General features: G+C 40.4%; 15 protein-coding genes across 42 annotated transcripts in view; 7 read left to right on the top strand and 8 right to left on the bottom strand.

The window, feature by feature from the left end:
• daam2 (dishevelled associated activator of morphogenesis 2) overlaps window positions 1-57,150 on the top strand; it is a 95,808-nt gene extending 38,658 nt beyond the window's left edge. For 4 of the 7 annotated variants that reach the window (XM_077537776.1, XM_077537775.1, XM_077537777.1 and 1 more), the window contains 25 exons: window positions 14,268-14,554; window positions 22,777-22,866; window positions 26,635-26,709; window positions 29,293-29,387; window positions 36,027-36,360; window positions 37,131-37,241; window positions 37,889-37,992; window positions 38,086-38,152; window positions 38,222-38,339; window positions 39,409-39,547; window positions 42,245-42,303; window positions 42,396-42,583; window positions 43,365-43,667; window positions 43,797-43,904; window positions 45,070-45,099; window positions 46,362-46,468; window positions 47,104-47,188; window positions 47,556-47,662; window positions 48,218-48,306; window positions 49,965-50,133; window positions 50,908-51,015; window positions 51,153-51,213; window positions 51,439-51,570; window positions 53,283-53,453; window positions 54,181-57,150. In XM_077537776.1, coding sequence (XP_077393902.1) covers window positions 14,387-14,554; window positions 22,777-22,866; window positions 26,635-26,709; window positions 29,293-29,387; window positions 36,027-36,360; window positions 37,131-37,241; window positions 37,889-37,992; window positions 38,086-38,152; window positions 38,222-38,339; window positions 39,409-39,547; window positions 42,245-42,303; window positions 42,396-42,583; window positions 43,365-43,667; window positions 43,797-43,904; window positions 45,070-45,099; window positions 46,362-46,468; window positions 47,104-47,188; window positions 47,556-47,662; window positions 48,218-48,306; window positions 49,965-50,133; window positions 50,908-51,015; window positions 51,153-51,213; window positions 51,439-51,570; window positions 53,283-53,453; window positions 54,181-54,402 — 3,240 coding nt within the window. In that variant the 5' untranslated portion in view covers window positions 14,268-14,386 and the 3' untranslated portion in view covers window positions 54,403-57,150. The other 3 variants (XM_077537778.1, XM_077537779.1, XM_077537780.1) reach the window with 3 other exon arrangements.
• A 2,828-nt stretch (window positions 57,151-59,978) lies between these two features.
• On the bottom strand, window positions 59,979-73,244 carry wdr35 (WD repeat domain 35). 3 transcript variants are annotated; one of them, XM_077539816.1, is made up of 29 exons: window positions 73,172-73,231; window positions 72,432-72,494; window positions 72,231-72,348; window positions 71,027-71,098; window positions 70,831-70,923; window positions 70,619-70,747; window positions 69,968-70,101; window positions 69,068-69,233; window positions 68,806-68,951; window positions 67,841-67,966; window positions 67,458-67,643; window positions 67,022-67,057; window positions 66,879-66,939; window positions 66,228-66,372; window positions 65,854-65,923; window positions 65,652-65,705; window positions 64,643-64,749; window positions 64,322-64,541; window positions 63,994-64,074; window positions 63,669-63,805; window positions 63,310-63,513; window positions 63,065-63,211; window positions 62,750-62,882; window positions 62,545-62,655; window positions 62,086-62,250; window positions 61,139-61,279; window positions 60,882-61,038; window positions 60,431-60,671; window positions 59,979-60,279 (listed from the first exon to the last, which is right to left on the bottom strand). In XM_077539816.1, the coding sequence occupies exons 2-29, from the start codon at window positions 72,453-72,455 to the stop codon at window positions 60,126-60,128; spliced, it is 3,558 nt and encodes a 1,185-aa protein (XP_077395942.1). In that variant the 5' UTR covers window positions 72,456-72,494; window positions 73,172-73,231; the 3' UTR covers window positions 59,979-60,125. The 3 variants fall into 3 exon arrangements, with proteins under 3 accessions (XP_077395942.1, XP_077395943.1, XP_077395941.1); XM_077539817.1 differs by lacking the exon at window positions 73,172-73,231 and adding an exon at window positions 72,908-72,997 and having other exon boundaries at window positions 72,432-72,479; XM_077539815.1 differs by having other exon boundaries at window positions 59,980-60,279; window positions 72,432-72,479; window positions 73,172-73,244.
• A 442-nt stretch (window positions 73,245-73,686) lies between these two features.
• LOC144031896 (uncharacterized) lies at window positions 73,687-82,761 on the bottom strand. Of its 5 annotated transcripts, none has more exons than XM_077539410.1 (14): window positions 82,380-82,761; window positions 81,588-81,719; window positions 80,103-80,795; window positions 78,248-78,367; window positions 78,026-78,145; window positions 77,747-77,866; window positions 76,499-76,624; window positions 76,298-76,417; window positions 76,094-76,213; window positions 75,889-76,008; window positions 75,685-75,804; window positions 75,460-75,579; window positions 74,604-74,703; window positions 73,687-74,471 (listed from the first exon to the last, which is right to left on the bottom strand). In XM_077539410.1, the coding sequence occupies exons 1-14, from the start codon at window positions 82,708-82,710 to the stop codon at window positions 74,417-74,419; spliced, it is 2,397 nt and encodes a 798-aa protein (XP_077395536.1). In that variant the 5' UTR covers window positions 82,711-82,761; the 3' UTR covers window positions 73,687-74,416. The 5 variants fall into 5 exon arrangements, with proteins under 5 accessions (XP_077395536.1, XP_077395537.1, XP_077395538.1 ...); XM_077539411.1 differs by having other exon boundaries at window positions 80,217-80,795; window positions 82,380-82,760; XM_077539412.1 differs by lacking the exon at window positions 81,588-81,719.
• A 2,012-nt stretch (window positions 82,762-84,773) lies between these two features.
• On the top strand, window positions 84,774-92,218 carry LOC144032248 (G-protein coupled receptor family C group 6 member A-like). The gene is made up of 6 exons (XM_077539981.1): window positions 84,774-84,932; window positions 85,791-86,094; window positions 87,631-88,446; window positions 89,350-89,562; window positions 89,650-89,773; window positions 90,513-92,218. The coding sequence occupies exons 1-6, from the start codon at window positions 84,799-84,801 to the stop codon at window positions 91,433-91,435; spliced, it is 2,514 nt and encodes an 837-aa protein (XP_077396107.1). The 5' UTR covers window positions 84,774-84,798; the 3' UTR covers window positions 91,436-92,218.
• Window positions 92,219-92,571: 353 nt separating this feature from the next.
• Window positions 92,572-97,157, bottom strand: odc1 (ornithine decarboxylase 1). Its single transcript, XM_077539472.1, has 11 exons — window positions 96,979-97,157; window positions 96,077-96,223; window positions 95,841-95,969; window positions 95,574-95,747; window positions 95,324-95,496; window positions 95,004-95,220; window positions 94,755-94,838; window positions 94,504-94,666; window positions 93,740-93,855; window positions 93,450-93,664; window positions 92,572-93,367 (listed from the first exon to the last, which is right to left on the bottom strand). Exons 3-11 carry the CDS (start codon window positions 95,931-95,933, stop codon window positions 93,232-93,234), a joined length of 1,371 nt encoding a protein of 456 aa, XP_077395598.1. The 5' UTR covers window positions 95,934-95,969; window positions 96,077-96,223; window positions 96,979-97,157; the 3' UTR covers window positions 92,572-93,231.
• A 4,792-nt stretch (window positions 97,158-101,949) lies between these two features.
• Window positions 101,950-113,895, bottom strand: nol10 (nucleolar protein 10). 3 transcript variants are annotated; one of them, XM_077539245.1, is made up of 21 exons: window positions 113,732-113,895; window positions 112,099-112,144; window positions 111,672-111,770; window positions 111,018-111,095; window positions 110,895-110,932; window positions 110,338-110,474; window positions 110,186-110,251; window positions 110,032-110,092; window positions 109,661-109,746; window positions 109,452-109,530; window positions 109,211-109,360; window positions 109,005-109,071; window positions 108,264-108,316; window positions 107,563-107,689; window positions 105,614-105,693; window positions 105,053-105,151; window positions 104,455-104,547; window positions 104,210-104,380; window positions 103,779-104,095; window positions 103,576-103,678; window positions 101,950-103,255 (listed from the first exon to the last, which is right to left on the bottom strand). In XM_077539245.1, exons 3-21 carry the CDS (start codon window positions 111,730-111,732, stop codon window positions 103,106-103,108), a joined length of 2,016 nt encoding a protein of 671 aa, XP_077395371.1. In that variant the 5' UTR covers window positions 111,733-111,770; window positions 112,099-112,144; window positions 113,732-113,895; the 3' UTR covers window positions 101,950-103,105. The 3 variants fall into 3 exon arrangements, with proteins under 3 accessions (XP_077395371.1, XP_077395372.1, XP_077395370.1); XM_077539246.1 differs by lacking the exon at window positions 113,732-113,895 and adding an exon at window positions 112,875-113,129; XM_077539244.1 differs by lacking the exon at window positions 113,732-113,895 and adding an exon at window positions 112,380-112,796.
• On the top strand, window positions 112,677-115,987 carry kcnf1b (potassium voltage-gated channel, subfamily F, member 1b). The gene is made up of 2 exons (XM_077539247.1): window positions 112,677-113,441; window positions 113,519-115,987. The coding sequence occupies exon 2, from the start codon at window positions 113,701-113,703 to the stop codon at window positions 115,051-115,053; it is 1,353 nt and encodes a 450-aa protein (XP_077395373.1). The 5' UTR covers window positions 112,677-113,441; window positions 113,519-113,700; the 3' UTR covers window positions 115,054-115,987.
• An 8,832-nt stretch (window positions 115,988-124,819) lies between these two features.
• mocs1 (molybdenum cofactor synthesis 1) lies at window positions 124,820-133,826 on the top strand. Of its 2 annotated transcripts, none has more exons than XM_077539453.1 (11): window positions 124,820-125,086; window positions 126,278-126,386; window positions 126,739-126,906; window positions 127,926-128,090; window positions 128,534-128,595; window positions 129,874-129,985; window positions 130,055-130,167; window positions 131,230-131,340; window positions 131,417-131,537; window positions 131,615-131,662; window positions 132,541-133,826. In XM_077539453.1, exons 1-11 carry the CDS (start codon window positions 124,832-124,834, stop codon window positions 133,467-133,469), a joined length of 2,193 nt encoding a protein of 730 aa, XP_077395579.1. In that variant the 5' UTR covers window positions 124,820-124,831; the 3' UTR covers window positions 133,470-133,826. The 2 variants fall into 2 exon arrangements, with proteins under 2 accessions (XP_077395579.1, XP_077395580.1); XM_077539454.1 differs by having other exon boundaries at window positions 131,615-131,680; window positions 132,541-132,690.
• Window positions 133,827-134,917: 1,091 nt separating this feature from the next.
• On the bottom strand, window positions 134,918-144,099 carry fosl2 (FOS like 2, AP-1 transcription factor subunit). Of its 4 annotated transcripts, none has more exons than XM_077539941.1 (5): window positions 143,880-144,099; window positions 142,206-142,325; window positions 140,920-141,174; window positions 139,461-139,568; window positions 134,918-137,251 (listed from the first exon to the last, which is right to left on the bottom strand). In XM_077539941.1, exons 3-5 carry the CDS (start codon window positions 141,157-141,159, stop codon window positions 136,715-136,717), a joined length of 885 nt encoding a protein of 294 aa, XP_077396067.1. In that variant the 5' UTR covers window positions 141,160-141,174; window positions 142,206-142,325; window positions 143,880-144,099; the 3' UTR covers window positions 134,918-136,714. The 4 variants fall into 4 exon arrangements, with proteins under 4 accessions (XP_077396067.1, XP_077396068.1, XP_077396066.1 ...); XM_077539942.1 differs by lacking the exon at window positions 143,880-144,099 and adding an exon at window positions 143,221-143,432; XM_077539940.1 differs by lacking the exon at window positions 143,880-144,099 and adding an exon at window positions 142,652-143,203.
• Window positions 142,206-221,620, bottom strand: babam2 (BRISC and BRCA1 A complex member 2). 3 transcript variants are annotated; one of them, XM_077539936.1, is made up of 15 exons: window positions 221,165-221,620; window positions 211,236-211,382; window positions 210,297-210,373; window positions 206,801-206,895; window positions 196,525-196,713; window positions 195,587-195,661; window positions 176,762-176,871; window positions 166,463-166,562; window positions 160,399-160,469; window positions 160,216-160,298; window positions 159,959-160,112; window positions 157,824-159,571; window positions 153,124-153,280; window positions 149,616-149,657; window positions 142,206-142,325 (listed from the first exon to the last, which is right to left on the bottom strand). In XM_077539936.1, exons 1-12 carry the CDS (start codon window positions 221,323-221,325, stop codon window positions 159,508-159,510), a joined length of 1,326 nt encoding a protein of 441 aa, XP_077396062.1. In that variant the 5' UTR covers window positions 221,326-221,620; the 3' UTR covers window positions 142,206-142,325; window positions 149,616-149,657; window positions 153,124-153,280; window positions 157,824-159,507. The 3 variants fall into 3 exon arrangements, with proteins under 3 accessions (XP_077396062.1, XP_077396063.1, XP_077396064.1); XM_077539937.1 differs by lacking the exons at window positions 142,206-142,325; window positions 149,616-149,657; window positions 153,124-153,280; window positions 221,165-221,620 and adding an exon at window positions 211,890-212,017 and having other exon boundaries at window positions 158,001-159,571; XM_077539938.1 differs by lacking the exons at window positions 142,206-142,325; window positions 149,616-149,657; window positions 153,124-153,280; window positions 221,165-221,620 and adding an exon at window positions 211,890-211,966 and having other exon boundaries at window positions 158,001-159,571; window positions 211,236-211,353.
• rbks (ribokinase) lies at window positions 212,199-248,832 on the top strand. Of its 4 annotated transcripts, XR_013287725.1 has the most exons (12): window positions 212,298-212,373; window positions 213,752-213,813; window positions 219,497-219,629; window positions 220,699-220,762; window positions 222,067-222,129; window positions 222,554-222,718; window positions 227,141-227,232; window positions 231,805-231,993; window positions 241,068-242,160; window positions 244,277-244,380; window positions 246,947-247,141; window positions 248,474-248,832. XR_013287725.1 is itself a non-coding variant. In XM_077539944.1 (9 exons), the coding sequence occupies exons 2-9, from the start codon at window positions 213,755-213,757 to the stop codon at window positions 241,239-241,241; spliced, it is 939 nt and encodes a 312-aa protein (XP_077396070.1). In that variant the 5' UTR covers window positions 212,199-212,255; window positions 213,752-213,754; the 3' UTR covers window positions 241,242-243,135. The 4 variants fall into 4 exon arrangements, 2 of the variants coding, with proteins under 2 accessions (XP_077396070.1, XP_077396069.1); XR_013287726.1 differs by lacking the exons at window positions 244,277-244,380; window positions 246,947-247,141; window positions 248,474-248,832 and having other exon boundaries at window positions 241,068-241,730; window positions 241,983-243,135; XM_077539944.1 differs by lacking the exons at window positions 212,298-212,373; window positions 244,277-244,380; window positions 246,947-247,141; window positions 248,474-248,832 and adding an exon at window positions 212,199-212,255 and having other exon boundaries at window positions 241,068-243,135.
• Window positions 241,368-243,561, bottom strand: mrpl33 (mitochondrial ribosomal protein L33). The gene is made up of 4 exons (XM_077539946.1): window positions 243,407-243,561; window positions 243,078-243,096; window positions 242,889-242,995; window positions 241,368-241,679 (listed from the first exon to the last, which is right to left on the bottom strand). The coding sequence occupies exons 1-4, from the start codon at window positions 243,522-243,524 to the stop codon at window positions 241,630-241,632; spliced, it is 294 nt and encodes a 97-aa protein (XP_077396072.1). The 5' UTR covers window positions 243,525-243,561; the 3' UTR covers window positions 241,368-241,629.
• Window positions 248,833-255,308: 6,476 nt separating the features above from the next.
• On the top strand, window positions 255,309-271,972 carry LOC144031211 (uncharacterized). The gene is made up of 5 exons (XM_077538086.1): window positions 255,309-255,903; window positions 262,458-262,539; window positions 262,681-263,201; window positions 266,910-266,963; window positions 270,886-271,972. Exons 1-5 carry the CDS (start codon window positions 255,835-255,837, stop codon window positions 270,991-270,993), a joined length of 834 nt encoding a protein of 277 aa, XP_077394212.1. The 5' UTR covers window positions 255,309-255,834; the 3' UTR covers window positions 270,994-271,972.
• Window positions 271,973-273,554: 1,582 nt separating this feature from the next.
• On the bottom strand, window positions 273,555-280,888 carry slc4a1ap (solute carrier family 4 member 1 adaptor protein). Of its 2 annotated transcripts, none has more exons than XM_077538079.1 (14): window positions 280,057-280,888; window positions 279,637-279,832; window positions 279,412-279,540; window positions 279,250-279,310; window positions 278,398-278,537; window positions 278,146-278,306; window positions 277,724-277,793; window positions 277,017-277,218; window positions 275,761-275,857; window positions 275,421-275,670; window positions 275,121-275,207; window positions 274,963-275,033; window positions 274,455-274,524; window positions 273,555-274,344 (listed from the first exon to the last, which is right to left on the bottom strand). In XM_077538079.1, exons 1-14 carry the CDS (start codon window positions 280,876-280,878, stop codon window positions 274,295-274,297), a joined length of 2,406 nt encoding a protein of 801 aa, XP_077394205.1. In that variant the 5' UTR covers window positions 280,879-280,888; the 3' UTR covers window positions 273,555-274,294. The 2 variants fall into 2 exon arrangements, with proteins under 2 accessions (XP_077394205.1, XP_077394207.1); XM_077538081.1 differs by having other exon boundaries at window positions 274,963-275,030.
• On the top strand, window positions 280,338-283,686 carry supt7l (SPT7 like, STAGA complex subunit gamma). Of its 4 annotated transcripts, none has more exons than XM_077538084.1 (5): window positions 280,338-280,725; window positions 281,694-282,152; window positions 282,239-282,563; window positions 282,957-283,194; window positions 283,277-283,686. In XM_077538084.1, exons 2-5 carry the CDS (start codon window positions 281,728-281,730, stop codon window positions 283,573-283,575), a joined length of 1,287 nt encoding a protein of 428 aa, XP_077394210.1. In that variant the 5' UTR covers window positions 280,338-280,725; window positions 281,694-281,727; the 3' UTR covers window positions 283,576-283,686. The 4 variants fall into 4 exon arrangements, with proteins under 4 accessions (XP_077394210.1, XP_077394208.1, XP_077394209.1 ...); XM_077538082.1 differs by lacking the exon at window positions 280,338-280,725 and adding an exon at window positions 281,106-281,208; XM_077538083.1 differs by lacking the exon at window positions 280,338-280,725 and adding an exon at window positions 281,232-281,555.
• Window positions 283,687-285,570: the final 1,884 nt, after the last annotated feature.

Below are 285,570 nucleotides of genomic sequence, written 5' to 3'. Positions count from 1 at the left end.
TTTTATTCAAAAGAGCTGCCAGGATAAGAGCTGCGTGACTGAAGTGCATTTTGACTGGAAAATTTCATCTCGGAGACAAAGGCCTGTGTAAAAAAAAATGAAGAAAAGAAAAGAAAAATGTCACTGTACTGGTTGCGGGGAGGGTGGGGTCCATTTATTTTTATTTTTTTGGTGGCGTGGGAATTCTGAACTTTTTGACATATAAAGCATGATTGATTAATCATTGCTTGCATACTTGCGGTTTTGGCCGCGTAAAAGGGCCAAACTCCACAACACCTTTATGTCCTGGAAGAAGACTTCAGATTTCAGGGGCGCATGGTTAAGTGTGCGTGCGTGCGTGCGTGCGTGCGTGCGTGCGTGCGTGCGTGTGTGACACCCCAGGAAGCTACCCTGGTCTCAGCTGGTTTTAATTAACACCGTGGCTGTGTCGAGGTCGTCATGCCATTTTGCAGTGGTGTCCAAATGTCCAGGGAGCGAAAATGTCAAGCACTCAAAATTAGCCCCAATGCACGTTGAAAACATTCAGTCAACATCGATGCTCAATGGGTTGATTATAGACCACAATGCATTGCAACTATGACAAAAGAACGGCGCGAGCAACAGCGCGAGCGGCGAGAATAAAAGTGATACATTAACTAGAAACCATGGAAATAATGAATTTGTTTTAGTTGTAAATATGTACGACAAAGGAATTTTAAATAGTTTTAGAACATTTTTATTCACAATAAATAGATTGAATCCCTGTTGCGTCATCATGATAAGTGCGGTGGTCACTTGATATGTGACGAGGAGCAAGTAGTGAGCTGGCTGTCCGTATCGCCAAACAGAATGAGGGCACTATATAATATTATTATTATCTATCTATCACATCTATTAGGCAAATATATAGTACGGGGGTTATGTAGTGAATGAGGGGTTAGGGGACAAGGGTGAACATCGGACACAGCCCGTGATTTTGTGCAAAAAAGTACCATTCTTCTTCTATGCATCGCGCCAATCGAACACAACACTGCCACCTGCTGGCAGCGGCGCAGTACTGTAATTTCCGGACTATAAGGCGCACCTGATTATAAGCCGCGCTCGTTAAATTTGGGGAATATGCCACTATCGCTTGCATTCGTAGTCTCTGGTAACACAAACTTGCCCGTTCAGACAGCTTGCTGTGTTCAATGGCAGCCTCAGGTTCAAGAGTTCACAGCCTATTACAACAGACTAAAGGTCAAGAAAAAGGTCACAAGACCACGAGCGCAGTCTTGCACCTGTTCACAGGGGGCCTGCTTTTATTCAGGCAGACGACTCCCAGATGTTTGAAGTTGTGGCAGCCATTACCATGTGCAAGCAGTGGAGGACGACTACTGTTTTCCTTTCTTCTCTGTTGTTTACAACTGCACTCCTCCGACTTCACCATACACAGACAGATGCAGAGGTAAAACTGTTGTGATCCCACAGCATTGGAAAGAAACAATTTACACCCGGATTGGCCCAGATGGAGAATTTAAAATATTTTGGGGGTTCACTTTCCAGTCACCAAGTGGTTTGCGCTGTTTTCTTTGACTCGAGGGATAAATGTCAGCACTGAAATGTAGTGACTGCTGCAGATAGCTGTTCCCTTGATGCCACTTACAATAGCAAGTGGAATATGAAAACCATATTTTCAAATGGAAGCATCTGGAAAAAGAACAAGACCCACTCATCTTGGTTTTACCAGCAGTTATTTATTTTTTCCTTTAGTATTCACAAGTAGGCCTTCCATTTTAAAATTTGCCCACCTGAATTCCAGTATTTGAAATAGTTCGTTTTTTGGTATATAAAATGTGTGTTGTTGTCGGTAAATACAGCCTTGCAATTATAGTCTCCTTCCCTTTTAAAAAACGGTTTCAAGTTTTGTGTTTCCCAAACCTCCTAAGAGTGGAAATATAAAGAATATGTCGTGATAGATTTGTTCCCCCCCAAAAAAAGATCAAACAAAGACACTCAACTGGCTTTTATGAAGATGCCATGAGTCAGTCTAGGGAAAAGTTGGACCACAGTGAGAAGATGACATAGCTGGCCCAAGTCCAGGCAGACAGCAGGGGTACTGTGGCACAAGCAGCTGGCTGACCTCTGACCTGTCCAGTCTGCAAAAGGACAAAAACACAATTCAGACTATCAGCACTTTTGCAACACCAAAAAATGCAGTCCAGTCTGAGCTGGCCAGGACAAATCGCGAGAATAAAAATGCCTGTTTACTCTGAGTTAATGCTGCATGAAACCAGGTATTTGTGTTGGATGGAGAACGGCTGAGAAGCAAATTGTACAGGGGGGAAGAAAAAGGAAAGTTATGAAGGCAGCACAGTATCGGCAGGAATTTCACTATAAACTCCTCAGTAACTAAAATTTATATTTAGCTTTGTGGCTGTTTTTCTGTGTAAGCGTTTTGCAAGCTGGATTCCCAAATTGTAATGTATGAATAACAATGAAGTTGCAGGGTTCTATCATATTTACCCTGCAATGTTGTTGCCATCGGAGTTTGGTTGTTGCATACTAATCAAGGTCATTTAGCGTTAAAAAAAAAAAACATACTTAAACGAGAGCTGTTTGGTCGAAATGAAGCCCAAATAAATGCTAAACATGTACCAAGTTTGAAGCTGGCATGTCTTTGCTTGTATCAATAAATGAGGAGCATGACAGAGGCAACGCTGTTCTGCCCAATATCCTCCTATTTCAGTCATCTTTTTGCTCAACCCTCTAACAATATTTTTGGCTCTATCCATGTTGTAGGTGTGGATTTATTTTTTATTTTTTTAAATCCAGGCGCTCGGTTTACTTTCGACTGTAGCAGAGCAGACTTTGCACAGTTGACTGACGGTTGACTTGGCAGCTTGTCTGAAGCGACGCCTCACTTCACTGCACACTGATGTTGGGCGGTAGAATTTGGCTTATCTTCGTGTCAGACCTGCTCTGAAATTGGTTTTCAATCAGTTGTAAAATTTGACAAACAATCTTAAATCACAATTGGTCTCCCCAAAAGTCCCGCTTGTTTAATGCAAGTAATTACACAGGGGAACACTGTAGGATGCCACAGTAAGGCTCATGTCCTTTTGGTCACACAGTGATCACGGAGACTTGAAGATGAGTCTGTAACTGACAATTATGTTTTAGTGGAAGCCGCACTCTGTCCAACAATGGACAGAAGAATCTTTTCTTTTTTTTTTTTTTCCCCACTGAAGCTCAGAATTTCGATGAGGGAACGCAAACCTAATACAGCAATTTTGGCTAAAAGAAATGGTAGAATTAGAACATAGAAATGGCTTGGGAACTTAACAGAAACTTAAAAAAGACAAAAAAAAGGACGAATCATGGATTATTACCCGGCTGTTCTGTAAAAACTTCATTGGCTTTGATTCGGTGTGACACAGGAGTGATCCATCTCTCAGTATTTGTATCAGGTGAGCGAGATACTTGATATTGATACTCAGCCGGTCATTGTGATCAATTGCTATGTTGCAGTGCTGTTCACTCAGGAGGGGATTGCGGACTCTTAAGGGCTACAGATAGTTTCTCTTTGTGCTGAATCTCACTAATCATTCCAGCTAGAAAAACTATTGATTAGCCACTGTACGACTTAATGTTGCACTCTCTCGATCTCCAGAGGTGTCGGCATGTCTGCATGTACCTGCGTGTGCGGTTGTGTATGTGAGACCACAAAGCTTTTAATGGATAACAGACGTACACTTTTTGCCAAGGTTATATGTTTTGGTGCACAAAAACAATTTCACTTTCACGTCTTGTTGCACAACGGAAGTGAAGGTCATTTAAAAGTGGAAAAAGGTGAAGGTTGCGTTCAAATCGTACCTGTGGAATGTAGTCTAATCTAATGTGGGTTAACCTCTCAACCTCCTCGATGAAATGAGTTTTCTGACACCAACCTGTTTGAATCGTTTTTGTAAGTGATTTGTTTTTGTCTTGAACCAATTGAGGCAAACTGGAATGCACAATTAGCTGCAGTTGCTGACGACTTAGTCGCAACCGCCGGTTAGTTTGCAGCCTAAATTAGAACAATAACAAAAACAATGAGAAAGAGAGGACAAGTCATAGTCTCTGGCTCACCTATTTCTGCTCAAAACGAAAATGTTCTCCCACCCCATCAAAAATATTGACTAAATCATGATTGTTAAATTTACATACGGAAATTTGAAAGTCAAATTTCATCACTTGCGGGATCAGTTTCAGAGGCAACTTCCGTTAGTTATACCGCATCCGCTGTAGTTCTCTTCCGGAAACTACCAAAACCAATTCACGCAACATAGTTGAATGCTGACGTTTGTTAACTTCTTCCATGTTTCCCAAGGGTGCCCAAATATACAGTGCAAAAGTTCCACCAACATAGGCAGACTTTCCCAATTTGCAGGGTTCCCCATTTGCTATATTTGGAAGCATTGCCTATGGATGAGGTATCGGTATTAGGCCAGGTAAAAATAGTAGGCCGACACTCTAGAATTAACACAAGCAGCATAACTGTCTGAGTCACAGGGTCTTGTTGAGGTCGGGTCCTTGTTATACGTTTGCTTTATGAACACGATAATATAAACATTCACGCTTGTGTGCCGAAGGTCAAAGACGGTGACGACTAGCAAAAGATTCAGCATGTTGGGAAGGTGTCAATTAATGTTGAGGACCCGCACGTTGCATACGTATTCTGCTGCATCCGCTGCTGCCGTCAGCACTCTCGGGTCTTTTCATATTTTATTGAGCATTATTGATGCATGAAGTGCTCTCTCAGGATTTAGTTGGGAGAGTGAGGCAAAGGCACTTAGCTACTGTGAGGTCCTTTATCGCGTCAGCCGCTGCTGTTGACTGGCGGCTTAATGACCTTTTCATTAGGATAACTAAAAGAAGAGGGACTGTTTTGTCTGAAAAGCTGCATTTGGGATTAGCATCATGTTATAGTCAACATAAAGTGCTTACTGAATCTGCAGAACTAAACTCTGGGATGCAAGAAGAAATGATGCAGCCCTCCTCCGTCCTTCATGGGAAGTCCCCCATTGACTGGCACTATTGTGCCAGTGACACACTTTCTAGGGCTTATGATGTGTAAGCATATCTCCTCTTTACAGTGCCTCAATTCAGTGTTGTATTACTTCAGGCTATTTAAAAAAAACTGCTGGTCCCCTCATAGGGCTTACCCCTATTTGTGTGCCTGTAACTGTCCTAGAAGAGAATTCCAGACATTACCCACAAGCCCCTTGTCCTCTCTGTAGCAGCTGTTGACCTCACGCCAGCAATATTAATAGCTTCATGAATGCAGAGTATATTATAGTCTTCATTTTATGACATGGAAAAACTTTTTTTTTTTTTTTTTTGGAGAGGACATGAAGATGAGCAATGCAAACTCATTTCTAAGAGAGATTTAATGGAAATAGAAACGGCAAGTTTTGAGTAATTTTTTTTTCAGTTCGCACTCAGTCATCGGTTGTCAGTTTCTATTTGTGCACTGTTGATTGATGAGCGGATGGATGGGTGGATTGAATTTGATAGATGAAGGATTTCTGCAAGTGTGTCATTTGGCAGCAAGCACACAAATGTTGTTTTAAAGCTTTAGATTTTTTTGGACACCCAGCATCCTTCTAAACTTTGTAACCAGCTCAAATATTCCATTTACGGTTTGTCAAGCAAAATTCTCATATCACAAAATGTTTGTCAAGCCCCATATGGAATATGAAACATTTGATCTGGCAACTGTAATTAATTCTGTAGCAATGTTGGAGCCTTTGGAATTCCGTGAACGTATTGATCCGGTTTGAATTATGAGTACAGTATCGATGTGAATTTGCGACGATACAAGACTGATTCCGTTAGTGGAGGAATTTTAACAGCTGTGTTGTTGGTCACGTGAAATATCTCTTCTCCTCTTGTAACATGTGGACGAACTTAACAATCATAAAACACAAGCTGGAGTCTGAAGAGAGTGAACATAAATTAACTCCTTGCCAGACCTTTGAAATTTCTCCACTCCAAGATATTGCTGACGGTCAAACATTCACACGTTTGTTTTGTTCTGACAGCTTATCATTGGGCGATTGCTCTTGAAGACTTGCTTATAATCAGTTGCTTCAAACTGCAACTGTTCAATTTACGGTTCGTAATGCTGTTTTTGGCACATGAAAGCAGAACAAACGCTTTTGTTTCATGTGGCGTATGCGATCATGACCACTCCGCACACCAGGAAATTGCTTCTTTTTTTTCTTGTTTCATGAATCAAACCAAATGAGACGACTATTAAAGACATCCCTTGAGAATTAGAAACCTATATCCACCCTCTTATTTTTTTTTCCAGTGGTTTGGTATAGGCATTTCCTTTTTTACAGGAGTGGGTTCGTGTGCCTCTTGGCCCTGTTAAAACCAGCAGTGCTTGTTTGTTTTCATGTGCGCTGGAAGCCGACAAGACCTCGGAGGATTCTCTAAAGTTGGCTGTGAAACAGACAGTGAAATGACTTGGGGCTTGATATTGAAAGCAAATCCCAGGTAATAAGCAAGAAAGAAGTCCGTTTGAAATTAAATTATGGTCATCTTGAAGAGCTTTCACTACCTGTGAAAAGCATTAACTACTTCCTGTACACTTGCAGGAAGTATGTGTTCCCATTGGTTGCCTGCAAATAGCTGACTGTATACAAAGAAGATGAGAAATGTCTCTGAACGAGTCTGGCAATCCAGTATAAGCAACGGGATTAGTTTGGGAATTAATTATAATTGCTTTCAGCACATATAAGGAGGAGGAGGTAATCTTTTTATTGACTGAATTCATAAACACTTTAGTGAGGTCCTCAGGACTTGAAGTATTTTCAAAATGAGAACTTAGTACATACCCGACATCCATGGTTGAGGCGATGTCGCATGGGCAAAGAGTCAGTTTGTTGACGATATGACTGCTAACAATATTGTAGTCATAAGATTGATTCACACTTTTAGGTTAGTGCTTCTCAATTATATTATATCTCCGCCCACAACTGTCCGCCGTGACTATAAATTTGTTGTAAGTACACCGCTACATAACATTATATCCTTATTTACATTAAAGAAACAAAAGAGAAAGAAATATAGAACAAGCAATTCGGGATGTGCATTATACTGTAAAATAGTTGAAAATACCCGGCCACATATTTTGAAAGTGTGCTATTGTTTACAATGGTGTGTGTGTGAGTGATTTCGCAACGCCAAGTATCCCTGATACTTTTGTTTTTAATGCCACGTGTAGTTTTGTTCCTCTAAATGTTACTGTTAAACTGGAGTTACACGTGGATTGATTGAAACTGAAGAAACACGAGTGAATCCCTTTAGCGACCGTGTTGCAGGACACGTCTTCCATAGCAGCGTCTCATCTTCGGAGCTTCCCATATCTGATGGCAGAATTGCAAAGAGGAAGCAATTGAAAGAGGCACAGGAATTATGGTGGTTACAAAGAATGGCAAAGGGGGGCTTAAAGGAAAGGGCGGGTTTCTGATTCTTGGAAACTTCCTGGAGGATGCACGTAGGCACAAAATCGGCAAAGACGACACTTAACTGCAGTCAGGCCAAACTCTCGCTAGCCTGTATTCCGTGTTAGTAAGTTTGTAGGTGAGCCACAAGCCGTCTTTTTGCTGCTGCTGCCCCTGGTACTGATACAAGACACAAAGAATTCCAGATTTGACAAAGCTTCAAGATGGGATTGGCCAAACCAAGTCCTCAGTCGCATCGTTTTGACCCATTTGAGATTGAGATTGAGTGCCAACATGAACTCCAGAGCCAATGTTACACTTTCAGAACGAGCACGAGAATGCATTGCATGTAAATATACTGTGAAATCATCTTTCTTCATTAGTCATTTGTCCTTTTAGGTGGTCGCTCCCTGCGTACCAGAATAGTTGAGTGATGTCAGCCCTCAGGAATCGCATTTCACACGTTTCCATTCTTTTGTTCATTGGTTCGCACGTTTTGGGCTGTTGAATCACATCATCAACATCATACATTTAAATGCATGTCGAATAGGAGGAATTCCATCCTTGTTCTAATGGCCACGTATGCTCCAACCGATTTTCACACAATCTGACCTCTGACCACAGTAAGGTTAGACTAATGTTGTCCCCCCCACTGGTCTGAATCGGTAGCCGTGGGTGGGCCAGGGGTCTCCCTGAGAGAACGAGTTCTCTGTGTCTAAGGTGATTTGGCTTCGAGTCAATTGCTTTGTAAGGGGATCAGAAATTGAGACTTGGACAGACAAGCGGACACAAGGGAGGGAATATTTCAGGGCATGTCTGGGGCACGAGCATCCGGTGGGCGTTGCTCGTATTGCTCAAGTAAACACAGTTGGATGTTTTGCTTCATGACAAATTAACGAGTATGAGAATGTTTTCCTCTTTTCGTCTTTCCTCTATCCAAATGTGATGAAATGCCATCAACACTCTATGAGGGCCCCCTTGAAAATGAGATGAAGCATTTCAAACAAACTGTGCATAATTTTTCAATCAAAATATGTTGTTAAATGTCCTTGTCTCCAAAAAGTGTGCATGGGTGAAAGTTTTCCGTACGGTACATTAGTGCACTTTTCCCCATAGGCTTTTTTTTTTTTTTTTTCTTCTTCATTGATAGGTCACATATTTTGTTCAGGAAGCTGTGTACGCATATTTCAGGCCCATACGGTTTTGTGCGTATGGAACGTTGATAAATGAGGCCACCGGCCTGCTGAGTGGCCGAACCGTTAGCCACCGTGTCGAGTGACAATTGAGGCGTTTACTGTATTTTCTAGCTGTTGGTTCAAAAAAGCGATTAAAAGTGTAACAGTGGTTGTCTTGATGACGTTACAGTCGTTTCCACATGGACAGTGTACAATTTGATTGGATTAGCAATAATGTGAAGGGAAAATAAGCAAGCCACGTCATGCATGAGAAGCATCTTGCAACAAATGTAGTTGCAGGAGATATGATAAAGCATATTTGCTATGTCATGGAAGTTATGGAAAAAAAAACAGGAGCTTGCCTTGACGTACTAGTGCTGTCACTGTCAAATGTGTTTTTTAGAATCGATTAATCTGTTGATTATTCATCCATTAATCAACTCTTCAGATTCATTTTAATTTTGCCTTAGTGTATTACAAATGCTTACTTATTTACTTAAATACTGCTTATTAACCAGTGATTGGTGTTAATTTCGTACTTGGTATTTTTATAGCAATTAAAAAAAAAAGGTGGGGGGGGTGATTTTCTGTCATGTTACTGTTTCGGTCGTTGTTTTCCAAAGTAAAAACAGATGTTTGTAAATGTCTTATTTTGATGAAACACAGATGATAATCAGTCTTCTTTGATGAAGGACGACAGAAACCAGTGAAAAATGACTGTTGATATGCTAAAATCAGAGGCTGTGGACAATTTGAAATTAAAAAATGGCTTCAACCAATTACTCGACTTTTAAAATAGTTGTCGGTGAATTTGATAATTGATAAATTTTGACACCTCTATATGTTTTTACTTGTAGAATTATGGTGATGTGATGAATGTTATGGAGAGGAACTGAAATCATCCAGCGCAATTTGATGGACTGATCCATGCACGGATGTCGAACTCTTCTATCTTGCCCGAACACACACAACACAACACAACACAACACAACACAACATTCTCTCTCTCGTTGTCGTCACTGCTGCTCGCTCCTCCTGCACTGACCTACTTCCATCCAGCCAGGCACTGGGGACCAACGCAGCGAGACCGTCGGTTGAATGAGAAGTGGCAGCAGCATCTCCCTTCAAAGCTCGCTCGCTCCTTCCGTCACCTTCCTCACATCACTTTCTCTCGCTATGCTTGGCCACAGTCCAGAGCAAGACTCGCAGTTGCCGGCAGGCTCGTCTCGTCTCGTCTCGTCTCTCTGCGTCAGGTACTCACGATGTGTGAGTACGCAAAATGCGCTCACATCGGAGTCTCCAGTGGGAGGGTGTGATTTTTATTTGTATTGTTTTTTTTTTCCCAACGTGCGAACATGTGACTGTATCGCAGTATGAACAAGGACTTCATCAAAGTGCTTCTGCGGTTTCACGCTTGCACACTTGCACAATTTGATGTCCGTTATTAGCAGCAGCGGAGAATTTGACACACGCTGAGATGGTTCCAATTAGCGCTCGTGTTTTGAAAGCCAAAGACTGACTGACTTTTTTTCAGTCAGTCTCAAATGTCCTCAGAGTTCTCCATAGTTTGTATTGATTACACTGTTTTGTAAAAAAATCAACTTTAGATTTTTGTATAACTACGGACGTCGAATAAAAATGATTCCAGAATGCTGGTCGACCTCTCATGTATTAAATTTGGAAATAAATCCAGCATTGCCATCCATCCATTTTCTTAGCCGCTTTTCCTCACAAGGGTCACGGGGGTCTACCATTGCAAATAATGGAAATAATCAGAATAATTATAAGTGATTGTATAGACAAGGTAAAAAATCAAATCAAATCTGGCTTTAATGTAGAAGGGGTAATGCAAAGATTTAACATGTCATCCACAGAAATCTTTTTTTGTTTTTAACATGACTTGCCACATGTAAAAGGAATGTGAATCTATTTATAACTATCATCTCTTGTTCTTATCATAGCAACTAAAGTTTGTTGGCTGCTCCTCTTTGTTGTAGTCATGATTCCATTTTTGCACGTAGATTCGCATCATTTTGCCCTCGGCATTTAACCCACTGCAGTCGTGAACGTAAAGTGCACAAAACAACGTTAAAGAAAAACACGACTGAAAATTCATTTTTTCATTTTATGAGGCAGTGTATGAACATTAAAAGTGCAAATATCAATGGCATCTGATACTCTGAAAAAAGGTTGAAGCAGATTAAATATCAAAATGATGACATACCACCTGTAGCTTATGCTGCCATATTGTGCATTTTTGTCCAGTCCACATCATTGCTGTGACGTGTTGTGCATATGAAATGCACATGAAATTGAAGTTGTTTCCTGGTCTACTGTGCTATAAAAAAAAAGAGTTGATGGCCATTTCACATCTCTGTTGACAAATGGACAAAATGTAAAACATTATAAACAAGAATGGACCACCAGCATCAAAACCAATTCATGCAGAAATCCAGATTATTCCAACGGGTTTACATTCAAATCCTTCCAAATGTTTGTCAGAAGTTCTGGTCACTTGGTGCCTTTGGATCAAGACTCTACTGGACATCAGCGTGCATGTTTGCTTCAATCTCCTCATATATTATAACGGCATATTATATTCCTGTTTGCTGCTATACACAATCTGCTGTGTACATATTTGTCCCCGGCCTACTTTGCCGAGGCTGCAAGCAGGCCAGCAGCACAAGTGCAGAGTGACGACTGACCGCACACGGGGGCTCTGTGCAAGAAGGAAAACACTCTCACACAAAATAGATTTTGATACCTTTGCATAGGGGAATGTCATAGTATCGGTTGGCATGCAGTACTTTGTAATGTTGGATTTCTTGACTTCACATACGTTACTTGTTGATTTTGTAAATCCAGTTTTTTTTTTTGTTTTCTTTTTTTTGAAGACCAACATATTTAAAACGCCTCACAAACGTGTGTTTTGCTTTAGCTCCATTAAGATATGCAAGTAACCAACTCGGCCGAACCCTTTCGAGTATCCAAACATCATGATCTGATTTGTGCTAATTCAATTAATTTGAATCCAACGCTATTAACTTATTCAATCAATGTCAGGAAATTGAAAAGCAAAGCCCCATAATTATAGATTGAAAAGATAAGCAATGCAGATGAGTCTTCTTCTTGTTGCGTTAACGCTGTCTTGAAAGAAACATTTGAGTTTTTTGACAGTTGTGAATTAACGATCAATAATCGCCACAGTCTGCTTTGCTTTAATCCAACCAAAAAGTCAAGTTTGTCCTGAATGGGGGCGGTCAGGAACTTCATGAACATGAATCGCTATTGTCATGACATTTGATGATGATCATAGAGAATAATGGAAGAAAATGTGTCTCAAAGTAAGCAACCCACAAGTGACGTGTTCTCCAAATGAAGGAGGAAAAAAGAACAAAGTTTCTTTCCAGCAGTTGCACAGCTCGTCTGTCGCCTACGCAAGGCGCATGCAAGGAAGCAGAAGACACAAATGAGCAATGTTTGAAGGCCCCATTTCAAATGTTTTTTTTTTCTTTCTCTCTTTATTTCCCCTTCAAGCTCACGTTGAAGGCCTGCTGCGTTCATAAAAAATTTACCAGCCAGCTATTTTTAGTCAACGAAATGAGAACGCCTCTGCTCGGCGAATGCGAGAGTGGAAAGAGAAATGGCGACGAGTCGTCCTCAGTAAAGACATTTTAAAGTACTACCGTTTCTCGTCAGCCCTTCTGCATAAACATTAGAACATGTATCAAATGTGAGAGTGATGATAAGATTTTATGGTAAGAAAAACCTTTCTTGTTATTGGTCGAAAGTAATGTTTGCTTTACTCCCAAAACGAACCTCTTGGCCAAACATTTCTGCTAGATTTGCTTTTAATCGCATTACATAACAGGCTCGAAATGCCTTCAGCCGCAAAATGGTGGTAAACTGAAATGCAGTGTGGTGATTTCTGAAAGGCGATAATAGCGTGTAAACTGCGCATGATTCCTTTCTTCGCTCACCAGCCGTTTCCTTTTTGTCGCACTGAGGAAATCCTCTGGGGTCGACGTGTCCTATTCATTGCTGGACTCGAGAGTGCCGTGTTGTCGTTTCGCACGCACGCCGTCTGCTCTTTTTGAAAAGTGAAAGGGCGCAGTGAGGGCCGGCAGCTCGGTGTCCGAACGACGACTGACAGACGGACGCGCTGCCGAGGCGCGATTGTACCTCACGGACAAGAGCCGCCTTTGTTGAATTGCAAAGTGAAAGCTGAACGAATCATCGCGGCCGCTTGCTGTCTTTGTTGTCACTGTGCGCGGATCTGCGCACGTCGTCTTCCATAAACTGAAGATGAGCAGTTTCAGCTTTGGTTTTTGTCAGTGCGAGTGAGGCCTTTTTGATGCTACGTTATGCTTATACGAAAAAGCCATTCAAACAAACATTTTGTTCTTAGAATATCTGAGAAAGTAAAAATGCAAACATAGTCGTTTGTGTTACTGTATAAATTTACTGTATACAACTTAATATAACAACTTAAAATAAGCATTTCTTACCTTTCCATATAAAGTAAGTCATATTTATACACGGTAGTGAGAAAAGGGTAGCTAGTAAATTAGTACAATTCAACTTTATTTTTAGTTTAATTTTGTCCGCTTAGCTGTTCTTTTCTTTGGACATTCTCACACGTTTGAAATAAAGCATTCATTCATTCATTCATTCATTGAAAGAGCAGATGGCCGACCGCAATGTCATATGCATGCCAGGCTAGTAGTTAGTAGGGATGTCACGATACGGGCAATATCGTGATATTAAAACTGCCACAATATCGTCGTCGTCATGTTCACAATATTTAAAAGGAACACATTTGTTTAAAAAAAAAAAAAAAAAAGTCAGGTTGGTTTCCATTTGTGCAGTTCTAGCAACCTCTAGTGGCTAATTTATTAGTGCAATTTCATTTTCATTGGGGATGTTTTGGCCTTCTATGTTTAAAATCTATGTTAATGGTCAGATGAGAGGGAACCGAATTTGCTTGTGAAGCGATCAACGTGTGCTTGCATTAGCAAATAAGTGCCTCAATATTGTTATTAGCAATTGTAGGTGGTTTATAGGCATTGCTGTTATGTACAAAAGCACAATAACATGTTTTTTTTTCTTGTATAAGCTCTTTTTTACAATATTGTGATCTTTTTTTAAATATCGCCAACGCCCCCACGATATCGTGATCATTATCGTATCGTGAACGTCATATCGTGATGTTTGGATATCGTTACATCCCGAGTAGTTATAGCGATGTCATTAAACACAAACTTTACGCGTACACGTCAACTTGTCTTCCCAGATCTCGTTTCAGGAGTCCGCCATTGTTGTTTGGCTGTAAAAATACTCGAGTATCACCCAAACTGAAAACTTGACATATCTGTGCTCCCCTTTTGCACACTTTTTGTTTTCAACATTTAAATGGAAACTTGATAACATTTGAGGATGTTTTTGTATTCAGCTTGTGCAATCAATAAAGTATCGAACCTCCGAAGAACTTTGATCGTGGTTTACTGTATTGCGATCAATTGCATAATCACATGGAAGATGCTTGTCCTTTATTTTATGCAAAAGTACAAGTTTCGTCATTTTGTAGTACCCATTTTGAATGATCTCTGTCTTTTTTTTTTTTTTTTTCTTCTTTCAGATCATGCCACCTAGATAGCAGCATTGTCCTCTTCACCCCCCCTCCCCCTCCCCCCGGGTCCCTTCCTCGATAGTTCGGCTCCGACTCCACCACTGCCACGCGTGTTAGCGCGACCCGCCATGCCCCCCAGGAAGAGGACAAGGGCGGGCCTGGGCTTTCTCTGCTGCTTCGGCAGCAGCGAGCCGCTGGAGATCAACCTGAAGGACAGCGTGCCCTTGCAGCTGCTGGAATTCAGTGCCCCCATGCCGCCCGCTGAGGAGCTGCATGCTCGCTTCTCGGAGCTGGTGGTAAGTGTTGCTGTACATATTTTGACTGGATTTGGCATTACGCTATAGGGGTGTTAAAAAAAAAATAATCGATTCGGCGATATATCGCGATACTACATCGCGCGATTCTCGAAGCGATTCAATAATCGGCAGAATCGATTTTTATTTTTTTTTTTATTTTTTTTTTTTAGGATTCACACCTTGAGCATGGAAGAATGTTATATGAACGGAACATTAAGCCTTAATATTTTATTTTAATGCTGTTCAAACATGAAACAGATTACAACCTCTATAAGACTGACATTTCAGATAAATAAATAATACATTTTCATATAAATCTTACACTCTACAAGCGTACTAATTAGTATTTTCTAAATTTGAATGAAAAAAAATCGCAACAATCGACTTATAAATTCGTATCGGGATTAATCGGTATCGGATCGAATCGTGACCTGTGAATCGTGATACGAATCGAATCGTCGGGTACTACTTTCAATTTACCTGATGGAGTTAACCCAACTATGTCAGAATTTGGACAAAATGTGGTTTGTTTGTTCGTTATAAAAAAACAAATATACTATTTTCCGGACACCGCACATGCTGTTTGCGAGATACATTTTTTTTGGGGGGGCAAAAATGGAAGCCAACATTTACGCCCCAATATCTCAGAAATTATTGGGCCAATTTTCAAAAGAAATGTTGAAACGGGAATTCAACAGGGATTCTAGATATACTGTACGATTTTAGGATTGATAGCTTTTTTTATGTTACTATAATGAATAGTAGCCTAATAAATAATCAAATATATTATCCATTCATCCATTTTCTAAACCGCTTATAACATCCCACCCCGAGTCCATATGAAGTTTATTGGTTTAGCTGAATGTGTCCAAGTATGCTGTTGATGTTGCGCCAATGGGTGAACAAGACTTATTAATTAATTAATTAATTGACAAATTAATTGATTATCAAATTAATCAACCACTATTTTAAATATTGAGTAATTGTTTGGAGCTATTTATTTTTTTTATTGAAAATTGTCAAATTCCTCTGATTTCAGCATATCAACGGTAATTGTTCACTGATTTCTGTAGTCTGTCATGAACGAAGTGATTATCTTCCGTGTTTAATCAAAATAAGACATTTGCAAACATCTGTTATTAATTTGGAAAATAATGACTGAACCAGTAACAGTACAACAACAGTCCGCCCTTGTAATATTTGCTTTTGTAATACACTTTAATGCAAAATTGAAATTAATCCAATTAGTCAGTTGAATAATCAATAGATGAATCGATTCTAAAAATATATTCGATAGTGACGAAACACAAAACAAGACTTTTTACGCTTACCTTTGTAAGGTCACAATTCGACCTGCCGCCTTCTTAGCTTCTTATTTATTGTCCCGCTTCCACTCTGCTCGTTTCCAAATATGTTTTCAGCGTCTTGGCGAGCGGCATACGCAAATCTTTGTCTTGGAATGCTCAACTTCACCACCAACAGGATCGATTACTGCAGCTGTCCAGATCAATTCACAAGAAGCCGAGGAAAGAGAAATTCCTTTGACATGACAAAATAATTCATTGTTATCAAGGCAGAAGTTTCCCAGAAGTGATTCCGAAGCGTCTGCTTTGCTGCGTTTTCACATGTTGAAGGTTTTCGTTTGTCATCCGTCTGTTGATTCAAACTCCTTCTAGATTTGTGAGTGACAGCCACGTTTTACAGGGAAAGCGGGCTGGCATGTTTCAGTCTGCCTTTCATATGGGAGCACTTTCCCATGTCCCAACTTAGGACTGGAGGATCTGCTGCTTATTTTGGACTAAATATTTTATCTTCAGCTTCCGTTGATGAGCCTGAGAGGAAGAGCCATCAAAACAGTCGGGAGTCGCGCTTGATATCAAAACCTCTCGCAACATTTTGACCTTTTGAGGGGGGGGAAAGAAAAAAAAAAAAAAAAAAAAAAAAGGATCTGGCTTTCTCCCATCTCATTGGATCGGGTCCCTTCTACATATTGTGAATAGATTATTGTTGAGATGGTTGGATGGGTACTTTGTTTTTCACAAGCTCGGATGTTCAGCGTTCGGGGCCATTTCTCTGTTTTTGATTTTGTGAAGCATCACAGCAGTGGATGGAGCAGCTGAAGCTGATTATATATTTTTTTTTCATGAAAGGCGGACAAAATGTTTTACTGTGACAGCTTGATTCACGTTTGCTTAGACTGGATGCTGATGAGCAATACACAAAATGCTTCTACCTGACAATCTGGTTAAGTCATTGGCCCTCCACGTCTGCCTTCGTGATCCAGCGACCGCCAACATGCCGACATATTTGACCACGTGTCCAACGACCCGTATTTAGATTGACCAAGTCACATGTTCTGGACGATAATATTTGTAACACAAGAAGCGCGCTTTGCATCACCGGGCAAAATGGAGAAACATAATAGCGCGTTTCCTTGGTAACGGCAGTCGGGGATTATTGCTATGAAAGGCTCTCTTGATGAGGTGAATAAGACTGAATGGAGCCTCTGGAGTGGGAGCGACAGATCTGGGCCAACTGTAGGAGTAAACCACCTCCAGAGTCTTCACATCCATAATGGGATCTTCCACTGCGTCCAGAAACTGAGCAGAGCGCAAGCTCAACTCCCAGTGCAAGAATGGGAGCTCCAGCCGCACTGTCAAAAATAATATTCTGACAAAAAATTAACTTCACCAACATAATGGGAAGTTAGCTTCTTTGTATCACATCATCCACCTACTGACAGATGATAAATATGATTGCAAACTCTTTGATTATATTCTTGGGGGTTAAATGAACATGTTTTTATCCTAATAGATTCCACGCAGATTGTCAAGTGTAAACGCATTACAATTTGACCAAAAACAACATATGAATCAACGGAAAGAAACAAGGTCACATATAGACTTCCAGATTGTAGATGATGGCACCAATTTCAAGTGAGAAAATTTGGTTTAATGTTGCATCCTCTATTATTATTATTAGTAGTATTATTAACTACATGAATGCATGAAAATTCTTGCTAAGCTAAGTAAAACTACCTGACTTCAGTTGACATTTTGTACTTTTTTTTTTTTTTTTCTTCTTCTTCTTCTTCTTGGGACCCATAATCGTGGTGCTTCCAATTAACTCATTTGCTCCCAATAACACTACGTTTTTTTTTTTTAATGTAAGTGTCCCAAAGACGTATTTATACGTTTTTGTGTGTGTGTTTTTTTTATTTTTGATCCTAGTTCATACAGAAGGCTTTGATGCAGCCTCTCAACTGCAAAGAACGGTTGCAGAAATGGTAGTTATTACACAAACGGCCAGCAGGTGGCAGCAGAGCAAAGGAGATCAACCAGGGCCATCTCGAAAAAAAGCTCAATTACTTTGAATTTTGAATAGATTTGTGAAAACTGATGAAACTTAGCTCTCTTCTAATGCTAATTGCTGCAAAACGGAAACAGATAGAAACATACTTTTTTTCCTGATGAAAGAAGAGACTTTAATCTTTCTTTTGGTAGGTTCCATGTTTTTATAGCAATTGAACACAATATTCTGTGGGCCTTGCAAAATCAGTCAAAATCCAGTAAAACAGCCGGGAGCGAACGGGATTGCGAAATGTGAAAATGGCAGCGAGTGAATGAGTTAATATTGTCCCAGTGTAAAGTCGTCATCCCCTGTCCACACCCCAGTGGAGAGATGTCAAAGTCAGGATGCTGCACATTTGATTATTCTGGAACTTTTGAGTGCTGAGTGGCTCACCAATAAAATGTCCGTAGTTCTGCAACAGGTCCAATATCAAGTTCACAAGCCAATTCCAAAAGACGGCCCACACGCACACCATCATTTATTCATTTCAGACTGACTGATTTGAAAATCATCCCAGTCAGGAGGCACTTGAGAAATGCGCACTTTTCCACTCAACACTTGAGATGGAATGCTAATTATGTCATTTATTCATTTTCTAGTCAATCCAACCTCTGCCACACGCACACACGCGTTCATTCATAAACTCATGGCTGAGCCTCAAGGACGCTTCAGCATGGGCCTTCACGTAACCCGATGACCAACTCCTCCTCCTCCGCCCCTCGTTTTATTTCAACCATATTGACTGAGGCCATAAATGAGTAATCAATAACAAACAAACAAACAAAAAAAGACATTATGTATCTCCCATGTTTGGGTAACTGTCCACACTATTCAGCTTTCAATCAGTGCACATTTATTGAAGCAGCTGCAAAGGAAAATAACGTCGTTTCAGACATTTTGACTACGAATAAGAAGGTATTGTCTTGCTTTTATTAATTAAGTGAAGTAAGTTTTTGCCTTTGGGGTACATATTCAAATTACATTTACGCACATAAGTATGAAAAAGTAATACTAATAACTTGAAACGTGTGTGATGTAATTTCAAAACAATGAAATACTTGGCAGCATTGACGGCTTCCTGCAATGACCTCCGAGGCCTCACATGACCTCCTGATATGTGCCCTGTCTTTCGCCGGGCTTCCTGTCTTGCTTAGGACGGCTGCAGGACGTACTTGCGTACCTCCGCGGGACACAGCGTAAAACTTTTTCAAACGAGGCAGGATGTCATTCTTGGACCACACGATTCCCATTTAGGTGGAGTCGGACACATTCGAAGTCAGCGGTCACACAGTAATAACCTCACTCCCTTTTCTATCCCACACATTCACACTCCGTCATCCTCGTCTCTTCCTTTCGACATATTCAGACAATTTACACACTTTTTCTGTCGGCGCATTTCTTGCTGCTAACGCCATTTTACTTGCGTCGTTTCGCTCTCATTTTCCTGATTGTTTTAGAGGGTGTGTGGATGAAACAAATATCAGCTCAATATTAGTCATGTTGTCTTCCCGACTTTACTTGCATTTTACTGGGTTTCCTTCTGCATTATGCTGATCATGAAAATTTCGGCATCTTCCTGCCGTCATTTGTAGCAAGTAAAGTATAACATCAATATCGCGATATTGAAAGTGCCACAATATCGTCGTCGTCATGTCACGATATTAAAAAGCAGCACAGCTGTTAAAAAGGCGCGGTTATATGTAAAGCTGCATTTGTGCAGTTCTAGCACCCTCTGATGGTTAGTTAATTAGTGCAGTTTAATTTTAATAAGGAATGTTTTGGCCACTGTAGCGGTTATCACGCCTATAAATCAGTCATACCACCAGCAAATATTTTTCAGCATCTCTGTGAAAAAAATGCATTGCTTTTGGCCCGCTTCAGCCAAACCCAACATTGTCGGCCATGTTGCTTTGCGCTGCTGAGCCAGTAGGCGCATATGATCATCATTGCTGTTATAATATACAAAACCACAATAGTGTGCTTTTTTTTTCTCCCTCGTATGAGCTTTAAAAAACAAACATGATTTTTTACACATTATTGTAAGCTTTTTTTTTTTTTATATCGCCAACCTCCACACAAATCGTGATAATTATCGTATCGTGAGGTTCATATTGTGATGTTTGGATATCATTACATTCCGAGTCATTTGTGTGGGCAGATAATAATATAACGAGAGTTGATATGTTAATGTCAATAATCTTCCATGGCTTTAAGTGTGTATCGTACAACATCACTACTTTGCTGTACTGTAAATCATGACAGCTGACTAAATCGGCTTTATTTACGTGGTAAAATTGTCTATTAATACTTTTTCATCATATGCTTTCCAATATCCTTGTTTAGGGCATAGCAGCATAGAATGCATGTATTTATTCATCCAGGCCAACAATGTCAATGCTCTCTGGACTTTAGCTCTGTTTTTTTTTTTTTTTTTTTTTTTTTTTTTCATATTCTCTCACTATTCGTTATTATTGAGCACATTTGAGAAGCCCACTGGCCTCGCGAAACAGGAAATTGAATGATCAGGCCTGTCCGTCAGTCTGCTGCGCACATGACCACCGTGACACCCGTTTTAATTTGTAACATTACTCGATAGGCTGTTGAAAATATGAAAGAAGGTCTCAATTGCCTCAGGTATGCATTTCCCCCTTTTGAGCAGCAGGTGTAACAATATTAGCTTTGGTTTATATGAATTCCCAACTGGAGCGTGTTGGCGGAGATGTGTGTGTGTGTGTGTGTGTGTGTGGGGGGGGGGGGGGGGGCACGTTCTGCACAGCCAAGGCGGAATGTTATTTAGTTTGGTTTGGAATTTGGAGTGCGAGAAGACCGCAATGTTTTGTGGTATTGCTATCAGGTCATAAGGGGAGGGTCATGTGACGCAGACCTGCTATAAGAACACATTTTGAGCATGAAGGGAGGCGGCAATAAATTCATTAAAGTTCTTTTATTTAATCAGTGATTTTGATGCAGATTGTTTTGTCACAAGTACGTCATATAGCGACGTTAATTTTCTCCCTTTTCAGTCTTAAAGAGACCACAAACAAACCCTGAAAAAGCATCTTAGTTAGTAGTGGCGAATCGGAGTCCGTCAGCAATAAGTGTCCGTGCGGAACACGAAATATCGGTTCCTAATATGTTTTTTAAAATTATTAAAATAGCTTTGACGCATGGATTTTTGTGTTGACTGGTTTTAGTCGACTTTTATTCCAAACCGTAGACTGTTGCGTAAGAGGGAAAAAAATCTTTTGGCTGTTGTAACAAAAAATTCCTTCAACCACCCAATTTCAACATCATCTCTGCGCTACGTGTATGCTCAACTAAATGGAACATTTCATTTCTTGTCTTTGTCCATTTTTACAGTAAAATTTAGATACACTTGACAGTGGTGTAACATTCTTGTATGTAAAAGGGGCTAATAACTCACTGAAAAAAAACGAGATTGGTGCTTAGAAGATGCTTAAGCCCTCACAACTTTCCCTGCTTGCTCCCCTTCTGGTTTCCTCCTCTTGCTACTCTGCAATTTCAAGCACTCGGCCGTTTAAGTGTTACGTAAAAGCCTTAAGTAAACATAAACATCCCCTGTCGAATCTGCATTCCGCAGATACTTAAATCCTGTTTTTCATCGCGTGCGCCCTCCTCTCACGTACCGTATCGCTCTTCCATATCGGACGCTAAATTGAGCGGCCTCAGGCACGCTGTGCAAAGTGAAGTAGCCCAAAGATCAACTGTCGGGCTCGGCTCCCATCTGGTTCAAATCCGAGGGTCTCATTCTCACGGATTTCCCCAGAAGCTCCCCAGTGTCACGTCTTCGAAATCGCCGCAGTTTGGACAGAAGGGCTTTGACCCGGCGAAGAGGCGACTGCGAAGACAAGCCGACTTCTCGGACTTCGTTTCTTCGTAAGAGGATGTTGGGGAGTAGTTTGTGATTTAAATGAAAATCAATAAATATTGAGGAAAGGGAGGACCTGTGCTTTTATTCTTTTATTGTGGCGGGTACTGACCCCGAGGGGACCAACTTGGAGTTCGAGTCACCGTTAGTCAGTGAAATGATGCCATTGAGATGAAAAATGCTTGGAGCTGTGATTGGAAAGCTCCTTTGTCTGTATTACATGTCCTTCAAGTTGGCACCATTCAGCGGGTTCCTTTTTATGTTATTCAAAACTCTCTATAATTGGTTCTGCTTTGGAAAGCTCTGAATAAGTGATGATGTCAGTCTTTAACATGTCAGGCTCGCAGTGTGCACCTCACCCACTCACCCAGGCTCAATGGAATTAGAAAAAAAACAAAAAAACTTGTGAAGCTATTGGGCTGGCCTCAAGGGGCCCGCCCCCACCCCTGGCACTGTCGGCCATCTTCACTCTGCTGGGGCGTTGGGGGTTGTGGTATTTCTGGTTGACGTCATGGTACCAAAACTAGTATTATTAGATTAGCACCACTTGAGCACAAAGACTTAGTTCAAAAGCATCTCATCGTATCCTCAATGTTTTTGTCGTCCATCATTTTTCTTGATTCGTCACATTCCTTTTTTGTCAGTCAAGGCAATTTCTTGTTCTGTCCCCTGTTGCACATTCAGCCTCTCAGAACTGTTCTTTTCCGTTCTGGCAAACATGAACTCATTTCCTGGGCTCATATGCATTTCAAAAGGAGCACGGCCGAGGAATTGAGCGGAGCCAATATTGTAAATACGCTTCCGTGGTGTGGAGAGTGTTGAATAATCAAATGTCACACTGCGAATTCGTGTTAACCGATTTGTATGATTGGGTGCATTTATTCTATAGATGATTATACCAGGAAATATCAATAAAAATGAGTTATTTGAGTTATAAGTTTGTACAATTGTTCAAAGGAAATGAATTCTTCCCTTGTTGCAGGACGAGTTGGATTTGACTGATAAGAATAGAGAGGCCATGTTCGCTTTACCTGATGAGAAGAAATGGCAGATCTACTGCAGTAAAAAGAAGGTGAGTTCATTGGTCCTTTTTTTTTTTTTGTTTTGTCTGAAAACTCTGGCTGTCCCTCTGTAGACGAGGCCACTAACTCCTCCCACAATGCCTCTGTGTCAGACATGAAAGTTATTGAAGGGCAGCTTTCACCCGAGCCGGTTTTAAATCAGCTCAGCCCAAATCCAACTTCTCATTTCTGCTTTGGCAAAAACATTGTCGCTCTCTGACGTCTGCAAGCTGCATGCACGCAATTGATGCGCATTTAAGTATTGATCAGCTTGCAGATACATGATATTTGGGTTTCAGATGAATATGAGATTAAAAGATTTCAGCTTTTATTTCATTGCGTTTACATCTATACGTTGATCAATGCAGGACAGAGCACCATTTGTTTGAAGCCACCCACCCTCAAAAGTATTGAAACCAACATTGCAGGCGCTATTGGGTTAAGGTCTGATGACTGACTGACCAGTCTTTTTATTTTTCATTCATATTTTGCCCTGAAGCCAAAATATTTGCAATATATAACAAAAACAATGACATTGACCTTGTTGTTCTCGTATTTTTGGAGGTGACTTGGTAGTTAATTGTACGTCCTATCTGTGTTGTGGTGCTGTAAGATAGTCAGCAAGCATACCACGAAAACGCCACTTGAAATTCTGGTTCGCCCTGTATTTCACCCCGTTTCCCTCTCCAAAGCATCTCCCGTTTTCTTAATATCCCCTTCCAAAAAATTCCAGCCTGACTTTGTGGTCAAATATTCAGCAGGAAATGACATTGTGCTTGAAGAAGAAGTGTAACTCGGCTCCTTATTCTCTCTCCATCAAAAATCGAATAGATAATCTCAAACCTTCGCTTGTGCCTCTTCGTAAATACAGCCAAGGTTTTTGTCTGGAAAGTAGAATGACAATTGAAGCCTTCCTTTCCTTTCTCCATTAAAGCTTGCAGGCTTAGCTGATCTGATGGAGGCGGAGTTGTAAACAAAGGCTGTTTTGTGGGCGGGTTAGGTGCAGCATACTTTTGAGTTACTGTGAAGAAGAAAGCGATTTGTGGCCTGTACAGGTCTGATGGTGGAGTGAAGGTTGCGCGGAATATTTCTTGGCAAAGCGTTTTCATACATGTTTTGTATTCATTCTCATTAGTTTCTATGAATATTTTGATGTGATGGAACTGCACAATGCAGTGCATTAAGAGACTGGGATGGCCAACATTTCTAATGTGGGTCATGAGCTGGGAAAAAAAAAAAAGTTTCCTATACCCTTTTTTAAAAGAGATATTAGGGCAAGAATGCACACAGTCGTCCTTTCAGTATTGTTCAAATAGCACAATGATTATTTTCACATTAACTCGAAAGCCCCAAATTCAATCGTTCTGCAGCAAATCTGTTTTGTGAAGCGCCTACACACGTTCACATTATTAAAGCACAGTCACCCATTCATAGAACATCCAAAGCTATATTTGATCCAAAACTGAGCTCTGACTTTTGATCTTCCCTACGTTATAGTTTGACATCATTGCCACTATTCAGGCTAGAGGTGAAACAAAAAAAAGAAAATGAAGAGCCAAACTGTGGTTGTCCACGTCCGAAAGTTGGAGGAAGGGCTCAACAAATCCTTCATTCACGGAGTCCATGTATATTATCTACGAAGTCCCGCAAATTTAGAGTGTTATACGGACGGTTGTTTAGCCGAGCAGACGACACAGTCGTGCTCTGTCTACTTTGGAATTACAGTGTAGCAGCCATTTGACCACAAAATGTTGCTCAGTCGTTCCTGTCTGTGACAAACACTGCTTCCCTTGTCTTCCTCTTGCTTGGCGACGTCGTCAGTTGTTGTGGTTGAATAACACCGTGACTGAGAGACTTCACTTTTATTCACCTCCAAAACAAGCTAATGGCTAATGTCGCTACCCCTGAAGGAATGCCAGTTGTGTTTCATTGCTGTCAAGTTAAATTCATTTGTTCCAAGTCCGGTGGTTTGTATGCTTTCAGATCAACAGGCCAAGTCAAAGTAAAAGGTTTCTTTGTGGCTATAAGATGGCGTCATTAAACAATTTAGACACTAATGTGAGGAGCTTGACTTCAATGGTTTCCTTGAGTGGAGCAGGGAAGTCCTAAAACTTTCAAAAGAGCATTAGAATGTTTACAACATGAAAACATTGAAGCATCTCGATATAACAAAGATGAAATGACAATCAGTTGCAATGCAAATACATTTTTAAGAAGTTAATTACCGCAAATGGACTGTAAAAATAAATCACCCGACATTCACTTTGATGACATTTGGCGAGGCGACGGGTGCAGTGATGATGTGGTCTTATTACTTCCAATGTGAGTCCACTTAACCTGATGTAGTTTCTGGTTTTTTTTAATCGCTTAAAACCACTTTGTGATGCTTGTTAAATTGAGCTCCTGTAAGATATAATTTTACAGTGGTTCAAGTGTGATGTGTTGATTTGCCACTTTGGGAGGCATCTTTTCCTTCATTTTCTTAAAATTAATTTAAACTTGTACTATTTGCTGGTCTGGTATTTACCAAAATCATGATTAAACAGACGTGTTTATGACAAGCATGAATCATATCCCTTTGCCAAGAAATGTCCCTCTGCCTGATGACTTAGTTAGCCTGATCAATAAAATCGCTCTCTGCATTTTTATCACAGAAACTGCAATGTCAAAGATGATTACAATAATGCTTGTCATCAAACTGCTCTTTCCGCTAACAAACATTATTCCTTCATCTCACATATTCTCTGCTCATGTGTTCATTCTTGTCATAAGTTGTGTCAGGAAATTAGCATAAATATGGACAAATTACAGTGGTACATCTTGCATTTACATTAGCTGTCCATATCGGCACTTCTGATCTCAGCTACAGCCAGATAGGAACACACACATAGTAAAATATTTGGACTCGAACTTCAGCCATCTATTTCTCTTCCCAGTAAGCAGTAGAGCCAACAAAATGTAGTTGTATGGAGAGGAATATAGTACAGAATTAGAATAGTTCCCAGTCTGTTGGGGATTCGTGTCCACTTCTGCTCCAGCTTTGAATGTAAATCGTTTTTTAATGTCAACGGACACGTGGAATGTGAGTGAGTTGCTGCCGTTGAATGAAGGACGAGCTGCTGCGATGTCTCAGCTGAGCATGCAACTGGAACAGCATTTTTAATACAATAAAATACAAATATCATCTCATATATCTAATCTTCTAGTCAATAATCTAAAAATATACATCAAGCACAAGCAAACGCATTCTTTTTTTTTTCCCCCCTCTAAATGTCATTTTTCAATAGGGAGTTAGGATTTATTTTCCAGGTTTTATTGAATTGCAAAGCCTGACAAGAATAACAGTGTTCTACCAATGTTCCTAGCCGAGGCTAAGCAAGACCAGATGTAAATGAGCAACATGGTCTCTGGTTTTCTGATGGCATCACAAAAGCTGCAATTGTCCAGGACAAATTGATCTCTGTTTGAAAAGCCTTACAACCATCATGCTTGAGCCTGAATTTCTCGTGACCTAGATATCTTGTTTTATTATTTTTTTCAACAGAAATAGCTGTCTTTGTTTAAGCTGCTTCTTCGTTACGGCAGACAACACCAAAATCCTTAAAAGTATCTGTGCCAAACTGATAGTAGTAAAGATCTCAGATTTTAATGAGCATTTTGGGCTGTTTGGTCGTCTTCTTCTACCAGTTATCAGCCTTAGGTGGAGCATTTAGAAGATTTGATTTGCGTTTTCAAATCTATAAATCAATATTTGACGGTTTGTTTGTGTCCCTGGACAGGAACAAGAGGACCCGAACAAGCTGGCAACAAGCTGGCCTGACTACTACATTGACCGAATCAACTCCATGGCTGCTGTAAGTCTTGACTTCCTTTTCAATGGAATTCCAAAATAAATGATATTCCTCATAAATCCCAGCTGTCCCACTACATCTTCAGTTTCCTCCATGTCCAAGTATGGGACTAAGAGGTTCCTATTCATTTGTTGCTGGGGTGGTTTATCGTGCCCCTGCCGACGACATGACCAAATTCCATCAGTGCGACCCCAACATTCTCCCACACTGTGATGATAAGCAGGCCAGTTTTACACGCAAGAGTCAGTGGGAATGGCAGTCAGAGGCCAAGATGGAACTGCTCATTACTTCTCGCAGTGACTTTTTTTTTTTTTTTGGCTGCCAATGAAAACAAGTAGTCAGCCATGCTCTCTGTGTTATTTTAAGCACAACTGCTGCTATAGTTGTTGTGTCTCATTGTACATTAGGCTGCTGACCAATTTGCGCCATGGACCCGTCAGCTGGAAACCATGTGGCTGGACTGATTGCAAACAAAAAAAAATATATATGTATGTATTTATATGCAGTGGTCCGCATCGTCATTGACTAGAATTGATCATTGTTGGAAGTGCCCACCTTTTGGCGTGTGCTTCAGCACTTTCACCGAATGCTTGATCATGCAAGGCCTTGAAAAAAATGCATCGACTGAGCACCTAGTGAAGCAGGATGACTTCTGTCGAGTACACACGGTCCTTCTCAATGCGTTTTTTTTTTTTTTTTTTTTTCTGAGGCTTCGCATGATCAACCATTCGCTGAAAGTGCTGAAGCAAGTGCCAAAAAGGTGGGCACTTCCATCAATCATCAATCATCAATTCCAGTCAATGACAATGCCCACCTCTGTATCTATGTATATATATGTATGTATGTATACATATGCTGTACACATAGAATTTTAGAGCTTTAGTCAAATTTTGACTATATATATATATATATATATATATATATATATATATATATATATATATATATATATATATATATATATATATATATATATATATGCATATATATATATATATGCATATATATATATGCATATATATATATATATATATATATATATATATATATATATATGCATATAAAACTCATTCCTGTATTCTATTAAAAGTTAACTGTGACGAGAAATTATCCACCTTAATGTTGTATGTCAGCTCACTCATCGTGGATCCGCAGTATTTCTTCCCCTTCCGCAATCTATTTTTTTTTTTACTCCCTCCCGTTATTCCTCCTCCACAGTACTCCTTGCAGCATCTTGACAAGTGAGTGTTTAAATAATTTGGAGTTGATTTGTTTGACAATGACTTCACATCTTGGCTCCCGTTCGAGCTCACCAGGGAAAAATTCTCCTTTCCACAGTAGCCGAGTTATTGGATGAGCTCATTTTTGCTTCGAGACCCGGCAAGATTACCGAACAAGCCAGCGTCTTGGTGTTCATTCATAAAATCGTGTCACAATCACATCCCTGCAATCGCTTATTGGCCACCACCGATTGATAGAGTATTTCAAACGTTGTTGTGGTAAACGTGATGAGGGTTTCTGTTAACCCAGTTTAGCATCGGAGGATAACGACAGTGGGAAAACGGTATTTATATTAACAATATCCCGAACTAGCTCGTGCTCCAAATTTTTTCTTCAACCAAGACGTCCAGTCGTCCTCCATTTGAAAATGTTTACTGAAATCAATAGACTTCATGAACATATCATCTACACAAACGTGGTTCCAATTAAGAACGAGATTAGTTGTACTCATTGCTCACTCAGTTAATGAAGCATTCACGCTGAAGGGCTTCTTTTTGGCTCAAAGGGGGTTATTTGCACAAATCCACATTCAGGAGAATACCCTCTGCTGGTGTACCAACTGCTTTTAATAAAATCACCATGTGCAAACTAGACTCGGGGTAGAATGCGCTTACAAATAACAGATGTCGAAATGTTTGGCAAGACGTGTACACAGGGTGAACTTAGCATGCAGTTCGTCTCCCGACATTTGTGCGTCCGACTTCCTGTTGACTCACAAAGTGCTCATTGCCAGAGCTTCTTGGCGTTGAGCGTTTCAAGCATCTGGACGTCGGGCTTAGTCGACACAACGGTTGTTTTGACTGAGCTGTTTCTCGATTAAACATTCGCACATTTGGACAGACAAGAAGTGTTGTAAAGTAGTCAAACGTGGAGGCTCGGCGGCTATTGTTAGGTCAGATTTCGGTTCTCGCCGTGGAATATTTACACCCGTCTTACATCTAGATATCCCGGTAATGGCTTATGTTTAAGAAAACGGAGCCCTCTTTTAAATAAATATCTCTTCAGTCAATTAATAGGCAACCACTGTAACTTGCTTACTGGTAAAACACGCTCTTGAACGCTTACACTTGACGTGTAGCTTCAATGGAAAACGACCACAAGATTAAACAGAAGATCCTGTTGGATGTCAACAGAGCAGCAGTTTGATCGTATGGCAGGAAGAGGAGCTGCTATTTTCTGCCATCCAGATTTCACCTATTAGCAATAGCATGCTGGAACAACGTAGCACCAAGGCAAGACTGGTGTCTTTGTGGTGTTGAAATGGTTCACCAGCTCTTAGTCAGCGTTTTTCCATTTTCTGGCCAGATGCAGACCCTGTTTGCCTTTGACGAGGAGGAAATGGAAATGAGGAACAAGGTGGTGGAAGATCTGAAGACGGCGCTGCGGACTCAGCCAATGAGGTAACCTGTGAACAAATTCTCTCCTTTAGACAAAAGTTCAATTCTCAAAGCGATGGTTTAAAAAAAAAAAAAAAATATTATTATTATTATTATTATTATCATTTTTGTACTATGTTGGAAAAGCTTGACGTGTTCCCGTTTTTCATTCTTACATTTAACTAAGCTCATAAAATTGTAGTGACTGATTGTGATTGTAGTGAGTCTCCATTACTCAAAATGTGATTATCAGAGACGGGTCGTTACTCATTAAGTCAGAGCCATTTTATGCTCAGCAGTGGTGTGGGTTCCATAGATTGGGTGGTGAGGGAAATTCTGTGATTACGGTAATGAGGGATATGCTAGTTTGTGTATAAATCATAAGTATATTGACCCCTGTTTTTTTTTTTTTTTCACTTTCATAGTTTTATTCTTGATGTTGCATCTGATAATGTCTGAAGGGATTATTTGTGTCAAATGTGACCGAGGACTTCAGTTTCATCATGACACCTCGTATTTGTGACACTTTCATGGCAACATCTCGTTCTGTCTGTGCACCAATTCATTACTTTGTTGGGTCACTGCCGGGATTGGCTCAAGTCCCGCCTTCCCTCCGGCGGTTCAGAAAGGCAGCTGCTGTGTAGCATGACAAGGCTCTCCTGTCCTTTTTTTTTTTTTTTTTTTTTTTTGCTTGGTCACAGAGCAAAAGCACACGGTGAGCATGCAGGGAGGCAGGTGCCAAGGACAGACGCAACATTGCTCGCAAACTGCCACTTCAAAACTTAACAGCTGGATGCAAGCATGTCCATCTTGTTGTCTTTAAAATCTCATCTTCACACCAGATGCTTTTGAGAAGGGACAGCATGCAACCTGGTTCACTTTTCTGATATTCTGTACCTACAAAAACAAAAACAAAAAAAAAACTATCATTTTTTTTTTTTTTTTACCACCAAATGAATCATCTGTCTCGATCTTCATTTCCCTGGAGAAGGTTTATGAAACAAAATTACAATTTTTGCTAATCTGTCAAGAGAAATGGTCACAAAGAATAGTTTGAACTTTATCCTGACATATTACCTGATTTTAACTGGTCCTCTCACTAAGTTGATTGCATCGACTTGAGTGCTAATCCAAGATCCAATAACGATCCAGTACAGTGGCAACAAATAGCAAAGAATGGAGCTCATCAGTGACTAGTTATGCATGAAATTGTAAACCGAAGGGGGTAATAAGAGTTCCTCCTAAGGCAAAAATGGAGATGGGGAAAAAAAAGAGCACACACTGCATTAGAAATGTGCGACTGATCTGTTTTTACCAATCCAAACCACACCTCAACTACACCAGTTGGTGGGAGGTGTAAGTTACATGGGATTCGAGGTGTCCCGTTCCTCACTGTCATTTCCCTGGCAAAAATAACGACTGCACAAAGTGACATTTTCTACAGGTTCTAACGGCCATGCTTTCTCACTGGCTCTCGTCTGGAAGAGCATCACAGAGACCCGAATGTGTTTCCACTACAGCTTCTTCTCCAAACTTCTCAAGCGTGACCGTGTCAATATTGCTTTCGACTATTAGCTGCTGCTCTGAATGGTTCCACTTCATAAAGCGTGGGCCCATCATCAATTTTCAATTTTCACGTTCTGTCTTACTAAATACGTTAGCGACATTAGCTGTGGAACAGAGCACCACATTTTTTATTTTTTTTATTTTTTTTGGGGGGGGGGGGACTTGAGTAGCGTGATTATGACTAAGAGGACACATTTTCCCCACCTTGGTCACACGATTAGCATAATGATGGTGGGTAGCTACATTAGGCACACCTGTTAAAAGCTGCTGACACTTGTTTTCTTCATGAAATCATTTTGAAAAGGGACGACTAGAGTTTAAAAAAACAAAACAAGTATTTAAAAGAAGAGAAGATACGGTGTATTAGGGCTACGTATAAATATATATATATATTTTTTTTTTTAGACAGGTGGTAATATTCCGAGAAAAAAAACATGTAAATTTGCAAGTTTAAAGCAAGAAATTTGTGAGATTATAAAGCAACAAATTTGCAACTTTATAAAGTAGCAGATTTGCGAGAGAGAAAAAAAAACACAGGAACTTGCGAGAAATAAACGTAGCGTATCAATAGTCAACGTTAAGAACAGTTTCTGTTCTAAAGGAAGTAGTAAAAAAAAAAAAAATTGGCTTGTGCTACCCTATTTTTGACTTATTTGATGTTAATACAATAACCGATTTTTCATATAGTGTATCCCAAATGAAAGACAAAAAACACGCACTATGGAAAGATCACATAGTGACGCTCAACATACTTGTGTATATATCCGATGGCATGCACACATATACCTTCAACTATGTAGATACATAAGCACATAAGAACATTTCTAAATAATTATACCCTCGTACATGCACATATAATTTTCATACATTTCCAACATTTCTGCAATTTCAGCTACTTATACCTAATCCATATACATTTTTGTACTTGATTGTAGCTGATTCACAACTTTTTAATTCATTTCCGTCATCGTTCCACAAATGAACACCTCTAACACAAATCCGCCTTTGCTTAATGTTTGTGCTTGTTTTAGATTTTTTTTTTTTTTTTTTTTGTAGACCCTTTCTCTAATTTAAAACAGCTTCTGAGTATTGTGACAAAAGTGGGTTATTGTGTACGTTATTCGCATAGTGTTAGTTGATTTAAATAAACCAACACATTCTCAACCAGTACATCATCGTTTCCTCAACTAAACTAAGTAAATGCATTGCTAGATTGATTGTATATGATTGTGTCCGCAGTGGCATTTCCTGTTATGATAAGCCCACACTCTTTGCACATTCCCGGCACAAGTTGACATCAAAAACATTCGAGGTTGTTCGAGGGCTGTTATGAGATTTAAACATTTCTTGTGCAAGTGTGCAGCACTTAAAGTGACAACCACGGCCATGTGAGCCAGAATCTGGTCTGGACAAAAACATAGATAAGACTTGGTTTTGTTCTGGGACTGTTTTGCTGCATCTGGCACAGGTTGTCTGGGAATCTGTACAGGAAATCAAAATAAGTAAAAAAAAAAAAAAAAAAAATTAAAAATGTCAAGATTAGCAAGTAGGCGCTCGGACTCGCCAAAATCTGCTATTCATGTTCACATTATTTTGTATTTATTTATTTTTTTAAGGAAAAGTCTAGCCTTTAATCAAATCAAATCAAATCAAATCACTTTATTTCACTCTTTAAAATAAAAGAAATGAAAGGGGACAGAAAGAACTAAAACTTAGAAACTATACATTAACGAGCGAATACCAATTGAACAACCAATGAAAATTCTTTGGTCCTCCAACAGGGTTACCCAAAAATAAAGAGCTAAAACTGTTTAGAATGACTCCGAACAAAACATCGGACTATTCTGAAGTGGCCATTATTGAGCCATAATCTAAATAGTATCGAACAAACTTTCGGCATAAGGTCTGACGGTCTGTGTAAAGGTTTACTCTTTGGCTCGGATCCAAATGAGTTTTTGATCAACAGTTCTTGATTCCATTGAAATCCAAACTCATCCTTTTTCTTGCTTTATGATCATTTCCTTAAGATAATCATCTGAAATGCTGCCGCACATAATGTTGCCTTTGACTGTCATTGGCCCTGCCTCAACACACACTGTGGTGTGCTCATCTGTCATTTTTGGTTCGTGCCATTACATTCCAAGTTATATTATGCTCTTCTTTTTTTTTCTTTCTTTCTTGTGCGTGTGTGCGTTGTTGGCTTTTCCCCGCTAGTGTTTAGCGCCGCCTGCGTGCATATCGTATGCAGCGGTTGCGTCTTTGAATTGAAGACGATCCTCGTGGGTTTTCAAGTATGCGTGTGGTTGTTCTTCTTCTAAAGAGGAGCGAATGATTGGTCCGCAAGCCACTTGAGCGTGAACTTGAGCGGAGACAGTCAAAGGACACTCCAAAGTCAGAGAAGGTTGGCTACTACTAACCGTAGAGGAAGAGCAAGATGACGAGGACATCTGTGCTCTGCAATGTTATACAAACACAATGCATTGCTCACACATCATTTGCTAGCCCATTAACTCATTTACTCCCAATAACGTGTAAATACGTTTTCTTTTTTATGTCTTAGGTGTCCCAAAGACGTATTTATACGTTTTTTGGGAGGTGTTTTTTTTTTTTTTTTTTTTTTTAATGCCAGAGCATACAGAAGGCTTTGATGCAGCCTTTCAGCTGCGAAGAACGGTTGCAGAAATGGTAGTTATTACACAAACGGCCAGCAGGTGGCAGCAGAGCAAAGGAGATCAACCAGGGCCATCTAGATAAAAAGCTCAATTACTTCCAATTTTGAATAGATTTGTGAAAACTGATTAAACCTAGCTCTCTTCTAATGCTAATTGGAAACAGATAGAAACATACTTTTTTTTTTTCCTGATGAAAGAAGAGACTTTAATCTTTCTTTTGATAGGTTCCATGCTTTTATAGCAATTGAACACAATATTCTGTGGCCTTGCAAAATCAGTCAAAATCCAGTAAAACAGCCGGGAGCGAACGGGATTGCGAAATGTGAAAATGGCGGCGAGTGAATGAGTTAAAATATGTGTATGTGTTGAACTGCACAAGATGTCTCTGACATCTCTGAAAGCACAGAAAAATGCCAGACTGAATTGCTTTCACCTTTTCGAACTCCTAAGAAGAGCATCTTTCACCTTCTGCTTCCTGTGCAGCTTCAGTCAGGATAAAGGATCTTCCTCTAAGGTGGTCTTACAATTCCTGGAGACGAATATGGCTAATAGTATATCGTACTTGGCCTCACTTGACACCGGTGAGCTGGAAGAAGGTGCAGAATGTGTTCCACCGAGCGGCTGCCATACCGTGTCCAATATGTTGCATTTATTTATAGATGGCGACTTTATCGTAGCTCCTGGGGGAAACGCACAAGAAGCACTTTGTTTGCTGATAGATTTTGTCAGCCAAACGCGTTGTCAAATTGTTTTATATCGTTGAGGAATTTGTTGATCGTGCCAGGTAAAGTGTGTGTGTGCGCTTTTGTTGGAAATCTGGAACCGATTGCATTTAAGTCAAAACAGCTGGCCTCAATGTAGGTGCAATATTAATTTCCATGTTTTGTGGTTTTTTCCGTGCCTATAAAAAGTCAAAATGTGGAAGAGGTTGGTTGTGTTCTTCTGATGGCGTCAAAACAATACATGGCTGCAAATCGTCCCCATCTGCGTTTTTTCCCCTTCCAGTTTGTGTCCTCTTTCTCACCCTCTTGCAATTTGCTGTTTGGAATTAATACATCACGATCATCAGGAATCTGACAATGGAGGAACGAGAAGCTAATTTGTATGCTGACTGTGGCGTCACTCCAAGTTTACATTTCCTGTCATTCAGCTTGTCAGCTTGATGGTTAATAGCGAGCTGCTCTTCTGTTTAGACGAGACACGTGTCTCATATTAAGATACTTCAAGATGGTCTTATACATTCATATATATATATATATATATATATATATATATATATATATATATATCACACAATTTTCTGTAATTTATCACGATTAATCACAATTTTCCATTTCTGCTTCTACTTTTTTCTTCAAAGCTTGTAACCGATATTTATTGAGTAAAGTCAAATTGGATTCAACCAATTCTCAGATTTTCTCGCTTACAGGGTATAGTTCTGCACAGTGTGAATATGAATGAATGAATAATGTATCCATTGTAAAGCATCTTTGAGTGTTCAGAAAAGTGCTATTGAGATCTGATGTATTATTATTATCATCATTATTATTTTTATTATTATTATTATTATTATTATTATTAAATGCGATGTCTACAGGCATTAAACATGTAAATAGAATTATTGTACAAACATTGCTGATCATGTTTTATTTTGCATACAACACTGCAAAGGAGGCACTATCGCACAATTTAGCAATAATAAATGTGATTAAAAAAATAATAATAATAATTCGTGGTGACTGGTGACTAGTTTACAATGATCAAAATGGCCTGTAGTCCATGAGTTGTTTCATGTTTCAAACACCAATTGTTCTGAAGTTGAAGAGAAAAATGTAATGTTCCTGTCACCAACATCCACCATGAAACACTAATATCACCTAGTGGCAGAAAATTACAAAAACATAAATCTACGAGTCAATGTTTCACACTCCTTTTAACTGTATATATTTTTAACTTCAAATAACTTAATGAATTATCCATCCATCCATTTTCTTGTCCGCGTATTCCTCACAAGAGTCACGGGGGGTGCTGGAGCCTATCTCAGCTGGCTTTGGGCAGCCGGCGCATTGCATATTGTGCTTGCAAACGTGTCCGAGGCTTGGAATTTTTTATTTTTTATTTTTTTGAATTGGATGTACAGTAGGAGTGGAACTGATTATATTAAAGTCAGGAATGAGCTTAAGTAATTAGTGTCCCTGGTTTAATGTCACATTCTGCTTCTACAAATCACAAGGGAGCCGCTACCCCTTTGCAATATTTGACAACCATGCATTAATTACGTTCGTCAAGGTCTTTCATCATATTCAGTGGTTTTGTGCTCGAATGAATGAATAAAGGTGACACTTCATCGATGTATTTAAACCGGTGGCAGCTTTTTTTTTTTTGTATCGCCACGCCAGTAAAATTCGGCCCTTCCCCTTGTCAGGTTTGTGACGCGCTTCATCGAGCTGGACGGCCTCACCTGCCTCCTCAACTTCCTGCGCAGCATGGACTACGAAACCTCGGAGAGCCGCGTCCACACCTCCGTCATCGGCTGCATCAAGGCCCTGATGAACAACTCTCAGGGGCGCGCGCACGTGCTCGCCCACCCGCAGAGCATCAACACCATCTCGCAGAGCCTGCGGACGGAGAACGTCAAGACCAAAGTGGCCGTCCTGGAGATTCTTGGGGCGGTGTGCCTGGTGCCCGACGGACACAAGAAAGTCCTGCAGGCCATGGCCCACTACCAGAAATACGCCGCCGAGCGCGCTCGTTTTCAGGTGCGGCAAACTCGCATCTTTTTCGTTCTCGCTTCACACGTGCTGATGTCTTCTGAGAGCCCGGCAGCAAATCAAAACGACACATGTGAAGAGCATAACGTTGGGTGAAGATATCTTAGAGTTATGGAGGTCAGGAATCTGTAGTAGTGATAGACCGATACGTTTTTTTCAGGACCGATGCCGATACCGATTATTCGTCGTTAAGGAGGCCGATAACCGATATTTCAAGCCGATATCATTTGCAGTAATAGAGCAAATAATTGTGTAAATAAAATAAAATAAACCTTTTTAATTTTAAAACATATAAACAATAGACAGTTTTATTAATTAAAAATTTTCACAGAAATTGTAGAAAATGTAGGGAACTTCCAGGGTCATCAGCATGTGTTAATTCAAAACTAAGCAAGCAAATAAATAAATAACTAAATAGTTTTCTACGGTAAATAAAGTTTTCCAAAATTTCAACATAATTTCTAAATGTATTTTTTTTTTTATTATTTAATGACATGATTCCAGCTTTATTGCCCTTCAAATTCGTAAAATGGCCGATGCCGATATTTGTCAAATATCGGCACCGATAATCGGCCGGCCGATAATCGGTCTATCCCTAATCTGTAGTGCTTTATTTACAAACGAGTGAGTGACCTCTTGTGTTATCTGATCCCACCACTGTGATTTCAACACTGTTGTGTGTGATTTATGAAGACATCCGTCATACGTGTGACATCTGCTTCACAACACGAGCGCCAAACTCTCCCATGTGTTTGTAGACGCTGCTGAATGAGCTGGACAGAAGCACGGGACGCTACAGAGACGAGGTCAACTTGAAGACTGCAATTATGTCCTTCATCAACGCTGTGCTCAACGCCGGCGCAGGGGAGGTCAGCAGCAACACGACATATTCGACAAACAGTCGCTTTCGTCAACAATGTTTCAATAGTTGGAAACCGTTTTAAAAAACATGTTGTGTACATTCAAATTAGCATAGATGTTTTCAGCATTTTTAATGACATCACTTCCTTTTGTGGATGTTGGATTGTGCCCTGATCCCATCTGGACTGCACATACTTTACTCCCTAATCAATGACAATTTGATCTATGTGGTCTTCTGGCACGGGCATTCATCTCCCCCCTCCACTCCAAAAATGTGATTTGCTTATTGTTGCTTGTCGTTTGAGCCTCGCGGTGCAGACTGACGTACGAGCAGCGTTTGACATCGTGCGGATTTTTTTTGGCATTCATCCAAAACGTCACATAAGAAACGTAGCGCGTTTGCTGTAAATCTCAATTTTAGTCCTTTGAAGAAGTGAAAACACACAAGTACGATTCTTGATATTGATCCTGAGAAGATCCTACATTTTCAATGACGTTCGTTTGGTTTCTTTTCAACGCTAACAGGGATCAATTTGCTTTTTAATCAAACCAAATCTGCCAATGTCACAGCGTTTTAACAGCGATCTAGCATATGCCCAAGTCTAATCTGAATCTTGTGTATTTTTTTTTTTACTTTTCATTCCGCCATCTCCAGGACAACCTTGAGTTCCGTCTCCACCTGAGGTATGAATTCTTGATGTTGGGCATCCAACCAGTCATTGACAAGCTTCGAGAGCATGAAAATGCCACTTTAGATCGGTGAGTGTCAATCAAGCAAGGGAAAAGGCATCTTACCAGGAAATTATGGCAAAATATGGGAAAAAAAAAAATCCTCATTTGTTTCTTCATCAGGCATTTGGACTTTTTTGAGATGGTGCGCAATGAGGATGACTCTGAATTGGCCAAAAGGTTTGACATGGTAAGTAATGCAGGGCGATGTCGGATTGTGATGTCGAGACAATAATGCGAGCGTTCTTCTACTCAACAGACCCATATAGACACCAAAAGTGCCAGCGCCATGTTTGAGCTGGTTAAAAAGAAACTGAGCCACTCGGACGCCTACCCGCACCTCCTCTCCATCCTCCAGCACTGCCTGCAGATGCCATGTGAGTTGCTACATGTTATATTCGAAAATAGAAAATCGCTTTGACAAATGGCTGAAAGTTGTTGATCGACAGTTGCATCATAAAACTGGAAAAGGCAACAACAATTATTAGCAGACAACATTGTGCAGTTTTCAGACATCAACGTTACCTCAAAATTCTTAGATATTGTTTCGCTTGTACTGTCATTCAAAATCTTGTTTGCTTGTTTGCCGTTTTGACTTGTTGCTCTGTCAAAACGGCAGTAATTCACCCAAAAAAAAGAGCCTGTGCTGGATGTCATCTCGCCCGCAATATCTAAATCAGGGGTGTCAAACATACGGCCCGCGGGCCGGATCAGGCCCGCAAATGGGTTTAATCCGGCCCGCGAGATGATTTGGGTAAAGTAAAAAAAAAAAAAAAAAAAAACTTAAAAATTTGTAATGTCCGACTAATTAATCAGCCAGCCACAATCAAAACATATAACTTTGTAATTTCACAAGCAGTCCTCAGATGACCAATGCAACTTGTCCAGGGAATCGTCGTCCGGGATGTCATTATTTTACACACAACTTTAACTACAGTTTGTTTAATTATTATTATTTTTTTTTGGGAATCATACACCAACATAAATGTGTTAAATACGACACAAATTCAATTACTGGTAACACAAATAGATATGACAAGGATAAACGTCCTTATAACATCATTAACTGCGCCATGCAATGCATTCTGGGAACAATATATATGCAAAACAGGTCGATTTCACACGTCCAGAATATATACCGGCAAAGTGTTGCTGTGTTCTATTTGCATTTGTGTTATTTTTCCGAACAATATGATTACAATTGAGCTCCGTAATTTAGGTCTGGTCCACGAAAATCTGCGTATAAATGACAGCAATTGTTTTTAAGTTATATACCGTTATTTTTCCGATGCGGCCCACTTGATAATATATTTTCCTCCATGCGGCCCCTAAGCTAACGTGAGTTTGACACCCCTGATCTAAATCAATAATGTGATTGATCTGAATCATGAGGTCCAAAATCTAAATCTCAAATGAAAGATTTGAACTTTGTGCTTGAATTTTCAGATAAGCGCGGTGGTAGCAGCATGCATCACTGGCAGCTTCTCGACAGGATCCTCCAGCAAATCGTCCTGCAGGACGACAAAGGGGAGGACCCCGACCTTTCCCCTCTGGACAACTTCCACGTCAAAAACATCATTCGCATGTAAGTCAAATCAAGTACTGCAGAGTCTTTGTTACACAAACATGCATAGCAATCACTACTCTTATTATTTGTACATGCCAGGCGGCCCTTTTAAAAAAAAAAAGAGAGAATGAAGTGCAATTCCTCAGGAAGGTGAGGCAAAGTGAAGGTGGCAGCAGCAGGGGGTCTTGGGCGAAATGTGAGGAAGCGGCGCTCCGTGCGTCAACGGGCACCAAAGAGGAAACCTGAGATCAAAAGAAAAAGACTCTAATCGTGTTCGGCAGGCCAGCCAAGGGAGCCATGTTGAGGTGCTGCCACGCAGCCACTTGGCTTCATGTCAGCGGTTTTGCTCATGTACTTACATGGGATGTTTGCTTTTTAGTCTTCATGGCATTAACGGCCACTGGCAGATCTCAGCGCATTATCCAAACAAACTGTGTGCTTTCCTTTACCTGCCTTGACGGACTGCACTTACGTAAGCGACAATATTCAAATATCGCGCCCGCATTCGAGCGAGACACTAAAGAAGGTGATGCAATTTAAACCGAATTCTCTACAATACATTTTCACCAGGAATTACTTTAACACATTTAATAATTAGTCAATCTGGTGACTGGTGGTTGTGTATTACTTTAGTCAGTGCTAAATGCTAACTTGCTTGATAGTTCAACAGTGCCGAACAAGTCAATGCACTCACCATTTTCCAACTTTTTTTTTTTTGCTTGGTTCCCGCAGTTATTGAATGTTGGTTGTGCTGCCTCGAAACGCTCATTTCACGTTCATAAGTATGTTCATAAGTCACTGCAGCATTAGGCTAGTAAGACTACATTTCCCATGATTCTTAAGACACGTCAGCAGGAAATAGTTCCAGTTCCGGTATGACAGAAAATGGGGCTGGCAAAATCTCAAAAATCTCAAAACGGGACTGTCATATTAACTCGACATTAGGATGTATTATGGCCTTGATTCTACTCTTGAATCATGTTCGATAAGCGCTGCACATAATTACTGCTGTGGCAACATGGACCTACAGAATTTACAATAAGCTCATAATCAGTTTATTTCTATTGCAGATCAACGATGTGTACGCTCAGTCATGTCGGTGAAAGAAGCATAAAACATGCAGTGTGTTAAAACCTTGGCCACTGTCGAGTCACTCAGTCACTATTTTTGTTCTATTAGAGCGCTTGAGCGTAATTCTTTCCAGTAGCGCCTCAACGGCAAACTTGGATGCGGCGTGTAAGCTCAGCCGTTCATTAAAAACCACCGTTGGTCCATCACCGGGAGGCAACATGATCCCTCCTGCCAAAGTCGTGTTGCGTTTCCATAAATGATCTTAAAAGTAAATTAGACCTGGAAAAGTGAGATTTCCACACGAGGTTGGCAGAGTGCCACAGGCCCCCGTAGTTGATGGCTGAACGCATGTCTTGTGCTGCTGTGGTTTTTTTTTTCTTTTTGATGGGGGTTGCAGAGGTTAAATCAACTGCAAAAGCAATGTAGTCATTCATCAGATGTGGTCACCATGACGACATGTGACCCACACCTCAACAAGTGTACAGCAGCCTCTTTTCCACTGCTATGTAAAGTTGTTCAACAGTGTAGCTTTTGTCTTTTTTTGGGGGGGGTATGTTGGATCCTCGAAAACATACAGGCTTAAAAAAAAAAAAAAAAAAAAAAAAAAAAAAAAAATTGGTGTGGAATTTTAAAGTGGAAGTCGACCTGAAACATTTCTTGACAATAATGTGTTTTATGTGACCTCGGTAGTCTAAACATGACATTCTGGTGGTTCATATTACATTTGTGGAATATGAGTTATGCTGCAAAATCCAGCACTTTTCATCCATCTCGGGGGCAGCCATTTTGCCGCTTACTGTCGACTTGTGATTGGTTGTTGCTCAGACGACGACCAATCACAGCTCACCTGTTTTCTGAACCTGCGCTGTGATTGGTTGTTACCTGAGACTGAGCAACTGCGATGTCATTTTCATCCAACAGCAAGTGGCAAAATATAATCTGATATTGAGAAAAAGTGATGGATTTTGCTGCTTAACTCTGGCACGAACACAATATTAACCAGCCCGGCCACATGCATAGAACAGTGGCGTTGACTTCCTCTTTAATAATATGCAATAGTATAGAATAACCAGCATTTGTGACAGTTTGTAGCTTAAACTGTTTTCCATTATGTTAGTGACATTTCTTTTTTTATTCTTTCAACTCCAGCCAAGGCTCCTCTCGATACTCAAGGTTTTACTCAAGTCTTTTTTCCCCTTCAAATTATGCTTCCTATATTAACAATTATCAACTTTTTGCTTCTCGTTCATTATTTATTTATTTTTATTTTATTTATTTTTACCTACATGAACTTATCCCACTCCTGCAGTTTTCCCAGCTTTATTATTTTCAATTTTCTAATGTACTAATTTACAACAAAAATACCCAAATTGTAAAATATTTACTTGAACTGATTCAAATCCCGCAAGATTTCGTTGACCTCTAACATACTTGGCAGTGCAACCTGCAGGAAGCTGGTCAAAGCTGGGCAAATAATTGATTGCAGCACATCGTCATTCGTTGACACATTGGAAATGACATTTGTCCGAATAATAAAAGGAAGAAAAAAAATGCCCAGGCTTGTCTCAGTTTGACTGCAAAATTTGAGTCCAAACTGGGTCCGTCGATGCGCATCGTTTCTCATGTGGTCTTCCGGCTTCACAGGCTGGTCAATGAGAATGAGGTGAAACAGTGGAGAGACCAGGCTGAAAAGTTCCGGAAAGGTAAGACCAAGAAACCACGCCGACGCCATGTATGATGATGATGATGATGTAGCTGTATATGTAACTTGTTTTTGTTGCCGTCCTCCCTTCAGATCATGCCGAGCTGCTTGGCAAACTGGAGAGGAAGGAGCGAGAGTGTGAGACCAAGACCCAAGAAAAAGAGGACATGATGAAGACTCTGAACAAGATGAAGGATAAACTCCAGCGTGAGGGCGTTGAGCTGCGCTCAGCCAGGGAACAAGTCGTGGATCTATCGACGCGCATCAACGACTGCATTTCGGTATGACGTCGCGCTTCTTCTACTCGAGGGAAAATCATTTTTGTCAGCTCTCGGCCACGTTTCCTTCGAGCAGTGCAGTTTCATGTTAACCCTCGACATGGCTATGGCTTACACTTCAGTGGAAAGTCAAGCCAAATCGCTTTCATTTCATTTGTAGGTGAACCAAACGTTTGTAGGTGAACTCAACTTGGTGAAAAAACAAAAGTTGTTGTGGTATCATTCATTAATTTGGTTGACATTTACAAATTCGAAACAAAAGTCCTTAAATGCGTCAATTTCTAATTATTTACTAAAAGCACGTCAAAGGATTAATCACACAATTAAGTGAGTCACTCTCAGCCATTTTCACTGAAGCAACCCCCTTCGCTGTTTTACTGGATTTGGACGGAATTTGCAAAAAATACTTTCATGAAGAAAAACAAGTATATTTGTATCGTTTTCCGTTTTGCAACAATTAGCATTAGAATATAGCCAAGTTTCATCAATGTTCACATTCCTCCATTCAAACACCGTCAAAAGAAGCTTTGTTGCAACATGGCCCTGGCTCTTATACTCTTCTGCCACCTTCTGGACGTTTTTTGGAATAACTACCATTGCCTTAAGCCACCTCTTCACGTCAGAAGCTGTATCAAAGGCTTCTGTATGCTAAACAAACAAAAACAAAACACATATAAATGTTTTTGGGAGTGAAGGAGCAAGTATTAAAAAAACGTTTTTACACGTTTTTGGGTTTGAATGAATGAAACTTTTTTTTTATTTTTTTTTTACGCATCTCCCACAGGTGGGCAACGCGTCTTTCCCACCACCAGGAGCTCCCATGCCGCCACCTCCACCACCGACGACGGGTGGCTTTCCTCCACCTCCTCCTCCGCTGCCCATCAGCTGCCCGCCTCCGCCTCCGCCGCCGCCGCCGCCTCCTCCGCCACCTGGCGGGCCGCCGCCTCCACCGGGAGCCCCTCCCATTTTTGGAATCCCGCCCCCCCCCATTCCCTCTTCGTTCAGTTCGACGAGCACGCTGCGCTCCAAGTCCATCCCTCAGCCTTCGCATCCGCTGAAATCTTTCAACTGGGCCAAGCTCGGAGAGGTGAGACGTGACCGGCAACATCTCAATACACATCGAACATATTATTGTCAAGAAATGTTTAAGGTGGACTTCCACTCTGTTACAAAAGTTGGACGTGAGTAGCGAGCGTCATTTGTTTGTCTTTGTTAGCATATGATCGACGGCACCATCTGGAATGAAATTGATGACCTGAACGCTTTCAAGATTCTTGACCTCAAGGACATCGAGAAGATGTTTTCTGCCTATCAGAGACAGCAGGTTTGTATTTTCCACCCCGCATAATGAAATCATTTGCACGTTAACGGCCTGCGCGCGTGTTCATGTTGTGCGCTGTTAGCATACCGCGGAGAGACGCATTTTTAATCGGATCCTGTCGTAACAAATATCCTTCCATTCATAGCGCTAATTTTTCTTGATTATTTAACGCGTGTGTGACACCGCCAAGATCCCAGCTGAACGACACATTGTCGAGTTGGAGCAGAGAGACGACAATCGTGCAATCGTGCAATCGTGCAGTCTGTCTTGTTGTGGTTTAACAGGCTCTTGGATCAGCCAAGACATTCAATACAGTCAGTTATACTCCAGACAAAAACGAGAACTATAAAAGAAAGAAATCATTCTTTTGTGTACAAATGAACCAGATACTTCGTTAGGTAACGTTTTGCACAATTTACTGATGTAAGAAGTGAATAAGGTCCATTCTGTTTTAGTGCAGTGCAATGTTTATTTAATTATCTAATGTTTAATTCCAAACGGCATCCTGATCCGTCAACTTTTACGGACACTTTCACAAGTGATGACAACAAAAGAAAGCTGAAGAAAGAAAGGTGAAAGCATCCTTTTAATAACTTTCCATTTAAACAACGGCCATTTTCTTCACTGTGACAGCCCGGCCACATGTGCAGACTTCTTTTAGAGGTTAAAGAGTCGTTGGAAATCGGTGACAGTGATGCATTACATGCATTCATTGATACAGAGTAAGTTATTAGAACTGGCTTCAACCACCAGTTGAATGTAAATGTATGTTGGGTATTGCCATATAAAAGCCAGTGATCTTAATTGGTATGACATTTTATTCCCAGTGAATTCATATGACCAATGTTGGAAAAGCTTCTCACGCCGCGTGTAGATTTATTTCACGCGCTTTGCTCATTTGTCATGTTCCTGTTTTCCATGTCAAAGCAGGTGTTTGATGTTTCAATCAAGAATACATAGTAACAATCGTTGTTTTATTAAGAAAAAGTACTTGGCGCTAGACTGTGTATTTAATTTCATTTTTTTGCTCTGATCGGGCTTGTCAGCTTGCGCTTGTCGCGTGCGCAGTCGTAAGTCGTCTGCTCTGTAAGCCAACACGGTGTCGCTGCTTCAAGTGCTAATCTTTGCATGTGTTTTGTGTCTCTGCGCTCGCCGGCCGCCTGGGCAGGACCTGCTCACTAACCAATCCTTCAAGCAGGTGAGTTCAAGGCTTCTTCAAGACACTTTCAATGGAGCTGCTTGGCGCATTCTCTTCTTGCGATGCAAGTGGCCGCAAAATGCTTTTTTTCTCTTTTTTTCTCTTTTTTTTTTTTGGGGCAGCTGTCATTTGTTTCTAATAAAATAAGGAAAGCCTTCATAGCTGTTACAGTATTTGTTATGGTCACATAACTATTTTAGACTTGTTTGGGTAATATACGACAGGTAAGTGACCTATCCTCACAAAAATAGATCGGGTAATGTCGATTTTGAGATTTCTTTTTTCATAAAATACTCTCCTGAAGGTTAAAATTGCACTTGATGTGTATGAAAATAAGTAATTAATCGACAATGAGTAAATAGCCGGCAAACCCGGCGTTCCTCGTCTTTAACGTCACTTCACAAATGATTTATACAAATGGTCATAGCAACCAATAAAAGTCCAAATACACAAAACATGACCCTCCAACAGGAAATCAAGCAGAAGCAAGACGCACGAACGATCGTGTTGCATAACGACGGAAGGTCGACAACACTTTGCTGTCGTCATGGGATACCAACGTCCGCAAATATTTGTCGCGCAAATTTGATCGGCAGTTCTTTAACGAGTCTATTTATACTTTCCATGTAATGTACTTATGAACTCAATCCGTGTCAATTATGCGGTTGTTAAACATTCTTGCATCAGGGCGGACTGACATGCAATGTGGGATTTAGTGGAAAAGCATTGAAATGGCTTGATGCAATGTAATCAATAATGTAATATTTTCATCACTTGACGTCGCCGTTTCATGAAACGTTGACTACCGATGACACATCAAATCGGTCAAGAAAAAAAAATATATAAAGAACATAATGTTGAAACTCCACTACTGTACATTTCGGTGACTGCCAGTTAAAAGTTGTAAAAAGATTTCCCCCATTTAACAGCATTGAGCAAACGAATCTTTAATCTCAGCAAAGAGGAGTGAAAGTCGTCATCCTTCAGTGCCAACTTGCAGCGTGCAACTTTCAATGCAAGCATGGAAAGAAGACATTTTCTTTACAAGCTTCATCTGATTGATACGCGTCGCACGCAGCAACCTCAAGGGTGCGCTCTTCCCAGCAAGCAGGAAACTCTTGCACACTCAATAGACTGTTGAACATTTAACATTTTCCCAGACATCCATTTTATTCTTCCTTAACTCATTTTGCATTTGTGTGACAAAAAAATACATGTCGTGACATCAAATCATCTCTTCGGTTGCCTTTTTGTTTGTGCAGAAGGAGACGGGTTCGATGGACGACATCTACGTCAGCACGCGGAAGGTCAAAGAGCTGTCAGTCATTGATGGCCGCCGTGCGCAGAACTGTGTCATCCTCCTTTCCAAGTAGGTGCTCGATCGTCCGCACGACATCATCACGCCAGCAACAAACTATGACAGCGCAGTATTTGGGTCAGAGGTCAGAGGTGCCTGTGGAAAATCGTGTGTCTGTTCTAAATGGACAATAACAAGCATCTCAGTAAATTCAGTAGTAATTGATTCAAATGTAAACAAGCCCCATTCCATCCGAATGGGGATCAATTGTCATCCTTCAAGATCCACTCAGCAAAAAAAATGTTTTCCGTTTTGTCTTCTCGTTGCACTTCCTCGAAGCCGTCTGGGGACTTTGATCCCTGACCCCTCCCACTTTCCAGATCAATAAGCATCGGCTTCCTCGAGTCCGTCTTTGTGTGAGGGTCCCTTGACTCAATTGTGTGTCAATATTGAATGAGTCACGGGTCCGAAGCTGACCTCAAATAAGGTCAGCGGTCAGTCAATAAGGCTGCCGATGCTGTTATTGATCACAACCCACAACACTTAACACTGCTCAGGGGCGTCGGGGGCAGCTGGCAGTGGTCAAAGTGCTGTTCAAAACGATTCATATTTGCACTTTGTCAGATGATGACCGGAAGTGGAAAACATGCACATGGTGAGTGTATTTTGTAACGATTAACCACACATTTTTGTCTCTTTTTGTAAAGATTAAAAATGAGCAACGAGGAGATCAAGAGGGCAATCCTTGAGATGGATGAGCGAGAAGAGTTGGCCAAAGATATGCTGGAGCAGGTGAGCCGTCACTGAAAATATGAACATCAGACTCGTGAAAGTGACGGGTGTTATACTGTCAATGATTTTTTTTTAAGGAGTATTTTAATCTGTGAATCACTGATATTGTTTGATGTGTGCCACTATTTTACTACTTCATTTGTTTCCATGTCATTTCTTATTCTGATGTCATTTCCTAAGAACAGCAAAGTACAACAAGTCATAAAGCAGGATTGTTTTTGGCAACAGATCTGCACGACGCATAAAACGTTTAATGAGCTAGATAAGAGGTGACATTGGTTCCAACATGACTTTTATACTAGCTGCTATAAAAAAGAAAAACAAAAAAGAGGCATCCATTCACAGTTGCTTGCATGTGTTTTTCAAGTTGTTGAAGTTCATCCCAGAGAAGAGCGACATTGATCTCCTTGAGGAGCACAGACATGAGCTGGAGCGAATGGCCCGAGCGGATCGCTTCCTGTTTGAAATGAGCAGGTACACAAATGGCATCGTGCAAAGCTTTTCATTCAGTCAAGACTTGAATCAAAGTTTGTTTTTTTCCTGTGTTCTGCGAAATGAAAACATGCCTCATAAAGAAGAGTCAGTGGCCAAACCAGCCTAGTTTGGTTGTGGGTGATACTAGATTGTAATTACATGATTTCTCATTGCAAAGTTTCACATTTTCCATGCAATACATCACACAAACAAACAATCTCCTAAGCACCACACGCACGCACGCATAAATGGAGGAAGCAGGACGAGCATCAAGGGGACGACACTGACGGGGTGACAAACAAACGGCGGCCGCTTTGCTGTTGTCGAACTCTTTCGACAAGATGATGAAAGCCGCTGACTTGCTTTTGTGCACGATTATCCGGCCCACTGCTTTTCCATTGGACCGCAGCTGTTTCAGGCTGTGGAATATATTTCAGTCTACTGTTTAATATTGCCAGATCAGTCCTACCCACCCACTCACTCATTTTAAAACACATTGATCAAACAAAGTCATTGGTTGAGGTTTGAATGTTTGTTTTTTCTCCCTCTCATTAGAATCGACCACTACCAGCAAAGACTGCAGGCTCTTTTCTTTAAGAAGAAGTTTGCAGAGCGCCTCGCTGAAACCAAGCCAAAGGTGGAAGGTGAGGACGTCGATATATTGCGCATGTATTCACTTATATTTCAAAGTACATAACACCGCTCATAAACGGAAAAAAAAAATAATAAAAATCCCACACAGAGGGAGACAGGACGGGAGGCCTTGTCAGTATTTGCTCCGAGATCTTAGAGTGAAAATTGAGATGGGAGAGAAAAGTAGGAAGGAAAAAAAGTCAAAACACTAACACTATGGTAAAAAAAAAAATATATATATGGACAATACAACAAATCTTTAGACATTAACATGTAGGAGACGGCAAGCGAGGCGTTTTTCAGGGGGAGGAGTTACCCAGCTGGTATGCAGCTCGATATCGTAGCACTCCACAGCCCGGCACAAGGCGAATTTCGCAGAGGCGTTGACGTCTCAAGTGTCCCAGCTGATGTCTTCAGTCGAAGGACGCAGGATGTCGGGGGAGGTGAAGGAAAGTGTCCCACATCATCTCTTCCGGGAGAGAATCCAAGCAGCCCAGCAACTCGGATGTCATTTACACTCACTGGAAAGTGGCAAAATGGGTTGATGTTGCTTCTTAATTCATATTCCACCAACAGAATGTCGTGTTGAGACGAGCGGGGGCACATGCAACACTTTGTAAAGAAAACTTGACTTGTCTTTCTCTTAAAACAACCTCATCCAAGCAGCTGTAAAGTCCAAAATGATGTGTTGCACTTCGGTTGCTTTGCAGCACAAATGGAGCAAAAGTTTCCACTTATTAGAGCTTTTTTTTTTCTTTTTTTTTTTAGGATAAGCTAACAATGTAATGCAGTAAGATTGTCGCCATTGTGTGCGCGTGGGTCACCGAGGTCGTCCTTTGCGAGCAGGCTTGCAGGTTGAGAGGGAAAAGCTCGTAAACATGCAGCTCAGCTCAAAAACCTGAAAGGGGGCGGGGGGGACTTGAGGTCCCTGGTCATGTGCGCTCCCATGCTTGTTTTTTGTTTTTTTTAGCCGATCGTTTAATTGTGTGCGCTGCAGCATTTGTTCTGGAACGAGATGAAACCGAAAATATCTTGTGACGTTTCTGGCCGTCAGGATTGGAAAGAAAACAGAAGCTTAATCCTGCAAGGATCGGGTTGGGATCCAAGCCGCTTCAAATCTTTGTTGTCGGATCCAAACGTTCCCAAAGCCGCACATGCAAACTTTTCAATCACGTTGCGTTGCGTTGTCCATTTTGTGGACCACCCAGCATGTTTAAGAGAAGATTTTTTTTTATATTTTTGATTTCAAGTTCATCCAGGCTGTTGCGCATCATCCCAAATATTGCCAGCAGAGAGCCACGAATGATTCGTTGCACGATGAACTGGAACAATAACAGTATTGATTTGTAATGCTTTTAACGTTCACGCTGAGGTTTTCCTCTGCGGAGAGAAGGAAGCACCTGCTCTTTGCCAGCAAGGTTTGTTCTCTGTGGGGGGAAAATGCTGACCGCTCAGCGTTCTTCTCCTTGCTGTTATTTATAGAAGCGGATATAATAACTTGATGGGCTTCCCCATTTTCATCTTTGTAAAAGCCTTGTTGATCAATGATTGTGATGGACGTTTCTAGAAACTGGACAGTATCAGTCGAGTTCCACAAGTGGAAGACATTTGCATTGAGGAGAAGTGTTAATTTCATGCTTGTCACTCATGACTCCATTTCCTCTGGCAGCCCTTCTGAATGCTTCCAAGGAGGCGGTCCGGAGCAAAAGGCTGACTCAGATCCTGGAGGTGGTTCTCGCCTTCGGCAACTTCATGAACAAGGGCCAGCGCGGAAATGCTTTTGGCTTCAAGGTCTCCAGCCTCAACAAGATTGCGGACACCAAGTCCAGCATAGACAGGTGACTTCGTCGAATCAACAGATAGATTGCGTACGCAAAACACGTTTATAAAACACGATGCACGGACATCATTACGCAAGTAGACGGCATTTCTGATTTTTACTTGAATGCCCAATAAAAGATATTATTTTCATGTTATTTACTGCACTAAAAAAGTGGTCAGTCAGTTTCCAAAAGTGAGTTTAGGTCCTGTCAGCATGTTTCGACATTTTTCTTGACCTTTGCTGTGTATTTGCGCTTTGTTGTGCGCCAGATGTGCAGACTGATATACACACAGTGAGCCATTTTCTTAATAGAAACAGAAAAGAACATGAAAACACCTTGAGAAGTCGATGTTTTCAAGTTAGGTTCCTTTAGCGGGCGGCAGCGCAAGATGGCCGCCACGCATAGAAGTGCAAGTAGTTCAGATCAAGTTTCCTGCACAGAACACAACTCATACAGTCATATGACTAAATGTTTGTTTGTTTGTTTGTTTTTAAATCAATTTGGAGATAGGCTCGACATTTTTCATGTGTTCTCTCAAAGATGTTTTGGGCAATCGTACGCTTCCAGTTTATGAAGACGCATCATCATAATAGCATCAAACATCATATGTGGTGGCGCTCTCATCCACATAAGTGACCTCAAAACTTGTAAATATCACCAGTTCATTGGTAATAATAATAATAATAAAAACAAAATCCCAAAGGAACCATTTTTCATCTCCTATGTTGAGTGCAGGTTTGTTTGCGCTCGAATCTCAATTGTGAGTTTTTTCCGTTGCCGATCTGCCAGGAACATCACCATGTTGCACTACCTGATCATGATCTTCGAAAAGAACTACCCGGACACGCTGCACGTCCATCTGGACCTCGGCAGCATACCAGAGGCCGCAAAAGTCAAGTGAGTTCAGCATGTCGCTGAAAAGACGCTTACAAAAAATCTCCAAAGGTCACAAGAAGCAACAACAACAAAAACGGAGTCTGACATGTTCCCACTTTTGTGCGTTTCTTTTTTTCTTTTTCTTTTTTGCTTCTCAGTTTGGCAGAGTTGGAAAAAGAGGTGCACAGTATAAAAAGTGGACTGAAGGCCCTTGAGGCGGTGAGTTTGTTGTGTTTCCTCCTCCTGGTTTTTATCGTCCCTGTAATTAGGTTTTTGGGCAGGGCGCAAATTAACAGCAATTTTTAATGCGGCGATGGCCCAAAAATACACCAAATGTCTTGTTTATTTGGGGAGAAAAGGCACTTTATACCTTTAACGTACTAATAAAGTGCATCACACATGATGTTTCGTTGCGACGTGTTTCGTTGTCTGTTTTTGCTTCAGGAGCTGCAATACCAGCAGAGCAGGACGAGGGAACGCGGCGATAAGTTTGTGGCTGTGATTGGCGACTTCATCACGGTGGCCGGCTTCAGCTTCTCTGAACTGGACGATCAGTTGAGCGAGGCCAAGGACAAGGTAACCGCAAAAAAAAAAAAAAAAAAGTGTCTGACAGCCCGCGTGGGTGGCTGGAAAGTTTTGTTTCGTTATTGACGAACCTTTCGTGTTTGATAGGGATGATGAAAGACGACGAGACTCTCAAGGGAGAAACTCTCAAAGTTTCTTTGTCTCCAATGATGAGGAAAGCCAACACTGAATTGTCAGCTTGGATTCCTCCATTGTCTCCTCTTTGACATTTCCTCTTTCCATCTTTTAGTGAACCGGGACAAACGCTTTTAAAGTCGGCTGGCTCGTTTACTGATTGATTGAAATTTGCAAATAATAAAAAAAAGTTTGCAGACTTTGCACCACTTTAATGCTGCCGTTTTCTGCAATCAATTATTTGAATCCGCCTTTGGATTTTCCGAAGATCGGCGTGTGATAAACGAGGAGGGGGAGATTCGTTATTTGTCAGTGGGGGATTTGGAGGGAAAACGAGCCTGTTGGCATGTCGGCGGTAAGGAAACGGGGGAGCAGGACACCAGTTACAGATGAGGGGAAGAAAAGAACTTCTGTTCGCTGGGCCGCACTCCAAACGTGCACGACTTTATGCACGTCTGACTGCAAATTGTTGAAATTGTTTTACGCTCCGCCACACTTTTGAGTGAGAGGATCGAGAGATTTTTCCCTCTCATCAAGAGAGATTTGTTTGGTTTATCCTTTTGCAGCACGTGCACACACACACGACTGATTTTCATTTTCAAACTGCATATTGTGTGTGTATGACATGCTATTAAAAAAAAAACATTCTGAGTGTTACAAATGGCGGGCTCGGGTTGTTAGCTGCTATAGTTTGAGTTGTAACACCGAAAGCATTATTCATCCATCTGTTGAAGTGCTTGCAGGCAATTTTGCGTGCAATGAATTGAATTCACAGCGAGCTTGACTTGAAGTGCTGAAATGCTGTCCAGGAAAATCAGCGTCTTGTTTGTGTACGTTAACTTATCTTGCATTCAGATTCTGCTTGCAGTTAATTGCACACGGTAGCAAAAAAAGAAAAACAAAAAAACTAACCAAGCATGTTGGAGCAGAGTTTTGCAGAATCTGCCTCACAATCACAAAATGGGTTCTGGGTTTGAATCTCCAGTATTATTAGATCATGAAATAATCTTGGAAAACGCGTACGTCAGGTTAGGAGTTAAGGATGGAAATGACGTAATTGGCAACTCATTTTAAGCAATACAGATGTGTGTTTCTTGTCACATGAGTTCCATTTTGCCTTAGCGTGTTTTTATCTCCTAATTCTGGTTGCAGCCATGTCGAGCGCAGGAAACCGAATCTTAATTAGAGGAGGGAAGTTGATGTTTTGGTTGCTATATGAGCAGCCCATAATAACAGGACGCTTGGACACGACTGGAAAAGAAGCCCAACGATCACACCAAATATGACAAGCAGTTCATCGGCACATTTTCACTGATTTCACTCTTTTAGGATGTAAATGACGTCAAAGGGAAATTAGTAATTGCCAAATTACACAATTTTGCTTTTGAACATGTTTGCCGTGACGACCGCATGAACGACATGAACGACATGAGGCTTGAACAGAGAGGAAGTGCTTCTTCCATCTTTGTAAACAAAAAAGAGCTGCGCAAAACATTGAGGGTCATCTGAGGTCGTTGAACTCGGTCACAAGAAACGAGCTCTCAAAAATGGAGCGCGAAATGACGGGCGTGCGTCTCCTCTGTGCGCAGTTCACCAAATCTCTGAAGCACTTTGGCGAGGACGAAGGGAGGATGCAGCCCGACGAGTTCTTTGGAATCTTCGACACGTTCTTGCAGTCATTTGGCGAGGCCCGGCAAGACCTGGACAACATGCAGAGGCGCAAGGACGAGGAGGAGAGGCGAGCGCGCATGGAGGCCATGGTGAGAGCCCGAGCTGACTTCAATGTTCTGCTCAAGTGTATTTACTTCCTGTTCCGGCCTATGACCAAAATGGGACAAACACGGACTGTAGTAGTTTGACTTGACGCCTGTTGGAGAAATCTGAAGTCATTTTTGTGCACTTTACAAAGCCAAATTCCAAATTAGTTGTACGTCTTTGGCGTATCATCTCGGAGCTGAATTCTCAGCTCAACTATTACAAATTTTATTATATATATATATTTTGTGCATTTTTCACCTCACATTTCTTAACCGATTCAAATGTTTCCGATTTCAAAATACAAATATTCAGCTCATTGAGGACACTTTGGGAATTCTGTACCAAAATTTCCATAAAAGCTCCCAAATTGACCTCATCCGTCCGTGTACATTTCTTGATCCGTTCAAAGCATTGCAACTTGAAAATATTCGGCTCAGTCAGGACATCTGAAAATGTTGACGTCACAATAAAAGTTATGCACCGTTTCCTCCGATTAGAATCTTTCCAATTTCAAAATAAAAACATTGATCTCATTGAGGACATGTGGGAACTATTTCCCAAATTCAGGATATTTTGCAATCTAATTTATCATATTCCAAAATGTGACCATATTAAGACACGTGTTAAATCTTTACGTCATCCTTCCGTATTCCTTCATTCCAACTCACATTCTGCATTTCCGAACAATTTCCTCGTTTTTGAACGATCCGCGTCTTCTGGCTCTTGCAGCTGAAGGAGCAGCGCGAGCGGGAACGGCGCTCCAAGAAGAGCGGCGCCTCCGACGAGGTGGGCGGCGAATTTGACGACCTGGTGTCGGCGCTGCGTTCCGGCGAGGTTTTTGACAAGGACCTGAACAAATTCAAGCGCAACCGCAAGCGCTCCGTCAACCAGCTGACGGAAGAGGGCGGCGGCAGTGGGCGGGAACGAGCCGTCACCAAAGTCAACTACTAGGAGGCGAGGAGGAAAAAAAACAACAACAACAACAACAAAAAACGGCCCTGATGTGGATCTCCAACTGTCCGTACGTGCACGACCTGGCCCCGCCCCCCCTCGGACGTCACGCGATCTCCCGATCCGGACGCATTGGCCGGGCGGGACACTGTGACACATCTTCACGTGACGTTGACCATCTCCTCGCCGTCTGCCACTTCCTGTTTCTCACCGCTTGGTCGCCATCACAGACGAAAAGACGACAACGGATCGGGGGACGAAGCTCACATCTGGAAACCATCGCGTCTTCAAAATGCCAGCGAGGAATGATGCAGCTGCTGGTCACATGACTTCTTTGTTCTCCTCTGCGGCGTCAGCGTGTCAAATATCCACAACAATGTTCTGTGGCGGCGAGCGGTGCCAAAGCAGAAGAAACATGTCCATGTATTCACAAAACTTTGTATTTACATCTAAAAAAAATCATAATTAGCCTTGTTTTTGGTGCATTTTTGGGGTTGTCAAGTCAATTTGGCACTGCAGTTTCTCTCGTCTCGCCAGCCTGCGCTTCATGTGCGTCCGTTCCCTCGCAACAACAAACGCCACACGGGCGTTGGTTCCCATGCGCAGCTGCCAGCCACGTTTGCTAACGGGCCTTCAATAAGCGGCACAATTCCAAATAGCCTCCAGTCATGCTGCCGCTGGCCTTGAACCGATTCTTCGATCGTCTCGAAATGGAGCGCGCGGCAATTGTCGAGCAACAGCCGAGACACAAACACGGGAGTGAGAAAGAATTTAAGATATGCATTTGTGAAATCTTAGTAAACGTTATCAATGCTGCAACGTATGTGGTGGGCTCAGTGCAAGCACATTGTAGTTTGGTACGTTACCACTAGATGGCAACATGTTCATACAAGTGGGAGAACAAAGGAACGCTAACGTTGAAGAATAGAAAATGACACCGAATGCAAGATGGCCGCCTTTATTTGCCACAAGTTTGACCATCCTCGACATAAAATATTTAGTTTGACATAGATGTCTAATATAATTTGCACAACTTATTATTTTAAAGCACCAACAGCTAATGACGGTGTAATAACGTTGTTATTACATACCAACCATGTATTGCAATCCTGCTTTCCCGATGCACTTGACTCAGCAAGCACTTGGTGTTAATCCATTCTAAAGTTTTGAGATGAGGAGCTGAAGCTTCTCGCTTGTATATTTGTCGTCCTTCACCGTGTCTCACTCGCCTTCAAGTGCCTCGGACCCTCGTTTGCGCACAAGTACCATTCCTCTTTCCGCGTGGTGCTGCTAATGGATGTACAGTATAAAAAACTGCAGCTGATATCGGGCATATCTGAACGCATCGGCGCCTGCTTGCGTTCCTGTGCAGTCAATAATAAATAAAAAGCAGCTTTGTAGCTGGACCCCAAGAAAGTCGAGATTCACGTTTGTGTCCCAAAAGGAGTCTTAAAGGGGATGTTTGGTCTCCCGGCCCTCCCGTTCATCTTTCGTTTTTCAAGTCGTTGAATGTGTGGCCCACCTCGAAATCAAGCAACTTTAACCACTTTAATTAACCAGCATCTTCTTTGTTTTTTTTTTTGTTGTTTTTGTTTTTTTCAGCTGGTCTTCCCGTGCTACTTCTTTACCTTTCCAGTTACTATATCAAACTTTGTCCCTATTGTGGCGCTTTAACCTCATATTTTAGGGAAAACTATTTCCTGCTACCTTGTCAGTATTACTACGCGTGTCTTTCGTTCCACGTTTGGATGTTTTATTACAGGCCATTGACTGGCTGATTTTGGAGTGTAACAGAAGGAACTCAACTACTTTAGTAGTTTTTTTTTTTTTTTTTTTTTTTTTCCAATGCACTTTTATTACGGGACATTTCCATTTGCAATGTTATTTTGAGGGTTTCGACTTCTTTGAACTGCGAAAGGGTGCTGCAAAAAAAAAAAAAAAAAAAAATGTTGTAAAATGTCAAAAGAGGACAAGGGCAAGTGATTGGTCGTCCGGCTGGGCCGCTGGAGAAAAAAAAAAAAAAAAAACGTGGGTGAGAGAGGGGATTTTTGGAGGTCACAGGTCGTTCATGACTGTGTCATTGTTTTTGGCATGTTAAAAAAAAGAAAAAGAAAAAGTAAATAAAAATGAGGGAACGTTGAGTTTTCTGTCCAAACATGCCCAAAGAAGTGTGCACACAGCGTGATGTATTGAATTTAACCTTTCAATAGGAAGTTGCTTGCGCTATTAATAAACAAAAAAGAGAAAGAAAGAAAAAACACTTCTTAAAGTTATACTTCACTTTGTACTGCCTGAGAAATGTCGCACCCACTTTTTGGAGGCTGTATAATTGTGAGGAGTCAGTATTTTATATTGTTGAAATTAAGTACCCTTCACCGAAAAAGATGTACAGTTGGAAGAAAAGAAAAAAAAGTATTTTGTACACCATTCTTGATGTTTGCGATCAAACTAAAACACCATAAAAACGTTGAGGATTGTTGCATTTTCCTGTAAATTGTACCTCTATTTATTTGCCTTATTTAGTTTGCTATATTTTGTATGTACACAGCATTACAAAAAAAATATATATATATATATTAAAAAATTTGATTAATAAACTGTGGTCTGTGTACGGTGGATAATTTTGAGACTTGTGTAAGATTGAGAATATTTTTGGTTGTTTTCCATTTCTTATAATGTTATTTTGTTTTTGTATTTTTCTCACCCTGTGTCTTTTGTAGGGTTACAATAAACTTTTTGTCCCTTGCAGTCATTTTTTTTTTAATCCTTTCTTAACATGAAGGCAAACTGATACATGATAAGATGATGTAAATGTATATTTGTCATTTCTGGATGCTAAAGTTTACACACATTTGAGTCACTCTTGAATGTGACCAGTAATCGAAAGGATGAACGCATTGTATACATTTATGTGTCAAAAATCAATATTACACAGTATTTGCCAAACTACAATAGGGAATTCAATCTAATGCAAGTATAATAAAAATGTAATTAAAAGAAACTTAAAAAACGTGCATTACTGTATATACATATTAGTGCTGTAAAAGTTGGTGTTAATTAATTAATTACAAAAAAATGATTGCTTTAATCATGTATTAACACAAATTAATCGCTCTATTAATTTTTGACCACACATGATCTTTTCGCTGACAGCGGATGGTTATGTTAAAGATAACAGGTTGTGATTGAGCAATAAACATAACTACATACATTGAAGTACAGCATATAATAAATATTCTGAATAGTTGTTCATGTCAAACTATTAGGGTTATTATTTTTAATTATCCAAGGTTTTTTTTTTTTCTTCCACGTGTATGTCAATCACAGTTGTCACAACTGATTCCTTCTAAATGCCTGCTTTTGCAGCTAAGACTCATGGGAAATGTAGTCCTACTATCCACTGCAGTCAGCAGTTGCTAGTTAAACAAAGCAAGCTGAGCTTTATAGTTGTATATTGGTATATTTCCAATGTTACAATCTTCCAATTAGCTGTCTAGATCGAGCAAAAAAAAAAGGTTGGATGATGGTGTGTTGTCTTGTTGAGTGTTGTTGAACTGTCAACCCAGGTAGCATTTAGCATTAGCAATTGACGCGCAAAGTCGGCCATCTTTGGTGTTTCTCGTAGCTTTTCTTTTCCTGGCTTTATTTTGCCTGCTGGCTCTTTGGAATCGTTCCGAATTCCTTCCAGGCTTCCAACTTTTCTCTCAAGCCCCAGCAGAAGAAAAGCAGCCCCTGCACCGTCATGCGTCACTGCTCACAATATGACGTTCGTTTGATGATGAGCAGTGCTGTTTTTGTGCCAATCATACCTTTTCGAATTTGGCTAAAAGGCTTAACACTGGTTTCAGAATTTTGGGAAAACACATTTGATGACTTCCAAACGCATGTGGAAAAAATGTGTTACGGTTCCAATGGAGCCAGCTGAGATTCCAAACTGACCTTTTGACTGTGAAGCTAGCCATTAGGCCCACTATATTCATTATTTATGTGCTTTGTTTTTGTTTTCGGTCCTTGAACACCAATATGGCCACCGGTTTTGCTGATGTGGTCTTTTGGTCTTCTAAATGGATACAAAGTTAAATGCATTGCATTGTGACTTTGAGACAAAATGAAGGGCACAGCATCAAGTGCGTTTATTAATTTAAAGGGAGCTCACATCCGAGTGCTGGTGATTTCACAATGCTGTAGTCACAAGTTGTAACTTTGTGAATGAATGAGGATATTTGTGCTCCATCCCAGCCCCAAGAACTATGACGCATGATTGTCAAACATCCGCAGGGGCGAAGCCATCATGTCAGAAGTGTATGTGTGAGGGTGCAATATGGGCTAATTATTATTATTAGTAGTAGTAAGCCAACTTTTATGAGCAAAGGGTTATCCTCTCACATTCAACTGGTCCTCTCAGAAGAAATTGAAGCATGATGGTGGCACTCTGACGCTTTGGGGCTCTTTTTCTTCAAGTGGGCCTTCATCAAGACGGAGGCACAGTTTGAAATAGCGAGCAGTGTTAGAAGCTTCTCGTCTTTCTCTTTATGGCTCTACCTCTGGAGATAGGGACGGAGGACTGCCATGAATAGCATCAAATCATCAAGTACAGTAATTGATCTCTCCAATATCCCGCCACAAGATGGCAGCAAACTTTTTTTTTTTTTCCTCCTCACTGAATCTGCTTGACTCTTCATAAATAAATAAATAAATCTGTTATATAGGTGAATTTGCAAATGCTGAACCGCCAATATGCGATGGTTTACTGTAGCATTTTAATTCACAGAGGCAGCAGTGACGACACAGTGCAATCGCGGTGCATGGGCACACACTTGAAGTCCTTCCAGAGGTCAAACTACTAAGTAAATAAAACGTCAATTTTCCATATAGCTCTCATTTAGTAGACAACTGAAGTGCATCATACCGAGGCCTGGTTCTAATAAATAATTATCCAATTTAGGTTACAATTCTAGACAAACGCTTGAAAGTGACGTTTGGTAGTGAATGTACAGTACTTACCTTCTCACACCAGCAGATGGCAGCCAAGGGCCGAATGAGACGGAAGCTACACTGTTCATGACCGTACAGGAGAGTGAAGTCTTCTGGAATCATGAGGACTTTCTGAACTCAGCTGTTTTTCTCTTTTCTAGTGTTTTATTTTATTAAGATAATAGATAAAGTAATTGTTTAGTGATAATTTATTGCAGTCATAATTTAGTTTGAGCAAACAACAGGAAGATCAGACCAAGTGAAATAAAATCTAATCGAAAAAAAAAATAAAATCTCATCCTTTTATTTTATGTATAAAACAGCTACCAAAGCATTTACATTCAAGTATATAATTCAGAATTAAGGTAACATTAAAATGTCAATGACTGGCCTTTAGCTTTGATTACAGCATATTTACAATGAATTTCTGTCCTGTTTACTCACAGTACCTGATATTGTCATTCCTGCCTGACACATCATGAACTGTGGATCAAAAAGTCAATGTCACTGTACAATTTGAAAGTAAGTCGTGAAATGCTTAAAAAAAAAAAAAAAAAAAAAAAGATTTTTGTTTGAAGCTTAAATGTAGAAAAGTTTATTGAAAAGTACTGAAAAGTCTTATCTGCACGCAATATATAGAATTGCGTGAATTGCTCCTTCATGTGGTGCAATGCATACAATATATATATATATATATATATATATATATATATATATATATATATATATATAAGGTTACGAAATGAGCTTCAGCTTCTACTACTGTGACAAAGCGGGCAGTACTTATATTTGCTGATCTCGTTGTTTGCAGCACAGTGCTTGCACACGCTGCACATCCACAAGTGGAAGGCCTCCTCAATGGGCAGGCCGCTCACTATGCAAATGGGTAACTTTTCTGCCGCCCTGAAAAGAAAGAGGAAGTGGGGGGGAAAGGTGTGATTTCAAGGAACATGGTGGAGAGAGCTTAAAACAAAACAGTAACAAAAAGAAAATGTAAAAGCGGATTTTCTCCACAGGCATGAAATAGTTGGACTTGAACCTTTGCTTTTCTCACCCTTCTGATGAAGCTTCGAGCTCCAGCGTGTGGCTATCTTTTGGCACGTGTTTGGTGAAGATCTCCAAGGCCAAGTCCTCATAGAGCTGCCGCTGTTCCGGATCCACGTTCTCCAGGGCCTCCAGCTTGATGAAGGCCTGCGAGCACGTGCCGAAGGCCCCGCAGGCCGACGAGCAGACGGCGAGGAGGGAGTAGATCTCCACCGCAGGGATGATGTCCTCGTATTCGCGGAGGTGAAGGGCTTTGAAAATCGAGTATGCCGCTTTGCGTTATAGTGATTGGTAAATAATCATGTTTAACTGGTTTGCATATTGTGACTCAGAGCGCACTGAATTGCTATTCGTCTTTTCATAACTTCCTCCTATTTTTGTGCGTGGATGTTTTTTAGAGGAAAACGTTTGGACATCCCTGACAACGTGTTTTGGCGTGCTGCTGTGGGGGGGTCGCTTACCCGTGTGCATGGCATTTTCCATGTAGCCTGCATACAGCTGCCTTTGAGCGAGCAGGAAGAAGTGATACGCTTCCGCTCCTCGCCACGCATTGTCTAGAACGCGACTGTCCGAAGAGTTCGTGTCTTCCTCGAGGAGTCCAGCGAGTGCAAATGTCGCCTAATAAAAAGCGATGGGACCACGTTTTTGCATGGCTTTAAAAAAAAATGAAATATCATAAAAGGACTATGAGTATGAGTGAAGTGTATTTATTATCTACCTCTGACGTCTTCCCTTTTGCTTTGCTCTGTTGCAACAACTTCTTCTGCTTGTGATGTTTTTCGACCAGCCGAGCAGCCAGCACATACAGCTTCTTCACCCGCAGCGGGCGAGTCCTTTTCTTGGCCTCCTCATCTGCAATCTGGGAACAACCAAAGCAAATGCAATATTGAGAGACGGCCACAATAAATACAAGCGGGAATCATCTGTTTCCAGCATTTTTATATTGTAATTGACTATAAACTTATTATTAGGCTGATTCTCACCATTAGATGGCGACACTAACAGAACGTTTTCTTTTTTTTTTTTTTACATGATTTAAAAAAATAAAATAAAAAAGTCTGCCACACAATTTTAAAATTCAAGTTTTGAATTTTCGTCTCTGTGGCGTTTGCTTGTACATTCCAAAAATGTGCATGTTCAGTAAATTAAAGACTCCAAATTGTCCATAGGTGTACACGACTGTGAATATGAGTGCAAACAATCGTTTGTCTATATGTTATGTGTCCTGTGCGTGGCTTGCGACCTTTCCACCTCTTGCCCAAAGTCAGACGGGATTGGCTCCACATCACTTGCGACCCTAATGAGGACAAGCGCTGTAGAAAATGGATGCTAGTGTCATGAAAAAAAAATAATAATATTTAGCCATTCAGGGTTTCTGTATTTTGATAATATTTTAATGTTTGGGATCATCAAGTCAGTTTTGAGATTGCTAATATTTGGTATAAGGGTACCTATCACAAAAGCAAAAATAATCTCTCTCTAACTCTATGTGGAAAAAGTACTTGCCCCCTGAACCAAATAACTGCTTGTCAGCAATAATTGAAATGAGGGGTTGTGATGATTGGTGATGGTCTTTTAAGACCCCGTGGAGGAATTGTTGCCGTCTCCTTCACAGAACTGTTTTAAAATATGCACATAGTCCACATAACAGTGCAAGTGACGTACCTTAAACATGAGTTTGGCTGCATCCAGAAAATGGTGAGCGTTCTGATACAATTCCACCGCCTCTAGTATTTTGTTCTTCTCAAGGAGATGTGAAGCATATTTGGACAGAAGAGGTTTAATCTCCTTCATGTTGTGGGTTCTGGCAAGTTCCACTGCTTTGTTCCACTGATATATCAGAAACAAAACAGAAAATGAAAGCAAGCAGAGTAACACACACGACAGTGTAATGAAAAAGGGAATCTGACTTGACAGCTCAAAATATACATCATTTAAGAAAGCTTGAACTTAACTTTAAATTTGCAACACTTACGTTTAAAATCCATCCACCCTTCATCGATCAAAAGTTAGACATTGTAACAGCAAAGTGCAAAGGCAGCATTCGCACGTCCAAGCTAAATATCACTCATGAAGTGGACATATGTGAGAGGACAGCATGGTGCCACAGTGGGCGTCTCTCACCTGGTTCAGATGGACACACGTGTCGACGGCAGCCTTGGCCTGGTTGCATTTAAGGTAAGCGTTCACAGCCTGTTGGCACATGCCTACGGTGGTAAACATCTGGCCAATCTCCTACAGCACACGGGTGGGAAACGTCAGGAGTTGAGTCGTTATCACTGCAGATATTCAGAGGCAGTGCAGTCTGAAATTTTCAGATTCGTCTTACCGGCAGAAGTTTATGGTTTTCTGGTAGTGAATTGGTCAACTTCTCAAGGTTATCATAGTCCTCCAACATGTAGTAGCATTCTGCCAACTTCTCCTGGTGGCGGCCTTGGAGGTAGTACTGCACTGCATTGACCCTTCAGAGAGGAAGGAAATAACTTGAAGTGGATAAAATTATGTTGATGAACTCTTAACATAATTACTCAGACATGATGCAGCACTGGAATTTTGCAAAGTAAAAAAAAATAAAAAATGGAATGCACGTCAAATGCCTCTAAATACTCCATAATAAATCAAAAATGAATTCTAATATAATTACCACTTCTGTCTGTCAGCAAAGTAGTCTCCTATTGCATTGTAGGCTTGTTCCAGTAGAGCATCATCACAGTCCCCAGAGCCAGTTTTAAGAAGCTGGAGCACCCTGAACCAGTCTCCCAATTTCATCCGAAGGCTAATAGCGAGGTCCCTGAAAAATTATATGACGACATCAGTCAATATTATTCAAGAAGAAGAAGGGGGGAAAAAAAACAACAACGATCTGTCGTACTCCAACAAATACCGTACCTGCGGTCCATGTCCAAATACATGCGCTCGGCTTCCTCAAAGCTGCTGAAGTAAGCCGCCACCTCCGCCTGTTTCATGGGCTCACTCTGCAGGTTCCCCAAGCGCTTGACAAACTCGATGCCCTGGTTGTCTTTGCAGCGGACAAATGCCTGCTCAGCAGTCTTCAAGTCCAGTTGTTGGAGGGCCGCCTCAGCCAGCAGACGCCTAGCATGTCATTTTATGATGTCAATGAAAGACAGATGAGATGTTTCATCACTATTATTTTTAATAGATTTATACTTTTTTTGTGAAAATGTGAAGTCAGCAGTCATGTATGTTATATAGATTTAACATTTAGATTGAATGGAGGTTGTATTTACCAGAGTCTTGGGTGTGGATTATCCTCAATGAACTGTGAGGCATCTGCGATTCCCACTTTTTCAATGAGAGCGCGGCTGTCTCTCAAAGAACGGATTTCAAAGTTGATGAGATTGTCTTTGTTCGGCCTCTCTGGGTCCTGTACAGCATCATATCACATAAAAACATCTCCGACTGACACTATTTTTAAGTCCAGATATTCTTACTTTTAACAACTTTAGAGTATAATAGTATGAATCAAAAAAAGTTGTATATTTACTTTTAAAACTTCAGATTTAGAATATTTAAGGAGAAAGACAAATGTTTGTTGTTGTTTGTTTTTTTTACCTTCATGATTTCATCAAGCAGGACAGATTTGATTTCAAGGTCCTCGAAGCTGCAGATATATCCTGATGTTTGGATGGGTTCCTGTGCTCCCAAACGACATAAAGTACAGATGTTATGCTGAACCATAATCTTAGAAAAACACAGTAGCTGTTTAGAGGGCAGGGAATCATATTTTGCAACAGAAATTAAAGTCATAATGGATGTCACACACCTCACTATGAGGCAGTAGAATCATGTACTCGAACCGTGTACATTATCTGAGCCAAAGATCAAACTGGCAGACTGAGATAACATTAGAAGTGGAAGTAAGATGATGTAATTTACTCACCTCTGGGTCCAGGTTCCTGAAGACATACATCCTGGTCTTTTCCATCATGGCAAACAGATCAGGATTGTCCTTTGCCCACTTCATGTCCCAAACATCCTTACGTTCAAGCTTCGATGCATCCCCTATTGACACCTGACCGCCAGGGGCATCACCTGAGGAGGCGTGATGCTCCACATCCAGCAAAGTTAGCACGCCTGAGATGTCAATAACGGCCAGCCGACTGCAGGAAACAGATTCAAACATTCAGCCGCCAGTCCTGGCGAAAGAGGTGCAGTCTACACATTTAGACGGATGCTCGATAACTGCAAAATCAGAGCTTGCCTGGAGTTGCAGTTTAAAGAGAGATGATGGGCTCGGTTGAGAGAATATTTCTGGATGAGAACGACATTTGGCAGGCTATATCTGTGAATAATACCCGATTCACGGCCCTGGAACACAGATGTAAACATTATTTACATTTATATTACTCACTGAGTTTGGGATATTCAGCTTTCTGGTCAAATTTTAGGACAAACTTAAAATGCACTGCAACATTTACAGGAGAGCTTAACTGTACCTCCTCTAAACTGTTAAATGTACACGTTTAGTTCAGTTTCAATGCTTGCTGGTTTCTAACTAGGAGGTGAACCGAAAAATCGATAACATTCAGTTCTATGCCTTTCTGTGACTCTTCCAGTGTCTCTGTTGCAACCTGCTCATGACACTCTTAGTTCAGTGGCCACTTCCCTGGCAGAACAACCTGTTGGAAACCTTTCGATGGCAAGGTAATATTAATCAAATGTTAGGCGTCACCCTTGGTCTTATGATGAACAGCATGTTGATGATTGTTGGAAGAACAATTCTAGTTAAAGCAGGAAAATGTAGTGGTGGAATCATGGATCCAACACTTGTGAATTTTGCTTTCAACTCCTTATAGATAACAAACACTAAGTTGTGTAAAAAGAAAAGTAGTAAACACGGAAAAATTGGACATGTGCATTCCTGACCTGATCGAGGAAGGACATAACTGCTATAACAATGAATGAATCAACATCTTGATAATTATGCATCCTAAATGTATTCTAAGGGACGGGAATTAATAAGCTTTGGATTCACATCCCATCAGCCCTTTTTCTTTTCGAATGTAACGAACATATGTCTTGTCCGAAAGGATGAATAAATGAATTAAAAAGGTTATAGAGAAGGTCAAATTTAAGCTCATTGGTAAAGGTTATAGTGCATTTTAGGTTCCTCCTGAAATTTCATCACTAACTTTTCCTGAGCACTGAATGCTCTATTTATTATTGTGATTGCACGAATTAATTTGTAACAAAATCAGAGATGTACCTACCACAATCAGTGTTGTATCTGTTGCTGTGATACAACAGATAGGATCTCTTGTTGCCTTGAAATGAACGGACAAGTTCACATTTCTATACTTTACACAGTATTGTATATGAAACTTTTATATTCAATGCGTGAATATTTTTGAACAGCGACTTTTGTTTCAAAGAACAATGATTTGTTGATGAATGAGGCCGAATGTCACTTACTGTGAAGGCCTTTGCAAAGTCCTCTCCATTGTCATTGACTCCAGTTGGACTGCTGTCAACGTGATATACCCTACAAAGACAGGAAGTGAGAGCAAATCAGACGGTTGCACTGGGGTGACTTTTAGCGCGGGCTGTCTGGAGTCTCGGTGGCAGTGGAAGCAGATGAATGAATTCTATTCAGATTTCAGACACCGACTCCCAGACTAGAGATGTGTGGTTATCTTGCCTCCCTGTAATTTTCCATGACTAGCTTGGTGTGTACTGTCAGTCTTGGCATGGGTGTACTGGGTAAACTTTAGGCGATCCTGTCAAGATACACCACGACTGTGCTGCAAAATAAATAAATAAATAAATAATGATAGAAATAAACTCACCTTTCCCTTCCCTCCTTCTTAGTTCTGGTTACTTGGTTGATCTCCAAGGCAGTTAATTTATTTGCCACTCTGTACTGCCACAAGTAGAAAGCCTCTTTAGATGCAGCTATCACATGTGTCCTGGTCATGGTGACAAACAATGGACCTAACCGATGAAAAGTTAGGATAAGTAGGCAGATTTATTTGGTGATTTTATTTTTTTTTGCTGGTGCAAAAAAAAAAAAAAAAAAAGGAAAATGCCTCACAGACAGTTGACCAGATTCTCCTGTTAAGCTTGCCATACTTTAAGCCTATTTTCGATAACAGCCTTTCAAACCTGCAGACTTTTTGAACTATTTTGGCATGAGTTCATCAGCAAACTGTCAGCTGTGCCATGCAGAAACGGAATGCTGAATATTTGGGATGTCTAAACGCCCACCCACTACTGACTGTCTATTGGCTCCAGACTGCTGCGAGCCTGTGAGAGTTGTGACTGTGGGTGGCAGCAGACGGAACGCCGGCCACTATTTTTCCATATGCAAGGTGTGAGCTTTAACATTGACTTGAGGTCATTAATCAACATCCTGGTCTTTTAGGAATTTCAAGTTACAAAGCACACTGTGAATAAATATGATGTACTGTATGACTATTTCATTTTGAATTCCAACTCACATATGTCGATATACTTTGAGTCCAATGGAGTCCCAATTGAGTTGCACAGAATCAGGACGTACTGAAAAACAGGAACGCTTATTAAAGGTTAGATTGAGGATTCTTATTCTACATGAACTATGCTTTAAATAATGTGACATTACCTTTGCATGACTCTCAGATTCTGACTCAGCATTTTCCTGCGTGCCAAAGAATGAGTAAAAGCTGCTTAAGAATATACAGTGCTCAACATAAATGAGTACACCCAAACAGATTAGCTAAACAACCTTTCCTTTCAGAATCAACATTTGCTGTGGCATTTACAACAAAATACTACCAACGGTTGTGGGCAATTGATTGTAAATGAGCTTAGTCAATGTGCATACACAAAAAATTAAATTATCCAACCAATTAATTTATGCTGCAAAGTGACATGAGTGCAATCATCATAGAAATCCTGAAGATAATTGTGTTTAATGAGAAATCAACGTCAAGTTTTGAGTTACCTCGATATAGAGCGATGAGAATAACAACGAAACTGCTCAACAAATCATCACACATTGGTCATTTTGGAACCCAGAATGTGAACAAATTCTGTACCTGCAGCTGGGTGTCGTCGGCCTTGCTAGCCAGGGTGCAGAAGTCCCCCGATGTGGTGATGGACATGAGGCTCTTGACATACTTGACAAATTTTTCATTGTTTTTAGTGTCCCAGAAGATCACGCAGTAATCTTGGCGCTCTGGCTTTGTGAAGGCGTACACGACTGTGCTGCAACAGTATCCCCACTGGGAAGAAAAATCAATGAGACGCTGAGTTGTAATTTTCGTTTGAGATTGCAGAACCCTGAGAAGCCCAAACAATTTGACAATGTGCAGAATTAAATAAAATACGCAAAAGATTTTGAAAAAAATGTTGTCATAAAAGCAAATAACAATTCGGAGATATCACATCATTTACTATAAAGTGCTGTGCTGTCGTTTACCTTGTAATCTGGTCGGATATTAGCAAAATAGATGTAGGAATCGACAGCCAGGCTGATCCGCAGGCCTCCTCCTTCCCAGGCAACTCCTGTCATTTGTTTTCCAGGCACTTTCAAGTTTCGCAGGTGCTGTGTAAAATAATGTAGAAATCAATGTGACATTGGATTTTTATTTCAACACATATTGAACATTGAATGTAGTATAGTTTTCACAGATAGTTTTTAGTGATGAGGCTGTAAATTATACGTCCAGGGGAAGTCAAGTCCAAATTATTCTTTATAATATTATGTTCTGTGTGCCCCCACTAGTATAAACACAACATTTTGATTAATATTCCATTCATGGAACATGAATTAAGCATCAAAATGCACCTGTTTTCATCCATCTCAAGGGGGCGGCCATTTTGCCAATTGCTGTCGATTGAATATGACATGACATTGTCTAATGAGACAATCAAGTGGTAGAATGTCAGCCCCCAGAAATGAATTAAAAAAAAAACACATGGATTTTGTTACTTAATTCATATTCCAGAAATATGATATTAATCAGAATGCAGTGTTTAGATTAGTGGGGCTGCATAGAACATGTCATTTAACTTAACTTCCTGTTTAAGTGATTAGGTATAAAAACAATTTAAGGTTAAAGTTACTAAATCTTTTTACAGCATTAACCATTAACAGTTAATAAAAACAAAACCCTAAGGGACGTAAAACTAATGTGTAGCCAAACTATAATCGAGGTATCAGTATTTTGATCATTTAGATCCTCTAATATTGGGAATTTAACACGTCGGGGACGTCTAAGCTTATTAGAATTTGTCCAGCAAATGTCTAGACAACAGAAACTTGATGACTATGTGTACAGGTCCACCTTCCTCTGATACTTCCCTCTATCAAAGCTATTTGTGGGTAGGTGCAGTATCATTTCAGATAAAAGGCTAGTGAAGGAAATAACATGTTGCCCTCACCTCTCCAAAAGGTGTATAAAACTGTACCACGTTGATTTCGACATCTGAGTTGAAAGCTCTGAGGGAACCAGCCACTGCCAGCACGCTACCACAATGGTTCCACTGAACACTGACCACATTCATCGTGGTGTCAATACACACTGGGTCTGCAGGGGGGGGGGGGGGGGGGGGGGGGGGGGGGGGGGGGAGAAGTAGTATACCTCATCGTCACAAGTGAAAGTAAACTGGGAAAGTCTGCAGTCTTTGCGCTTGAGTGCCTTACTTTCATCAGTCTCGTAGCGCATAATCTGACATCGTCCGTTTTGAAAACAGATAGCGAGACACGGGCAGTCGGGTTCTACATAACCGCCTGTTCCTGAGTACCAGTGGATACCTGCGATCCTGATGGCTCCCGCCACATTATTCAGGCAGCTGATGGTCAATTTCATCTGAAAAACATTGCACATGACATCTCATGATCGTAACCCACTCACTGGGGAACAGATGGGTTACTTCTACCCACATGGCTTCATTCTTTTGACTCGGCAGATTGGCTTGAAGATTACCGGTATATTGGGTGGGGTGAAGAGCTGACGCTTGTTGCCATTTTTTTGGAAAGACTGTGTACTTAAGTTGAAGCAAACATCACCTAAAACTCTTAGAAAACGTTTGTCATAACTGGATGCCTCTAAAACCGCTGACTTTTAACATGTGGTAGGGGTTCAAATCCTGGTCAGGGCAGATGGGGTGGGTTGTGTCATGAAGGGCACCTGGTGTCAAAACAGTTGCAGCAAAAAGTAAATTGCTTCTGTTTTTCAGATGGTTCAATCCAATTGGACAACAATGTGTGATAAAGACTTTTTTTTTAATTGCAGATTTTTTCAAACAGTTTGTTATTTTCATATTTTGGGTGGAGTGACAATATCAACAAAAATCAACTCCTGTGCAAAATCTTGTTTGACCTTAATATTTACTCTTCCTCTTGTGTTAACTGGTGAGCTGGATTCACAAGGCCATGTTAAGATTACATCTTCCGCATGAACTTTCTTTACACTGAGAAACGTAAAACCCCGAGAGGGCTTCCAATACGAGATTCTTCTGTCGGGTACACGAGTCTGTCCTCCTGTTTTGCTTCTGTTTTACTTTTGCTCATTCGAGTTGTATCCTGTGCTTGTATACTCACTATGAAATTGCCATGGTTATCAAAGATTTGCACTTCGCCGTTGGCCATGCCGAAGAGCAGGATCTTGCTGTCTGGAGACCATGCCACATGTGCAAGCTGATTTCCCTTCAGCTCCTTTCCCCAAATCCGGTTACCTACAAAAAAAAAAAAAAAAAAAACGGCCTTTATCCAAACTCATATTCACACGCACACACACACACACACACACACACACACACACACACACACACACACACACACACACACACGTGTGTGAACAAAGTAATCCCTGTCAAGTGACAAATTGGGATTTTATGCTACAGTGATTTTTCTGAACCGTATTTAAATATGCAATGTGTGTAATTCTTGTTGTTGGGTGTTTAGTTTTACAGTAAAATCCATCTAGGCTGTCAAAAAAACACACACAAATCTTAAAGCACGCTCAGGGGTGGCAGAATGGCATGTTTACATGCTTGTTGCAAGCCATGGAGCGGCAATTCAGGCTGCTTTCACAACAGTAATTTGCATACATACACAGAGCCAATGGACACATATTGTTTTTCTTCAATTTTATAATTGGGAGAAGCCAAAATCAAAAACACAATTAAACTTTTATTTAATTGTCCAGCCCTCATCCTGGCTAGTTCAATTTCAATAATCAAAACGATTTACCATCTACAGATCCAACAATGACTGCCCCATCTTCATACACAATGCAAATCTTTTGACCATCAGCATTCCAACTCATACTCCTCACGACAGACTTATTCCTATTATTGATCATTTCCTCGTACCATGCACCTTGGGGAAAAAAAAAAAAACACAAGGCAACATTAATAAAAGATGATTGATTACAATGCAATAATCAGTTAGGGCGCAAGCACCTTTGTAGAGCATCCACACGATGATGAGTCCATTCTGGTCGCTGGTGGTCAGTTTTTCGTACTGTTCGTTCCATGTAACGACTTGTACCGCACCTGAAAATGTATCAATGATTTGTAAAGCGTTATTGTTTCCACTCACCTCTCACAATCTGATCTTTCTTTTGTTGATTGACAAAAGGGTCAAACGTTAACTCACCACTGTGCCCCCCTAACGTCTGGTTCATTGACAAATTACTGGGTGCGGCGAGTCCTTTAAGTTTGGCGTCATCTATTAAAAAAAAATCAACATCAATACTTTGAATTAAATCGTTTCTTAATTGAGTCTCCCTATTGTTTCCCTATTTGGTGTGGACGAGGTGGTACCAGTTCTACTTACAGGGACTGATACAGAGGTACCCGGGAAGCACGGAAAGGCTTTCGGTGAGTTTTAAAAGATTTCTTACACACTGTGTGAACTATTGTTTCGCAAAATCTAAAATCTCAATCACATGGATCTTACATAACAGTCTCAATAACCAACTTAAACACATGTTAAATGTTGATTTGCAATGTGCAAGTGAACAACAATCTGAACACGGTCACGTTGCCACCTGCCTGTTGCCAATCAAAGTTTCTTTGTGAAACTCATGTAAGCTAGAAAAAGACCATCCTTTATTTGGTCTCCACAGTGGAAATTAGTTTTACAGCAGTGTGAAGTAAAGCGGTATACTGAACAGAACAGATTCTTACTAACATTTACAATAAATCCATCCCATCCATATATCCATCTTCTATACCAATTACCTGTGCCAGTCAGAGCACGTATAAATAAACATGTGTGAGGATGCTGGAGTATAAGGAGAAAAGCAGCACAATCACTGGGAGAACATGCAAAATCCACACAGGCTAGAGCCCAGATTTGAACCCTAAACTTCTTAACTGTGAGACTGATGTGCTAACTGCTGAGCCAGTTGTGCCTAGGATAAAAAATTTGAATAAAAATTGTTGTATACAATGGTTTTTGTTTTATTTTTTTTTCCCCTGCAAAATATAGTCACAAATGTTTCAACTGTGGCCGACTGAACACAGCCATTGAGGCTATGGAGAAGACATTAAGTTAAAATTGATGGTGAGATGGGTGTAGTGATGTGATGTAGCCCATATTCTGTCTGCTATTGTGAAGTCTGATGGCAGTGACCACAAAGAAGCACATATCCCTATTCTTAGAACTTATCATGTGCCGGTGCTGTAAGGTAAAAGTGTAGCATAATAATATGTGAAAATCATTATTTTGTCATTTCAAATCTTGCGCATTGTTCAAGAACTAGTACGATGGCAGCTCTAACAAGCTTTAGCAGGCAAAACAAAAAGGGCCTCAAAATGTACTACTGCATGTTGTTGTCTACAAATCACAAACATACCTGTTTGAGTTTCAAGTTTGAGCACTTTTAAGAGGCCGTCATCCCCTCCACAGGCAATGAAGCCCTGATATCTGTTCCAGGAGACACATTTCAAGTGAACGCCATTGGGGATGGCAATCTAAAAGACAAGAGAACAGTTACATAAGCCTGTGCTTTATTTGTTAAACTGTCATAGTGAAGTTCATTTTGCAGGGTGCTCACCTTCTTGCTGAGGTAGATAAACATGGTTTGTGTGATGTCTCTTTAAATCTAGCGTGGGGCATCAAAAAAAAAAACATATAAAACCATGGATGTAAATTATATGAGAAATATTCCACAGTAATAAATCATAAGTACACAACACTGATTAGGCGCAGCTTTATGGCCATTTGCACAATATAATGACATCCAATACATGAACTGCACCGTATTGGTACAATATTCAGTTATAGTTAAGAATTTCAGAATATTATTTATGAAACATGTTTATTATTATGGTTGAATTTTGCACTGGTCTAGATATCAACTCTAATACACCATACAGTGTTGTTTCATATTTTATTATCACGTGTATTGAATTGGGATTTTAAAAGAACATTTTTTATGTAGAAGTGTTCATAAATATTGTGGCTGGTCAGTGCAAATAGTGACCAATATAACTAGCTGCTTATTTAGCAAAAGAGCAAGACGGTACTGACATTTCGTCATTCAGTCGAACAGAGGACCACAGAAAGCTGCGGAATATACAACATAACATTTGTGAAAATAGCTAAATCGAAATAGATAGACATCCCCGTAGTCGTGGATGATTTAGCAGCTACTTTGCTAGCTAAGCTAGCACGACGCAACTATCTGCGAACAAAATGAGCGTTTACGTAGCACAAAAGCGATAAACTGACCAACGGCAACAATTACATTTATGACGTTACTGCTAATGTATTGGAAACCAGTTCAAACTCAACTGTTTTGTTGCGTTTTACCCAGTGTAGTACGGAGGATGTAGCTTGTTACAGTCGCCCCTGGCAACTGAACACCGTGGTGTGGATTTCTGGTAGTTGTAGTTTTTCTTATTTTGAATGTTGCTTGCAGTTGTAGTTTTTCGTGGAAAACACCTGACGTCACAAAATTGGATACAGTAGTTGCTCGGGATTTTGAACATCAATTATACCGTTTTTCTGGATAATATAGGCTACAGTGATATTAATAATTGCATTTACGTGGCTGTTAACTATTTAAGTTACACAACATTTGAAAAAAATGGGAACCTCCTGATAATTCAGAAATTCAAAGATTGTTCAGATGATGCAACATGTTTTTTGGGGGGGCGGGGGGGTGTGACTTTTCATATACTGAATGAAACATAATGTCTGCATCTCTTAAATTAATTACTGCAATTCTGCTGACTAAATTGTTCTGAAATCTTTTTTTTTTCTCTCTAGTTTGTTTTGGTAAGTACTCACAAGAAATACATGAGATCAATGGTATCAGAATATTTATTCAGCAAGCACCAATATCATGTCCACATAAAAGAGACAGTCACTAAAATATTTCTTATATATTGTCATCGGTTTATACAGAATCAGTACAAAATCCTATAATCTTCGCAACCAAACCAAACAAAAGCAAAAAATACAGTACTTACAGTGAGTACACTTTGAAAAGGTTACATGAACAATTGAAGAGGACTGATGGTACGTACATTTTCAGCCGTTCTCTTTAAAAAAAATTTATATTCACTACAACACCAGCCATAAATAAAGCAAAAAAAAACTTTCCTGAAATTCATTCTAAGTTGAGAACTGTTACAATAAGTGCAACATACAGTATTCTGTTAACCGAGCCACATGCAGGCCTACTGCATCCGACTTTATTATGACCTTTACACTGCCAACTATGGATGGAATCCAATAGGTTAGAACAATCATCCTGTTGCAAAAACGGTGACAGTTTTATGTTCGTTGATGCGGACCTCGGAGAATATACATGCTCAAAGAACAATGAATACAATGAATGAATAACTACATACATGTATGAGTTTTGAATGCAATATAGGGGTTTTAATATAAAACCAAAGTGCTATTAGTGTCCGACATCTTTTTTTCTATTATTTAAAATAGTTCCATGGGAAATTTACAAAATGATTAACTATTTAAAAAAAAAAAAAAAAGAAAAAAAAAAGCGCTGGTCTTGTGACCTCATCACTGCTCCTAATACTGCTGCTGGTCCTCAATCTGGTTCACTCGGTCTGAAAGGTCATCGAGTGGATTAGCAGTTAAGAAAGTACACCCAAAATCAACTGTACTTCTGTTTGATTCGTGCAGAATATTCTTAAAACTGTGTGATGACTCTATCACATTTATGTTGCTATATTTATTAAAAGGGAAAAGGATATGTCTTCTGCTCAAGTCTTGAAGGGTTGACTGCACTTTTTTCTGGAACAGAATCTGAGCTTCACACTTGCAGGCATCTTGCGTTATTTCACTTCTCATTTCCTCTGAAAGAATTGGAAAAAATATGAGCGGTCAAAGTTGCGTTTTCTTGTCATGCCTCATTGCAGCCGCGTGAAAGGGACACAAATGACACAGCCCGCTTCTTTATGAGCCTGTTGCAAACAAAATGGAGCTGACAAATGACGAGTTATCAGAAATTGTTCCACATGTTAAAAATCATTTTGGATTAAATCGGCAAGGCACAATCATGTCTTTGTCCATTAGATTAGTGATTGTGATTTAAGATCATTTAAAGATGCAGTTCATCACATACGTCAGACAAAAAGAAAGTTCATCTAACGCTAAACTGAACCAAGCTTGCTAGTGTCCATTCATTTATGGAGACGGGATCAAACGTCCATAAATGACCGTTAAGTGGCGTATGCTTGACGTTGGACTTTGTAGTCATGGCTTCGGGAAACTGCTCACTTCTTCATGACTGCAGAATGCAAAAAGACAAACACTGTCAAATTGTTTGCCACTGATGTGGATCTTAAGAATAGAAACATTATGTTAGAAACTTTCAATATGATGCAATGCAGTTCCGGACCACTGCAAAAATACAAACAGTAATAATAAACAATTACCAGTAGCTTTATTGGTTTAAGCCATTTTGTTCTCTTGTATTTAATCAGATTCTGTACAATCTGTTGAACAAATTCTGTGGTTGTGAGCGTGTATGAAAGTCGAGATCCAGCAACAAAATACTACTGCGTGTTTTGTATATACTGCATGTTGAAAAAGAAAACAAACATTCTCACGTGAGCATGTTCTCCGGTCTGCATTCAAAATATATCCCGTGTGGCACTTGCAAATGTACGAATCTCCGCTGTTGACACACGTGTGCTGGCAGTTGTGTCCAAGAGCACAAGCGTCCGGACCTGGAACGAGATGCGCCGACTTCTAAGGAACTCACATGCTCAGTTAAGGAAACTTAGTAAACTAAGTTAAGGAAACACTGTGTGACTGTGATCACAATTTCTTACGTGAGCACGTTCTCTTGTCAGTGTTCAAAATATATCCCGTGTGGCACTTGCAAATGTACGAATCTCCGCTGTTGACACAAATATGCTGGCAGTTGTGTCCAAGAGCGCACGCGTCCGGACCTGGAAAGAGATGAGCCGACTTCTAAGGAGCTCACGTGCTCAGTTGAGGAAGTCCTTATGTGTGACAGTGTTCAGTTTTCTTACGTGAGCACGTTCTCTTATCGGCATTCAAAATATATCCCGCATGACACTTGCAAATGTACGAATCTCCGCTGTTGACACACGTGTGCTGGCAGTTGTGTCCAAGAGCGCACGCGTCTGGACCTAGAAAAAGATGAGCCAACTCCTAAAGAACTCACATGCTCAGATGAGGAAGTCCTTATGTGTGACAGTCTTCACAGTTTCTTACGTGAGCACGTTCTCTTATCGGCATTCAAAATATATCCCGCATGACACTTGCAAATGTACGAATCTCCGCTGTTGACGCACGTGTGCTGGCAGTTGTGTCCAAGAGCGCACGCATCCGGACCTGGAAAAAGATGAGCCGACTCCTAAGGAACTCGCATGCTCAGATGAGGAAGCCATTTTGTGTGACAGTGTTCAGTTTTCTTACGTGAGCACGTTCTCTTATCGGCATTCAAGATATATCCCGCATGACACTTGCAAATGTACGAATCTCCGCTGTTGACGCACGTGTGCTGGCAGTTGTGTCCAAGCGCACACGCGTCCGGACCTTGCAAAAAAGATGAGCCGACCTAAGGAACTCAAATGTTCAGGCGAGGATGTCGTACGTGTGAGTATTCCGTTTTCTTACGTGAGCATGTTTTCTGATCCATATTCAGTATGTATCCTGCGTGACATCTGCAGTAGTAGGAATTTCCATTGTTGACACAGATGTGTTGGCAGTCGTTACCTCGGGCGCACGCATCTGCTACGATGCCTGCAACGTAAATGTGCGCTTCGGTGACAGTTTTAGGAAGACGGGAGGGAAGCAAATATGCACTTTGTACAGGATTTCATTGGTGCTTTCCAACCTATATTGCGTTTTCAAATCGGTGATTTGATACAAATGAAAAATTGTTCATGTAACAGAATAGATGTTGAAGAAAGTGTCACTAACTGACACTGGACTCCTGTAACAGACAGTTTTTCATTGTGTAAAAAAAAAAAAAAAAAAAAAAAGTCAATGAAGATAAACCTGAGGGGACAGTCCAAAACGCTTGATGGAAAAAAAAGATTACCGTCACTTAATATTAGAACACTATGACCAATCGTCACCAAAATTCACATTCACATCTCTACTTATGCCTTCTTGAACCTCTAAAAATATCAAAACAATCGCTGAAGCATTTTGGATTTTATAGACATTAAACTTTTGCCTCACCATAGAGATTCACTTTTGAGAATAAGCTTAACGTAGTTTTATGTTGGAAAACTACAACCATTCACCATCAAAAATGATGTGCACATCTCGACCGATGCCCACATCAATCTCTGAAAATATCAAAATAATCTCACCAATATCTGAAATTTTACGGACATTACCGTCATCCTCTCCATAGGAAAACGCTTTAATGTCCATAAAAGCCAAGATATTGAGAAGATCGTTTTGATATTTTCAGAAAATTGATGTGGGTGTAATTAGAGATGTGAATATGAATTTCGGTGGCGACCGGTCCTACTTTTCTTACGTAAAGCAACATTAAAGTTGCATTGCGGAGGTTGTCGCTTTTTTACTGGGCATAAGTAGAGGTGGACATGTGAATTTTGGTGGCGATTGGGCATAGATTTCTAACATTAAATGACGTTAAAATTTTCTCTGTAATGAATGTCTGTGGGGAGGAAACGGCTTGATGCACATAAAATCCTAAATCCTGTGCATTGAGATTTTTGGTGATGATTTATAGCAGTTTTTTTGACATTAAGTGCCTTTAAGCTTTTATTATTATTATTATTATTATTATTATTTTATTTTTGTATATTTTTGTTTTACACGCACATTAAAGCATTTTAGACTGCCCCAACCTCTGACATATCCATATTTAAAACAAAAAGTTCTTACGTGAGCATGATTTTTTGTCTGGATTCAACGTATATCCAGGATGACATTTGCAGATGTAAGAGTCTCCATTGCCAATACAAATGTGCTGGCACTCATGTCCAGCAGCACAAGGATCTAAACCTGGGAAAAAAAAAAAGAGAAAAAAAAAAAACATTCAGCAGATTGGCCCAACGCCGATGATTTATTTGCATGTCATGATGTCAATAGAAAATCAATTCATGTGGCAATTATGCCACAAACATGAAAAAAAATCTATCGAAAGAAACTATAAGTACTTACGTGAGCATGTTTTCCGATCCGCATTCAGGACGTATCCTAGTCCACATTTGCAGACGTAAGAGTCACCACTGTTAACGCACATATGTTGACAGTCGTGTCCCCGGGAACACGCGTCTACACCTGAAAACGAGAGATGATCTCGGATTGTAACTGCCCAGTCAGCGTTTGAATCAAGAGAAAGAAGCAGTTTTAGCAAAGACATTGAAATACGACGAGTCTTACGTGAGCACGTCCTCTTGTCTGCGTTCAAGACGTAACCATCCCAACATTGACAGTTGTAAGAGTTGCCGCTGCTGACGCAGACTTGCTGGCAATTATGCCCGCCAGCGCATGCATCCACTCCTGAAACAAAAATGTCTGATTGGCTTAAATCTAGTTGATTACATAATCGCGTAGTTAGTATTTGTTCTAAATTAGTCACTCATGACTAATGATTGATTAGGTGTGCAAGAAAATGGTGATGTGTTAAAAGTTTTGTCATTTCATCATTCGTCGTTTGGTTGTGAATAAAAAAAACATGCGACTGATAGTTAGTGTCAAATTTCACACAAGCGTTTGACATTATCCCCCATCCCATATTTCATGCAAAACCGTGCAAAGCGAATACGGCGACCACAAAGGAAGCTGAACGATTTGCATGAGCAACCAAGCTTGAGTGGTGCTACATTTGGGAATGAGAATTGGTAACAATTGTCATATTTCATCTCTTTTCTTATGAACCAATTTTAGGACAATCCAACCTGTCATTCTGAAAACTTTTTTTTTTTCCCCATTTCACAATTTGTAGTAGCACTCCCATAAGTTTATATGCTAATAAGCAGCTGGGCTGGTCAAAGCATCCATTACATTCCGTTCCATAAAGAGACGTTTAGGAGAATGTAGATGCATACTTTAAAAGTTGTATATCATTAATGAACAGCTCTATCCACTTGTTGTAGAACTTGATGTTCATTAGATTATGGATGTTTAGAGAAACTAAATCTATGGCAATATGGATCACCATTTTAGATATCCATTAGCCTTAACACTCAGAAAACACAACAAATAACAATCATAGCCAAAACTTGAACCTAAGCTGAATGGTAATGTCATATTTTTCTAAATATCGACTAAATGTTTAAAAAAAAAATAAAAAAATTCTTAACAATAATGTTCTATGCAGCCCCACTTGTCTAAATACAGTAATATTATGTAAGTGGAATAGGAGTTAAGCAGCAAAATCCAGCAGTTTTTATCAATTTCAAAAGGCGGCCATTTTGATACCTGCTTTCTTGAAAATGACATGGTGACCTCAGGTGACCTGAGCAACTGTGATGTCATCTTCAGTCGACAGCAAGTGACAAAATGGCCGCCCCCTGAGATGGACCAAAATGGCTGGATTTTGCTGCATAACTCATATTCCACAAATGTAATATTAATTAAAAAGTCATGTTTAGACTAGTGAGGTGAGGTCACATATAACATATCATTGTCAAGAAAATGTTTAAAGTTGACTTCCCCCTTTAATAGTAAATGAAAGGAACTTGGAGGAAAATGACTTGGTGGTATTTTATAAAAGATTAATTTCAAGTAAAACCTTGTGTAAACACAGATTTGGCCTCGCAGGATTAGCCATGAAGGCTGATTAAAAAATGCAGCAGCCCGAGTTTAATTCCTGCACAGCTTAGCACATCAACGTACATGAGCAAGTGCAAAACCGGCAGCTCGGCTGGCAAAGAGCGGCGCGCGCCGTGAAAACTAACGGGCAGCATCATATTAGTTTGGGACCACTTTAAAGTTCTTCAAATTGCCGGATCAACCGGTGATCCAAGCCGAGTCTTCTTCTTGAGGATGGTTAGTAGTCCTTGGGGCCATTGTACATTATTCATGCTGTGTGCATTTCAGTACAATACCACATGTGTCAGTTAGTGAATATTTTTGGTAAGACAATCCAAACGCAAGGTTGAAACTTTGGCTTTCTTTGCTCTTTTCAAACAAACAAAGAAGAAGATTGTTGACCTTTAAATGGAGGGTTGTACAATATGGCGCTGCCCATTAATCATCACAGTTTGTATTAAGAGGGATAAATTTGACATACCGTGTTTTCTCCTATCGTCATTCTCATTTTTTATCCCATAACCGTCTTCCCTGCCAGTTTGCGCGATTCCCAAACCACCTACTGGAATATCCACGCTCTCCAGATCATCCTTACCACATAAGGTTTCCCTAAATTTGCCCGTGAGCTTCTCTATGACACCGTACGTCTCCACGTAAAAGACGTGGTCTTCGAGGGGCTGGCTGGCCATGAGGCGGAGGGACATCAGATCTGCTCTGTCCACTCCCACCGCGTAGATTTCAATGCCTGAAGCCCGAGCCGCTGCCGATACCTCTTCCACCTGGTCCTGGGGTCTCCCGTCGGTCACTATGATGGCTACTTTGGCGATGTTCATGGAGCTGGGTCGGGCCCCTGCCTCTGCAATAAAAGCCTTGTCCATGGCGGCCTTAATGGCGACGCCCGTCATGGTGCCGGAAGCCAGAGGCTCCACGCGGGCCAGCGCCTGTTTCAAGGCTTGCTTGTCAAAATAGGTATTCAGATAAAACTCGATCTTCACCGTGCTGGCGTAATTGACCAGGCCCACTCGGGTGGCATCTGAGCCGATCTCCAGGGTGTCCACCATGTCTATCAGGAATTCTTTGGCCTTTTCAAACTCAGCAGGACGCACGCTGCGAGAGCTGTCCACGATGAAAACCAAATCGATTGGACGATTCTTGCAGTTTGACGACGATGTTACTGGAGGGGAAAATAGGGAAGAAACAGACTGATTAAAAAAGTATCAGGGAGAAGTGAAAGTACACATTCTGGCATACACATTACTGGCATCATTTGACCCATATGGGGCAGTAATGAATAATCCCTCATAATTCTGCCTCGCAACAAATGATAACAAGGAAAAATACGGCTGCTATACTATTGCTAACATTGAATTTTACTTGCATCTAATAAGTTAAAGCTCCATATTTAAAAAAAAAAAAAAAACATTTTGCAGAGACCCTGGGAGAGATTAACGAAGTGGTTCTTAACCAGGGTTCGATTAGTCAGTCCCAAAGGTTTGACTCAAATGGTTCGTGTTGATATGCCCTCTTTGGCTGCAAGTGAGCACGTTAATTTGCTTGGCCTAGCTGTGCTACAGGGAATTTGATGTACTCAGTAGTCGACCTTTGACTGCTGTGATGGTGCGTCATGAAATGTCTTTATTTTTGTAATCCCTGCATACTAACAAAACAAAACAAAAAAAAAGTGGTTGCACAAATATGTCCAATATGAATTTACATGTGTAATAGAACATCAGGTGTTCCACAAGGTTCAGTTCTGAGGCCTCTGCTGTTTTCATTGAATCGCCATCCTAACTGCATCTAACTTCACACCAAAACATTTATTTGACAGAGAAACCCATAATTATTTATTTAAATAAAGAAAGAAAGAAAGAAATAAATAAAAGCTTCAGAAGTCAGTACACAACAGGACAGTTTAACAGCAACCGCAAATGTGCAAATGTGCCTTTTCCTGCTATTGTTTCAGTACCTGTGTCAGTTTGGGCGGCGACAGGAGAATTGGGATGTTGAGCATACAGCGGAGAAGCATGCTTTGCTGCTTTGCGTTGCAGCTGTGAAAGCGGGCGCTGATAGTGATAAAACCTGGAATTAGCGCCGGGAGCTTTTCAAAGAAGCAAAGGGGAGAGGAAAGGAGCGTTAGCGTATGGAAGCAGCACTTCTGGTTTGACTCAAGCAATTGAAGATAAGAAAAGAACAGCACTATTAACCTTTTTTGTGAGCGTAAAACACTGTATATCAGTATATTATATACAGTATATCACAAAAATGAGGCACAGAAAAGCCATTTAAGTCATAGATATTTGTTACTCATGCATTCACATATACAACTTATCCTTTAGGCTACCAAAGAACTAGTAAATCTTTGGTGCTTCCACTGCTGTACAGCATTCTCATTTTGACAGTATATCTGTTTAGACACTGCAGCTGCTGTCAAATTGGTGATTTTTTATATTTATTTTATACCAGATTAATCTCAAGTTTGATTAGATAGTTGAATGATATAATAACTTGTGTGTCGATTATTTTAAGGGAGGCAATTATTCCTTGCCTAGGGTAAACTGACTGTAGGCTAATACAAGATCACAAATTTATGTAAAACCACACACTTTGTGTAAGTGTAGCCTACTTCGTGCCAAATTGTCACAAACAAATTATCTATGTCGTAAAAACAACAACGGGTGAAACTTTCAATGAGCAGCAAATGAAAGACATATTAGATAGATAGATAGATAGATAGATAGATAGCTAGATAAGAACCTACTTGCTGAGATGAGGTTCCGTCGTCCCTGCGCTAAGTAGTAGTTGTTGTTCCCCGCGTTTGCATCCTGCTGTGGCAAGTTGAGAATGCTGCGTTCTGCCTTCCGAACCTCTCGGGAAATTTCAGCGCTTCGTACTTCATCAGAGGCCAGTTCGGTAGGTCGGGTGTCTTCAAAGCTGCCATGGACCCTTGGGGACACTTGTGGCGATACCTTCGGGAGGGAACGAGCGCCTAAGCGAGTCTGCCGGTGGTGTGGCCCGAACTGCGATTCCAGACTTCCCGGGATCACGATGCTCATAAGACAGGCCAGTCCCCAAATGATGAACGAGCTCATGTTGCCTGTTGGTTTACTGCTTACCAATTCGCTCTGCAACGAAAGCTGATTGTAGCCTTTTTATATGATTTTTGTCCACGGGGCGTGGCCAATCTGAGACCCAATCCAGGATGAGGAGGAGGAAGGAGGAAGGAGGAAGGAGGAAGGGCAGGTACCAACCACTGCTGGTGCAAAATTGTGCAAACTCACAGAGAGAAGACCTACCTTCCCTTAATAATTACTCCTTATAGAAATATGACTATTTAAAAAAAAAAAAAAAAAAATCAGAAGGATTTTAAGTTGATTCCAGCGTTATCATTTAACGCAACAATTATGAGTTAAATTAACGAACAAAATAATCAATTAATACAATGTGAAACTGGGCAATATACTCATAATACACTTTTCATCATCGTTATCATCATTAGGAAAATTGCTGTGGATTATTTTACATTCCTCAGGAATCAAGTTGTACTGAACATTCAAACATGTAAACAAAAAAATGTAATCCAATCCATTGCATTGAGAGAACAGACGTCATCAGGTAGTAATTATTGTTCTGTTCTTTAACACATCTAAATTAATGAAGAAAAAAATCTAATGTTGGTGTATTTATTTAAGATTAACTGTAAAAGTTATTTTTGTTTAATAAATGTGATTTTCATTGCTGTAGTTAAAGATGTTTCAATTGTGACCTCTAGTGGACACTTAAATAAATACATTTTTGAGATCAATTGAGGGGTGAAAAGTTTGAGCCTCAAATGACGTCATTACTGCAACCTGCTGCTCACACTCTGTACTTAGGTAGAAGTAGATAAATGGAGATGGATTGGGGGGGGGTGCTGTTTTCCAAACCAAGTGCTAGCTAGCTCTTTTTTTAAGCTGGCCAGGAATTAGGAACAAGATCTAAACCATGGTGAACTTTTTACCCTCTTCTGCTGTCATTTTACTGACGTCATCTGTGCAGGTTGAGAAAAATAAACCAAAAGGCCTATTTTAACAAAGCAGTAATAAGTATAAATGTGTGTTAACAAAATACTGTACTGTAAATACTGTACTATAAATCAAGTAGGAATACATACAGTGCTATCTGTACTTAGTTACTTCCCATTGTGTGTCAGACAATTCTAGAAAACAAAAAGCAGAACAAAACTACAAGCACTACATTGCATACTACATATTTAATTTTTTTTTTTTTGTTAGTCGCAAAACTGCATTACTGTGTAATGCGCATGAGTAAAAAAATAAAAAATATTAACCCAGTATTGTATTAATAATGAAATAACTCTAAATATATCATGTATAAGGGGTAGGACTACATCAGTTTTTAACTTCTTGTAAACTGTGATTGATGATTGTATGGGGTTCTCCTTTTCTTTTTTTTCTTTTTTTGTTTTGTTTTTCTATTGCTTTTTTTTGTATGTTTATATGTTCAATAAATCAAATCAAATCAAAGCAACAAAACAAAAAAAACAACAACAACAACAACACTTTGCCATAAGAACTTTATAATTACAATGATTAGGAAGCACTTTGACATGCATATGAAAATTTACATGGGAAATTATTACAATTTGCTGATGAAAAAACAAAAATCTTCTAATTATCTTATACAAAATATGCAACATTATAAATACATAGAAATCATACTATTAATACAAGGAATGTTTTTGAATTTTACAATGCACACGGTGGCATTAAGGTTATGTAAATATGAACATTATAATTAGCTCGCATATGTAACTGTACTACACATTAGTTAACTAATGTCAGTGGCAATCACATAAATACATTAAGTAAATGAATTCCTAACTTTCAGTGATCAAACAAATCTATGCACAGTTATATTGGCAAAGATACAACTTCTTTTTATATTGTTCTTTTTTCAATATAAACCTGTTATTTCACTTCTGCATTACATGGCATCAGCACACGGACAATAGAAAAGATCATGTCTGACTTTCCATGAGGGGAAGTTGCTATATATATATATATAAGTTGGCCTTTTGTCCTCAAATCTGTTCATAATCCAAAGAGGAAAGCACATGTAAAGATATATTCCAGCTATCCACGATAATGTCGTTCTTTAGTGTACTTGTTGTAAGTATAATGGCTGCGCTAACATCAGAAGAGAACACCTTGCTGAATGCGTACCTTCCAGGTGACATCATTATTGGAGGACTTTTCCCGCTTCACTTACAAACTAACAGAACGGCGACACCGGGACCTGTTTCCTGCAGCCAGTAAGTACGAGCGAGCTCAGTGAAAAGAGGCACCTGCGCCTCAGATCTGACCTTCAGTAATCATATTAAATTCATCACTAAAACAGCCTTTTACCAGCTGAAAAACATATCCAGACTGAAGGACTGCATGCTTCAAGCAGACCAAGAGAAGCTTATCCATGCTTTTATCTCCAGCAGACTAGATTACTGTAACGGTCTTCTGACTGGACTCTCTCAAAAGAACATGAGACACTTGCAGCTCATTCAGAACGCTGCAGCTCGAGTTCTGACCAAAACAAGGAGATCAGAACATATTACTCCAGTACTTAAGGATTTACACTGGCTCCCTGTCAGCTGTAGAATCGATTTTAAAGTTCTGCTACTCGTCTATAAATCGCTAAATGGTTTGGGTCCTGAATATATCCAAGAAATGCTGATTGAGTACAAACCCAGCAGGGCTCTGAGATCTACAGACTCGGGCCAACTAGTGGAACCCAGAGTTCGAAGCAAACATGGTGAAGCTGCATTTAGCTATTATGCTGCACATAGATGGAATAGGCTACCAACAGAAGTGAAGTCAGCCCCGAGTGTAAATGCTTTCAAATCCAGGTTAAAAACTTTGCTTTTTTCTTATACCTTTGATTTGGGACTTTTAAACAGCTTTAATTAAGTGTTGTTTTTTTTATTTTATTTTTTTTATTTTATTTTTTTTATTTTTTATTTTTCCTCTGAATGTTAACTACTGTTTTTTTTATGCTTATGTGTTGTCTTTCCTTGTGTAAAGCACATTGAGTTGCCTTGTGTATGAAATGTGCTATACAAATAAACTTGCCTTGCGCGAGGACGTCGTTTCATGTCTGTCTTCTGACATCTTTTCAGCTATAGCTATCAAATGTTTCTGCAAACGCAAGCGATGATTTACGCGATTGGAGAAGTCAACCGACGCGAGCTTCTCCCGAACATCACGCTGGGCTACCACATCTACGACACGTGCGCGGACGTCACCTTCGCCATCAGGGCCGCTCTCGAGCTGGTCAAGTACTCGTCAGACCCGGAACGATGTTCATTACTGCCGCCTAACGCTTCGTCCGTCCGGCCTGAAGTGATGGCAGTGATTGGGGAGAGGTTCTCGGAGGTCTCAATCGCAGTTTCACGGACTGTCACTCTGTCATCGGTTACCCAGGTTAGTCTTCATTGGAAATGGAACCATCGCGCTCCAACGAGTGAGAAATCACAATCTGACTTTGGATGTATTTGTCGAAACAACACCTGGCAAAAATTCTGCAATTACTGCTCCTGCAGGGTGATGATGTCGTTTCATTTTGGAGAAAAAAAGCTTTTGTCTCCCATGAAACCATTTTACTCATAATAATAATAATAATAATAATAATAATAATGGTATGGTAGAAAACATCAAGAAAGTATCAGAGAGCTAATTGTAGTTGTTGTTTTTTTTTAAACTTTGTTAATGATTTGTTTTTCAGACTGAATATGAGCACACATACTTACATTACATAACTATTCGCCAATACCAAGTAGTAACAACACCTGATAATGACATTGTCAATTCTGATTAACACGTGTTTATTAAATAAAACATTGTTCAAAAACATCATCTTTCAGTAAAAGTTGTATAGGTTTCAAATGTAACAACTTTTACACTCAAGGTATATTTTAATGATGTAGGATTATATTTAAAACCATTTATCGGGTACGCATTGATGTACAAGATTTAATATTTTCCCCCCAGAATACAGTATTATTGTTATCATAATCATTACTTCTTTTTTATTTTATTTTAGAGATTAACTGGATGAAATCACATGACTTTATGGCTTTGGATGGGAAGTCAAGTCAAACATTTTCTTTATAATACATTCTATGCCGCCCCATTATTCTATAACACGGTATTCTCCATCCATCCATTTTCTTGACCTCTTATTCCTCACAAGGGGGGTGCTGGAGCCTATCTCAGCTGGCTCTGGGCAGTAGGCGGGGGACACCCTGGACCGGTCGCCAGCACGGTATTCTGATAGTGATTAATATTGTGTTTGTAGAATTATGAATTAAAGCTGCTCAATGCAGGAAATGAAATGTCAAGCCACGCGGCACAGTCGCTTCTTCACGTACACAATGTTCACATGGCGTCACAGCCGCAATCAGAGGGCGGGCAATTTGAACTCAAAGCCGGTCTGAAAACTATTACAAGACGTTTGAGTCATAAATGGTCAAATAAAAAGGCGATTGTAAAGATATTTTGTGGCAAATTGTTACATTGAGCAACTGTAAGCACCAACATGCATTTGTTGTTATCCTCCTCGTGGAAGTAGCAAGTGGCAAAATGGCCGCCCCGAGACTAAAAATGGGTGGATTTTGCTGATCACTTTATATTCCACAAATGCAATATTAATCAGAATACTTTTTAAAGACTAATGAGAGAATTTTTGACTCGACTTGGTCCGACATGACTGGAAGTGGGAAACCATATCACCTTGTCATATTATTACACATATGCATCTAATTGATCAATATCTAGATTTGAAATCAGGAAGTCTTGGACAAACTTGAAATATTTCAGCATTCCTACAAGTGAATAAATACAATTTGTCATTTTGGTACTGATTCAAGTTTAGGGTAGTCGTCGTACATGATTTGCTGAGTCTTAATTGGATGCATATTGCAAAGCAATACTAACAAGGCATATTCTTGCACGATACAGATTAGCTACGCATCGACCAGCGAGCTGCTGAGCAGGAAGTTGAAGTTCCCCACTTTCCTGCGAACGATATCAAGTGATGAATATCAGACAAAGGCCATCGCGGAGCTGGTGAAGCTGTTCAACTGGAAAACGGTGGCCATCATCGCAAGCGACGACGAATACGGGAAGTACGGCGCCGATCGCCTCCTACATTACTTGGGCAGCATCAAAGATGTCTGCGTTGAATTCATCGACGTTCTGCCTGGTGACTTTTCCAAGAACAATTCCAAAACCCACAAGAGGCTGGCGGCTTTTGTGGAGAACGTCAATAAATCCACTGCTGAGGCGATTGTGATTTTCACCAAAGGTTCCAACGTTGCTCTTCTAATCGAGGCTGCCATTAAAAACCAGCTGAACAGAACTTGGATCGCAAGTGATACCTGGTCCACCGCGACAAGGCTCGCTACTTTGCCTGCTATTGAGACGGCAGGGCGGGTGTTCGGATTCAACTCCAAGAGGAATGCGGTGCCCGGATTTCACGACTATGTTATGTCCATGTTCAACGGAACAACAAATGCAATCCTCGAGCATCACCTCACTCAGTACCCACTTTGCTCCAATGAGCCGCCGAAAGACAAAGGGGACACTTGCACATTAACAAATACCATACAGGAGACAGGTCAATGCGTGGACTTAAAATGCTTGGCCAGTCACATGGACGAGGATGAAAGTTACAATTTATACTTAGCTGTACAAGTTATTGTTGAGGGGATCAGACGCTTACTGGAATGTGACCATCAAAAGTGTCAACGGCATACGAACTTCACAGCCCTGGAGGTAATATCAAAGTTTCAATTCGGCATATTTTTCAATCTAACATGCGAAACAAGTTGTTTTGTTTCGCATCTTGGGAAAAGTTGATAGAAACAGGTTGGGCAAACTCACCTCTTGCTAGGTTTGTGGTTGTGATGCGACAAGGGGGCCATGATCAATCATTTTAGAACTATTTCCACCTTTAAATCAGGCACGGTGCCAGGACTTTGTTTCTTTTTGGGGGTCTTGACCAATAGGCCCTATGTGGGGGGCGAGAAAATAATCGATTTTCATCACTTTCACTGTCTTAACTTCTCTTTTTTTTTTTCCCCCATCGAAGAAGCATGGTCAATATAAAAATACTTTTAAGTGAATTTGACCAAAGAACATTGAGCAAAATAGTTACACCTAAATTCAAGTGACCAAAGGTTAACAGCAAAATATTCAACCCATAAGCTTGTGCTTCTCAATTATTTTTATTACACTCCCTCTGATTTTATAACACATATTTTGACTAGCTCAAAAGGTGGCCACTGCCACCTACTGTAGTGGATGTACAATTACACTTTATTCTAAACTTACAAAACAACTACAAAAAAAACCTGGTACCTGGGGGGGCATACAGGGCGCACCCTAATGACCAATCATGGCTCACCAGTCTTCTGAAGCTGCGCCGTAACTGGTCGTTACCTGAGCCCTGAACAACTGTGATGTCATTTTCAGTCAACAGCAAGTGCCAACATGGCCTCCCCTTGACATGAAGAAAAACGAGTGGATTTTGCTGATTTATTCATATTCCACTAGCAAAATATTTGAATCAGAATGTTATGTTTAGACTAGTGGGGGAACATACCTGTACAAATATTATGAACATGAATTTCTTGGTTGACTTCCACTTCAAAATTGTGTCCATGCTTGTCTCCATAGCTTTTCATGGAAATAAAGAAGGTCAACTTCACTGTGGACAAGACCCATTTATTTTTTGATATAAATGGCGACCCCAGTTTAGGATATGACATTTTGCATTGGGACACAGCAGCCGAGACACAACGTGATGTCATCAAAATCATAGGAGAATATTGGCCAAATGGAAAGATTGTGGTCCCGCAGGACATTGTGCAAAAAATGCAGAGTGTGAAGGTAAGCTTACTCATTTTTTTTTTTTTATTATGAGCCAAAATCATGAATCCATATTATGCTGTCTGCATCACGTGTGTTATTAAACAGTTGACGGCTTACAATTGCTCTAAAACTTGCGAACCTGGACAAGAGTTAAAGAAGCAGAATGCACAGTTGCAGTGCTGCAGTGATTGTGTTCCGTGTGCTGAGGGAGAATATTCCACAAGAGAAGGTAATAATACAGTATTTGTTTATGTTTGTAAATATCATGTTTGTTTTCACATTTCTATGATTTTAATTAGGGCTATCAAAGTTAAAGCGTTAATAGATGAATTAAAAAAAACACCCTGACGGGACTTTAGATGAAACAAAAGTCATTTGCGTTTCATTAATTAATAATTGCTGAATTGCACCCAATTGATATGATGTCTATACATGCATTTAATCAATCAATGTTCGCAAATAATAAAATGCGTTAATGTCAAAATATTACAGTATTTTGTATTTATTTTAATATTACGCGAATACGCGAGTAATTTAATCAGATTAATCGCGATTAATCAAAATTAAAAAGTGTGATTAATCAGATTAAAAATTTGAATCGTTTGACAGCACTAATTTTAATACATGTTCAAGTTATTTTTTTAGGGGGAACTTTTACATGATATATCTATTTATCTATTGATGAAGTACAGTATCGTGTGGCTAGTTTATGGAAAAGGCACATTACTAAAATGACTTTCCACAAACATGAATGTTACATATTATAGAGATGTGGAACTGTGTCAAACATTTTTGACTGGCAAACTCGATCAAATGTATTTTCAAATACGTATGTGCAACTGTAGTAATCTTTTTAATGCGGTAAAATGATTGTTATATGGTCACCTTTAAAAATAGGTTCGGTATTTGGTTGCAAAAAGAGGATTAGCATTTATTTTTCAACAAAAAAAACGTTTTGGTTCTTTCAGGTGTGGAGTGTAAACGCTGCAAAGACGACGAGTATTCGTCTCCGCAGAGGAACGAATGTTTGAAGAAAAAAGTGGACTTCCTGGCCTGGTCGGATCCCTTCGCGATCATGTTGAGTTTTCTGGAGGCCTTCGGGATCGTTCTGACGCTCGCGTTTGCGGCCTTGTTCGCTCTCAATCGTGGCACTCCCATCGTGAAGGCCGTGGGCGGCTACTTGTGCTTTTTGGAGCTTTTTTCTTTGCTGACGTGCTTCTGCCTCGCGTTGAGCTTCGCGGGGGAACCCACCGCGGCCTCCTGCATGATTGGCATGCCGCTCTTCGGGATGGCTTTTTCGCTATGTATCGCCTGCATTCTCGCCAACCTGCTGCAAATCTTGGTGGGTTTTCGGTTTGATCTGAAGACCAAGTCGTGCCTCAACAAGGTCAACCAGCCGCTGGCCGTCGTGGCGGCGGTTTCTGGGATCCAGCTGGCTGTGTGCGTGCCATGGCTCTGCCTTTACCCCCCATCTCCAAAACCGAAGAGTTTAGCGAAGACGGTCCTGTTGCAGTGCCACAAAGGCTCCACGGAATTCTTCATCGCGATGTTAGCCTACAATGCGCTCTTGGCTCTCATTTGTTTCCTGTTTGCGTTCAAAGGGAAGCAGTTGCCGGATCTGTACAAAAATGCAAGTTTAATCAGCGTGAGCATGCTGCTGTATTTGATCGTATGGATTCTCTTCATTCCCATTTACATCAATTTGTTTGGGGCGTACAAACAAGCCATTGAGAGTGCGGCCATTCTCATTTCGAGCTACAGTATCCTCTGCTGTCACTTGGCACCCAAGTGTTACGTTATGGTGTTTAAGAAGGAAATTAACGACGAGAAAGCCATCGTTGAGTATATTAGGAAGCATTACGAGAGGAAAGGGGTCTCTGTTGTTCAGTGATACAGACACATGCACGCACATCTGTCAATAGAAAAAAAAAAAAAAAAAAGCCCAGATTGGTCGTAGGAATAATTTCATCTGGCAGAAGTAATGTCATGAAAATTAACCGATGGAAATCAGACATTGCATTTCAGTTGTGGTCCAACAAAAACATTTTTATTTTTTTTAAATAAACTCCGTGTAATGAAAAACAATTTTAATCGGAAAATTAGTTTGGATTTACAAGATGTAAGTGCATCGTACACAAACTAATCGAACTGGTCAAAAAGTTGTAAATCGGTATAAATCAGTTTGATGTTGTTGATTTGTTTCTTTGATTTGAATTAGCTTGAATAGTTTGACCTTTGGCGTGCTTTTACGTTGTTATTAATAAAAGCTAAAAATAAAACCTTTCTAGGAAAAAAAAAACATATACACTGGCATGACATGCCCATTATAATTGGATTTATAAATAATTAAAAAAAATATATTGAAATTGTGACAGACTGCCAAAAAAGTATTTTCCATGACAATAAAATAGAAATAATTACGAGGGTGCATTTTTCATTGTCCCAGTCTTGTGAATGTCACGTGACAACGCCAAAATGTCATTCCCCAAACTACCATGTTTGCTCAAAGACAATTTCGAGCTTACGTTTTAAATGCTGTTACATAAGAAAAATATACACATTAAAATGAATTAAATAACATTAAATAAATAAAAAGGGAGCCGGGGGGTAATTCCGAGCTTATGTCACAAGTCAAAACGGGTCAATTCGGTGAAAGAAATCTCTCCACTCGTGAAAAGCATTGGACTTTGGATCGTTGTAATTTGATTTGTGAGAATTACTTTGATTTCAAACATATCATCGTGGTTTTAGTTTCTGTACAAGATAAACCCTATTGAAGTATTGTGCAGTGTGTGGACAAAAAAATCATTTCGTCATTATTTAATACTGTCAAATGACTTGCTGGTGAATGCACTAATAATGTTAGTATGAAACTCTAGAACAGGATTCTTGGAATGCAGTAGTAGCACCATCTGCAGCAAGGAGATGGCGCTATTGAAGCATTGTGCAAATGCCTTACTGGTTCTGGTTAGAACGTATTGGTCTTTAATAAGTAGTCCAAGTTTGATCAATCTTTCAATAAATCAATCAGTTCTGCACCACTTTATTAAAAAAAAAAAAAAGAATACAAAACTTGCAAACGTTTCCATAGGAAAGCATCATGAAATTGCAATCCCATGTCTCTTCCAACCCACACGTTCAGCTTTCTCCAGGATACAACCACAAAAATTTAAATTAAATGAGAAGAGAGGCAGTATTGTCTTTTGAGTCCTGTGGATATACGTAATTGCTATGATTTGTTTTTAACAAGGTGCCACCGAAAGCATAACATGACCAATTCTACACAGCAATGAAAATGAGCAATTTTAGCAAGGTGCTTGATAGAAACATGGCACTTCCCTAGTAACTGATGAATATTTAGCTTTGAGAATGACACGACTTCATGAACCATCAGACAATACGATGTACATTTTACATATGGGAAAATATTAATATTGTGAAATGGAGACAACGGACACATTCAAAATACATTATAGCAGCCATATTGAATGAAAGCATCCAGCCAATCAGCTAATTGAAAGTTATTAGCTTCCACATAGAATAGAGAAATGTGTGAGACAATATACTCCTCTTCTCCAAAGAACTGGCCAAGATTTGTCATAAGACAAACAAACAAAAAACAAAACAAGCTGCTCCTGTAATGAAAGGCGAATAATGCGAGCTCGACTGTTGTTTATCACATTTCCTTTAAACGACACGGGCCTGCGTGGGCTTTGTCGGAATCTCCAAGTTGCTCTCTCTTCCGCAGCAGGCCGGAACATCAAGCACGCAGGACTCCGCAGCAACCGGCAGCCCCTGCGAGCAGATCTGCTGCACATGTTGCCTGCAAGCAAAGCCACAGAACAAATAAGCGTCTGCACAGCCCGACGTGCATTCAAACAAATTCTTGCACGACATGTACGAACCAGGCTGGCCGCGAAATGACGTAGTGAATGTCAGGCTTCTGGAAGCCGTTGAAGGTGGAAGAGGCAGCCACCGTGTATGCGCCCATGTTCTCAAAGAGCAGCCAGTCGCCCACGTGCATGTCGGGCAGGTTACACTGCTCCACTATACGATCGAGGCCATCGCATGTTGGGCCCCAGATGCTGCAGGCATACATGGCCTCGTCCGGCTTGGGCTTCTATGGAAGCGTAGCAGACGAGCTGTTAACACTATTGTCTCATCTGGCAAGTAGTCAAGTTCATTTTCAGCTTACCTTGTGCAAGGTTGGCAGACAATGAGCGTGGTCATAGAGAATACAATTAAAGGATCCATACACGCCATCATTGACGTAGTACATGAAGCTCCTGTCACCGATCCCTTCATCTTCCTCTGTCATGAAAGCATAAATCGTCAATTTGTCACTGAACATCCAGCCATTTTCTTAACCGCGCATTCCTCATAAGGGTCATGGGGGTGCTGGAGCCTATCCCCAGCTGGCTACGAGCAGTAGGCGGGGTACACCCTGAACTGGTTGACAGCCAATCGCGGGTCATACAGAGACAAACAACCACACCAACACACCTGGGGGCAATTCAGAGTGTTCAATTAACCTTTAATGGTATTGTTAATTTTTATTACCATTGCTGGTATCAGCTGTTGATGTCATGTTACTTAATTAACACATTGTTTGTAAACATAGTTTTTCAGCATTATGATAACCGCTGTTGGCTAGTGCAAGTTTGTAGGAAAGTAGCTAAATTTGTTTTTGATACTAATGATATTGGGGTGGGACTTTAGTTTTTCTTCCTCACACTCTTTTTCAGGCTAGGTTTAGAAAAAATTGTCTAGAAAAATTGATATATTGTTAATGTTGATTATTGCCTGAAATAAATGAACAAAATGAAATGAAATGAACCTGCCATGCATGTTTTTGGAATGAGAATGGAAGGAGATTATTCACTGAACAGTCAAAAATAAATAAATCAATCAAATTAATAATAACAACATTGCCTTTCTATAAAATCAAACTGCCCTTACCATCAGAGGCCGACTCGTCATCCATGAGGACCTTTTTGGCGATAATGTTAACAACGAGGGTGTAAGCAGAGGCCACATAAAAGCGACCTGGTTCAGCGATGATCCTCACGGCGCTATCAGCAGGGAAATATTTATCCAGGGCTGGGTTGATGACTGCAGTGATCTTTACAGAGGCAAATTGTTGCTCGGTAAGTCCAAATACAACCAAAGCAAACAAGGCATTGAAGAAGAACTTGTCAAGAGAAAGATACCTCTTCAAATTTGAGCTCTGTATCTTCTGAACCAGGGAAACCCCCTCCGATGTCCAAAAGGTTCATGCAGAAGCCCAGATCATGCTATAAGAGGTGGTTGATGTTAAGAAACAATTAAGACTTTTCTTGACAACATTGGAGAAGTATTTGTCTTTATAGCAGCATAGAACTCTCACATGGAAAAAACGTCCACATTTGACATCCTTTCAGCTCCATCTAGTGAGTCAGTGTATAGTCGTCTTCACTCACCCCCATATCAAAGACACAGCGAGCATCTGTAATAGCCTGCTTGTAGGCCTCCGCGTCAGTGCAGCCACTTCCAACATGGAAGCTGACGCCGATCACATCCAGCCCCAATTCCTTGGCCTTCTCCAGAAGCCCTCGACAAGCTTTAAGCTGGGCACCAAACTTGATGCTCAGGCGACAAACTGCCTTGGAGTCGTCAGTGGCAATGCGCAGCACAAGCCTGGAAAACAGCAAAAGGAGTTCAGACAGAACATACGCGGCACAATCAACAAAGGCTTTTGCAGTCGCCAGTTGGGTGGAAAAAACCCCAAAAAAAAACGTACTTGGCGTTGTTATGATAGCGAGCCACTTTCAACAGCTCCATTTCGCTGTCAAAGGTCATCATCTGGACCCCGTGGGCAGAAGCATACTTGATCTGAGAGACCTGCTTGCAAGGGTTTGCGTAGATGATTCTGCTCGGATCCACTCCCAGAGACTGAACAAGCTGGATCTCAGTCTGGAAGTTACACACAAAAGCGGCCCTAAGATTTCAATCGTGCTATTAAGAGCAGGACATATTTCTCCAATAATTACCTTGCTTGCACAGTCGAAACCCGTTCCCAGTGAGGCCAGCGTCATCACAACAACCCGGCTGTCATTGCACTTGACGGCATAGAAAGGAGAGACGCGAGGAAGTGCCCTTGCCCAGCGCAAGTGCTTCTTCAAAACGTCCCCCAGGTCACACACATAGAAGGCATCCCTATCGTCCTGAAAGATTGCGTACAAAAGGTTTGGCACACATCCATCGTAAAAGAGAAAAGCAGAGCAAAATTCGTGACGAGCTAAAGCACAAGAACTTACCGTCATGGATGATTCGTTGATCTTCTGCTCTACAATATCCTTAGCAGAAAAGCCCTCTTCAAGGAAAGAGTAATCAAACTCGGCAGTATTCATGGTTGCAAGAGGCCCTTTAAAATCGTCACACAGAAGCTGGAAGAGTGTTGCAACATAGATAGGCAACGGTGAGTACTGAGCTTATGACCAAAAATAAAAAATAAAATATATGGTGTGAAGGCAAGAGCCAGTGTGGCACTTACTGGGTAGATAAGAGATGGAATTTTTAAGTCAGTTCCTCAGGTGCAGGAGATCCAAGGTGGCTCACCAGTGAAGTTAAACCCCTTTAAATAAGCCTCAAGGCCAGGGCCTGTTGAGCAGACAGTGTGTGTTCGCCTGGAGTGATGATTCTGATAAGAGAAGTGACAGTATTAAAATTACTGCAGCACTTTCTTCAGTAAACATACAGTTTCTATTCAAATTTGTGAATATTATACCAAATAGACATTCCAATAGGAATAAGACAAATATATCTTTTTTTTAATGCGACGTTGTACAACTACAAAAAAAAAGAAAAGAAAAAAGAACTACTACTGATTCAGGAAAACACCACATGGGCAAGGGGGAAAAAAAGTGGAGACGAGATCCCGCCCATGACAGATTTCCTCCAATCGCCTACAAGAAACGCCTTCATTTTATATGAACGACATCAAAGCCAACAAATGGAGGTGGACGAATTACGTAAACGTCAGTTTGCCGGTTCCGTTTTCCACACCATGAGGCTTACTGTACTTCTCGACATGAACACGAGAGGTGATCTTAGGCATGACTCATTCATTTAGATAGCACGGTCTATAAAATGTATTCGAAAATGAACACGACAATTCAATATCATCTTAACGCCAGGCGGTTAATTCGCAATGTTCGTATTCTACCTGGCAACTAACTGCCTGCAAGCAGCAACTGTTACTTGTTAAAGGAATGCGTATATTGCGTAGTAATACTCACGTTCCACGTAGTTTTATCTTTTAATTAGCATTTAAAAATCAAGCCACCACAAAAACTTCACCACGGGGGTCGTTCAAGCCATTCATTCGAACGAGCTACGGTTAGCTAACATTTATGTACAACGCAAGGCCCGAAAAACCAAAAACGGACGTCTTACCTTATAAAGCATTTACAAAGAGTTTGTCCATTAAACCCAAGGGCTGGGGTGTAAAAAAAACAAAAACAAAACTGTTTTCTTTGGACAACTGAGCCGCAGCTAGCGTTACTCCTCCACTTGGCTGAGACTGAAGTGGAAGCAGCGGACGTCCCGTCCTGCATTTATAGGGAGCTCGTTGCTACGGCAACGTAGCCAGCTGAAACCGGCCTCCCATCCACGTAAGAACCGGTTTGGACTTGTCCTCCATCAACGTGGTGGAAGAAGACAAGAGAAACACCGTTACAAGTCATCGGAACTCTTTTTCTGTGAAACTATGCTGCATTGTAGTGGACATCGTAGTGTTTTGTACTCATTTTCTAACGTTTGCGGGTTCTTGCCTGTACAAAAAAAAAAAAAAAAAAAAAATGGTTTTAACATGCGGTCGGCTACGTGCCACCTACTTGTAGAGTAACTGGATGTGCAATTGTGTTGAAGTTTAAATTTATGACCGCACTGTATGGTGAGGGGGGAAAAAAATTGGATTGATGCCCATAAAATCCAAAATACTGTGGTAATTGTTTTAGTATTTTCAGAGGTTGAAGTTCACATGATGTGCATGTGAATTTTGGTGACGGTTCAGAGCATTTTTTTTTTTTTTGTGTGGAATTAAGCGACATTTAGCGTTTCCATTTACAGTTATGTTCATTTACAGTTTGCTTTCATTTACAGTTTTGCATTCAAGCACAACTGTATATTGTTGCGGTTGTAATTTACAGTAGTATAGCCTTACCATACCTACTTATTGTGCAGTTCCTCTTTCTAGAACATCTACCTTAGCACCAAATGGACTGTAAATTAGTTTTCAGAGGAATATTGCACTCAATGCCACTGATCATATATAATAATTGATGATGATCTAGCATCCTAGATATCATAGTTAAATGCAAGTATTTAGTATCCTTTTCTCAGCAGTGTCTCAAGCACTAAAGGTTCTTGAGCAGCCTAATGAGATTAAGGGAGGTCAGGTGAGTCACACAATGACTCAGATAGCAAGCTGTCAACAGTGTGCACCTGGCACATGACAACCACAGCGTGTGCTCCGTACCATTGAACAGTATCTGCATTATTGCACCAGGCAATATTAATAGGGGCCATGAACGACATGGGGAGTAGGAAATAGTACTTTCAATTTGTCGTTTTTTTTCCTTCCAATTTTTAGTATTTGTATCTTATTTTATGTGGAAGTGCCTCATTTTTTACACAGCCTTTAAATACAATTTGCATAAAGGTCTGATATTGAGCATTTGGCAGCAGTCTGATTAAAGCTACCAATATGAAGTTGAAGGACAGCTGTACGTCCATAAGCGAGATAAGAAAATGTTTGGGAAGGTGTTTCAAGAAAAACACAGCGGTGATGTCCAGATTAGACTTGCTGGAGACAGATGAATCCAAGGCCAACTTGTGTCAGAATGATGGGAGCAAAAAATACTGAGAAGGAAAGGAAGGTCACGATCTAAGGCATACCACGTCATGTGGTGCTTGCATCTTGATGCCCGTCACTTATTAAAGACAAACACGAAGGTGGCTATAAACAAGCATCTCCTGGGGCTCCACACTTCAGGTAGTCATTGACTGCAAAGTAAAAGTCCATCCATCCATTTGGGTTACGGGCAGCTGGAGTTCAAGCAGAGCACAAAGTACACAAACATTCACACTTAAGGACAGTTTAGTCTTCAATCAAGCTGATGTTTTTTGTTTTTGTTTTGTTTTTTAGTGGGAGGAACTGGAGTATGGAAAACCTACACAAGTATGGGAAGAACTTGCAAGCCCCACTCAGGAAGGCCAGACTCCAGATAACGGACCCACGACCTCTGACCTGTGAGGAGGATGTACCATGCCGCTACTGTAAGTAACGGTCATTATATCATGGTAACTTTTGCAAAGCTTGTTAGTTTGAAAACTGGACAGAGCCAATAAAGATGGAGCTTTGCATGAACTGCAAATGACACAAATTCCTACCCGCTGTGCAAATACTGTTCTGTTGTACCATTCAAAGTGAAGCATTTGGTTCGTAGTGGCTCTCAGACTTTGCACAGGCTTGATTTCAAGGACATCTGATCTAAAGACCAGATATTCTACCGCTTTCTAGCAGCAACCACAATCAAGATAAACAACAATTTACCATTACCGTTTAAGTCGCATCGTGTAAAGAAAATCACTGCTGTGTTTAACCGGATCAAAGAATAAATGGTCATACTCAGTTCTCATTTATACAGTACATTGTTGATTCCTTTTGTCTTCGTACGCTGCTGCTCAGTGTGAACTGTGCTGCTCCGTGCCTGCCAGGCAGGAAGTGGGCCCACAATTGAGGACTTAATTAATTTGCAAGCGCATCCTTGATATGTTTCGGTCCAAATCACAAGACCGCAGCAATTATATAAATTAGTAAGGCCTCTAATTTCTGTATCTTGCTCCGCGTGGGCTTTATTTTGATCATTTGCGACTAAAGAGTGCTGTGACTTGGCCTCCCTTTGGCAAGGCGACACAAAGACAAGGACAACAATTGTTATGAGACACCCACAAGAAACAGATCCGTGTGTATTGTGCGAGTGCCAGGAATATTGCTGAATCAGTGCGTTTGGCCAACAGATTTACATAAGTCTGATATAGCAATCCTTTTGACTCAAAAGAAAATTTAGAAAAACAGCACCAAAAATAATCATCATTGAAGCACTTGCTTTCTATGTGGCGTAGCCTACAATCATAATCTTTTTTTTTTGTCACTGTTGTATTCCATACAGCTGCCGCCAGAAGTTAGTTGTTTATTTAGCCTGTAAATCGGTCAGGGGGTCAGAGGTTAAAAGTCGCAGGTGTTTAGCAGGTAAAACCCGGCAAGTCTTGACCTCGAAGTACTTAAGCGTTTGATTGGCCCAGACTCCTACTTACAATACTGCACTACCGTGCGCTTGTCTGTCTGGCATTGGCCCCAAGGTAGCAGATGCCATTTGTGGTATTTATTTACTGCTTTGACCGTGATCCATTTATCATGTTGAATTAAATGGTTAACATGCATGCAGAGCCTTAAGCAGCAACTTGACACACTAATAACTTAATCAAATTAAAATTCTCTGGATACAGCAGACTTCACCCAGATAGTCAAATTGAAAAACAAGCAAGTGAGACTGTCAACTATTGTTCAGCAGTCTGTTTTGCACATTAAAAAAAAAAAAAAAAAAAAAAGTGACAAGTTTCCCTAACTCTCATAGTTGAATTATTAAAACCAGCCCAACCCACTACACAAAAAAAGAACTAAATTAGCCTTGTTTTCTACTGATGAATTTGATAATGACCAATCACAGCCCACCTGTTTTCTGAAGCTGAGCCGTGATTGGCCATTACCTGAACCCTGAGCATCTGTGACGCTAATATCGAAGTGCGCATCTCGAATTCAAGCGAGGTGCATTGTGGGTCGGCTAAACTACCAAACGGTCATTGAAAATGAATTGGATCCAAAGGAATCAGCTCTGATAGAAACGTTTCAACTGCTAGAAAGTTGCTGTTTTTTATTAATATGCATAGCATATAGTTTACTGACATCGGGGAAGTTGACTTGCAAGCTTTAAAGTGTATAGTTACGCAAAGATTGTCACCACGCTAATCTCCGCCATTCAAATTGATAGGGTAGTCGGTAGCCTCGGTTTTTTTCCCCCCTCGCGCATGCGCAAACTTAATGCGCACTTCGCTTTTTGTCAACAAGTGGCAACATGGCCACCCCTGAGATGGATAAAAGAGGGTACCTTTTGCAACTTAATATTCCACAAACATAAAATTGTAAAGAAAATTTCAGGATTGACTTCTCTTTAATTTAGCTTGGTAATGCATTGTAAAAAAAAAAAAAAAAAAAAATGAATTAGAAGAAAAGAAAATGACCACATTTTCACAGACATTTTTGCGCCTTTCTGGGTCATGGTCTGAAAGATCGGCGAACTGTCGACATCAGCACATTTTACCCGTTTGATCCTTTTGGAGAAAGAACACACAGATTGACGCACAGACTTAGTGCTTCCCTCTGAACTGTAGGGGCTGAAAAAAAAATAGACGAGAAAAAAAAAACAAAAAAAAACGTTGCACCCGCAGATGATTACAACGATGACCTGCACAGGAATTTGACTGGCTCGTTGTCCTCAGTTACTCTATTGGCAGTTTACGTGACCTGTAGATTAGATTTTATTTTTATTGTTTATTTAAAAAAAGAATGGTGCATATTGATGAGCATGTACAGGTAAATATGCCATATTATTAGCCACAGGCTATAGTCCCTTGACAGGTTGATGTAACATGTTGAGTACTTTTTTTTTTTTTTTAACAATGTGTTGTTTTTGTTGTTATTCTTTTTACAAGTACTGTATTTGATTTGAAACACAAAGAACTACAACTTGCTTTGTTTGGCAGTGAGTGTAGGCACAAAGATGCTATAAGATACATTCAATTTGGCCAGTGATTCCCAACTAGAGCGCTGCGACAACCGTATCGTGAGAAATTATCCAGTTCCACCAGTATGTCCTAACATGATTTATTAACAACAAATATATTTATTTGTTCATCTAGCTATGCCGGCGGCCACTCTTAACTATTTAAACAACAGACTTGGCTCCCAGGCCCAAATTTCACGCCAAGAACATTTCAGTAAATTTGTAGAAGAGATCATCGATATGTCAATATAGCTTTTGTTTGGTGATGTAGATTTTCTTATGTAAAATGCGTGCCTCAGCTCAATTAGGTTTGGACAACACTGAATTAGACAACAGAGTCAGGTCACATTGTTATTGTTTCCACATAGCTAATTGGGTAATGCGGTTAAATGTATCACACTGCACTTCCAAATCCTGGTGGAAACCTCGTCTATTCTCATATTCTTTGTGTCAGTGTTGCTTGACCCACTTCTAGCAGACAGTCTGTTGTCATGGCGAAGCATTGTGCACGGAAACTAGCCACATTTCCCAATATTTATCTTTATCTTGATTCATTCTTAAGTGGGACAAATGATGACTTTCACTTCTTGTAAGATGGCATTGCTCAAGTTAAATATTGCATACATTGCAATAAAATGAAAGCTGGGGCTTTTCCAACAAATGTACATAATATTGTATTCATACATAACGTGGTGCTCTGGTGAATTACGCATTAATACGAAAGTCATAGTGCGGAGAACATGATGGTAAGATGACATGACTCTGGGGGAGCTTCACCGTGGCTCTAAAGCCAAAACGCCCCTCCCCACATTTGAAATAGGTCAATGGTGGTCAAGAAGGGGGTTCAGGGCATCCATCCCAATGGAGACAGGAAGGAGGGAGGAAACAAGCATTCCCATTTCCAAGAACTGCAGTTGTTGGCGGGGAAAATTTGGGGGTGGGGGTAACTCACATTTCTCTCCTCCCCTTCTTTCACTGCTGACGCAAGTAGGTGCTTAACTGCTTCAAAGAATACTGGCTCCAGTTGGCAGAGAGAATAGGCAAGAATATTTTCATACTTTTAGTTGTTTTAGTAGTCTGCAATTAGTTTTGGCAGCAAAAACAATACAGAAATTTTGATCAAACATTCAGTAGGAATTTTTGTAATGTACAGTCAAGAACAATGGTTACATGTATGTCTATTTTGTATTATCTATCTATCTATCTATCCATCCATCCATCCATCCATTGGTATAAATCAGTTTGATGTTGCTAATTATTTGTTTCTTTGATTTTAATTAACTTGAATAGTTTGGTGTTTGGAGAGCTTTTACATGTTAATAAAAATAACAGGTAAAAATACACTTCTCTAGTCTTGAAAAAAAAATCTCTGAAGGAAATATCACATTTACATGAGTGACAGGTTAATTTATACTGTAAAATGACGTACGCATAATTGATGCCCATTATAATTGTAAACTTGAGCAAATGTGGCTAAACCACTACAAAATGTTTCCCAAGGGGAAAAAAACAAAACAAAACAAATTACAATGGTAGTGGTTACCCATGTGTTGGCAGTTTTCGCCTTGGCCACTTGACACGACGGCTTTTTAAAAACAACAATCTTCATCTATTTAGGACATCTGCCTAATTGGTGTAACTTTGACTTGGGGCAGCTGCAGATGGGTCTTCCCTCCTCAGTGCCGTCCTCTTCCTCTTCCTCTTCCCCTTCCTCCTGGCCAGCCCCTCCCACGGGCGCTGCTCAGGTGTCCGGCCGAGCGCCTCAGCTTCTTCCTCTCCTCGTGGTGGTCCCGTTCCGCCTGCTGCTGCTTCCGTTGCTGCTCAGACTGCAACATGCACAAGAGGATGTTGTTATTCTCTCTCTGTTGCATGCTTATTTGTTTGTTTGTTTTTTAATCAAAGTGCTTGGCAGAGGTAGCCAAAGACTGGTTTCAAATTTGAGCCAGATAGTCTTCTGGGTCTGGCTGTTTGAGCTTGTCTTAGCCACATGTTTCCAATCTAAAAATATGACTCCTTGAAAAGATTTGAATTCATTTCACACTGTCATGGCATGTCATTGCAAAGTGATTTATAGAATTGTGTGGGGTCTCTTTTAACGCGTGACCACACGTACTATATTTGGAGTCTAAGAACACGAGCGTGCTACCTTCTTGAGTGTGAAAGTAAGCTGCTTGCTGCCCACTGTGTTGTCAGCCATGTTGCCGGTTCCAGAGTGCTCCTCTAACTTCAGTCGTTCCTCCAGGGATGCCCTGAGGCGCACACATGAGCGAACAACATTTTCATTGAGCACCGTGCTGAAAAAGTGGACAGACTGAGAAAATGGGTCATTCTTTTGAGAATAGGACATACTTCTGAAGTTTCTGCTTGCGGGAGACGTCATTAAAACCACGGAACTCCTCGCCGCTTTTAATCTGGTAGAACTGAGGCTGGCTCGTCTTATTCTTCTCTGCCGCGATGGAGTTTTGCTGCCCTTCGCTGCTTTTGCTCTCCAGCAGGACCGTGTTGCGGTCGGCGTCCTTCCTCTGCTGACGTCGGCGGTCTCGTTCCTCCTGGTTGAGCAATCTTCGCTGCTCCCTCACCTCCTCCACCCAACTTTTGTCATCATCTGAGCTTTCCTCCTCGGAGCTGGCTCGACCCTCCTCCTCTTCCTCCTCTTCCTGGGCCTCCTGTGAAACGGTGGCAGATTCACTGACCAATATTCTTGAGCGTGAAGGCTAATTGCGTTTCAAACTGTGGTACTCATGCTTTCTGACAAAAAACGTAGCTCACTGCAGCATTACCTGAGAAGCTGCATCTTGGGCTAGGAGCCGCAGCTTCTTCTTCCTCTTCTGGCTGACTTTGGAGACAATGGGGTTGAGCAGGCGGAACTCCTCGCTCTGCTCGTCCACTTGATATTCTGGATTTTCAAACATCACCTTGAAACGGTCGTCGCCTAAAATGGTGGGTAGGGCCTGCAATTTCAACAGCAAAATAAGAACGACAAATTCATTGACGCCGGCAAATGCGCTGATCAAATTCTGCCTACCTTGCCCTTCTTTTTCCTGGAAGTCATCTCCACTTCATCGTCACCCTCCTCAATCAGTTTGAGAGCCAGCTCCTTGTTGACTTTGGGTAATGTCTGACTCAGGTACAACATTTGACACACACAAAGAACAAACAGCATAAAATCAGCCAGTTACTTTGCCAGAACAATGTTTGTTATGGTAAAAATCCTTTTTTCATGTGGGTACTGACAGTTTGCGCTAGCTAAACAGTTATTGGTGCTTGAGGGCATACAGTTGTTTTCGTCTTTGTTGAACATTATAATAAGAGATATATTCCTGTTCCATCCTGGAAGAGGAACAATCTCCACTTCAAGTTGTTTTCTCATCAGTTATTATTGCACCCTCTCTTTAATGAAGGCGATTAAAGGTTGGCGATGAAACAACACAGTTGCCTCTTTTCATCTCATGTGAACTGTGCGATGAAAACAAGAAACCTCTGTTGTCTCATCACTTTTTAAGATGTCAACGTTTTTTTGTTTTTTTCTTTTCAGGCAGAAATTTGGCACCCTCTGCTCAAAAATGTGCTGCAGCTATAAACACTAACTGAAAGAATCTTGTAATGGTGTCGGAATTTCTCACCTTAACCTGCACTCTCTGGGTTCTCGTCTCTTCAATCTTCTGCCGGATCTTATCCTTGCGATACTCCTCATAAGCAAACGGATTTGCCATGCTTTTCACCTAAGAATCAAAAATCAATTACATCCGCATTTGTATGCAACACATTTTGAATTGAAATCATGCTCATTTATCAAAAATGATCATTTATAGGATCGAACAATTAATTAAATTCAAATCAACATTGCAATGTTGGGCAAAAGAAAAACAAAAAAACTCCACTTAATGTTTATCCATGATTCACTTTCCATCATTTTAGCAAGGTTAGTAAACCTAATCTATAAAATCAAAACATACGTATAGTAAATCTGTTATTGTTTATTGGAATGCAGATTAATTTATTGGTTGCGTCCATTAAAAAATACATGGGAAGAGGACCTTGAAAAATAATCATGTATTAAATCTTAACTGCAACATTTGGTGTTGGGGTGGGGGAAATCGCAACAAGACTATTTTTTAAAATTGTTCAGCCCTAATTATTTACCAGCAAAGCCTTTAAATAAAATCCATAGTGCAACAACATACCTTATGATACAGCCTGATGTCCATGAAATAGCCATGCATGTACGCCCTCAGAAGGGAAGACCCCACCAGATGAGACAAACCTACACAACAAGACAAACGGACAAAGCAAGCTTTAATTGAATTTGAAAGTTATTTGTGAAATAATCACTCATAATGGGGCAAGTACTGCACATGAAGCTACATTCGTAAGGTGAATGTCTGTTACAATCCTAAAGAGACGAGGCACTAAAATACAGACATGAGGTATTGGAAAAGAGTTCCAGGGAAGATGCTAGTCCTTGACTAAATAACCTCTGCCTCACTATGCTAAATGCTTTTAGAGTCCTGCACAGATAACAAAAATTAATCACTAATATTGTGGCTGAGCAGTGACGAAAGCATGTATCTTCAAATTTCCTCGAGGCACTTTGAAATGAATACTGTAGTGATTTATTGTGCTGAGTCAGCCCCTCCCAGCCATTCACACGCAGCTAACTAACCGCAAGGCACATTGTGCATTTCCGTAGCACTTTCCAACTCATTGAGTGGAGGAGATTCCCCACTCAATCGTACAGAAAGTATTCATCAGTTGCGTCAGAGTATGTAAACGTTCTTTACTTAAGGTTATGTAACAGGCCACGTTACACGGCTTCTGTAAACCGACACCGCTGCTGCCCGCCGTTATTCGACAGCAGCCAACCACTTCTTTGCTTCTTGTCATTTGATCTCTTTACTGCTGAGCCTGCATTCCAATGTTCATTCAACCCTTCCACAGGGGTACAACCCCCAGACCTACAGACTCCCTCCCCCACACATTGGACATTTCTTGGACAGAAGGCCTCAGAAACTCTGCTCAGCCACCTGTGATCCATCCAAAGTTAGGCTGAGGTTAAATAGGGAAGTTCTCCCCTGTCCCACTATTGTAGAAAATGTACTTTCTAAATTCTTGAATAGAAATAATTGGGTCTCTGGAGTGCATGTCCACCCATACAAATGTGAAATTAAACAAGTACACATTGCACACCTGCAGTGTGGCTTGCCGTAACATTTCACGAGCGGCAAGTCGCGGCAACATTGAAACCGTATTTACAATTTCATATGGACCACCATGGGTTAAATATTGCGATCTTGATTCCACGACCGGCTGCGCTATTTCTGAATGGAGAGCTCAGCTCCGCCTCATTCATTTAACTGCCACTGGAGCTCTCATTCAAGTGAATGGGAACACACGACCAGGCAAGCAGTGCACTCGCAATTTATTTAGTTTTTTTATAAACCACAAACATTACACATCCATCCACAAGTACCTTTTAAATTGGAAATATAGTTCAGGGCTGTTGGAAAACATTTTATATATACTGTATTTTTGTGACGAACGAAGAACAGCTCTCTCGCATAAAACAAGGAAATGGGTGTGTGACAGGGCGATGCTTCCTGCGTTGCTGTCGGCCAATCAGATGACATTGACGTCCGGCGCTACAGAACCACTGCCGAAAGGGTTCTAAAAAGCGGTTACAACGGAACCGCTGGGCCACGAAAGAGTCCCACGGAGACGCTAACATCCAGAAACAAAAAAAAAAAAAAAATGCCGCTTCGGTGTGGAACCGGTCCCATAAGGGTCTCCTATAATACTACAAAAAGATGCTAAATTTGGTGCTCGCTGCTTTTAAACAAAAATTGTTGCAGAGGGGTCAGAAAAGTGGCAAGCCCTATCACTGTCAAATGTCATCATAACCAAATACTGTACTCTCTGATTAAACAAAAGTACCCCACAAAAGCGAATGATTTCAAGCAAAATGTGGCAAGTGTATACCGTCTAGTACGTCTACCGTAATTCATTATTGTCTACTTTGATGTCAGAGACCTTTTATTAAGACACTTGGGAACTGTTCATACTGTATATCCTTCAAGGAAGGATCAACATATTTGTTTATGACATATTTTCCCCCCATGATAATGAATGCTCTCACCCAAATTGTCCAGGTCCTTGCGGGTGACAAACTTGTAGTCATCATACACTGTGCTTTCTGGGCTCTCCTCCAGCTCTTCTGTCAAATTGTCAAGGAAGGAGCACCAACGAGGTGCTGGGCCGAGAGCCTGAACTCATACAAACACTCATCTCAGGTCAAATTGGTAACTGAACTCACTAAATAAATAAACAACATACAATACATTTCAATCTAAAATTAACATTGGCAAGATCAAATGTTATCAACTTCTAAAATGGAGATGATGTTTTTGGATACAAACTTTTCTGTTACCCAACACTTTTTTTTGATTGCTTCATCTTACTAACCCATGCTCAATATTTGGCTACCAAAAAAAATGTCATGAGTCATGACATTCCACTGAGTTGGGATGGACGGATGATGTGTGACGTACGACCCTGAGACACAAAGTCCACCAAAACCGCCCCTTTCAATCTCCCACTCATTCTTCAGCGTGCTTTCTCGTGAGCCCTCACGCTACGCTACAGTCACTTGAGTCATAATCTTTGAGCAGGTTTGTGTACGCCAGTAAGCAAGTCAGATAACATCCTTTTTATTGCTACAATACATGTGAATTTTGCTATGTGAATATGTAAAGTCATAGTAAATGTCACAATGTTGGTTTGCGATTGCTGCCAGTGAGGCGTAAAAAAAAATAAAATAACAATCCTGAATTTACTCACTGGGATGTAGAATGTGTTCATCTTCGGGTCCTCGTTGGCAGTGAACAGCATACCTAAAAAACACGCACATGGAGGCGGCATGAAAATGGAAGCAGCAAAGCTCGTGCGTTTGCAGTTGCAGTTTGCGTTCAGAAGGTATGAAGCTGCAAATTTTAAACTCTTCCAGAGAATGTTTTTAGTGATCATGAAAGAGGACAAACACTCATTAATGAATGTGGGTTTTCACCCGAACAAAATAAATGTTTGATTAAAATCATTAGAAGGAAAGTTGAACCTACAAGAGTAGATAGCACCATCTAGTGGTGGAAGAGCACAACAGAGACGCTATAAAATGCTTTTACATGACTATACCTGTACAAGCTACATTCAAGTGAAAAAGCAACTGGTATTATTTATTTCTCAGTTGTTGATACAAATGTGTTTTGTTTTAATTTCACGAGTACAAATGTTGACACTTCTTGAGGATGTACCAATGACCCAAGGAGCTCAGCTGTCGGGTGCTTATACAGACCCCTGGAGAAGGAAGAGCTTGGGCATCTGCTTAGGATGCCTGGAATATTTGTGTTTGGTGATGTATCTGCTTAAAATTTCATCTCCTCAACTAATCGACAACTAAAATTTGGCGGCTTAGCTTTTTTTCTTTTTCTTTTTTTCTTTTAACTGAGTGGACCACAGTTTTTGGTTCTGTGACACTTTCCCTGCAGTCATCAATTATACATTATTTTGGAGGAGTACACTAACCTGAGTGGGGGTACATGCAAACATCATTAATGTTGCTCTCGGTTTGGATGGAGGAGAACACTTTGCCCTGTGATGAGCAGAGGAAAAACATGAGCGAGATGAAGACATGCTTTGAAACGTTGCAGGATCACTCCTGCAGTATTAGCAATCCAACTGATCCAATATGAACATTAACTGTATATTCTACTCATGTCTGTTAGTCTTACGCTGTCTTTGTTCCACATTTTTATTATTTTAGGGTCTGATGACACAACCAGGTCCATGTGGTCATGAAAATTGAGAGACTTGATGGGAAGGTTGTAGAAGTGGTCTTTCACCAGCAGCGGCTGGCTGGAGCGCAGGTCATACAGCAGCACCTTCAATCAGAAAGTTTAAAAAACAATGTCCTTCTTCCAATGTAGTTTACTGTGCCTTTAACATCAGACATCGAGGGACGTTCTCGCGTACCTGTCCAGTGCTGGTGCCTACAGCCATGACGAGTGAACCGTTAAACTTCAATGCACTTACTGAGGGCAAACTCTTAACTCTGCAAACAGCACGACGGAAATATCAAAGTAGCAGAATGGTAACATCTAATTAGACGAATGACAAAATAAAACGGTGATCTATGAGTAATGTATAAAGTGTTTTTTTCTGAGCGACAGATGGCTACGTACTCCATTCCTTCTGTGAGGCTGCTCAGCGCACAATCCAGAAGGCCCACTCGCTTGCGGACACGAGGGTCCCAGCACTCCACCTTTCCCTAACAACCAAACAGGGACACGGGTCAGTGAAATGTGGGAATATTGTTGGGTAGAGTGAAAAGACAAAATTTACCAGTTCAAGAAATTTGAAGATGACATAAGAAATAATTACAGTGATTTTTTTAATAACCCAAGTGGGTAGGAATTTGCCGTCTGAAAATCATCTTCTTAAATTAATCTGCAACTGTTTCTACTTTTTATTGAACTGGAAAAACAAACTTATATGATATTGTAATTTATTAAGATATAGTACACATGTACGTACAGTAGGTGATGGCACATACCTCAGAGGTGCCACTGGCAAACAAATGATGGACAGGGTTGATGTCACATACATTGTGCTCCCTGGTAGAGGCAAAAACAGAAAGAAAAAGCTGCGTCGTTTAATGAAAAGATTTAGTGTAGCAATTTGACTAGAAAATGCTAATTTACACTCACACAGCATCTGTCTGAAGTGAGTTGAGGAAGCGGCCTTGTTCAAGATTCAGCCTGTAGATGTCTGAACTAGATTTAAAAAAAAAAAAATGTAAAAGATGCACTGAAATTTGTCTGGCGTCTCGAAATCTGACAAATATAAAATATCTTCTCACCTAGGTCCCACAAAATAAAGGTCACATGAAGGATAATGGTACGAAAAATCCCGACCAAACTTTGGAATTCGGGTTTTGTAGTACTGGCCGTGCTGAGAATGAAACTCCACGTAACGGTCAGTGTGCAGAAACACAAGCTGAGGGAAAGGGCAGAATGTCAGTCACGGAAAAAAAAGAAAAGAAAATCACATCAAGGTTCCGAAACTAGTTACAAAGCAATTTGACAAAAACTGTAAGTTTGTCTGGGTTTGCTGCTGTGTGACTGTGCAGTGTGAAAAGAGAGGAGATGGGACACTAGACTGAAAACTGTTTGGAAGAGGAGCTGCTTGTTGCAAAGTATGAGCTGCAGGTGATCGTTTGTGTGTGTGTGTTATTGGGAATCAAAGGTATTGATTGACATAAGTCGCTCCTGTATTATTCCATCGGCCAACAATGTTTAGTGGCCCATGAATTGAAGCACCACTATTTATTTTAGTAAACAAATTGGCAGAATTTGTTTGGTAAACGTATACATGAAAATTATACTAAAAATGTCAAATGAAATATTCAAAAATTACCTTTGAGTAGTCATCAGACAGTATCTCAAAGGCCACAACTTCAAGGAATAGAAAGAAAACCAAATTAAAAGATGGCTAATAATGATACAGGCATGAACAAGATGAAGATCTGTTTGTAAATACCATCAGAATCCAAGCAGCGTTCAAACTTCAACGAAAGCTGGTAGGTGTCATAACATCGAACCCTTGGCTTGTAAGTCCCTACAAAGATCATGTGGATTAGAGAGGGGGCATATAATTATTTTTATTTTGATTCACACAATCCTAAAAACATAATCAAAGAAAAACAATTAATGCACCAAACAGCGTCGTGTGTTTAAGTCCCTACGTTGTGAAAAGTACGACCCAGAATGGGGCAAGGATTGATGGTAGTTTTGAGGAGCTCATACCCACTCAAAAATAACCACTATTGACTTGGGGTGTGCATCTCTCCAATAAGAGACAATGCAATATGTATTTTGACTCATGGGATACAATACAAACACTAACAATACATTTTCAAGTGGAACGATTCAATTCAGTGGGATTCCGATTTGATATGGTACAGCTGCAGCTTTCGTCATGTTTATTAACACGTAACATGTTAAAGCTCTCCACTGAAATTATTCCAAGTTAATTAAATTCAAAGAAACATCAAATTATCAACACCATCAAACCCAATCTTGACGCATGCAGTGTATTTTAAAAGGTAGCAATTTGATTCAGATTGGTTTTAAATCAAAACTGATACTCCAATTCAGAATGTTTTTTGTTACACTCCCTAATATTGACCTTTACCTGCTGCCAGGATGAACTGCCCGTCTCTGGATACCTTTATGGATGTACACACTGTGGGCATCTCAAAATCCTGGATAAGCTCAATCCTGCGCTGGATGTCTTAAAAAACAAAACAAAAACAAAAAACAAAACAAAAATCTGACATACTAACATTTCATTAGGATATGCAAAATATATACTTAGATTAAGTACAATGGACCCAGTTAATTCTTACTTATGCCGTATTTTCACTACACACTTATTGCTAAAATGGCAGCATTGTTACTTATGGTCGTCTTGTCACTGGTTAATGTTGAGTAGTCGTTTTGCATTCTGCAATATTTAAAATGCCATAACTTCCCACAACCTTAACATATTGACACAATTAAAACACAACTCTCCCCCTGACTTTTTTTTTTTCACGTACCAACCCATGATTACAACTTACCAACATCTTTCTTTTGCAGTTGCCTCTTCTTACGGTCTGACAGCCACTGGATGTTCAAAAACAAATGTGGTAAATACATAGTAACGTTGCTCATTTATTTATTTTTATGAAAGTGGTTTCACTCATAAGTTGGCAACGTTAGAAAAAAATTAAATACAAAAATGAAAAATAAAGCTATTAACACATTTTCAAAAACATTTCCAAGGATAGCTACTTGGCTAGCTAAACTCAATACATTAGTTGGTGGAATTTCATTTATAAACTCCAAGTGCGCTTCTTACCTCTGGAAGAGACTTTCCATAGCTTAAATTGTAAATCTTAACATCATTCACACTTGATATCTGCATGTTTTAACATGAACAAATCTGCGGATAGACATAAACAATACGCGCAAGACACCGGTGAGCTGCACAAGACCCACGTTGCCTCGGTTTCAAACAGGAAGTAAACGTACGTTGGCAAATGTGTCCGTCAAGAAACGAGGACAGTCTACATCATATCCGCTGCAATTTCGGACCAAAGTTTTGGGGTCGATGCACGGACTATTTATTTAAATGTTTTTGTTACCTTTTTAAACAAATGATATCAGCCGCCGTAGCATTTAACAATGCCAATTGCTCATCTTGGGAACTTGTTGCCTTGTTCTCGGTTGTACTAACAATCAGAAGAATTTGCATTTGTGGGTACTTGCTATAACTGTAATTGTGAATTGGAATGGAAAAGGTACAAATCTTACAATTAAAAATATTTGCGATGCAAATGTAAACAGGACATACCTCTAGTTAAATAATAATTTAAATGTATTGACTTCAGTATAAATGTCCAAGTGTAAACATGTACAAAATAATAAATAAGATAGAAAATCAACTTTTTGTACAAACTTGGTTTGCCAAACATTTAACAAAAGACACACTCCACTTGAAAGCAGGTGAAACAAAATGACCCAACACGAAAATTTTAGCCCGGCCGACGTGTCGCGGACAAACGCGGCATGTCGTAAACGATTTTGGGTTGTCTTGACGACGCACGCTCGAACTATTTCGTGCGCGTGAACTACCTACTGGTGCGCACGTTGTAACGAATTTGTGCACACAAAGCAGTAGTTCGTGCGCACTAGTAGTTCGTGGGCACGTAGGTGTTCGTACCCACAAAATAGGTGCTCATGCGCACGAACTATTTTTTTTTTTTCCTTTAATGTCATGTCTGTGGCTCCGTATGTTTTTGCTATATAGCATATAGATTTTATATAATAATTAGGTTTTTTTTTAAATTACTTATCGTCCAAAAAAATGACTTAATGATCATGACCTGCCACCCTGAACCGGATCCATTTACAGTGAAAGGTAGCTAGGGGAGGGGATAACATTCAATTTAATCAGACATTCACTCACTCTCTCTCTCTCTCTGTGCGCGTGCATAGAGGTTTTAGAGAAAGTGATCAGAAAAGAGACACACACAAGCTTTGCCATTCAGCCTGTCAGCTTTAAGAGGAAAAACATGTTGCACATCGAAATCATGCGCATCCACTCTACTTAGTGCGCATCACTTTTGGCGCCACTGTGCATTTTCTTTGCTCAAACAAAAACAAACAAACAATGAAACATGTGGACGATCCCGAAGCCCAGATACAGACCCAAGTGTGACGGCGAGCCGGAGATCACCGTGAACATCGGCGGGGTCCGAGCGGTGCTTTTCGGGGACGTCTTGAATCGTTACCCGGACAGCCGACTGGCCGAGTTGGCGAACTGCTCCTCGGCGCAGAATGACGAACTGATTTCGTCTCTGTGCGACGACTTTGACGCCGGCCGCAAGGAGTTTTATTTTGACCGAGATCCAGACGCGTTCAAGTGCATCGTCGATGTTTATTACTTCGACGAAATCCACATGAAACGCGGCATTTGCCCCATTTGTTTCATCAAGGAGATGGAATTCTGGAAAATAGACCAAAGCGCTTTGGACGAGTGCTGCAAAAGTGATTTGAGCGAGAAGGAGGGCGAGCTGAGCGAGATCGCGAGCAAAGTGAAGGTCATGTTGGAGGACGTGGAGCCGGCGGACCAGAGCGCCGCGGGCACCCGGCGGTGCCAGAGGTTCTTGTGGAGGCTCATGGAGAAACCTGGTTCCTCCTTCCCGGCGCGCGTCATCGCCATCGCTTCCTTCCTCTCCGTCCTGGTCTCGGCTGTGGTGATGTGCGTGGGAACCATCCCCGAATTGCAGGTCACGGACGCCGAGGGGGAGCTCGCGGAGCACCCGGCTTTGGAGGCCATTGAGACGGCGTGCATGTTGTGGTTCACCGCGGAGTACCTGCTGCGCCTCGCCTCCTCGCCCGATAAGTTACACTTTGCGCTCTCCTTCATGAACATCGTGGACTTCTTGGCTATCATGCCGTTCTACGTGGTCCTCGGTCTCACCTACCTCGGCGGCACCTCCATGATGGAACTCGGCAACGCGCAGCAGGCGGTGCAGGCGCTGCGCATTATGCGCATCGCGCGCGTTTTCAAGTTGGCGCGCCACTCGTCGGGGCTGCAGACTCTCACGTACGCGCTCAAGAGGAGCCTCAAAGAGCTGGGCCTGCTGCTCATGTACATGGGCGTGGGTATCTTCGTCTTCTCCGCCCTGGGCTACGCCATGGAGCAGAGCCACCCCGAGACTCTGTTCAGGAGCATCCCGCAATCCTTCTGGTGGGCCGTCATCACCATGACGACGGTGGGATACGGAGACATCTACCCCAAAAGCACACTTGGCAAGTGCAACGCGGCCGTCAGCTTCCTGTGCGGGGTCATTGCCATCGCCCTGCCCATACACCCCATCATTAATAACTTTGTGGTGTTCTACAACAAGCAGCAAGTGTTGGAGACGGCGGCCAAGCACCAAGTGGAGCTGATGGAGCTCAAGTCCGGCGGGGAAGCACGCAGAAAAGACAGCGACAAAGATGCGCAGCTAGAAAAGGATCCTTAAAAACATTTCCGTAACCTGTGTAAAAATAATCGTTCAAATGTGGAAGCAGGGGTGTGAAATTGTTTGAGTTTGTTTCATCGCTTACTTTATTGTACTTGCAACAAAATATGAACATTTGATTTGTTTTCATCAAGATTTTGCGTCAAGGTCAAGGTCATCTAAATTGTTTTGGTCCTGAAAAATCCTTGATGCTGTTTAGCTTTATTACCTAAGTGTTCAAATCAAAATCAAAATAGATTTGTTAGATACACACAAACACATTAGGGCTGTACATATATTGATAATAGCACATGCAATATGCGTATCATAACGATTGCTAATTAAATTGAAATACATTTATGGGAAAATACATATTATACTTAACTATTTTCCTGCCAGACGTTATCAAAGAAAAACTTTGATATGACAGAGGCTTTGGTCATTGACAAAAAAAGATGCTTCCATCTGCTGGCCATAGCTTAGAGTGTTTTAGATTCCACAACCCATTGACCAGGCAGCGCTGCACTTGGACGTTGCACTGAGAAAAAAAAAATGTAAAAAATTGTTGACGTTATTTAACGTTTATGGCAATATACGTCGTGATTTTACTGATGGTTATTAAATGTTTTTGGCGGTCAAAGAGTTAATACATTCATACTGCTTATTTGGCCGCGTTAAATAAATGTAGGCATATTTATTGAATTAGGTCATAATAATTTCATTTTACAGGTTAGGCTACTTATTAAATATTGCAACAATATCGATATTGCAATATTCAACGCACACACATACACGTCAGTCCACACGTGGTGTTATTTTTAGAAATTATTGACGAAATGAAAATGTTGAAAATGCATTGCTCTCTTTGATCACGAAATGTTAATGGATGAATAAACGGTGACACGTCGAGGTGTTTAAGCCGAATAAAGGTTTGCTCATTCGCACTCAAGTATGACGCACTGGCGTGAGGATGATTGACTTGCAACAAATATAGCGCTACATATGCTATGCATCGCTGACCATTACAGATGAGTCGCTCGTTGACTGTGAGACACAGACACACATAGGTTGGACGCATATGCCCGTGTGAATGTATGAATTTCACGAGAGTACATTTTTGTACACGTTTAAATCAATGGCAACCTGGAAACAAACATCTCAAAGTCCCTTGTCAATAAGAGGCCTCGCCTGAGAGGTTTGATGCTTCAGAGGAGAAATCTCCCACGATCCCCAGAATCTCACTGCACGGGTGTGAGTGTATGCAAGTGTTTGTCTGGGTTGAAAGATAAATACAGGTAATTAGTTCCCACAGGTGTCGATGAACCTGGGTGTGCATGTCAGGTCACCCAAAAATATCTTTATCACTTTTTGAGTACATTTTAACAGGGAACTTTTTGAACATGCACAGACTTTTTTTTTCCACTCACTCATTCACACATGTAAGCTTCTGTGAGTGAGTGAGTGAGTGAGTGAGTGAGTGAGTGAGTGAGTGAGTGAGTGAGTGAGTGAGTGAGTGAGTGAGTGAGTGAGTGAAAAAAAAATCCGTGCGTGCTTTCAAATTGTCGCGGGAGTGATGTCACGCAGCCAACAAATTCGCCTGGCCCCGTTTGTGACACTCCCCCCCCCCCCCCCCCCCCCCCCGCTCTGCGATTGGCTGGAGCGGTGTAAACACAGAAACGTCCCGCTGTTTACAAAACAAACACAAAATGGCAAAATACCATCTGGGGGTGTGGGGGTTTAGGACAAAAATCACCACCACACGTTAAGAGGAGACCAGATCTGTAAATTGAGAAGTAGTTTTTTTGTTTAAATCCTGTATTTAAAAAGTGCATTTTCCTGAGTGAAAAGTGGCAGATGCGTTTTCCATCATGCCAAAATGGCTGCGATAACGGCCATTTTGGGATGTGTGACGTCAACGTCAGGATCTCCATTGTCTGGCTAACACTAATTAGCTGGTAAGCTAACAAACCAAAACAGCTAGCAAGCTGAAGAGCGCAAAACAAACTTTTAGCGCAGGCAGCGTGAACAAATTTCATTATTTGATTCAGTAAATGGCTAAGACAGATACTTATATCAGTTTGTGTTTCGATGATGACGGCTAAACGGGGAACGACGACGTTAGTCAAACTTACCAACGGGCCTTGACAATGTAAGCTAGTTCTTCAAGAGGAAATAATTTAACAAAACACAAACAAAATAGCCTATGTACGCACAAAACATTAATTTATCTTGCCAAGAAGGTTCTCCAACTTCACCCAGTGGCAACTTGTGGCTAGCTCACACAAATATTTTGTCTCGAGTCTCTTAATGACATTCAAGTGGATGTTATGTCACGTTTGGTTTGAATACTTTCTGTCAAGGACACATAAGGCTTGAGGAATATGTTTTAATTTTTGCCCCACCTGGCCTGCGGTTTAAATGGCTCCTCGTTAGGAACCAAAGGTCATTTTTGATACCGTAGATGGCAGCAATCAATTGCCGTCTTCATTTCATTACAAGATATTGACACACGAATGAGGAGTCGAAAGAGAAATTGGCGAGGAAAATGAGAGGCAAGTAATGAATGACAGAGGAGAAATGTTATTTGGACGATTCAGTCATCTGTCGAATTGAAACGCGTGTTCTCAAAGCCATTTTGAAAATAATGTACCTTGTATAACAAATTTCCATGCAAATCTATTCTTCTCGCATTGATTCTCCGATGGCTGCAAGGTGGTTGTCGGATCCCAGATGTCAGACCTTCTCACGGCATGTGAACGTGTCTGCCATCACACTTGCCATTCATCACGAATACTATGCAAATTAAAAAGCCAAAGAAAGCAATGCAGAATGTGGCGATAACCAGTCTGCAAACGGAGCATGAAACCAGCAAACTATTGGTCACGAAACGCCCCAGAATATTTGATCAACATGTCTGCATTTTCACTTTTATCATCTTCTTTCAAAAGAGCTCCACTGATATCCGTCGGCAGCAGCGGCGGTCCCTGTTGTCATGGCACCCGTCTTAAATAACAGTCTTGCTCTCTCATTATTCTGTCGCAACCAAACCTCGCTTTTAAAATGGACTCCCACATTGACTGCGCTCTGACTTTCTATTTGATAAAGTTGACAGAGAGAACAAAATGTGCTTTTTTTTTTGCTGTTTTTTTTATGTGATGCACATTTCAAGAGTGAGTCATTGCAGACATTTAGAGGTGATGTTGAAGTGGACCTGGCAATGGGAAATACGCCTACCTGAAGTCCCAGGTTGACATTCATTCAGATTCATTCATTCATTTTATATCCTGCTTGCCCTCATTAGGGTTGCGAATAACACAAGCCCAACACTGAATTGATTACAGTCATTGACACCCACATTCACACCTATGGACAATTTATGGTCCTTTTCTTTGGAATGTGGCTGAAAACTGGAGTACCCAGCGAAGACCCACACAAGAATGGCATGCACCAACGTAAATGAATCCCAATTAGAACAGTCGAAGTGATAACTTCACATTTGCATTATTTTGGTGTAGCTTGCAGTGGTGTAGCGTTGCCTCATAATAAAAGGTTGATAATAATAAAAATAAGTAATATAAATAATAAAAGCAAGGTTGAGCTACATCACAAAGATAAAAATTTTAGAATAAAACTGGGTTTGATGCGAGTAACACAATGAAATGAAGTTGACACTTTTTTTTTTCCGTCGTAAACTATGTACGATCCCAATTATTATGACTTGTCAAAAAATAAAAAATAAACAAATGAATCTTCTGACTGTGCGCTAGATTCGAGTTAGCATTGGCAGAGGCATTTGACCGCATGCTCTCAAAACATCTTTCCAAAGTTTTGCTACCATTGCGACCTGATATTTTTCATTTTGTCATCCATTTTTAAAATTTAGTCTCAGTTTTAGTCCAGTAACACTTGTTAGTTGTTTTTATTTATTTATTTTTTTTTTTAATCATAGTTAACCTCACTCCACTTGTATTTAATCACTTTTTAGTCGACTAAAAAGCGAGCATTTTGGTCCGTATTTTAGTCCGAGAAAGTTGACCCCTTTGACATCGTTTTTGTCAGCAGATAATATTAAACATTTCCATCTAATCTAAAACTACTTTCTCCAATATTTTTGATGAAAAACAACATCACACACAATTACAGTATGTCAAGTGGCTATGACGCCATTTTATTTCGTTCTTGTTGACGAAAGTAACACTACGACCTGGCTAACAACAAAAAGTGCAAAATTTCATCATGATAACAAATGAAAAGATAGACCAGAAGCTGATGCTTTTTAGGCTGCCAGAAGACATAGAACATGGATGAAGGATAGGATACAGTATATACATTTGCGGCACCGTTTGGGGAAAAAAAGACACTCAAGTTTGAATGTAATGCACCAGGTGGAGAAGATGTCAATTCGACAGTTTTGAAAACAGCAAGCGCAATTATTGATGTGAAGAAAAGATTTGCCAAAGCAGCAGGAAGGTGACATTTCCTTTTCAGTGTGCTCGGCGTGATGCAGAGCGAGCACTTGTTAAGTGATCGCATTTGTATCGCCTCTTCATGTTCCACTTTTCCCGTTTTGCAAAAAGCAAAACTGATCAATACCGCGTGATCTTTCTTGCAAAGGCCGCGGCTGGCTGGAGGTCTTTATCTGTTGATGCCTTCTTATCCATATGAAGAACTTGTTTTATGGCAAGCTTTGTGAAGGTGAAATGCCGTCCGTCCGTCCGTCCGTCCGTCCGTTCTCGCCACTGATCCAAAAAAAAGCCCTTGCAAGGTGACTTTGGGTGAGCGGCGCAATTCAGAAAGTATCACCATATAAAAAGTGAGCGCCCTCTCAGCTATGACTAATACATCAATTTAACTTTAAAAAAAGCAAACAAACCTGCAGAGGGTTGTTCATAGTTGAACAGTTTTGTGCTGCCCTCCTAAAGTCAGCATTGAAGACAGTTTTTAGGAAGAGCGTTAAGGACATTTGGGGAGTCAATCACATGCTTGAGAGGGCTTCATTTTCTCGTTCGTTTTTTTTTTTCCCCCCCTCTTTAAAATGTCACCGACTGCGGCGCCGCTTTGGGTGCAATCTTTCCTTGCGAGCGGGAGGGGACGATTTCAATCCAGGGGACACGTTTGGACACGTGTTCGTGGCTGCGTGCGACATAAACGAACGCTTTGAACACTTCGGGTGAAAAAGGATTGGGCAGGAAGCTTTTTCATACTCGTTTTTCGACAGATGGGAGTATAAAGCAATCAATACTTGTCTGGGGACTCAGAATCAGTGATTAGTATTGCATTTGTGGAATAAGGACTAAAAGGAATGATTAATGAACAGAAAGGCAGCACCATATTGGGCGAAATCATCTTCGGCTGCAGACCGAAAGTGATGTTGAAGAAGTACAAGTAGCGTATTGGCTGCTAATACAGCAGACGATTGAAGTGTGTCGGCTGAAAGATTATCAAGAGTGATCGATCATCCAGAATTACAGGACATTTTACACCCTCCTTTTTGGCGCAGTGATTTGTTGAAACCTGCTTTGATTGGTGGTGTTGACTCATGAAACTGACGAACTCATGAACTCACGTTTGGGCCCCTATACTGTCGTTGAACTCGAAAATCAAAAACTGTGAAGTAAAAGCAAGCCCCCGCAAGGAAGCATCGATTTGATTTTGTCTCCTTGAATCAGTACTTTGTGACCAAGCTGTCAAATTACACAAACAAGATAAATACAATCAAGTACGCGTTGCTTGTCAGAAGTTTAGACTGTTAAAAAGGCCGTGCAGCTCTGCTTACCATGTCAATTATCCTAATTGTGAATCTGTGGCTTCTGAACAGCTTGGTTGCATTTTTTGGTAGTTAACAAAATTGACTTGGTTGTTATAATTTCACTTTTAATCGGATAGGCAGGTGCTCCGACTATTTGCAGACGAGACTTTAAAAAGACAATTACTCTAAGTCTGCATGATTTTTTTTCTCCTGGTAAAAGTGTTTGTCATCTTGTGACATTGTGGAAAACCACTTTAGGAACTGATGATTGTAACTCTCAACTTCATGACAAGGTCATCCCAAAGTTAAACGCATTGCAGCATTCTAATGACCCTCGTCTGCACTCAACCCTGGTGGGAAAACGCGCAAAAGCGAAATGAAAATGGCTGAAATGGCTTACAAATATTTCCATAACTGCATTCTCAGCATGTCTTTGAATTCTAATTAGCCGTATGGCTTAGAACTTCAATATGAAGGGCAAATGGTCAGGCTGGCTTTCACGCCGGCTGAAAGGGGATCCTTGGAATTTATTTCTTTATTCAGTTTTCTGTTTGTATTCGTGATTTATTCATAAGAAACATTTCCTCGAAACTCGAGTGTGGCTGAAAGGCGCTGTGGAGTTTTTGCACCCAAAGAGAGTTCAGCTATGAATCGAGAAGATAAACTTGAATTCATCATTTGCTGACTACCTTTTCATTTCATCTCGGAGAAACTAAAAAGTGCTTCACCTCTGCAGAAGTTATTAATAGCGCCTTTAAAAGGAGCTAGACCGTGACTGAGGGGACAAGCTGCCAAAGGTCAGCATATCGGTTCATGGGTTCGCCCTCCACGATTGTGGGAAGGTTACAAACAAATGTGCTCATGTGGGGAACCAAGGCCGGCAGTTATGGTGGTGGAGATGTCTTAAAATAAGTGAAATCCATTCTCAAGTTTCCTCAAATCATTTCTTTTTTTTAATTACACAAGAACATTTACATATCATCCTCAAAATACATCACATATGATGCGTCCTGACATTCTTCACTTGTCACTTTAGAATGACCTGTCAGTCCAGAATTATTCATACCTAAAATAATTTTAGCTAACGTATATTTTTATTTAGCGAGATAGCTTGTAGCTGTTTTGCAAGAATCAAGTATCAAAAAACTGTACGGCGCTTCAGCTCCAAGATGACGCAATAGGTGCACGTCTGAATGTTCTGAATCAAGGATGGGGAACTTCAACGATGGATGAATTGGGGTGGGGGAGTGGAGCACGTAGCACCATGCACTGCTTAACCACATGTATGACAAAAAAAATGGCAATTTAAATATGTACAAAATATGCGGTGGCCTGTGAATAGTGAAAATTTGCTTATAATGGATACCCAAGGAAATAAATGGAGATTTTTATTTGACCCTCAAACTGCCTCTTCTTCGAATCGCCACTATGCCTTTGCACAAATGGATGTTGTCTCCCCCAAACCCCTCAAATACTTGCCAAGTGAAGAGGAGGAAGATACCCAATTTCCTCCACCGTGCATGCAAAATCTGCGGAGGCTCTATGCAACCCAAATGGCATAACAAACGCTGATGACTAACGGCAAAATAGCCTCACAGACGAGCGCCACCTGCTTACCAGGAGAGGCTCACTGATGCCAGCACCACAGGGATTTTTTTTTGTAGCTGGCGCGTGTGGCTCCTCAGTGGAAATCAAGCAGATCTGCGAAGGCTCACGGAGGGAATCTTGAAAAGTCATCCACAGTCGTGCAAAATTAGTATTTACATTTTTTTTTTAATACATTTGTTAAATGTTAGGTGCAATTAACCTCTTATGGATGGATGGATGGATGGATGGATGAGTGGGTGGTTGGATGGATGGATGGATGGATGGTGGTTCGGAGTAGGAATGTAATTGGTAGGTAATAAATATAATATGTATAATATGAAATAATAAGGGAAAATTGGTCTATTTTCTTGTAAATAATAAAACAAAAATCTAAAAATATCCTGTAATTATGAATAATCCCTTCAACAATTGAAGTTTAATGTAATCATTATGCTTTTCCAAGCTGTGATTGTTAGAAATGGTGCGGCAATTATTTTCGGTTTCAAAAATATACCCTATTACAAATGCAGTTAGTAGAACCTGCATTTTTTTTCATTTTTTTTCTTCAAAATTGTTTTCAATATTCCTGCTATGTGGAAAAACAAAAATATCATGGAAGCCATGGGGGCCATAGGATTGGTTAAGGCACATACAAAACTTGTCTAACGTGGAAACACATACAGTACACAAAGTTTGCTAACCCAATCAATATGAACCGTTGCCTTGTTTTTCACATTCCTGCCATTTGCTGCAACAAAAAGAAATCAGAAGAAAAGACACACAAGGTAAATTGGTGTGCGACTTTCCTGAACTAAAAATGAGTCACAGAATTTACAAATGGCTTCCGATTTTATGCTCTGCTGCCCAGCTGAAGTGTTCTCTGAAGCTGGAGGCATTTTCGGTAGATTGAGAGCGGAGCGGTGAGAAGAAATTTTGATTTCTCTAAGCCACCATTGATAGAAAAGAGCTTTTGTGAAAGTTCACCCGTGTGTGGAAACAGTCCAATCAATTATGTAGCCCGCTGATGGTTATATTCAATTTGTTAACCACCACATAAGAACACACCATTTAAATGAATGTGCTGAAAATGTGAAAATTACTATTTTGTTAGGAAAGTAAATTGAAGCTTGATCAGTCGTCATTTCGGTATTCACACCTGTAGGGAAAAAAATGTTGAGAATGTGCAAGGTGGCTGGAGCACCAGGAGAAAATCAACGCAAACATTAATTGGGACATGCAAAACGCAATACACGAAGGCCGGCGTCACGTTTCAGGCACATTAAACTCGAAAACTTCATAATTTGCATTTTGCAGAAGATTCGGTATTCATAAGAAGAGAAAGAACTGCACATTTCCCCCCACTCTCCCAAAATTGGGATATTGATGAGAATGCAATGTCATCAAGACGATTGTGCCTATCACAGTTCTCATAATCAACGGCGATGGGACCTATCACATTCACTGAACAAAAATTCCAGATGCTCATTGTTGAGAAAGAAAGAAAGAAAGAAAGAAAGAAAGAAAGAAAGAAAGAAAGAAAGAAAGAAAGAAAGAAAGAAAGAAAGAAAGAAAGAAAGAAAGAAAGAAAGAAAGAAAGAAATGCTGTCGAGTCACTCCTTTCACTGATGATTTTGTCAATCTGACAAGCTGTTGGACAATCTGATGAGCTTCAGTTGCAACTGAACAGTGGATATTTTGCAAGCCTTCAGACCTTTTTGACATGCCTGTAAATGCTGAAAATAAATCATCTACTGTCATCTAGTGGACATCAGCATAAACGTCCACGGTCCATCTTACTGTTTTTGGACACCCGAGCTGATTTGTGAGTTGTAGTTCAGTCCAACTCTGTAAAACATAACATCATCCAGTTGTCCCGTTTTGTGACACCTTATCGTCATTTGAGTTATTATGAGTGTGCTGGAGCATATTCCCTGTCTGACTTTGGGCAAGAGGAGCTGTACACTTTGGACTTGTCGCCATCCAATCACAGGACACAAATGCCTTCCCCATATGTGTTTATTATGATTCCGAGGCCCTCTGACCAAGCATATTTACTAATGTTTAGTGGAACCCCCACTGGTCACACAGATTCTTGAATAGATGCCGACTTGTTTCATGTCCTCCATGTTCGCTTCAAGAAACAATTTAGACCCAAATGGTCGAGAGGTTGTCAACAAGTTAGCTATCGAGTCACCTACATTGTCAAATAAGTACTGTACATGTTTTAGACACTACGAATATACATAGATTAGTAGTGGTTAAAGTTTGTTTTTTTGCAGTTCATCTTAAAGCCGGTCGATTAAAGGCGAAAAAGGCTTTAAATGTGCACTGTATACGTGAAGACTCCATAATGAACTACACTTCCCATGGTCCAATGCATGTGACGTCGCGGGCACCTATTGGCTCCCAAAGATGACGCCCTTTGCTCTTCCGTACTAGTTGACGGCGTGTTTGTTTATCTCGATGAAACGTTCACTGAGTTCTGTCAACACATGGGCACAGCAGAAAAATAACCCCATGGCTTCTAACTTGGGCCGTGTCTTACAAGACACACACAGGAGTGTCCGAAATGCCAGAAAACTCTTGGTTAAGTGCCTGAGTGGATCTAGTCTGAGACCTTTTTCCAGTGCTACTTGCAAGAAGAACGAACTTGAAATTGGCGAGTCCACTTTAGCTTCCCCCGACTTGAACACATCAGCGAACACCTTGACAAGACAGGTAATGTTTTTCTTTATTGCTTTATTATTAATAAAGTAACATTTTCTGGAGTAAATAGAACAAATATGTTTAGACGTGTGAAGCAACAAAACTAAACCACATTGTGGAAGGCTAATTATAAATTTTGAAATACGTAAACATTTGCTGTAGTTTAGATTATTATAGTTTTACACCAATTTGAATTTGAATGTAACACTTGTTAGTAGTTTTAAATAGATAATTTACTAATAGCAATAAGAGAATATAATTGATCCAATATTAAAAAGACATCCACCTAAGGTGAGCAACTGCAATTTAAACTGTGTGAATGGTAAATTATTGGCATTGACCTGAAATAACAAAATAATTTTAAATGGAGACCTGAAATGCTAACAAATATATAATTGTGTATCATAGCAGCCCATTGACTGATTACTGTTCTGTTATTGTTTTTCTGTTTCTTGATTTGGTCTTGTCTTTCTTGTAGAAAAGTGTTATATTTAGGAAAAAATAGTTTGTTTGTTTTTTGCGTGGGGAAAAACAGTAGGCCTACTTACTGTTCTTCACACGCCCTGAACAAGCCAACAATTTCACCTTTGAAATGAATCATGGACTCAGCAGTTACACAGCTGCAACCAAATTTAATATACTGATTAAGCAGCCGTCCGTCGTATAACTTTATAACTTTATATTAGTACTGTATACTATTCAAAGTGAAAATAGCTCTGTTGGAAGTTTGTCTTTGTTTTACTTGACCGTAAATGTTTGAAGTGGCTTAGCAAGTCTGAGGGACACTAGATCAGCGAACAAAAGAGGCATTGGCATCACGGGAAATCATGTGATTTAGTATAGCGTGTGTGGCCAAACGTCAAGTCTTGTGTTTGCCTTTACACTCAAAGCACAGCAGCATAACTATTGGCAGGCAAAGGTCATAATCATTCCATGAGACCGTGCACTACTGCAATGTGACTCCCTCCGGAAGCCTGAGCACCAATTCGAAATGATTAGCCAGCTTTTTAGTTCAGCCGGCTGTCGTAAATGCAGTTTGAGAAAGCGGCAGCAGTATTTTATGCATTTTGCTGTAGATATGAACAATGAAATTGTCTGTGATTGATTACAATACAGTGCAGTGTGGAGGTAGTTTAACCGTAGAAAAGTCATTTATCATCACTATAGTTCCTAGGAATGACCAATCATCTGACTTTTCTCCAGGAGAAGCTTAGGGAGGACAACGTTCCCTTTTCATCGTTCTTGACGGACAACTTTGGCCGCAGACACAATTACTTACGCATCTCCCTGACTGAGAAATGCAACCTGCGCTGTAAGTCTACCTGCCATGCCGCCACTGTTAAAACCAATCAGAAGGACTGAAACCACTAAAACACTTATAAACTGCTAACTGCACTTTATTTAATGTTCAAACATGTTTCCATTCATTGTACAGTTGTAAGATTAATGTCAAGTAATTATACACTTTAAAAAAATAGTTGAAAACTAAGTTTTAAGATGGTATACAATCGTCAGTTCACCATTTTTAATTGAAACAAAGTTGAATAAAGACACTGTTTTTTTATACAGCCCAGAAATAGTCAAGGATACTTTGTCCCACTTGAACTTGAAGCTTTCAAAAGTCGATTGTCGCTCTCGTTTCTGTTTGTTGTGCTCATTTTCAGGTCAGTACTGCATGCCGGAGGAAGGCGTGAAGCTGACGCCACGAGGTCAGCTTCTGTCTACCGCGGAAGTGCTGACGCTCGCCCGCCTCTTCGTCAAGGAGGGCGTGGAGAAGATTCGTCTCACTGGAGGAGAGCCGCTCATCAGACCCGACGCGCTGGATATCATCGGTAAGTTACGCAATGTTGACAACTTGATGCCCTCCGAGGCTCCCGTGTGATGGACCAAATGATTCATTCCGTGAAGAAATATGTAGCAAGCGGAACTGAACGGATTCGTTGCAGCGCATCTACCTTGTCTAATGTATCACAGCACAAGTTGGGAGGTGGGGAAGGAACCATAAAATCAAGTTATCTTGACAAAACATATTTGACTTTTTCAAGAGAATAAATATAAAACTCTGTTGCTATATAAAAAAGCTGCTGCCCCCGCGACCCGACCCCGGATAAGCGGAAGAAGATGGATGGATGAAATATAAAACTCTTGATGGCACAATGCAAAAGGTAGCCTAAATGAAAAACCACATTTTACCAGATTTTTCTGAACAAAATCTTGATAATCAGCACTCTCAACAGGCTGAATAGTTTAAAAACGGACAAATAAACATTGCCTGGCTCACTTAAAGTCTATACAATAAAACTCTCAGAAAAAAAAAAAGACACAAAACTGCCGGCAGTCTAAGGCACACCTGTGCACACTAATCATCAGTATCTTGATATGGCACACCTGTGAGGTGGGTAGGATTTTCTCGGCAAAGGAAAAGTGCTCACTGTGACAGATTTAGACTAGTTTGTGAACAATATGTGAGAGAAATGGTGATATTGTGTATGTAGTAAAAATGTGAACTCTTTGAATTCATCACATAAAAAAATGGGAACAATAACAAAAGTGTTTATATTTTTGCTATTTGCATCCAAGTGGTGCTCGAAAATGAATCCTCGATTCTGAAAAGAAGATTAGCAATAAAACATCCTCAATATTTCAAAAGTCACATGATAATTGCTTTTTTCTGATTGTTCACAGTCTTAAATTTCAAAATAAAAGAATTCTTGAAAAAAATTGACTCAATGACTCTTATGGTAATATTACACAATCACAATAACAGAAGCAACAAAAGCTCACATTAACGATGCGGTTTTTTTTATCCGCTCCTTTTCAATATTTTCTCTCTTCTTGCTTGCTTCTGCAGCCGAATTGAGAAAATTGGAGGGTCTGAAGACCATCGCGGTGACAACAAATGGCCTGAATCTGGCCCGACTGCTGCCGCCACTCAAAGACGCCGGCCTCGACCTGATCAACATCAGTTTGGATTCACTGGTGCCCGCCAAGTTTGAGTTCATTGTCAGGCGGAAAGGTAGATGACCTTTTGCTTGACTTTCAAGGTGACCTGTATGGCGAGGTATAAACATCCGATGGCGCGCCGCCATTCCTTGCTGCATTGTTTGAATACGTTTCGGCTAAGGCTAGGCTAGCTGTCAGTTGAAATTGACGTATGTGATGTGGGTCGGTCTCGCTTTGAGGCGGCAAAGTGACAGCCGGCTCAGCGCTGCGTCGTGGGCGTACGGACGCAATGCACAGATGGAGCGACCGAAATGGAGAAATAAGGAAGTGAGAAAGTTGGCGGCTTGTGGAAAATGCAACTGACCACCAATCCTGCTTCCTTTTTTTTTTTTTTATCCGCTGAAAAGTTAACAGACTGAGTTAACACAACAAGATTGAGAGAAGCCAAAATATAAACGAGGTCTTAACAAATAGCAGATATGCTTTGCAGTTACACTTTCGCATTCTTTCTCACAGGTTTCCACAAGGTCATGGAAGGCATCGATAAGGCCATTGAAATGGGCTACAACCCAGTCAAGGTATCTTGGAGTCGTTTTTATTTATTTATTTATTTATTTTTTCCCTTTTAAATACAGTCAGACAGAACAAGGTTTGAAAGGTGGCAGACTGATAAAAGAGAGAACAGAGCAAAAATACAAGTTCAGCCTTTATTTCAGAACTTCATTTTTTTTTCAAAGCTTTTCATTATGCTTCATTCAACACTTTTCCATTTGCCCGGTTCCACACTTGAAATGGAACCGATACTCAGAACCTTTTTTTTTTCTTCTGGCAGCTCAAAAAACTAGTAAATACGTCACACATATCCATTAAAGGGATACTTCACTAATTTAGCCCATTATAGCAATAAAAGTCATATTTTGCCTATAATAAATTTGATATTTTCATTATTTTTCATGTACAATTAGTACCTTTAAAAACACATTTTGCAACTTGCTGTCGACTGAAAATGGCATCACAAGGGCTCAGGTAACCAATCACAGCTCACCTGTTTTCTAGGTTTGGTCATGTGACATTCACAAGCTGAGCTGTGATTGGTTACCTGAGCCCCTGTGATGTCATTTTCAGTCAACAGCAAGTTGCAAAATGTCTTTTTAAAGGTACTAATTGTACATGAAAAATAATGAAAATATCAAATGTATTATAGGCAAAATATTAACGTTTGACTGCCAAAAATGGCTAAATAAGTCAAGTATCCCTTTAACTGTTGATCGCACCTCAGTATGTCCATAAACATGCGTGATAAATCACCTTTATTGGCGATATAAGGCGTACCAGAAATGTCTCTTATGTGAGGCAACACGCCATAAACGTCATTTAATGTCTGCGTGGCCGCGCGAAAGACGCAATGACTCATCGCAGCCGCGCTTCCCTTCTCGCTCGTGTATTTCAACAGCAAATATGCAAAATCAGCAGTTTTAGCAACTTTTACTTTTGAAATCATAGACCTTGGATTGAAAAAGAAAATCAATGTCAAGCATGGATGAAAGAAGTAACATGGAAAATCATTTCATGTTGCTATTGTTATTATTATTATTATTATTCCTCTTGACAATTCACATGCATACGTATAGCCGACCCAAAAGCACAACGGCTCATTATTTTATATCGAGACAAGCGCACGACAATATCAAGTCACTTTTAATACCGCAATACTGTATCGTGATACCGTGCGTGCTGTGACATCCCTGTTGTGATGTCATGTTTTCGCTTCAGATTTTGCACTAGCACACTTGAACAAAAAAACAAACTTGTTCATTGTTTGCATGTTTTTGTTGTCGCTTGCGACCTGCTTGTAGGTCAACTGTGTGCTCATGCGAGGCCTCAACGAAGACGAACTGCTTGATTTTGTTGGTCTGACAGAGAAGAAGCCTCTGGAAGTACGCTTCATCGAATACATGCCATTCGATGGTTAGTCGACTTAGTTGGTCGGCAGGTTGTGCCATTCCTACACGATCTCACTTGTGTGCGTCTGTGCAGGCAACAAATGGAACTTTAAGAAGATGGTGAGCTACCAGGAGATGTTGGATCATATCAGGCAGCAGTGGCCCGACCTGGAAACGCTTCAAACTGGTCATTCTGATACAGCAAAGGTGATTTGTTTTTTTTTCTTCCACCTGGTGAATGGACTGGAAATGATTTAGCGGAAAACTAGGGAACAACAGAGAGAACAGAGCGTTACAAAAACAGCCATGAAGTCAGCTGACATTGAGAAGAAACACGAGTACAAGTCATAATCATCCCTCGATCCATTTTCGAAAGTGTTTGCCCTCATTGGGGTCACGAGGGAACTTGAGACTTCCCCACTTGACTTGGGAGAGAGGCAGCGTATCATCCAGAATGCTAGGGCTGCTCATTTAAAATAAAAATCTAAATAATCATGATTATTTTGGCAGTAACTGAAATCATGATTATTCACATGATTATTTATTTTTTGGTATAAAACAAGAAAATGTTTAAGCATTTAAAAATATTAAGACCACTTAAAAAAAACTAGAAACACTAGAATTATGTTACTTTTGGACCAAACAGAATTTATTTATTTATTTATTTATATGTTTATGTTAGCTTGTCAGCTTGTGCACTGTGCAGTAGGACTATAATTTATTTATTTATTTTTTATTTTTTATATTAATATTAAGACTAATAAAAAAATATACTATAATTATATAAGTTATCGTACTTTTGGACCAAACAGAATTTATAATAATCTATATTTATAATAAAATATATTGTTTCTTTATGTTGGCAAAAACTTAAAAATAAATAAAAAAATAAAAAAATATTAAGACAAATAAAATTATTTGAAACACTATAATTATGCAAGTTCCTTTTGAATGAAACAAAATGTATTATTTTAAAATTTAATAAAGGTGCAAAATTTGCAAATGTATAAATTTAAACAACTCAAAAATTTGTATTAATAATCTTTTTTTTTTCCGATTATGCTGATTTTGTAATTGTGGAGTGTAATAATTGAAATTGTAGCTGAATTCCGATTAATTGCACAGCCCAATCACCAGCAAATAGTAGATTCTCTACCCCACTGCCAGCCTTAAATGTGTTAAAAACAATAGTTACCTTGAATAATCATCTAACACATATTTAAAAAAAGTGACGCTTGCCTTTTAACATTAGTCTGCGTGTTCCAACAGACATTCAAAGTTCCGGGCTTCACAGGACAGGTCGGCTTCATCACCTCCATGTCTGAGCATTTCTGCGGCTCGTGTAACCGCTTGCGCGTCACCGCAGATGGCAACCTCAAGGTCAAAATCACACAAACGCGCCCGTTTTCGTGCGCGCGTCGTACGACAAACCGCTCGTCCCGTGCGTCGTCCTCAGGTGTGTTTGTTCGGCAACTCTGAAGTGTCCCTCCGGGATGTGTTGCGCTCCGGAGCGTCAGATGAAGAATTGCTGCAGATAATCGGCGCCGCTGTGGGCAGGAAGAAGAAACAACACGCAGGTAAGATTGTGTTTTGTGAACAACTTTTCTTTCGCGCTCGTTGTGCAGTGTTAACAGAAGTGACGGCTTTTCTTCAGGCATGTTCAATATCTCCCAAATGAAGAACAGACCCATGATCCTCATCGGTGGGTGATGCCGCAGCTGTACGTACGAACCCTCGCGCCGACATTTGTGTCACACCACTGGCAGATTATGCACATTACAATCAATAACTCAGCAGTCACAACTTTAGCTGCAGTTAATGAGATCCAGTACAATAACTGGGTCCAAAAATTCTGTTTTTACAAAGATGATAATAAAGCCAGTTGAGATTGTTTTTTTGAGCTCTCTACCAAAACATTAAAAAGTGCTCTTAGTATTTTATTGTGTGCAGGTGACTCTGACATGGATTTTCACAATATAAGTTTAATATTATGTAGTGTCTTTACACTGTTTTTATTTATTTATTTTTTTTATTTTACTATAAAAGATTTGCTACTATGTGTAGTCACTTTTTTTTTTTTTTTTTTTGCAAATTAAGGGTTTTGTTACAGTATAACATCTAACTGAACATTTTCTGGCCTTTACATCTCGTTCAAGCCAAAAGCAAAAAAAGCAAAAAAAAAGTTGTTGATGATGACAAAAAACGGCCAGCAGGTGGCAGCAGAGTATAAGAGATCAGCTAGGGCCATGTTGCAACATGCTCTTTTTGCCAGTGTTTTTACCAGGCATGTGAATATTGATAAAACTTAGCTATATTCTGATACTAATTGCTGTAAAACGGAAACAGATAGAAATATACTTTTTTTTCCCCTGATGAAAGAAGACACTTTAATCTTTCTTTTGGTAGGTTCCATGTTTTTTTTAATAGCAATAGAACACAATATTCTGTGGGCCTTGCAAAATCAGTCAAAATCCAGTCAAACAGTTGCTTCAGTGAAAATGGCCGCGGGTGGATGAGTTCATGTAGGAACCTTGTAGGCCCTTTTGTTGAATGTTATCTTTGTTTTTCCTTCCGTTCCAGGCGGCACTTTCCAAATACATCCGTCGAAAGGCAACCTGAAGTCTTTCCACATTGTCACTCAGCAAATTGACAACATCTCCCCTCATATGTACCGGCCAGGCGGAAAACGAGCCCTTAATAGAGCGAACCTTACGTGCCTTGGACATCACAATGCTTCAGCACGGGCAGGACATGACGCAATGAGCGGCGCCTTCTGTCTCGATGAAAAGAAACAGACAGAAGAAGCCTCGATCAAAGTTAAGCACCTCCTGTCTGACGCTAGTGGTGCTCCAACTGCCCCCACTTATCGCATCGACGCTGCGAGTTACAAACACCAAACGAATGCTAAACGCTTCCCCGCACACTTATTAATGATGGCCGTTAGACAATATCACAACAAAACTTGTGAGCAAGACCCCCACATCTCACAATCTGCAAGCGAGACGGGCGACCCTCACCCGGACGCTTCCCCGGAACCCCGACTGACGCACGCGGACGGCCAAGGCCGAGCGAGCATGGTGGACGTCGGCCGCAAAGCCGCAAGCCGACGAGCGGCCACCGCCCGCGCCGTCGTCCTCTTGGGCCCCGTTGCCTTTGGGCTGCTGCGCAAAAACCAGCTGGCCAAAGGCGACGCCGTGGCCGTGGCCCGGTTGGCCGGCATCATGGCCGCCAAACAGACCTCGGCCCTCATCCCGCTTTGTCACCCGCTCCCGTTAGACCACGCCTCCGTCAGCCTGGACCTGGACGAGCGGCGCGACGCCGTGGTCGTCACGGCGACGTGCCGCTCCGCCGGCGCCACCGGCGTGGAGATGGAGGCGTTGACTGCGGTTTCCATCGCGGCGCTGACGATTTATGACATGTGTAAGGCGGTGAGTCATGACATCACCATTACTGACGTACAACTGCTCAGTAAGACTGGGGGCAAGAGGGACTTTCGACGACCTTCGTGACAACAACATGTTGTGAGATTTGCTCCTTTCCGCTTTTCCACGAGCAAGCTACTCGCCGACATTGACCTTTGGACTTACTGGACTTACTTTTCTCTATGTAAGAGCCCGACTGACTTTCGATTATTATAGTAAAAAGTGTTCAATCAGAAGGAGGGAAGGAATTAAACACAAAATATATTGTTCCCCTGTCAAAATAACACACAATAAATGAGTCACAATAGATTTTAAATAACGCCAGATGTTCGAGAGGTTAGATTGATGTGGTTTTGTCAATATTTTCAGATTTGCAGTTTTCTGCCACTTGCTCCAGCTGTTAATTTGCAAAATATGCATTTACATTAAATTTGTCAACCTGAATACTGCACATTGTCTTAATTTCTTGAACTACATGACATGATATGGGTCAAAATAAACAAACAAACAAACAAACAAATCACCGTCTCAGTCACCTAAACCCTACAAACAGATTTTTGTTTCATTGCAAAGGAGTACCTGCTGTTCTGGCTGGTGACGAACACGAGGCCGAAAATCTCCATGGTGACGTCTGAACGAGCTAATGACGTCAATTACCGCTTAAACAAGCCCCTCCCACTGGATAGTTGGAACAACTGTTGACAACAACATGAAAGTCGGGAACACTTTCTGCTGATTCTCCAGTTACAGAATCAAATGTTTTGCTCTACTCTGTCACAAACGTAAAGCATAAACAGGACTTGCTGTATTTGTGCTTAAGAGCTATTTAAGTGTCAACATTTTGAAAATGGTCGATTCGCAGAGGTGGCAAAAATGCACTGACATTGTTGTAGCCTACTTGAGACAAGCGCAAATAGTTGTGTAGAAAAAAGGTACAGATACTGACTCAACACTAAAGTGATGGACAAAAAAAAGCTTCATATACCACGTGATATTTTTTGATTCCTCTAGATGGCACTCTCGGCTTAAAGATATAGTACAATGGAACTTGATCGTTTCTACTATCTTCTGTCTTTAAATGTGATAATTGGAGGTTAACTTAGCCAATTATCATCCAATATGTTCCAAGCAGAGCTATGTGTTTACAAAAACAAATGGCAAAAAACAACAACAAAAAAACCCAGTACGTCCCAACATTTTTGAAAAGTACGATTGAACAGTACTTGTAGTCCTACACTCTGACCACTGGGTGGCGACAAACGCTCATAAAGAGCTTCTCATCGTGATTGCCTTCATTGCTTGCTAATCAGTAATCAATCATAATCACTTTGGAAAAACATCTGTTGAGTTGATTAGAAAGAGTACATTAAAACACTTAATACTTACTGAAGCATTTGCAATATAATGGCCAAATATGACTTTTTTTTCTTTTTTTTTACACATCCTGTAATCGAGAAAGCAATAATACAGTAATAATGATAATTATAACAACGATAGCTGCAATAATAATAATGATAATAACAATAAAAACAAAATCCAAGTTGGAAAATAATTTTATTATGATTTCTTTAAATTAACAAACACTGCTATTTACATATTGCTGTTTTTTTTCTTTTTGAATCTTTTTAACAGTTAAAGCATTTGGAAAATAAGTAATAGTAGTTGAAAACAGGCAATAGACAGTAGATGACATGATATACAGTAGATTTACGTCAATGGCTTTCATGTGCATGTTGAGGAGCTGCAGACCATTTTGACATACAGACACAGACTCTCTTTTTGGTTATTAGTTTTTCTTTTTCTTTTTTTTGGGGTCACACAGGAGCTGATATTTCTTCTAGCATCTGCATGAAACCCAAATATTGCCAAAAGAGAAAAACAACATTTCTGCAAAGGTAGCAGGATGGGCCTACTGTATTTAAAAAAATAATAATAAAAATAAAAAAGGTCAAATTGTCTGCATCCAGCGCATGATCATATAACTTTTAACTGCCCAACATTTTTTTTGGAATGTTTGAAGCGTCGACTGGCGTCTCAACTATTACTGCTTTGTGCTTCTCAGTGCAATCGCCAACATATTTGACACGTTGAAAAACAAAAACTTAAAACTCCTCTCATGATGTCCATGCTTCATTCCAGGCCAGATGTCTTATTATGATTATTATTATTATTATTCCTTCTGTATTGCAAAACACTCTTCATGATTTTGTGTTTGAAGCCATTCAGGCTTCCACTGAGGTACCAAGTACCTTGATGTTATTTTTTTTTTCTTCCATTTTTTTTTTTTACTTAAAAAAAAAAAGAAAAAAAAAAAAGAGACAGCTTTACAAACACAGTATAAACAGGGTTGACATCATTGGCAGCTGGTGACAGTCTGGTTAGACCACAGTGGCTTTTTTTTCCATATTCAAGCAAAAATCTCTCCTTTTTTTTTCCCTCACACAAAGACGCACAAAGAAAAGGATTACAAGTGTCATACAAGCCTTTTTGGTTTTGTTAAACCTGCCCTGCCTTGAGTGGCAGTGTTGACAAAGGTAAGACCTTTTTTTTCTTTTTCTTTTTTTTCACGTGAGCAAAAATGGGTGAACGTGAGAGCCAGTGAAAGAACTTGCACGTCGTCTTTGAGACGTTTGAAAAATTCCTGATGTTGCGCAACATTTGCTCATTTGATCCCTTTGGTAAGACTATCACACAGCTTGCGCGAGCGATGTCAAGAATTTGTCTTGAATATGCAAAGATCAGGTACAGAAGCACACCAATAACGAAGAGCGCTTTGACGCCGTCCAATTGTAACGCCGAAGACCGTAATGCTTTTCTACAGGCAGATGAGGGAGAAGAACACAGTCTCAAAAACATGTTTTTGTTTTTTTTCAGCACATAAAATACAGTTTGAGATGAATCAAGGTCCGTGTACAACAAAACACGTTGAATGAAAATAAAAACGAGGAAGTTTGCTCAGTGTCTCTCGCGCTGTCTGTCGCCTCTTCTCGTTGATTCGTCTTGGCAGAGTGCAAGTGGGCATGGCTTTGAATTCTTGGAAAAAATAGATTCATATAGATATATTTGTATATATTAGGAACTCATTTCATATATCATCTGAAGTCCCAAAGGCCGGAATCGAAGGGCGGAAAGAGTAAACAAGCTGACAGCGTAAAGAGTTGAATCGGCGAAGCGACGCCGCGTTGACTGTTGATTGTCCGGCCGAACGCGTTCGAAGCAGGACGAGACGAAACGCGGCGTAGCCCTTGTGGCAAAAGTGGGGGCAACGGCTCACATGATCATCTTGCGCTGGCCTTTGGCTTGCCGGAGTGTTTTTGCTTTGGCGGAGCCTCTCACAGCGCCAGCAGGGTGGGCGAGTCCGACGACTGGTCGCCGCTGCTGCTGCTGCGGCGGTGGGCCTTGGAGCAGGACTCGGAGGAGGGCGAGGGGCTGTCGGGCTCCAGCATGCTGGGGTAGGTGAAGATGAGGTTGGGGGCGCTGGGCGTGGCGGCCGGCGTGGACGCCGCCACCACCGGCGTGTTGAGGCTGTCGCCGTCCGTGCAGTACATCCCGCCCAGGCAGATGGGCTTGATGACGGAATGCTGAGGTTTGCCCGCCGCGACCTCCGCCTCGCCCGGCTCTTGCTTCACCACCACGTGGTTGACGTGGGCCCGGGCCGCCATGTTGGGGCGCATGGTTAAGGGCAGGGGGCCGCACTGCTGGTGCTGCTGGTGCTGATGGTGCGCCAGAGGCGGGTGGCGCTCCTCGGTGGGCAGCTTGCACACGGGATTGTGGGCCACCAGCATGAATTCCAGCTTGTCCTTCTCCTTCTGGAGCGTTTCGATCTCTTTCTGCAGGTCGGCTTTCTCCTCCTCCAGTTTTTCAGTCTCCTGATCAGACAGAAAGGAGAAGAGAGACGGTCAACGACTGCCCGTGCGAGCTCAAAATGTGGGACAGATATCATTTGTTTCCAACACATCCTGTTACTTTGCAAATCATTTGAGCTAGCTAGCTAGTTATATAGCTGGCTAGCTAGTAGTGGTACACAAAGGAAGCTTCACGAAGCACATGTGATATATATATATATATATATATATTTTATTTTTTTACTCCTCTAGATGGCACTTTTGTGTTTCAAGGTGCCAGTTCGCTAGCGAAACAGCCTACCCTAACCCTAACCCATACAGACAGATACCCAGACAACTAACCAGACTAACCAACAGACAAATTAAGCTTCATGAAGCAAGTGATATTTTTGTTTTACTCCGTTAGATGGCACTCTTAGCTAGCTAGCTAGCTAGTTAAACAACTAACCAGACAGACAGACAAAGCTTCATGAAGCACTTGTGATATTTTTTGACTCCTCTAGATGGCACTCTTGGTTTAAAGGTGCTAGCTAGCTAAACAGCTAACCAGATAGACAGACAGGCAGGCAGGCAGGCAGACAGACAGACAGATGAAGCTTCATGAAGCACTTGTGATATTTTTTGACTTCTCTAGATGGCACTCTTGGTTTAAAGATGCAGTGCACTATCACTATAATCTTGGAACCAAGAGCGCCATCTATTGGAGCAAAAAACATATTTCAAGTGCTTCATGAAGCTTCATTTTTCCATCACTAACATTCTTCCTTTGTTGTTTCTGGTCACCAGTAATTGTGTCATGGGGTAGTTACATGAATCTGCCAAATGAGGGTACTCTTACGCTGCCTTTTTATTTCATGTTTGCAATGTTTTTGTTTAAAACTTGATAGTGTGCGTGTTGGGGACCCTAAACGCAATAACGCACAAATCATCACGAATGCGAGCCAGACAGGAAAGATAAGGTGACATGCCGTCTGAGAACTTTGACTCATGGGCAAAGGTATGAGGAAGTCGTTTTCCAAGGAAGCGCACAAAAGAGGAGGTGTGCGAGCAAGAGCGCAGGCGGGCGGGCGGGCGGGCGGGCCTGTGTGACCGGATCGGAACAGACATTCCCTTATTTGGAATTCAGAAAAATGCGCATTTCTTTCAGTGGTGGAAGCGACATGTGTCGCTGTTTTGTGTCAGCGGCTAACAAACAAGATGATCCCGATTTGCCGCATTCGCAGAAAAAAAACAACAACAAAAAAACATCTGCCGACAGCAAATTCCATTCCTGGGAGCTTTGAAAGGCTCAACGAGCTTGAGGTCATTGAAAATTGGCCTCATTGCTTCATTTTGTTTAACACTTTGCTAAGAGGGCCGCGTGTCTGTCCACAGCTGACGAGCAGAAAACGTCTCCACGTTTTTTTTGTAATGACTGGGGGGGGTCAAACCAGTATTGGCAGGTTGTGACTTGAGGTGTGGACGACATTTTACTCATCAAACGATTGGACTGCTTGCCAGGCTGTGAACGACTTTTGTCATCATCTTTTCTGTAGCAACGCTCGGTGACCTTTGACTTCATCGTCATCATCATAAAAAGCAAAAGGAGATCCAAACTATTTTCCACTGAGGGCCGCATACGAAAACAGACGGAACACGAAAACAGACTCAGTATGCTAAAAAAATAAAATAAGCTTCAAAATAGTGTGATTTTTTTTTAACAATTTATGAAAGAATGATAAATTATTCTATAAATATGTATTAAATATAGTTTTACATGGCAGGGTTTCATACTACCCCTAAATTGTGGCATTTTGTAGTAAATTTGCAGATAAAAAAAAAAATAAAAAATACTATTCTTAAGTAATAATTTTTTTTTGTTGCTAACAAACTTCTGCTCCACCTCAACCAATTTATCAGTAATTTTGTTAAAACGAGTTAATATTTATTTTGCAAGTCGACTAACGTGTTTCTCTAAATTTTGTACTTGCGCCTCTAAAACATGTCAGATTAGGGGCCACTGTACTCCTAGTAAAAATAAATAAATACATAAAATATTAAAAAAAATATAATAATAATAAGTTTGGAGTCGTGCATCGAAAATAATTTTCTTGTCGCACATTTTTCCAGTCTGTGTTTTAGATTTGAGGATTAGAATCGGCGGCAGGTCCAATTCAAATGGTGGACGCTCACGTGTCTTGGATTTGGCCGCGCAGTCAAGATGGCGGACGACCTGGTTGAGGTTCTCACTCACCCCTTGCAGCATCTCCGTCAACTCGCGTCTGCGGTTGCGACATTTGGCGGCGGCCAACTTGTTCCTCTCACGCCGCACCCTCCGCTTCTCTTCTTCTTCTGGGGTGAGCTGAGGGTAAAAAGAAAACAAGGAATGCGGCAGTGTGAACACATGAACTGCATTATTATATATGAATGAAGCCTGAAGGCAATCATGCAAGCATGAAAATGTGTTGACGTTTCTGCGAGAACATTTCCACCCTGCGGGGAAACTGCACGTTCTTATTTGGTTTTGAATGAATACAACAGGAGAAATGTCTGAGTTGCGTTTGGGGGTTTTCACTGCCTTGCTCAAGAGTAGGGTTGCAAAAAATGATGCCATTTTCAGACTTTCGATGGGAATAAACTGCAATACAGTAAACACTTCACCATCCTGGGTTAATTGGTTCATTGTCGCAATTTTTCATTTTTTTTTAAAATTGTATATTGGGTGCACCGTAATTCCAGTTTTGACCACTAGGTGGTGATATGCTTATTTAGTTGGAGAAATCATTTTGAAAGCGCAAAACCGGAAGGACAGCCTTATTTTTGTTGAAAATGATTACATTTCATCTGCTGGAATCTTGTTTTTAAATCTACAGAAATGTTCCTTTTATAAAGTACATCTTCGGACGGGATTATTGATGCATATTTTGAAATGATAAGCTTGTTAGTTTGAAAAATGTTTGTTTTTTTACTGTAAACACGGTGGGATCGGTTACACTGTAATACAATATTTGTAAGTGTTATTATTGTTGTTGCACTTTCTCTCTCACAATTTAAGGCAATCAAAGTCTTTGTATTATTTTAAAAGTGATTTTAAAGACATTAAAAATGAACTCATAAGAGTATTTAAATAGGGGATTTCTATTCTATAGCGTAAATTTCACTTAACGCAGCGATGCTCGAGACTGTAACTGTCGCAATGGAGCACGTTTTACTGTAAAGAAGGATTTTAAAATAAAAATAAATATTCAATAATAATCCCAGATTGCATTCAAATACAATTTGATTCATGAGTACCTCAATTTTCAATTACTAGCTGGAGCTTGGTCATTTTTTTTGGTGCTTTGTGTTGTGAGCCAACTTCGGATACATGGCTGCTCAAGTAATAATAATAATAATAATAATAATCATCATCATCATTGAGGTAATGCCCTTGCTTTTAGGCAAGGAAAGCTTTTATTTCGCATGCTGTCTGCGGATGACACGAGAAAATAGAAAATTAGCAAAAAATTTCTTATTATATTTTTTTTCAATTATTATTAAAACATTAAAATAAATAAAAAAATATAGATTATTTTTTTTTGAAATACCATAAAATCCCCACCAACGCATCCCTACACAAGAGCTCCTGCATGAGTTCCCCGGAAGCATCCGCGGAACAACTCAATCCGATTTGATTTTCCGCAGCACGGAAAGCCACGGAAATTCTCCCTCACCTGCTCGTCCCTCTTGCGTCGGCCTCTGGCGTCCCCAATGGAGCGGATGACCCCGGGACGGGCCAGGGGGTTGTGGCCCAGCAGCCCCTGCCCGTTGCTCAGGTGATGGCTGTACGGGTGCGAGCGCGAGTACGGGTTGGACATGGAGGTGATGACGGTGGGCTGCACCATCCACTGAAGGTCTTGGCTCGTTGTGATTGCATTAATGGTGGGGATGAAGGCACTGTTGGAGCCGGGCATGTCAAGCCTGTATTTCTGAAAAAAGAGGAGCCACAGGACACATGTTGGGAACTCGCATGTTGGGGTTCCAGCCCCCGTTGCACATTTCCCACCATGACTGCTGGTGGCAATAATGATTCAGTCCACATAGAGTGGGAGAGTGAGAGAAGCGGTGAATCATGTGGGGAAGCCCAAGCAAGCTGTCCTCTTCTCACTTGTCTTTAGCACTGAAACGTGTTGATCAAAGCAAATGATGACATGCAGGTGAGGACCAACAACTTGTCGGGCTGCTCGATTGATTCATCATCGTTATTTGCAGCTCTTCCCAACCTTCCGTCGGATATCCCGGCAGGCTTGTGGAACTTTTTGTTTATCTGGTGACTCATTTGTTGAGTTGCTCAGTTCCAGTAAACCGGGAAGCTGCACGCCGCGTTTCTTTTCCGGACGACGTACAAATACGTTTCAAATACGAGCGCTGATTGGAGACGTCATTGCAACACCACCATAAGGCACATTGGAATGGAAATGGTGGCCGCGTTTTGATTTATGGAAGACATGAGGTTCCAAGAAAGACTTCCTGGATGGATGATCAAACTCGTCTATGTGCTCACACTAAACCCAAATTGTTGTGTATTTAAAATCTCCTCATCATGTCCAAGAAGAGTCGATGGCGCATCCTCGCACGCACTTTTTCACACTTATCAGCATTATTAATTAAGTAGGCGCTTTTCGACGCATCGCACCCAAAATGCCCACTTGGATTTGTTGCCTGTCCAACTCCATTTCCGTGCTATATTTCATTCATTTCTATCCATATGTGTGAACAATCCAGCTGGGGCGCAATTTCGCCGCAAATATTCTTTTCTAAATTGGTTTAAAATGACCCAGTAAGTTGTTTCGATTTACATTTGTAAGCCGAATTCCACTTTAGCATCTACGGGCGCAACCGAAAAAAAATAAAAAATAAAAAATGCTCGCAGCAGGTTTGGCATAATTAATAGTTGAGTCACGGGTGCAACTTGTTTCAACTGCAACACGTCAGCAGCGTCGAGGTTGTGTTTTGCTACCTGGTAGGTGGAGGTCGAGATGGGACTTCCGATGGTGCTGCTGCCGCTCGTGAAGGATTCGGGCTGGGCCGGAGACGTGCTGCTGCCGCGGGACGAGGTGTCGTAATTCCCGGAGTAGTCCTGGTACATGATCCAGGAAAAAAAAAAAAAAAAAAAAAAAAGAAGATATCAGGAGACTTAATTGTCGTGTGCGGAGTTGACGGCAGCAAATCCTCGCTCGTTTCAAAGGCACCAAGAGGAGGATTTTTAAAAATAAAAATAAAATAAAAAATCCTCCGATTCGATCGCTTGTTACTTTTCCACAAAAGTGTCGTTCAAAGGCGCAGCCGTGGGAATGTCGTCACTTAAAACATCTCAGTGATGTTAAGCGTCCGTTTGTTATTCAAGAGGTGCAAGGTGCGCGAACTTGAACTTAAAAGTTAAAATCCACGCAGGTTGACACTCACTTTAAAGTCGTTTTTTTTGTTTTGTTTTTTCCTGTCGGTCCTTCTCTGTATTTTCCACGTTCTTGCCGATTACACGCGATCTGTTGCGTTCACGGAACACTTCGATGTTCGTTTTTTTTCCTTATCTTGTCTTTTTTTTTTTTAACCACACTTCCTAGAGATGACTCACTTCAATGGCACTATCGAGAAGTGCAACTGCTTTTCAACGCCGACGAAAGCACCTACGTCACGCGCATGGGCGTTGCGACTCGAGCAGAAAGGGAGGGGGCGGGGCCTGGGCGGGGCCTGGGCGTCTTTTGAATAAAGTGGCCAAATCGACAGCGCGCTTAAATGCTTCCTCCGCTGGATGCTGGCGTAAGAAATGCACCGCGGATCCAACCGAAATAGACTCCTCAAAACGCACGAGGACATTTGTGGGCCGGTTCCGGACGTCAGAGGCAGCTGGGAGGTCCGCGCTTGTTTTCCCGCACTCGATTCGGTCCATTGACGCACGTTTCCTAAAATGGGCAATTGCGTCACGAACGAGCACAGTGTGGCTTTCCTTGGTCAAAGGAAACCGCGCGACTTACCGGAGCAGGAGGAGCAGGAGGAGCAGGAGGGATTCCCTCCCCCGCCGAGCACCGCGCCGCTCTGCGGACTCGCAGCTCGCGGCTCCGCCGGCCGGAGAGCCGGTCCGGATCCTCCAAGATCCACTCACAGGCGCCAGTCACCTTTATTATTAGTTTTTCGCTCGAGTCACGTGACGTGCGCCAGAATTCAAACACAAACGAACCTTCACATTTGCCACCCGGATGTGTCCGTGTTCATCAACATTGAAATGTCTCATGCACAATCTCGTCATTGTGCATTGTGTGTTCATTCATTTCAAGCACATTAGTCACGAAAGCGCGCAGTCGAGCTTGTTTGCATCCGAGCGAGCGACTCGCGCCGCTTTTCGAATCGGAATTGAATTGGAATTGGGATGAACGCCAAACGTTACAAACAAGGGCACGGAGCCCAGAAAATGACACGTTGCGCGACATGAAATGGCGAATTAGGTGTAATCCAATCGGCTATGCTTCCTATTTTAATCTGCATCTTGTCGAAGCTCCCTTCAAGCTGTTTGAGTCGTCAAATAAAGTTTGGGCAGCAGCAGGGGAAGTTCGACAACTGACGGGGAAGAAATAAACCATCGTGCGGGGGCGGGGCTTCTCATTTTGCAAGAAAGCGACCTGAAAATAAGTCAAACCTTTTCCAATGTGTCATTTCTGTCACTCTGCGCCGCTGGCGTTTGCTTTAATAGCACGCGTCCAATCAGCTCGCTTTTGTTGAATGATATTAATTAATGAATATTATTATCAGCTGCCAGCGGCAACGGATTTGCCGTTGCTAGGCAACACAGTTTCTGCTTAGAATGCTTTGGAGAAATGTAATCAGCGATGTAATTGATGTTCGAACAGTGTTGGCGTCATGGGGGGGGGGGCAACATGGGCAATGTGCCCCCCCCCCCGTTGCCTTGTTCGTTCCTATACACAACTAATCCATCCATCCATTTTCTTGACCGTTTATTCCTCACAAGGATTGCGGGGGGTGCTGGCGCCTATCCCAGCCGGCTTTGGGCAGAAGGCCGGGTACACCCCGGACTGGTCGCCAGCCAATCGCAGGGCACACAGAGACCAACAACCGTCCACGCTCACAAGCACACCGACGGGACAATTCAATGAACCTGCCGCGCATGTCTTTGGAATGTGGGAGGAGACGGGAGCACCCGGAGAAAACCCACGCGGGCACGGGGAGAACATGCAATGCACTTAACAACCACCGTTGACAGTCCAATAGTCACACGTGTCACGGAGTGGAAAACTGCACGCAAGTCAAGTGAGTGAAACGCTCGACCGTCAGTGACAATGAATTAATCATAATCCATAAATCACGCGTGAGTCAGTTTCAAGTGAAATGCAATTTAGGCAATCTCAGCATCATCACAATTCCTCGGATTCATTTTTTCCTTGGCATTTTTCACTTGTTGTTCAGTGTTCACTGGAATCAGTCAAAACAACCCCACAGGCCAATAAATGAAAAAATAAAATAAATAATAATAATAATGTATCGAGCGAAGTAGCTCCCTCGTAAGTGAGCACACCCCTCACATTTCTGCAGGTATTTCATTGTTGCATTTCAGGAGACACCACTGAACAAGCGACACTTTCACACACTGAAAAAAGTTAATCGATGATCAAATTAACTCTTTTACTGCCACTCGTTATCAAAAAAAAAAAACGTTTTGATCATCCTTGAAAACGTTCCATTTCATCAGATTCCGCCATGTTTCATTGTAATTTCGTATACAGGCAGTCAATTGAAAAGAGATCAAATTCTGCCATCTGCTGGCCATTGTTAGTGTTTTTGATTCCACAATCCATTGACCAGGCAGTTAAAAAAAAAAAAAAAAAAAGTTGACGTCATTTACCATTTATGTCGACATACATCGTGATTTTATTAAACGTTTTTGGTGGTCAAAGAATTAAATTGCAGACTCAATTTTATTTTATTTTTTTTACCCTAAAAACATGCATGACAGGACACAACATTTGGAGATGTCACTTTGTGGGAGTATACAGCATCTCACAAAAGTGAGTACATTTAAAAAAAAAAAAAAAAAGTAGTCTGGTGCAGCCTCCATAACAGTATGAATGTATTGTTCCCTCACAAATAAGTCCAAATTCAGCCATTAAAGAACGCGAATGGGACGCGTCGGTCGAGTTCGCTCCCCATATCGCACATCATGCGGAATCATCTCCAAAGTCAACATCTCATCCCACATTGTTCTTTGGCCACACGAGCTGTCAACAAGAAAGACGCTTACCTGGCCTTGACCTCATGTGACCTCATGATGCCTTCAAGGACCCGCCCGACAACAGACACTCGCCGCAGGATTCCAAACACATCGACAATAACACGTCTGTAAAAAGCACTCTAAATATTGCAAAATACTTCAAACTGCAGCTGGATTTAATCATCATCATAATAAAAATGATGATGATGATGCAATACCCTTGCTAACCTGGATAATAGCTCTCCATGATCCATGTGGCTAATCTGTCAGCTCAGGACGCACGTATGCACCAAAGTGCTGACTCGGCAGTCGTGAGTGCGTTAAAGAACAATCAGGCTGAGCGACGCTTGGATTGGTCGCCGTGATTGTTAACAGTCAATACGGGACGTTGCTTCAAATGCTAAAACCACAGATTATGATGGGAAACGTTTTCCCGTGGTGATGTGAAAAGTGACTTTGTGCATGCCACTTGTGCGCAAGTTAGAACTTTTAAATCGGAGGTGTCCAAACTAGGGCCCGGGGGCCATTTGCGGGCCGCCGTCCATTTTTCAGTGGCCCGCGACATCTGCTAAAAATGGCATTTGACTCAGTTCAAATCAAATAAAAACAAAAGAAAAATGTTTGCAGATGGTCAAAGCGACGGTATCGAAAAACTGGTTAAAATTTATTTTAGTCAACTATAACGAATGCAAAAAACAAATTCAAAAAACAATATTGTTACCAAAATAAAATAAAATTAAAATGCTTTTTAAAAAATCGAAAACTAACTGAGACAACTATTTTATGTTTACAAAACTAACTATAATTATAGCAAACATGTTTTGTCTTGTTTTAGTCTTTGGTAATTAATTTTTGTGGGATGATTTTAAATGTGATTTTTCATAGATTTATTTTGATATCAACCGGAATAATGATGTTTGAAAGTATGTCACTCAGAAGTGACGTCATCGAGCAGCAGCCAATAGAAAAGCACCAAAAGATGACGTTGCGTTTTTTAAATATTACGCATAAGTAATACATATTTTTTTTAAACTAATACTGAAACTAACAAACTAAACTAAAACTAAGCATTTTTTTGAAAGAATTAAACCAATAAAAACTAACAGAAGCTCCCTGAAAACTCATAAAAACTAACTCAAATGAAAAATTCCCAAACTATAATAACCCTTAATGCCATATTGCAAATCAATTGGTTTATATACTGTAGCATTTTTCTAAAGATGCAAAAGCACAAATCAATTATTTGTACAATTTTTTAACACAATTTCTCTTCAAAACATGATGTGGCCCTTGCGTCCTTCGGATTTTCTGCATGTGGCCCTCACATGAAAGAGTTTGGACGCCCCCTGTTTTAATTGGAATCCTAACGAGCACTTGGACGGCGATGCCCGCTGCAGTTAAGATCACTTTCAACGGCGGCTGCATGCCAGACTGGCAGAGCGCTCGTGTGAATGAAATCAACATCTTCCAGCCGCGTGTGACCGGTTGCCACGGCAACGCATGGAAAGCAGTCAAACACAACAACAACGCGGGGAGATCATTTGAACCGGTCTGACCTCCAGAGTGCGCGATTGTGGCGAGATGGAGAATTTGCAACAAGGCTAATCACATTCAGGTGCGTGCGTGCGAGACAAAGCAGCCACTTGACGACGTCTTATATCAATATCGGCATGGCTAGACAGCATATTCAAAGAATACTTGACACTTTTCTGTCACGTAAACCACATTCGGTTGGATTTCAGGCAGCAAATTGATTTTCACTTCACCCCGGGTTTTCACCGGATGCGGTTGCGGTGCGGTTGCGGTGCGGTTGCGGTGCGGTCCGGCGACGCAAGCAATTAGATTCCATTCATCCGAATGGTGCAGTTTACACCGCTTGCGGGTGCGTTGCGTGTCGACTGCGGAAGGCCTGCGGCGTGCCGCAAGCCTTCCGCAAGGATAGACCTATTTTCTATTTTTGCCGGACGCCGCAGCGGTAGGCCTCCGGCAAATGGCAAGCTAGCACAAAACACATCGAGCGGGACAGGAAGACCGAGGCAGTTTCAAAATAAATTTCCGGTTACCTTTCAGAATAAAACACTCGCCAGCTCCTATTTCGCAAGTTTTTCAGCAAAACGTGACGTGGGCGTCGCCGGGCCATGTGCTCATTCACGGTTTAGACACCAGCGAACATGGACGAGGAGAGGGTTATATTGGAGGTGGAAAACCACAAAATAATATATGACACGGCACATCCTTTTTATGAGGACAACCAAAAAAAGGATGCTGCATGGAATCTCATAGCAGAAGAAGAAGAAAAGGTTCAATCAAAAGAAGTCCACCTCTCTTTCCGCTTCTCTGTTGAGCACAGACTTTCTGTATGTTTGTCGTTGTGAAATGCCACATGATCGCGCGCGCGCGGTCCCGCGAGACACGTTGGGAAGTGGGCGGCGACGGAGCTGCCGGACCGCAGCTGTGCGGAGCCGGTGTGGATTGACAAAAAAATTGACCCGTCCGGAGCACGCAGTCAAGACGCACCGCACCGCACCGCAACCGCACCGCAACCGCATCCGGTGAAAACCCGGGGTGAGAACGTCTTGAGCGAGGCCACTTTGTGTTGCTTTTTAACGAGTCGGGACGCAACCATATCCAAATATCATGATAACGATATTATCACGGTATTGCGCTCACGATACGATAATTCTCACGATATTGCGGGGAGGTTGGCAATATTTAAAAAAGGTCACAATAATGTAAAAAAAAAAAAAAAAAAAAAAGAGCTCATACTAAGAAAAGCACAATATTCTCAATAAACAAGCAGGACGAGAACGGGCCAAATCGTGTTCGGTTCAGGCAAACGGGGCTGCCGAGGCCGTCGGGAACACCACGTAAACGTAACATCCTAATAAAGCATCAACAGCAACGGGCAGGCCTGGAGTTGTTGTGAGCCGGGAGGTTAAGAGTGGAAACGTCTTATTAAGGGTCATCATGTGGCAAGAAAATGCGTCTTTGCTCATAGGCTGCCGCGGTGGGGAAATAAACCGAATGACCTCATCTGAGGCGCAACCTCAAATGAAGCTTGCGGGAGTTCGACAATATTCAGCAGGGAAAACAGGGAAAAAATAAAAAATAGGATCAAGCTGCTACATTGTTGGAATTTATAATCTAACAGCGCTTTTAATCCAAAATGGCCGCAAAAGAGCAGTTAAGAAGAACATCCAATTACCTGTGCTGAACATGAGGCACCTTTGCAGTCTCTCTTGAGTGAAATCACAAAAAAAAAAAAAAAAAAGGTATCAGCTGGTGGAACAATGGAAGGAAGTTTGTCACAAGGAACACGTGCACCCCAAGACAAAGAAGAATGGAGAGAGAAAGAGGAAATGTTGGAGAATGTGGAAGAAGTCAACAAATTAAAGGCACTTCTGAGCACGTTACGGGCGGCTGCAATGTTCGACAAGTAAACAAGCTCAATCTTCTTCTTTTTTTTTTACTTGTCAAGGAAGAAGAAAACATCGGCAACAACAAGAAGAAAAAGCCCGGAATGAACTTTTAACTTTCTCCGTTTTGTTTTTCCTCATGTTTGCTTGACAACAACAAGTGGAACGACGTTTGACAATGACGCAGCGACGCACAATAGGCGAGTTCAGCTCGCACCGTCAACAAGCTGCTCCGCGTCATTTAGGAGCATGTTGTTATGACGACCTTGTTTATTGTTTCATGTTTATTGCTTCTGCATTCAAGTCAGCTTTCTGCAGGTTCAACTTTCAACCAAAAAATGTAAAAAAAAAAAAAAACTGCTTTGATTTTGAAATTATGAATTGAACTCTGAAAAGGAGAAGCGGAGTCAAAATGCAAAAATGTTAAGGCGGAAGTCAAGTCCAAAATGTTCTTTTTACAACAAGTGTACAGCTCAGCTTGCGAACGTCACATGACCAGACTCAGAAAACAGGCAAAGTGTGATTGGTGGCTGAGCAGCTGTGCTTTCATTTTCAGTCTACAGCAATTGACAAAGTGGCCGCCCCTCGAGATGGATTAAAACGGCTGGATTTTGCTATGTTCATTTTTATTCAGTCATTTTAACTGCTCACGATGTATGATATCGGTAAATACTGATAGCAGGCATCCGTATTGGGCCGATTCCCGGCTATATTTCACATTATCAGTCCTCACGACGATGGTTTGGTCCTCTTGCGGCCATTTTGCAAGCAGGAACTAGAAAGTAGAAATTAGAAGAAAAGAAAAATGCCATTAATTTTGCGCCATTTTAAGGATAAATGACATATTGGGATAAATAAGTCTTTACATTTAGCTGCCATTGTTTTTTGGCTGAAATTTCATGTATTAAAAGTACACAGCAAATCTGATTATATTTATAAATAATAAATATGAAATTAACAAGTAAACAATAATAATATAATACAATGAACTGTTCCTCCAAATGCAGCAGTACTCCAGTGGCCGATGTTAGCAATGATTTTTTCTATACTCAAATGTTTATGTATCGTACTTTGACAATATTTAAAGCTCAGTGCTTTTGCCCCCCCCCATCTCCCCCCCCCATCTCCCTTTACACTACAATGCATATCTGAATATTTGTACCACTTGAAAGAAAAAAAAAAAAGAAAAAGTGTCAATTAACCTTCATGTGTTCCATGCAAACCAGGCAGACTCAAAACAACTTTTTATGAGCTGACATCTTACCACTAATGAATTAATGAGAAGTTTGAGATAATAATTGCTGAAAAATAAAACGTCCGGGAATGGGGAGGGAATCGGCGGTTGATCTTCTTCACGGGGTCGCCTCCTTCATGGCGTCCATTCCTTCCGGCTGGATGGAGGCTTAATGTGAGTGTGGAAAAGTGGAAAATCTAATTAGGCTGCCAAGGGGGGTTTGTGTCACTTGGCACGAGCCGCCGTCCCCGTGTGCCCACCCCCCACCTACCACCACCACCATCATCGGCCCTCCACATGACCCCCGCAACGCACCCTTTGCCTTTCAAAAAATAACGAAATACATTTGCCACAGGAAGCTCGTTGTTTGTATTTCCCTCCAGCAGTTCTCAGACGCAGGTCGAGATCAACTCGTCTCAGACGCATTTAAAAGTCGTGTGGTGAGGACGTGCACAACAACATGCTGGCTGAACACGCACACACTAACCGGCGTATCTATTGTGCATGGCTGCTTATATTGCAGATTTCTTCTTTTCTTTGCTATCCAATTGATACAATTTAAGAGCCATGACAAAAGCGTTTTTCTTTTTTCTCAATTATTATGAATCCCCAGATTGCTCTCGTCATTTGTAAGCTCCGTCAAGATGCAGCAGAGCAAACATCAACTCGTTTGTCCGAGGACAGTCTTGGATGTTTTCTTTTTGAAAACGACTTCAAAACACTTTAGTATAAAATGCTCGACTTGTAGTTGCTGATAACACTTTGTGAATTCCAAAGTACATATACGGGCTTTGAATTTCTTTTGGAATTGGGTCCCATTTTGGCCTTTTATGGAACAAACTCCTCCCACAGAATTTAGGCAATCGTCTTCAAACTGGAAATTCCATTTAAGATGTTTACAACAAAGAGATGAGAACAGCTTTTTCTTTTGCCGCCTGCTGTTTGCAAAGACAAACGATGCCGTTTTTGAGGGTCCAAACCTGGCGAATACTCATCAGTTACAAATTTGGGTTTTGCCGGTGTAGACTAAATAAAGCAATTGGGTCTCAGTGTTCCATTTTTTTTTTGGGGGGGGGGAGGGGGAAGTCGACAGTACATGTACACAAATGACCTCAACTATCTTGCCCACTTTGAAAATAACAAAAACGTCAAAAGATCTGTTCAAAAGACAATGAACATGGAGCCACGCATGTGACCTTTCACCTCACTTGAATGCCTTGGATCAGGACACTGACTGGCTTTGAAGAACCAATTTCAGATAGAGAGGTGACCTTTGACCTCTGGAGCCACTTGGGACATAACATGCTTGTAGGAATGTCCGTCACAGCGAATTCAATGTTCATTTCGCTACCATAAATTGTCTCCAAGAATTCATATCACATCCAACATCTTCTGAAAGCAGCCACCCGACAGATGCTGCAACAATCAGTTCTCATCAACAAAGAATTGAGGACTTTTCGACCATTTAAAAAATGGCAGCAAAAACAAACGTGTTATGTTTACAGGATGTTTTTGTTCAGCATAAGTACGATAATGTGATTGTCCTGACAAAGACCAATTGTTCCTGGTGACTAGTTAAGAACTGGTTTGACATTTGCTTTCAGAGTGCTTGGCTCCCATGAGTCAGCTATCTTTTGAAAATAAACACAGTTCCTGCTTAATTATTGCACAATCATGTCAGAAAAGAAGATTTGGTGCGTGACAGAAGCGCAGACCAACATTTCGACTACTGGACATCGTCAAAGACGGAAAAGAGACAAGGAAATGATGGTTGTAGTACTTTGCAGGTTCACGTGTGTGATTCCTTTACTAGATTGCTTTAGAACATCTATGTATATATATTAGGGTCGTCAACAAATAGGAACAAACAAAACATACTCAACGAAACACGCCGTCTACGTTAAGGCTAACTTCAAAATAAAGCGTTCCAAATAATACATTGACGGCAATGCAAATAGACTTAGTAGACTTTTACTTTGAAGTTAGCCCGCATTGTGGGCGTGATGGCTAACTTGACTTTCTTTTCCGATGTTTAGTTGTAATCAACATCAACGCAACGCTATCCTTAAATCATATTCAATCACTAATTTAGGATGTTAAAAAAACGTTACTTAATTACGCCCTCATTGTATGATATGGCACAAATCTCCGACGTTAGTGGCTAGCAGCTAGCTCCTAGCATTAGCAACAAGTGCCTTGCTGGGAACAGTAAATGAGTTTAACAGCTGGTTCCTGGCTTGTTTGAATTCTTTTTCAATATTCTGGACCAACCAAGGCTACTTTGTAATTTACTGTCCATGTTTAAAGGAAGGGAATGTGTCTTTAAATTGCACGTTGAGGTCTTTTCATTCTTTAAAAAAAAAAAAAAAGATGCATAGACATTGGCTTCCTTTATTTTTCAAAACACATGCCCGTTTAAAAAAACAAAAAATATTCCATTTAAAATGTCAAACACAACCATTTCTATTTAATATCACTAGTAGCTTACCTCGGTGGGTCGAGGAAGCAGCCAACCAGGAAGTTTAATTTCATTAATTTAATAGGCAACGGTTTTGAGATGTTGCGCATGCATATTCAGCTTAATTTTGGTGTAATTTTATGCTAACGTGTGCATTTTATGACCACTGTTGGCTTGTTGGTGTGTTACACTAACAAAAAAAAAAGGCTATAAAATAAATGTGAAACACGAGTAGAGTCTTAATGGTTGTCACGAGGAACTTTTGTTCAAAAGAAACGCTGAGTGGTAGTCTCGGCTTATGTCGATGCTGCCTGCCGACGACTTCAAGCTCGACGCTGTTTTACGTTGCGTCCTGTTTTAGAAAGCGGATGTCAAACTGACGACGGAGTCACGTGGCCTCGTCACACGTGCTCACGTCAAAAGTTTCCCCTCAACTCATCAGCAAACACTCGCGTCCTAACTTCCAAGGCACGGATATTTATGATTGGGAGCCTTGTCACATTATATGTACCTGTCGCTGCGCGTCTCCACTTGTGGCTGTCATCTCACCTGACAGGTCTGTCAGCGTCCGCGGCCGATCAGAACACGTCCCTCAGTCTGACAGGCTGAACCGACAGCAGCTCCATCCAGACTGACAGCTCCTCAGGTAGTTCGAGGGGGAGGACGAGGACGGGGGGGGCGTTGGGGGACGTTCGAGGGGGCCGCTCTGGGGGAGGGAGAAAACGCAACAGGAAAAAGACTCAAGCTTGTATTTGTAGGTCAAATATTTTCACACATTTATATGGAAAATATTTCAATACTTTTTTAACATTTAAATAAAATAATTACACATTTTTAACTAATTATTGAGTAAACTAAACAACTCTACACAGCAAATAAAATGTATGTAAAATTGATAACCATACTAAGCTTTTTTTGTTTTTTTTATTTTATGCACTCTATTCCCACTCAACGAACAACAAATAGTCGACATATTTTTCCAAATTTTGTTCCCAGTCCGTCCCTGACAATATTAATAAGAATATATAAACAAAACAAAAAAACTTTTCATATTGAAAAGTGCATCACATAAAGTCTTGAATGTGGCAAGTTGTGTAGTAACTATAATGTCGGTTAGGGTGGGTTGCTTTGATTTTTAATTTGTTGTATAATATCATTACATTTAAGTATCACAAGATATTATTTAAGGCATGACAGGCAGAACTTTTTTCATTTCATTTGTGTTTGGGGGAAAAGAAACAATACAATCGTTTAGTGTTCAAACATGCCAGTATAGTCTTAACAAATGAAAATATGAATGTTTGACTCCTCGTGAGCATCGATTGTCTTGTTTCTTCATTTTCATTCAAGTCCCCAAAATAGCTGGCTCAAATTTCCAAGCAGACAAAATGGTGTCTTTATGAAAATCAAGTACATAAAAGCGACACAAAACGGCGAGCCTGATGCATTCCAGAAGAAAAAAAAAAAACACCTTTAGGATGTGCTTAAGTTAACCCATAACAGGTTTCAAATCAAGCGCCTGCGATCGCACTCGAGGGGAAGATGAGGACAGAAATCCCCCCCCCACCTTGGCCTTCTCGCTTCCACCAAAATCCGCCTTCATCTCGTTAAAAGCCATCGACGGCGAGCACATCGAGTACAAAGTGGCAAAAGCGTCTGTACAAGGTAGACGAGCGAAGAGCAATTAGATCATCTCGGCTACACTTTCCTGACTTCTCCTGTATGAGGGCTAATTAGCAATTAAGCGTCACGGCTAAGCTCCATTCATTTATTATCTGCGAGCAAGATGGAGTGTGTGTTTTGTGTGGTCGCTTTGACTTGGGAGTGCATTCGACTTCCTGTGCTACTTCGGTTTGATGAAAAAGAAAAGTGAGGGACCCGAGCAGTAATTCTCTCATTTTCATGACATCTCTGGGCCATTTTTTTTTTTTTTTTCAAAATTCTCAGATCAAACAGACAGCAACAAAGGACCCCAAATCCCCCCCTCCCCCCCCCCCCCCCCCCCCCGCACCATCTCCTCCTGCTCTCTCTTTCCAAAATTAGTTAAGCCTCTCAGCTCCATCATCCTCAACATGGCTCACATCAACAAGCAGACGCTGCACGGAAAATGCTACATAGCCTCAGAAATACAAAATACAAACCTCCTCACACACACACGCACGCACGCACACGCTCCTCTTCAGTGAGGGGTAAAAGATGAGGAGGGGGGGGGGATACAATTCCCCATATGTCACTCTGAATTTGTACATGCAGACAAAACACAAAGTACCCCACAGTCGCTGGAGTTTGTGATTGCGCGTGTCCGCTCGTTCTTTTCTCATGAAATGAAATCAAAATGAGGAATTCAACAGCGGAATCGGGAAACCGGACGCAGCGACGGGGGCCCAAAATAGTAAATAATCGAGATGAAGTCGACATATTCAGGAGCCTTCGGACGCTCCCCGTTTCCCGCTGATGACCTTTTTTCTCTGCGGTTTATCATCGAACCTTCTTAAAAGGTGATTCAGGATTTTCACTCACAAGCTTCCCGTCGGTCTCTTTTATTATTTCAGACATCTCTTCATCAGTTGAATCCCCACAGCAACATTTTTGTGGGAAAAGGCCTCAAAAGTCGCACATCATAGCAACAAACCGTGAGAGATTCCAGCTCAATCAAATGGATTCATTCCACAACTAGATTTGGCTTTTTCTTGACCTTTATTTGAAACCGTGAGGACAACCGCAGACCCTCAAATGGAACTTAGAAGAAGAACCAAAAGCACACTCGAAAATCCCGACATTTACAAGAACGGAATGTTCTTGCATTGCTTTGGTTACAACTCGGTGTCATTTTCATCATCTCTTGAAGAATCAGTCGTGGATTATCTTCAACTCATGTCACGACTCAAGTGCCACCTCATCTCTTTGTCGACCGTCATTTTTGGGCCATTCATGCGATTAAGAAAGTGTTGATAAATATTTACACAGAATTAGCAAAACAAAAATTGCCTGCATCAACATTAACGATTTTTTCAAGTGAGTGAATGCAAATGGCTTGAGACGACATAAGGCGGAGGTAAAGCACCGTATAAGTGGACTTTATTCATCATTATGGACTATGATGTGTTGATGTTGACACAAAAAGCAAATTGTGTTTTGCTCCAATTTCATTCATGTGCTTCTGTCAGGCGCTACTGCCAGTTTGAACAATTATAACATTTGCTTTTTGGGAACATTTCGAAACTCTCCCTCAACTGTTGTTAACATCACTTAGGAACGGTGATTTTCCCAAATGTAGTTTTATTGTTTTTACACACAACTGTATGACTCACTTGCACAAATAATAATGCATTTAAGATCCTACAATTGATTATTTTTATCCATCCATCCATTTTGTACTGCGCTTTTCCCCATCAGGGTCACAACATGGTGCCAGTTGCTACTTAGCTCAGCTGATTTGAAGCGAGCGGTGAGCTACGCTCTGAACTGGTCGCTGGCCAATCACAGGAGATTTTGACAATCATTCACACTCACACTTATGACCAATTTACTATCTTTAATTAAGCAAAATCGTAACTTTAGAACTGTGAGTCAGACGTGCTAACCATTATTAGCAAACGATGGTTATTCTTATGTGCACTTTGAGCTAATTGTGGGTCGAGCCATGTCATGGAACGGGCCCGACAAGCCCACTTTTTTGGGGGGTGAAGCGGGGGTGAGTTAGTTGCCACCAGCCACCGATTTGCGCAGAACGTCACTCATGCCCGAGCTTTAAGTGATCCTGTTTCACACACTTGTCACTGCTTCAGGCTGGCACGTCCTCACTGCCTCCAAGCTCGCCGCTTAGAGCGCCGTCACCAGTGCACTTCAAATTCATCTCATGCTAATGTTCACGTTCGCCGGCTCATTAATTACGCTAACTCCAGCTTTGGTTAGCTCAAGTGTCCCCTGCTCCTCCTCAAGCCAAACGACAGAAGACGAAGACTCTCAATCGGGCAAAATCAGCCGGGAATACCAACGCGTCGGCCCAGCAAAGCGTGAAGTCTGGCAGACCACACGCACGCACGCACGCACGCACACGCGCTCATCAATTTAATCAGGCCGCGTCCAAAGATCCCAAGTTAATTATTCCAGCCTTTAATGATTCCATCCGACTGCCATTGAGATCTGTTAAAGGCGCCTGGATTAGCGGATTTGCGGCGTATTAGCTGGGAGGGCTGGCAGGACCTCTGCACTGCCGTTCTAAGAGGCGTCTTCATCTTCAAAAGGTAACTTGAGCAGCACCAATCCACGTTGGTTTGCATAAAAGGTGATCCGCGTCGGAGGGACGAAGGCGAAGGAAATGGGACTTAAGCGGCGCAAAAGGTGACATCATTAAAGACACTTTGCAAGGGGATTGTTTACAAGTTACTTAAAGGGATTATGTCACCTTGGTTCAACGTCAAACTCGGTGTTGAACTTTAAGAGAGAATGCGCCCCCCCCCCATCGAAACAAACTAGGTCAACAAACTTCTCTCAGCGCAATGTCAGTCCGTATTCAAATAAATGTTGTAAAAGTCTGAATCACTCCTCTGATATTTCATCCAACATAAACCCTGGATTGACTTTTTCTAAGTTCAGGTTGTGGACTTTCATCAGGATTGCAAATCAGACGCTAACTTTTTAAGAGCTACGTCGAAAGTTGACCTTCAAGTTGAAGTACTTTTTTTTTTTTTTTTTTTTTAAGATGGCACCCATCCTTGTGACCCCCCTCTGAACTCTCCTCCCCAGTGGCAAAGCCGACTCTCGCGCATCCCCCAGCTGACAAAAGCCATGTTTTGTAAGCAGGTCAGCAAAGGTTAGAGCAAGAAACATGGAGCGGGGCAATAAAAAAAAAAAAAAGACAAAAAGAATCTTGCTTTTGAATTATTTTATTAAGAGCCTTGATGCTATTAAATGCCCCAGAAACATTCAGCCTATAGTTCTCAATTAGACTTGACAGTTGCTGCATTACCAACAATAAATATAGCAAAAGGCTGCGCCCAAGGACAGGAAGGACCCCTAACTATGACCCTCATATTTAATGACCAAAACAAGCAAGCGCGCACACGCATACACGCGCACGCGACCTCTGCGCCGTGGCTCCTTATTAAACGAATGCACTTGAGGGCTTGAAAAGAACAGTTCCTCACTCGTGCCGCTGGATTTACGTGCACGCACTAAAGTAAACCTTTACACAAGTGGAGCAGCAATATTTCGACGAGAACATGTACACAAAAAATAGTATTTACCTCTGTCGTCGATGTGTCACGTGATTGATCACTGGAAGGATTCGTCCGTTGGGGGAGGTGCAGTTTTACAGTCTTCTGACAGCACAATAGCACATATGGAAACCGCTTAAAACATTTGCAGCTGGCGCCAGTGATAACAAAAACCCTTTTGACACAAACAAAACAAACAAATATTGCTTTCTGGAATTACTGTTACAGTTTATAACACAATGACAAAATACATGCGAGACACTGTGAGCACACAGGTGAGATTTTACAGGCCATCACATTTCAGACCGTCCAAAAAAAGTCCCTACACAGCAAAGACCGATTACTGTTTACGACCAGCTGGAACCGGTTCAGCCTGATCCCTCAGTGCGACTGCGAGTTCTTACCTGCAGTACGTGCAGTGCTTGGACAACACGATTTAAACGTGACCCGCGACAGCAAAAATGAGTCACGGTGACCCATATTTTAAAAATGAAGTTTTGGCATCATCAGAAAGAAAATGATCTCAGCTTTCCAATGATATCGATCATCGCTCGACGCTACTCGTGACATCATTATTACTCATTACCACAGATGTGAATAGGTAGATGACACACCCACTTTGACGTGCGTGTCTATGTTGACACTACACAAGGAGGGTCAAAGTCGTGATTTTTGTGTCCAAATAGCAAGAAAGAAAAAAAGAAGTCCAAAGATGGAGGTACACTAATCTGCACATGGCTGCATACAATGTATAATATTGGAAGAACAAGCAACCTTCCGCAGGTAAAAATATTTTTTGGGCTCTTCCCCCAAAATGGTTATTGATATTACATGCTTTGACATTAACCTGATAAAAATCGGTTGAGGGTTGAGCAAGTGACAACTTGTTTTCAATGGTGTCCATGCATTGCCTTTGATGGGAAAGTTGCCCCTGCCAACATGGCCGCCACAGACACGGCGGCTAAGCTGTGCTGATGCTACATGAACAAACAACAACAGACCAATCAGAGGCCAGTATTTTGGTGTACATAAACTCCTGCATAGGCTCGAGTTCATGGCGATTGTTTATGGGAAATCTTGCGGATTATATATTAACTCACTGTGACGTAGAATTATTAAATGAGTACGAAATTAGCAAAAGGGAACCACTGTCAGCTTTATACTTTGAAGATTCTCCGCAAAGATATCTAGTGATTGTTTTGCTACATTTTGAGACTTTGTTTGAGTATCTTTTAAATAATGTATATTTTGAATACTTCACAATGTTTATTTCATTTGAAATTGATTAAAGAGGTGCAAGTTTGACCTCTGACTCACTTTGTCGGGACACAAATGCAAAAGCCCTAATAGAAAGGTGACAAAATGTACAGTTTGCGTACGTAAATGCACAAACTTATTTATTCGAGTCCTTCTGGTAACATTACAGAAATGTACATGAAGCTTTTTTTTTTCTAGTGGGAATTTAGAAGGATTGCAAAAGGTGGCTCGCTGTAATGACTCGAAAACTGACATTTTTTTCAATGGAGGATGTGCTGTAAATAATATTTTGCATTTATAGCATTTCAATGGAAAATGGTGACATTTTTAGCACAGCGTGTCGAACTACATTTGTGGAAAAGGTTTTCACGCATGCACCCGGAGTGCACGCAGGTACGCAACGGCATGTAGCAACACATTCACAGCACCACAGGCATGTCAATAGAGCCGCAGGGAACTAGAGTTTCCCGTTGGCAAACGCGCCTTCTTGGAACTGGGGGACGAAGGTCTTGAAGTAAGCCCTGGGGAAGGAAGACAGGGAGGAAATTGTGTAAGATCAGTGTTGAGAAAATGTGCAACGTTGTTCATCAAAGAAGACTGACATCACTGCTTAATGGTTATTATTGTTTTTTTTTTAAATCAGGATCTAACCCAACTTTTTGGCTTGTTTTATAGAAAACGACTGACCCAACTAGACGATCTGTCCATTTATGACCCATCAAAGTTATTTTTGACCCAAGTGTTTTTTTAGAATCTAGGATGTGTAAACACATCTTCGCTTCCAGTCTTGGCCATGCAACGTACATGGAGGCAGACGGAGCTTGATATTGTTGTGACAATTGTCCGAAATGGTTTCCACGAGGACTTCGCTCGGAACAACTCCTGTCATCACATCGCTCCGTGCTTACTTTGCCCTCTTGGCCATTTCGTTGCCGTCCCAGCGCGGGCTGTAAGGGTACGACTTCTGCACTTGAGAATACAGCTGCCCGCTGCTGGTGAAGTGATACACGGACTGGAAGGTGAGGGTGGGCTGGTCTCGGGGGAAGTACAGCGGGAGATCCACTACGAAGGAGAGCAAGGACAAAACGAGGGCATCCATTGATCAGGTTGCGCGCGCGCTTCACGATGGCACGCCGCGTTTTTCTTTTTTTTGTCACGCTCCTACCATGTACGAGGAAGCTAAAGTCTTTCCACATGAGTAGAAGCGTAAGCTTTGTAAATCCCTCGGCATCATACTCCACCACTCCCCTGCAACACACGCCGATTACATACACACGCCGCCGAGTCTAGCAAAAGACAAATGAATGGCCGCTGGAGAAGAGGACGTGATCCGCTCTCGTTAACTCACATTCCAAAGTGGCTGAGGAATGCAGCAATGTACTCCCGCCTCTTGTGGTAGCCTTGGATGACATACTGCACCTTCACACAACAAAACAGGGGGGATTACTTTCAATGCAAAACAGCAACACTATTGATGGGGCTTCACAAGAGCCATGAAACAAATTGCGTATCATTATTTTCAGAATATGTCATTCATTTAACATTTGCTCTTATTTTGAATACAAAAACAATACACTGCAATTAAACGCAAACAAATGTGTCGAAACTTATTGATGAATATCGTTTTTACCTCACTAAATGCCTCTTTTTTTTTTTTTTTTTTCAAGAGAACATGTTGCACTGAAGATCAAATTCAACAGTGATGGGCAGTTGATGATGTTCCAGGAAATGTTTCAGATTTGCATCACGGTTTGTAAGGAAATCCGAGCCATGTGGGACATTTTTATGACCAGTTTAACAGCATTACTTTTGGAAGTGACAGTGAGAGGGTGATAGAAACTAAAACTCCTGAGTTCAGGGGTCATTTCGGTCAAAGTGTAAATCAAAGAGAAAACAAAACAAAACAAAAAACAGGCTGAGAGCATTCAGAGTGAACCTGCAAAGAATGTCAACAATGTTGTGGCTGAGCGAAACATTAACAGAAGAAAAGCATATAATGGTTGCTTTCACTTTAATGGCAAAGGACGTGCAGATCAAAACACACACAAGCATAAAGTCTTTCATTTGAACACCTGACAGTCAAATAAGATATTACATTTAAAACCGTACCAATACAATCTTACAATTGTATCAAAAAAAGGAATTATCTGTTACATACAGCAGCATCAAGAACAATGCCCATATAATTGATTTTTTATTTTTTTTTAAAGTGACAGTGAGTAGAATTTTTCAGTTTTTCAACGTCCAAAGGTGCATTGCGGAGTTTGTGACTTTTCTTTACTCGCGACTGCCACCTCTGGCCTAAAGCGTAACTGCGGCCTCCGTGTCAAGCTCATCGATGGTGCGAGTGCGAGTACGTGCACCCGAAAAAAAATAATAAAATGATAGTAGATAAACTCTCATATTAACATTCACATTTACTCCGCAACACACTTTTAGTTTCGATAATAGGCAAAAAAAACAAAAAAAACATCAATTAATCACAGATAGAACATTCAGTTAGGAGAAAAAAAAAATTAAATAAAATTGAAGGAAAGGAGTTATGTCCCGCTTTTACCTGCAACTACTGCACTGCGATGGTTACTCAATACAATCAGTATGAATACTGCATTTTTCCAGCGCTAATCTCCAATTGTGAGTGTGTGATGAGTCTCCTTTGAGTGACTCAGTTCCATCTTGTTTACGGGGGACAACACAGGCAGATATTTCGCTTTTCTCAAATGCAACAAGGTCGCATACTCACTAATCTCTTCAAATGCAGTTTTGTTTTGTTTTTTGTTTTAGCCACGAAAGAGTGCTGGGGGAAAAGAAAACAAAACAGAAGTATTGAAACAACCTATTAGATTAAGGATACATTTTCTTTTTTTTTTTTAACATGTATTATTTATTTATTTATTTTTATCACAGCCTCATTTTTTTAAACAGCACAAAAATCTGACATATGAACAGGGTGTCTAGACTTTTTTTTTTTTTTTTTTAATATGATGAGTGGATGGCTGCTTCCAGGGAAGTGACTAACTTTCACACTCATACGAAAAAGCAAACAAAAGGAATAAAAAAAAAATAAAAAAAATTCCCACCTCCACCTCATTGTGATTTGTTGGTTTATGGCTGCCTCCAGCTTTGAGTGATGCAACACAGGTGATGTTGTTCTGCAGGTATTCTCGTCCGCCCCCACCCATGACTGCATCCAACGCACTTCTATTTACTCAACTGTTTGAACTTGTGTGTGTGTGTGTGAGTGTGGAAATGACACCACCGGAAGTGCTTCCGATTGAGTGATGAAGACATTTTTCTGTCAAAGAACATTCACACCAAACTCTTTTTCTACACTAAAGGGCAACTGACCTGATACATGACGTCACACTAACTGCATGCGTACGTATCGGTTGATGAGTTCTGGTCAAACTAAAATGTATATTTCACGTTAGCGTATTTACATGGGACAGGAAACAATAAGTATTTTTCTAAATGGACTTTAAACTAACTTGCTGGTGTCGGGCGGAAATCTCATAAAGCATAATTTGGCAATTTTGATGGTTTTTCAAATGTTTTGGTTAGTTTACATGTGTAGGTGTTATTTTTATGAATTATTGACCAATCTTAAGTGTTAAAAATGGCTTGCTCTCTTTGATGATGATGCAATGTTAATGGTTGAACAATGTTAATGTTTTTTGGGGTCACTTGAAAAGTGACAATTTTGGAAGTTCAAGTTTTCACCTGACGCAACAAATGCATTTTTTTCGCTGAGGTTGACTTCAGAGATTGATGGAGGCGAGCGAGTGTTCTCCGGTACTCAAAGCTGGGCCGTTACAATCTTCAGCTAGAACTCGAGCAGGAAGTCGGGAGAAGCGCTTCAAAAAAGTATGAAAGTGAACAGAAATTGGATAAGTACTTGAATTCGGAGGCGATAAGAGACATGTGGCATACAAAAAACGTGGTGATTTTGTGGACATGGAACAAACAAAGAAAAAAAAATAAAAGTACCCCAAAATATTTAATAATACATGGATGGATTCACATACTAAGCTTGACCACGCTAAACGCATAGCAAATAGCTTTTTTTTTTTTTTTTCTAGCCATTTTCAAGGTTGTGAATGACATTTGATGGAATATGAGAACTAAATTGTCCCGTCTTCGGAAATAGCAAGTAAGAGGCAGTACGGTGCCTAATATAAGCGAGTGCCAGCAAAGGGATGCGACATTTGAAACCCACTACTCAATTTGTGTCTGTGTGACAATCTGACTTTAGCATTTTTATATGGCACATCAGAGGCTTGAAATGTTTGAGACAGTATTTCCCATTGAAATGAATAGAAATGCAATTAATCCGTTCCAGTCCCGCCTGTCCCCTTCGGAAACATTCGCCAATCATACCCGGAAGTGCCGGTCATCTTCGTGTTTGTGAAAGCGAGAGTTTTCCCTTGGAGGATTTGGATTCTTGACCGGTGGTGGAAGACAATCTTTATGTGTGTGGAGGAGCTGTGATGAGATTATCTGAGCACCGCACACCCATGCAATAAAGACCAAAACTATTAAATGCCCGATTTTTAATCATTACACATAAAAAAAATCTATTAAGATTTGAAAGGATCTCTGCATAAATCAAACTTTTAAATGATGCCACATTCCTCTTCTTGGGTGAACTCAACGTAACTTTCCACAGTGATCCTCTGTTATGACATTTGCAACTTTATGGAGTTGAAGTAGCGATCGCCTTTCTGCCTATGCATCTCACTGAAGATGCAAAAGACGTTTCTCTCCAAGTGAGCTGAACTGTACTGCTTGGCAACATTTTTATTTCGTATAAATGACATTATCATCTGTGAAAATGAAAACAAAAGAAAGAAGGTTGACAATGCCACAATGAAAGAGAAACTAAAAGCAACATTTGGAAGTCATCTCTTGCAACATTCCTTTGTTAGCTAACGTTTTGACAGATTGTTATGCCAGAATGAAAGCGACGCTGACTACGTTCAATCATTAAATGAATAATTCAATGAAATGATCGGAATGCATGATCTCTGTCTTATGTTGAATAGGAAAAGAAGCCAGTGGTGTTGCGTGAGAGAGTTTTAACTTGCATTGTTAGATGTCCTATACACAATGATGCAGAGTTTTTTAAGGTCATGCTGCTGGAGGGATTGAAGGTCGCATGCATTCCATGTTGATTTTTGGCCTACATGCAGAGATCGCTCCAGATTCTCTCATCATGAAATCCTTCTTAAACTGCTGGACTATTTGCTCCCGTTGTTGTTCACAAAATGGCGAACGTCCAACCTTGCTCTTGAACAATTGAACCTTTCAGGCATGTTCCTTTTCTACCCAACGATACCTGTTACCAATTAACCAGTTCACCTGTGGAATGTTCGAAATAGTTTTCTTTGAAAAAGCATTCTTCAGTGTTCCCAATCATTTGTCACCGTTGCTGGCATTTTTATTTTTATTTTTGCCAACAGCAAAACCCTTTCATGTCTTTTCACATCTCCATTCTGCATTTGTAATTTCCTCCCCTTCCGCTAAAGAAGAAAACGATTGTGTGAACTATTGAGAGGCCGAAAAGGGAACGTTGTTGCCACTTCAGGACATCTGCATGTTGTTGTCCAACATTTTGTAACTGCACATACTTGACATTCTACTTGGTTGAATTAAAGCATAGTTTCAAACTTAAGTAACTAATAAAGAAATGATCTTTACTGTATATTCCTCTTTATTAGCCGTAGGGCAAACAACAAAAAACGAAAAAAACAAACAAACCCTAAACCTTCCAACCAAGGACTGCAAAGGCCAACAGATTTGTGATTTGTGATGCCACTTTGGGCCTGGCTAAACATTGACGTCAACCCTTTTACAAACAGGTTTTCAAATTTTAGAAAAAAAAAAAGAGGGATTGTGCTGTCTTCAGTTTCTTTATTACAGACGTCTTGATTTTTTCCCCAAGTATTATAGATATAGATTAGGCGAGAAAGATTGTAAAACAAGTTGTTTTGATCAAACCCTGTTTGTTCACTTCTCTTTTCTCAAACAATTCAAATTGAAGCCGACCAATCAAGAGTAAAGATAACTCCACTTCATGTTGAGTCTGTACGATCAGAGTCAATTAGGACTTAAGAGGGATATGTATGGTTTGATCCATGGTAGCCTGATGAAGCGTTTCTGATGTTCTTAAGAATGCCAATTTGAGATTTCAACACCGATTTGTGGCATTCATTCCCTCAGAGTCGCAAAACATTAAAATATTTTGCAATCATGCTCCGTGACGTGACAAGTGTTATATATGTGCTGTGCTGTTGATCAGTCGTAATGCTGCTGGACCGGAGGGACTCGGCTCATTCGGGGACTCCCTCACGTGGGACTCCAGGTAAACAGAAAGGATGCAGCCGAAGCAATGTTCATTTGGTGTGTGCGTGTTTATGCACGGGATGGGGGTGGGGGGTGCATGTTGACTTCCCCTCTGGCATTACATCCAGTCTACACGGCAGACCTACCTGTCAACCTCCGGAGACCGAGGAGCGCTCAGACGGCCTGTGGATGTTGGCCAGAGCGCCCACATGGGGCGGATGACGGACACGCGCGCATGAATGCACAAACGCGCATCAACACAAACGCGCGCTTGACAAAAAACAATCTTGAGTGGACACACGTTCTGCGGTACGGCGACATTCAAGTATGTCCTGAAAAGCCATTTGTGACCCGGCGTAACAAAATGATTCACAATGACCCAGATTTCAGAAATGAGGCTTTGGCATAATCATAAACGAGAATGATCTCAGCTTTCCAACGACATATCAATGATTGCACTACGCTACAAATTACATCATCGTTATTCATTACATTATTACCACAGATGTGATACAACATGCTGCCTTTGTCCTACTACACCACTCGAATGAACAACAATAGACCAATCAGAGGCCGGTATTTTGTTGCTATGCAAGAATTGACGGGGATTTATGAAAAATCCTGTGGATTCTTCATATAATATTTATAATAATATTAGAAAAAGGGAATTGTCAGATTGATACTGACACCCGTATGTTGAGGATTCCCAGTGTGGATATTTATGACAAAAGCAGGGTAATAAGCAATTGTTTTGATATATTTTAAGATAATGACTCACTTCTTTGTTGAGTGCCTTTTACAAAATCAATTTTTTTATAACACTTCACAATGTTGATTCCACCAAAATGAAACTTTTAATCAACGAAAGAGATAAAAGTTTGACCTGCAGAACCATTATTGCCTCGTACCTATGTGCGATTGCTGACTCATTTGGCTCGGCCAGGTCACACTTAACACTACGTTTGCGAAACATTTTGATGAGATTAAAAGACAGTACTTGCACATTTCAATCTTGAGCAGTAATTTGCAAAGAAAAAAATAACAACATGTTACAGCGAAAGCCTTTTTACCTTGTTGGTGAGTAACTGGCAGACCTGCGGGACATAGTCTATCAAGCATCCTCCACTAGGGAATGCTGGGATATGAAGCGCAGAGGCACCACCCAGAGCACTGTTTGAACAAAAAGGACAGCCTGTAAGTTAGACATATCGGGCTACTTAAATCAACAAATAACCTTCCCTGACCATTTAACTTAAAACTTCTTTTACTGCCACACGTTATGAAAAAATAAAAAATCCAATCTCTGCACAGTGCCATTTCACTGATTACGAGCATTCATCAGATTCCGTCAAATTTCATTGGAATTCCATACACCAGCAGCCCATTGAAAAGAGACACAATACTGCCATCTGCTGGCCATAGTTAGGTGGTGTTTTTGATTCCACAACCCATTGACCGGGCAGCGCTGCATTTAGACGTTGCTCCGTCCATTGATGGGGGAAAAAAAAAAACAAAAAAAAAAAAAACACAGATGACGTCATTTCACGTTTATGGCAGCATACATCGTGATTTTACTAATCGTTATTAAGCGTTTTTGGCAGTCAAAGAATTAATAAAGTGCTACGCATTGGAGACAAACATTATGTTATCAAAGACTCAACTCAGGCTTCTCCCTTCATTCTCTTTTTGTATTGGCACTATTGTAGCCTAGCCCCATTAGCGATCAGTGCATGCTCATTTCATTGGGAAATCTGCTGCTGCAATGACGAACCAAGCGAGGTTGTCACTCTCTCATTTTTCTCTCATCTGGGGCAAAATAAAAATGGAATACCCCGAGGACGAGTTCAAGGTCTTGAAAGAGCCGCTTACTGGCTTTTATTGCATTTTTCTGCTGCTGCTTTCCATTTTCATCATATTCTTCATTATATCAGGATGGTCATGAGACATTTAGGAATGATAAGTCATTTATAAAGCAGAGGCAAACTGGACAATTGTAGTCAAGAATCCATAGAAAGATGTATAAGAAGTGTGCAACATTACGCTAAATGTCATATAATATATACCTTGAGGAATATTTTTTCCCGCAATATAAATTCAATAATAATAGTAAAATTAGTGTAAACACAAATGATCCCACAAATTCCCCCAGATCAGCAATACGTTATCAGATGAGCATACGTTCCCACATTTTTCCCCATCTTGATTAACTGCAAACCTGACGTCAAACCAAAGTTCAAGAGAACTGCAAAGTATCAAAAATAAGGTATGAGTGTGGGAGTCATAGGGAGGAAGGTGGAGCACAGAATCATCTGTTTCACCTTAGCGTCATCACCCAAATCTTTATGGGAAACATGTTGTCATTGAGTTCACCAAAAGGTCAGCAATGACTGGACTCTTCAGTTTTGACGAGAGTTGATGCAACTCTCAATACTCCTCTTTGTCAAAAGTGCTGCTTCCTCATCTGCCGCTTTGTCATGACATCACATCAGCGGTTGAACCTGTTTGTCTTTTTCAAACGCAATTCGCACACGCTGGTACGAAGCGGCTTCTTGCCTCTTTTTTTCTTCAGCGTTTCAAAGATGCTATTTATTTACAGTAGGCTTTGTGCACACAATTCGCATTAGGCTGTGCATTTACCATACAGCGAGCAACATTCGATTGGAAATTGCTCACAGCAGTGAAAAGACGAGCCTTTGAAAGGGAAAATCTAAATAATGCCCAACTATCCACCCACAGTTCCAAGAATAGCGTTGCATCATTCAAATGGAAATGCAGACCGAGGAACAAAATACAGTTTGTCACTCATTTGTGTCAAAGGGTTATATATGCTTTACTTTTACAAGCCTCTTTCAAAAGGAGACTAATGAGACTGTAGTCATTTGAACAGCTCTCCACATATATCAAGCATAACTCAAGATCAATTCACATATATTTTCCTGTTATGAAACAACAATATGCAGTCAATAATTAAAATGAAAGCAAAAAAACAACAACAACCACACACTTCAGCATTGGGCTTCCGCCCCCAGAGAATAAAAAGTAAAACTAAAGGCACACAGCAAACATTTCAACACTTTCTAATTAGAATATAAATCAAAGTCTGACGTCTTAAGACTCATCATCAGTCATTTAAGGCTAAAGATTGGAGAAACGTCCGTGTAATTTTAACATGTAATTTTAGAGCTGAGCAAAGTGGAGTTTAAAACGGTCACGTCATTGCCATAGTGATCCCGTGTTTTCAAATGTTGTTTTGAGGCCCCCCTCATCGTCAACTTAACTACTAATTTGCAGCGGGATTAAGACACTCAATACTTGTTGCTTCATCGTCAGTTTGAATGAAAGCAAAATGAATATTTCAATAGTTGAAAATATTACAATTATAATTATTTACTTCTACCTCTATTGAGCGTATGAGGCGTGTCTCATACAGTGATTCCCGACCCACCGTGCCGCCATTACAGGGCATTAAGTGTGTCAGGGTAAAATATCCAGTTTCACTTCATTGGTCTGAAAATAATTCTTTTTTTTACGACTAACCATGTACAGTATTTTGGTTCATTCATCTATGCCAGCGACATAGTGGCAGAGATGAATGAATGGATAACATTATTTCTTTCATTTCTTACATGCTAATCATTGTTTTAGCATTCAGCAGTACCTTAATGTACAAGCTCGGTTCGTTCCTGACTGAGCTCATAACTCACTTTACTCGGATCTCAAATTGTGAGTTGGTTGCATGTCACGAGATTTTCTGTATGAAAAGTATGTCAGATCAAGACTGGATAAGATTCATTATGATACGAGACCTTCAGTTGCTCCCTTTATTGCGACTAGCATGCTTTATTTGAGTGTATAAAAAAATCAAAAATCAAATAAAAACATATATATCACCTGTCCTAAGACCACTTGAGAAAGTGTCCTCCCGTCTTGACTGGTGACACGGCTCTCCCCCACTACCCACACAGGCTGGAGTCATGCAAACATGGTGCCTGGCATGACCCCCTTTGAGCAACGCGGCTTACTTACTGTACGACATATTTACAGTAGTAGTGCGCATGAACGCATGAAAACAAACATACACACACTCGTGCTCGATGTGACTTCATCAACCAGGGAGATTATGTTCTGTGACTCAGGTGGATGGTGACGAGGCTCAGCTTGTTTGTTTATGGGGGGGATTTGTTTGTGCGTGTGATACGTGCGCGTACAGTGACAGTGCGAGAGCAGTTAAAAGCTCACTTGCAGACGGGGCAGATATGAATCATGAATCAACCAATGTGAACGATAAAGCAAAGGAGTAAATTCAGATGACGTTTTCAAAGCAGCAACATTTCCATTTCCATTTCCATTTCCTCAAATACGGCGGTGACCTCCCAGGATCACATATGCCACGTAACGATAGCCAAACATCAAGATACGATTATCACGATATGAAGGTCACGATACGATAATTATCACCATATTGTGGGGGAGTTGGCGATATTTAAAAAATATCCCAATATTGTAAAAAAAAAAAAAAACAACAACAATATTGTGCTTTTGTACATAACCGCAATGCATATAAACCACCTACAATCTCTACAAGCACACATTGATCGCTTCACAAGCAAATTAGGTTCACCTTCATCTGACAATTAGCATATATTTTAAACAAAACATCCCTAATGAAAATTAAATTACACTAATAAACTAGCCACTAGAGGGTGCTAGAACTGCACAAATGGAAATCAACCTGACTTATTGTGGCAGTTTTAATATCACGATATCGCCCTTATCGTTACATCCCTAACCTCTAACACGGTACGCAAATAATAACGGACGAAAACACACAACCCAGTTGTAAAAGTGAAACAATTATGCTCCAAGTGCCCACGGCCCTGTACAAAATTTTGTGGAAAATGATACTTGTAGCACATTCTGAATGTACTACAGACTTTGTAGTTCAGTGGAGGTAGTTTTGGGTGACTCCTGCCTAATTAGTCAATCATTATACAAAAGGTTTTTAGTCTCACAGGTAATTATGTTAAGGAGGAACAGAGAACATTGTCAAACCAAAAAAATAAATAAAAAAGTTTTGAAATCAACAGATTTCTGTGAACCATCCACAATTCAAAAACAATGGAAGTTCAGTTGTAAAGTGAAATGGCTCCTAACGTGAAATTTGACCAAAATTGGGGGACACAAGTAAGAAAGAGACCTACAAACCCCAACTGATACGAAGTTCGGATGTTGCGTAAAACTTAAACGAAAAAAAAAAAATACAATCATTTGCAAATTTTCCAATTGAATACACTACAAACACGAGATATTTAATGTAGTAATCTGAGTGTTTTTAATTTGATGCTTGCAACATGTTCCAAAACAATCTGGGAGAGGAGCAACATGACTTGAGAAGTTGAGGAATATATATCAAATCAGTCAGATGTGCACATAATGATGATAAGACAACTCTTCTTTTTAAGCCACTGCAATACGAAATGCCATGCGAGGAAACACTAAAATAAAAAACTCTGAAGTTCTCAAGGAGACAAAGTAGAGGAGCAGTCAGCGGGTGACTTGTGCGACAGCGAGCTAAGTGTCTGCGATGGTGTCGAGTAGCGTCATCCGGCTTTGCTGGTTAGCGCTACATTTATTTCATCAGACTGAGGCGAGATGTTTACAAAACCTTGAAAAATATTTGATCGAAATGCAACAATTTTCAAAGGCTATAAAACACCTTGACAGACCCTGGAGAAGGGACACGCACACACACACACACAAGTGTTCACCCACACACAGGCACGTACGCGCAAACGCACACACATCGGCATCCAGAGCACACAAACATGCGAGCCGGCACCTAAAGGCAAAATGCAGATACACAAACATTAGTGCACCGCAGCCTAAAACTGTCTCTCTGTGTTGAGTTTTCCGGGCTCCTAAATCTGGTTTGGGGGCAGAGACGGTGCCCACTCGATTCTTTTATGCAATGCAGCAGGTTTTCTGGGGGAAGCAGAGACGTATCCAGCTCATCTCACGGGCGCGGTACAATCAGGTAAAAGAAGTGAACGTGAAAAGATGGATGCGTTTGCTCAGAAGACAGTTGGAGCGGGAGCCACACAAGAAACTTACTTTGTCAATTTGAAGGTCTTAATGATCACTGCTGAACCAAACAATTGCTTCGTTAAGAAAAAAATAAATAAAAATAAAAAATAAAAGAAGCATGATATCATCTGAGTTTGAACATTCCCAGTAGTGGCTGGTTGAAGGACAAAAAAATGACCACCTAAGCAGAGTGACGACCCATCCTGGGGCCCGGTTGTTCAATTCTCGGTTATTTTAACCACTATTAATCACCTAACCGCCGGTTAAATCCTTAACCCGCCGTTAACTCATTTGCTCCCAATAACGTGTAAATACGTTTTTTTTATGTTGTAAGTGTCCCAAAGACGTATTTATACGTTTGTTTTTTGTTTTTTGTTTTTTTTTAATGCTAGAGCATACAGAAGGCTTTGATGCAGCCTCTCAACTGCAAAGAAATGGTAGTTATTACACAAACGGCCAGCAGGTGGCAGCAGAGCAAAGGATATCAACCAAGGCCATCTCGAAAAAAAAGCTCAATTACTTAGAATTTTAAATAGATTTGTGAAAACTGATGAAACTTAGCTCTCTTCTAATGCTAATTGCTGCAAAACGGAAACAGATAGAAACATACTTTTTTTTTTCCTGGTGAAAGAAGAGACTTTAATCTTTCTTTTGATAGGTTCCATGCTTTTATAGCAATAGAAGACAATATTCTGTGGGCCTTGCAAAATCAGTCAAAATCCAGTAAAACAGCGAATGGGATTGCGAAATGTGAAAATGGCTGCGAGTGAATGAGTTAACTAACCGGCCGCTAAATATGCGTTGTTCAAAACATGGTTACTCTCAAGTTCCTCTCTTCTGAACATCCACCGATTTTGCCACCTTTACCTCGAAAACAAATACCCAAAGACGGCTATACAGCAGCTAGGATTTATTTTCCACAGTTTTTTTTTTTTTAAGGGTCTATTATTGCTTGCTAGCATGAAAGTCATGCTTTTCACAGTATATTTCCTTCTGGGTGGCTTATAAACATTATATAACAAATGAATCTTAAGCAAGGTGATTTTTTTTTCTTCTCAACAATCAATAATTGCTCCAGAAAAAGCAACACATACAGTCCCATCAAAGAGAGGCGCAGATGCACGGGGCCGTCATACACGATGCGCTCGCGGTCCTGGTAAAAATGTGGGTGTCTGTCGGGGCACTTCAACATATTTTTTCTTCCTTTGCTGTAAGGCCGAAAACATTACGGTGACGGCCGGGCTGTTTGAAGACAGCGGAAGAAAATGCAGCGAGAGAGACAGAGAGAGAGAGCAAGAAAGCGGGAGCTAGTGGGAATAGAAACATAGGTACGACGCTGTAGCTCAGGGGGGCTTACAAGTTTTGTTCAGCACTCTTAGATGCCAGCCCCTACCGACGGAGAATGAAAGTAAGATATCAAACAACCCAGTTGTGATGGGAGAGAAGAGTAGAGAGAGGTGGAAGGAAGACAAAATAAGAGAGAGAGGGAAATGCGATCCTCTCCAGTGTGTTGATTTTTTTTTTTATATATATCATCTTCCCTCTCTGTGTTTCAGTCGAGTGAGCGACGACCTTGCTGGGTAGAGCGGAGCGCTTCTCTTGCTTTTAAGTCCCACTCACTCACTCGTTTCCCTTTGAGGATCAGCCAGAGGGATCAGCGGAGGAAAGGGAGTGATGGAAAATGGAGAGAGATGGCGAGAGAGGAAGCAGGCTGCAGACGTAGAAAAAAAAAAAAAAAGGCAAAAGAGGTGGTTGGGGCGGGCGGTTTGGAAAGATAAGACGGAAGGCAAAATTCTAAATTGGAAAAACAAATCAGGTAAAAAAGAAAAAAGAAAGGCAGACAGAGCAGCGGGAAAAGAAAGACAGAAAGAGGATGGAGGAAGGGCCAGACAAAAAAATAGATATAAATGTACTCATGTTGCTACGTTCAATTGATGGAGACCAAACCAATGCTACAGTACATCTGCTGGATTTCGTAAAACCACAAAAAAAAAAGTGAAAAACTGATTTAAACAATTTGTAAGCCGACGTGATTAAATGCTGGATGTCGCTGTCTGTCAGAAAAATACGGCAGACAAACACATTTTCCTCTTGAGCAGAGCCAATGTAGAGATAATGAGCATGCTACGAGACTAAAAACGGGTCAGCAAGGACACGTAGGGAAACGAACAGGGCAAGCAATTTGCATCAACGCAAGTATGCTAAAAGGCGGGCTAACTCGCATTCCCATGTGAAATTAAGGAGCATCCATGATGAATACGAGCAAATGCAATCATGCACAAACTCGTACACACATGCAATCATTTGTTTTGAAACAACAGTGAAGAAGCCGCCTCGGGTCATGAATTAACACACTCCCACACAGCTGACAAAAAGGTGCACAAAAGCATGTAACGGGGTATATTCAGAGAGGGCCTTGATATGCATATGTGCAAATGTCTTTAGAGAAAGAGCCCAACATTGAGCAGGAAGAGGAGGGTGGCAAATGAGAGTTTGGCTCTAAGTGCTACTATGGAGCTTCTGCATTTGCACTGTTGCTTTCCTCATTTATCAACCCCCCCCTCCCCTCTGCAGCGCCGTCAACCACCCTTTTTCATACTTCTGCGCCAGAGCTCTTCAGTTCAAAAGCTGCACCACACTGCCTTTAGCCTCCTTCTGTCTCATCTCCTCATGTAACTGGCAGAGGAGAGAAGCTTGAGCAAAACTGCAAAAAAAAAAAAAAAAAAAAAAAAATAAAATAAAGTACACACAATGTATGCTGAAAGTGCTCGCAAAATGCACATTTAAACTAGAACCCCTTACAGCCACAGCAAAGCAAAATATGTATGTAATTAAAAGTGGAAGGGTTGTTGGTAGTGAGGCTGTCTTAAGTACATGCGAAGTGGCCACCCTGATCCAACTGCACACTAATGAGATCCAATACAAGCGATGTATAAGAAGATGATGAAAAAAAAATCATGTGAATTTAATTTAGACTTGACTTTATTGCTCCCTCTGGGAAATTTACATTTACAGAAGCAATAAGAACAGATAATAAACTCAACTCAACTTTATTTATAAAGCGCTTTAAGAACAGGCGTTGCTGTATTCAAAGTGCTGCACATAAACATAAACATCAGTTTCTGCGGTAAACAAGAACAAAGCAAACATTTTGAAGTGCAAATACAGGTTGTTGTTGTTGTTGTTTTTTTTTTAATAAAACAGAATTCAATCAATCAATCAATCATGTAATCCACTAAGCATCAGATTTTGGGGGGTCATTTTGCCTTCATTTGCACATGATAGATGCATCCGTTATGCTATATGAAAATCCATCTCTACTGTATGGCCATGTCAACCTCTGAAACAATAATAATAATAAAAAAAATGATCGCAACAAAAATTTGTATTCTATGGACATTAAATGAATGAATGAATGAATGAATGAATAACGTTGTTGTTGTCGTCGTCGTCCTCTCCTCTACCTCCAGCTTAACGGCGCTAAATGAGGAAAACGCTTTTCGACCACCTCGGTCCAACTTTGCGTTCTGATAATGTCATCTTTCTCACAACCGTTTCTATACTGCCGTGTTCTTGGCGCAAATCCGTTGGCATGTGTGGTAAATCAGGAGCAAATTTGCTCCAAGCTGTCCGTTTTGTGGGCGTGTTTGCGTCGGTATATCATTAGAACAATATCCTCAGTGAATAGGACGTTAACAGGGAGAAAACTGTGGGTCCAATTATTGAGCAATATTAAGAGGTCTTAGCGGACGCAGCACATTCTTCACGGATTTGGACCTTAGTGTGTGCATCACATAATATACTGCATTTGCTCGTGGTTGCAAGTGGAAAAACTGTGATGAACCAGTATATGCAAACAATATGCATTTAATCACAATTTTATGGGACATGAGTAAATGTCTGTCAATGAAAGATAAGATGAGATCTAAGTGGTCAAACATATGCCTATGTCTGAATCGAAGAGGAAGCATCTAATAATATAAAAAGGAAAAAACACTGGAGCAGAAAACAAACACAGGCGGCAGAGAGGAGACGAGAGAACGCTGAACAAGGGGAGGGAGAGGCGCACGAGGAGGGGCAGAGGTCTGTTAACCTGGTGCGACGGGGCGTGTGCTTGTAAATAAACATCAGGTCAAGATTATTCTAAGCACGAAAGCCCAGACCGATGGGCCCTGGGGTCAGAGTGGGCCCATACCTGGCACTCTCTCTCTCTCTCTCTTGCTCTCCCGCTTTCTCTCTCCCTCTCACACGCACGCCTGCGCAAATGAGCGTCACTCATTGGTGCGACAAAATCGTGATCACAGACACATACATTCCCGATATAAAACCCACAAGCATGTATTACTTCAATAGGGCACTCGCACATAAACTGACCTGACGGATGTAAACATACGCTAACTCAACCAAGACAAGTAGTGGTGCAACGGGCCATCTTTGATTTGTGACCCGTACGGATCATTCACAACGGTTCAGTGCATAATGGTCCGCAGATTGATTGGTTTCAAAAAAAAAAAAAAAAGTGTTCACATGAAGCAGCACGTTCAATCCACACAAACTAGTTAAACGCAGTGGTAGTCATGGCGAGCAGTGCAGCAGAGAAACTTAAAGACCTTCCTACATCAAGTCGCATTCTGGCAACTCTGTAAAATTCAGTGATGACAAAAGTATGTGGCTAGACAAAACCTTACGGTAGCTGAGCATTGTGACACGAAAAAGTCATGAAAGTGGAAATATATCAGGCATGGCCAACCATTTGAAGCAACATGGTTGTGTCAGGGACAGCAGGCATGTTTAAGCAGATCTTTGCTGCAGAATCCAACTGATGCTAAAGCAGGTGCAAAATGCGCTTGAGCCGCGTTATAAAATCCCGTCACGCGCCCACTTCAGTGAGATAATCACGCAAAGTCTTAATGAGCAGGAAAAGGCAAACAATTTAGACAAACGATCACAGGTATCCTCTTTTGCACTCACTATGAAAGGCACAGACGACGTTTACTTGCAGGCAATAACCCTTTTAAAACCCAAATATTGTGATGATCATCTATCTTTACAGGATGGCCACTCCTACGAAGAGTTGCAACTGCGCTCAACTTTCTCCGTTCATAAAGAATCTGTCTAAGCATGGACTGACAGACGTCTAAGTATTTAGAGACACTTTTGTATCTCTTTCTAGCTGCATATTAGTGAATAATTGTTAACTTCGGGCCTTCTAATAACTTTGATCTGACCCGCCAGTCCCACTTTTTGCTGAATGCAAGCACATTCTGATGATGTACTAAACTTACTGTTCAACGCTTGGCGAAAGGTAAAGTTTGGGGAAGACTTGAGTAGCCTCGGCATCCTCAAAGCTCACAGAGAGAAGAGCCACATCTTCGCCAGGGTCCAACGCTGTGTCCTAGGCGAGCAAAAAGAAAATATAGGTGAACCTTTCAGTCACATGGACTTGTACTGTATATTTCTGACAAAAGTGTGCTAACTTGAGACACTATGCATTTACTTGAACAATTTAAAATAGTTCCCAGGTTCATTCAGTCAAAGTACACAAAGCGTAAAGAATTACAGCATAATTAACATCCATGATTGAAATGAATACGAGTGGTTGTGTCTTGGGAAAATGAGCCACTGCTCAGACCGCTCACTGCACTATGAGGCCAATGTCATACGGTTTCACGATGACCAGGTGCGCACCTTGGAGGGTTCATTCAAGTGCGAGGAAAAAGATGAGTATCCGAAAATATTTTCACTCACGGAGTCAGCACTTCATCACCAAGCAATCTTGGCAATTTGTGTAACAGGTCACACACGTGGTGCAGGCAGCTGAGACGTCACCAAACTCAAATACTGACGCTGATTGTTGTTGTTAAAGTTTGAAATAAATGCAGAATACATCTCCTATATGGCTAAAGATTCTCTTCTTCAAGAGAGTGGCCAGACAAATATGTGCAATATGAATTAACATGTTTAACGGAACGTGTGGTGTTCCGCAGGTGTTAATTCTGGGGCCCTCTGATGCTTTCATTGCATCTGCTGACCCTGGGTCCCATCATAAGAAAAGAGCTTTGGTGGTGGTGGTTGTTGTTATTGAGTGATCCGTGTCCTAAATGCATGATTAGCAATGCCAAGTTGAGCAGTTATAGTCAAGCACAACTAGCTATCTAGCAAAACTAAAGAAATGCATCCATAAGCTGCATGGAGATGCGGCATACAAGACAACACTTTCTGAATTCAAAATAAAGAGTGGCAGATTTGATTGAAAAAAAAAAAAAAAAAAAAAGCTACTCTCCCTGTACTCTCTATACCGATGTCTTGAATTTGAAAAAAAAAAAAAAATCAATTTTATGCTCATAGGAGACTGGTGGGGTACCTCCAACAAAATTAAGAATCACTGACAGATAACAAACAGACACCAATAATGTATGTGAAAATGAATTGCTCAAGTCCTAAAATATCATTGACTGTCGAAAGGAGTGGAGGAAAGGCACCAGAGGAAACATCCGTTTCGTTTCATGCTACATTAGTTTCAACATCTGCAACATGAAGCTGAGCTGATGACTCGGAGCACCAATCAAGTCATGTGTGAGATGGCTACAGAGGCCACCCGGAGCCGCGTGCTAAAACCTTCATCTGCCTCTCGGAGCTTCCAGTTACTTTCTCATTGTGTGATATATTTCCTCGAGCATGGCCACTTCGCAGGCACTGTCATTAGTGCAATTTCACATCAAATATTATGTGCTCCCTCTCTCGACAAAGGCTCTGCAGTGATAATCAAATGTCTCACAGATGGTTTGAACTCATCCATTTGTTATAATTGCTGCTGTTCACTACGGTGAGGGGGAAATCTAACCACCATACATGATGGACGGAGGCACAGTTCAACCAGTTTGCATCAAAGGGGCTTCAAATGTGATCAGACCCATGAGGTAATTGGACACATTTTGGTCTGTTGATCACAAAACCAAACTAATGTCTGACTTGAGGAAAAATCTGCCCGATGATTGATTGGTGGATGGAGAACTTCATTTAGTGAACATGTATTACGTGAAGTAGATGAGAAAGAATAATCGCTCCCAAAATATAATCAATCACAATTTAGTATTGCTTAAAGGAAGGCTCCTTTAATTTTACATGTATGGCTTGATCGGCAGTAAATAGTTAGTTTAGCTACGAAAAATGCATAAGAGCTGAAGAATACACCCTTATATTGATTTATTTAACTTTTCTTCAACATAGAAGTACTTCCGTGTTGCAACGCCCCCGAGTGGTGACGTCACTAGTGTGTATACTCGCTTGGCGAACAGTAGTTCACGCAGACATAACAACGGGGAGGACACAAACTGTCACTTATGCCTTTGTGTATTGCAAAATTTTGCAAGGCGTCGGCAAGGAAAAACCCGCGAGACCCCCTAAAAAAAAAAAAAAAAAAAAAAAAAAAAAAAAAAAAAACCGACATGAGTAGAAGGACAAGCAGGCGTGCGCGCAGCGAACATTTCAGGCATGAGGACTTACATACAAAATATGTTACAATTTGAGATGGGGTACGCCACACGCCTAATACTAAAGCCCAACGCAGTACCGAGTATCTTTAAAGAACCAGACGTGGGAAATAATCAAGCCGATGGAGGATCTCTGGCGGCTACTTCTGCTAGCAACACGGAGCTCACTCTCACAACAGCCGGCACAAATCGAGGTCTCCCTACGGCCACTGAAAGATCTCGGAGAAGCGAAGCAAATGTAAAGCGAAAGGTAGGCATGTTTCGGGGGTGGGGGGGCATTCGTTATTATACTGCACGGACTGTTTTATTTCATAATTCATTTGAAGGTGGCCAACGCAGGGGCACGTCGGCACGTTACCGTAATGCACAGTATTAACAATCGTTGGGGCGGCTGGCTTGACTTCGTCTTTTCGAGTGGCGGCTGGCCTGACCGCAGTGGGACGCTCCGCAAAAAAAGAAAAAAAAAAACAGCTAGGGGAGGTTGGGTGCTGTAACGACGATACATTTAATTTTACTATTTTTTCTTTTTCCTGAAATATTTCGTCAGTTCCACACGTTTTGCATTGCTCGTACTGTGTGTCACATTACCTGTTGGATATTTGCTCCTCCAAGACTTTTCTTCTTCACATCTTTCATCGCAACCAAAGCTATCCTGAGAATGTCTATTTAGTATTGCCATGTTGAATGTCTGATGTTCCAGGATGCAGTTGAGATTGTCCGCAAGGAACCGATCCTCGAGTTTTTTCATTTCCAGACAGCACACATTCATTTGCGGATTGTCCATTCATGTGCAGCTCCCGCACGAACACCACTCACCCCCCCGCCTGATTCACTCGTTCGTCAAAGTTTATTTTGTGCCCGAAAAGACCATCTGGCGCCACAACTTTCACATCCAAGGCAGACTTTCCTTCGGTAGAGTTATTTTGTCGTGTTGGCTCGAAGCGATAAGGTTTAATCCTTCCGGGTTTGACGCGAGATGCACGGCTGCGTTGCATAGTGCTTCCATAGTGTAGCGTTTACACACTAGTGACGTAAACATCCGGGTTATTTAGTCACGTGTAACAAACATGCCGGCGTTCGATTCATTTTAACATCGGTTTAAAAGTTATTAAATGTACATAGAAAAATAATCACGTCACCAAATTAATTATTGAAAAAGTAGCAACTTTTTGCTGCTAAAAATGGATCAATAAGTAAAGTGTTCCTTTAAAAATGATTAGCGTAACAGACAGCCTTCATTCGCGAGAGCCCGCCCATAGTTGTGTTTTTATTTCTATTTTACAGCACATTATTTTCATTAGATTTGGGTTTGTTTCCCGTTTCAAAATGACTGTCCATTAAAGTTGTAGTGGTCAAAGCAAGCGGTAAAGTAGCGGCCAAAGACTTTTTCACTGCTGAATATTAGATGACCTTTTGCACACGATGAGAAAGTACGTCTTGTCGCAGCGGATACATTTGGGGCTAAAGCATGCGGAGTTAGAAGAGAGGCAGTGAAAGATGGCAGGCTACGTGGCATCCAAAAGTGTCGCCTGATGGAATCAGCTCACATCAATATCGTCTGCATCAGTAAACAAGGGCTGCTCTGTGTCTCACAGCAGCGCCGGCGGCTTCTGCCGCTGACGATATGGGACAGATAGGAACAGGCATGAAGATGTGGCGCTGCAGTGGTTTGTGTGGTTTGGGAGAAGATTATTTTGCTCCAGTTTGTAGCTGTCAAGTCTTGTTCTTGTCTTTAAAGGTGATTTAATGGAGCTTTTTTTTTCTTTTCTTTTTTTTTACTGGGACAGGGGACACAGATGGATGAGAACTAGCAGGAAGGTGAAGAGGGCCAGAGGAGGAACATGGGCCGGCTTGGACACAGGGACAAGCCAGGTCCGAACAAGGGAGCTGCTGAGCATTTTCATGGAATGATTCAGACTCATCTCGTTCCAACAGACAGCAAAGAGATGCTACAAGTTATATTACATCAGGACAGAAAACAAGCAAAATATAGACATTTAATTGATGTATTGTTTATGGAAGCAGAATTTTTTCACACTTTCTCCTGCAGTGCATTCTGTGCTTCTCATTCTGGTGTGTGCACCTGAGCTCCCTCGGGCGATTCCTTGAGTAATCGATGGAATAATCGATATGGTAATCGATTCCAAAAAGATTAGTTAATGACAGCCCTAATCATAATGGCTCTTTCAGCATTTAAAATTTCCAAACCCTGAGTAGGACATGGGCAGGTTGGCCAATATTTAAGATCAAAAGGCAAAATAATGCAAGGTACAAGTACTTTACTCAAAATGAGTAATGTATGAAGGCTAACTACAATTGATAATCTTTTCAATGCCGTTTAATTATGCAGAGAAGTGAGTTCTTGTTTGTAGTATAACTTTATCCTGTTGTTCTGATGGAATACCTTGAAGGGATAATATACTAACAGTACCTTCTTTTAAAAAAAGAAAAAGAAAAAAAAAAAGAAAAAAAGCTGCTCCACTTGCACAGATTTGCAGTGACATTTTAAGTGGATTTTAGAGGTGCGGCTTAGTGATAAAGTGAAACCTCCAAGATTAAACAGACAAATGAATGCCTTTGCTGATTTTGTGGATGAATGTAGTTATTTTTCCCAAAATACTCTACTCCTGATCTTCTCTTTGACCCTCAGAGGGGGGTGGCTTGAGCAGCGGCTGTCATAAGAGGGTGATAAGTGTGACCCTAGTGAGGTTCAGAAAAAAATGGATGGCTGAAGTGAGTAAAGATCACAGATGCTTGCTCATGTAAAATGACAGCAAACAAAAAAAAACAAAAAAAAAGGTTTGTCTCCACAGGCAGAACCTTAATGAAGACAACCTCTTCTTTGGAGAATAATGAGCACTGAGCACTCGGTCAAAGGATTGCGAGTAAAAAAACCCCAACAAAAAACAAAAAACGTGGCGTCCTGCAGGGGAGATGGTCGGACGTTAAAGAAGTATTTACTACCTGCCCTGAGAGAATGTGACTCAACTACTCAAGGGCTAGATTTAAGAAAGTGGTGGGTGAATAATGTGCAGCACTGTGCGGACATCAAGGTTAGAGGCTGCCTCCCGGTCAACCCCTTCACGGCCGCCGCCCCGCGTCTTCCATCCCCCGTTAGTCTTTCGGACACATGGCTGCGCGCACACACAAACACAAACACAAGCACAAGCACAAGCACAAGCACAGAGCTCTCTTTCCCCCGTGTCCGTCCTTGTGTCTCCTGATGCCCTGGCCTCTGGCATCTCCTCTGTGTCTCAAGTGACAGGCTGGAGATGTGACAGCTGTCCTTATGCCAGACCAAGCCTGGCCAAAGTCAAAACACACAAAAACACATTCATCCACGGAGGCGACACGGGGGCACCACTGCAGGCCGACGACGGAGGAGGTAAAGAGACGGTCCGCCTTCTTCGCCCAACTTTAAATGTCATGCCTGATGTAATGGGGTGGCTTGACTGACAGCGCGGATGTTGTGCAAGGACATCTCCATCTCCTAGGCCAGCTGTGAGTGCACCAGCAAGTATATGAATAACATTCTTTGTAACGGGAAATTGACATTGTGAAAATCGCAAGAAATCATTCAAGGAAGGCATCAACTGTTTCTGGATATCAAACGCGACGCTTACAAAACCGGGAATACATTCATATTAGCAATTGCATGAAATTTGATCACAACTAATTCATACACACATCATTGCTGTCTTGTTTTTTTTCAGGAGAATTTTTTTATTTTATTTGCCTATTATTAAGGCCGATTTAGAACCTGAAACAAATGTATCATGTCCGTCATTAAAACTGAAAATTGCATCTGCATTGAATTGTTCAGTCTTCACTAGTGTGGAATGTCTGTCTCGAAATGAGGACATGCTGTATTGTTTACCGGTAACAATGGCTTCCCATTATTAACAAATGCATACTGAGTGCACATCTGCTGTTCATGTTCTTCTAAACATGCAAAAACAGAAAGCAAGGGGAAAAACATATTACTAATAATAAATCCAGAAGCATCCACATTTTCATCCAAAGTTTGCAGGTGTAGACGCACTGAAGCTTGTGCAGGTGTACTGACACCACAGGTGCCTACATTCCCGTCTGTGTTCAACAATGACAGAATGTTAGAACATGCTCAATATTACGTTTCTGACCTAGCCAGTTGTTTTTGTGTCAGCCCTTTGGTGGTTTGACATAGACTTTTGCTATCAAAGAAAGGCAAGAGTCGAAAGGTCAAGGTGAAAACTGCCAAAACGCCTCAATCCATGACATGAAATGTTCTGATTGCGAAAGAAAGTTGAGCATATGATTGCTAACGATGTTGTGGCGCTGCTGCTTGTGCGGCGGGGAGGAGTAGGGCAACGGTGCAACTCCAGGGGCCGTGATGACAATCCTCCACACTTTACCTCAAAGTACAAAACATGCCAGGGCAAGCACAAATCACCACAACCCAAACGGCACGCAAATCCGAGAGGACCTCACGTCCTCATCTGAAGTATTTGGAGTTTCCTGTGCCCGTCTCCCGTTCTCCCAAACACTCCTTCCGAACAAACCCTCATCTCATACTTTGACTTTACACTGTGGTGTGACAAGTTTGGGAGATGATTAACCAGGCTGGCTCATAGCTGAAGTGAATGCCAACGATTAATTCTGTCACGAACACAATGCGCAATGGATTAAAAGAACACACGTGCTCCGCCTGGAAGTCCTGGTGTGGACCTCAACACACCTTAACACTCAAGTCCCAAGTACAAAACAAATAAGTACAGAACAGTCAGTTCTTCGTTTAGAGACGTGTAATTACAAGGGGTGTGGCACAAAAGCATTTTTAAAAAAGTATTTAGTAGCAAACTGTAAAACTCCACAGTAACCACTTAGTGACAAAAACAGGGATGCTATTAATAGCACAGTGAAATAGAAAACACCTTGTGATCGTTAGATGATTTTTTTGGGAGGTTTTCCATGCGATATAATTAATGTCTGTACAAGTAGAAACTTAAACCATTAGTGACATATCTTGCTAAAAAAAAAAAAAAAAAAATCCAGATAATTAAATGATGTTAATAGCAATAAAGTCACCTGTGTGTCTGTTAAATAATCCATTGCTAGGAGATGGGAAGTAGGCCAAAATCAAAGTTCTTTGGAACAAGTACAATATGACAAATGGATGTGTCATTGATATGCACGCAGATCATATTTCAGTGAAACAAGTAAGTGGCCAAGTGCCACTGATGTGTCACTGATAGCATGTTGTCTGCATATGCAAAAGGGTGCGATGCTAGTTGGGCTTCTGGCCACAAAGGATGAGTCAAGTATGATCACTTGCATCATGTGCAATATAACTTACATTTTGTGGTTCAGAGTCACTGATTGGCTGCTGTAATGTTTATTCTCATTAGAGTTGGTACCAGTTGAATCTGACCACCAGTGCTTGCATCATGTGATTTTTTGTTTGGTTTCTGTTTTTATCCCAATTGCCAAAATGTTTTAGAAGCACTGACACTGATAAAACATATCTTTTGAAAAAAGACAGTGGCTCTCACTGCAGACGAAGTTGAAAATATGAAATTTAAAATGAAGACGGTCGGTGGTGCAATAGTTTGGTTGTAGTGGTATTTCTCAAGGCAAAATTGTAATTGCATTAATCATGCTTCGCTGACAATGTTGCGGGGTGTTTTTGTCCCACTGCACTGTTAATGAGATTATTCCATTTCTTTTTTTTGGACCAATGCAACCTATTGGCCCCTAATTTGGGGTTAAATGGCACTTTTGCCCTAAACCGGGAATTATAAGAATGCAATAGAATTACAAATACACATGATCAAGATGCAAATGAGGGCTGTCGTGACTATCGATCTGAGTAATCATTTTCAAAGAAAGCCTTTATTGATAACGGAGGTAAATAAATACATTTGTAAATATGTAGCTAGATGAAGCCTTTTATCTTTGATAATCAGTTTACAGAGTAGACCTTGTGGATTATTCGAAAGGTTAGGAGGCGTGAGAGCTATTTGATTCTTCCAAGGTCACAATAAAAAACAAAAATAAAAATGCACCGTTTATGAAAGATCCACATATATTATATTTGGATTTTATTTAATTAAACTAACAGAAGCATGCATTAAATTTGCATCACTTAGAATGTATTAACACACAAACAGAATACTCTAAATTCTATCTACAAGTTTATCTCAAGGTGGCTTTAATTGAATGAATGCTGATTTAAAATAAAGTGATTTTATGTGGTTTATTTGCAAGTACATTATTGGTTGGAGATGGGAAGAGTACAGAAAGCAGAAGGGCAGATATTTAAAGGAATGACCCCAAAGTTGAAAGAAAGAAGAAAACAACACAGCAATGGGAAGACGAACATTTGAAGGTGTTATCGAAACACAACATGCGATGTACAACTTGATATACAGCGAGGGCGGAAAGTAGGCCAGATGGAAGTAATTCCATGGAGGCGTGGGGAAGTGCGTTTGCGTGCGCGCGTGTTTGTGTGTGTGGGGGGATAGAATGGTGTTGGGGACGGAGGAAGAAGAGCAGGAAGGGGGGGGGGGGGGGGGCTGGATGCTCTCCTGAGAATACTCGACTGCTCTGCAGGGGTTTCAAGCTCAAGCAGGTAGGTGGGAATGTTCATGCGGAGAAATAGCGTGGGTGGCTTCAAGGGGGCGGGGGTGACAGTGGATCGAAATCCCCAAGGGAGACAAGAGTAGAGCGTGACCTTTGATATGAGGGAGTCATGTTGGGGTCACTTGAGTATTTGGGAGAGAATTTGAGCGCTGTGCTCCCTTCCACAAACGGCTGTGACTTTTTTTTCTTCTTTTTTATATATATAATGATTTTGAAATCCTTCTATAAGTCTCTTCAAATAATATTTCAGCATTCACCCTTTTTCAAGGCTTGGAGAATTTCACTGCTTTCGTGACACAAACGATGCCGCGAAAAAGTATTTGCCTACATTCTTACTTTGTTGCATCATTTTTCTCTACTCCAGCATTCAAGATAATCAAATAAATGTAAATATCACACAATAGCTGGTTTTCCACCAACAAGCCCAGGAACTTTGACTTCTGGGTAAAGGGAGTTCTTGGTTGTAAAAGTTCAGCAGGGAATTTAGAGTTGCGTTTCCACAGCATCTTCGAGTTTAACCAATCAGGTCATTGCAGCCTGCAAAAATTACCCTGGTAATTGTTGGCAAAATTCCGTTAGTTTATGTCTTATTTTGACTGAACACACAAGGTAATCAATCATTCGTCCTCCATGAAAGACTACAGAAATCTGTGGTTAATTAATGTTGACATCAGATCGTTTCAAGAATTTTCAATTAAGAAATTGCTCCAAACGATTACTCACTTATTAAAATAGTTGTCAATTAATTTGATAAATTGTTGACAATTAATCAATTCATTTTGACAGCTCTCCTCTTATTTGCAAAATATCCCACTTTGTGGACTAGGCCTTAGTAGTGATGAGATTTCTGGGTTTGTCTGCCATGTTTTGTACTTGGAATAGTTCAGCAGATGGTTTTTTTTTGTTTGTTTGTTTTTTCCAGGGAGGTCATGAAAATAAGTCATGTACATTAATGACTATAGATGGACAATTATATGATTTACTTTATACGCCAGTGCACAGGTGTGCTTTGATGTCAGAAAGGTCATAGAGAACGATCACAAGATGAAAGCATGTTACGATTATGAGAAGCAGCTTCAGCTCGACTCCCATTAAACTTGAACATTCGGTTACATTTTCTCAGCAGGCTCGAAGTGTGGACTAGCAGATGCGAGACCACCTGACAGTGGCCTCGGGAAGGATCCTAAACATGTTGGTCACATGAAATACACCAATCGATGGTTATGTTTTAAAGCTCCGACAAGAAGGCTGAAATATCAACAAGAAAGGGAGCCAAATTGAAGCACAAACTTCCACCAAGGTCAATAACCCAATCTGCAAAAAACTACTACTGCCTTTTGTCCATAGATGTATCTGTAATATTTCACGTAGTAAATCGGCCGGTGTTCCTCCTGAATGAATCTTCCCTTTTTGAACTCCAAAATGTAATGAGATTTTTCTTGGGTCAAACTGACTGCTAGTTTTGCATACTCCTACAGACAGAAAATCAAAGTGAAAAACATGGGAGAAGGAGATCAGTACTTTCCACAGGTAACAATTACAAACTTAAAGTACAAGACAAAACTTCTGTAAAGGCAAGCACACTTCAAAACTCAGGCTGGAAACTTCATGACCAACTTTTAAGAAAGATATGAACAAAATAGGACAATCAAATAAATCCATCCATCCATCGTGATGGAAACTTCACAGCAGCCAACTTATTGAGAGAAATGAATAAAATTTGAAATTTAAACTGAATAATCCGATTAATTTCATATCACGTATCAATCTTCTATATGGTTTATTCTTTTATGGGCTGCAGGGACCTGAAGAGACCCGACTTTGGGGGAAAGAGACTATGTTATGTTATCTAGGCAGGCATGTTAGTACGTTTGGCTAACAACGTCGCTAACCATTTAGCAGTTATCAATGGCGCACAAACTGATGATTTCAATGAATGAATATTCATGTTTATTTTTCATGCTACATTACATTTTATTGAAGATTCTAGTGTTTATTGCATAATATATGCCGTGAGAGAACAAATCTTGCCCTGCGATTGGCTGGCAACCAGTCCAGGATGTACCCCGCCTACTGCCAAAAACCAGCCTGGATAGGCTCCAGCAACCCCCACTCATGTTGGGATGGTGCCATAATAACCCTGCGGTTGGGTTATAATGATAAACCAATATGGGTTCTTTTTGACACACCTGTTTGTAATGTGTACTATGTAGGCATGATCAGGAAGGCTTTTTGTCAAATCACAAATGAATCAAACTGAGGACTCGTGAAACCCACACACCCCCTTCCTAGCGCTTCAGAGTTTCAGTTCGCTACATCAGCAAATCTAAGACAAGGATGTTGCATTTCCTGACATTTGTTTAGTGCTAATGCCATCAGGCCAACATCAGACGTCAAATTTGCCATGAATAGTATACTGTACAGTATATGATATTTAGATATAGGAGAGAAAGCACTGGGAAAATATACCAGCATTCCGTAACAGATAAAGCATAAAGATGATAATCACACCTTTAGAGTAAGAATTCCCAATTTACACTCATTTCCCATTTTTGTTTCAGAGATGTGTGACATTTAAATTCATCTTCAAGCGTCTACCAAGCTATAATACATCTACCATTAAAAAGCCACTTAATTGTTTATCTGCGTGGAAGCACTGGCTGGCCTTTTCAGATTTCAGCCGTACACTGCATTAGTGAAGCCCAAACTGGCAATTACTTGACGATGTCTTTTGGGCAACTTGCTTTCCGACTAAATGCCATGTCACAGTGCTAAACAGACACGCCATCACTCTGCAACAGGACTTTCAAAGGCACTATGAAATATAAAATGAATGCAGCTTGATATATTTGATTTCACCTAAGTTATTCACAACTGAGCTTTGTATTTTCAGTATTAACTGTAAATGATTTCTGAAAATACACAATATTCCTTTTGCATTTGCAAGCTAGAAGACTGCATCCACAATCAAAATCACTCAACCCAGAAAAAGGAGTTAGCGCTGAAGTTACAAGAAATTATTACATTTTTACAGCAATAAAAAAAAATCATAATCCCAAAAGATGTTTAAATTAAAACAGCCAAGATTTCACAGATTTGATATTTTTTCTCTTCTGGGAAAAATGATTTGGATGCAGTTTATCAAAAACAATTACACAAAATGATAATGGCATTTTTAAATTTCACAATTCCACAACATTTTCTTAAAAAAAACAAACAAACCAGTTTTTGTGATATTTCGAAGTTCATGAAATACTCTTTTTCAAAGTAAACTTGGACAATAATTTCTCCTTACTAGAAACGTTTCCATCATTCTAAAAAACAGAAATAACCCAGTTTTTCCAATAACACGAAACATGCACTTAACCTTCACTTGGAGGGACAAAATCATCTTTGTCTGGTAAACAACGATTGCCACGATTGCTTGTAGTCAACATTACACTGCAACTTCAGCAGGCAAAACAACTTTTTTTGTGTGTAGCCTCGAATGCAGGGCTGAGGCAACAAGCCACATTGGGACATTTGGGATGGAGCTACAATTATTTTATAGCTCTTAAGATTCCTGAGCTCCTGAGTCACTGTTTACCATGCAAGGGCACGGCAAGGCCACAAATTACAACCACTTTGCTTTGGGACAATCTCTTGAGAGTCACGCAAAAGGAGCACGCTTTTTTTTCTTGGAGCAAGATAGGTGGTGTAAATATAAAGACTAAATGTTGTCCGCTGTGCTACTCAGCACCAATTGTATATATTTCGCCAGAAAACTGTCCAAATAAACTGTGCCTTATGTCAAAAAAGCAAGACAGTGAAGAGTTAAAACAAAGCAGACTGCAATGACTGACTTGACGTTTTAAGTTTAATCACAGCCCCAACAGATCCTTAATGATGGGTCTAAGAGTCGTACACCAAGAGACAATTTTTATGCGTCACATTCACGTGTGACATAGCGGCATGTCCAGAAAATTGTGTGTGTGAATATATGTGCATTGAAATATGTTTCTTCGTGCATTGTAGTGTTGTTTTTGAGACCCTGTAGAGAATTGTGAAAGACTTGTGACGAAATACGCTTATTCTTCAGCGTCAACTTCTCCAAAAGCTCAACTGTCAGACAAAAGAGGGACAATAAGCTGGACTGAAAAACCACAACAGCGAAAGCTCCAAGAGGAGTTGAGAAAGATGTGACGATTATGTGGCAACCGGAAAGGCAAGGTAACCGCAGCTCTGACAGATTGGGCTTGGAGTTGATGTTTTACAAAGCCATCTTCCCAAAACATGAACATTGCAACAATCCACACCCAAAAATGCATTACCTGCTTAACCAAGTAAATGATACGTTCATTTAATTCATTTGGATTGATGTGGGTTTTCTCCTGATACTTTGACTTCCTCCCACATTCCAAGAACACATCTGTTATGTTTACAGAATTGCCCATAGGTGTAAATGGTTGTATGTCTTTCCGTAGCCAGTGATTGACAGGTAACCAGTGTGTACCCCAGCTCTCGGCCAGCTGTCAGTTGGGACAGGCTCACTCATGACCTTGACAGACAGAAGCACTAGAGATTAGAGAATGGAGGGACGCATGAAATTGCTTGTCCATTTTTCTTGTACACTTGATCTTAGGGCATGGTGACAAATATGTATTGCGATAAACACGTGATCAATATCAGTACAAAATGCGTTCAATAAAGTGTTCAATAGAAGACAAAAGATTAGATTTATAGCACAACTACAAGCACGCACATCAGGGGACATTCTGAGCACAAAATCACGTTGTTGTTTTTTTGTAGCACACAAGATACGTTCTGGAGTGTCTGGTTTAGAGATTGCACACTCGCCCAGCCAAAGAAGAAGCTGTCGAACCAAGAAGTGCACATGTACATACTTTACTCCAAAATGCGGCTTAACTGGTGGTAAAAAAAAAAAAAAAAAAAAGACCAGTCAACTTGCAATAAGATTACATTGTGCATACTATTCTGATAAAATATCACCTGGTGATTGCGTGGTGTAGAAGTATAGAAGTGCACTTAATGAGTCCAAATCAGGCAATTAAAACATTATTGTACAATGGCAATACTATTGAGTTTGCTAAAAAGTAAAGATGTTCAATACTAGTGCAAGTGCTCAACTCTTGGGGGAGTCAAAGATAACAAGTACCAACAGCACTAGTACTTTTCACATACATTAAAAAACAAAACAACATAAATAAAACTGACAGATTAAAGAAAAAAAAGATCCCAAAACAACATGTTGACTTATAATTGCATAAATGGCAATTTTCTATTCTTCTTATTTCTATTTCCTGACCGTAAAAGAGCCACTAGAGGGCAGCTGCTACTGGTATCAGCCAGATACCAATACCTGGCATTGTTACTCGCCCATCTCTACTAAAAAGTAGTCCAATGCTACGCTTACATTATATGAACATTGAATGAAGGTTAATGCAACTGTAAACAGGAACTGCACAAAACAAAATGCTGTGTTTTCAACAGAACCTGAGCTAAGGTTAATCATTTCCATTCTCCCGTATGAGCACACCATTGAGGAGTTGAGCAACAACAACAACAAAAAAAACCTCGACTAAAAAGTGAAAATGTTCAAAAGAAAACTAGACTAAAAAGTAAGTAACTCAAGCGTAAAATTTAAAAGCCGAATGTTAATGTATTGCACTTGAACACAAACACGGCAAAATACAAGGAAAGTTCCATTCAAGCATGGCTGGAAATGTTTTGTATGAAAGAACTTGAGAGCTCCAGAATAGAGACACGCCCTCTCATCCAATTCTGTAATAGTGACCTTTGACCTTACAAACGTTCCGACAGACACTACAAACTCAGCGTCGTCCCTGAAGAGTGGAAGCTGTGCTGACTGCGGCTGGCAAAATGAGAAAGGAAATCTATAGACACCTAATTTAAGTTTCCCTACTGTAGGTGTACAGTACTACCACTTGCATCCATATGGAGCACATATACTGTTGGCAGACTTCAAGAAGAACTACATTAAAACGTCAAGTTCAACCACTGAGAAATCATAAAGCATAACACTGCACTGCCAGTCACACTGCAACACGCCTGTCCCCTCCACTCCCTTGACGAGCCTATAAATATCCTCAATCTGTCGTTAGTTTCTTCACTGTGACCACTGGGGAAAATGGATGCACATTCACCCCTTCTGGTGTGGTAACAATGGCATTGGTGAATAGAGAATGATCAAGTACAATAATACAGGAAACCCATTTATTTGGTTTCAAATTCCCTCTAAGATATTACTGAGGCTGATTTTACAGCATGAGAATGCAAATTCAAAATTAATCAGGGTAAAAATAATTTGATGCAAATGCTTTGGTGAACCATGTAATTTGACCAGAGCAAAATTAGGAGGGAAATGGTGAAGCAACATTTCCTAGGGCAATATGCAACCATCCCTCAGGTCAGTTTTGCAATGGGGGGGAGATTTTACATTTACAAGGTCTTTACACTCTATTGCAGGACTACTGTGGAAACATTTAGAGTTCAGTTAAGTGTTTTATAAAATTTTGAAACCATGTTTATAGAGGAGACAGCACAGTGTAAGAGTGGTTAGCACATGTGCCCCAAGGCAAGGAGCTTTGGGTTGGGTTCAGGGATTGAATCCAAGATTTCAGGCAGCACAGCATCATTCTGGTTAGCACTTATGACATCACAGCAAAAAGTTTGTGGGTTTTGTCTTTCACAATGATTTTTATTTCATGTACTCTCTGCTTGTGTGTTCCATGTACTCTGGCTCACCCACAAAAGCAAAGTACCGTCATTTGGAGGAATAAAAAAAAAGAAAAGAAAAACTCATCTAACTTTCTAACATAAATATGGATGCACACAACAAAACGGAGTCGACTGAAGTGCTTATTGCCATAAAAGAAGCTCGGTGCACACAACCAGAAGAGCATCATTAGTAGTTACTGCGCAAGGGGCTCATTTAAAACATCCCAAAAGACTTCACACTTAAATGAATTCAACACTGTTCACATTCTTTGAAACTACTGCCTAGATTAGCAATGGCGTCCAAATGGGCTCAGCACTTAATAGCGTCCACGTGCCAACGATAGCTTCAATCAACTGAGCTAATTGCATTTATGAACCATTTATTATAAAGTGGCTTCTATTTGAGAAAGACCTTTACTGTCTAATTGGACTAACTTGGATTGTTTGCTCAGATCGATGAATTCCTAAATTGACACATCCTACATAAACAGGTTTTGAGAATCCCCATATGCAAATGCAGATGGCTGCTTGCTTCTCTGCATCATACATCGTGCGCATTTCACAAACCATCCTTCATCTCTGCTCTCTATATCCTCCCAGTCCGAACTGTTTCATTTTGGTCATGACAGGCTGCAGCCCCTTAAAATAATAAGTCAACTAGCATCCTTTCGCCAGCCCACGGCTTTCCAGTAGGAAGGTAAACATGTCCACTGTAGTGAGGTGAAAGCACACAAATGCTTCGCTCCAGGTAGCGGTTGTCCTCCACAGCTCTGCGGCCGCTAGCCACAACGACGCAATCACTACCTGTGTAAGGGATGCCTATGTCCAAACACATTTCTGCTTTATTGCCAAATCCACGGTCCTCCAGCAAGGACAGTCACAAATTGGATGGGATGTGGATTTAAAACGGGGTCAACTGTCTGGCCTCTGCCTTCACGAACTGGAAAGTCATCAGACTGTTGAAGCAGAGATACAGTATAATAGTTTGGGATTTTTCATTATAATTAGAGTTTTTATTTCATTGCGCCTTTTCACTTATAAATTCAGTTACTGTAGTTTATATGAGCTTTAAAAGTGGATTTGCAGGTTATTAGTTCTTATTTTCTGAAAAATGTTTGGTCTTAATTAGGTTTTTATTATTATTTTTTTTAATACAGGTATCTGTTCAGTGTGAGGTTAAAAAAGGTCACAATAAGTATTGTGCAATAAAGAAACAAAAGATAGCATTTTCAAAACAATAACAATTAACAATACAAAAATGAATACAGGTAATGTGGAACAGTCAACAAAATTTCTGCAATAAATTTGGAGTATTATGCTTCCAAGATTACACAAAATCAAAAGAATTGTATCTCATGCAATTCTGCAGCATTAGTCAATACTACCAACTAAACTACTGTGAGAATGTCTGTACCCATATGTGGTGTGGTAGGAACCTAACCGGGTGTAGGTTTGTGCAAATTATAAAGACAAAAAAACAAGACATTTTCGGTGTGATTAAAATTGATTTCAATTAGTTTGGTAAACTGAAAATGATGTTTCAGTCAGTTATTCAAAATTACCTCTGTTTTTATTATAATGACCTTGTTGTTAAGTGTTTGCAGATAACCACTCGTTATTCACAGAGAGAACATTTTTGAAGGCTTTAAATGAAACATTACAATTATTGGCTCAGATGCAAAATTGGGCTATGAAAAAAAAAATCTATTGTTAACACATCTACATGAAACTGATTTTCTGGCGTCAGTGGCTTCTGTGGACAATGTTTCAACTTGGCTGTAAAGCAGAAAACTCTCGTCTCTTTCCATCCACACACAAAAAAAAGTTATGAATCAATTGTAAAATGATTTCTGTAGAAAATTTGAGTGTTAAGAGTTGCCACTTGTCTCACATAATATCTGGACATACCATATGCAGATACGAAGATATAGGATGAATAAATCTGCAGTTCAACTATTCCGGAGCACTATTTACGTGCCATTACATAAGAAATGTGTAGCACAGGAAATTAACTGACCCCAGACAGCATTTATACGAACAAAAGTAGTGATTGCATGATAAGTTTCAATGTGAATATTCAGCTCATACATTTTTGGAATAACTTTTCAGTGAAATCCAACATATCTGCTGCATTATCCATTTCTCTATGTTGCGTAGGCGGACAGGGTGTAGTCTTATTTTTTATTACTCTCCACTATGCAAGTCGAAGCTCATCCTTAATTTCCAAGTCTTAAAAATATGTATGCCATAGCTGACAAATATAGCACTACAATCCATTCCACTGTTTCTGTGTGGAAAAAAATACGATTAGGAAGACAGGAACATAAAATCAAATAAGAGTTACGGATTTTAAAATTAAGCAGATACAACATCTAGTACCTTTATGACAACCATGTGTTTGCACAGTATCATCAGCAAAGTTCCTTCATTCAAAGGTTTTACACTGAAACCTACTGACTATACAACAATTGACAGCTTGTTAGAAAAGAAAAAAAAAACTGTCACCAACAGAGTTGTCTGCAAAGATGAGGCGAGAAACTTTGCTAAAAAAATAAAAAAAATAAAAATGCAGGTAGACACCAATAACATATTCAGGACCAGCAGCCATCCTTTAAATTATTAATTTATCCTTCAAATATTGGTGAATCTTGCCTGGTGAACATGAAGACAATGCGAATCAGATATTAAGGAAATTCCAGGTCTAAGAGACGTACGGGCAAAGGGTGGTGTGAGACTGATGAGTGCAGAAATTTGCCATATGTTTAGCATCATTTCCTGGAACAAATGTGGACCGTGCTGATAAAGGCAAAAGAGCCAAAGCCTCCAGCATCATGCAGGAAAAGACAGCACAAGTGACAAGAGAGAAACAGGGTAAGAGAGGAGAGAGACAGACAGAGAGAGAGAGAGAGAGAAAGACAGAAAGAAAGTCAGAAAGACAGACAGACATACAGAGAGAGAGAGAGAGAGTAAGAGAGTAAAGCCTCCAGACAGCACGCAGTTCAGAGTAGATCAGGAGTGACGGCTTGCTGATTAGTCAGCTCGCAGCCCCTTAAGACTGGAGTCCACGTTCAAACACACGGCATCAAATTATCTTCAACCAATACGACCTTCACCAGTTTCGCCTATGCAAAGCATATGGACGCACGTACAGTATGTTGGAAAGAGGTTGTAGCGCACCACTTTTGAACCACTTGAGGATGGCGATCAACGTGTTAAACAATCATGAGTCAATAATTATAATGATGTTTCGTTAATTACCTTGAGTAGATAGATTGGGATGTTGCTAAAGTCCACAGGGAGTTTCAGAAGAAAGCGAGCTGAAAACTCCCCTGTCTGTAATACAAGAAATGGAGAATTTTACAATGAGAAACAAAAAGATGTCTGATGACCTAGCAGGCTAGCAATAAAAGCCATTGTTGCACCTGTGCAGAACTTTATGAGATGTGGCTGAAAGAGACCCTTTTGCAGGAATCACATGATCAAACTGGGGAAGGCTAAGACGAAAGGCTTTGAACAATGTATGTGCTGCATCCTGTTCTTTATAAACCCACTATAGGTTATCATAATTCTTTTTGTATGTTTGTTTGTTTAATCCAGAAAAAATAAGGGTGTAATGCTGGTGAAATTAGGTTCATTTTCATGACTGCCCTAATTTACTGAGCTAAAAAAAAAAAAAAAAGGGAAAAACATCAAAATGCAGCAACTTATAAGCAGCTCGACTTGTGTGGACAGTGCTGAACCATGCAGAAATTGCTAACATATTGATAAGTGAGAACTGTATAACTACAGAACCATTTGCTACCATAGACAACAGTACATGAAGTGGACGGACTATGTTATTTGCAATTTTATAAATAACATTGATTCACTAAATTATCAATTACAACTTACTTCAAAAATGTCTACTCAATTTTGGCAGTGTCGAACAAAAATGTTCGTTAACCGTCTATCCATTAACTGTACAGCTTAGTTTGATTATAATCTGCAATGCGTATGCAAGTAATAATTTGACTAGCCGTGAAGAAAAATAAATAAATAAATCAGTTAAACCTACCTACTGTGACTGTGCTAAATGAATGTTATGTTATGTTTGTTCTGTTTGTTCTATTTCTTACCAAACTTTTCTTGTGTCTGGAAAAATGGATGCTAAGTTGTCTTGTGAGCTTCTGTTGCGCCATGTAAATGATCATCCTCACCCAGCTGTTCTTGTGTCCAGCATATATCTCCATATTACGGCCATAATCCTCCAGCAGGCTATCGTACTCAAAGAGAAGTCTCGAGCTTTCACGGAGCCGCTGACATTGGTAGTTGTGGTACTGCTGGATGAGCTCCTTAACAACCTGGAGGAGACTGTCTGGGTTGCCTGCATCCCATTGGACCAAATGCTGAGGAAGACAAGCAACGTTTTAAATCAGCTCAATATTCAGGAAAACATTCATTTGTTTTGGAATCCCCTCCGCCCGCCACCACCAATTTCAATTTGAGGCACGTTATTTAACACTTGTTATATAACACTTGTGGAGTGCAGACCTCCAACTCCGACAATGTCCAGTGGATCTGATGGTTTACTTACAAGCATACCATAATGAGGGGAAATAAAGTGGAGCTAAAGTCCTCGATTCACATCAAAAGAGTCTTGACAAGGGGAATAAAAGGCATTCAATTGTATTCACATCGCATGAATTAGGTGCACTTTTTTATTTTTATTTTAGTGCTGCTCACTAACAATTGATAATATTTAATGATATATATTGAATAATGTATTAATCTGTTAATAATGTTTTTGACAGCAAAAACAGGACATTATTTCAAACTAAGTATATTAACAACAATAATACAGTACCGGTACATATTATATACAGTATAAGTTTAGGATTCAGGTACTGGTTTGGTCTGTAACATGCAGTATTAAAGAAAGCGAGAGGGGGACTACACTGCACACAGGATGGTCTCTAGTTTGCTGCAGGCTGCAAAATATGAGCTGTGGATGATTATTTTATGTAGTATACAAAGAAAGGCATTGATTGACATATGCCGCTCACTTACTTTTCCACAGAAATCAATCGGCCAATCACGATCGGTGGCCTATCAACCAGAGTACCATTAGTATCCAACAACTACATGAAACAGACCAAGAGCAACCAATAGTAATGTTTGGCAAAAGAAAAAAGTAGTAGCCTACTAGTAGTAGTAATAATGAAAAACTGCCCAACCGTCAAGACCAAACAGCAATTCCAAGATAAATGTGAAATGTATGTGCAAAATTGTTCTTAACAGTCTTAATGTAGTAAACAAAAAAGAAAAAAACAATAACTAAATCAGAATACATAAATACTCCTTAGTCATTTCTAAAATGAAAGTAAGTTTAATCTGTGAATGACTGAACGAACATGTATTACACAAATGTGTTGGTGACAGTGATGACCTAGGTTAGCTTGCCTCAATAACCGACTGACTATCTCCTTCTGTCAGCCTCGCATCCCATATTAGACCGATGGAGAAAGCATCCATTGTTACGACGTGACTTAACTCCCTTGCAATGGCAAGGGCAGGCTAAACAGAGACAGTGACTTCATCGTCCTGAACCACCAGTGGTTACCAGCAATGCCGGCCGGGATTCCCGAAATGAGGAGGTGATGCAAACAAGGATGGGCATTGTCCAAAACAGGCGGTCGCTGCCCCGGGGCAGGAGCATGCAGAAACGGAGGAGAGACTAAGGAAGTGCTGTGTCAGGATTGTGACATACAATATCAGTGGATCTACGCTGAGGAGGAGAGGCGGGATCAGAGGTGAAGGAGGAAGCGGGGGGGAGCATTGAAGAGCTCAGGCAAGTAGGCCAAAGCCAATAAAAAGGCAGCCTTGATCCTACAACATAACTATTAATGTAGAAAGAAATTACAACTGTCAAATTAATTTACAGTATGGTCAACTGCAGACCAGCATTTACAATGTCAATAAAATTACATGGGAAAAATCTAAGGCAGGAGCTATATTATCTAAATGGACCATTATACAAAACTGCCAACAAATTGATATTATTGACGGGTGTCAAGAGAAAACGCAATGACTATAAGCATAAATAAGCATGCACCAGTGTATGTTTTCGTCTTAGTTTAATACAATAGTTCAGCAATTGAAATGTGTAATGAAATGACGCTTAAGCGCAAATGAATTTTTGAAGGAATTAAAAAAATATATATTGTTACGGGCTTTAGTTGACCAAATTACATGATATAGAATTAGAAATTAAAATAACTTTCCATGTTCACGCCGTCCATCAAAGCCAAACATTTTTTTGTGTGAGTTTTATCACATTTTTCTGTGTGAAGGATATTGACTCAGAAAAGGTCTTCAAGACTATTTGTGTGAAGATACTATGCATTTGTCTATCAAACAGGACAAACCTTGAGATAGGCATAAAAGTTGTCATATCTGACAGGTGAAATGTCATAAATTTAAGACAGCACCCCTGCGACCTATTTATATATATTTTTTTTTCATTTTTAATCAGGTGAAGATTAATATTCTAATTAATATATACTCCAATATTTCAATGTTTCAATAAAGAAAGCAGCCAAAGTTTGCCCAAGTAAGTTTATAAGTTAAAAGCGTGCAAAATGATTTTGCTTTGCATGTGTTAAGGAACACAGTGTATCCCTTTAAGAAACAAATATACACCTAAATTTGGTGTTTTCACACTTATTAGACCCAAGTTGACAGAATTATGTCTTCCTGTGCCATCTCTGATCCAGTATTTATCATTGGCCAGTAAGAGAGGGGCTGGCATCTGAAAATCCTTGATAATTATATAGGCCAACAGAAATTGTTTTTATGTCTTGAATGTGATTTTTATAGATGCTGGCAACCTGATCCAATAAATCGCTGTTGACTTGAAAGTGCGAGGCATTAAACAACTCCCAAGTATTAAATTAATCTCCGTTAGTCTCTAATTCAAGAGTGGGCTCACACCCTGTTTCGCCCCCAGAGATTGCCAAGTCTAAGATCATCCTAAATTGCTCTTGTCATGTGTTTAAGACACTTGGCATTCTCAAGCCAGCGTTTCTTCAGTGTGATCCGTGCAGTTTTGGTCCAACACAGTTCAAGTTGATGACGGAAATAGCAAGCATTGTTGAACTGGTTTACCACTTCAGCCAATAAATTCATGCATGATTGTCCTATGTTTGTTCTTTCCATCAAAGCTTCTCAATTTACACTGTCTGCTCAAAGCATTACCAGACATGCTCGTGAGCTCTGCCAATAATAAGACCATTAAAAGCTGAAACGCATTATCCGCTTAAGCAAGAAGGAAGTGCTAGTTTGTACACTATGTCCAGGTTGACGCAACTCTACAGGCCATTTGAAGTCCATTGTTAGAAGAGTACCAGGGGAGGACGTGGAGCAGCAGCTAGGAAGCGCTCACCAATATATGGCATGCAAGATTAGCAGAGGGTAGCGTGAAGTCATGTTTCCTTTCTCTTCATAAAAGAATACTTTTGGATTATTAGCTTCACATTACCCACATTTGCACTGTTCTTTTGGGAGCTGTAAGCTACAACATTGTCTCACACTACAAAACACTAGAGCATCAGAAGTAGTTTCCTCAAATACAAGAAAACAAAACAAAACGAGCAAATCAGGACAAATTATACTTGAAGAATTTTGCCTGGACAAAAGAGAACAATTCACTTTTCAATGCTTTTTCTTTTATTTATGTCTTCTGACAAGAAAAATCAATTCATTTTAATTGCTTTTCCATGTTGGCCGAGTTACTGTAAACTACAATAACCATGTTTATAAGGAACTATCATTATGTATTGTGGGAAAGCATGAATCTCAAAGATAAACAAAATATGCATTTAACACATACAATTCAATGACACACTAAAGTGTGTCTTTTTTTGTGCTTTTGAGATATTTTTATTTTCTCCAAAGCCTGGTAACTGGGACAGTTTAAAAAAACAAGACACTGATCTCTCATAGGTCAATCCTAAAAATAAAAAAAATTAAAATATGTAAAAAAATAAAATAAATAAATAGACATGACGGAGCCACAAGTGAAAGTCTCTATTGTTAAGGTCATAAGGTCATTTCAGTATGGTAAAAAGTAGGTGGTGTAAAAATTTCCTGTAATTCTTCATCGTTTGGGTATTTTGACAAAAGTACGTAAATGTTATTATAACAGCTGGGTAATTCATAAAACGTATGAATGACGAAATAGGTCCACACCCTCGTATCTAACAGTGACCATTGAATTAATAGATGATGCCCCCATATTTGTGTCCATGTTATCTAGTACAATTGGTTTCTGTTCATCTGTAGCTGATTTACCCCAAAGTGGAAACTCCTGTTCAATTACTTGGCATGACCAGACAACAAAAAATGAACACCAAGCTGTTTATGTTGATGCCATTTCCACTCTTAACGAGACAAAGCTCGTCTCTGAATCTCAGAGGACTCTAGCATGCTGATGCAAGTTTTGGGGAGGATGTTGGGGCTAACCCTAGATCTTGTCCATATACACATTTACTGAAACAAGTTGCTGGGAAAATCCCCAAATTTTTAGTGCCATCATACATTATTGGCCAAGTCTAGACTTGAAAATTGACAACTAAGTTCCTCAAAAGATCGAGTAGTAGTAGCATTGGAGAGAAAGAATAAAATATGTCAAGATTTTATTTTATTATCTTTATTTGTGTATGTATAAGACTGCTGTTCTTAAGCAAGTTTTTATGCATACTCATAATAATAAAGGTGAACCACGATTACCAAACTAATGCCTACATGAATGTTTGTTTTCTGACCACATCGTGGACGAACGTTTTAAGGCTGGAGCCTTAAAATGAATATATAATATTATATAGCCTTATACCCATGCGGCAACATCTTGCTGCGTTTTGGAGGAATATCACCGGCTTGACAGTGCGTGCTACCCGTGGTGGGCGGGGGCACATTGAGTACTTGTAAAACATGAAATACAAAGTAGAAAATATGTTCAACACATGTCTCGAAGCTAGCTTTTTGTTTTTCGTTTTTGAAATATGATTTCAATGTGTGTGCTGCTCCAGGCAGAAGCCGCACTCTCCAAACAGAGAGCGCTCCGCCTCAACACGAGTGCTCTCTCACCGTAGTACATGGGCGTCAGAGTGAATTTATGAATGGGACCTCGGAAAGAACTTTGCCGACACATTTATGACAAATTCCTATGAATTACTACGGGATTACGGGCAAATGCGCAGGTTGCCGAAACAATGGATTCATTCGCAAGGCGACAACTACGAATAATTACAAACACAAATGCGACATATCCCGACCAATTCCAAACCCAGTCGAACTATGACGAAACGCAACATCCGCAATGTTTGGAACTCAGTGTGAGAGGGGGTTAACGGGTGTTGTTAAGAAAAGGAAAGAAGAACTAGGGCTGCACGATATTGGAAAAAACTGACATTGTGATTTTTTTTGGTGGGGGGGGTCTGCGATATATATTGCGATATTAAAAATGGAAGAATTTTCACTAGATGACTTGAATAGCGGTTTGGGAAGAATTTGTTTAACTCACCATGACACTATTGTATTCATATAAATGGACTGCTTTTTATATAACGCTTTGGTGCCCAAATCGCTTTACAATGTTAAACGCGCAATGCATTTGGTCTAAGTGTGAACATTTAAATGTCTTGTATTTATAGTGTTCACTTGAAAAATACCTGTAGGTTGATCATCTGCAAGTTATTGTATTTTGCTTTCATTTACATTTTACACAACCTCCAAACCTTATTGGAATTGGGGTTTGTAGATTATCCAACACTTTCACCATTAAAGACACGCGACTCACATATACTCAGGAATATGTCGGGTGCACAAGGAATAATACAGAGGAATGAAAGCGAGCAAATTGAACAAACATTAAACACAAATCATATAATGGCGTGTCATCAATATGCAAACAGAACCAAAGAAGTCAAACATCGGAGGTAGTAATTTACGTAAAAAAAACAACAAAAAAACAAACAAAAAACAACAAATATAAATCTTGGATAAATAGCATACTAATAAAAGCAGTCTGTCATTTACTGGATTAGGCAATTAAAAAAAGAAGACAAAAAACATTATGATGCAAGAGTATTCTACGCAAGGGATTTAACTGGTATTGCTGTCTACCTCCCCTCCCTTCCTGCCTCTGTCTTTGTCATTTCCTCCTCTTTGGTCACCTCTCTGTTCCCAAAATGCTCGTCACCACCCCCCCACGCAACACTGAAAAGAGCCTACAACACAGCCAAAGTTGAAGGCCACAAAGAATCAAGTTTGACCACTTTCTTGAGAGAATATTACCTTGATTAATTATGATGAATTGCCAAAGCATTATTTCTTATGAATGTAAAGCAACAAATGATTCCAATAAACTAAGTTATGGGGTGAGGATCTGAGGATAACATCACAGCAAACTCACAACAACGCTTTCACCCACCAGGCGCTATTACTGGAGAGCATGATGTAAAAATCTGACGTCAGTGGAAAATATGGGGGGAAAAAAGAGAAGACAAAAATCAATATATGTTTTCTTTTCATGCCAGTTTATAGCATTTGGGCAAGAAGATCTGACACTGACAAAGGGGGGAAAAAAAACGAGACTCCATTATTAAATTTTTTACTACTTTTAGTATCAAATGAGAGGGACACCCACTTACAATCCAATATCTTACTGCTATAAAAAGAAGTACTTGAATGTATTGTTTATTTTTAAAAAGTAAGCAAGCATTTGAAAAAGTATGAGACATATGATGATATTAAAAAGTATATCCAATATAAGTGAACGTCAATATTACAGGTCATATATTAAGTAATGATATTTTTTCATTGTGAGTTATATACGCATTTAAATCTCAGTTGGATCGCCTTTGAATACCACTTTAAACAGAAATCTAGAAAACTTTATAGATCTCACAACTGTATTATACAGCTCTTGCTATTTCAGGGTTTCAGATGTCATAATGACTCCACGCATTGACCTTCTACATTTCCAGACAAAGACGGTTTAAAACAAGTCTTGTATCCATTACAAAGCGCTCTAGGATAGGGAAATGCTGGAGTGCCTAATTAACTGCAGTCTGGTCCCACATTTAAACTACAATCCAACTTTGCAACACTGAGCCTCAATACATGTGTGCCAGACATAACTCAAGGACCAGAGTTGGTGACCACTACTGTAAACTATTAGACTATAATCCTCTCTGTATGATGAATAAAATCTGAATCTTAATGCTTTCGTTAAGCATCCTTCTTTCAGAGTAACTGTGAAAAACATCTCTATTGCCAATCATTGCAGATGGGCGTGCGGCGGAGTGATTATTTTAAACTATAAAGCAATATTTGTTGGGGTGACCATGATTTTACTGGGAAGTCTAGGGTTTAAAAGTGCAAGGGAGGGTGCACTTACTGAAGAGTTGAGGCAGACGAGAAGAGCTCTGGCAGCAAAATTACAAACATATGAAGAGAAAAGTGCAGGAATATACTGTATGTGAGAAAATAAACACATGAAGACCTGCCAAGCACTGGCTCAGCAGAGGTACTTCCCCTTATGTGCACAGCTGGATTTATGAGACAGTGAGCAATACTCCCCTCTTCTCTTCCAGACTCTGACACAAGCAGGGGAATTTAGCTGCTTTATGTTAGGCTGCTGCAAAAATAGGAATGATAGCTGCATAATCTTGGCTTAAATGGTTGTACACAAAGAGAGAACAGTTCCCAAACTAAAACTTAGTTCACCAATTTACAAATACCATATACTGAGTCCATAACATTTTGACTTGCAAATTGTGAGGCAAGTCTGCTTATTTTCCAGACTTGAATTATATACCTAAATCAAACTACTTACAATTGAGGACTGCATTCAACAGTGAGATAAGAAAAATAATGAGAAAATATTTATTACCACTAACATGCAGTAGTCGTAGTAGCAACTAAGTATAGTATTATAAAAGGAAAATGGGATGCATTAATTGTTGTGAATTTATGGAGGGGAAAAAAACACAAAACTTTTTTTCTTGTGTTTTAAAAGCTGCTCACCAGCCTCATATTGTTCAAAACAGTACATAGACTACATGGTAAAATCCAATTAAAATATTAAAAAAACAAATCATCTTAATTCAAAAATATATACCATATATGTTTTAATTCAGATAGCTCTTCAGGGACTTTTCCACTTCTTCAAAAATTGGTCAGACGATCTGCATCAGAAAGCTTACCTGCTTTCCGATTGCTGAGTTAACAATAAAATCGAATGACATGAATAGCATGAATTTGAAAAGCTGGTAAACCACCATGGCAAAAAAAAAATGCTTTTCAATGAACAATTGCAAGGAATATGGGAATTGCATCAACTACGGTCCTAATATCATCAAAAGATGGAGAGAATCTGGAGAAATCTGAGTGTAAACGGCAAGACTCCATGAAGGCACCATTAATGTTTAAGGGTACATATAGGTTTTGGAGCAACATATATATACCATCCAAGAAATGTATCTTTGCAGGGATGTCCCAGCTTATTTAAGAAAGGTCATGCTTGGCCACATTCTGCACAAGTCACAACAACTTAGCTTCATAGTAAAACAGAACGAGCACTAGACTGCTCTGCCACCAGTTCAGACCTGTCTCATACTGAAAACGTGTGCCGCATTACAAAGCACAAAATATGACAACGGAGACCTTGGACTGCTGAGCAAATTAAGTTGTACATCAAACAAGAATGGGAAAGAATCCACCTACAAACCTTCAACAATTGCTCTCCTCCGCTCACAAACGTTTAGTGAGTGTTATTAAAAGGAAAGGTGACGTGTAACAGTGCAAGCATGCCCCTGTACCAGCTTTTTTGGAATGTTTTGCAGACAATATAAAAAAATAAAATAAAAGTTCATCAGTTTGAACATTAAACATATTGTCCTTGTAGTGTATTCAATTGAATAGAGGTTGAATATGATTTGCAAATCATTGTATTGTGCAATGTCCCAACTTAGAAGATAAAGGTTTGCTTTATGGACTGTACCCAGCATCTGATCGTTTCTACTCCTACCTTTTTACCTTTTCGTTTGTTTATGTTTGCATGTGTGTGTTTGGGTCCTTGTGGGTGGTGGTGGGAGGTTATGTTTAACAATGTGAAGTGCTTTGAGTTGTACTGTTGTATGAAAAAAAAAACATGATTGATGACTTGATGTACATGTGACGGCCGTTGCACATATTCAGAAATGTAATATCCATGGGAATGTAGCCAACCTCTCTGGACGGGACAGCAGAAAAGTTGATGACAAATTGAAGGGACGGATACTACCAATTGGAAGAAAAAAAAAAGAAAAAAAAAAAAGAGCCCGGTACAACCTACAAAGAAATTCAAGGTGAGCTCCAAGGTCAATGCACATCAGTGTAGAACTGCACCATCTGTTACTGTTTGATCCAAATTGGCCTCTAAGAGATACGGCTAAGGAGGACACCACTATTGACGGAAAAATTAAGAATCTGTTATGCTCTGGGGCTGCTTTGCTATAATCTGGCACAGGGTGTATCGAATCTGTGCAAAATGTAATCTATCTAATCCATCTTTAAGACTATAATCAAGGTATTCATTCTCGAGAGAAATGTGTTGCCCAGTGTCAGAAAGCTTGGTCTCACTTGCTGGTCATAGGTCTTGCAACAGGATAATGATCCAAAACACACATAAAAACACCCAAGAACAGCTAAGAACAAAAAATAAATAAATAAATAAATAAATAAGAGCTATTCTGAAGTGTCCTTTTATGAGCCATGATCTAATTTCTATTGACCATGTGAAACAAACCGTTTGGAGAAGGCACACTTCAAACCTGAGACAACTGGAGCAGTTTGCTCATCAAGAGTGGGCCAAAAGACCTGCTGAGAAGTCTCATTGAAAGCTGCAAAAATGGTTAGATCGCAGTGAGTGATTGCTTCAAAAGGTTGGCCAAAAAAACATTAAGTTCATTTTTTCGTTTGTGTTGTATAAAATAATTCAATTGAGCCACAATTCAAAAGCAAGATCTGATTTTCATCGGTTGATTTTCATTTATTCTTCCCTTCACATTCGGTCTGATCACATTATTTCTGTCAGTGACCACTGTACACTTTTCTTTTATTAAAACACAGGGGGTACCAGCCCTTTTGTCCATGTGTGTAGAATTGTTAGCCTGACAGCTGCTCAAGTTAAAATGCTATGCTACTACAGAAAATACTACACCATAGAATACAAAATGGAACCATGACGACACCCATCACTTGTAGGACGTCGCGGACCGGGTGATTTGCATTTCGTACACACCTGACCAACTGAACAGAACCAAGGTGGGACAAGAAATAAAGGGTAAGAACGTGAAAACTTCCTGGGATGCCAAGGATATATAATGCGGAAAATTATTTCAAGAAAATATGCCTCCCCTGTATCATTTACTTTTCAACCTGGATACTCACCGGTAATTTTGAAGGTTCGGGTAGAAACTCAGCATCTTCGCCAAAAATAAAATCTGGGGGCAGCTCCGGATAGCGGGCATTAAATATAATATCCCCTGGAGGGAAAAAAAAAAAGATGAAAACAGATTAGCTTAATGACTCACAGAGTCTAAATCTTTTTCTGCCCTGTAAAATACCCTTTGACTTTGGAAACGGAAATTGGCAATAATCTGCAGTTCAGGAGAATGTTGACATGCTGTAAAGACAAAATTCTAGTTTGTTTCATGTGTCCAATCAATTTCTTAAATGCTAGAATAAGCTATTTCTGATTTGTTTGCAAAGAGAATATATTGTATTGCACTTTGCAGTCTATACATGAATTTTTTTGCTATGCAAGAGGTAAGAAATTAAATGAGAAATAGAAATTGCTCCCTAAAAAAAAAAGAGGTGGCTTACGTGACTCTGTTTTTTTTTTTTAAATAAAATACAATAACGTGTAATTAAATCTTAACACAAGCATTTAAATTGTGTTTCTGAGGTTAAAGAGTGTAGACAATTAATGGATAGATGGATGGTTTTGACAGGGAAAACCAAAACAAAATTAAGATAAATTAAGGTCACAACACATGACAACTATCTGTCATAAATGTCTTTTTCTAAAAAGTTGTGATTTCCGCATGACAAGGATTTGAGCCCTAGGTTCTTTTGATTTAAGCACCTAAAGTAATGAGCCAACTTGACATTTAGGAGTGAAGACACTCAGTCAAGCTTGTGAACGTAATGTGCATAGATACGAAAATAGTAAACAGAGAAATAATGTGAATGTCTCTAAATTCAAAATATTACTAAAATATGTAACCAATTTCACAGATGGCATGGTCTGCTAAGAAATGAGGCAATTATATTATGATCCCATAAGGCGTTGATCATGTGGGATCACAATGTTCTGATATGTTGCACAATTCTATTTATGTGCTACAAGACCGTTCAGTTCTGCTTTTTTTTTGGTCAATCTGGCGACAGCAGGAAGAGACAAACTTAAATGTATAGATGGAAATTTCCAGTGGAGAGGATTCAAACAGACAAGAGGATGTGTTGTAAGCTACTGGAAGTCAGACAGAAATACAGTCGGGGGTGAGGGGGGAGTCTACACACTGCTGTTTATATGAGATTTAAAAAAATACAAATAAAATAAAAAAATCCACCTTTCTCTTCCCCTCCTTTCCACGATTTTTTTTGCAGCAAGGAGCCAGTTTGTTTTAAATGTTTATTGAAGAATTGCCTTGCGTCAAATTGCGTGGCCGTTCAGAGTGCTCAAACGCATAGCTACAACAGCAGACTGCAGTCGGCTAGCCGGGGGTGCGGCAATCAGAGGCGGAGAGGTTTTATTGAACCAGGCATTTTACTACCACGTTACAAAAATAACCAACAACACACCTAATATATAATTTTTCAAAAAAAATTACATCGCCATGGTTTCCAAGGTAAGATTTAATCATGATAAGCCTATAGTTAACTTTTGGAAGGGCTTAAAATAGTGCAGTATAATCCCTTTTAAACAATGGTATCCCTCTGATGCTTTGGAATGTCTCTGCGGACCATTACTTGGGCTGTTTGATGTGTTTACAAAAATGTCAGGAAAAGCCAACATCTGAAATATATGTTGGGTTACTCAGGGGCACTTTAAATGGTGGCCGGTGTGGGTTTGTGATTGTTTTGTCAAAGCATGGGCACTGCGAGCTGTAGCCTCCCCTAGCTGGCTTTGGCTGAGAGAGGTACATTGGACTACGTAACTGTGCCATCCATAGTATACTACCCAAAAACTGTCAACAGGATACAAAGGAAGGTCATAGGATCTACTATGCTTGAGAGGAAAAGGCACAAATTGTTCTTTGGTTGTACCAGGCAAAGTGGTGGCGTGGAGGGGGGCTGGGTTTGAATTAATGATGCTTAGATCTGTGCAGAGTGTACCAAGCTTTGGCACGCTAGAAATGGGACGGTCCATAAACTGGCAGACACCAACCTGCAGCCCTGCATCCTTGATTAAACAAACATTCATCCTGAGGCCAAAACACAGGAAAGTACAACAGCTGCAGAGATTTCACATGCTATGTAGGAATGCCAATGGCTTGTTTTTTGTTTACTTGCAAGTTGCCGCCTAAATGTCTCCAAGAATTAAAGACATATTCCAAAACCATGAAAGTGTAAAGACAGGTTAGATTGTACAGCTCTGTCATACTATTAATAATACATTTGATACTTTTTTTGATAAGCTGACCAAAATCAAGCTCTTCCTTTGCTGAACCACCTAGAATATTATTTCATTGCACTGAACTGTAAATGATCAAGTCATAATCTTTTGTGCGCGGTGCAGAGACGTCCAAAAAGTTAAGGTAAATTCAGCTTAGAAATAAATCAACATCCAAATGTGTCATTTGTTTTTATCGATTAAGAAAAGTGTAGGGACTCTTGCTTGCTGGCAACGTGAAGGAAGTATTAATTTAATTTCCATAACACTTCCTACATTGCTATTAAGGATCCAAAGCAGTATGAAACATTAATTCATTCAATAAATGTTTCATATGTGACTATAAAGTAACATCAAAATGCATTGCAAGCATTCAATCATACACCGGCACACCACTATATGAATTTCAAGCAAGTCTGCCTGGTCAAATCAATTTCCGCTCCCCTGATTTACTAATTAAAAACGGTTGGAAAATAAACGTACATATATACTGTATGGCATTTATCATAAACTGCCTAACTTAAGACCTCAAGGTACCTGGTACGGGACATAATTCCGAAGGGTTCTCCATGTCAATGCATCAAATTTACAGTGACGTTTCAAACAGTGTCACTTCCCCTAAGAACTTCTCTTAGAACCTCTCTGTGAATAGAATATTGTTTTTTTTAGAAGAGCAGCGTGAGCAGTAGAATACTTTGTGTACTTAAGTGATCAATTGGTTTTACATTAATGTATTTGGATGATGGATGATTTTTAAAGTCTTGAAAGGGCTTATTCTGTGTGTTTTACAAAATTCCACAAAGATGGTGGCCACTTATCACGTTCCAACTAAAAGTAATCCCAATCGAAACATTTCTGGAAAACAAGCATCTGCTCCCCCTTGCGTTCTCCTGGACATTTTCCATTAGATAGGCTTACAAAATCTAACTTCCTATTTAAGCATGAATCAGTATCACTGGACAGTGTTTGGTTGTGGTTATTTTTTAGGGCAAAATTAACCATTCGTCAACCAGCTAAAAATGTAGATATTTTCTCTGGAACATTTGTGCAGTCCTAAATGCGTGTGCAATTACTCTCAGACATACAGTACTTACAGTATGTGTGGCACAAAATCAAAATACCTATACTGATTTTGCCTTGTAGTCAAAATGTTTAAGCTCTAATTAGCCCAATGCCAAAAGATTCATTTATTTATCCACGAAATGTTGGTGATATGACACAATGATTTCAATAAACTCAGACCAGAATTATGGCCAGTTTTCCACATACATTTGAGGGTTTCTCCAGCATAGGGAATGTGAAGTTTGAAGCGATCACAGCAAGGACCCGGGGTCAAAGATGTACATCTGAAAATGAAAGATAATTGAGCAAGCACAAACAAATTACACTTGAACACTTGTAGTGACACCTTTGTTGAAAAACAAAATGATATGGTTTAATTAAGCACAGTTAAAATACAAAATGACTTAACCACCCCTTCAGTAATTACTCCTAGGCCAAGGAAGCATGTATAAGCCAGCACTGGATGAAATGCTAGACTGCATTAATATACAATGTATGGCAGATATAGTTTTAAGAAAGTAAATTAACTTGCTGATATTTCTTTAGATCTCTTCTGAGAAAACAATACAAGGCAACAGTTATTCAGCTAACCTCTAATGAAACCAGGTGATGCAGAACAGCATCTCTGAAACAAAACATTAACAAAAAAGGTTTTTCAAAAATGAGTCTACAACACCTGATTTAAATCTGATTAATTACTCTGAATGCAAATGTTTGACTGCAGGGTCAGAACTTGAAACCATATTTCATCGCACGTTGTATGAAGAGTTCAGGTTGTTGGAGGTTTTGAGATGGTACCACTTATACCTACTAATTAAGCATTGGTATCAATTCAATTGAAATGTGTTTCTAGCTTACCTTTATTAACATCACAAGTGAGTTTATCGGTGGTGGGTGGAATGGGATATTCAAATCATGAATGTAGTGACAAAAAAAATCTGCAGCAATTTCATGAGATGTCATCATATGAACCTAAATTGCATAAGTCAAACTTGGTAACAGCCGAATGTACTTAATTGAAAAAAACACACACAAAATATGTGCTTAAAAATAAAATAAAATAAAATAAAATAAACTATTGTCACCTAAATTTTCATTAAATAAATACTTCTTTGCCAGACCTCTGTGCAAAACGGTCAAGCTCACCCAGTTTTGAGGTCTGTGACTCGTAGGCAATTTGTGGAGTCCAGTCCCACCCGGCCATTCCGCACCACACTGCACAGCATGGGTCGCAACTCCGGTGAAATCCGGTGCAGTGCAACTTCTGGGGAGATGTTGTTCATGTTATCGATCCTGACAAAAAAAAAAAAAAATGAAAACAAGCAAAAAACAATTTAAAAGTCGTGTTTGGGCTGATTTGTAATGTAGTGCACTATTTTTTATTTTAACACGTGTGAAATTCAAATTAAGTCAAGAATTGTGAGCTCTATCTACTAGACGACCACATTTATTGGTGTCAAGTGAAATGCTTGAGGACACCAGAATAATTTCCATCGAGGATTTAACTTGTACGATTCATGATAGAACTCCAGACACTGTCTCGAACCGGTCATTCAAGTTATGAACACTGGCGCCTTGATCTAACAAACGCGGTTAGGGTTTCAGAAGAACCATTCTAATATTTCCCTTACCTAAAAATACATATACAAGCTACAAAAGAGTTTTAGAAGCAAGCGTTTATCTACGAGTTGTTTTTTCGGGGTACGGCATTTTACATTATCAACCTTTAAGCAATTATTTGTGTCGATATATACAATATTTTTTTTTAACTCAAATATGCTTCTGTGAAAATTACAATACCTGGAAAAAGCTGGAAATTAAATACTGTATCTTGTTAAATTTTGACTTGAGCGTTTACTTCCATTACTTCCGGGTAAATATTGTTTAGGTCCTTTCGAAGGACCCTACTTAGTGGTCTATTATAATGCCTGCTTAAACAATATTCATTATGATTTCGATATACAAATATACATAGTGATATGCGACTATAATTTTAATAATTAGTGATATTATATATTGTGTAAATTATCAACATTATTTTAAATCGATAAGCTTGTTAAATATGAAATAATACTACGCAGGCATTAGCTTCCTCACTGTAGGTGTCAATCAGTGCTGTCGGAGCGATGTACTTCGCCCTGCTTCTTCATTTTGAAAACAGAAAAGGTAAACGTGTTTAGTGTATCGGCTGATTAAACTATCATTGTCCGTGTTTTAAGTATATGGTACCCATCACACATTAATGTCATCCTGTTTATGCCACGAGTCACCAACCTTTAAGAAAGTGAGATCTACTTCTTGCGTCCTGATTAGTGTGGGCTATCACTTTGATACACATTTCGAAATAACAATTATTATTATTTTTTTTCAAATGTGAATAATTGTTAATAATACAAGTTATTTGTTTTTGTGACGACACTGATCATGTTAGGGCAACGTGTTGGTGATTCCTGGTTTATGCTGTTTCTTTTCCTATTTGGAAAGCCAATGTACTGTATATTATTTTACATACAGTACATGTATATTGCACACAAAACCAAGTCTACACATGAGATTTAAAATTGACATGGCTCAAAACTGTGAGCAGTTTGTGGCTCTGGTGTTTCATATTTTAGTCAAGAGGAAGTTTTGAACCTGTGACCTGCTGGTCTAATATTACCCAACAATTTTCAGAGCAAGCAAGAATGTGATATTATTATATATAATGCCAAATAAGACATAGGCCAAAAAAACAAAAAAGGACAAGGACTGTCTTGTCTTGATTTGTACAGTAAATGTAGTTTGTAACTAAAGCAACAGACAGAATCTTGGGGGATTCTAATACTATATTCTGAAAATAAATGTATTATTTGTTTTAATTTATTCATTTGGCAGACATGCAGTTTTGCCTGCGGATGAGGCAAACCTTATGCATTTTGATGAAGCTGGTCAGCTTTGACAGATCAGAATTTAATTTGCAAATAATTCCTTTTTAAAAGATAGGACAATGAATATCTGAGCATATTCTCCTGCAGTAGAATCACTGGCTGCTTCTAACATTTACTCTGCTTGCATGTGGAACAAAGACAAAATGTTGTGAAATGTGGAAAGAGAGAAGTAAAGCATCCTACAGCCAGCGGCCAGGCTTTCCAAGTCCTCCACTGCCGAGGAAGAGATTTGAAGAGATTAACACACTAGCATTAGCTCTGATACAAGCCGAGGATTGAATTAATTAAAGACTTTGCCTGGCTGTGGTGTGTTCACGTCGTCTAGTGTTGAAGCTGCAAACCCCCCCTCCCCACCTGCTGCCCCTCAAATAAATACACTAGTGTGCAGTTTACGCACACACACTCTCTCATACACCACTAATATGACTGGATCCTGTCCAACTCAGCCAATGATGAAGGCTCTATTTTTACCTTATTTGTCTCTTCCATTCTCATGCTAATGTAGGAAATACACTGTCAGGCACTTGAGGTTTGGAGGCGGTTGTGGCCCTATTTTGCTCATTTTACCTGAAATATCCCCCAGAAGCTGATTATTAACCAAAAGAAAACAACAAAAAGGAGGGTGTATATGAATTAAAAAAAAAAAAACAACTGAATGTGGTATTGGTAATAGATCAATTTTACAAATGAAAGATAAATCGCTTTATCCAGAATAACATCAGTGTGTCTTATCAGGTCATGACTGAAGAGGCCTTTGACGTGGTCGTGGTTGGTTCTTGCATGACTGACTTGGTCAGGTAAGTAAACCCAGCCCAAAAGTTGCTGACTAGAGTTGAATGCGTATTAGTGCAACATTACATACTTCCTGAAATTTGCAGTCATATGAATAAGAGTCCTGCAGGAAATAGCGTGTTGGTTAAATTGTCACAACTGTAGGACAAGTCATTCTTTATTTACACACAATACATGCTCTTACTTTGTTTGGTTTTTGGTTAAGTCCATCCATCCACAAAAGTGCTAATGCTGTGTTACCTTGACTATCAAGTTGAGTTTGTTCCTTGACCAAGCTCGTAACTCAATCGACTTGTGCTGTATAAATCAAAATTCTTCATTAGAATGAATTGTAATGCCAATAATCTGTTCCAGCCCCCCCCAAAAAAACATATTTATTTGTGTTGCCTTTTTATAAAGAAAAAAAATAGCGCTTTACTATGAAATATAAAAACATACATAACGTAATACTGCAATAACCAAAACAGTATAAATAAATAGCTCTTGGGCAGAAACCTGAATGTCCAATTATGTTGTATAAAATATACGCAATATTTTTTTTCACAAATCAATATTAATGGGCTTCACGTGATCTGTTATTTTACACATTATTGACGAATTTAATGTGTTAAAAATAGCTTGTACATTTGAACGCCTGCACCTCTTCTTGATTCACCGGGAATCAATGCAACACCACCAACACTAAAAAAATATCGAAAGGCTGTATGTTTTTTTTGTTTTTTTTTAAAGACAAAAACAAGTGAAAATAGTTATGTTACATATATTTGAGGCCTGTTTCTTTTTAAAAAAAATGGTAGTTATAATGCTTTGTTGCTGAAGGAAGCCTGTCAGCCTCAAAGATAAATCTGAACAAAAATTAAATTGTGCCTGTTGCACTGTGGGTTCAGCTCATGTTTTTGTTTGTTTATTTACTTTTTGCATCATTCATTGTTCTGACTTCAGAAATAGCATTTGGGAAGTATATTCTGTTAAAGGTACACATGACTAGTTGGTCATTCTAGTTGGCTGTTTAGCACATGGTTAGGTCAGTGTGAGCATCTGCTCCATGCTCTTTGCAAGTGTTTTCATTTTGTATTTGTGTGTTTGACAGTTAGTCCCATTCAATAAATGGCCATAAATATTGTAAATCTTCTTCCGTTCTTAAGGTGTAGGCATAGACATTTTTTGTTGAGGGTTAAGAGGTCACGTGCTCTGTTCTAGCAAATCACCAGCAGTGTTTGTTTGAGGGCTTTCAGGCTTTCATGCTCTTCCATACCATACTCGTGCATTTATGGATCTTGGTTTGTGAACTTGGGCTGCTGCCAATATAAAACCTCTCTAGGCTATTATTAATTAACCTTGTAACATCCCAAACTTCATTGATGCAAGAGTAAAATAAATATTACGCGACCTTTGCACTCACAACAAGAATGGTTCCTAATATGATAAGGGAGGAGGAATACAAGTCGTAACATAATTAATGGCTCCTCCCTCACTTTACTGTGTCCATTCCATTGTTATCATTTTAGTATGTGCATATTCTGTTCGACTGTATTTAATTTAGAGTTTTGCCCAAAGACGTCTCTATGTTCTCTATAAGGATAACATAGCAATTGCACGTTAAGATTGTACAAAAATTAGATATATTGCAATATTAGGTGCAATTCAAAGTTCCCAACTGTTGATTATGTCATCGTCAGAAGCAGTGTGTTTAGAACATGTTCAAATGATTGTTTATTAATAACAATAACCACAACATTCCATCAGCAGTTTTATTTTTGACTTGTTCTGTAAGCTTGTGGAAAAGATTTTTATTTTTTTCCATCATGGCTGTAACTGCCTCCATAAAAATAGAGGAAGTAGTTGAAATGTAGTTATTGCTTCTGGATTTTCATGGCCTGTCCTAAAAGCTTGCAATGTTAATCTATAACATATTTTAGCTTCATGCCGTAAATTAATCATAATTGACCGCAGAGATCTGCGTCTAAACAGCTCCTTTTATGTCTTCATAGAAGTCGTTAATAGCAAGTTGCTGTCATGAGATTTATTGATCTAGACAGTCTTAATGGTTCCAGACCAAATTTTGTTCTGGTTTTCCACAGAGGACGTTGGTTTGAAGATCTGAAGATTATAGCTAATTATGTTTGTAGTATGTACGTCCTAAAATGATGATCTTACATCAGCCTTCTTGGTTGTAAGTTTCATATCTCAGGCCAGTCATTTGAAAACAGCTTTTATCATAAACTTTCAGAGGAATGACAGGATCAGTAGCTCATATGATGAAATGTTTCCCATAACTTTTATTATTTGGTACAATCTGAGGGTGAAAAATGAGAAGGAAAGATAATCTGAAAAAAATGTATTCTTTGATGTGTTTTAAGTAAGGTAAGAGTCCCAATTTATTACTTTTTTCTAGTCTTTAATTTTTCGCATTAACAATTTAACTGCCGATTCTTCCTTGTATTCTGTTTTCAAGGACAGGAGTTATCAATTACAACTCTAATAGTCTAACGGGAGATTGCCTGCGTTGCGAAAGTGGGTGCGTGTGGCACGGGGGGCTTTATGGATGGAGGTCAGACAGTGGATAGGAGAGGCTAGCAGGAATATATGTGAAGCCCTTCAAAGTGTTATGCATGGCTTTGAAGTGGAAAAATCCAGTTGTCTTGAAAAGTCAGTCGATGTGTGTCAGTACAAATGACTGGCACACACACAAATACATGCACACTTGATGGATATGCTGCTGTTCCTCTCAAACACAAAAGGTTATGCTGTAAAAAAAAAAAAAAAAACAAAAAAAAAAAGTTAAATAGCCATGCTGCAAAGGAGGAACAGAGTCAGTCAAGAGTCAAACCTATTGTAAAAGACATACAGCTCCCCCTGCTGCCAAAGCTCACCGTGTAGACACCTTTCACCTGTTTTTAAAACCGAAATTAACCAAATTTATGTCGTGTTTCCGAAGCGTAATCAAGTGTAATGTGTACACAACAATATATTTTAGGATTAGGCTCAAACTCTGACGGTCCAGTTCTTTTGGAAAATCTAGCTCTGGTATATGGCAGCTATTGTTCTTATGCTCCGTCTGCTCTTGACAGATTCATTCACAACGTGCTTTGTTTTGCTGTGAAAGTGAATTTCTACTCATTAAGATTTTAAAAAAGAAAAAAAAAAATCCTCGATTTGTGGTTCAGTAAAATATCAGTTATTTTCTGACCGCAGAGGAAGTAAGTGCATTTCCTCCATAAGTTGTAACCACAGTTATAAAAGCTGCACTCTTGCGAGAAATATAAAATGTGAGGTCATGAATAAATTCTTAATAGTTGCATTTGCTGGTTAAAGCTTAAAGGGGACATACAGTATTTTGCAAAATTGATTTTTTTTTTAAATTGTTTATAATATAAGCTTTATATTAACAGAGAAATGCAGCTATAGTTTCCCATCCATTCAGCGCAATGCTTCTGATTTTTTTTCTTACGCCCCATCAGGAAGAAGAAAATAGTCTCAAATCTGTCTGTGTTTTGCACAGGTTTGCACAGTCCAAAGTCCAGTGTAGGTGTGCAAAACTGGAAACACCGGAGTACTTTGCAAACAGAACCACGCACGCGCGTGCACACACACGTTTTGTCCATGAAGGGAGTCAGACAGGAAAGAACTAAGCGCTACTTTTAAAGTCGCAGAACACCTGCTTCGCTTCTGTGGGAGAGCGTGTTCACGGATTGCGTTTTAGGCGCTTATTTGTTTTGTTTTTGCCTCCTCTTCATACAACACAATAAAGAGAATTTTGCATCTCAGATATTATTTTTGGTATATTACAACCTCAACCCTCGACTATGAAAAGTTAAAAATCCCGCAAGAGACTCCAAAAAGCGTTCAGAGCTTCTCATGCTGTTATCAAATCAGCAAATCTCATTTAGTGTGCAAAACTTCTTGAGGTCCTTTTGTCACTGAAAGGAAATTCTTTTCTTATAGAATTTTCTCAGCTGGACTCTCACAGTGGCAACACAGGTGATAAAAAAAAAAGGAGCAGACTACGTTGTGTGTGTGTGCAATAAACGTTGGGCCTTTGTTCCATTTCCCTCTCACCACATTACAGCCTTGCTGACCTCACATCCCGTTCTAACGTTTGGCATTTGAGTGTTTTTACAACCCATCGCAAAAGCAGCATTTATAGCAGCCTCTAGTGTTCTCGCAGTCTGTTCCTGGAAATGCAAGGATTGAGTGAATTTACTGTAATATAGCACACCTGCATCAAACAAGCTTACCCACACATACTTATGTCGAAAAGAAAGTCCAACAGCAGAATGGAAAACAAGTTAATGACAACATTTTGCCAACCGCCGATCCTTTGGCACCGCTGGCCCGAAGCCAAACCGCAACGGCTTGACGCACGCATGATACGGCTGCTGTCTCTTGCCCGTATTACTCACCTACCGGTCGCTTTGTGATTGGACGACAGGCAGCTCATTAAACTAACCTTGATGAGTCAACTATATGACTGGTGCTGCCAGTGTCAAGTTTGACATCCACTCAACTCTCTGCTTGTTCTATTAGGAAAATTTGGGCACACTTAGCTGCGTGTATATTCTGGGTAAGATTTAATGTGATGGAAATATTTGAAGTAGAATATCTCTTTGTGATGTATAGAACATGAGGGAAAAAATAATAGATAACCGCACATAACTTTAGTCCTCATGCTGTTGCCCTCCCTGGGAATGTCTTTAAAAAAAAAAAAAAGTAGAAATTAGCATTTTTATTTTTTTTTTACATAATTAGGGCCCAAGCAGGAACAGTGTATTTATTTTTTAGAAAACAATTTAGAAAAAATATTCTTTAAATGAATTAATGATTTAGCTACAAATGAATGATTAAATGTTCAACAAATGTCAGAGTCCACATTTTGAAGTTGTCAGAATAAGAGAGATGAAAGGTATATGAAAAGGTTTTGAAAATGACCTAAAAATGTCTAAAGATGAAAAGGAAAAGCAGAAAATTACCATACATGTCTATGAAATTGCCAAAAATGCGACAGTGTTGAATTTTTAAAAGGCAGTAAAGAAAATGTTAAAAAATGACCATAAAATGAAAAAAAGGCAGAAAAGAAAACATTCAAATGGTAACCCTAAAATGCTTGCACAACAAAAGAAGAAATCCAAAAATTACCATAAAATGTTAATAAAAATGCCAAAAATGTCAGAAAATTGATAGCAAAAAATGCAGAAAATTTTTTCAAAAAATACCCATAAAACAATCAAAAAATGAAGTGAAGCAGAAAATTACTATAAAAAAATACATTAAAAAAATAGATAGATAAATAAAATAGAATCGCCAAAAAAATCTCAGAAATTTGACATAAAAAAAATAAAAAACAGAAGAGAGAAATTGAATGTCTACATATTGGCTACTGCTCTTCAATTTTTATGTTGTGGTGCAGCTCGAATTAGCTCGTGGGCCCTCAGTACATTAGACTAACACTAACAAACTTTTTCCTTCAACACAAACTTCAAATGTTTTGTGGCTCCTGACATATTTTCTGTTATTCTGGCCTAAAATGTCTCTTTTAACAGTAAAGTTTGCTGATATAAAAATAATTGCAGTGGGCTTCATTGGTCTCAGCATGGGATACACACTGAGTGTGTCCCCACCTTCCGGTGATAATAAAACTCAAAATGCATCTTTGTGAGCGGACTCAGTAATTTTTGTTTTCACCCTCAGCCAGTCACCAAGGCTACCTAAAGAAGGGGAAACAATCCATGGCCACAACTTCTTCATTGGCTTTGGAGGAAAAGGGGCCAACCAGTGCATACAAGCTGCAAGACTGGGGGCTAAAACCGCAATGGTCGCCAAGGTATGTACAGCACTGTGCATCAATGGATCTGTCTCTCCCTCCCATAACCATAAAACACAATGCTCATCATGTCCATCATCAGAGGTGGGCACTTCAGTCTCTCTGTTGGCCCAGTCGTTGACGGACACCCACTTTTCCGGCGAGTGCTTTATGACGCGAAACATCGAAAAAGTGCTTGGGCATTTATGAGCTGTGCTCGACTGCAGAATGTTATTGTAACCATGAATGAATTCTAAGACGTGTGTACAACGCCGCACTACCGCGACGATAGTCCGACAACTTTTCCGCAACTCGCAAAACTTCATTTTACGGCATAAACTCTCCACGTCTCATTTTCTCTTGATCAATACCAGACTGCGTGCATACGCCACCCACTCTCGGCCGCCTTCAAACAAACCTATTCCCATACGACGCAACCCGAAGTCTCCGATCAGTAAGCATAGTGTGGCCTTTCAACCCGAGCACTAAAGCACCGGAGCCCCACCTCTGTCAGAACAAAGAGACCCGATCGATAACAAGCCAGTGCAGGAGGAGCTCTCCGGGCATGGGGAGAACCCAAAAATAGACATTCTGGCTTATCAAAAACATCCAAGACAGAAGGCCATTCTTCAAAGAGGATGGGGCCAAGCAGCCAATACCAGCCCAACCCATCATCACAGACAGCTACAAGTACCCGTATTTTGGCATGTTTTTTGGAAAGCGTGGGTTCCAAGTAGGTGCCTCGGGCCAAGGTGGGGACCCCCTCCGCAACCCAAAGTAGCTACAGATGTGGACGGAAGAAAGGAAAATGAAGCGAGGTGGGCATGAAGAGGCGTAAAGGCGGGGTAATCGTGTCTTCAAGGCTTGGCGCAGCTGGTCGTGTGTTTGCGCGTGTGTGCGTTTGTTGACTTTTGTGTGTTCGTTTTTACTCATTTTCGGCGGCGGCACCATGCCAGTATGCTGGCAGGGCGCACGAAAATCCAACCCATCTGAGATTTCAGTATACACTTTTCAAACGTTGCCGCTAACCAAGTCTGACCCTGCTTGACACCTTCCTTGTTGTAATCGTTTTGTCTTCTGTCTATTCTAGGTTGGTAAAGACTCCTTTGGAGACAGTTATATTCAGAATTTCAAGGACAATGGCGTGTACACAGGTAAGCAGCGGTGTTTTGTAGCATCGCATGCCAAATTTTGTTTCCCAAGACAGCATCCGAAGGCACACTTTTTAAGTTTACCTTTGGAATATTGTTTCTTCCTACACTGACTTTTATGTTGTTTATAATGTTCCAATATTTTCAAAAATGGTTGCACCAAAATTGTGCTTGTAAAGTTAAATTAGTTTGCATAGCTTATGCTCGCTGAATCCAACGTTTAACATTTGTAGTCCAGAGTTGACTAGAAGTTTGAGATTTACAGGGAATCCTCAAGTTACGTCAGAGTTCCGTTCCTATGCTAGCGATGTAACCCGAATTTCGACTTAAGTCCATTTTCCCAAAGTCAATATTTACATCAAAAGAATTTCCATACAAAATTTAAAATAACAAAAAACAACATACTTTACATGACTGTCTTGACTGAAGCCCAAGCCTTTGCCTATGTTCGCTCCTTTCTGCGATCTCTTTATGATGTTTATCTTCGTTTCCATGTTAGTTGCTTTTCTTTTGGCTGGAGCAACATTGATAGAAGACACGACTTTCTTCTTCTTTTTTGGGGCCATGATGTGGAAAAAAATAAGAGAGCGAAAAAGCCAAAGATACTCCCACAAGTGCACAAGCACTAGCACTAGCTAAGGGCTAAATAGCAGACGAGGAGAAAACACTGCGGGCTATGTGGTGGACAAGGAGGCAAAATGGCGGATGGGGCGTAACCGTTGTCAAGTCGAAACGCCTTAGGTTGAGTGCGTCTTAACTCGAGGACTCCCTTGTATATGCTAACACCTACCTTGCTTCAACAATTCAAAGCAAACTATGAAATGGGATCGCACAAGCTACAAGCTACTCCTCTTGTCGAAAGTGGGTGGAGCCTTGTTCGCCACGTGTGTCGAAGAAAAGAGAGAAAATGACAAAAGAAGCATGAAAATCTGTATGTGTTTAGCTTACGTAGCCAGCAGACATGACAAAGCCTGCGTGTAAAACGGTATAAACCTACTCAAGCTGCGGGGGGGGGGGGGGGGGGGGGGCCTCCAGTACAGTTCAGTAGCCAGTGGTTGCTGTTGCTGAGCAACAGGTTAGCAAATGTGACACATTTAAACAACTATCCTTCAAATACTGTGCAAGTCAAACCACTCGGAATTATTTTGTGACAACTTGTTAGCGACTGGCTACATTTGACGAATAATCAATCGCGTTTTGGTAAATGAGCAGATATAGAGCCCACACTGCTGCATTTGTTGCTTTTAGAAACAAAGTGTGGATTTTGGTGGGTTGTTTTGTGTCACCACTCCTCTTTTTTTTCTTAGGCTTTGTCGGACAGACCTCTGATGCAGCCACAGGTGTTGCCTCCATCATCGTCAACGATGCAGGTAAAGGCTTTTGAATACAGCCAATAAGCAACAGCTGAGATCTCAAAAGCAATTTTCTTTAAGCACTCACGCTGCTCACTAACTTTATACTCTCGTGTGCACGCTGACACACACGTTCTCACATTTTTTTGCGTTCATCCAAAAGCAATGTGTACACTACAATATTTCAAATCTGTGTACACTAGATTTCTAATTGTAAAATACATGAAACTCAATTGTGTTCTTCATGACTGACTGGAACACAGATGGCTCCTCACAAGAATGTCACTTCAGATTGCCCACTTGGAAAGCCAATGCTGAAAGTTGATTTACAGCCATCTCATTTGTGCACAAAAAAATCACATCTATTTCAATCTGTCACGTAAGTCAAATTTCAGATTCCATTCATCATCCTCACAAATCCATGTGTTTTGTCTGCAAACAGGTGAGAATGCCATCGTGATCGTGGCCGGTGCCAACATGCTGCTGAGCGACACGGAACTTCAGAATGCGCTTCCAGCCATCAGTTCTGCAAAAGTACTGGTTTGCCAGCTTGAGATTTCGCCCCAAATGTCTTTGCGGGCGTTACGCATGGCTCAAGAGAACAAAGGTCAGTGGATCATGTCTAGTCTATGTGCTCTTATATGATTTCAACTTTTTGAGTTTGAGTTTTAGACACAGAACATTTTCAACAGTGTACTAGTGAGGACGGATTAGGGGAAATTTGGAGTTATAAAGATGTGGGTCTTTGGAATGCCTATTGCCCCCTTCATATATGAAATTAATAAGGTGTTGTTGTTGTTTTTTTTTTTATCTAAATGAATCCTCTGTTATCATCATATTTCTGAAAATGTGTTTGTCAGCGAGCATTTCTTCACTTCTTCCCTGCTGTTTTTTTTTCTTTTCTAACCACATCCAACATTTCCAAATACATGCGTCAATCGCACCATCGGGGTACTTGTTTGCTTCCCTGTGTCTCCTTCCTCCTTGTCATGGTGACCAGGTTACAGAATTTGTCATCTGTAACAGCGTCCTATTATTAGAAGCCCTCGGCGTCATTAAGACGTCTGGGGAGCTTCTCATCATGGCCCGTCACTAGTAATCGATGGCCGCGCGCTGCCACAACGAAAACGTCACAGCCATAACTGTGTTGCAGATGGGATACCCAGATGGCCACCCTCCTTCACCGCGCTCCCCCTCGCTTACCATAACACGTGATTAGGCCCGACCATGTGGCAGGAGAGAGACGAGGAGAGCGAAGGAGCTTGGCAAAGAGGCCACCTCGACGTCGTGGCACCACGGCATTGTGTAAAATGGAATTCTCTGGGGAGGATGGGTGTTAATGTGTTCGGCGGTGAAGACTTAATGACGCCAACGATGAAGTACTGCTCAAATTACGCAAATGTCAGTCGCTTAAGGCAACATGTACTGAAAATGCCAGCTTTCAGAAGCACTTGTCAAGATAGTCTAGAAATACATTTTTACGCGATTGAAAAATCTAATATTTTTCTTTCAAATTCAAGACAGAGGTGGGATTTACTGGTGAACAAAATGAACAGGGGGAGTAGCCTCTTCATTGAATCTGACTCTCTTCCCCTTGAATTCAGAAAGTGTTGTGTTCTCATCGCCATGCAGCTTTCGTTTTGCTAGAGAAGCTACTTGTGCTAGACTAAAATTGCAAATCAACAGTTAGCACACTGACTCCCATCACTATATTTATAAATCATTTTAAAAACCACCGCTGTTTTCTCAAGATGGAACCCAGGGGCAGATACAATGAAAACAGCAGAGGCCCCAGAATTGAACCTTGTGGAACGCCATGCGTTCGATTTACATGTGAATTCATACTGCTCATATTCATCCAACAAACTTTCTTTCTTTTTTTTTTGCCCTAATAAAGTAACCATCATCACAAATCATTTGAGATGAACCCCTGTGGTTCGATCAAACACAGTTTAAGAACCACTTTAATCACAAAATGGCATTTAATCCAGAGAACTACAGAAATTTGTAAGTTCTCTTTTTTTATGTGCCTTCAACTTACCTTTTTCCTCCACTTTCTTCCCTTTGTATTTCTCAACACCACAATTAGAGCTACATAAAACCTTTTACGTACGTCTGTACTTGCCATCTTCCTGTTTTCATTCCGAGTTTTTCTTAAATTAGCAACAAGTAACTGTTTGTTAGCACACTGCATAAGGTTTTCTCAGCATTTTTTTTTTTTTTTTTTGCTACACTTCCAGCACAGCCTTTGACGCATGCAGAGTAAAGGCTACCAGACATGACTCAGTTTGTGTGCATCCCAGAATTTCAACATCTGGGCCAGGCGCTGGGCTGCTTTGTTTATGTGCAGAAGTAGATTTATGTGCCTTCACTGACACCTGGAAAGTGAGTAAGAGCAACATGAGACCAACATGCTTCCGAATATGATGTCAAGATCAGCTCGGAAGATTTTGTCCTGCGCCTCCATATTTGGGATTTCACAAAAGCCACACTTGGCTGAATATTGATTAGCTTCCATCCTTAGCAGTCTCTTAGTTGCTGATTACATGCACGCTTCATGAGCGCCGGGCTCATTTATTTGCCATCAGTGCTGGAAATATCACACTTGGCGCAAACACTGTGATCACGGCACAGATGGAAGATCCAGGAACAGATAGAGGAAATAACATTTTTACACTCTCCTTGGTTTCTTTCGTCCGTGACTTCAAACAAATGATAACATGAGCATACGATATGAGTAAGACAATTACATGACTTGGTTATTTTCACAGATACACTTCAGTCAAATAGGCCGAGAATCCACACTTTTTACAATATTATCTAGCTTATAATGTTTTCCAAATTTTACAGTATGAGGGGAATTTTCTAATTACAAGCAGAATTATGTCATTTTTGATGTACCTGTATTTACTGCACCGGCTGAAAGTGGTTATAGTGAACATTTGGGCTTTTTTCCCCCCCCATAAATTAAAACATTGATCTATTTCACTCGGCAGCGAGTGTTTTCAGCTTGCTTCTACAAGCAGAATCAAAGTCCAGAGTGAGCAAAATAAATGAGAGTCCAAAGCTAAAAGCATTTTAACTCATGGAGACAGCGTTTCCCTATGAATATGTGGTGCATGGACTTATCGCCAAACACAAATACCCCTCCCACTTCCTCCTCTTTCTCAAACAAATAAAGGAAAAGAAATATATTGCCGCTAGTTTGTGAGTTCACTGGGGCAGAAACGGCTTCACTTTGTGTAACCGACATTTTTTCTACTGATAATTATAAAAGAACAGAAAAAGGCCGAATCTTTGCACTGTGGATATAAAACAGCTGGATTTTGCTTCATAATTCATATTCCACAAATATGATATTAATCAGAATGTCATGTTAGACTAGTGAGGTCACATATAACACATTATTGTCAAGTTGACTTCCACTTTAATATGATAATAAGAAATGGAGAGGCTGAGGCACTCGATTACAGCGAGGAGTCTTTATCAGGGTTCAGCCTGATGGGCCCTTAAATGTCAAACTCAAATCTTTGTAGCCCACAAACTGCTCAAACTATTATTATAAAATATATCACATTTTTTAAAGGGAAACTATGTCATGTATGACATGATGGTTGTGTGTGCTGAAGTGCGAGCCATTATTTCCACCTAACGTCTACCTCAAAGCGCCAGGTGGCCCAAGCCCAACGCAAACCCACGCAGATGCTCTCCAATGTGCCCACGCAAACACACGCATGCATACGCACAAACCGGCTACACACTTGTACAGGGCCAACTTTGATATTGACGTCCTGGAATATACATAAAGCTAACGCAGAAATGCGCGCACATTTGCATGTGGCTTTATTTTGTGTACGAATTAATCACTTCGTCAAGCTGGGTTTATCCTCACTTATACAAAGAAATGACGGCATTAGACGCATTAATGCTTGATGCTCATGAATATGCATCAGACTGTGATGTTGAACACGTACAGAGGATTACAACATCATCTCTGCTATGCTCTTAAATAGAAACACAAAAGGTCACAGTGCATCTCACTCACACATTGTCGTTTACACGCACACGCGCTGCCCTGGGAATGCAAGGGTTACATCTCCAGGATCTGAGGTTGTTCCAACCAGCCTGTTTCCAAGTCGTTTTTTTTTCCAATGATAATTTAATCATTTAATAGAAGCGTTTCCACTTGAGCTTTCCCCGGGAGAGCAATCCTTACCAGTAATTTGTTTTATTCCACTGAAATTTGAATTGAGATCATTCTTGACCTTGTTTGTATATCTCTGAAAAAACAGCATGTCTTTTATTGTAGAAATGTACTGACTGCATACATTTACATCAAAGCTAAATACTTATATTTAGATGAAAGCGCATTTTTGATCCATTTTATGCTCATGTTTACATTCCATATAGGACAGTATTTTTCAATTCTTTTTTGTTACGCCTCCCCAGAAAGAAGGAAATATTTTGCCCCTCCACAGATGAGTTAATACTATACCAATGAGAGCACCACTGCCACCTACTGTAGTGGATGTGCAATTACACTTTATTCTAGTACGGACAGAAAAAAAACGTTCCCTGAGCGCCACTCCAGGAGGGCCCGTCCTCTTTGAGATGGATTGATAAATGTTGTTAATATCAATTAGCAAGTAATTAGTAAATGTATATATGTAGTACACTGCTGAAGTACTACCACTTTGAATGAGTCAGCTTACATTATGTAGTTTGCGTAAGGAAAGGGTTACAAATGCTTCATGGATTTTGGTGTAAGGAATAATAAAATATACTATATAATATAATATCTGCGATTGGCTGGCAACCAGTTCAGGGTGTACCCCGCCTGCTGCCCATGGCCATTTGGGATAGGCTCCAACACCCCCCCACGACCCTTGTGAGTAGCAAGCGGTTCAGAAAATGGATGGATATATAATATAATATGTATTTTTAATACAACACAACATCAAAAATAAAATATATCAAAATGTGAGATCACATTATCAATAACACTGACTACAAACTGTTCTTGTTGCAGTCAAGACAATATTCAACCCGGCACCAGCTATCCCTGACTTGGATCCTGATTTCTATCGAGTCTCGGATGTGTTTTGCTGCAATGAGTCTGAGGTGATGAATCACACAAACACAAAGTTTTGCATTCTTTATCCTTGGCCGTTAATTGACAGTGTAACTGGGAAACACCCCAAAAACTCTTTCAATCTGACCATTTCATCAAGTTTGGCAAACTCTCACCGAGTAATCATTTAAGCACATAGTTGTGCAAGCTTGCAGAAATGTGGGCTAACTTTTATCACCATTTCAAGACTTGTGCGGCGTCGGGAGAGCTGAGAAGTTATGACAGCCCATGCAGACTCACACCTTTTCCACAGTGATTCACCGACAGTTTATCTCCTGTATCATGACCGCTTCTAACTCATCAATAGTGTCATTGTGTCCTTTAAACATAAAGTACACGCAAACATTGTGTTGTGACGATGGGAATCGGTATCGCCGCCCTTTTTTCGGTCCTGGCATCTCACGTCTCGGTTGTCGGGTGATGACAGATGAGTGAAAGTGGGCGTGTTTAGCCGGGAATCATTGTAATAACAAGAAGAGGGCAGATGTGCCATTTGGATGAGTCAGCCGCCCCGTGGGGGTTCATGTGATCTGCTATTTGATGTAGTGTTGCAGAGCAGAAAAACGACGTATGGCCAGGTGTGTGCACATGAAAGGGCGTCATGACGAAAGAGTAAAAACAGCAACAGTCATGTTCAAGTGTAGAGGTGGGAAACTTTGGAAGAAAAATTTTCATTTTTTTTTTCTTTTTAATTCTCCTGCAGACACCGGTCAAACAGGTGGCCCGTTCGAAGCGATGTGTCAGCGCATCCGCCATATTAGACGTGGCAATTGTATTTACCATTACATCGGCAAATAATTAGCAAGATTGACTTTGAATTGGATAATAATCAAAGGTAATAGTTCCTGATTAATCCAGCAATTAGTGGTGGCTTGATGATACATTTCTAAGGAGAAACGAAACGAGGCATCTTTACAAATAGCTTCACTTTGCCTCATCCAACATGGCTGCAGCGTCAACGTGCTCATGACGCCGCTACAGTCTACTGTATCTGTATGTACTGTAAATGCTGTCTATGATAATACTGTCAGCAAATTTATCCAAATATATTGGGCAAGTTAATGCTGTTTGTAGGGTATTTATAATAATTGGGCCCACCCATGCATTTTATGTGCCCCCCTTAAGCCTGGGCTCTGGTGACGGGTCTGTGTAGCAAGTAGTACCTTTAAATACGATTATTATAAAATGAATAATTCTCAAACAGTGTAAATCCAAACTGAGCATATTATTTCTTCATTTTTAAATGCATTTATTTACTAGATACAGCCCTTATATTGGATTTCAGTCAGCTGCGTTTCAGTGACTTTACGGCAACCTCAATTTGAACTAAACGTAAAATAAATATCCTTTGAGATAGAAAAAAAATAAGTCCTCAATATAACAGAAATGATCAAAACAATACAACAAAGATGCTAAAAAAAAAAAAAGAAACCTTCTTGGCTTTGAATGTACAATTTATTTGTCATCAAAGCATCCACCTCCGCAATGTATTTAACGTGCGCTGCACAAACACCTTTAATTGCGCCTCTCTTGTAACAAAGGCCTGTGTGTGTGTGTGTGAGAGCATTTACTCACACACGACGATCGGCAGAAACTTAACCGCGGTCTTATTCTTGTACACAGAAGGATTCCGGGGAGTAGATTAATGCCCCGGTGTGAAGCCAATGACTAACAAAACGCTTTGTCTTTTTTTTTTTCTCTTTTTTTTTTCTTTTTCGCCTGACAAAACTGCATCGCTGCGGGCTCTTAAACATTGATACACTGTAGTTTATTTTTGAACTTGTCCAAGGTCATTGTTCACTTTGACATTGCACAAAAACATAAGAAGGATCGGATCATCAGACCCCCATTTGACACCAGTGTCACTCCCATGTGAGGTTGTCCGGCATGCCAGGTGTGTGCGCTTGTGTCTGTGCGCATGTGAGGTGAGGGGGGGGGGGGCAAAGGCGGATTAGGCAAGACACAGTACAGGCTCTCCTTTCATCGTCGGCCCACATACGATGTTGAAGCGCTTGATGAGAGGGACCATGTCATCTTTGGCGTCTATCTGAGGATCTCACCTGCCAAAAGTGATTTCCAGGCCAATTGTGAGCATGAAGGACAATAAATAGTGTGCATGCTACATCTATTGAAATGAAATAGTGAAAAAAAAGTCTTGTCAAGTGCGCTCTTAAAAAATGTGGTTGTGCATGTGCGACAATTAAATGATCTATTGCATGTAAGTAGCTTGCTAAAATGATTTTATTACAAAAAAAAAAATTATCAGCTTATAACAGGGGTATGCAAGATTTTAATTTGTGGGCCTTTTACAGGAAAAAAAAAAAAAGGACACAAGGGCCACTAAAATTCTTTGACTAAAATGTACTAAACATGCTAAAGTCAAATCAAGCAAGCTATTATATATATTGTTTATGAATTCTATACCATCTATCGGACATTACAGATATTGTTGTTATTTACACTTTTAAAAAATTGTCAATTCACAAAGAAATTATGGTAAAATTACACATTGTTATTGTTAATGTCGCAGTAAATATAAATGTATTTTAAAGGGTTGAATTTTACATTTTATTCCATTAAATAACAAATATTTGTGAAATTATGATACATGTGTGAACATATTTTTAACATTCAATATAGTATTTCTAATGGAGTTGGGTTTTTTTTGTAAAAGAACAGAAATATTGTGTTTTTACAGTTACAGTGATTTCATGTTATTTTAAATAATTTGTCATGTAAAATCAGACTTTATTTTTGTAAATTAAATGATATTTTTAAAACGGGAAAAAAACTGTAAAATAAAAAGTAAAATTCTCTTATATTACAGTTTTTTGTTGTTGTTGTTTTTACACTTGATAAACTGTTGCACAATAGCTTTGTGATAAGGCCAAATACGGGTAGTTTACCATAATACCATATCAACATTCAGAACCAAAACAAGAGCAAACTGGACCAAGATGAGCAATTTTTAAAACTGTTATTTGAGGATCATTATGTGATACTTTTTTCATGAATGAGCAGAAAGTGGAAGAAATTATTTTTGCTTCTAAAACGGAATGATCTTTTTTTTTTGAAGAGAAATTGTCTTATTTTAATCATCTTTTTTTTTTATACCATCCCTTCTCTACTACTTTGTTCAGCTAGCCTTGCAGGCCGTGTCAAATGTCATTTTTAATACTTTGTATATGTCGCAGGCCTCTTTAAAAAAAAAAAAAAAAAAAGGCACAATGAGCCACAAATGCTCCCCAAGTCAAGTTGTGTGACAGTACATTGTTGAAAAAGACTGCTGAGGAATATGTTGGAAGCAAAATTTGAGAAAAGTAAGCATTTATGTTATCTTATAGTCTATTCTATAGGGGGTTAGTGCTTCACTTGTATATTTTCCATAAAAAAAAAAAAAAAAAAAAAAAAAAAAAAAAAAGAAGTGTGACCCACTTACTTGCAGACAGCCGTTCATGGCCCAATCATTGACTGTGATTGAAATGCTCAAGGCAACATTCGGCTGTGCTGTTAATGTGTTCACTCAATGATTGCGACTGACTGAATATGATTCGGCTTTGACCTCTTGTTGTGTCCAGTTTTGTTGAAAGTGAATACAAATCAAATAATAATAATAATAATAATATACAAGCAATTTGACTTTTTTTCATTCATGGTTTTGCTTGTAATCGAGGCTTCTTTGGTTCACAAGCTGATACATGTCAGAAATCCATCACAATGGGTGCTCACGCAATTTTTGAGTCATCGTCCTTTACGAGTCATCGTGATTTTTCCCTCCGCAGTCTCGGATCCAACCCACATGGGCTATTTGTTACGCGACATAAAGTGCCCAAATGAATTGCTGTTTGGCAACTTCAAAGCACGACAAGCTTCACCTTATTTTACCTTGTTAGATCTTTACTAATATTTCTTCATTTAGATGGGAGATACTTACAATTTTACCATCATGACATTACTGTGGAAATGAACACATTTGTATGCAAATAAATACATGAAAAATGTTAATTTTTAAGTAAAATATTTTCTCACACTCCATCACTGTTACAGTTTAATTAAAATAAACTAAATAAATAAATAATACGACAAAACATCACATTATGTGCAATGTAAAAAAATAAATCACATGAATTGCTATTTTTTGTGTTGTGTGAATCATCTAAATGGATTTTTTTAGATGGTAATAATAATAATAATCATAATATAGACTTGTGTGATGAAAGATCAACAAAATATTGTGTGTGCTTCACCAAATATGAATATTTTGAATGAAGTCGTGTTTTGTTGCCATTTTGTCAGTTTGCGGCAGCACAGTCAGACGACGTTCCCATCAAACATTTTAGCGCTGCAGACTTGTGCTGACATATTGAGCAAAGATTTGACTAGAAATCTGTCTGAGTGCACCCAGGGTGCGATTACAAGCTGACTCATTCGAAGAACGGCTCACACAAAAAGAGATTAACCATAGAAAACAATTAAATGCTTATTTAAATACTGTATCCAGATGTTTTCCACTTCACCTGGTAATAATTGCAATCCATTTCTCTTCTTGCGCTTCTATCCAGGCTGAGCTACTGACGGCTTTATCAGTGAATACCGTGGAGGAGGCGCGTTGTGCCGGCCGGGAGCTGCTGAGGCGAGGATGCAGCACAGTTATTATCACCTTGGGAGCCCAAGGATGTGTGGTGCTCAAGGCAGCAGACTCGAGCTGCAAACATGTGCCGACGACGCCGGTCGACGCGGTCGACACCACAGTAAGCTTGCATGACACGTCACATGAGTAACAAACATACCGTGCGACTTCCTCTCATCATCTCATTCCAACGTTCGCCATCACTGCCAGAATCCGCTTTGGTTCACAGTCAGTATCTCAAACTCAGATGATGATGGTTGTTGTTGTTATCACCATCATCATCATTTATTATTATTATTATTATTATTATTATTATTATTATTATTATTATTATTATTCGAGACTGCTGTTGTTATTGTTATTTCAACTGGATTATGCAAATAGGGCTGATTTCCACAAAATTTTGTTTCCTGTAACGAGACCAGATAGAGATAAATGATCATTTTTTACTTTTCTTCATATTAAATGCAGGCGGTCAGTATATTACCGAAACTGGGATAATTTGGTCAAATATCTACCGTACTGTCATTTGAAGTTTATAAACTGATTTATCATATTGTTCATTTTTATTGCTTCAGCTCTGTCACTAAAAAGTGAGCATTTAATTACAGTGGTAATACCATTTTGTCAAAGTGTACATTTCAATTTATTTAATTACTTCTTCCTTTCTAGTTTAAGGCAAATTTTATTAAAAAAATAATAATCTATGTTTGGGGGATTTTTTTTAAAAAAAATTTATTCATTGTTCATTTATTTTCACAGAAATATTAGATACTTGTTCTGTCTTTAAAAACAAAATAATAATAAAATAAAAAAATTAAAAAAAAATGTGTGACTTTTGCAACTTTGGTGAATGAGTTTCCTTGATCGTAATCTTTGACGGAGGCCAGAAATGTTTGAGTGGTTTCCCACCAACCTCGGTGGCTTGTTTTCAGCATTAGCGTCTTACAAGTGAAACGTTGATGCTGCTCTGATGTGTCGGTTTCTCCAACTTTAAATAGATCATAAGTGAGGCGACTTAATTGTTTGCGCTGTTGCTTCTGTTGCTGAGTCATTTCGCTTTTGAGACTTTCATTGTGCTATAATTATCATGGTTAGTGACTCATCTTCAACCACGTAGACTCACGTTCATAGAAACACCGCAAATGTCTTGAAATGAATGTCACCATGATATATATGTATTAGAGTTGATATTTATTATATACGGTATAACCGCAAAGTGAAGTGGCCACATTGAGTTTCTTGTTGTTTTGCCAAAATCGCTCAATGGCGTTTGAGGAACAAAGAGCTCACTTTCTTGGGGGCTGTGTGACTTCTGTTGTACTCCCGTGAAGTAGACACACTTTACTTTACTGCCCTTATTATTCACTGCCCCGCCCCCTCCACCACCATCATCCACTCGGGTGACTCACCTTTTGGGCCTGCATGCATCAGTCAGCAGAAAGCAGCGCAAACCTCGCTGCGGTTAGGCCTGCTGTGTATTCCATCCTGCACCACACACCCGCGCGCACACGCACACACCGGCCCTTCTGTTCTTTGATGGGCCCATAACTTGGGGGGTGTTTAACTCTTTTGGACAAAATAATCCCTCTTCCAGTAAAGGCCTTTTGCTCTTTGACTGGAGAGGGGGAAAGCACGCCATGTTGTTATCTGAGTTTCCATTTCCTTGGAGCCTGCTTGGGAAAGAGTGTGTTTTTGGTTATGATTAACTCTTCTGTTATTGCAGCTTTGATTTTTTTTCTTTTTCTTTTTTTTTAAGCAGTGGTGACAGGTTTGGAACGATTCAAGTGGCACCAAACGTGTCGACACTAGTGCTTGTTTTCTGCCATTCTCATTTGAAGCAACTGTGATTTGAGTTGATATCGTTACACTTGTGGTTCTTTGCAAATGTATCTTGTAAGCTACTGTGGGTCCAAGCGCGGAAGGTGTTCTTATTCTGTGGCTAAAAGCTAAATGTGGCCTCCGGGAGTGGAACCGTCACTTACCTTCGGTTTCAGTTGACGTGGGTTCGCTTTGTGAGTGAGTGGAAAAAAAAGGCTAAATGTTGTGAATGGGTTTTTTCTTCATCGTGAAAAGGATTCTGTGATATGCTGTGATCATCCATCACTGTTGTGCAGGGATGTCCAAGCCTTTTTGAGTTCACAAGCTTACCAGTGCATTTTGTTTTTCTCACAATGTACCAACCAAACTGTTGATTTGTCCATTCTTAATATTTCTGCTCTCCCTTTGATGGTTTTGTTCTCTTTTTTTTTTTTTTTTTTTTTTTGTCAGCCTCGGGATGGGCTGTTTCACCCCAATTGAGAGCTCCTTTGACAGCATGTTGTGTGTTCACAGCAACAGCTTCCAAATGCAAACGCCACACCTCCAATCAACTCCAGACCTTTTTAACTGCACATTTGATGACAGGTTAATGAGGGAAGGGCTCATATTTTAATTTTCAAATTTAATTCAAATTCAAAATCTCTGCTTTTACTTCCTGGTAGACTGCTACGTTAGCGCTTACAAATATGGGCAATCTGGAAGCCGATAATTTCACACGGACTCCTTCACACTGAGCGAGTGCAGTGTGAAAAGGGCTTAAGAATGCCAAAGAGAAGAGTTATCAGACAAGCTAACAGTAAGCTTAGCTTAAACTACAGCTAACTGTCTATGACTACTACTACCTGCTAATATTACTCTTTTTCTCTGTTTTTTTTTTTTTTTTTTTTATCAGTTTGGATGCCTTGTGGCATCATGCTGCCTCTCACAGGTCCATCTTAGTACTACGACAGACTTCTGGTTTATGGAAGTGGAATTGTGATGTTAGCTAACTTTTTGTTTTGTTTTTCTTCATCAAATATTGGGCATTTTCCATTTTAATACTGAAGTTCATGGTAATGGAGAAACTGGAACAAATTTAATTGGGATAGTTTTTTTGTTTTGTTTTGGGGTTTTTTTGCCTAATGAATTCATTTATTGAGACAAAAAAAAAAAGAAGTGTTCCTCCACCTTTTACTTTGTACAAGCATACCAATAAGGTATCGTTGAGACCGTCATCCCAATAAAGGGGCAGTGTTTTTTTTTTTTTTTGGGGCAATATTATTAGAACCTTCCTAATAGAAAGGCAATAAATTCATACGCTGACCTAAATGGAAGCATACCATTTGGTCCAAAATGATATAATTGCAATGCTGTGCGCATGTGAATTACTGTAGTACACCCATGAGTAATTACAGTATATACTGAGTCAGGGTCATGAATCAGGATTAAAAAAAAAACAAAAAACACCTCATCTTGTTATAAATTGAACACAGGCTTCCCTCTTCTGAGCTCAGAGTCTCGTCTGTTTTGTGGAGGAGTTATCTCACACACTTTCAGGACTTGGGTGGCCCCGGTTTCTTCTGTTCCACTCCAGGAGGTCCACCCCAAAAGACTAAATAAAGGTAGACAGCCCCTTCTAATCCAGACATTACAGCTGCTACACGGTGGGTCGAGGCAATCACATTAGTCATAGTTTGCTTTTGTTTTGTTTGTTTTTTTTCTCATGACTGGAGCAATTGAATGATTCCTTCCCGGAACTCAACGGTAAAGGGAAAATAGCGCCTGAGCGTTGCATTCCTACGCCGAGCACAGTCTGGGTTAGGATGACACAATGAGAAAAGTGCCACATCACCTTGTTTTAATGGATGACACGTGTACAGAGCAGCTGCTGTAGCAAGCCAGATGTTGGTGCTGTCCACTGCCGGTGTGTTTTTGCGTCCTCTCACGGGTCCGTGCCAAACACGAAAACGGTCAAGATTAAGCTTTCAGATGGATCAAAGATGCGAGTGGGCTAATTGGTCCAATTTAGTGTCTGTTTGATGTGGGAAGCTTCCTCCCTCGTTACTTCCGAGGACTCGTTTGGACATAGAAGCAACTGTGAGTCAGCGTTGCCCCCGAGTTGGTCTTTGCTCTCCCCAGGGTGCTTTTTCTTCATTCACAAAGGCTGTCGACTTCGGGAGTTTGCGCCATCTGTCATTGCAAGACGGGAGTCGAGATCGCAGGAGGGTGAGAAATGCAGTCGCTGCTTCTTGAGCCTCTGTGAAACGGAATTTACAGTCCAGTATGATGTCGATTAGCAGTAGGGATAGACCGATAATCGGCCGGGGCCGATTATCGGCGCCGATATTTGGCATTTTGACAAATATCGGCATCGGCCATTTTTTGAATCTGAAGGCCGATAAAGCTCACTGAGCAGGGGATACTTGCGAACGTAGCGAATTTGGGGTTTTCATCAGGATTTGTAAGATGTTCGCAGTCAGTTTTTATTTGTCGTAAACACATTTGGAACATATTCACACAATTTTTCACCGCGAAAATCTTTTTGAAACGTTTTTACGAACCCTAACAAAAACCCCAAATGAGCTACATTCACATGAATTTGTTACTCAGTGAGAAATTATATATAGTTTGAAAGAATTCCCCCCCCTCCCCATTTTATTGCAAATGAATATCGGCTTGAAATATCGGTTATCGGCCGACTTGACTACAAATAATCTGTATCGGTATCGGCCTTGAAAAAACCATATCGGTCTATCACTAATTAGCATACAAGAAACTACAATTAGAAATCTCTTAAGATGTAGCAAGGATGATAGCAATAGACATCTATTGTATAAACAGTCTTTCAGTTACTCTAACATAAAAGTTTTGGTATTGTTTGAGGAAGCCAGAAACCCCAATCAAGCGCGGGGGAACTTGTAAACGCACGGGTCGGCACGAGCCGAGAATCCAACCCGACTCTCTGAATTGAGGCAGACGTGCTAACCACTTTTACACTGCGCTTGTCGAGTCTCGACCTCCGTTCAGTGAACATCAAGTGGCGTGAAGACTTTTGATGTCTGCGCCTTTTCTGACACTTTACAAAAAGGACTATAGCCTCAAGAAAGGATTTTGTGTCCTTGCAGGGGGGGGATCACAAAAGGCCAAAATAAGAAGCAAAATACACATGCTGCGTTTATCATTTGTGAAAAGAGGTGTGCTGAGGGTCCTATTTGTTGTCTTTTTTTTTTTTGAAGAAAACAAAAGCTGCAACAGAAAAGCTAAGACAACCGAGGTCTACTGAGGTGCTTGCGTAATATGCTAACGTCATGTCTGATGATTGGCTATTCCATCGAGTCATCCATCTTCATCTGCTTAACCGAGTTAAGCAGCCAAATCCAGCAATTTTTATCCATATTAGAAGGCGGCCATTTTTGCATTTACTGCCAAGTGAAAATGACATCATAGTTGCTTCAGGTCTCAGGCAACAGCCAATCGCAGCTCAGCTTCACAAAACAGGTGAGCTGTAATTGGTCGTTGCCTGAGCCCCGAGCAACTGTGATGTCATCTTCAGTCGACAGCAAGGGGCAAAATGGCCGCCCCCTGAGATGGATAAAACAGCTGGATTTTGCTTCATAACTCGAATTCCACAAATTTAATATTGATTAGAATGTCACATTTAGACTAGTGAGGTCACATGTAACATTTTATTGTCAAGAAATGTTTGATGTTGACTTCCACTAATTTAGCCCATTGGATACATATCTGAAATGTGCCCACATACAGAACAGGCCTGGGTCGGAATTGGGAGGGGAAAAAATGGAATTGTACAGTTCACAATGACATGGAAATAAAATCAGGTGCATATCACAGTTGGCCCAAAAAAAAACAAAAAAAAAATGGAATGGACTTGCTCAGACATAGCTTAAGGGCTGACTTGGAGCCAGTCACAAGAAGGAGTCATGGCATGCCTCTTTCGATGACACCTCAAACTTCATTTTACACCTGTGACCTTCCTCAAATGTTCCATAGTGAAAACCACCAGAGCAATAATTAGAATTTGATACTGTATTTTCACCTTGTGAATCCATCTTCATCTTTGGTGAGCTTCACACCATCACATCTGCCATCATAAATTTCAAACTTACGTCTGAGCGCGAGCAGCGAGCAGGCAGGAGAAAGTCACAAAGGTCAAGCAGCGTTGGACGCAAGCGACCCCGCACGAGCAATCACTGCTCATCCGCGGCGAGCGCTTGTGTCATTTGATTGACAGGCCTCCACATCTAACCTTGGCCAAAGTGTGTCGAGGGCAGCGGCAGCGCGGCTGAAGGGGGCGACGCTTGTCAGCCTTGTTGAGCTTCACGCGCTAAATCCACTCGCGTGGTCGTCTTGGAGAAGGAGACGTTAGCGAGGCGGACAAAGGCTGGACGGGAGCTCGCACGTCGGATGACTTCAAGCTTGGACCGGACGTGCGACAAAAGATTCCACTGCATATTCAGACGTGTAACTTTGCCAGGCGAAAGGCCAAGAGTTATTGTTTAGATCACCCCTTGTTATAAAAAAAATATTTATATATTTTTATTTTAAATGTATTTTTCTCTTTTAACCCAAGTCAACCCCAAAAAAAAATCCTTCACTCCCTTTAGTCTAAATGCATAATTCTGATTAATATTGTTTGTGGAATATAAGCAAAAGAGCAAAATCAACCTCGTGACGGCCATTTTGCCACTTGCAGTCGACTAAAAATGACATCGCGGTTGCTCATGGCTCCCCTATTTGCTGAAGCTGACCCATGTGACTGTTGTTGTGATCGGGCGGCCATTTTGCCACTTGCTGTTGACTGAGAATGACATCACAGTCGCTCAAGGCTCGAGTCACAACCAGCTGAAGCTGAGCCGTGATTGGTCGTTGTTGCTGCTGTTGTTGTTGTTGTGATTGGGCGGCCATGTTGCCACTTGGTGTCAACTGAAAATGACATCACAGTTGCTCAGGGCAGTAACATCATCAGAATGTCATGTTTAGACTAATGGTGCTGCATATAGAACATATTATATTATTATATTATTCTGGGGTTGACTTCCACTTTAATTTATTGCGTTATTCCTTTTCCCAAATCCCACATAGAGAACAGTGGATTGAGAAAGTTGTTTTGCATTGAATTTGTTTCTCAAGAACTGCGCCTGTACGCATTACACTAACACTAAAGTACACCTAACTGTGACGGCATAGCTAGATTCAATTAGGTCTGAATTAATGAATTATATCTGGGTCTAAGAGATGTTATGTTCACTCTTCTAATTGTCTAAGGAGGGAATAATTTAGTCTTAAATGCTTTAATTTTCAAAGCGTATGCCAAATCAAATGTTTTGCACAAAATGGTTCGGAAATGAAACCCGAATTGCAATTATCTTGCTCATTGTTTTATAATTAAAAAGAAAAAAAAACATTAGATTCCAAGAAATGCTTTTTTCCCTGAACAGCCTCAATTCAGACAGTCCCATTAGTAATTTTCTTACAATTGTATTTGAGTACACATAAAACTTTTTATTTTTTAAATTCATCAACTTCTTTATCCTGCAACTCACAGGAGTGAAAGTCTCTCATATTATTAAATGTTAGTATATGGCTTAGTCAACATACTATACTAATGGTGGTGCCCTCTTGCAGTCATAATGTCTAAACAAAGAGTGAAACGACCTCATCAATGCCTTCAACACTGTGCTATGTCATGACCCAGCCCAGCTACCAGACAGGAGACATAAACACAACATGGAACTCCAACAGGCCTGTCAAAAGTTTGCGTTCTGATCTCACTCTTTCCAGCATCTCAACAATCCACCAGTCACACCCATTGTGCTGACCGGGAGCGTGGACTGGACACGTTCCTTGATTTTATGTACCCTGCCTTCAAATGTGTCCTTCGGCTGCCCTGTTGATGAGCCCTGACTGTTTCCAGAACCTTACTAATCACGGGGCATGTCCCCGACCCCTCTGACCTTTCGGACTCGGTTGTGTTTGTAGTTGTTTGCCTCGTGTCACTGAATCATCCGCACATAACTGACAATGTCTTCATTGGTAAGGCCTTGAAAGGGTTACGCTGAGGTTGGGGGGGGGGGGGGGGGGGGGCAGTGCTTCCCAGACCAGAGAGCGCAATATCTTTTGAGAGCCAAAGTGATGAGTAATGGAGCGGACTTGTGAGAAGCAGTGGGGGGGGGGGATGCATTTGCGGTTTTACACGAGCAGGTCACAACATGCCATTGTGCCTTTTCCCATCACAACACCCCCACCGCGCTCCTCCTTCAGGGTGCAAGGCAGCACATTCCATCTCCATCAATAGATAATTGGCTCAATCTGTCCTTACACGTTGACCTCAATCACAACTGTTTTCGACAGGCCTCTGGTCAAAGCCACAAAAGGTTAAAAATGTTCATTGGCAGTTTAAAGGGATACTTGACTCATTGAGCCATTTTCAGCAGTAAAAAGTTCATATTTTGTCGATAATTAATGTGGTAACTTCATTATTTCTCATGTAAAATTAGTACCTAAAAAAGTATTTTTTCTACTTGTGCTGAGGAAGCAGGTAACAACCAAACCTAGAAAACAGGTGAGCCATGATTGGCTGTTACCTACTTCCTCAGCACAGGTGATGTCATCATTAGTCGACAGCAAGTAGAAAAATTACTTTTTAAAGGTATTGTACATGAAAAATAATGAAGTTATCAAATTAATTCTGGACCAAATATGAACTTTTCACTGCTGAGAACTGGTCAGTCAAGTATCACTTTAAGAACAGGTTCATATCATCCGGCTCTGGTTATCGCGGTTGAACATAAATTTCAAGACAAGCGTGTGCATCGAAGGTCATATGTCAGAGCACCCTCTACTGGTGACAGCTTCTTTAAAAAAAAATAAAAAAAAAATTAAAAAAAGTAACCGTTCTGCCTTTTCCCCAATACACAATAAATGATTTAAACCGGTGGTATGAAAACAATGATCCGTCATACATTTTTGAGCGGCTCACGGCATATGCTAAATGGCATCTGCTAATAAATTGGTTTTATATATTATAGCTTTTTTAAATATGTAAAGAACCACCCTAAAGTCTTGGAAAATTCTAATCTATTTGACTCATAGAAAGCTGCTCAGATGCTATTTAAAAAAACAAAACAAAACTATAACCTAGCCTATAAACAATCTGCAATTGCATGCTTGACAACGTAAAAATAAATATAGTGACCCTTGCATCCTTAAATTTTTCTGTCGGGGCCCCTTAGAAAGAAGTTCGAACACCCCCGATTTAAACCAAGCATACCTGAATGCAGCCCAATCATTATATACATTTATACTGCATGATGATCATTTTGCAAGATGGCCGACATGAAACAAAGCATTGTTGCAATAATATCTTCCTCCCAGGGTGCTGGAGACAGCTTCATTGGAGCGCTGGCCTATGACATGGCTCATCATCCCACAATGCAACTGGAGGAGGTGGCCCGGAGAGCAGGTCAAGTGGCAGGAGCGAGCGTGCAGGTCATGGGCACGCAGTCCTCGTACCCGCACAAACGACACTTGGCAGCTGAGCTCTTCTGAATGCAGCGGTTCTATTTTGAATTTACCGGTTCATTTTTTTGAGCTGATTAACCAATCAAAGACTGTAGAAATAAAACGCAACTAAATCATGTCTAATGGAGCAAGCTGAAGTAATGCACACAAGCATTTGTTAATTGCAAAGTATTTGGGATAGCTTTAATGATCATTTGGTGACAGACACACATGACGATTACTCTCAGGTGCTTATAGACGAATCTAAGTTGTGGTAACCAAACATGAAGGACTTGTTAATAACAAATATTTTATACCATAGTGGAATTGTTTCTTGTGTTGTCCTGGCCTGGCTTGACGTTTTCTTTTTGAATCCACAAGGCAAATGGTCTGTTTTCAACGTTACAGGTTTATTGTCCACGTGATGACGTCCACTTCACAAAGATCTGATTTTCCTCTTCTCAAAGAATAGGACGTGCTTGCCCACTGCAACAAGAGAAAGCGCTTTTCAAATTCAAATTCAAGGGTGAAAAGATTGTGAGCTCACAAAGACACACCAGAAAAAGAAAAAAAAAAAGGAATTTGAAGTTCAGGTTTTTTTTTATTATTATTATTCTATATATCGCCATTGACCTAGACTAGAGCATTTTTTCTTTTCATTAGTATTAACCTTGTTGTGGCGCGAGCAGCATTTTCACTTGTTTTTATGTTATTTTATTATACTTTGTGTCATTTCCTCCTACGCTAAAGTTATCTTTTATGCCTTTATGCCTCTTATGTCTTATAAAGCAGCGCTGATTATGTGTGGAAAAATCAGGCTGCACAAGATGCTGCAGACAGCGACAGGATGGGATGCACTTTGCCCCCTTGGAAGAGATGGCGAGCTTTCGCCGCTGCTCCACAGCAAATGGAATCACCCGAGAGCACTTCTAGCCTTGCGACCACCCGTTCAGCTTGCTGACATCTGGTAGGACGGAGGCAGAAGGAGCTCAACAAGTGCAGAAATATGACGGGGTCAAGGAAAAGTCGGCTTGGGTCTCTCACATCGGCCACTCCAGACTGCTTCGTACAATATGGTTACGTTGAGAATGTGCACCAACCATTGGAACGTGGCCAAAGCAAATGCATTTTGAAGGAATTAATTTACATGTGGCAGACTACATTATTTTTTAAAAACGAGCACTAGAGTGTATACATTTTCTTTCCTTCACCAGTAAATCATTAGGTGGACAAAACTGTATTTAAGACTTTATTCACTTCACATTGATTTCATGGTGCAGGCAGCAACAATCCTTATGTTTTATTTGTTATTATTTTTGAATATTGCGACTTTTGTTGTAACATTTTCAGAGGAGGCAGTGGGCATGAGTCATAGTGACCACTGGTCATAGTTTCTGTACATGAAGTGATGTTGATTCTTCTATAAGAGCTTCTTATGAAGACCTAACGGCTTAACGATGTCTTATAAAATCAAAAATATTGGGACAATTGATTTTAATATTTTCACAGAATGACGTAGTAATGAGCAGAGATGTGCACAGAATTTATGGTGACGATTGGTCGTAGTTTTCTAACATGAGGTGACATTACTGTTTCTGTGAACATGCATTCGTAAATTCTTTCACTTTTAATCTGAACCGTGGACTTTCCGACCCGTTTCATAACTCGATCTTATCTTACGCAGCCAACTCTTACCAATCGGATCATATTTGAGTAGCACAAGTTTGTCTCGGAGACGGTTTCTCTTGATGTTGACGAAGTAGCCCGTCCCAGCAGCGCTCATCACCTGCACAAGGATGTTTCTGGAACAGGGCACACATTCACGTTACTGTCTTGCTCCGATAATCAAGAATATTGTTATGGTGTCGATCACTTGTCGCTTACTTTGACTTCGCCTTTGCCACTGAAAAATAAAAAAATAAATAAAAAAGTCCGTCAAATGAATGATACCAAGAAACACACCGATTCCAAGCAAGCAAGGATGCTCATAATGCTTGTTTTTTGTTTGTTTGTTTTTTTAGCGACAATTACTTATTGATATTTCACATTGTGAATATGTACGGATGTATAAAAAGAGACTATGTTGCAACTAGCAAGCCACATACGCAACACTAAACAATAATGCTAACATGGTAACGCTAGTTCATAAAAGGCTAAAATCATGTCCTATTTTACACATCTTTCACTGTAAAGAATAAGCGTTGCATACTCACGGTTTATGGAGGTAAGAAACATTTTTTTCCCAGGGGAAAAAATGGGAAAAGAGCTTTTAAATATACTTGTTAAAGCATAATCTGTAGCGTGCCAAACGGGTAAGTCACATTGAAACATCTACTTCCGGATTAGCGCAAGATGCATTTCCGCTGAGTAGCTATTTTTAGTTGTCGTTTTCCCGTTTAATGAAAATAATCAGTCAATATATGTCAATAATAGACTATACTGTATATTTAAGACGAAAAATAAAATATTAATGCCAATAAATTAACTTGAGTTTGTTTTTGTTTTTTATTGAAGAAAAATGTTTACATATTTGTTTATCGTGTCGCCATCCTCAGAGGTTGAAAAAAGTAACAATTAAGCCTATTTTGACAAATGAGTCGAAAGATATCTGTTTTCAAATGTTGGTAATTAAAGTAACAAGTCGACTTCAGAAAAAGAAATACAGTACTCAATATAGTACAGATATCTAAAAGAAAATTCTACGTGGGTTAAATTCCAAGATTTTACTCAAGTAAATACTGTATCTGTTACAAGCTATGAAGAAAAAAGGAGAAGCAGAAGTAGAATCATTTGTTCACTATTAATCACGATTGATGATGTGATTTAGTTTAGAAAATGCTTGACAACAATAATTATAATTGATTTATAATCATTGGTCTACAAAAAGGAGTTTGGAATGACACAAATGAATCACTATTTTTACTTGAAAACTATCCAGCAGCAGGGTTTTTATTTAGTTATACATTAATATAATGAATGTGCTTTGCACATAATTGTAATCCCAGCTTTGTAAAACAATGGTTTTTATCTGCTTTATGAAATATTTAATATGTATTGTAAGCTGTTAAATCATGTTGTTTCAGGTTTTACAATTCCATTGATGTCAGTCCTGGGGATGCTATACCAAATGGAAAACAAGTCTACCATTTGACCTCAACTATCTCGAGCAGCTTCTGAAAGCATGATGGTAATCAAAATAAATGTGTGGGGTTTTTGTTTGTTTGTTTGTTTGTTTGTTTGCTTTAATATAATCAATAACATGGTGGGATAAGAATGTCCTGGGATTACAAACAGTTTGCAATCAACTAGTTTGCACAGTAAGTAGCGAAAGAATGAGTTGTCACGGGGCGCTTCAGACCTTTTCATGTTAGTAAATATTTGATGTCTCGGTCCTTTTGGGTGGCAGAAGGCGAGCGCTGAATGAAGTAAAAATGCCCAATTCATCCATTAAATCAATGTTCCACTGTACAATGGACCCCCACACAGTTCGACACTTGTGGAGTATTATTTAAACATATTTTTTCTAATATATCCCTTATATTATATCCCTTTTTTTTTTTTTTTTTTTTTAGGTGGGGGCAGAAAACGCTTATTGGCTGTTTATCCTTGCTAATTTTCACTATTCGCAGTCCAGACGTTGTCTATCCTCCTGATTAGTGGTGTACAGTATCTGAAGTACATTTTTATAGCAACTTCACCTGCCACTATAAACAACAAATAGTACAGCTAATATAAAGGGCCTAAAATCTGAGCGTGTGCCAAGTGAGAGGGGTTGCCAGCTGAAATGAACATGGATGTTATTGGACCGGCGGAGCACTGTAACCCGGCAGCTGTCAGGATGTGTGAAGGAGCTTACGTCATTGTGGGTTAATTCTGAGAATGAGGCTGAAACCACTTGCTTCAGCTCTCCTCCTCCTCCTCCTCCTCCGTACTCATTCAGCACTCTAAAACCACTCCGGACGTGAGCTGCGCTTTCCTTCTCCCACTTCATAGCACTTTTACTCTATTCCACAAGCACTATCTTCTCGAGCTTATTTACCAGCCTGAGTATCGCTCATGCACACTTAGCACTTATATGAGCCCAAAGGGCTCAGCTCAGGATTTCTCACTGTGGTTTACATTACGTGAAAATGTTCCAAGGCTTTATTTAAAAAGAGGAATCCGAGATTATTCACTAAGGTGGCCTGGGTGAGACCAGAGGTCATTATTGGGTGGCGCGTAACACACAACATGTAGTATGTATAAGATAAGAGGAATATTGAGGAAGTTTGCCAAAATCATGGAGGAGTCGCCTCCTCCGTGTAGATAAAAAGTTCATAAGAAGGGTGTTTGACAACTGAGAGGATTCAGAACTGAAATTAGCAACAGCTCAACAAGTTAATTACCTCATTTAGATTTTTTGTTGGATTTTACATTCAAGTCAAGTTTAGTCAAATTTATTTATATAGCCATTAATCACAAAAGAGTGTCAAAGTGCTTCACACAACCACAGTTGACAAATATTAATGACATCCCCTGATTTTTAAACCCCAACTGGGGAAATAAAAAAAATAAAAAAGAAAGAAACCTTGAAGGTTGAGAATCCCCCTTCCAGGACGACTAGACTGCAATGGATGCCAAGTGGCCATCAATTTACACAATATGTGTTGCTATGCTATGCAATGTTAACTAGAAAAGTGTGAGAATCCAAAGAACGAGTTGAAGCAATTGCAAGAAGACGCCGTCACTCAGAGAAGTGGATCTCCCTCCAAACCTGGTTCTGTTTGGTCAATACAAAAATTGTCATAGCCTGCTTCTGATCTGAACCTGGTCAGGTTGGCGCAAAATCCGTACAACAGCATCCAATTCAGCCACTGACAACAAACTCCCTCTCCAAGCCAGCCCACCAGGTTAGATTCATAGACTCCGCTACGCTAACTCACCGTGACCGAGACCTCTTTTTATGACATAGGCTGTCGTTACCTCTTAGTTTTTTTGTTTGTTTTTTTTTGTTTCAGTTGACAATGACAAACTACTTTCCCTGCTTGTTTTGTTGCAGACCCAGATTTGACTTTTTTTTTTTTTTTTTTAAATCTTCAATTCACATTGAGAGCTAATCTCTTGTTTACAACCTCCATCAAATCTTGTTCATGTTTTGTTTGCATGTAAATCCAGCATTTGCATTTGAAAATCTTTTTGTTTGTATTCTAATTTGCCATTTATAAAAATATGCATTTGACCAGAATCTTATGCAATCCTTCTTTGCATTGAAAGGAAGGAGGCTGCTCGAGCAGCAAAAATGTGACATGTCCTTTTTCCGCTTGCGTACGTGTGCGCGATTGTGTCAGGTATGATGTCATTCGCTGATGTGCATCAGGTTGCTATGGCTACACCAATGCTTTCATCGTGACGCTCTCCGCAGAGACAATTGTTCTTTCCATATGAAAGCTGTGAAATCCATTTAATAAATACAACATAAGGCACGCAAACTACAATTATTAAACCATTGTTCACATTATGCAGCAATGTGTCTGCAATAATCAAAAAAAAAAAAAAGAAAATTGTTGTTCACACTCATTTGTACACATTGCCACACATGAACATGTAGGCAGACGTCCTAATCATTTGTTCCCTTCGAGTTTTTCCTTGCTCGTCAGCTACTCTATGCAGACGTCCTGATGACCACCGAGTTATAAAGAGTCATGTTATAAAAGCGGCAGCTAATATGTCCTCCTCCCATCTGTCTGCATTTCTCTGTGTTCCATGACGCAAAGCCTGAGTGGGAGTGGATAAACCTTCTGCTCCCTGAGAGGACTGAGTGGGCTGCTGCCATCCGCTGTGCTGTGCAGAGTTGGAGGCAGGGATGGAGGACAATAGAGAAAAAGAGGAGGAGAAGGAGGAGGGCTTGGATGCATCTATGGGGACACATCTGAACAAGAGTGAAGTGGAATGGGATGGAAATGAGCAAAGTGAGTGATAGAGATTATAGCATGCAGTATATGGGGAAGAGGTACGCATGAGTGAGGAGACGGACAAAAAAAAGTCAGGGCTGGTGAGAAAAGTGTCTAATAATGGCAGCGTAATGACAAAAAAAACAAACAGGCGACAAACCACTTGCAAACCTCATGTCATGCTTTTAGGTTGCTGCATGCTAGTATTAGATTAGTCGATCAGAATACTAATAAACTGATAAGTCACTAAGTTCATTCTGTAAAAGCCCTAAACTAACATTTAAACCAATTAACTAAAACTAATAACAACAACAACAGAAAAATGTTGCTGAATTATACTGAAATAAGTTCAATTTGAGCTATTTCGATGTGCCTAATGAAGTGTCTGGTGAGTGTGATATGATCTTTTTGAGCAGACAAAACTGCCACACTAAGCACAGTTAATTATAAGAATTAATGAACTGGCTTTTATTATATTTGTGTGCCCACAAATATTGCATTAGCATCAACAGTGCTGGCCTCCTCCTACTACACATATGGGACAACGAGCGCTCACTCCCACCTATAATGTGCCTCGCTATTAACCCCAGCAAGTAAACTCGTAACAACAGCAACTGTGTGCTGTATTATATTGCATATATGATGTGGCTAATTTGGACAAGGTTCATAAAGTTTTGTGATCATTTGCTCATCACTTTTTCTAATGATGCAAGAACATAACATTTGTTATTTTAATTGGAGAAAATTCTTACAAATCTGAAATAAAAACGTGTTTATGCATAGTAATGCAACAGGAAGCCTAATAATGTGGCCAATGTCAATTTGTGGCCCCTGTGAAGAAAAATACTTTTTTAATTTTCTCTTATTAGGTATATAACCGGGTGCCACTCAAATATTTGTCTGCATCATGTTAGAACCATCAACATTCAGTCAAGTGGAAGTAAAGTGAGTCACAAATCACGATAATGAGATATTTGAATGGTCAGTGAAGTTAGCTCTTTGCTAGGCTCTCATACTCCACACAGGGATCCTAGCAGCAACAACAACAACAACAACAACAACAAAATAAACACTGCTAACAGTGTTTTCAGTGGAAAACTAAACAAAACAAAACAGTTGTCTGTAAAAGTGGCAACGTAAGATGGCTGTCCGTCTGGTCAGCACACACGTACCATTTTCTTACTTGTCACGTGGTGTCACTCATACTCAACAACTGCTACATGTTTACAAGTCTTTAACTTGAGAAACTCATTTCTCTCATTGTTGTATTGGTGTCTATTTTGCAATTAGGCTAAATCCAGCTCTGAGGTAACAAGTGACACCTTCTGTTTCCATGCTTCCGGTCGCTAGGCAACGTCACCAATGATGGCGGTGCCAAGAGAGGAACGAGAGAGGAAGTAGCACCCTGTGGCCCACCTGCCTCCATTCATCTTGGCGGTGCTGCTAAGGTTTTGTCGCTCACCCATATTGAGTCAGCGAGGAGGTCTGCCACAGCATGCTGCGTTTCCTATTGCTTTCGTTTTATTAGCAGGATTTTCACTGCGCTGGAGTCTGCGCAATAGATTGGGAAGGACACAATCATGATTGTCTCTTCCGCAAGACACTGCTGCCATCTGTTGTTCTGCCCAGCCCGTGCTATCAGTTTAAGGCAAAACATTTTCACTCTCAGTTGATAACTGAGCACAACAAAAACCTTCAAATAAAAGTTAGGCGCTAGCTAGTGTTGGATTGACTTTATTGCTGTCAAAACATGTTCCAATGACTTTTCTAATTTTGTGTCTTCGTCTTCTTCTTCTTCACAGTAACCATTAACAGTTTGTTAAAAGTGCATAAGGAGTTACTAAAATTTGTGTCCTTCAAAAACATTCATAACATTCAACACTGTTAATAAAATTGCTTGCGCTTTTGGTGGCTTGGACAAGCGGCTGTTGTGAAGGATGCCAAATTTGCCATGCAGGAGAGAAGCAGCAGTTGTGTTTGGTTCCTGTACAAATGGAGAGAATACTGCATTGTGCCATACAGGTGAGTCTGACGATTCATTTGGGGGATTTTTAATAATGTGAAGGATGCAAAACATGAAACTTGTTGAGTAAATTGATTTTTGTGGGAGGAAAAAAATGCATAGAATGAGTTCTTACGCTTAAAGTTGGTTTGCTGTTTAGATGTTTTTGTCTTCATTGTTGAATTGCACTTTTCAATTAAAATAAAAAATAAAAAATCACAATCTGTGGTTATTTTATTATTTGCTTCAAATCATTTGTTATGGAAGAGTTGATCTTTTAGTCATACATTTGAATTAAGATACTAGCCCCTATTTTAAAATGGCATTTTTGTCAAACACGTGGTTTGGAAGTTTGCAGTCCTTTGTATCCCCCCTGGTACCGCTTTTCTTAATAATTTGTTCCATGAAGGAGATTGTGTCACTAAGAAATGCGCACCTTGAAGCATACTTCTGACCAAATCAAAAGCCTTCAAATTGCACTGGAAATCTATTTCTCTCTCTCTCGGGTCGTCATCACAGTCAATTAAAGCTCGCCGCACTGATGTGCACTAATGATGTAGTCAGACAGTAATTGCACGTTAATTTCACTTTTGAAACTGACTGCAGGGACATAAATCAAGGTTGAGTACCCAGAGAGAGCGACGTCAGTGGACCTCCATTGAGTGCTTCACCACTCTCGAGACATGACTCAAATAAGAAGCAAATACATATAAACATTCGAAAGGGCGGGGCATCTGCTTGCCATATAGTGCACATGCTGCAAGTGTCATATGATTACAAAGCTTGTCCATTTTGAGATTTCTCCACAAATGGCCTCCTTGAGGTTGTTGTATTCTTGCACAAAATATGAGGCAATCTCCCTCTCTATTTGCTTTTAGAAGCCGTCTTAAAACCCACCTATATTCTTCGGCTTTGGCTTTTTTGTTATGAATTTGATGTTTATTTATTTATTTATTTCAATATTCATTCATTCACTTACCTACTTCTCGTTATTAAATATTATTATGTATGTGTTAGTATTATTGTGTACGTAAAGCTTGTGCTTTGTATCCCTTTTTCAATCAGTGAACAGGAAGTAGAAACCTGGGCGGCTAAAAGTAGTTTCTCCACCAAAGAGATTTTTGCCCCCCCCCCCCCCCACACACACACACACACACACACATTCCGCCAGTGGGTCAGTGGGTGAGGGACGAGTGGAGCCATGAGGAGAAGCTGTGGCCTAATGCCGCCATCCAGGGGAGAGTGTGGGCGCCATTGGCCCAGAGAACGAGGAAGACAAGGACCTCGAAGGCCAAGTGGGTTCTAGGCGGTATACGAAGCTAAAAATGGACACGATGACGCTCAACACTTCGGCTTATTGATTTGTCAGCTGCTATTTCAGCAATGTTAAACAACAGATGAAGGAGAGGGAAACTTGACATCATCCGCTCATATCACTTGCGCCCACATTTTCTCTGATTGCGCAATCACCTGTGGTGGACTCAAATATGGTTTTCCTGTGTACAGTGGGCCATATTTGGTAACAAGTTCACATCTACTGCCGGATGAATTGAATACATTCGCTGTATTGACTTAATGTGTTGTTTTCTTTTTTGGTCATACAGCAGCCAATATATCCTTGTCAAATGTGTGATTAAAGTTAAGCACTGCAGAAATAATACACGTTATTAATTCATGATTGATGTTGTGTGCAAGTTATCAGTCAGGTTCTGTGTTTTGTTGATTTTGTTTTAGTTGTCGTGTTTTCCTTGGCTCCCTTTTGTCTCGTTAAGTTTTACTGTGTCCATATTTGTGCTTGTCAACCTTTGTGTCATCCAATCAGCTCCATCAGCCGTGTGTCTTGTTATTTTATGTTTGTATTTAGTTGCTTGCTTTTGTTTAGCCCATATTTGTTCATTGTCTGTGTCATATCTCGTTGTATTGCTGTTTATGCCTCAATCTAGTCCCTTGGCAAAAGTATAGTTTTCATAGTGTTTATTTGGCTGCTTTGTACTTTCGACTTTTTTTTTCGCCTCTCTCTCTCTCTCAAACTAGTGAAGGAAGCAATATTTTGTATTCCCGCCATAAAAGAACAACGTAATCTTTAGAATGTCACACAAGAAATGAACAAACAGCCCCTCACATCCAAGCTCTCTTCGACGAACGAAAACGAGTCGAACCTGTTATCTGCACTGCCACACGATCCACGCAGTATCAGCAAACTGCCGCTAGAGGGCAGAAAAGTCCACTGTTCATACTGTGGACATATTGTGTCAGCAATCGGAAATGGATAATGGTGCTGACTTTAAATTCGAATTTAAATAGAGACTAGTATACTGTACTTTTGACAAAATACTGCAGTGGCTTTGTTTGGAGCCGTTGGTTTTTTTTCGTTTGTTTGTTTGTTTTATTTTTGTTTCGTTTTTGTTTTTAAACGTAAAATATTGTTTAGGCGGCCTTACCTGAAGCCTAGCGGCTGTATTAAAAATATAGTTTAACAGCCTGACAAGGTTGTCCAAAAGATTACTGACAATCTGTGAATGGGATATTTGCTGTTAATCCAATTATTCCTTGCTTGCAAGGGAACACCGTTGCTGCCCTCGTGTGGCCACAAATGTCAACGTCAAGGCTCAATTAGGCCGATCCAGACATTTGCTTGAAAAGTTATGGGACATTTGTTTTAGAATCCGTTTGCTTTGGAGCACAAATAAAACAAGGAGAGAAAAAAAAACGTTTGTAAGTCTTGGTCCTTGTTGACTTGCTGGCTATATACAGTAGTAGATGGGATTTTCATTTAGTGAGATTTGGAATTAGGCCACAGATTCCTTGGAAAGTTTAGCAGGTCAGTGACCGGAGGTGTTAAGATGGAAAGCCTCTCACTCACAAGCCAAAATGAGCTAAAGACACTGCAAGCTGCACCCTCTACACTGCAAAACGGAAAAAAATAATTTTAAGGACTATAAAACCATTCATGCATGAAGCAAAAATCCTGCTCCACCAGTACATGCATAATGTAATATTCACAGGTTTCTTGCAGGAAATGAAAGCAGGATGTAGTTTTAAATTGTATTCATCAGAATCCATTGATAGATGATCATTTGCAACTTAGGTATGGAATACCATATCATATGCTCACATACGTCAGCGTTTTAGGGAAGATAGTGGTTGCAAAGATTGATATCGCTGAAACAAGATAAGATGCCTCATTGATACTAAAACGTCCATTTTCAACACCACTTACAGTATTCTGTTGTCATCATGGGGTGATGGAGCCTCTGCGTTTGCTTTCTCTGGGAAAAGTCTGGTTATTGAGGATTACGAGAATTTGATGCAAAAATGCTCCGTGCAACCTAATGCATATGTTAAATGGCTAAAATAATGTCAACATTAGCTAATGCCATTTTGATATGATGAACATCCACACGTTGTACACATACCATGACAACATCTATTTCCTAGATGAATAGCCGTTTTTAGATGAGCAAAATCAATATACAAATAAAATATGGTTATAGCAAAGTGGATTTGTTTATCGCTGTAGTCTCAAATGATGAGTATCATGAAATACTTCAGCTTTGGGTGTGCAGAACATTAGCCGTTTTCTTGTTCATTCCTTGCCAATCTTACGTCCTTGTGAGCTTGTGAAACATCATCAGTCACGGCGCAAGTACTGTTCATTGTCACGTCACTTCAAAACAAGCAGCAGTTTGACAGATGGGAAACGAAAGACAAACAAAAGAGGCCTCAAGCTGATTCATGCCACACCCAGTTGAAGTTCACTGTAAAACTATGTTTCGTTTTAGTATGATGACAAAGAGAATTACTTATTGCGTGCTTCAAACAACCAAACAACTTCGCCTTCCGCGAGCCTCAACACAAACACACACTGCAAAACTATCCTTTTTGTTTGCATGAATGTATTTTACTGCTCCCTGGTGGCCAAGTCATGCACATCAGAAAGAGCCACAATGAAATCATCATGATGCACAAACATGGTTTTTTTTCTGATAGTGAATTATGCCATATGTTTTAACAAAATACATAAATGAACAATAATATGTACTTTTGATGTATTGTCATTAATAAGAACAGTACACAAAATTTTGTTATTTTTGGGGGAGGCTGCGACATATTAATGATATAAATAATTTTAATGGGGTAAGATGATTTTATATCCAATTGTATAAGCATGTTCACAGGACAAATTAAAGTCATATAAGTATTACTATGTGTTCTTCAACTATTTTATTATAATAATAATAATAATAATAATAATAATAATTATTATTATTATTATTATTATTATTTTCAAAATGAACTAACATTAAAAAGAAAAAAAAAGGTTGTTGCTCACAGAGACATGGGTACTGATTAATGCAAAGGACTACCAGATTGACACCCACTTTTGAAACAGCAAATTTGCTAACTATCTTTAATTACGTTATTATTTATATGGAACCAGATGAATATCAATATGAATATGCAACACTATTTCTATAATCATCATAATATTTAGAAAATCACTTGTACAAAAATCGAAGGAAATCACAAAATCTATTTTTAGAACCGGTGACTCATGTGCCCGTTGAGGGCGACGTATTGTGGCCATGGGCACCATGTTGGTGCGACCCATTGAAGTAACTCGAAGCATTTGAAGTGTTGTTGTTTTTTTTTCCCGTGTGCTTTTATTTGTAAATGTGTAATATATTTTGAAGAAAATCTCACATCCACTTTTGTGTGTTTTTAGTGGCGTGTGTGAGCTTGTTTGTGCAATTTTTTTTTTTGTTGGGCGAGGCGGGCTGCCAAAAGAACACTATTCATATTAAATGTAGGAGTAAAACCTGTTTCGTTTTTGATGAACACCTAGACCAAAAGTCTGCAACCTGTGGGCCGCTGCTCTGGTGCCACATGCGGCTCTTTTGTCTTCTCTGCCTCCCTGTGGAGCTCTAAAAAAAATTTGTTGACAAATTAATATTTTTAATATATATGTATTTTTACGGTCTCCGGTTCGAGTCCAGGCTCGGACCTTCCTGGGTGGAGTTTGCATGTTCTCCCCGTGCCCGTGTGGGTCTTCTCCGGGTACTCCGGTCTCCTCCCACATTCCAAAGACATACATGGCAGGTTCATTGGGTGTTCCAAATTGTCCCGTCGGTGTGCATGTGAGTGTGGATGGTTGTTCGATTCTGTGTGCCCTGCGATTGGTTGGCAACCGGTCCAGGGTGTCCCCCGCCTACTGCCCAGAGCCAGCTGAGATAGGCGCCAGCAGCCCCCGCGACCCTTGTGAGGAATAAGCGGTCAAGAAAATGGATGGATGGATATGTATTTTAACTTTTTAGATCAAATATTATGTTAATAAATTCATGATGAAATATAAAAATGAATAATTAAGTATTAAAAACTGTCACAGTCCAAAATTTTAAGTTATCAGAAAAAGGGAGACGGAAGATAGATGAAAAAGTTTTAAAAATGACCTAAAAATATCCAAAAAGAAAGAAGAAAATCAGAAAATTATAATAAAATGTCCATGAAAATGCCAAATATGTCAGAATTGAATAAAAAGCAGTAAATAAAATATTCAAAAAGCAATAATAAAATGTTGGATGCTGTATATTTTTCTGTTGGTGCAGGGCTAATTAGCTCTTGGGCCCTCAGTACATTAGACTACACTAACACTGTTTCAGTCATCACAATGTTCAAATGTTTTGCGGCTCCAAACAGATTTTTTATTTTTTTTTGGTCTAAAATGGCTCTTTTGACATCAAAGGTTGCTGACCCTTGACCTAGACTTGATCATATTTTAATATTGGTCATTCTTGACTTTGTTTCGGTGGTACTTGGTGTAAAAACTTTGACAACCAATATCCTAAATAAAAGGGATTCATCTGGGTTTTACATTCAGAACTAAATTAGAACTTTCAGCATATCTAATGTAAACGGGTTGACATGAACGTCAGCCGTGGAATGAAATATACTTATTTATACTTATTCACAGCGTTAGCTAAAAATACGTTAAATTTAGTGAGACACAATGTAAAACACAGTATTTGATTTAGTGCGCAGTGGATGTAAATATTTCTTTGATATGTAAAATGGAAAGTAAACAGACCAGATAACGTGACTTTAACTCGCCTCCTCCTTGACGTAGAAAAATGACGTCACGCGGTAGAACAGCCAATCAGAGAGCGAGACGCTCTGGCCGGAGCAACACTCTGAAGGCTCGTGCAGCTGGTTCGCATTTGCTTGTGTGTTGCGTGTGTGTGAATGCGAACAAGTTCATGTTTTGCTATTTTTTTTTTTTTTTTTTTTTTTTTTTAACCCACTCTAAATTATCAGTGGAGTATAGTCGGGTCGCCGGTGAGTAAGTCAGCTGTCAGTGCCACCCGGCGAGAAGAATAACACTCGAAAATCAACGCCGACTTCAATGAACTCGAAAATAACAAGTTTGCTAACCTACGCACATCCGTTGAATAGAAGCCACGACTACGCCGTTGAACCATTTTGGGTTTTAATTTTGCTTTGATGCTCTCTTTGCTGCAGTCGGGAGTCTGCAGGAGCTGACGGTGTTTTTTTTTTTTTTTGTGGGGGGGCTGTCAGTTGTAATTTACAACTGTAAAGAGTCGTGCCTTACTGTACATGAGCACAGTTAGCTCATGAAGTTGTATCCGACATCTCGGAGCCAGCAATTAAAACGCATTTGTAAGGGGATAAGCCATAAGCTAGTCAAGTCAACATGCTAAAGACCCTGACCAAGAAGCTAAGGAGACACTCACTCAATGAGATGCACCCTTTCCAACTGAAGGTAAGTTTGCACAAGTTCAATTCTTTGCACAGTCCTGAAAGCAGCTGTGAATGTTTGTCATCATTTTTCGTCATTCATTGCAATATATGGAATTTACTTGTCATGGTCAGTGGGTCTTTGCCAGATGTTTACAAGCACCAGTAAACGTGCAATGTCATTGACCCGTTGTACAGTTTTTTTTCTCCTTTTAGAAGCTACCAATTGATGTGCCAAGAATTGTGAATGACAATGTTGAGTGTATAGTTATTAGTAACAGGTTTAGTGGGCCAGAGAAGGTAGTCAAATCATCCCGAGTTTGAATTCTTCCTGCAAAAATATGTATAGTATGTGTCACCAGTAGTGTGCTTGCGGGTGAATGAGAAAGACAAATAAATATTTCAGTAAAATGTTATTGTTGTGAGCTATAATTGTCTACAGTCTTCAACCTTCAATTTTCCACAACAAAACCCGTGGAAGTGCTCCTCAATTGTTCCAGGCTGTCTAATGGCTCTTTTTGGTGTGCAGAAGGCCGCCTTGTATCCTGCATGGGTCACTAACTTGCCCTATTCACTCCACTATTGTGCGTAGACCAACTATACAGTCACATGGCAGCCATTTTGTGCCAAAGGGCTCTTGTTCAAAGGCCTGGCTGAGGATCCAGAGCAAAGTGTGCCATCTCTATTGTCGTGTCATGTTTGTGTTTGTTGCTCCGTTCGGATGTAAGCCTTCTTCCTGACCAATCGTGCGTCTGCACTCCATCAACTTCTCTGCAGTGTTTCGGCTTTTGTAACCACCCCAGAGTGATTTCGCCATCATTTTGGAAATGGCACATGTTGTAATAGGCTCAGTATTTTCTTTCACTCTTATAATTTGGAGGACCTAATGGTATTAATTGCAGAAATTAACCAATTCACCTAGAAAATAATGCACCTACAACCAAAACAATTTGGCCTGTGATGTTTAGTTGTTCATTGACTTGAACTTCCAAGTTTATTTCTGTTAAACATTACAATCTTATTGACAATTGATAATATAATTTGTTGTTAGCCTTACAGCAAGTTTTGGCGTATACGTTTTGTTAGCAATCAAACATAGGGACCATTGGTAATTTGTTAAAAGATGTATGGTTTAAATCAACAAATAGTCCACTGTAGTTGGGCTGGCTGTTGCAAAACAACAGCATTGACATTACAGTTAAATATTTTTACCTGATTCCCGGTTGGGGGAAAAAAAAAAAAAAAAAAAGCATATACCAGGCTGTTCAGTAAGTTGAAGCAGCTCAAAATGGTGTCACTTTAGGTCGAAAACATACACATTTCAAATTCTCAAAGTACATTTTTGATTACAGTGCAGTCACCCTTTGCATATAAATACTGCAAACCTTTCAATTTTAATCACAAAAGGGCTATTTCATAATCTCGGCAAAAAAAAAAAAAATCACAAAACATCCAACAAATGATCTATGTAAAACACAATGCAATAACAACAAAACAGCCACCTAACATCAACATTCAATTCAGCATGATAAGCTTAAAGTTGACAGAGATAAATAAAGCTCTCTTCATTTGACGATATCTATTGTGTAAACCCCCTGGAAAACCAATTTGGGGAAAAAAGAAAAGAACTCTTGAGAAGGGAACGCAGATGGCGGGATCCCCCTTGCAGGATGATGACCAGGCTGCAGTAGATGCCAGCATTGTGGGCAACATTGATCACGCACACCAAATTAAGTTATATACAGTATAAACAACATGTGTTCAGTGCAAGCAAGTGCTTTAATTCAGCGATTCTCAACAGATGTCATCCGGGGACCCGCATTTTCCAATTGTTGCAAAGTCGGGACCCATTTTTAGAGACTTTAGAACCTCAAGGAACATGTTTGGTTTAAAAATAGCCTCTGGAAAAAAAAATGAAGAGCACAGTATATTTTGAAATCAAACTTTGAAAAGAGTTTGATGTACCACCAAATGTAACACTAAGCTAAATGCTTAGCTGCACTGTTCGAGTGCACAATTCAAGTTAGCCGCAAAACTTTCATTGAAAAATGACCTCAATAAACATACTGTTTTTGATAGACAGTACGAACAGCCTAGGCATGGACTAGCAGATGTATATTGTGCTTTGTCTCGTGCTGCATAACCATCACTGGCAACGTGCTAATTGCTAAAACATCAAAAGTGAAGTTAGTTTTGGCGCTGAAATGGATTTATTTGCATTTCCATTCATTTCATTGGGAATCATTATCCGGATTTCTGAACGTTTCTTTACAAACATGCTCATGGAAACGATTAAGTCCAGAACTTGAGGTTCCACTGTATTTGTTTATGGAGTAAACTACCAGCGAAAGCGCAAGGCATCTTTCCTGACACGTAATCTGTTCCATGTTGGAATTTCGTATGCCTCTAGTCTGTACTGTAGTGAAAAAATCCAGAGAAGAATCCATGTTCTTTCTTTCTTTTTTTTTTTTTTTTTTTTTTTTTTTTTTTTTTTTTTAAAATAGCTGTCCGCGACCCAACCATTAAGGTTCAGCGATCCACTTTTGATTCCGACCCACCAGTTGAGAACCACTTCTTTAAAAATTATGATGCACCCGTGTGGAAATGGTCTTAGCCTTAGTTTTGTTAAAAATTAATAGATAAAATTAGCACCAATTATTAGCTAGGCAAGCATATTTAAAACGTTTTTGCAGGTTAGTAGGAAGGAGAATAGAATCTGTGATGTGTAATTTGTCCCCTCTTTGTTGTGTCGATTGCACATAATATTTTACAGCATTTAGAGATTGAGCGGGACAAAAATAATGCTGCAGATTTGGACTTTTAGTCCGCACTCGGGCTCAAGCCCTGAAAATAGTGAATTATCCATAATGCAAGTGGAAGATTTTGTCCAACCTCTCAGTGACTCTTAAACTTTACAACCCCAGTTCAAAACATTTTTTTTTCTCCCATTTTGGTTTGGCGTGTATAATTCTAAATAGAGGAATCCCACATAATATGAATCCATACACAACAAAACAAGTTCCATTTTTAAACGGAATCATAAACATACATGATATATGGTTACAAATAAGTACTTTCAGTGTAGTTTATTTTCAGGTTTGTAGGAGCATGTGCAGATTTACATTTGGCCGTGCAAATCATCGGATGATTTGCATGATAACAACTTGCCTGCTGTACATGAGGCAGCATGTGAAGTCAGACTGTGCAAAATATTCAGATGCAGAACGGTGTATCTGTCGACTTTGTAGTCTCTAACAATCATATTGTCAAAGAAGACTCCTGGTTTGATTACGGGTGAAGATCAGATATTGAGTTTAAAGTCAACCACAGCGGTCACGGATATCTCGAGGTCGCTTAGGCCGCGTTACTGAACTATTCCCAGGAGCTTAGCCTAATCATGACTAATTGTACGACGCCGTGGGTTCGACTCACAAGAGTGTGTGGGAAAGACAATCACCCATCTTTGACCCTGCCTTAGTGCGCTTTCATGAGAGGGGAGTGCGACAGTGTTCATGTCGGTGTGGCAGAGCAAAGCTGATGCGTGTTGGTGTGTGTGCGCGCTCACTGTGACATTGCCATTGATCCAGCTTAGCAAGCTGCTCAGCGATGCAGCGGACTGACAAGGATTTCATTCAGCTCTTCTCGACACACACTTTGTCTGTCCTCGCTTGCATGCACAACATCAGTTTATTATAAACGTATTATTTGCATGTATGGCGCTGTTCTGACATCCTTTGCCCATAATAGACACCGATGTAATTGGGTTTAAAATAAAAAAAAATCTGTTGCTAAATATCTCTTTGTCACTTTTTAAACCTAAAACTAAAAAAATAAATAAATACATTTCCCTAGTTACCCATTTATAAATAAGCGGCGAAGGGTCCCACCCTGCTTTCTAGCATGCACTGTTTGTGCATATATTCTCCAACAAATGCATATATTTGTACATGTGCACAAATTGCTTAAAAACCCCCCCAGGTTTGATTAAAATTAGGGGTGTCAGGCGATTAAAATTTGTAATCGTAATTAATCCCGTGACTTCAATAGCTCACAATTAATCACAACATTTACATCTGTTCTAAATGAACAATAAAAAGTACAATAAGATATTTTTTCCAAGTTTTCATATAATTGTTAACATAAAAGTGGGGAAAAAAATGTTAAACTAATAGACATATGGCTGCTTCTTTAAGTCACTGATACAGTCATTCATAACATTTAGTTAAAATTAAAAAGATGTACTGTACTGTAAAAAAACCCCAAATGTGATATTGATTTGTATTGAGGTCAATTTTTTTGCCACTAGATGGCATAATTGCATTTGTAAGACGTTGGTGACAGGTCAGTGCATTTTTCTCAGCAAACAGACCTCAGAAGTTTTCCTTTTCCAGACATTTTTTGGTAAGCATATTATTTATACCGTGATTGAGACTGTAAATATTTGCATCTAATCTAATTGTGATCTGTCAAATATGTTTCTCAGTTATGTTAGATGTTGTAGTCCTTCAACAAAGTAGAAGACGATTCCCAACTTGCACTTTATCTCTTTCTGACAATAATCGCTAACTTAAAGACGTGAATTCAGATGTCAAATAGATGAAATTTATAAGTCAGTGTTGAGTCCATTGAAGACAAACATTGATAATAAAGCCCCAGGATTTCTCAGTAGGTAAGTTCAGCTGGTAATTAAACATTTATGCATGATGTAATAAAATGTTACACACAAACTAGCTTAGCCTGCCAGTAAGGTTCAGAGTCTTCCATTTGTGAAGTATGTGGCACGGTTGTCTCATAAATGTCAAACAATAACACTTTGCTACGTGCATTTACATGTAGGCGCCAACCTGAATATGCAAATGTTTATTTATTGCCTCATGTGATGCTGAGTTAGATTTCACAGTCTGTTGTTGAATAGCGCTTAGCTTGTGTAATCACACTGAACCGGACTGAGAGGCTCCATTCTCCCTTTTTACTCTTTTTATTAAGCCATTCAGAAAGAAAAAGGAGGTGCGCGTGCGCGCGCATGTGCGTTGGTCTCGAAGGGTGTGTTCTGTATGCTAGTGTTATGTATGCGTGTAAGCATACGCACACGCGCGCAGATGGCAGCTGCTAAGCGAGGCCTCAAAGTGGTCATTACTGATTGTGAGGCACGTTACTTAAGCAGCGTGTTTGCATTGTTGATGCTGGTGTTGACGTCCTTGTCTGCTGGGACATGCTTTGGGTTAAGATTCGAGACTTGTCAAAACGCACGGAAAGACAACCATTTGATTCATCTGAAGATGGCCTTGGTCCAGTTTAACTACTATACCAGTGGTTCTTAACCTTGTTGGTGCTGAACCCCACCACTTTCCTATGCACATTCACCAAACCTTTTAGCTCCCATCACGCAACTCAACTCAACATTTATAGAGCACTTTAAAACAACCACTGTTGTTTTCTAAAGATGGAACCCAGGAGAAGCAGCAGCAGGAAGATACAATGGAAACCGCAAGGGGCTCAGAATTGAACCCTGTGGAGCGCCATACGTTCCGTTATGTAGCCTGGCTGCAACTCAAGACATTTTAGCTATGTGGTGTCTCAGTTTGAATACTAGTATGGAGGATCAAAAAATGGACCAATGAAAAATAAATAAATACATAAAATAATTAATTAATAAATAAAGTGAAAATAAAAATGGATATAAAATACAATTAAAAAATGAAATACAACAAAATTATTATTATTAATTCATTCTCTGGTGTAATAACCTTATTTATTGATTGATTGAATTTTTTTTAATTTTATTATCTGTTCTCATTGCTGCTGGACATGTAAATTTCCCAGTGGGAGCCATCCCAAAAGGATCAATAAAGTCAAGTCTAAGTCTAAGTCTAAATAAAGAGTTGCCGGACGCGGCGCTAGCTAGCAGCTAGGCTAAAAACACACCCTGTTTACATGCATGCTGTCTATGAATTGCTTATTTTCATACACTTCTATTATATTTTTCACATTTGTGCTTCTGCGAAATGAAACTAGAGCCCTCAAGGAGGCTATTTGAATCAAATAAATTTGGAACTAAATAAAAAATAAATACGTATATTTAAATATCACTTAATCAAAAGGTTCTACTCTCATATTTGTTTATTTCATGCTGCAGACGCTGCCAGCATGAAATGTGTCATGTAATGTTATTCAAATGAGGGGGCGGTCCTAAGCGTGTCTTGGCTTGGACTCGGCCGTTGCAAACTGCCTTTCGATGCCACCTTACTTCTGTACTGTTAACTACAAAATAAAATGTGTAAAACGATTTTGCCATTGCTTTCTACTTTCTATGCATCTTTGTGTGTTTACCTTCAAGTATCTCCACAGCTGCCCAGAGGTTATATGACAATGACAGACAATGACAGGCTGGTGAAGTGGTATCAGTGTGTTTATTAAATGAGCAATTTTTTGAGTACATTAATTACTGGGTATCTGTTCAATCCTATGTTAATTGTGTGCAAGGTTTTGAGCTGTTGTCGTTGATTGCCTGATGCACTACAATCAATGCAATCTTTTCCACTGGCTGCGAACTTAGATACCCTTTTTGTCGTCCCCCAGTTTTCTTACCATGGTGGTGCTGAGGGTGCTGAGAGTGACGACTCCGAGGGCGAGAACCAGGAGCTTGCACAAATTGATAGAGGTATGTGCCGGCAGCCGACCATGTTGTTGATTAATTAATCATTAATGAATGAATGTTGTCGCTTTGCTCAGAATTTTTAAGCCATTGAAAAAAAAAGGCAATTTGAATTTGAACTTACTGTTCTCCCACATTTCTCGCCAGAGAGACGGAGAAACTGTGCTCTCACCCCCTTGGCCACAAGCCAGCAGCACAACCAGGGCGCCCTCTCGCCAGCTCGTTTACGGCGTCTCCGCCTGCTCGTCGACGCCAATCTGGATCGGCACTCTTCCGAGGAAGAGCTGGAGCGAATCAGCTACGGCGACAACAGGAAGTGGCTGTCGGCGCTCCCGCCGCGCCACGGCGATCGCCACAGCAGCGCGTCCAGCGACGAGGAGGTGCGGGACCTGTGCGGCTGCGCTTCGCCCGCCGCCGCCGCCGCCGCCAGGCCTGTGGTGGAGCCCGACGCTTGCCTGGCCGCCGCCTCCAGCCCGGTGCTCTTCAGCTCCAGCCCACCGTGCAGCATCAAGCCACCCCCCATGCGCTTTCAGCTCCAAGTGGTCCAGCCGGTCACTCGGCCTATCATCTTGACCCACTTTGACCAGTCGGCACCTTATAGAAAGTATCGGCACAGCTACAGTGGAGAGCTGGGGAGGCCCAGTCTTGATTTAGAGAAAATGCAACAGGTTCGTACTAAGCTTTATTTTTCTTTTCTTGTGTGTCAATTAGTAAAAATTAAAGTAGCCTCTGATTCAAAGTTATGCTTTTTTTTTTTTTTTCATTTCTATGAATGTGTTACTTAGAGAACAACATTCATACTGTCGCATTTGAGATAACATCAAAGCTTTGTTCGATTATGGTATACAAATATGCAGTACATAAAATTGAGAAAAAAAAAAAAGCATTGATATAAAATTGTAAAGACATATTAATACCAAGATAGCATTTTTCCTTAATGTTGCATGAAATTAATGACAATTTTCTATTCTTCTAATTTCTACTTGCTGATTGTAAAATGGCCACAAAGAGGGTCTACTGAAAATGACATCACAGTTGCTCAGTCTCAGGTAACGAAGGCTCAGGCTCACCTGATCCGTGATTGCTCGTTACTTGAATCCTGAGCGAATGTGATGTCATTCTTTTTAATGCTGCGTTCGAGGAAGGTCGGAGTAAACACCTAAAATGTGATCAATTGTTTTTTTGTTTTGTTTTGGTCTTCAAAACACATTTTGACCTCCAACAAACTTGATTTCCTGCAAATTTGCTTCACTTATGTATTTATCTTATTTCATAAGCATTGCATACAGTTCATTAGTTCGCTGTATAATTTCATGCAGGGAGGAGATGGCAGCATACTGTCAGATGTGTTGTGTTCCGTAAAGTTATGTCGAATATTTATAAATGAAAAAAGCTATCCAGTTTTATAATGGAGTAAATTGTGTTTTACCAGTCACTGTATGTGTTTCCACATTTCCATCGACTTCCATGGTGAAGTCGGCGAACTTTTTTTTTTTTCCGACTTTGCAAGTGTGATTTCCGAGTTCCGTACACACTTCTTGGTTTGTTCAGTCCGACATCCCACTTTTTTTTCGAATGCAACATAAGTCCACATGCAGTGTCAAAATGGCTGCCACCTGACATGGATAAAAACGGGTGGATTTGCTGCAATATTAACTCTTTTTACTACCACACGTTATCAAGAAAACTTTGATATGATAAAGGCTTTGATCATTCACGAAAAGAGTTACAATGCTTCCATCTGCTGGCCATAGTGTTTTTGATTCCACAACGCATTGACCAGGCAGTGCTGCACTTAGACGTTGCACTGAGGAAAAAATAAAAGATAAAAAAAAACAAAAAAAACTTAGTTGACGTCATTTAACGTTTATGGCAGCTTACGTCCTGATTTTACTAATCGTTTTTAATTGTTTTTGGCGGTCAAAGAGTTAATCAGATAGCTGTGTTTAGACTAGTGGGGCATATGCGACATATTATTGTAAAGAAAATTTTGGGTTTACATTCTCTTTAACTACAACTACATTACAACAGTGTGTTTTGTTCATGTCGTGGAGTCTTGCAGTATTCACATGTGCATGAAAATTGGAAATAGTCAACGCAAAAATGTAGTCAACCCAATGACCCTCGACGCACACACGGCGACACAAATTGCGCACACTCGCTCGCACAAGAAAACAAAGTCGTCTGCTTCCCGTCGTCGGCCGGCCGACCGCCACCACGGCGGTCCGGCTGGACAGGGATGAAGGAGAGGAAGGCAGGGACGGCAGATGTCCGTCCTCGTTTCTCACAAAGGCTGGCAAGCGAGGGGAAACGATGGAGGGGTGGAGGCACAAGGAGAGGATTAAATACACAACAACAACAAAACAGCATCCACTAATGAGTCATGGGGAAGCTGGTCCACTAATCATGACAATCCAGTCAAAATGTTTGGCCCGCATCGTCGATGGCGGCTCTGCGTGTTTGCAAAGAGAGATGATGACGGCAGGTTTTAGGGCTCCTTTAGAGGTTTTTTCGAGGGAACGAGCAGATGACGAGGCAGTGTGCTGCGAGGCGAGCGGTCGAAAGGAGGCGGGGAAAGGAAGCGTGTGTGTCATGCTGGGTTATGCGACTATCATCCTGGCCGTCTCTTTGTGTCTCCATGTGTCCGTCCTCATGTCTATGAGTTTGTTGTTTGGCTTTGTGTCTGTTTGTGCGAGTGTGTGTGTGTGTGTGTGTGTGTGCGCACGCAGTCAAGTGGAATGGGAGGTGCTGCAGGGAATACAATAGGGGGCCTCCAGAGGTAGCGCACAGACAGCCCCAGTCGCCCGTTAACTCTTTAGCTGGACAACTTCCAGAAACTCGTTTTTTGGTAGAGCTGCCAGTTGATGTAGATTTTGTGATTCTTTGGCAAAAGTTGTTTCAGATCAAGAGAATCAGAAGAGTAGTGCACAATTCACGATTTTGTGATTCCATTGCACTTAGTATCAAATATTTCATGCAGACTGACGTTGATTTCATTCTGTCAGGTCATTATCGATTTATTTTTTTTTTTTCAAACTTAACATTTCACTACATTAGGACTATCAAAGGCCAGTAAATGGTCAGTTTCCCATGACTGCTGCATGTCCTTTTTCTTTAGCATATCCATAACTTCTGCAATAGGTTAAGAGGTCATCAATTTTTATCTTCATTGATTTTGAGGATCCATGCATGCTGATCCCTGTACAAATAAACTGTAGGGATGATAAGCTTCTTTCACCCGATTTCCATGAAACAACAGATGGTTTTGCTAGATTGTTGTCCTAGGAATAGGAATAAATATTTATTTTTTAAAAAGGGTCATATACATATATGAAATTCGGCATTTATTGATGAAATTAATGTTAAAATTTGGAGTCCTGTGTCCATTCTTTCGTGAGAGTTCGAAGCTATCTCCTGAACTGGAGACAATTTGCTGTTTTTTTGAGAATACCGGAGTTGTGTGGATATGGAGGGGAGTGGGAGACAGGATATTGCATAAGCTTCATTGAGTGGCTGTTTAGTTTAGTGAGTCAGCTGGATTTGCCTCACTTCCTTGATCCTACGGAATCTGTGTTCATTGCCTGCCACTTTCACGTCAGATGTTCCTCCTGTAACAAATGTTTTCATTGAGTGAATGTCTTTAAAATGACTTTTTGTAAAATTGACAAAAGCATCTTGCAGTAGCTATAGGGATGTAACGATAAGCGCAATATCGCAATATCGTGATATTAAAAGTGCCACAATATTGTCATCGTCATGTTCACACTATTTAAATGCAATACATCTGTTAAAAAAGTCAGGTTGATTTCAATTTGTGCAGTTGTAGCACCCTCTGGTGGCTAGTTGTTTTTTTTTTTTAGTGTAATTTAATTTTCATTAGGGATGTTTTGGCCCTTCTAATGTTTAAAATCGACACTAATTGTCAGATGAAGGCAAATGTAATATGCCTGTGAAGCAAGTCAATATGTGGAGGAACTCATAATGTGTGCGTACATGAACAACAAAATAATAACATAATCATAATAATAACATAACATTGCTGTTATGTACAAAAGCACAATATTGTGCTTTTTTGTTTTAGTATGAGCTCGTTTTTTTACAACATTGTGACCTTATTTAAACATCGCCAACCTCCCCACAATATCGTGATAATTATCGTAATGTGAGCTTCATATCGTGACAATATCATATTGTGACGTTTGGATATTGTTCCATCACTAATGCAGTAACCAGTTTGTGTTTAATATACACAAAGATGTACACTGCTGATACATAAGCTTACGCTATGTACATGATAGAAAGAACGATATGAAGAATGATGTTTTTTGTTTTGTTTTGTTTTTTACGTTTTTCATCGAGCTTCTTATTCTACACAGAAAATGCTGCTGAAAAAGAACTGTGGAGGAAAAACACGGACCATAAAGATTCGGGTGAGTTTTGCAATTAATATCCTTGTAACAATAACTCGGGTAAATGTGATCAATTAACAGTATGTGCAATATTTTTACAAATACATTCCCTTTGTGGCGGCATGGTGGGATGACTGGTTAGCACGTCCGCCTCCCAGTTCTGAGGACTCCGGTTCGAGTCCGGGCTCCGGCCTTCCTGGGTGGAGTTTGCATGTTCTCCCCGTGGCCCGCGTGGGTCTTTTCCGGGTACTCTGGTCTCCTATCACATTCCAAAAATATGCATGGCAGGTTAATTGGGTGCTCCGAATTGTCCCGTCGGTGTGCGTGTGAGTGTGGATGGTTGTTCGTCTCTGTGTGCCCTGCGATTGGCTGGCAACCCGTTCAGGGTGTACCCCGCCTACTGCCTGAAGCCAGCTGGGATAGGCTCCAGCACCCCCACGACGCTTGTGAGGAGCAAGCAGTTAAAAAAAAAAAAAAAATGAATGGATGGATTCCCTTTGTGCTGAACCATATGGAGCAGTCCATATTAGGGCGTCCATTAAAGCAATGATAAGATTGCAAGTTTGACTGAACCCCCCCCAGCAATCCAGCCTGTCTTGTCGCCAGCACCTTGATGTCAATCCAACTACATAGTGGGACAGCATCTGGCAGCAGTGTTTGTTCTCATTCCCTGCTAACAGCATCCATGCTTGTGATATCTGGCAGCTGATAGTTTGCTTCGGAAAGGAATCATTTATTGTACCGCCTTTAAAACATTTACAAAATACAGTATTACATTTAGTTAAGTGCACATTTTATTGCATATTGAGACGTGACATTTTCAGGAAATTATGATATTATAGGGTACTAAAGGTGTGGATCACAATCAAAGAAAGTGAGAAAATAACTCCAATCAGAAATGTAAAATGTAGCCTTGTTTTGGTCTTGGATGCATTGTTCAACCACCCACGCTTAAGTTTGTAAAAACAAAGGCTGTTGACGATTCTTGCAAACATCCTCTATTAATTATGTACCTTCTGTAAGCTCTAACTGTGTTGGGTTTGAGATAGTCGTGCATAAGGGAAGCATGCTGGAGAAGCCGATTCGACTGGTACTTGGCATGGAGCGGACGCTTCCAGAAGGATGCACAGTGTGCTGAGAACAGCGACGTCATCGTCACCTTGTGTGGGATAGTGTCAATGGAAGCTCATCACACACTTGTTTACGTACAGTCGCGCTTGCACCAACTGCAACAGCATCTCCCAGTGCGGAAGAGTCACAATCTGCATCGAAATCAATGGAACAGGAGAGTGGTGATGATGATGATGATGATGCATGCGAGGAGGAAGGAGAAGACGCTTTTGCCGTTCCCCCGTGTGTGATTACAAGGGATGAAGTCATTTTCCATTTATAGTCTGGCCGGCTGCGATCTGTTTTAGCTGCACCATTACACAGAGCGATTGCTCATTATTCTCCTCGCGTTTTTCACCGGTGCGGTTGGAAGTGTTGTTGTCCCCGTCGCTGACGCTCGTAAGATTTCCTTGAAGGGAGAACACAGACATTCGGCCGCGTGAGCCATTTGGAGGCGTATGTTCATTCTTTATACCGTTTTGTGTTATTGCAAGTTCTCTTCCTCTATGACTTCCTCTTTTTCTTTTCTTTTTTTCACTTTTCTGGCCGGCATCCAGAAGAGATATTGGATCTGGATGCGGGCCCCCCCAGCTTCGAGCAAGCATGCGAGCCGTTTCGAGTTTGAGGAGGTTGAGGGTGACAGCGTGCGTTTTACAGCACACGTTGTGGGGTGGGCGGAGGCCTGTTACATGGAAAGCAGAGGAAAACTGCAGTGGCTACTGCTGGGGCCTCCTTGTCCCCATGGAGGTGAAAGAGGGAAGTGGAAGTGAAGAAGAGATGAGGTGATGAGCGCTTCTCAGGCTGCATCAGCCAAAGAGCGCTGGCATCCGGTTTCAGGCACCAGAGAAAAAATGTTGTGCTGGATGTGGGAAAGTATTGCGAGGGAAAATACTCAGTATCGTTTTTGGGTGTTTAGCATGTGGTGCTTTTGAGACTCGTTGGCACAGTCAGCTGACTTTAGGCAAGTGCTACTTGGCAGAGCGTTCAGTCAATTGACCTTATCATAAACCACGCCCGCATGACCTTGTAGACCAATCGAGACGCAAGACGTCATGTCTGCGTCGGCGCTGCCAATCCAGCTCCAAAGGCGAGAATTTTATTTTTATTTTTATTTTTAAATGGTTCAACACTGTCGTCACGGCTTGTGTAAGAGCGATAACCGTTATCCCGATCGACTGGAAGGAGGTGTCCGATTTGTTCCCAAACCCAAACCCTCAAACAACTACGAAAAATGTCTGCACCCGATCAAACTTTGTGGAAGACCACACATACCAGTCAAATTCCGCCAAAATGACCAGAAACTTCTAAAGCTAATGTTGTCCATTGTTGTTATTAGCCAAAGGCTAATGATAGCTCCGGGGAGCTAAGCTAACCTCCAACGCGTTTGTTGACTTACTATTTGCTATAAATGCCAACGAAACATTGAAACTATGAGGTAATAAAAATTCATTCTTACCCTGCTTGACTGGAACAAAGTCCAAAAACTTTGGTTTTGCTGACAATCTGTTTGAGTGAGTGAGACTTTTTCTGACTTCTGTAGCAGCAGGCAGCGATGTGCGTTTCCTTTGTTTTCGTCCAAAATTGCAAAATTGGTGAGGGAGTGAAGATAGCCAGTCAGGCACTCAACTGCAGCAGTTTGTTTGGACAGAATTCAGTCTTTAACAAGAAATAGTAGGATAAAAGTAGGATGGACTTTTTCTGGGCTATGTTTAAGTATATAAGTTGAACTGCAGCCACGAGATGTCTTCGTGTGTCTGGATAGATTTCTCATGAGCTCCGTCCTCTCCTGCATCTGGAGCTTAACTTTGTCTTTCTCGCCGTATTTATGAGTTCACAAAACCGTGAGAACTCCTTTGAGTGATTCATCAGGTTGACATCCCCTCAAGTTAAAATGAAATTGATCACATTGGGGTCCATCCGTCTTGTTTTGTGGTCTTCATCTTTCTCAATCCACGTCTGCCGCTTCTGGACAAAGTGTTGCTTTACTGCCAAATCCAACAAAGTCATTTCCTGTCTGGAGGAAAAATGACCACAGCTAATTTTAGACTGAGCGTTCGCAGAGCAGGTTGCTGCTCTTGCTGGCTATCAGTCTGAAAGTGGAAACTCATTTATGTTGTGTGAATACAAAAAATTGACAGTGAGGTCACTACTACTCGACATATTCTTTGCAATTATCACATCCACTGCTTTGGTCTTTGGCTCAAGGGCAAAGTGATAAACTATTGATTTAATGCCCGGATCAATTTGTGAACGTGAACATAACTGAAAAAAAGTTGTGTGAACATGACACAAGGTCTGCAGAAACATCATTACAGACAGGAAAAATCATTGATTTGGTGTCGCAGAACTTTACACTCTCAAAACAGTTGGGTCAAAAGTAACCCAATTATGGATCAAAAATGGACTTTATGGGTCACAACTTTCAGTGTTGTTTTATACAAAATGACGTTTGTTTGTTTGTTTTTTTAAACCCCAAGTTGGGTTAAAATTGACCCAAGTAGATGATCTGACCCAATTTTTTTGGAGGTTGTTTTGTACAAAATTATATTTTGTTTTTTTTGCAAAATGAGCCATAAAGCAAAAAAGTTTGGTCAAACTGAACCAGGTTGATTTATAGAAAATCACCCAAGTTGTGACCCAAAGTTAAATCAAACTGAGCCATGTAGACGATCTGAACCAACTTTCTGGCTTGTTTTCTACAAAATGAGGAGTTTTTGATCAGGCCATTTTTGACCTCGAGTTGGGTTATTTATTGATCTTTTTGAGGTGCAGCATGAGCTAATACACAGTGACAATAAATGAGCGCATTTTGTTTCTCTTTCTCTTTGGTCAGACTTTGAGCGGCAGCCGTCCTCCGCCCAGGTACACGTACGATCCCTCCATTTTCGCCTTCCGGTCTTTGAGCACAGTGCCGGTGTCCGAGGATCCGCCCTGCTCGTGAAGAAACCGTCCGCCGGTCGATGAAGCCGATCCCTCCTTCTCTCAAAAAGAAGGACTGTTAGGAAAACAGACATTTGTTTGCTGGTCCAACGATTGCACACTCAGGTATTCCCCATCCCGTAACGTAACAATGTCACTTTGAATCTTACTCGGCAAGTCCCATCAGCTTTTTGCAGAATATGATGACCTAACCGTAACATTTCGAAGGATATTTCAGGTTTTTGTATGTACGGCTGTCGCTTTGACTTTTGCAAGAAATGACGTGACAAGTACGAGCCGCATTTAGCTTTGGATCGGATCACTTTCAAGGGAAATAATACCGCATGTAAGACAATCAAATGTTTCTTCCTTCGCCGTCACGTATGTTGACGTGTCATAAGGTGATTGGTAAACAGCCGATATCGGAATGTTTCGATGCGAAACGTCACGTTTGCCTACCTGGAAAACGGCTTCTTTGGATGTGTTATTCTTTGAATATGCAGGTCATTATGAGCTATAACAACACGTCTGACGGTAGTTCAATCTTTTGATGTACATTTTTCAATGAATAATGCCATTGTTAGTCTGGGTCGATGTATCCTCTTTCCTTGCATGGGTTCCACTGTTTTGCAGAAAGAGAGCTACATGAGACTAAGGAGTATAAGGAATCGTTTTCTGCACATTTGGCAAGTGTAATTGGTGCTGTGTATTGCATCGCCAACTTGTAGTGTGCCATTTTGTTTTTCAATATCGTACCTCGTTACTTTTTTAGGTAGAAGAGGACCACCGCTATATGTCTCTTAATGCCTTGAAATAACATTCCTGTCGTGTTGAATGGAAGCTGAGGTAGTTGTCCGCTCATGACTCGAGTTGATCAATCGATCGAAAATAAACGATGTCGCCACTGTAACTAAGATGTCGCTGAAATGAATGTAACATTGGGACAAGTTTGTCGTCCCTTGTTGCACAAAATGAATCAATAAATGTTCTGTGGCCTCTTGTTTAAGGGTGATTGTTTTGGGGGGAAATATGAAAGTGATTGATGGATATTCTGAAAATTCATAGAAATAAGGCAGACAGACGGAGGATGCTGCCCCACAATTCACCGCAAGTTGAATCTTATGGGAGGGAACTCGATACGAGTGGCGTTATAAAAGAGCTCAGAACAGCCTCCAAAGAAATGAAAGGTCAGTGTTGGATTGCACCATCCGTCGTTTGAGCCAAAATGTACTTCAAGGGAGACGTCACTGGTGAAAGTAAATAATCAAAAAGCGAATGTTGTTCCCAAGCCACAAAGTTTTGAACAGATGATACAAACATGCAACAAGGCACATCAGCTCCAAGTTTACAAACACAAAAATGACACGTCCCACGAAAAGAACACTGTGAAATATGGAGGAGGCCGTGTTATGTTCCGGGACTGCTTTGCTACATCTGGCGCAGGGTGTCGTGAATCTGTGAAAGCGACAATGAAATCTCAACACTATCAAAGTATACGAGAGAGAAATGTGCTGCCCAGTCTGATTTTCAAGTTTGCTTAAATTTGTTCTTGTTCTTTTATGATCAGTCTTTTATTAACACAGGGGGACCAAAATTCGGTGAATGTTTGTGTTGAAACAATTTTATACAGCCAGTAGTAGTCCTTGGATCCATTTTTATCGTGTTTTTAGGGACACTCAAACTCTTAAGTAGAAGAAAATATACTTGTGTTTGTGTCATCGTTCTTCCTCTTGCAATTGTTTCTACCTAGTTCACATTCCGCGTTGTCAAGTACTCGATCCCGGTTGACTTGGCTTCACTCTCGACTTACGTCTAGAAGGTTGAAAAAAGTAACAAGCATATTTTAACAAACGAGTAGAAAGTACAAATATATTTTTTCAAATGTTAGGGAGTAAAAAATGAGAATTAAATAAGCCTATGGATCACTGGAAAAAAAAAAAAAAAAAGTAAATTTCTATTACAGTGACAAAGTATTTGTACTTAGTTACGTAACTTCCCACCACTGATGCTAGCACGTTTTAGAACACTGCCTTATGTCAAGCATGCAACTTACTTGCTTGCAGTCAGCTCTTGGCATTTGTGATTTAGGTCAAGTGGGTTAGCAAAGGACTAAAATGACCTTTTTCAACCATTGCTAATGTCAAGCAACCAACTAGTGTCAAATCATTTAGCGGGCTTTTATACCTTGTACATACTTACATACATACATACCACTGCCATGTCCCTTTTTAATATGATCTGAAGACAACTTAGTGTTTTTTTTTTTTTTGTATTATATAAATCAGCAGAATTATGCTTTGTTTGACCTAACTGACCTTACGTAAGTGCCCCTAATAACCCCTAACGAGGTTGCTTAAGCACGCCAAGTGGCTCCGTGACCACCGCACCGAGTGAGCGAGCGTGTCGAGCTGTGGTTTAATGGCTGCGTTGTCACAGTTGGTGCGTATGAAAAGAATCTGCGTGGTGGGGGCACGCAAGGCTTGCGCTCCATGTTTGAAGCCAGGATGAATGCACCCCCCCAACCATTATTAGCAAGTCACAGCAACATCTTGACAGCCAAGACCATAAGAAATACATGTCAAATAACCTAGACAGTCTTTTTATTATTACATATTTTTATAACAAAATACAATGTAAAAGTCTTTACTTTGTCACCAGAATAGAAGCGGAGAACGCGTGGGAATCCTACATAAACACATCAAGACAATCCTGTTAAAAAGAGAACTTTTGAGAAGGTTGGAGCATCAATGCGTGTGTGCGTGTGCGTCAACTGACACACAACTCCGCTTACTGTAGCGTGAGTCATTATCAGCTTGCGTTTCATCCAGTAAGCCATCCAAGTGTCCAGATGGTCAGAAAAGCTGCTTCACTGCTCTCCCTCCCTGCTACGCACTCTTTCGCAAAAGCGGGGGGGTAATAATGCCAGTGATCAAGTCGAGCCAAATAGGGGAGGGGCTACAGATTGAATGTCAGTTGGGTTGAAGTGACAGAGGAGCAGCCAGAGGGGAAAAAAAAAAAAAAAAAAAGAAGCCGAATTCAGTTGCTTCATCTTGGCCTTCCATTTTCTATTTTCTGCCTGACGGGCGAAAAGGACGGAAGCCGATTCTGGTGTGTCGGGGTCAAAGGGGTCAAGTGCTGGTCAGCTGGGACCTCTGCGCTTTTTGGATGATCATCATTCGGATGAATATCGTTATTTGAAGAGCTTTGATTGCCTTCTGGTCCCTCTCGTGAGCTTGATCATCAAGCGCGATGATGCCGTTGACGTGTTGGGTCAGATATGAGTTGATGATGATGATGATGATGATGATGATGATGGCGTCCACTCAGTAGCCATACTTGTCGTTAAGATGCGTGCGGCCGTCTCCCGTTTGACCTGAAAGTGACGAAAATGGCATCTATGAATTTGGCGTCACTTAAACGTGGCTCCTTCAGACACAGCGTTATTTGAAATCGAATGCAAGTATTTGGACTTGTGGAAGTCACCTGTGGGCGGCACCCAAACACAATAATCGGGGTCGTCTTGTGGATATTGACTCGAAAGCTGCACATGTGGCTATGGACACACAACATGAAGCGGAGGTAATTATGTGTCACGGTCACATTTATGAACTCAATATTTGATGTGTCTGCATAATGGCTACGGTTGCTAAATAGCTGAGAATTTAACATTAAACTAGAAAAATAAAAAATTAAAAAAATAACGGGAATTTATTGGAATACACAGGAATAAACCAGGAATTGACATTATTGAAAGGTTGGCTATTAATAGGGAATTCAAATTGGGGAAAATAATATTGGCATAATTCTGATGAAAACAACCTAATTGCATGCAAGTTCAAATGGTGCCTTGACTAAAACGTGATGGGAAAATGAAGCAAGAAAAAGGCCATTGCAATGGAAATTTGGTAATATATATATATATATATATATATATTCTATAAATTGACCATCATTTTCTACCTCTTTGTAACCCTTATTATGATGACCCTACCCTGCTGGGGCCCATGACTTTCTTTTTCTTTCTTGGACTGACATCCTCGTCATCTTTGTCTCTGGATTCTGCTGAGAAAAAAAAAATAAAAAAATTGAAGACCAGATTGTCACATTTCTGGGACGCATGAAAGTCCACATGGAAAGAGTAAATCTCACCAGAAGATGGTGGCTCAGGGTTCCGATGAGAAAGTGGGTTCCCTGTGTCAGTACAAGTTTTACTTTTCCTCTTTACAGGACTTTGCTCTGATGTGAGGAAAAAAAAAAACAAACATTACATGATAAGGACATTTGACAAAAATATTGAAACTGAAACATCTATAATTGTCGATGCTGGAAAGTAACTGAAAAAGTTTATTTGTATGTGTAGGATGCATGCATTGCACCTACAACTAATAGTGCCACCTAGTGTCATAAATTATGATTCAGTATTTTCTGAAGGAAGTTCTGGCAGTTGACCTTTTGGCTCCGGCACCGATTTGTCTCCTTTCTGTCCTGAAGTCTGTTGCGAAATGAGGCCACTGGCCTCTACGGGATCAACGTCCAACTCGCACACTTTATCTTCATGATCCTCCTTTTTTTCAGCCGTCTCCTGCTCTGCCTCCCTTTTTTCTTCATCCTCCTCCTCCTCTTCTTCTTCTCCTCCAGGTGGAAGTTCTTTCATGTTAAACAGCGCAGGAGGCAAGACGGTCTGCTTAGGAGGCAACTTCTACAGAAGAAATGAAGGCTATTAATCGATATGTTTGCTTAAAGATGAGTTTCATGTAAGAATCCACTTGAGAACATAAAATTCACCTACCCCAATAGTGCCAGTCTTCAGTTTGAACTTGCTTCCTCCCTTCATGGCTCCAAAAAGCGGCAATGCTTTTTTCGGTTTCTCGGATGTTGAGCTTCCGCTAAACAAAATATGATCAAGTTGTGCTCCAAAACACAATTGTACTTACTATAAGTTACAATCAATATTTTTTCTTCAGACTACAAACCACACTTTTTTTTTTTTTTTTTTTTTTTTTTTTTGCATAGTGTGGCTGATGCTGCAACGTATACTCAGGTGATATCAAAATTAGAGCTTGGACTCAAATCCAAAATATAAATCCTGTTGACGGCCGCGAATGAGTTTCATTTGGATTCCAAATTTACACTCTTAACTAAGGAACTTTTTTTCTTTTTAGTTTAAAATGGCTCATTAACTAGAATCTTGCATAGCATAAAATAATCCTGGTCAGTTATTGTGCCTGTTGTGGCATAAGGAAGCTGCATGCTGAACTAGCAACACGCCATATATTTGTTGCCAGGACTACTGCTGCTTCTATTTCTTCTTCTACTTTCGTTTCGGCGGTTGGCAAATACTTTTGGTGCATTACCGCCACCTCCTGGCATAAGGCATCTGTTACAACAAGGATTTATCATTTACAGCACTAAAAGGCACAAAATCACCTTTGGCCACAATGCGAAACCGGATTCTAGTTAAGGTAAGCAATTTTTAACTAAAAAGAGTAACTTTTCCCACAGGTAGAAGTGCAAGATCCAATTTAGGGACTGGCTATTTTGGGTGCCAGCTCCACTGTTCTTGTTTTTGTAAAATATTTCTCCACAAACCGTGATTTTTTTTCTTTTCTTGTCCGAAAACTACGATATATTCAATGTGTAGAATAACCATATATGATTAGAATGTCACTGAGAATGCAGACCTCCACCAAGGCTGAACTTTTAAGTGTAAAACCAATTTTGGGAATTCAAAAATTAACGGATAGCCTGTGCATTTATGATTTTTTTTTTTCCTTGTGACTGTTCCATCACAATTTAATTTTGGAAAATATCTTCTATAGCACCCTTAAACTGATCTAAATAAAAGAAATTCTTCTCAGTGTCATGTCTTCCTTCCATAATTCTTTTTTGTAACTTCCCCAAAGTTTTACGATATAAAATAACTCAAATGAAACCAACAAAGCCGTTGGTGTCCTAAGACTGTTTGATGTACAGTAGAGTAACAGTTTCTATTTACGCTCACATGAAAGGATTCAAAGTAAGTCACGAAGACGCCGGCTTGTTCACCTGGGGACCAGCGAGGGAAGCTGCGACGGGCGAGTGAGTTCCACCAACTTGCGGAGGCGCTGGGCGTCTTTTCGCAGATCAGCGATGTGCACGTGGAGCTTCCTGCGCTCGACGGCGTCCATGCTGGCGTCCATGCTGGCGTCGCTGCGCACAGCCGTCATGAAGGCGTCCAGCGGGTCGTCGCTTGAACAGCCGGAAGCGTCTGGTCAGCAAATGTGAACATGACGAATGCGTTCAAGTCCTCCCACTGCTTCATTTCATCCACGTTTTGTTACGTTACAGCCTAATTCCCAAATTAATTAAAAGTACATCTTCAAAGTTCCTGTCAGGTTTGGTTTGTTTGACATCTATTAAACATGACAAAAAGGAGAGAAGACACTCAGAGACGAACTGACTGATACAATTCAATGCTGCACCCTCTAAAAGAATCCTCTCCTCATCCTCTCTTTTTATTTGGTTTCCACGCCCCGAGTCACATGGGTGTTCTAATCCTAAAAATGCAAACTCAAGGCATAGTTGGAACACAGCGTACTTGTTTGTCTATGTGTGTGCATGGGAGTGGAATACTAAGAAATAACATGTACGGTACGTATATCGATATTTACAGCCTTTGCGCTGCACATTTTAAAGTGAGCCATATAAAGAATGGGAAACGTGAAGTGCTGTGAATAGTTTCCAGTTGCACTGTCCATTTGAAAATGACTCACCTTTCCCACGGGCGCCGAGCTTGTTCTGGGTTTCTGCGACCTCCTTCTCCACCTGTGATAGCTTGGCCAGCTAAAGGTGGGAACAAATAAAATAAATAATCATCTCAACCTGCTTAATTAGATAAATAACACCTGATGAAATCTGATTCATCAAACAGTATCGATACGATTGCGCAGTTGTAATTGTATTAGCAGCAGTGCCCTAACCAAGATACTTGCGATGAGAAAATGACGCTTCATGAAGCACTTGCAATATTTTTTGACTCCTCGAGATGGTGATCTTGGTTTCAAGATAAAGGCTAATGTAATGGATGACATTTCCACTCTATCTTTATTAAAAGTGCTTCATAAAGCTTCATTTTCCCATCACTACAAGATCCTAAGAATACTGCATTCTCCTGTTGCATGCTGGCTCACATTACCAGTGATTCATACGTCTCCGGCCGCTCTTCAATCTTTCCTGCTTTTTTCATCCTCTCTTTCCTCTTCTTTTCAACGGTGCCTGTCCGATCCAGGAAGGTGTCATCGTCACTGTCGTAGTAGTCCTCATCTTCCCAGTTCTTTTTCTTGCGCTTGCGGGACACTGCACGCACGTCGCCAAGCGGATGTGAGAACGCTCGCAAAGTCTTGACGCGGTGCTCGGTGAAGACTGAGCATAGTGAGCAACCCCCCACCTGCTTCTTGGCGCAAGAGTCCTCTGGCTTCGAGCATCCGACAGGCCTCGAGGCAGCACTGGACTGCCGCGTCTTTCTTCTTCCCCGTGTGGGTCACCTCGGCAACAAGCTGTCGGCCCAAAGCATCGTCCACTGGCAGCCTGAAAGAGCGATTGCACGATCGTTCTGCAGCGCCGCAACGCATTGCACAAGCACATTTCTACTTGGGGGAGGGACGATGATTGTTTTTGTATGCATTGATTGTTGATTAAAAAGATTCTGAATCGACTTTAAAAGCTGAAATAAAAAAAAAAAACTTGTCTGCGACATATTTCACTTTCAAGTATTAAAATACAGGTTATGCAGATTACAGATTGATAAGTTTAAATGTATTGTTAATAGGATAAGTTAGACATTTGTTAGATTTTTTTTTTTAAATTGGTTTATTATAGACCAGCCTGCCTTGCCGCTTCAATAAAAGTCAAAGCGTGAAATATAAATCCTTGACCTTCCTTAGGTTCTGCAATTGTATTAAAACGGTAGCTGTGTTTTACATGGACAATAAAATGTAAGCCAGTGCACTGCAGTGATGCAGAGGAATCAGAATCAAAGCGAATTGGAATTGAATCAAAAAATGAAACTCAACTTTCAATCAATTTCCCCCCAATTTGATACAGATGCTCATTGAACAAAAACGTTCAACCTAAATGAACCAGAGTCCAACCCCGAATTGCAGCCTTTGCGATTTGAAAATTGGATTCTTCTATGTTGCAGAGTCAATTTGAATTGAATAAAACCACAAGTGAGATCAGGAGTTTGCATTCCATAGAACTGAATGGCACTACATGGCTAATTAATCATCAAGACACTTACTTGATCCTGCAGAGCCAGCTGCCGTGGCTTTTGTCTTCATACTCAAACTCCAGCTCTTCGCCTAATGTTAAATACAAAGAAGTTTTATGAAACAGTCAAAACGTTTTCCACAACATTTTCTGCCACCTCTTGCTGTGGATTCATTCCGTAAGTCACATTTACCTTCCCTGTCATAAAAACCCTGTAAGGCCTTCTTCGGGTCCTTTAAGTAGGCAGCTTCCTGGTCTTCTTGGAACTCTGTTGAAAAGGGGTTCTCCTCATTTTCGTCCTCTTCCGGAAACGCCTCCTCAGCTGCACGGGGAGATGACGGCGTCACATGATGTCGAAGGAAAGCAGATAATGTGAAAATCGACGCAGCACTTCCATACACAGCCTTGAAAAGCTCACCCATTCCCCAAGAGCAGCCGGAGTCTTCACTGGACACTTTGCTCTTGCCGCTTTTCTCTTGGTCCTTCTCTCCCTCTTCTTCATCAGAACCATCTCCCAGCATTCTTTTCTCTAGCGTCGCCCTCTGTTTCCTGGCTTGCTCCCTTAGCTCGGTGACTGTTAGTTCAGATTCCTCTTCTTCATCAAATTCTGGACCCTGGAGAGGAAAAGACGTTATTTGCATAAAACAGGAAAGCATTTATGAGGCAACACAGCATTTTTCTAAATGGAAAAGAGACGTTACATTAATCCAAAATTCAAAATGTGTTGAGTCAACTTGTGGGCTGCACAGTCATTTGTTTTGGTGTTAATAAAATAAAATAAAGAGTAATATCATAAGACGTAAATTGTGGAAAGAATAAAAAACAAGCTACAGTACACCTGTAAGATGAATAGCCTCGTGCTGCCGCCGAACTTAAGAACGTGTCCAACACGGAGTCTGATGTACGTGCTGGGAGGGATCTTGTTCTTGTTGACGACGGTACCGTGTGTGCTGCCCAAATCCTGGATGTAGAAACCTCGATCCTCGCCGACAGACTCCCCTTCGCCGGGCTGCTGGCGGTATTGAACGACAGCATGGTACCTGGAGATGGACGGGTGTTCCAGGGTGACGTCACACACCGGCAAACGTCCAACCACGAAGTAACCTCGATGCGCAAGTGGCACTTTGTCCACTATGGTGCCGTTTTTCAGAATTTCAAGAGAATAGACATCTGCCGGAGCAGGGCCACCCCACTTCGGCTCTGTGTATGGGAGAGGGGGGAATTTGCCGGTGGGCGGAACCTTGGACGGGAGCGCTCTAGATTTCGATTCTGTTTTCACGGTTACTGGAGGAACGTCTCTGTGTTGATCCCCATTTGCATTCTTTTCAGGCGCTTCGTTGTAGTCCACTGGAGCAACAGACGGCTCACAATTAGTGTCCTCAACTTGTGCTTCGTTGTTCTTTTTCTCGCATCTGGTCTCGGCTGCGGGTTCGGATGGAGCGGCAGCAGCGTTCAGGCTGCGTTTGCTGGCGAGAGGAGCAGCGAACGCAGTTGGTTTTTTAAAAAGGTCCGTTGTTTTCTGGTCATCTCCGGGCTTTGCTTTCTTTTCGCGTTCTGTGTCGTTCTCTGCTCCCGAGCACTCGTCTGTTGACATCGCAGAGTTGGTTTCTTTTGCAGCCGTGTTTATCACGCTCTCGTCTAGCTGTTCGGAGGCGGCCATGTTTGTTTGGTGCGACCGTCAATTTAGTCCGGGTCCCTCCATCGTATATAACCGGAAGAAACTTACCGAAAAGAAAAAATTAACACTGCAGTAAAATTACGAATAACAAATAATTTTAAAATTAATATTATGGATGTTCAGCTGAACTAACCAAATGCGTTGTTGTTGTACGTTTGTTGTCCAGGAATAAATTTTAATATGTAGTTTCACCGGAATGTGTTACAACAGGAAGAGAAAGGCTTGTTTCCTGTTCAGCATTTCAAATAACGACGAAGCTCATTGGCTGTATATATTATACGTACATTAGCAAACGCTCCTTTTATTGAAAAGGTGGGCAACAATTGCTATTCTTTTACTTTTGCTTTAGCAGACACATTTCTGTCTATTTATGTCCATGTAGTATGTACGTACGTACTCACTGGAGGAGCACAATCGCTGGCTTTCGGTTGGACGTTTATGATTGAGCGATTGAATATAATTTGCTTTTATCTGGATATAATTTACTCAATTTATCAAGTAGAAAGAAACCTACTTAGTTGCGCGAGACTAGACAAGGACTCCTTTTACCGTTTTTACAAACGTAATTATTATCTACAGAGAGTCTAAGCCGTCTAAAGATTGTTATTAGAAATGAGGGCAAATTTGCTTTCCTGGACATAATTCTTTAATTCAGTTTTGTAAGTTCTGTTACCTGCTAATTCCCGTATAAAGTTTCCTACTTTGAAATTTTAAAGCCCCACTTGTCAGTATTGTGAATATTATTTTGCAACTTCTAACAATGTAGATCTCTCTGTTTGCCTTTCATCCCTTGTTAGTATCCAAAAAGAGTTTGGTCTGTGATCGCTCGTCATGATGCGCTACTGGGGCGAGATCCCTGGGCCTGCAGGGGCTCCGGCCAGTCGCAGCTCCTTTGATTTGCTCCAGCGGGAGTTTCGATCGGTGGAGATGCAGGATCCTCCGCTGCATCAGCCGTCGGCCCAGCGTCCACGCCCCACCACCATGCTGGATGTCCCGTCCGAGCCTTGCAGTCTCACCATTCACACGGTGCAGCTGTGCCAGCACGCCCGCCGCCTTCGTGGCCTTTTGGCGGCGGCTCAGGGTCAGAGCTCGACATCTTCCGAGGCTGGCGGCAGGCTGGAGGATGTTGATGCAAACCTGTCCCTGCGCCCTCCCACCCCACCCGCCATGCCTGATGACTTGCTACCAATTGACAGCAAAGATCCCCGGCAACCCTTTCAACTCCGCCACAGTGACCCTGAAAGTGACTTTTATAAGTAAGTCAAGGTTATAGCGCATTATAACTTTTGAACCGTGAGCGTCCAAACATTCTTTGGTGTCCCTTCACTTGTCCCATTTTCAGGGGTAGAGGGGAGCCGGTCACAGAGCTGAGTTGGCCCTCCTGCAGACAACTCCTTTATCAGTCAGTGGCCACCATCTTGGCCCACGCGGGCTTCGAGACAGCCCAGGAGAGCGTGCTAGAAACTCTGACTGACCTGGTTCACGAGCACTACCTCCGCCTGACCCGCCTCCTGCGGGTAGCTGTGGACAGGGAGGCACGGCTGGGGGCCAGTCCCTTTCCTGACGTGATGGAGCAAGTTTTCCATGAAGTGGGCATCGGCAGTGTGCTCGCCCTGCAGCGCTTCTGGCAAGTGCGCATCAAGGACTATCATAGCTACATGTTACAGGTGAGGGAAGGCGAGTGTTAGGACTGGACACAACTGCTTTTTTCTTTACACTTGGGCTCACAACTTAAAAGCACTTGCATCTTCTAAACTTCTGAGCATCATCCTGAATGTCACTGTAAGAAAAGCCATAGCCTACTTGGCGTTTTTCAGTCGAATGGGGTCAGCAGAAAAATTGTTAGTGTGCTGTAATTTGTGTAATATTTTAATGAAAGCACATCCCAGACATGCCATCAAAACACCTGTTTTAAATTGTAAAACTAAATAAATACCGTCTCATTTGAATAACTAAATGCATAATAACCACCTGGAGCTGTGGACAATGGAGGCGCTTTATTTTTTTGTTTGTAATGTTTAACTGCTGGTGAGGACTGAAAATAGCTTTTTCCCTTCCAGGTCAGTAATGATCTCTCAGAAGAGTACGAAAGGTTGGTGAATCCTGAAAAGGCTCTGGAGGACTCAAAGCCCCTCAGGATCAAGGAGGAGCCCCTGAGTGACATTTCCTTCCCTGTTAGCGAGGAGCCAGAGGCCGACCTCGCGTCTGGGGACCAAGCCTTGCCCATGGGGGTCCTCGGGGCTCACGGCGAGAGGCTGTCCGCAGGCCTGGATGCCGGCCACTCTCCTCACGCCTCGAGTGAGTGTTCGTTTTCTTCACAAACGCAATCACCTTCTGCCTTGACCTGACCATGTGCCATTGTCTTCCTGGTCATTTCAAGGTGGTGGTGTGGCCAACAACTCCCCCTTGTGGCCACAGGTCAAAATGGAACCGCATGACGGTGATGAAGGCCAAGGTGCTGCTCACCAGCCTCATCCTCACCACCATCACCACCTGAGTGGGGACGTGTTTGAGGAGGGGGACCCCATGTCGACGATGAGCGAGTCGGGGGGCGCCATGGGGTCTTCTCCCGCTGGCGCGGCGTCAGATGGCAGCTTTGCCTCACATTCGCCCGACTCCCTGATGAGCACATCACCAGTCTTCAACCAGAGACCCAAGAAGAGAGCCAAGAAGATGTGAGCTTGTGTTGGAGACATAAAAACGAGTAGATTTTGCTGCTTAATTCTTATTCCACAAACACAATATTAATCAGAATACTGTGTAGAACATAAAGATTTTTTGGGAGGTTGACTTCCACTTTGACTAGTTATCAGTCAGTCACAGGGCAAAACAATCTAATAACATGCAATAATCACTTTTTTTTACAGAACTAATGTCAATAAGGTACAGTATTACTTAGCCAATGTTATTGTTTACAGTTTGCAGTGTAAAACTATTGTTTGTTTAGCCACATGAGGGGGAACAAAAGCAAAGAAGTGTCAGTGGAGTATATAAAGTTGCCATTTCTAGGCATTTATATATAAAAAAAAAAAAAAAAAGGTTAGCTTAAGATTTGATTTGAGCTGTTGTGTTATTATAATGTAGGCATGATGAAAACTAGGTATGAAAGGTTCTCTTTTTCCACAATAATTTCCATAATTCAGTTGAATGTTTTGCTTTCGTTCCATTTCATATGTAAACAGAACAACCAGGAACAAAAACCTTGAGCGTGTTGCTGCATATTATTTTTAACTCCTCATTCCTCCTCCGCAGTCGCTACATGGAGGCCTCAGTAACGCAACCCACTAGCAAAGGCTGCACTACACACGCTCCGCACACGTACCAACCTTAAAGAGTTTCTGCTAAATTAGCATCTGTTCCAGGCAAGCTGACAGAGACACCAGCAGGAAGCACCGTTTGGTTGTACACATCATGAAGACAACGTGCATTCAGCCTTAATGGCAAAGTAATTGCTTAATTTTTTCCTGCTCAATGAGATGATATATTCAAATCCACGGGCAGTTTGCTGTGCATGTTCCGAGTGGAGGAAGTGCTTATGGCCAGGTTTATACTAACATCTAATTAAGTTCTGTGATAGCTAAGTCATGGTTGCCTGATCACACATAAAAAAAAAGTCATTGCCACTGTTGGTTCATATGTGGTTAAGAGTAGTTGGTGTGTATGCTGTATTTAAGGGAGTTTAATGCTGCGCTCAGTGGTGTTGATTTGTAATATATTTAAAGGGACAATCCAGCTGGGATGGCCCATTTTCCACTCATGAACTCCCTTTGTATTTTTTGATCAGGAAAATACTAGCTAGCATTTTCAAGCTTGACAATTTGTTTTTGGAGAAATCGACACATAACAAACTCATTAAAATAATAAAAAAATAAAAATAAACACCCCTTCGTGATAGCCAGTATGGCCACGCCCCCTTCCTTTTCCCGAGTCTTGGTGCATGTCAGAGCGGGACCTGACTGAATTCTTATTCACATTCCCTCTCTTGTCCACTTCAACTTATTAACAACAAAAAGTGATGATCACACAACATATTTGATTTTTACCTCAAAGGACCTCACGTTATGTCAAATATTGTGCAGATCTCGTTTTATTGTGCATATGAATTTTGGTGGCGATTGGTCATTTTTTTTTTTACACACTAGATGACATCAGATCATGACAAAACAAGCCAGGAAACAATATAATGATGCGTCCTTCCATCGATGACGTTGACAAGGTGAGATGGGGAAACAAGCAGGCCACGCCCACAAAGTAGGCGGCACAAAATGTGTGAAATGTAGACATAAAACGCATTAAATCACTACTGAGTTTTTTTACGATACTGAATTTTAGTGCATATATCATTTTTACACAGACACGTTTTATGTCAGAGCCCACGTTTAGATCAATTAAGTGACCCTTTAAGCTTAAGTATGTCACTGACGTTTAGATTTACAAACTAGTTTCCTTCTTAATTCTCCCAGCAGCTTGAGGTCCTTTTGATCTGTTCTTGACAAACTCGCGATATTTTTTTTTTCGCCCTCTGGAGGTGAATATTCCGCCATTATTTCATGTTCGACAGCTCACCAGTCAACGTCTCAAGTCTGATTGGTTGTTGTTCCCGAGGAGGTTTCTTGCAAATCAATCAGAAGCACAAGATGAGTGAGATGACCATTGTCGGGCCACATTGGCCAT

Source organism: Festucalex cinctus, chromosome 12 (genome assembly GCF_051991245.1).
Source record: "Festucalex cinctus isolate MCC-2025b chromosome 12, RoL_Fcin_1.0, whole genome shotgun sequence".
NCBI lineage: Eukaryota > Metazoa > Chordata > Actinopteri > Syngnathiformes > Syngnathidae > Festucalex > Festucalex cinctus.
The sequence above is the reverse complement of the archived record's forward strand: the minus strand, read 5'-3'. Positions and strand labels throughout refer to the sequence as shown.

What these genes read in the sequence shown, in the direction of transcription:
- wdr35 (XM_077539815.1), bottom strand. Translation starts at nt 72,455, where the DNA reads ATGTTTATCTACCTCAGCAAGAAG. An exon ending in AATCTGAGAGTCATGCAAAG is followed by an intron (nt 66,940 to 67,021) that starts GTAATGTCACAT and finishes CCTGTTTTTCAG; the next exon opens with TACGTCCTGATTCTGTGCAA. An exon ending in TTTGCTGACAGACAGAAGTG is followed by an intron (nt 62,883 to 63,064) that starts GTAATTATATTA and finishes TCCTCTCTGAAG; the next exon opens with GGTCAATGCAGTGCAGTACT.
- LOC144031896 (XM_077539410.1), bottom strand. Translation starts at nt 82,710, where the DNA reads ATGAGCTCGTTCATCATTTGGGGACTGGCCTGTCTTATGAGCATCGTG. An exon ending in GGATCAGAAAACATGCTCAC is followed by an intron (nt 76,418 to 76,498) that starts GTAAGAAAACGG and finishes CTTTTTTGCAAG; the next exon opens with GTCCGGACGCGTGTGCGCTT. An exon ending in CTTCAAGACTTGAGCAGAAG is followed by an intron (nt 74,472 to 74,603) that starts ACATATCCTTTT and finishes AACTGCTAATCC; the next exon opens with ACTCGATGACCTTTCAGACC.
- LOC144032248 (XM_077539981.1), top strand. Translation starts at nt 84,799, where the DNA reads ATGGCTGCGCTAACATCAGAAGAGAACACCTTGCTGAATGCGTACCTT. An exon ending in CGAACTTCACAGCCCTGGAG is followed by an intron (nt 88,447 to 89,349) that starts GTAATATCAAAG and finishes TTGTCTCCATAG; the next exon opens with CTTTTCATGGAAATAAAGAA. An exon ending in AAAAAATGCAGAGTGTGAAG is followed by an intron (nt 89,563 to 89,649) that starts GTAAGCTTACTC and finishes GTTATTAAACAG; the next exon opens with TTGACGGCTTACAATTGCTC.
- odc1 (XM_077539472.1), bottom strand. Translation starts at nt 95,933, where the DNA reads ATGAATACTGCCGAGTTTGATTACTCTTTCCTTGAAGAGGGCTTTTCT. An exon ending in TGACGAGTCGGCCTCTGATG is followed by an intron (nt 93,856 to 94,503) that starts GTAAGGGCAGTT and finishes CTTTCATGACAG; the next exon opens with AGGAAGATGAAGGGATCGGT. An exon ending in GTCTGCCAACCTTGCACAAG is followed by an intron (nt 93,665 to 93,739) that starts GTAAGCTGAAAA and finishes ACGCTTCCATAG; the next exon opens with AAGCCCAAGCCGGACGAGGC.
- nol10 (XM_077539244.1), bottom strand. Translation starts at nt 112,445, where the DNA reads ATGCAGATATCAAGTGTGAATGATGTTAAGATTTACAATTTAAGCTAT. An exon ending in GCAGTTCATCCTGGCAGCAG is followed by an intron (nt 111,096 to 111,671) that starts GTAAAGGTCAAT and finishes TGATCTTTGTAG; the next exon opens with GGACTTACAAGCCAAGGGTT. An exon ending in TAGGCACCAGCACTGGACAG is followed by an intron (nt 109,361 to 109,451) that starts GTACGCGAGAAC and finishes TTCTGATTGAAG; the next exon opens with GTGCTGCTGTATGACCTGCG.
- kcnf1b (XM_077539247.1), top strand. Translation starts at nt 113,701, where the DNA reads ATGTGGACGATCCCGAAGCCCAGATACAGACCCAAGTGTGACGGCGAG.
- mocs1 (XM_077539453.1), top strand. Translation starts at nt 124,832, where the DNA reads ATGAAACGTTCACTGAGTTCTGTCAACACATGGGCACAGCAGAAAAAT. An exon ending in CGAACACCTTGACAAGACAG is followed by an intron (nt 125,087 to 126,277) that starts GTAATGTTTTTC and finishes ACTTTTCTCCAG; the next exon opens with GAGAAGCTTAGGGAGGACAA. An exon ending in CGAATACATGCCATTCGATG is followed by an intron (nt 129,986 to 130,054) that starts GTTAGTCGACTT and finishes GCGTCTGTGCAG; the next exon opens with GCAACAAATGGAACTTTAAG.
- fosl2 (XM_077539939.1), bottom strand. Translation starts at nt 142,334, where the DNA reads ATGTACCAGGACTACTCCGGGAATTACGACACCTCGTCCCGCGGCAGC. An exon ending in TCTCGACCTCCACCTACCAG is followed by an intron (nt 141,175 to 142,205) that starts GTAGCAAAACAC and finishes CTCTTTTTTCAG; the next exon opens with AAATACAGGCTTGACATGCC. An exon ending in GACGCAAGAGGGACGAGCAG is followed by an intron (nt 139,569 to 140,919) that starts GTGAGGGAGAAT and finishes TTTTACCCTCAG; the next exon opens with CTCACCCCAGAAGAAGAAGA.
- rbks (XM_077539943.1), top strand. Translation starts at nt 212,332, where the DNA reads ATGTCATCCTGTTTATGCCACGAGTCACCAACCTTTAAGAAA. An exon ending in TGCATGACTGACTTGGTCAG is followed by an intron (nt 213,814 to 219,496) that starts GTAAGTAAACCC and finishes TTTCACCCTCAG; the next exon opens with CCAGTCACCAAGGCTACCTA. An exon ending in GGACAATGGCGTGTACACAG is followed by an intron (nt 220,763 to 222,066) that starts GTAAGCAGCGGT and finishes TTTTTTTCTTAG; the next exon opens with GCTTTGTCGGACAGACCTCT.
- babam2 (XM_077539936.1), bottom strand. Translation starts at nt 221,325, where the DNA reads ATGGCCCCAAAAAAGAAGAAGAAAGTCGTGTCTTCTATCAATGTTGCT. An exon ending in TGCTGGAGAAACCCTCAAAT is followed by an intron (nt 206,896 to 210,296) that starts GTATGTGGAAAA and finishes TTTTCCCTCCAG; the next exon opens with GGGATATTATATTTAATGCC. An exon ending in CTTTCGCCAAGCGTTGAACA is followed by an intron (nt 166,563 to 176,761) that starts GTAAGTTTAGTA and finishes TTGTTCAAACAG; the next exon opens with TGCTCTGGGTGGTGCCTCTG.
- mrpl33 (XM_077539946.1), bottom strand. Translation starts at nt 243,524, where the DNA reads ATGTTTCAATGTGACTTACCCGTTTGGCACGCTACAGATTATGCTTTA. An exon ending in ACTCAAATATGATCCGATTG is followed by an intron (nt 241,680 to 242,888) that starts GTAAGAGTTGGC and finishes CTCTTGTTGCAG; the next exon opens with TGGGCAAGCACGTCCTATTC.
- LOC144031211 (XM_077538086.1), top strand. Translation starts at nt 255,835, where the DNA reads ATGCTAAAGACCCTGACCAAGAAGCTAAGGAGACACTCACTCAATGAG. An exon ending in TGCACCCTTTCCAACTGAAG is followed by an intron (nt 255,904 to 262,457) that starts GTAAGTTTGCAC and finishes GTCGTCCCCCAG; the next exon opens with TTTTCTTACCATGGTGGTGC. An exon ending in ATTTAGAGAAAATGCAACAG is followed by an intron (nt 263,202 to 266,909) that starts GTTCGTACTAAG and finishes TATTCTACACAG; the next exon opens with AAAATGCTGCTGAAAAAGAA.
- slc4a1ap (XM_077538079.1), bottom strand. Translation starts at nt 280,878, where the DNA reads ATGGCCGCCTCCGAACAGCTAGACGAGAGCGTGATAAACACGGCTGCA. An exon ending in CGGCTGCTCTTGGGGAATGG is followed by an intron (nt 279,541 to 279,636) that starts GTGAGCTTTTCA and finishes CTCCCCGTGCAG; the next exon opens with CTGAGGAGGCGTTTCCGGAA. An exon ending in AAGTCATGGGCCCCAGCAGG is followed by an intron (nt 274,525 to 274,962) that starts GTAGGGTCATCA and finishes GTGTGTCCATAG; the next exon opens with CCACATGTGCAGCTTTCGAG.
- supt7l (XM_077538084.1), top strand. Translation starts at nt 281,728, where the DNA reads ATGATGCGCTACTGGGGCGAGATCCCTGGGCCTGCAGGGGCTCCGGCC. An exon ending in ATCATAGCTACATGTTACAG is followed by an intron (nt 282,564 to 282,956) that starts GTGAGGGAAGGC and finishes TTTCCCTTCCAG; the next exon opens with GTCAGTAATGATCTCTCAGA. An exon ending in CCACTCTCCTCACGCCTCGA is followed by an intron (nt 283,195 to 283,276) that starts GTGAGTGTTCGT and finishes GGTCATTTCAAG; the next exon opens with GTGGTGGTGTGGCCAACAAC.